At 35.1% G+C, this 284,265-nt stretch overlaps 3 protein-coding genes and 1 long non-coding RNA gene across 11 annotated transcripts; 2 read left to right on the top strand and 2 right to left on the bottom strand.

Moving 5' to 3' along the window:
* Positions 1 to 56,624: 56,624 nt before the first annotated feature.
* Positions 56,625 to 143,658, bottom strand: CDKL3 (cyclin dependent kinase like 3). Of its 5 annotated transcripts, XM_074290917.1 has the most exons (14): positions 143,461 to 143,624; positions 142,407 to 142,592; positions 138,635 to 138,762; positions 138,338 to 138,532; positions 117,115 to 117,293; positions 110,980 to 111,092; positions 107,630 to 107,769; positions 105,395 to 105,483; positions 91,614 to 91,767; positions 91,169 to 91,476; positions 89,801 to 89,897; positions 88,586 to 88,748; positions 87,188 to 87,285; positions 81,927 to 82,168 (listed from the first exon to the last, which is right to left on the bottom strand). In XM_074290917.1, exons 3-14 carry the CDS (start codon positions 138,656 to 138,658, stop codon positions 81,971 to 81,973), a joined length of 1,758 nt encoding a protein of 585 aa, XP_074147018.1. In that variant the 5' UTR covers positions 138,659 to 138,762; positions 142,407 to 142,592; positions 143,461 to 143,624; the 3' UTR covers positions 81,927 to 81,970. The 5 variants fall into 5 exon arrangements, with proteins under 5 accessions (XP_074147017.1, XP_074147018.1, XP_074147014.1 ...); XM_074290916.1 differs by lacking the exons at positions 81,927 to 82,168; positions 138,635 to 138,762 and adding an exon at positions 56,625 to 56,866 and having other exon boundaries at positions 143,461 to 143,658; XM_074290913.1 differs by lacking the exon at positions 138,635 to 138,762 and having other exon boundaries at positions 143,461 to 143,658.
* A 187-nt stretch (positions 143,659 to 143,845) lies between these two features.
* On the top strand, positions 143,846 to 147,785 carry LOC141556575 (uncharacterized). The gene is made up of 3 exons (XR_012486576.1): positions 143,846 to 144,178; positions 146,383 to 146,442; positions 147,699 to 147,785. It is a non-coding gene; the product is annotated as an uncharacterized LOC141556575 (long non-coding RNA).
* An 11,471-nt stretch (positions 147,786 to 159,256) lies between these two features.
* On the top strand, positions 159,257 to 170,198 carry UBE2B (ubiquitin conjugating enzyme E2 B). Its single transcript, XM_074290912.1, has 6 exons — positions 159,257 to 159,424; positions 163,721 to 163,801; positions 165,243 to 165,268; positions 167,579 to 167,668; positions 168,104 to 168,192; positions 168,913 to 170,198. Exons 1-6 carry the CDS (start codon positions 159,381 to 159,383, stop codon positions 169,039 to 169,041), a joined length of 459 nt encoding a protein of 152 aa, XP_074147013.1. The 5' UTR covers positions 159,257 to 159,380; the 3' UTR covers positions 169,042 to 170,198.
* Positions 161,999 to 206,329, bottom strand: CDKN2AIPNL (CDKN2A interacting protein N-terminal like). 4 transcript variants are annotated; one of them, XR_012486575.1, is made up of 4 exons: positions 205,780 to 206,329; positions 204,490 to 204,589; positions 198,834 to 199,182; positions 196,419 to 197,125 (listed from the first exon to the last, which is right to left on the bottom strand). XR_012486575.1 is itself a non-coding variant. In XM_074290910.1 (3 exons), exons 1-3 carry the CDS (start codon positions 206,022 to 206,024, stop codon positions 162,712 to 162,714), a joined length of 399 nt encoding a protein of 132 aa, XP_074147011.1. In that variant the 5' UTR covers positions 206,025 to 206,320; the 3' UTR covers positions 161,999 to 162,711. The 4 variants fall into 4 exon arrangements, 3 of the variants coding, with proteins under 3 accessions (XP_074147011.1, XP_074147010.1, XP_074147012.1); XM_074290910.1 differs by lacking the exons at positions 196,419 to 197,125; positions 198,834 to 199,182 and adding an exon at positions 161,999 to 162,765 and having other exon boundaries at positions 205,780 to 206,320; XM_074290909.1 differs by lacking the exons at positions 196,419 to 197,125; positions 198,834 to 199,182 and adding an exon at positions 175,546 to 178,672 and having other exon boundaries at positions 205,780 to 206,320.
* Between the last annotated feature and the right edge of the window lie 77,936 nt (positions 206,330 to 284,265).

Genomic DNA, 284,265 nt, shown 5'->3' with positions numbered 1-284,265 from the left:
ACAAGGAATCTGAAATGAGAAATGTAAAGTTAGAAATGACCAGATTTAGTATTGGATATGTGAAATAAGGTAGTATAGGAGGTGAGGATAATGCCAAGCTTATAAATCTGGGATGCTGGGAAGATGCCTTTGAGAAAAACAGGGAACTTTGGAAGAAGAAAGAGTTTGCGGGAAAAGAAAATGGATTCAGTTTTGAACATGATGAATTTGAGACATGTTCTAGAATTTATCTCCATGACATTGAATTTAAAATGTTTCACAAACTCAGGGGAAAGAATGGGGCTAGATATATAAATCAGTCATCTACATAAACCTGTTAGTTAAACCTAAAGGAGATAATAAAATTATTGAAAGAATGCTTAGAGGAAGAAAACCTAAAATATATGACAAGCACCCCAGCTTTCCTTAAAAATCATCTATTCCCCATTAATAACTTATCTAAACTATTTAAAAACCCTTATATGTCTGGCCTAAACCCCCTTTGAAGTAGCATGTTCATGTTGCATGAAGTTGTACTTTTCTTAAAACCATATCTTTTATGGATGCCCATCAATTGGAGAATGGCTGAATAACTTATGATATATGAATATTATAGAATATTATTGCTCTGTAAAAAATGACCAGCAGGATGATTTTAGAGAGGCCTGGAGAGACATACATGAACTGATGCTAAGTGAAATGAGCAGAACCAGATCATTATGTATGGCAACAGCAATATTAAACAATTATCAATTCTGATGGATGTAGCTCTTCTCAACAATGAGATAATTCAGATCAGTTCTAATGACCTTGTGATGAAGAAAGACCCAGAGAGGACTGTGGGAAGTGAGTGTAGTTCACAACATAGCTTTTTTTTTTCTTTCTTTTTTTTTTTTCCCTGAGGCAATTGGAGTTAAGTGATTTGGCCAGGGTCATATAGCTAGGAAGCATTAAGTGTCTGAGGGCAAATTTGAATTTAGGTCCTCCTGACTTCAGGGCTGGTGCTCTATCCCCTGTACCACCTAGTTGCCCCTTTCAATTTACTTCTAATAATGATAGTGTGAAAAAATCACTTTGCTTAATTTGTAATGAAGTTTTGACAATAGAGAACATGAAATCAGTCAAACTAAAATGACATATAAACACTAGGCATGCAAGGGACTACAATAAACTAAAGGAATATTTTGAATGATTTTTAACAAAAATTTTGATAAATTTGTTGCTATTGATGAAAAGTATTTACTTGCATCTTAAGGAACTTCTTATTTAATTGAAAAAACTAAAAAGCCCCACAAAATAGATTTGTAATTCAGTTAGACAAAATGTTTCTAACATGGCATAGTTGTTACTTCATGTAAGATAGGTTTATTCTTTTTAATTTTTTCATTTAATAGTATTTTATTTTTTCTAATGGCATGTAAAGATGTTTTTCAATGTTCATTTTGGTAAGATTTTGAATTTCAATATTTACCCCTTCCCTTTTCCTAAGCCAGCAATCAAACATATACAATCATTTTTAACATATTTACATATGTCATGTTGTGAAAGAAAAAACAAAACAAAAGGAGAAAACCACAATAAAAGAAAAAACAACAACAAAAGTGGAAATAGTGTGCTTCAATCCACATTCAGTCTCTATAGTTCTTTCTTTGTATGTAGATGGCATTTTCTATCCCAAGTCTGTTGGAATTGGCTTGAATCACTGAATTGCTGGGAAAAACTGTCTGTCATAGTTGATAATCAGACAATCTTGCTGTTAATGTATAGAATTTTCTCGTTCTGCTCATTTCACTAAACCTCAGCTAATGTATTTCCAGAACAATAGTATTTTACCATATTCAAATAATCATTTGAATATTTAGCCATTTACCAATTGATGAGTATTCATTCATTTTCCAATTCCTTGCCACCACAAAAGAGATGTTACAAACATATTTGCAATGTGGGTCCTTTCCTTCTTTTATGATCTCTCTGGGATATGGACCCAATAATGACACTACTGGATCAAAGGGTATGTACAGCTTTATAGTTCTTTGGGCATAATTCCAAATTGTTCTCCAGAATGGCTAGCTCAGTTTATAATTCCACCAACAATGTATTAGTCACAGTGTTCCCACATCTCTTTCAACATTTAGCATTATCTTTTTCTGTCATTTTAGCCAATTTCAGTAGAGCATAAATTCTAGAAGTTTATATCAAGCTGAAAAAGCTTTGAATGATCCAAGTAGCAACTCTGTCTACTCTCTGAACATCAATCTATTAAGACAGAGAAGTTCTTTATTAGTAGGTTTAATTATTAAGTGATATATTTATTTTGGTCATGATGACAAATGAAACAAAGAGAAACAAAACATAGCAGCTCTCATTCTAACTAGACTACTTCTTCTTGTGACAGTGGAAGAAAGTCCAAATAAAGGGGATAAAGGGTAGGAATCATGCAGTTTTTGTTCTATCGATAAACTTTTTCAGTTCCTTCAGTATCTTTTTTATGATAATTTATTTATACTGATTAAATTTCTGGATGACATTATTACATAGTTGGTTTTCATATAATTTCTTTTGTATATTTCCCATTTTAAATTTTCAGTTATTTATTTAAATAACTCATAATTAAATCACTTTAATTTGTTCTTGGTTTTTTGTTGTTGTTTTTTTTTTTTTCCTTTGAGGCTGGGGTTAAGTGACTTGCCTAGGGTTCATACATCTAGGAAGTGTTAAGTGTCTGATATTACATTTGAACTCTGGTCCTCCTGAATTCAAGGCTGGTGCTCTATCCACTGCGCCACCTAGCTGCCCCTAATTTGTATACCTTATTTTTTTCATCATTATTTTTCTTGTTTTTCATTTATTTATTTATTTCCGGACTATTAAAATGTAATGTATTTTGTTCTTTATGGTATTACTTGATGCTCACTATGTCTAGCCTCTACCAATTCTTTGGTCAAAAAAAAAGTATTCATGATAAAGTGGTGTGAAGTGTAATCTTCAAGTCTTTAGCTTCTCTCATTCCCTCTTAAATATGCTTTCTCATATATTTCTCCCAATTATCTTTTTCCACCTTTGAAAAGAAAATACTCAACATTACAGTATACATCAATTTTATTTGATGGTTATTAGCAAGTTTTTCATGAAATTTTTCTATGACTTCATCTCAGCAATATTGGCAAATGAGCTGAAAATACTTTCTTTTCCTTTTTTTTGCAAATAATTGTCACTAGAGTTGCAACATGTTCCATGAAATAATATTCTTACAATGCAATACCACCAGCTCTAATAATAATTATTTCTTATAATCACTAATATTTATATGTCACTTTAAAGTTTAAAAATATCTTTTATATTTCACCTTATTTGATCCTCACAAAAATTCCAATTATTATCCCCATTTTATAGATTATACAGTTAAGCACTAAAGAAGGATTAAAACTCAGGTGTTCCTGATTCCAAGACCAAAAATCTTTTGTTTTTGCTTTTGCTTCTTCAAGGAATACTTGTGAGCTATTTAGCTGAAAGTTCCTTTTTTCTTCCAGTTTAGTTTACAACAAAAATGTTAAAATTATTATAGTTCACCTCTTTCTGCAGTATATTCATTTGTTGATTGTTGGACAAGAAGCTCACATTTAAAAGCAAAACGAATCAAACTGAAGTTTAATGATAGCCTAAGGAACATGTGATTCTTAGTATCCAAAAAGCACTTTAGTCACCAAACATCTGACTTTTTTTGCCAGAAAGAGAGAAATAATTATCAAAGGCAACATGGGGATAGAATATGAGCTAGCTTTTAAAATCTTACAAAGAAGGATACTATGTGAACATGAGCAGTATTACTTCTTAAAGCAGAGAGAAATGGTGTTTATTATTTACTGAATATAATAAAGCATTTGATTTAATAAAGCAACATCTTATAGTTTTGTTTCATTTTTTTGTTTTGTTTTTAACATCAAAATCTCTTTTATCCAAACATCAAGATCACCTATTGGAAGATGTAACAACAGAAGTAACTTCATTTAGCCACACCCTGGTAATAACCATTGTGAGGAATAAAACAAGGAGTTACAGGAAGAGTCAAGATGTCAGAGTAAAAGCAGGGGAGCTCCCGCCCAAATCCCTCTAAATTTTAGAGCAGCAGAACCCACAAAAAGATGAAATGAAACAATTTTCCATCCCAAGACAACTTAGAAAGTCAGCATGGAAGATTTGTTCCACCTGGGTGAGAGGGGAGCACAGTCCAGTGCAGGCCAAGCCAACTCAGCTCTGCTCCCAGCAAACTAGAGTAGATCTTGGGAGCCACTGAATCAATAAGTACATCAGCTATTTCCAGAATTCTCAGTCCACAGATGATAAGGGAGTTGAATTACAGGTTAGAAGGAGATTACAGGGGTGTCTTTACTAACACTGAGGTTGTTAATTAGACTCTGTTGCTTTTCCTATACTTGAATCCAGGTTGCAATCCTGAGTGGCAGTCCTAGGTGGCAGTCCTAGGGCAAGAAAAATTATCAATACACTAGGACTTGCAGCCACAGTGGAAGAGGGACCCTCTTCATAGTTCCAGGGTTTAAAAGAGTGCTTATGGTTGTTCACAGACCAGAGCATAGTCAGGAGAATAGTAAGAATACTTCTTAGATCATGCCACCTTGGAAGAATTGAAAACTTACAGGATCCTAGAAACATTTCTGAAAACAACTGCATAAAAACCCTGAAGCTTGAGACAGTGCCCTTTCCATCCTAGAAAAAAAAAAATGAACACATAAAGTTACTATAATGACAAGGAAATTAAAACACATATTCAGAGGATAACAAAGTCAAAGTTTCTATATCCAAAGCCTCCAAAAAATATAAATTGGTCTCAGGTCATGGAAAAGCTCAAAAAGAATTTAGAAAACCAAGGAAGAGAAATAGAGGAAAAAGTGGGAAGAGAAATGAGAGTGATGCCAGAAAATCATGAAAAGCAAGCTTGGCTACAAAAAAAAAAAAAAAAAAAAAAACCACACACACACACACAAATATTCAAGAAAATAACACTTTAAAAAAAATAGACTGCCAGATGGTAAAGGAACTATAAAAAAATCTAAGAAGAAGAAAAAGAATGTCTTAAAAAGCAGAACTGGCCAAATAGAAAGAGAGGCACAAAAATTCACTGAAGAAAAAAATTCCTTAAAGATTAGATTTGGCCAAATTGAGGAAGCGGGAGGGAAATATGCTAAAGAAAAAAACTTTTTTGAAGATAAAGAATTGTAAAACAAGGAAAACTGAGGAATGGGTGAATAAATTGTGGCATGGGATTATGATGGAATATATATATATAATACAACAGTATTGTTGTATTATAAGAAATGATGAGCAAGATGCTCTCAAAAAAAGCTAAAAGACTTCTATGAAACTGATGCTGAGTGAAATGAGCAGGACCAGGTCATTATATACTTCAAAAACAATACTATATGATAATCAATTCTGATGGACATGGCCATCTCCAACAATGAGAAGAACCAAATCAGTTCCCATAGAGCAGTAATGAACTGAACCAGCTACACCAGCTATATCTCTGGGAGATGACTATGAACCACTACATAAAATTCCCAATTCCTCTAATTTTGTCCGCCTGCATTTTGGATTTTCTTCACAGGCTAAATGTACGCTATTTCAAAGTCTGATTCTTCTTGTTCAGCAAAACAACTGTTTGGTCATGTATACATATATTGTATTTAATTTATACTCTAACATATTTATTGGTCGACTTGCCATCTGTGGGGGGAGGGGGGAAGGAGGGGTAAAATTGGAATAAATGGTTTGGCAATTGTCAATGTTGTAAAATTACCCATGCAAATATCTGGTAAATAAAAACTATTATTAAAAAAAAAGAGTAAAAAGAAAATGAAAATAACAAAAAACAAAAAAAAAAGACTTCTATGAGCTGATATAAAGTGAAATGTACTATGTACAAAGTAACAGAAATGTTGTAAGACAATCAGCTCTGAATGGTAAAACTATTCTCAGTAATACAATGATCCAGAACTTATAATGCTATCTATCCCCATAGAAAGGATTAATGGTATCTGAATACAGATTGAAGCATTTTTATTTATTTTTCTTTAGGGCTTTTTTCAGTCTATCTTTTCTTTCACAACATGACTATTATGGAAATGTTTGCCTGATTACACATGTATAATCTATATCAAATTGCTTGCCCTCTCAATGGGAAGAATTGAGGTGAGAGCAAGGCAGAGAATCTGAAACTCAGAGTTTTAAAAAATAAACGTTAAAAATTATTTTTTCATATAACTGAGGGAAAAATGTTTAAACATAAAAAAGAAAATATTTGCTTGACAAAGGAGTTGAGGATAATAAGGTTCTCCAGATGTTCTTTTTGTGAATGATATTGTGCTAATTGCAACAAGTCTCAGAATGTTGGGAAGCCTCCTGAAAAAAAAAAAAAGTTGCAATCACTTAACAATTTGGTTTGACCATCCACTCTGGGGAGAGAAAAACAGAACAAAAAAAAATGTTACTGGGGCAGCTAGATGGCAAAGTAGATATAGTACTGGCCCTAAAAGCAGGAGGACTTGAGTTCAAATCTCATCTCACGCACTTAACACTTCCTAGCTGTGTGACCCTGGGGCAAATCATTTCACTCCAATTAGCATGAGCGTGCACTTGCACTCACACACACACACACACACAGAGACATACATGCAATTTAAATGCCTGTTACCCAGATTTCAAGATGCATTTAGATGGACAACAGACTATCTGAGACAGACAGTATATGTGGAAACCTGGATAACTCAATTGTAGAAAAGAATGAAAAGAGAGAATTATAATATTTTTGGGAAACTGCATAGCTCTTTTACTGACCTCAAGATTCATATGAAGGCAAAGCCTCATCTTTTAAAATATTAGTATTTTAATGTTGTTGCTTTCTGGCAATGAGATATGTAATACCTGAGCCTTTGAAGAACCAGAAATGGGTATCACATAGAAGACAATGAAGAGGTTCATAATGAATATGAAGAGGCTACAAAATATTACCAATGTGGAACTCTGAAGGAGAATGAAGGATATCATCAAGAAATTTTACGATAGAAGAGAAAAACAGTGAGCATGACCACAGTGTGCCATTGGTACCAGAGAAAAGTGAGAAACACCTTTAATGCAACATTGGGTGGACCCTATCTGACTTTGGGAGAGCATGGATTGTCCTCCAAAGGATAGATAAGTCTGGATGAGCTACAATTTTCATCATTGGCAAAAAATTCCCAAATCAATGAAATCACAGATTTAGTTGTGAGTATCCTAAAATGTAAAATCTATTCCTAATTCATTCATTCAATAAGTACTTATTAAAAACCATTTATGTGCCAGGCACTGTGTTAAGCAATGAGAGTACAAAGACAAACAAAATAGTCCCTGTTTTCAAGAAATCTGCTGCTGGAGAATCTGAATAATATTATTATTGATACTCTAATTATATGGTGAGACCAGAACACATGAGAAAGTTGCAATTAAACAGAAGATCTGCTCACAGGTTTTTCTTGGAAAGGAAAAACAAAGAATTGATGGATTGTGCCCTAAAGGCAAGGAACTGCTTCTGAGACACTTGGTCATTTCTTCTGAATGTACTCATTGAGCAGAAGCAGTGTATATGTCTACATTTATGGCAAAGGACAAAGTGGAAAATTCTATGAAGAACATGATTCTTCAAAGTCAATATATACCTCAATATTTTGGTGATTTCATTGCAAAAGTAGTCCTAGAAGACCTTAATTAAAGAGATCAAAGTCTCCCAAAGCATCCAGTTGTCCAGTTTTATATTTTGCCACCAGACCCAGATGAGAGGAGAAAAGAGAGGTTAATGACTTTGCACAGCCCTCCCTCATTTAAATCCAATTCACTTGCAAATCATGGTATCACTTTCCTGATCTCTTGGTTCTTTTTGAGAATGAAGAACAAATAATAGTCCTAAGAGAGGATATGTATGGCTCAGGATTAAAAAATGAAAGCTGCCAAAGACTTTCTCATAAGCTTTACACCTATGTTTTATGAACATTTCCTTCAAGAACATAGTCAGAATGCTGAGAATAAAATGAGCACAAAACATACATCCAAAAAAGAAAAGTGACTATATCTCAATAGACAAGAATCAGATTACTAATGTGAGTTTTGTTTGAAAATCACTTGTGTGTGTGGTTAAACTACTGACTAGTTAAAACAAAGTTAAAATCGACATTGGATTTTTAAAAATTGATGAAAAGGAGATATCTCTGCCGTTATAATAATTCCAATCTGAGCTCTTCAGGCAAGCTAATAATATCAAAAAAATAGCATATAAATAAATAAGCATTTATATGAAATATTGCTACTTCCGATAGAAGTTTAACTTGTGTAAAGCAACTGTTAAAATAAAGAGGCTAAAAAAGCCTAGAAACCACCTCAGGTAGCAAAATGATGAGCATCTAGTAATATCCTATTTGATTGCCTCATGAATAAAAGATAAAAGGAAGCCAATATTAAGTACAACTTCTTAAACTGTGGATCATGACTTCAGATGATATTTCATAACTGAATGTGGGAGTTGTAAAATTATGATTTATTATTAGTAAATTTTTGATTTGTATATCTATTTTATATTTCCTACATACCCAGGGGCAGGTAAAAATTTCTTAGGTGGGAGGCAGAGCCAAGATGGTGGAGAAGACACATGTTTCTTTTTGATCTTCTCCCAGTACCCTCAACTAATTAGTAAATTCAGCCTCTGAATCAGTTCTGAACTGGCAGAATCCACGAATATTGGGAGTGCAGCAAATTACCAGCAGAAGATAATCTCAGAGATAGCCAGAAAAGGTCTGTTTCAATCGAGCATGCAGGGAGGTGGCTAGGAGCAGGCAGGCAGAGCACCAACACCAGTACATGCTGTGCAGACCCAGGGCAGGGTGCAGTCTCCAGGGTGGAGAATCTACAAGGAGGAATCTACACCAGTGTTGCCTATTCTGCCCTGGTTGCAAGCCTACTGGCTTGATCAGCAGAGAAGTTATAAAATATCCAACACAAACACAAAAGGTAAATAGTGAACCCCGAAATGCCAGAATCTCACAGGACCTGGGAACACCCACCCAGAACCAGGAGTGAGTCAGCAAGATCTGGTCTCTTCACCACTTGGAGAGGAAGCTTGGAAAACTTCCATTGCCCTAAAATTAGACCCCAACAATTTTTTTAATGAGTTAAAAGGCAAACCATAGATAATTTTTATGGTGAAAAAGAAAAACAGATTTCAAACCCTGAGGAGACTAAAAGCAGATTATTTCCAGGTGAAGCCCCAAAAGGTCGAATAACATAATGCCTATCACACAAGGCTCTCCTAGAAGAAATTTAAAAGGATCTTAAAAGAGAGCTAGAAGAAAAATGGGGAAAGGAAAGGAAAGGAAAACTTTGCAAGAGGGTTTGGAAAAGACATATAACTCATTAAAAGATAGATTTGACAAAATGGAGAAAGAGGAAAGGAAGGGAGAGTCATGAACATTGTGTAAATCTTATTCTCATTAAATTTGGCTCAAAGAGAAAATATTAAACATATTTGATTTACAGAGAAACTTCTCTCACCTTATTGAAAAAGGGAGAGGGAAAAGGTGAAAAAGGAAGGAGTAGGCTAAATAGAAGGGGAAACAGAAATAGTAGAAGAAAGGTATAAGAAAGAGGGAGGGACTCTAAAGGGGGAGGAATTCTAAAAGGGGAGGGCTGCTTGAGGCAAGTGATATTCATAAGTTAAATACTGGGAAGGAGAAAAAGGGGAAAAGAAAAGAGAAAAGTATAATCTGGGGATAATAAGATGGCAGGAAAATACAGAATTAGAAGATTTAACCACAAATGTGAATGGGATGAACTCTTCTATAAAGCAGAAATGGATAGAAGACTGGATTAAAAGCCAGAATCTTACAATGTGTTGTTTTAGAGCAGAGTGATAAATACAGAGTAAAGGCAAAAGGCTGGAGCAGAATCTACTATGCTTCAAGTGAAGTAAAAAAAAAGCAAGGTTAGCCATCCTGATCTCAGATCAAGTAAAAGCAAAAATTGACCTAATTAAAAGAGATAAGGAAGGAAACTATATCTTGCTAAAGGGTACCATAAATAATGAATCAATATGAATACTAAATATATATATGCATCAAGTGGTATAGCATGAAAATTCATGAAGGAGAAGTTAAAAGAACTGCAAGAAGAAATAGACAGCAAAACTATAATAATGGGAGATTGCAACCTTGCCCTCTCAGAACCAGATAAAGCAAACCACAAAATAAATAAGAAAGAAGTTAAAGAGGTAAATAGAATATTAGAAAAGTTAGTTATGATAGATCTTTGGAGAAAATTGAATGGAGACAGAAAGAGGTACACTTTCTTCTCTGCAATTCATGGAACCTATACAAAAACTGACCATATATTAGGACATAAAAATCTCAAAATCAAATGAAGAAAGGCAGAAATAATAAATATATATATATATTTTTTCAGATCACGATGCAATAAAATTTATATTCAATAAGAAGCCAGGGGAAAATAGACCAAAAAGTAATTGGAAATTAAATAATCTCATCCTAAAGAATGAATGGGTGAAATAGCAAATCATAGACATAATTAATAATTTCTTCCAAGAGAATTACAATAATGAGATAACATATCAAAATTTGTGGGATGTAGCCAAAGCAGTAATAAGGGGAAATTTTATTTCTCTAGATGCTTACTAGCATAAAATAGAGAAAGAGAAGATCAATGAATTAGGCTTGCAACTAAAAAAGCTAGAAAAAAAGCAAATTAACCCCCCCATACCAAACTTGAAATTCTAAAAATAAAAGGAGAAATTAATAAAATTGAAAGTAAAAAACCTATTGAATTAATAAATAAAACTAAGAGTTGGTTTTATGAAAAAAACCAACAAAATATATAAACCTTTAGTAAATTTGATTAGAAAAAGGAAAGAGGAAAATCAAATTGTTAGTCTTAAAAATGAAAAGGGAGAACTTTCCACCAATGAAGAGGAAATTAGAGCAATAATTAAGATTTACTTTGCCCAACTTTATGCCAATAAATTTGATAACTTAAGTGAAATTGAGGAATACCTATAAAAATATAGATTGCCCAGATTAACAGAGGAGGAAGTAAATTGCTTAAATAGTACCATTTTAGAAAAAGAAATAGTACAAGCTATTAATCAACTCCCTAAAAAAAAAAAAAAAAAAAAAAATTCCCAGGACCAGATGGATTTACATGTGAATTCTATCAAACATTTAAAGAACAATTAACTCAAATACTATATAAACTCTTTGAAAAAAATAGGGAATGAAGGACTCCTTCCAAATTCCTTTTTATGACACAGACACAGTACTGATACTTAAGCTAGATATCAGATAGAATGAAAACTGAGAAAAAAAATTATAGACCAATCTCCCTAATGAATATTGATACAAAAATCTTAAATAAAATATTAGCAAAGAAATTGCAGAAAATCATCCCCCGGATAATATACCATGTCCAAGTAGGATTTATACCAGGAATGCAGGGCTGGTTCAATATTAGGAAAACCATCAGCATATTTGACTATATCAATAACCAAATTAACAAAAAGCCAATAGATGCAGAAAAAGCATTTGATAAAATCCAACATACATTTCTATTAAAAACACTAGAAAGTATAGAAATAAATGGACTTTTCCTTAAACTGAAACTATTCTCAATAAGACCAGGGGTGAAGCAACGTTGCCCACTATCACCATTACTTTTCTATATTGTATTAGAAATGCTAGCTTTGACAATAAGAGATAAAAAAGAGATTAAAGGAATTAGAGTAGGTAATGAGGAAACCAAATTATCACTCTTTGCAGATGATATGATGGTATACTTAGAGAACCCCAGAGAACAATTTAAAAGCTATTAGAAATAATGCACAACTTTAGCAAAGTTGCAGGACACAAAATAAATCCACATAAATCATAGGCATTTTTATACAACACTTAACAAAATCCAATAGCAAGAGGTACAAAGAGAAATTCCATTTAAAATAACTGTCAATAGTACAAAATATTTGGGAATCTATCTGCCAAGGGAAAGTCAGGAACTATATGAGCAAAATTACAAAACACTTTCCACACAAGTAAAGTCAGATCTAAACAATCAAAAAAAATATCAAGTACTCTTGGACAGGTTGAGCAAATATAATAAAGATGACAATACTACCTAAACTTATCTATTTATTTAGTACTATATCGATCAAACTCCCAAGAAACTATTTTACTGACCTAGAAAAAATAACAACAAAATTCAGCTGGAAGAACAAAAGGTCAAGAATTTCAAGTGAACTAATGAAAAAAAAAAAAAAATGAAGGTAGCCTAGCTGTACCAAATCTAAAATTATTATAAAGCAGCAGACATCAAAACCATTTGGTACTGGCTAAGAAATAAGACTAGTTGATCAGGTAAAGTTCAAAGGACAAAATAGTCAATAATTATAGCAATCTAGTGTTTGACAAACTCAAAGACCCCAACTTTTGGGATAAGAATTCACTATTTGACAAAAACTGCTGGGAAAACTAGAAATTAGTATGGCAGAAACTAGACATTGACTCACACTTAACACTGTATATCAAGATAAAGTCAAAATGGGTTCATGATCTAGACATAAAGAATAATATTATAAATAAATTAGAAGAGCATAGGATGGTTTACCTCTCAGACCTGAGGAGGCAGGGATTTTGTGACCAAAGAAGAACTAGAGATTATTATTAATCATAAAATAGATAATTTTGATTATATTAAGTTAAAATTTTTTGTATAAACAAAACTAATACATACAAGTTTAGCAGGGAAGCAATAAACTGGGAAAACATTTTTACATTCAAAGGTTCTGATAAAGTCCTCTTTTCTAAAATATATAGAGAATTGACTCAAATTTATAAGAAATCAAGCCATTCTCCAATTAATAAATGGTCAAAGGATTAAAAACAGACAATTTTCAGATGAAAAAATTGAAACTATTTCTAGTCATATGAAAAGGTGCTCCAAATCACTATGGATCAGAGAAATGCAAATTAAGACGACTCTGAGATAACACTGCACAGCTCTCAGATTGGCTAAGATGACAGGAAAAGATAATAAGGAATGTTGGAGGGAATATGGGAAAACTGGGATGCTGATACATTGTTGGTGGAACTGTGAACAGAATCAACCATTCTGGAGAGCAATTTGGAACTATGCTCAAAAAGTTATCAAACTGTGCATACGCTTTGACCCAGCAGTGTTACTACAGGGCTTATATCCCAAAGAGATCTTAAAGGAGGGAAAGGGACCCATATGTTTGTGGCAGCTCTTTTTGTAGTGACCAGAAGCTAGAAACTGAGTAATAAATGCCCATCAATTGGAGAATGGCTAAATAAGTTATGATATATGAATGTTATGGAATATTATTGTTCTGTAAGAAATGACCAACAGGATGATTTCAGAGAGGCCTGGAGAGACTTACATGAATTGATGCTAAGTGAAATGAGCAGAACCAGTAGATCAATGAAACAACAAGACTATTTGATGATGGCTCTCTTCAACAATGAGATTATTCAAACCAGTTCCAATTGTTCAGTAATGAAGACAGCCATCTATACCCAGAGAGAGGACTATGAGAACTGAGTGTGAACCACAACATAGCATTTTTACTCTGTTATTGTTTGCTTGAATTTTTGTTTTCCTTCTCAGATTTTTTTTCTTTCTAGATTTGATTTTTCTTGTGCAGCAAGATAACTATATAAATATATATATATATTGGATTTAACATATATATTTTTTTTAATTTAACATGTATTGGACTACCTGCCATCTAGGGAAGGGGCTGGGGGGCAGGAGGGGAAATTTTGGAACAGAAGGTTTTGCAATGTTGAAAAAATTACCCATGCATATGTTTTGTAAATAAAAAGCTATAATAAAAATGAATAAATAAAGTATTGCAGTTAAAAAAATTTCTGAGGTAAAAAGGGATTGTGAGTAGAAAAAGTTTAAAAAGCCTTGGATTAGACCATATCTTTTAAAAAAATTATTGATATATTTTTGGTTTTGCATTACCTTCCTTTCCTCCTTCCCCTACCCAGAGGACTGTAGGAAGAAATAATTTTTAAAAGGGAAAAAAAAAAAAAGCAGTTCAGTAAAACACCAATAAATCAATTTTGTCTGACCAATCAGTATATGTAATGTTCCTTATTTATAATCAGTAATCTATTCATGTCAAACTCAGGGAAAAAACCCAAAAGACTCAGACCAATTAGGTGATCAGTAAATGAAGCATCTATTTACAGTTGAGAAATTGTAATAGAAAACAATATTCTAATGACAGGGTGATTTCAGAGAGGCCTAGAGAGATTTACATGAACTGATGCTAACTGAAATCAGCAGAACACAAGGCAACAACAAGATTATGGGTTGACAATTCTGATAGACGTGGCTCTCTTCAATAATGAGATGATTCAAACCACTTCCAATTGTTCAATGTTGAAGAAAACCATATACACCCAGAGAAAGGCCTGTGGGAACTGAGTGTGGAACACAACTCAGTTTTTCACTCTTTTTTTTTGTTGTTTGCTTGCATTTTATTTATTTATTTTTTTACTGGTTTGATTTTATTTTTCTTGTGCAGCATGATAATTGTATAAATATGTGTGTATATATTGGATTTAGCATATATTTCTACTACCGTGTTTCCCCGATAATAAGACACTGTCTTATTATTTTTTTGGGACTAAAAAACACCAGAGGGCTTATTTTCAGGGGAGGGCTTATTTTATCCTCCATCATGCCCCTTTTATCCTCCATCATGCCCATTTTAGCCTCCATCATGCCCCTTTTATCCTCCATCATGCCCATTTTAGCCTCCATCATGCCCCTTTTAGCCTCCATCATGCCCCCTGAGTGCTTATTTTATTCTCCATCGCTTACTGAACTTACCGAGTTTTTAGATGGTCCTGTCTCAGCTCTACTCCGCGGCGCTGCTCTCAGTAGCGCCAGCAAGCAAATCACCAGGGAAGAAGAGGATGACGCGCTCACTGCTGCAGCTCTGATTGGATGCAGCTCGGAGCGCGACGTGCGGTTCACCCGGGAGGGGAGGGCGGCGCTGCTTACTGAAGGTACCGCTACGCAGCATATAGCGCAGGGGATCACCATGATGACCGTTTTCATAGTAAGTTCGATAGGGCTTATTTTCGGGGGAGGGCTTATTTTAGCGGAATATTAAAGAGTATGTGGGTGTCTTATTTTCAGGATAGGTCTTATTATCGGGGAAACACGGTATATTTAATATATATTGGACTACTTGCCATCTAGGGGAGTGTGTGGGGAAAAGAAGGAAAAATTGGAACACAAGGTTTTGCAAGGACTAAAGTTAAATTGTCCATGCATATGTTTTGAAAAATAAAAACCTTTAATAAAAAAAAAAAAAAAGAAAACGATATTCTGCTTAATTCAGAAAGGTCATGAAAAGAAGGTTTATTTTCTTAGCTCTTCTCTGGGGCCAATATTAGTCATAAAAATTATAATTACACACTCGTCTGTGTATAATTTTTCAGTGTTTTTGTTCTTTCCATTTAAATTACTTTATTATATCAGTACTATGAAATGTTATTTTTCTCTTTTTTAAACTTCTTGGAAAATATGTCTAGTAATGGGATCTCTTGGTCAAAAGGTATTGAAATTTTAGTCACTGCTTTTTTCTTTTAAAAAATTGTAATGAACTTAGCAAACATGAATATTTACATATGCCAAGAAAAACAAAAATACTATATATGAAACTGTGAATTTCTATTAGGTACATCTTGTGTTTTTCACAATATGTTAAATTTAATATGGTGGTACCAATAATACTTTGTTTATTTCTGCTTTTGATCTTCCTTTTCTCTTTTGTGTATATTATGTTCGTTGATACTCTTTTCTTTGTTCTTTTTCTTCTATCATTATCATTACTTATCCAACTACAACACAAATCTCTCCTCCTATCCCAAATAAACATCCTCTCTTATAACAAATAAATACAACTAAAATAAAACTTACACATTGTCCAGTGGCTGAAAATGCACACTTCCTTTCCATACCTTCAGTTCATCACTTCTGTCATGCATCTATCATACCTTGATTGGAGTTCTTAATGCCTTAAATTATGTTTTCTCTTACATTGTGATCAATATGTAAATTATTCTTTTGGTTTTGTTCACTTCACTCTGAATTTACAAATCTTTCTGGATTTCTCTGTATAGAACTCATTCATCATTTCTTATGGTGCAAAAATACTAGATTACATTCATATACAGTGATACCTCAGTACAAGTTGTTAATTGATTCCAAAAGGCATGAGGAGTGGCAAAAAATGAGTACTAAATGAATTTTCTCATAAGGACTACATCTTTAGTCTGCAGCCTAAATATCCTTCTCCACCTAATTCCCCAAAAGGACAAGGGGAGCAAGCTAGCTTAGCCCACTTTTGACCCAACTCACTTTCTGAGAGGAACCACAACCTTTATACTCTTCCCCCACCTCTCATTGTCTAAGCTTCCCTGTTGAGGTGAGGGGCTTGGATATGGAAGAAGAATCTATGGTCTTGAGCTCTAAGCTACCCCAGGCTCCGGCCACTGTGCCAGGTTCGGGAACTGTCATGAATTCTAGGTCCTCTGTTGCAGCCTGGGCTCCTGCTACTTGCTGCTCAGACTACAGTTGCTCCTCCTGCTCCTGCTGCTTCTCTTTTTGCTGCTACTCCATGCCTTTCCAGAACCACTGTTTGGGGAGCTAGGAGATTATATACTTCAGCCACATGGCCCCCCAGGAATTGTCCAGAGACTTGCCCATTGACACGCTCAACCTCAGCATCATGGGCTCCAACCTGACAGTTCTGCATACTACCACCATCACTAGGGAGGAGCTGCCCATAGCAAAGAGCAAACTTGGTGGGAAGGAGGAAGGTCTGGGCAGTAGCTTGGCCAGTTGCCTGGCCAGTCTCCCATTTCTATTGCTCAACCAAGACAACAAACAAATGCAACTGCCAAACAAGCTTCTAGTGCTGAATTTTTTTTTTCTCATCCTAATTCTTTAAATACTGATTCCATAAGTTTCAAAGCAGACTAGTGCGTAAGTACCACTGTACTATAATTTGTTCAACTATTCTTTAATTGATAACTTCCTTTGTTTCCATTTCTTTGCTAAGATAAAAGTGCTACTCTTTTTAAAAAAATTAATATTTCAGAGGGCAGCTAGGTGGTGCAATGATAGAGCACCAGCCTTGAATTCAGGAGGACCTGAGTTCTAATCTGGTCTCAGACACTTAACACTTCCCACCTGTGTGACCCTGGGCAAGTCACTTAACCCCAGCCTCAGGGGGGAAAAAATTAATATTTCATTTTCCCCAGTTAACATGTAAAATATTTTTACATTTAGCTTTAAAACTTTGAATTCCAGATTCTCTCCCTTCCTTCTTCCCCTACTCCTTCATCTCCCATTGAGAAGATACATGTGAAGTTATGCAAAACATTTTCATAAAAGTCATGTTGAGAAAGAAAATATAAATCCCCCCAAACCTTTCAGAAAAATAAAGCTAAAAAAAAGAATATACTTAAATATGTATTCAAACACACTAAGTTCTTTCTTTGGCTATGGATAGCATTTTTCACCATAAGTCCTTCAGAGTACTCTTGGATCATTGTAATTTTTTTCCTGAGGCTGGGGTTAAGTGTCTTGCCCAGGGTCACACAGCCAGGAAGTGTTAACTGTCTGAGACCAGATTTGAACTTGGGTCATCCTGACTTCAGGGCTAGTGTTGGATCACTGTATTGTGGAGAATAGCAAAATCATTCACAGTTGATCATGCCACAACATTGCTATAACTTTGTACTCAGTACATTTCACTTTGCATGAGCTCATGGAGGACTTTCTAGGTTTTTCTGAGAGCATCCTACATTTTGTGAAGCACAATAATATTTCATCATAATCATACACCATAATTTATTTATCCATTCCCCAATTGATGGGCACTCCCTCAATTTCCAATTCTTTGCCCTGAGAAAAGAACTGCTATAAATATTTTTGTAAACATAGATACTTTTTGCTTTACTTTTAAAAACCTCTCTCTTGGGAAACACCCCTCATGGTGGTATTGTTAGTTCAAAGAGTATGCACGATTTTATAGCCTTTTGAGCATTGTTCCAAATTGTTATACAGAATGGCTGAATCACTTCCCAATTCTACCAACTACATCTCATTTTCCCCACATTCCCGCCAACATATGTCATTTTCCTTTTCTGGCCCATTTGTCAATTTAATAGATATGAGGTGGTACTTCAGAATGTTTTAAATTTGCATTATTCCAATCAGTACAGAATTTTTTTCATATATCTATAAATACCTTGATAGTTCATCTGAAAACTGTTTGTATCTTTTGATAACTTATCAGTTAGGGAATAGCTTTTTATCTTTCACAAATCTGATTCAGTTCTATATATGTTTGAGAAATGAGGCCTTCATCAGAGAAACTTTTTTCAAAATTCTTTTCACAATTACTATTGTTCACTCCCTATTCTATTCTCTCTCTCCTTTTACTTTGTCCCTCCTCAAGTGTTTTGCTTCTGACCACTTTCTCCCCTAATATGCTCTCCCTTCTGTCACCCTATTCTGTTTCTTATATTCTCCTCCTATTTTCTTGTAGAATGAGATAGATTAGAAGTGTTATTGTGGTTATATGGATCCTTTTCCTTTATCTTTGACTAACTTGGTATATATGTTTAGTAGCAGTGTTGCTAAGTCAAAAGTTAGGTGACTTTTTGAGTATAATTCCAAATTGCTTTCCAGAATAGTTGGACTAATTCACAGCTCTGCCAACATTGTATTAGCTTATACTTCCTCCCATAGGACCCCCACTATTGACTTATAAACTTAGTGGAAGATTATAGAATGCATTATTTTATAAAATACCAAACAGTAGTGGAGGGATATAGGAGTGTTGCAAAAAGCTTAGTATGAGATCCTGTAAAGTCCAGGCTTGCTCCTCTGAAAGGCTCAGAATCAGGCAGAGTCAGGATAAGCAAAAGTCCTGGCCCCACATTGGGCGCCAAAATGTAAATGTTCTGTTTTCTCTCTCAATTATAATCCTTCTCTGGGAGGAGGTTTCTTTTCTGTAAAATCTTTTCCTCTGTGAGCAGGTTTCTTGGGGGACTTCTGGAGGCAGCCTTGGCTTTAGTTCCTGTCAGAATGTCTCCAGCCAGCTTCACAGTAGAAATCTCGAATCCCCTTCTTCATGAATCCTGGCTCTGAATCTCCTACAGCTTCCCTGAAGTTCTCCTGGGAAGTCCTGTCCTTGACCCAATCCAGATTGACCCTTCCAGACTGCCTCCTTTCAGACTGCCTTGCCCACTCAATGTTGGCTCCTTTTTATCCTCCCAGAGAATGGGCTTGTGGGTACTCCCAGGGGCTTGTGGGAACTCCTTTACCACCAATGATCAAGCTCCTTTAAAAGTGTGAACTCTGAGCTAGAGCTAAGTACTGGCTTAGCACTTAATAAGGATTCTAACAAGATCCAGTTAAGAGATCATTTCAAGACCATTTATAGGTAAAAGAGAAAAAAGATATAAACATAAAAAATGCAATGGATCTATCAGGATCTATAACAAGCCACTTTTATCATAATAATAGTGGAATCACCACTTTGGGACTATAACATTGCAGTGCTTGATGTAATATATTAAGAAATAGAAATGGTGTTAAAATAGACAAAAAAAGAAAGAGAATCTCAACCAGATCAACTATACACAGAGGATATCTGTGTTGGAGATACAATTTTGGAAGTACTAATGAATCAGTTCTCAAAGTATTTGAAAGGAAGAAAGATACCAAACAATTGGGGATTAGTTAATGAAATTATTAATAATTTTTGTTGTTATTCAATCATTTAAGTCACATCTAACTCTTCATGACCCCATCTGGGGTTTTCTTGGCAAAGACACTGAAGTGGTTTGACATTTTCTTCTTCAGCTTATTTTATAGATGAGGAATTGAAGGAAACAGAGTTGTTACTTGCCTAGGATCACACAGCTTCTAAGTATCTGAGACCAGATCTGAACTGAGGAGAGTCTTCTTGACTCCAGGTCCATCTCTCTATATGCTGTGCCACCTAGATACCCCCTTTAGAAATATTTATGTTCTTATATTCATAAAATCTTCATGAGACTAATTTATATAAGTATTGAAAGGACCTTATTGAAAATATGTAAAGTACATAAGTAACTATTTTAAAAATTATTTTCTATAGCCACCTACATCTTAATGCCACAAATCAGCTGCAAAAAATATAATAAAATCAACAATCATATAGAAAAAAATGTTTTATTTGGTAGAGAAAAATGTACCCTTAAAGATCCTCTACCAACAACTTGTCTCCATACTTATATTAAGATCATATGAAGTACCTTAATAGGTAACAGAACAATAACTAGCCATTTCAACACTCAAGGCAAGCTTCATACCCATAGTAAACAGCATGAAATGTGCACTTAAGTCAGTTTTCACAGACAAATTCAATTGGATAGGGGAAAGGACCATGGACAAATACTTCTATGAGGCTCTTCTTGGAGGTACTGCTCTGGGATAGGGGGTTAGGGGAACTAAGAGAGAGTCGGTGGGGAAAAGAATCTCTCTAGAATGTGGGGAAGGAAACATGACATCTGATAGTTTCCTATTTTAACTTAATCCCTATTGTAATTATTTTAATTCATTATTTCCTAGACTTAATTGTTTCTAAATTGTTTTTCTGATGTGCTTGTATGAAACCCTGTTTTTTCTACCCTTTTTATGGCTCTGATTATCAACATCCAGCAAGACATAAAATGGGAAGATATCTGTTAGTCAAATATGTCTGCCATTGTCATATCCAGTGCAAAGTCTAAATAAAAAAGGATATAGATAATAAGATCCTCCCAATGTTTGTCTTTGTGCATCAATCCCCAAAATATTATAGAATCTCCTTAACAGAGTACTTTAACAAGCCACACTCAAGATGACTTATACTCAAGTAAACAGAATAATTGGACAAGGTGGTGAATAAAGGCAGGCACTCACCTGAACTCTCCCAAACTCACTTTCAAACACTTCCCCCCTTCCCCCCACTGAGGCTGGGGTTAGGTGACTTGCCCAGGGTCACACAGCTAGGAAGTGTTAAGTGTCTGAGACCAGATTTGAACTCCCGTCCTCCTGAATTCAAGGCTGGTGCTCTATCCACTGCACTACCTAGCTGCCCTCACTTCCAAACACTTTTAAAGTAATACCTCAAAGTGAATTCTAGAGTGACAAAATCAGTAAAAGGTCAGTGCGAAACAATTTTCTAGCCCTAGACAACTTATGAGGTCAGTAGGAAAAGTCTGTCTCAATGTGGTGGTGATCAAATGCACCAAGACACCAGCAACAGGTCTGAGAAGCACTACAGCAACAGTAATACCTTCTGGAGCTCTCTATTCACAGATAACAAAGGGCTCAGAGAACTCATCAGAAGAATATTACAGGGGACTCTTTACTGGTACTAGATGTAGAATTCTGTCACATTGTCCATATGCAGTTCTAGGTTACAGTCTCAAAATTAAAAGGAACACTAGAACTTATGTCGCAGAGATGTAGGGACTCTGATCATGGTTCCAGGATGAAGAAAAGTGCTTGTGGTCACCTACAGAACAGAGCACAGGCCAAGAGAGCAATGATCGCATTTTCCCTTAGATCATACCATCTTGGAATAAACAAAAACCTAGAGACCCCTAGAATTAGCTCTGAAAACAGCAATGAGGATGGTCTGACATTTGAAACAGTCTCACCTTCAATTCAGAAACAGACCAATTTTAACATAAAATGATGTCAAGAAATAGACTGGAAAAATACATAAATGACAAAAGAAGAATCTAACCATAGAAATTTACTATAATGACAAGGAAGATCAAAAAAACAAACTCAGGGAAAAATTGCTGGGCAGAGCTAAGATGGTAGAGAAGGCACGCACTCTTTAAGCTCCTCTCTTGCCCTCAATACCAATCTTTGAATTTAGCCTCAAAAATAGTGCTTGACTGGTGAAATTCATGAAAATTAAAGGTGCAACGACTTACCAGCTGAAGATAATCTGGAAGACCACCAGAGCAGGTTTGTCCTGAGGGACAGGAAAAGACCAGCAGCAAGCAGGGAGATAGGAAAGTCTGGCGTCCTGAGAGGACCAAGGACAGGGGTAGCCTCTGTGGCTAGAAGAGTAGTAGAAATGACTCTGCCATAGGCTGATTGCTTTGCCTTGATTGTAAAGTAGCAGACCAGCACAGAGATTAGAGCTGGAGGTACAGGGTACTCTAAAAATGCCAGAACTGTACTCCCCCTCCCCCCAAACCAGAAGTGACTCAGTATAGATCAGTGCAACTGTGCAGCTGCACATTGAAGCACTGCCAGGGCAGCTGCAAATCTACACAGCAGGGAGGTACAGTGTGGGGCAGCCTCTAATCAGCACAGTGAGGGGCTCAGCCTGGGCCAACAGAACCTCTGCAGCAAGACTGTGCTTCTGGGGCAGAGATACTTCTGGTTGGAGAAGGGCTATTCAGCTGGTCATCTGGTAATACTCACAGCCTTACAGCGGCTTTGGATTGGGGTAGTGACACTTTCACTGCTCACACTCTTGCCTCAAGGCAGTCGTTAATCTGCACAGTAGGGTTCTTAGCAGCCTGGTTATGCAGACCTGAGTCACTTCCATTGGGGAACTGTTTCCCAGAGCATTCCTGTACCTGGCCACTCCTTGTAGCCAGTTGACAGGCCGTCCATACACCTATCCCTGTTCTGCAGAGGAAGCTGTTAACCTCCTGGCCCTGAAGGCAGATCCTACAGGCTTTAAAAAATGAGTAAAAATATTAAAAGGACGATTGATAGCTTCTATATTGAGCAGGTTTTCAACCCTGAGGAGACTAATAGCAGACAGTCTCCAGACAATTGTTGGTCTCCAACACAAAAATATTAAAAGAGAGCTAGAAGAAAAATGGGGAAAGGAAAGAGAAGCTACGTAAGAGAGCAATAACTTCCTGAAAGGTAAACTGGAAAACGTAAACAACTTCCTGAAAGGTGAATTGGAAAAGGTAAAGAACTCCCAGGAAAGTAGAATTTGTGAATTAAAAAAAGAAAATAACTCACTAAAAAAAATAGTGAAATGGAAAAAAAATTCAATAGAACAAAATAACTCATTTAAAAACTCTATTGGACAAATACAAAAAGAAGTAAAAAAAAGCTAATGAAGAAAATAACTCATTAAAAATCAGAACTGAACAGATAGAAATGAATGATTCCCTGAGACATCAAGAATCAGTCAAGCAAAACCAAAACAATGAAAAGATAAAAAGAAATATTACATATCTACTTGGAAAAACAACAGATATGGAAAATAGATCTAGAAGAGATAATCTGAGGATTATTGGACTTCCAGAAAATTATGATGAAAAAAAGAGCCTAGATACTATTTTACAGGAAATCATCAAAGAGAACTTGCCAGAGATAACAGAACCAGAAGGGAAAATAGGCATTGAAATAATTCATCGAACACTTTCTGAAAAAGACTCTTTAAAAAATACTTCATGGAATATTGTGGCCAAACTTCAGAACTATCAGACTAAGACAAAAATATTAAAAGCAGCCAGGAAAAAACAATTTAAATATTGAGGTGCCACAATAAGGGTCACTCAAGATCTGCCTGCATCCACATTAAAGGATCGAAGGGCCTGGAATCTGATATTCCAAAAGTCAAAAGAACTTGGAATGCAACCAAGAATAAAGTACCCAGCTAAGCTGAGCATTTTCTTCTATGGAAGAAGATGGACATTTAATGAAAGAGATGAATTTCATTTGTTTCTAAGGAAAAAACCAGATCTAAACAAAAGTTTGATCTCCAACCAAGAGAAGCAGAAAAAGGTAAAAGGAACTCTTGAGAAGTATATATCTGTTGTGGATATACATAAAGTTCACATATATAATTTGATTTTACTGATATAACATAAAAAAGAGAAATAGAAATGGAAAGCGGATAGTATCAGAAAAAGGGAAAAGGAAAGATAAAAAGAGGGAAACTACATCCTACGAAGAGGCAAAAAAAAAAACAAAACTATCATATCTGAGGGAAATCAGAGAGGGAGAGGAACATTGTGTGACTCTCATCAGAGTTGGCTCAGAGAGAAAACAATTGACATATTTGTTTTACAAAGAATTCTCTCTCACCTCATTAAAAAGTGAAAGAGAAAAAGGGAAAAGGAAAAGAGTAACAAGGGAAAGGTACAAAAAAGGGGAAGGGATTTAAAGGGAGGAGGGAGAGATACCAAAGAGGAGGGCTGCGTGAGGCAAACAAGGCACATAAGTTTAATACTTGGGAAGGGGTTCAAGGGGAGCAAGGGGAAAAAAAAGCATAATCCGTGGATATTATGATGGCAGGAAATATAGAATTAGTCATTTTAATTGTAAATGTGAATGGGATGAACTCTCCCATTAAGCAGAGGCGGATAGTAGACTGAATCAAAAGTCAGAACCCTACAATATATTGTTTACAGAAACACATTTAAAGCAGGGAGATACATACAGAGTAAAAGTAAAAGGCTGGAGCAAAATCTATTATGCTTCAGGTGAAGTCAGAAAAGCGGGGTAGCCATCCTTATCTCAGATCAAGCAAAAGCAAAAACTGATCTAATTAAAAGAGATAAGAAAGGAACTATATCCTGCTAAAGAGTAGCATAGACAATGAAGTAATATCAATACTAAACATATATGTACCAAGTGGTATAGCATCTAACTTCCTAAAAGGAGAAGTTAAGAGAGTTGCAAGAAGAAATAGACAGCAAAACTATAATAGTGGGAGATCTCAACCTTACAAATCAAACCACACAACAAATAAGAAAGAAATTAGAGGTAAATAGGTATGATAGATCTTTGGAGAAAATTGAATGGTGATAGAAAGGAGTATACTTTCTTCTCAGCAGTTCATGGAACCTTTACAAAAATTGACCATATGCATTGTTGGTGGAGTTGTGAATGGATCCAACCACTGTAGAAAGCAATCTAGAATTATGCCCCAAAGCTATCAAACTGTGCATACCCTTTGATCCAGCAGTGCTACTACTGGGCTTATATCCCAAAGAAATACTAAAGAAGGGAAAGGGACCTGTATGTGCCAAAATGTTTGTGGCAGCCCTTTTTGTAGTGGCTAGAGATTGGAAAATGAATGGATGTCCATCAATTGCAGAATGGTTGGTTAAATTGTGGTATATGAATAATATGGAACATTATTGTTCTGTAAGAAATGACCAGCAGGATGAATACAGAGAGGTTTGGAGAGACATGAACTGATGCCGAGTGAAATGAGCAGAATTTAGGAGATCGTTGTACACTTCAACAATGATACTGTATGAGGATGTATTCTGATGGAAGTGGATATCTTCAACAAAGAAAGGATCTAATTCAGTTCCAATTGATGGACAGAATCAGCTACACCAAGAAGGAACACTGAGAGATGAATGTAAACTGTTTGCATTTTTGTTTTTCTTCACAGGTTATTTTTGCCTTCTGAATTCAATTCTGGAAGCAAATAAATCCACCTAATGGAATATTATTGTACTATTAAAATGACAAATGCAAGGAATGGAAAGATATAATGCAGAATGTAAAAAACAATCAGAAAAATCAACGAAACAGTGATGAAATCCAATAATGTACAAAGAAGAAAAAAGTAACAAACAATATTGCTGTTATTTTGTAAAAATTAATATTCACACTTTAAAAACAAATTGTAAATTGTTTGAGTTTATAACTTATGGTTTTATAATTAATTTTTTGGAATTTTTTTGTTAATAGTTAATAAGCTTATAATAAAATCACTTAATTAAAAGAAAAAAGAAAATAATACTCTAAAAATAGAATTGGCTGAAATGATATAAGAATATGAATAGGCAGTTTTCAGACAAATTAATCAAATCTTTTTAAAAAGGTTTAAAAGGTTTAAAAATGCTCTAAATTATTGATTAGAAAAAATGTAAATCAAAACAATTTTTTTTCTTAAAGATCTTCTACCAACAACTTGTCAGATTGAGAAATAGGATAGGAACCAGAAATGACAAATATTGGAGGGAATGTGAAAAAATTGGGACACTAATGCATTGTTGAAATTGTGAACTGATTCAATTCTCCTGGAGAATAATTTGGAACTATTCCCAAAGGACTATAAAACTGTATATACTCTTTGATTTAGCAGCGCCACTACTGGATCTGTATATCAAAGAGATTTAACTAAAATAAAACAAAGAAAGAGAGAAATAGAGAAAGAAAGAAACAGAGAGAGAGAGAGAGAGAGAGAGAGAGAGAGAGAGAGAGAGAGAGAGAGAGAGAGAGAGAGAGAAAGAAAGAAAGAAAGAAAGAAAGAAAGAAAGAAAGAAAGAAAGAAAGAAAGAAAGAAAGGAAGGAAGGAAGGAAGGAAGGAAGGAAGGAAGGAAGGAAGGAAGGAAGGAAGGAAGGAAGGAAGGAAGGAAGGAAGGAAGGAAGGAAGGAAGGAAGGAAGGAAGGAAGAAAGAAAGAAAAAGAAAAAAGAAAGGAAGGAAGAAAGAAAGGAAGAAAAAGGAAGGAAGGAAGGAAGGAAGGAAGGAAGGAAGGAAGGAAGGAAGGAAGGAAGGAAGGAAGGAAGGAAGGAAGGAAGGAAGGAAGGAAGGAAGGAAGGAAGGAAGGAAGGAAGGAAGGAAGGAAGGAAGGAAGGAAGGAAGGAAGGAAGGAAAGAAGGAAGGAAGGAAGGAAGGAAAGAAGGAAGGAAGGAAGGAAGAAAAAGAAAAAAGGAAGGAAAGAAGATAGAAAGAAAAAGGAAGGAAGGAAGACAGAAAGAAAAAGGAAGGAAGGAAAGAAGGGAGGTAGGGAGGGAGGAAGAAAAAGGAAGGAAGGAAGGAAGGGAGGGAGGAAGGAAGGAAGGAAGAAAAAGGAAAATGAGTTATATATCCAAAAATATTTATAGCTTCTCTTTTAGAATATTGAATTTTTGAAATTGAATTGAAAATTTTTGAAATTGAATTGAAAATTGAAAATTGAGGAAATGCCCATCAAATAGGGAATGGCTGAACAAATTGTGATATATGATTGTGACAAAATACCATTATGTTGTATGAAACTAGGAACAGCATACTTTCAGAAAAACCTTGGAAGACTTATATGAACTTATGCAAAATGAAGTGAACAGAATAGTTACAGTAATACTGTACAATGATCAATTGGGAATGATTTAGCTATTTTCAAGACAATTACAAAGGAGTTATAATAAAAAGCAAATGCTATAATTTGGAACTATGCTCAAAAAGTTATCAAACTGTGCATATCCTTTGATCCAGCAGTGTTTCTACTGGACTTATATCCCAAAGAGATCTTAAAGAAGGTAAAGGGATCCACATGTGCAAAAATGTTTATGGCAGCCCTTTTTGTAATGTCCAGAAACTGGAAACTGAGTGGATTCCCATCAATTAGAGAATGGCTGAATAAATTGTGGTATGTGAATGTTATGGAATATTATTGTTCTGTAAGAAATGACCAGCAGGATGATTTCAGAGAAGCCTGGAGAGACTTACATGAACTGATGCTGAGTGAAATGAGCAGGACCAGGAGATCATTCTATACTTCAACAACAATACTGTATGATTCAATTCTGATGGACGAGGCCCTCTCCAACAATGAGATGAGCCAAATCAGTTCCATTTGTTCAATAATGTTCAATAACCAGCTACCCCCAGCAAAAGAACTTTAGGAAATGAGTGTGGACCATACTATTTCCACTCCCTCTGTTTTTGTCTGCTTGCTTTTTGATTTCATGCTCAGGTTAATTTTACCTTATTTCTAAGCCCAATGTTTCTTGTACAGAAAAATAACTGGATATGTGTACATATAATGTATTTAACATATATTTTAACATATTTAACATATGGTCTGCCTGCCATCTAGGGGACGGGTGGGGGGAAGGAAGTGAAAAGCTGGAACAGAAGGTTTTGCAGGGGTTGATGCTGAAAAATTACCCATGCATATATCTTGTAAATAAAAAGCTATTAAAAAAAAAAAAAAAAAAAAAAAAAAAAAAAAAAAAAAAGCAAATGCTATCCACATCCAGAGAAAGAGAAAGAATTAAAAAGTCTAAAAGGATACTTTTAAAAAACTTTATTTTTCTTGTTTTTTTTTTTTTGGGGGGGGTGTTTACTTTTCTAACATGGCTAATACAGAAACATGTTTTCCATGACATATACAATCTATAGCAAATTTCTTGCTTTGGGACAGGGGTGAGATTGGGGAAGAAAACGAGGAAAAGAGAAAATTTGGAACTCAAAATTTAAAAAAAATGTTAAAAATTGTTTTTACATGTAATTAGAAAAAATAAAATTAAAAAGAAAGTATCATCAATGTTAGCTTAGTTGCACTTCATTCTCTATATCAGGGACACAATCTCTGTGGAAACAAAGCATCATTATACACAGATGCCACCCATTTGGAAAGTAGATCTGAAAATAAAGTAATTGGTGGATGGTGATTTGGGTATCATTTCACCATGAATTCATAATACAATGATTCCAAGTCTGATTGTCTTAGTGATAGCTCTGTGATTATTTTTACATAGTCATATTGCTTTCTTACAATAATCCTTTACATTTGTATTTTACAGAACACTGTAATATCCATGATTTTATTTGATTTTCACAAAATACCTGTGAGATATAAAGAAAACAGACTGTTCCCATTTTACAAATGAAGAAACTGAGATTTAGGAATCTGATTTATTCAAGGTCACGTGGTTAATAAGTGGCAGGCCATAGACTTTTCTTTTGATTCCTAATCCAGAAGTGATAGATTGGTGTGGGAGTGAAGGTAGACCCAGAATAGAAAAACCAATCTAAATGCCTTTAGGTAAGTATGTCGCACAGTAGGATAGAGCACTGCATTTGGAGCCAAGAAGATTTGAGTTCAAATCTAGATTCAGATACTTATTAGCTGTGTGACTCTGGGCAAATCACTTAGTCTTTGTGTTTGTCTCAATTTCTTCAACTGTAAAATTAGGATAATAATAAAAGCTACCTTACAGAGCTGTTGTGAAGATCAAATGAGATCATATTTGTAAAGTGCTTAGCACAATACCTGGCAAATAGAAGGTACTATATGAATGCTTATTCCCTTACCTTTCATCAGAAAATTACTTCATGGCACAGTCCTTCAAATCCTTTCTTTTCCTTAAAAAGAATAGTCAGCATTCCTTCCTACTAGAATATACCTTATTTGATGCTCTCCTTTGTTATCTGGCTTGATAAATTTAAATCTCTTTGCCTGCTTTGCATCATAAGAACTTTCTATTTCGGGCTCTGTTCTTGTCAGAAAAGAGCAGAGAGCAGTTGATTGCAGCATAAGTTAATAACCTTTATTCTAAAAAAAGAGAAAACCCATAACGGCACATTAAGATAATCCGAAACATGCTTTTCACATAGCAACAAGCTTTCTACCTGCCTTTCTTTAGACAGATTATACATCACAGCTAAAGATGGAAAGCCAACAAATAGACACAGTAAAGTCTGGGGTGGGGTTTTCTTAATACTTTTCCATCTAGGAAAAGCATTTCAATTCAATTCAATTCTTTGTGTACCTGGTCTTGTGCAGGCACTTTGAGAAATCTTGTTGAGCTCTTAGGGAGATATGTTGATATGTTTTTCTTGGATTATGTGCATTAATTGTCATTAGTAGTTTTCTATTTAAGAAAGGAAAAATGGCCATTTTAATAAGATAAGATGTGGTGTATTCGAGGAAGCATCTGCCTAAATCTCTTTCCATTATGCCAAAATAACCCCTACTGGATCAAGGCATTGTGTTTTCAGAAAGACCTTATGGAAATGCACTTAAATTACCTGAGATAAATCAAGACATCCCTATGTAAGGAAAAAAAAATTATCTTACCAAGAACTCCACTGACTCACTGATGAATGCAGGATTTATTTTACATTCTTGCAAGAATGGGTGCCCAAGTGACTAAGCACACCTTTGAAACTCCAAAGGCAGCATTTTATTTTCTATCCTGAAGTACAAGTCCCTCCCCTGTTTTCCCATTAATTGGATGTTACAGAAATTATACTACATGAATTTCTACCCCTCATTACATAGCTAGGAGCTTACATTCTAGAAGGGGAAGATAACAGTGTAGGGTTAGGGACAAAGAACAAGACTTTTTTTTCAAATCTCAGGGCACCACCCTTCATTACAAGAAGTCATTCCCTGCCCTCAAGGAGCTTATATTCTTTGGGAGGAAGATAATGTCCATTATTGATTGTTCCTTGATGTCGTATAGGTTTCAGTTTTCTAATTTAAGTTTCATTTCTCCAATTTAATTTTCATAACTGGAAACCCCAAATGCCCATACATTTCTCACACTTAGCACTCATAATTCATGAACATGCATTAATTTGGGGCCAGAAATCAGAAGCATGTGGGATCAATATAATACATATATGTTTAGAAAGAGAGTAAGGTGTAACAAGGAACAGGAGAAGGGCATGAGATTCTCCTGGAAAGTATAAGCTTGGTTGGAATATGGGAAGATGGGGAACCACAGAGGCCATGAGGGCACCAGGTTTATGGGGGGGAAAGCTGGGAATGCTAAAAAGGATCAAACAAAGTGCCAAAAACTAGTTTTGTTTTAGTTCACCATTTTGTTACAAGCCCTTGTCCTATATATGTGGATTCCAGTAATGAGTGTCAGTGTTGGTCAACAGTATGTAGATCTTCAAGGAACTATTCCTTAGCACAAAGTTCTAATCTCCCATGATACCCCTGCTGAAAATCTATTTGTATAGAAAAACAGTGCTTTCCTGTGTTGTGGCTGTTTTTTGTTCTTCAGCTAGGCTACCTGACACATGCTACCTGGCTCCTGGTCAAATAGGAGTTTATAGTTTTCTTCTAGTTCTTTTCCTTTGCCAAAAAGCCCTTGCTTGGACCAAAACCCTTCCCCTTGAGATGTGATGCAATGGAAGAGGCAACAGATTTAAAAACAGAAGTCCTAAATTCATATCCTAGATATGCTGCTGTAAGCAAGTTATCTCACCATTCTGGACCTCAGTTTCCTCCTGTGTTAAAAGAGGCATATGCACTACATGACTTGTAAGGTCTCTTACAGCTCTCAAATCTATGATCCTCTGACCCCAGGCCTATAAAATCTATAATATCAAGGACAGTTTAGTCCTTTGCTTTTTAAAAAGACCAGGAACCAAGAGATTACAAACAATGGAAAACTGATATGGAAAAGTAGGTGTGTTGGAGGAGTGAAGGCTTTTTTGGTTCTAGAGATAGGTAAAGAGTAAATTCAATTCAATTAACATTTATTATATTAAGCATGATCTTTCATAAGGGTCATATAATAATATATGACATTGGAGATGTCTCTTTCTACACTCTCCTTGTGTGTACAAGCAGATACACAACAAAGAAGTATTTCTGAACATCCCAATCCCAAAATGGATGTGCTCTTTAGTGAAAAATCATTCAAGCCTTTCAATAATGGGAAGCTTATACATTGGACCTACTAGAGCTATCATTGTAACCAATTTTTCTATCTCATAATTCTTAGCTTGACCTTGGAAGTTCTTAATCACTGGAAGTGGGTACTAGTCATAAAATTAGACCCTGGGCTTTCTCAGACCTATGATGTCATCAATCTTGACTTGGTCCAGAAGTAGAACACAAGGTTTCCAGGAATGAGTTTTTTTTTTCTTTCTTTTCTCAATTTCAATTGTAGTCTTTCATCAACATAGACAACTGTTATATTTCTGTTAGAACCTCAAAGGAACAAATGCTTTACGTGATTTTAGCAGCAATTAACAAAATGCAACTATAAAAAATAAAATAGGAAAGGATAGCAGAATTTTTAGTAAACCTTAAAAAGCAAAATTCCTATTTAGACATGGCAAAAAGATGCTAACACTGATTTGAATGTGACGTTTCCCATCAGTTAATCATAAAAGTGTTATAGTCATAGCAGAATTAATGGAACAAGAAGTGTCATATAAGACAATAATATTATAGTATATCACATCTTGTTATCAGCACATGGCTTTTGCTATATATAATAAATTCCCATAGAAGTAGAATTGTCAAGTTTACCATATAGCTGAGATGTTCCTGTAGGATTACTCCTAAAAGGAGCAGGCCATGAATTCATTCTCAAGACCTTATTCTTCTTACTCTATATCCAATTAGTGGCTGATCTTGACAATAGTACCTACATCTCTGATATCAGGTTCCCTCTTACTACCCATATGATCATCATTCCTAGCTTTGAGTACCACTTGCCTAAATTAATTGGTCTCCCTGCTTCTATTCTCTCTCCTTTCCAATCCTCTGCTAGCTGCCAGAATACTATTTCTAAAACATTTACTGTATTACTTTCTGCTCAGAAATCTTCAGTGGCTTCCAGTAGTTTCTGGGATAAAATAAAAACTTCTTGGTTTGGTATCTAAGCTGTTCATAATTTGGCTCCAATCTACCATTTGGACTTTACATTTCTTCCCTTCATTTCCAGCTGCCTGACTTGCTGTGTGCCCCAAACTCAGTATTCCACCTGTTCTGGTACTTCCATGTCATTGTTCAATTTGTTTGCTATTTCAGGTTATCATCTCCTATAGGAAGCATTTCCTGATTCCCCTTATTATTTGAGCTCTTTCTCTTCTTAAATTATTTTGTGTTTACTTATTTGTTTTCTTGTTGTATCTCTCAGTTCTTGCCTGAGGTCCATGAGATGCCTAAGGGTTTTATGAATGGTTTTTAAAAAGATCTCTGAACTGATCTGGAAAAAAATTACATATTTATTCTCACTAACCTCTAACATAAATGTAGCATTTCCTTCAAATATTAATTAATTAAGGAGTCAATAGACTTCACCAGACTGTCAAAGGAGTTTGATCATTGATGGGGTGAATGAGACTGCTAAGGTATGGGACTCTGCCAAAAGGGAGTATAAAAGCTATTTTGATCCTTGGTACACAATAAGTTTTCTGTCTCATTGCAGAAATGACCTTGATGTGCAAGAAGCAGTAATGTGTGACATGGGAAAGGGATCCATCTGAGGGATGCCTCTCATTGCCCCTTCTCCATGTAGTTGCTAAATTTGATCACTCTGTCTTGGTAATAATTTTTGAGTCTCTCCATATCACTCCACTCCCACTATGACTATTCTAATTTAGGTCATCAAAGCCTCTTACCTGCCCCAGTCTCCTAACAGCCTTCCTTACTTTTAGTTTATTCTCTTTCTATTTTCATGACAATGCCAAAGTAATAGGCATAATTCATAAATGTGATCACTTCACTTCTTAGCTCAAAAAACTTTCAGCAGCTCCCCATTTTGGGAATAAAATACAAACTCCTTGAGTTTTTATTTATTTACTTTATGATATTCTACTTTCCTTTGTACATTTTAAGTTCCATTCAAACAAAGTGAATTGCAATTTCTCAATTTTGCCTTGCCCTTTCTTAGCTCTATACTTTTGCCCAGGCTGTCTCCCATATATGAAAGATCTCTGGTAACATCCTTGTCTACTGAAATTGTACCTGTGAGAAATGAGTGAGCATTTGTTTTCTACAGTTATGAAAATTAAATTTGAGAAATGAAACAAATTAGAAAACTCAAACACATAAAGGACATACAAGAATAATTAAAGGTGGAAATTTATCTTTCCCTTTTAGAATGTAAGCTCCTAGGGAGTAGGGATTGATTTTTGTAATCAGGGCTGGTGGTTTGAGATTTAAAAAGAATCTTTTGTTCTTGGCCCTTAGCCCTCCTCTGTTACTTTCCTCCCTTCTAGAATATAAACTCCTTGGGAGCATAGACTAACTATGTAATCAGGAATGGAAATTCATGTTGAGTAACTTCAGTAACATTCAATTAATGAGGAATAACAGGAGGGACTTGTGCTTCAGGATATGAAATAAAATGCTGTATTTGGAGTTTCAAAGGCACCCATTCTTGCAAGAATGTAAAATAAGTCTTTTCTGCATTCATCAGTGAGTCAGTGGAGTTTTGGGTAACATGTTTTGTTTCTTACGTACCCATCTTTGAAGGTCTACCTCAGGTACCAACACTTTCACAAAAGCTTGTCTTCTACCCCAAATCTTCCCAGCTTAGCCATCCCCATTAGTTATAAATCAATTCAAGTCAAAAAGTATTTGGTTTGTTTTTTGTTGTTTGGAAATTTTTTATTGCATCACCTTACAGAATAAAGAAGTGAGGCAAAGAAGACATACATACTTGTACAACTTGAGGATGGCATGAACCTGGAAGGAATAATATAATAAGTGAGAAAATCATGATTCTAAATAATTTTGACATGATGGGCTGAAACCAAATTAGTAAAATTTAAGAGAGAAATGAATGTAAAGTTTTACATTTGGTTTCTCTTCCTTCCTTTAAAAAATATTAATTAAGGCATTGTCCTACATGCTGGGGAAACAAAGAAAGGCAAAAACAATCTTTGCCTTTAAGTAGTTAGTGGTCTAAGGGAGAGACAACAGCAAACAAGACATATACAGGATAAATTATTGTATTAATGGGGACAAATAAAGGCTTCTTGCAGAAGGTAGACTTCTGCTAAGACTTGAAAGAAATCAGGAAAGCCAGGAAGTAGACATGGGGAGGGAGAAAATGGGAGAACAGCTAAAATGGTTGGAGTTGGGAAATGGGGTGTTGTTTTTGAGGGACAGCATAGAGGCCATTGTCACTGAAGAGCGCAGGAAAAGTAGGAAGGGCCCAATTTATGAAGGGCTTTAAAAACCAAGTAGAGGATTTTACATTTGATCATAGAGATAATAGGGAGCCACTGTGCTTTACTGAATGGGAGTTGGGGAATAGGGGGAAGTGTCATGATCAGACCTGCATTTTAGGAAGATTAATTTGATAATTGAGTGGAAAATGGATTGGAATGGGGGGAGACTCAAGACAGACAGACCCATCAGCAGGTTGTCATAATGTCAGAGTCTTAGAGAAGGGGTTTTTATGAAAGATGTTTGACTAGCCTTGGCAACATATTGGATATGGGGAGGGGGAGGGAAAATGAGCCTATGTGACTAGGAGAATGGTGATGCCATTGAAAGTAAGAGAGAAATTTGAAAATAGGGACAGTTTGAAGGGAAAGAATGAATTCATTTTGGGACATCTTGAGTTTAAGTACATTAAACAAGATGTTCTGTATTCATCTATAATTAATCTTTCCCTTGAAAGATTTCTCATGTTGTTCTATTTGGACTTCTCCTATGTGCTTATCTGTAATGATTATAATTATATGTATATTTCTCTTGTCCCTATTCCATTAGCTCCTTGGAGCTAACATGATATAGGGAAAAGAGCACTAGATTTGGAATTTGTGCCTCTGTTTGGACAAGTAACTTAACCTCTCTAGGCTTTAGATTCCTCAGAGCTAGATTAGATAATAACTAAGGGGGCAGTTAGGTGGTGCAGTGGCTAGAGCACCAGCTCTGAAGTCAGGAGGACCAGATTTCAAATCTATCCTCAGATACTTTTCTAACTGTGTGACCTTGGGCAAGTCATTTAAGCCCAATTGCCTCAGGGGGGAAAAAAGAAAAGAAAAAGAAAATAGATGATATTTAAGGTTTCTTCCATCTCTAAATCCTTATTTCACCTTTGGATATCTTCATCACTCAATTGTGCATATGTTAAGTGTCTGTTAAACTGAACTCAACCTACTGCTTATATTTGATTTGGGAAAATAGCTTCTCCTTCCCAGACTAAGGTACAAACAAATAGAAAACACTTTCAACTAATTATTTGAATCTTTCCTCCTCCTAGTTGGAATATATTATGACCCAAAGATAGCATGTGTTTTATTAGAAGGGATGATTAACTCTTGATATATTTTACTCATTAGCTTATATCATTGGTTTGTGCCTATGACAGGAAAAGACAAATGAAGAAATAATAGGATTTCTTTTAACAGGTGCCTATATATCCTCCTGGATACATCACCTCACAGAAGAAAGGCTGTTCCATTAACAATAAATAAATAAATAAACAAACAAACAAACAAACAAACAAATAAATAAATGAATGAATGAATAAATAAATAAATAAATAAATAAATAAATAAATAAATAAATAAATAAATAAATAAATAAATAAATACATTTTGCTTATAGCAGTAGCTCCAGTGTAATAATCTAAGGGCATCTGCTCTAGCCTATACAGACTAAAACAACTGTGAGTTCGCAATCTCCTATCTCTCCTAGAACAATTGACACAGCAGATTAAAAAGTTAAAATGTATTGTTGTATTTACAAAATATGGTGCCTGTCCTAAGATTCTAGTTGGGGAAGCAAGCACCATATGCATAAAAGGTTAAATAGCAAGGTAGTAAATAAGTGATTAAATTATAGTATCATATAACTTTATCCAGTGGATTCATTAGTAAATTCTCTATGTTAAACATATAATTATGATAAAAAGAATACCATATTTGGAGTCAGAAGATGTGGGTCCAAATTCCAGCTTCTCTGATTAGAAGCATGTTACTTCATCAAGGTAACGTGAGAAATAGCTTATTTGCTAAAAAAAGAAACCTACTAAATCATAAATAGGGACCCACTCTTCCCCATTTATAAGGTAAAATACAGATTTCTTAATAAATGTTCCATTTTCTTTTTAAAAAACATTTTTCTTTTTAAAAATATTTTAATAATAGCCATTTATTTTCAAAATACATGTAAAGATATGTTTAACAATGACCCTTGCAAAACTTTGTGTTTCAAATTTTTCTCCCTCCCTCTCCTTCATCCCCTTCCCCTAGATAGCAAGCAATTCAATATAGAATGCCCCATTCTACATGAAGCATTTTCTGACCTCCAGTGTCATAACTGTCAAACTACCCTGTATTTATATATTTTGCATGTGTGTGTACTTTACAAATACATTAATTTACTTTATATTTATGCTGCATATGTATAAATGTTTGTCTCCCTCAGTAGACTATTAGAGAAGACTTAGAGAAGAAATTCCTTCTTTGCACTTATATCCCTAGCACAGTTCCTGGCACATAGTAGGTATTTAATAAATACTTGTAATTTATTTCCCAATCTCTTCTTCCAGGAAATCAATGATTTTTAGGTTGTTTCTGTGAATCCTGATTTTAAGGACAATGGCTTTGGCTTGTACAGAGACCATGTATTTGCTAAACATTTTGCCTTTTCCTTCTGTGCAGCCAAATTTTCCTCCACTTTAGTATTTTTGCATTACAAATATGCTAATCACTTTCATTTCTTTGAAAGAATTCCAAATTCAATTTTTTTTTTCCTAATCTGCTAGTTGACTTTTTTATTTCTGGGTTGGGAGCTATAAATTCTGACTGTATTCATTCCTAATTTCTTTTTTTTATGAATTTCATTTCTCTTTTAAGGCATTTTGGAATTTCTTCTTGTTCTATGTTCTCTTGAGATTCCATAGGAGTCTGTGTTTACTCATGTATTGGTTCATTTTCTTTTGTCATGTAATAATTGTTAGAACTCCATATTTTCTAGCTGTGTGACCCTGGGCAAGTCACTTAACCCCAGCCTCAAAAGAAAAAAAAAAAACTCCATATTTTCTTTGGGTATTTAGAACTCATTCTAGCTTTGAGATTTAAGAGTCTCTCAATTTATCTTTCTGTGTTTTCTTCCTCTTGAAATCTTTGATATTTCAACCCTTTTCCCCTTATATTCCCTATCACTGATTTTGACCTCTTCTCTTTGGCTGGAGGGCATATCTCTAGGGCTAGATTCCAAAGGTACCTTGGTCTCCTCCCAGATTGGGGGGATTCACTGTGCATTGACCTTAGGCTCTGCCATGAGTAACCTCTAGGTGGTTGGGATTGGTCCCGGGTGGATTTTAGTCCCCTTTCCTTCAGGTTCAGCACAACCACTAGCTCTCCTTACCTTCTTTGGCTGGGTGGATTTGACACTTTCTGTGAGATAGGTGGCAGGTAGGAACAGTATTCAGGGCAGATTCTGTAGTTTTGGAGATCCCTGGCAAAATCAGGCAGATGGCAAAACACGTTTCCCCATCCTTCTTCACATGATTGAGCACACATAATCATGTCTGTTTATTGTGGAGTGGGGGAGCTGGCAGATGATACAAGCAAAATCTCTGAAGCAGGAGTGGTTTCACAATATAGGCCACTGGCACAAGCCAGCAAAACTGTGTATTTCTGCCAGAGTGTGTGGTGTGAGAAAGGCTGGTGTGAGAAAGGTGCTGAGTGATCCATTTAAAGATTAGCATTATCCTATTATTCCCTTAATTCCTAAGGATTTTTACCTTGTGGGGGTTTTCTCCTTTTTATCCAATGTATTCATTAGTAAATTCTTTATATTAAACGTATAATTATTCTTTGGGGAATCTGGGGAGTTAATGTATTTTAGGGAAAATGTCTAGTCTGTCATGCTGTTGATCCTATGACTTAGAACTACCTGGCACCTTTTTCATAGAATGTCACTTTTTTATAGTCATCCTTCATTCTGAAGAGGTGTGAGAAAGTGGTAAGGCCTGAGAAACCTTACAGCTAACTGCCCTTGGGAGTGCCACAAACAATGCTGGCCAATCTGTTGATCAGTAAACCGTAGACTCGATGATGGGAGCTACATCACCCCTACCTCTCTGCAATTGTACCTCTAAACTATAATATTAGCTTATCAACCTAAAATTTGCCCCTTAATTTGGAGACAAACTGAATGTACAAATTTTTTCACCAAACCCATGACACCAACCAGGGGGACCTTAATCTTGTTGGGGTGTCTTTCTCAATATTTTTGGCACCAAATGTAGGGCCCCCCAAATTTTATGCTCTGTTATGATAAGCTCTTTTTACTCCAATCCTATAGCTGAAGCTCCTAGGAAGCTTGCCTGGGTCTTCTGAGCTCATCACTGCAAATTTTCCATGCCAGGTATGCCTGACTTGAATCTCTTGCCATTTCTTGGGAAAGTTCCTTTTTGGCTAAGGGATTTTTGACATCTATTTTCACCCTCCCTGGGACACTAGGGAGGCAAGGAGGCTATATATCTAGGAATTCTAAGGCTTGTGACAAAACTGGGGCAGTTCATCTCTACCTTTAAACTTACTGGAGGAGAATTGAACACTGACCTCTTACATGAACCCCACTTTTCTACTTTTCCAGGGGCAAGGGATCCCCCATTTGCCCCCTTGTTCAATCCTTCTCAGGAAGCCCAAGAAACCCTTCCTGGACTATCCTTTTATCAAGATGTGAACCTTATGTTTGGCAATATTTCTTCAATTTAGTACCTTTCCCCTGGATCCTCATCTCTTAAAATGGTTTCTGAAACTTCCAGTCCCTACTCCTCCCATATAATAAGCAGGAACCCCTTTTTTTTTCTCCCTAAGGATCCTGATTCAGCCACCCTTTCAAAACTCTGCCCATTGATAGAAGTAGCAGACTCTCGGGGTGGAAGAGTCAGGGTGCATGTACTTTTTTCAAAGTCAGACTTTTCCCAGATTAAGGAAAAACTTGGCCATTATTTTGAGGACCCTAGTAGATATACTGAGGGTTTTAAAGCTATCTCCCTCCAATTTGAGCTTACCTGGGGAGATGCTAACATCATTATCTCCTCTTGCTGCATCATCGAGGAGAGAAATGTGGGATCCAGCCCAGAAATTTGGAGATGATATGCTGAGTCTTCTTTCTCCTTTGGTAAATACCCCGCCAGGGGCTATTGACGTCCCTGTCTCAGACCCTGGGTGGAATTATCAGGAAGGAAGCACAGACAGAGAAAGAATGGATCATTTTCTAATCTGCCTCATTGAAGGTATGAAAAAAAGAATTAATCAGGTTAATTATGAAAAACTTAAGTTACCCAAGGAGCATTGCCCTCTTTCAGCACTTTGTAAAGGCTCTAAAGAAATGCACTAGCTTGGATCCCACTTCTCCAAAGGGGACCCCTGTCCTCACCATGTATTTTATTAGTCTGTCCCAGACATTTGGAGGAAGCTGCAGAAGGTTAGCCCTGGATCTTCAAAATTCCTAGACAGCGGTTGGAAACAACTTTAAAAGTTTTCAATATTAGGGTACAAACTGTGGCGGAGGATGGAGATTGCAGAGTCGGAGGGATCAGAGAACAGGCTCAGATTTAGCCACTGCCATATCCAGGAACCTGGGGGTTTGTGCCTCAGATGCCATGGCCAAGGCGACTGTCCTTGGCAGAAACTCTCAGACTCATGCCCAAAGAGCACTTAGGAAGGGCACAGGAAGACAGATGGCTCAACGTGGAGTCCTGCTGCCTCTCCCCAATGTCCTGTCCTCCAATCTTCTCAAGACTGATGGTGTGATATAGCTTCGAGAGGAGACACCAGTGATTTTGAGGTCCCCTTACCTTAGGGGGCTTCTGTTCTAACAATAAGTCAGTCATTCTAAATCTTCTGGCTTTAGAGTCTGCCTCAAGGAACTCCCATACCCAATGTAGGAATAACAATATGTCTGAGTCTGAAGTTTCCTGAACTCAGGGTAGTCCCACAGACCAAACTCCTGAGAAAATAGTGAGTAGACCACTCCTCAGTTCATTGTTGACTGTCAGATAATCAGTTGGTCAGTGAGAACCAAATTCTAGAGATCACTCCTTGATCCTATTTCTGAGCCATAAAATTAGCATATCTATAACATAAGAACTTGACTAGGAAATGGGTTTAAGCCTGAAAATTCTTTTGAGTCACCTTATGGACAACAAGATTTTGTGGCCCCAACCCTTTGGGGTTCCTTTCCCCCTAAACACCAGCTGCAACCTTGCCCCATCACAATGGCTGAATCCAGGGTAATTTTGAATATGGCAAGTAAATCCATTGATTTCTTTCTCTTTGACTTTGTGAAAGCCTCCTTTTTTTGTCCTGTCCTGGTACTCTAGCTCCACCCACCTCTCCCCTCGTAAGGTGTTGGTGAAGAGGGAGTGAAACTGTGTTCCCTTTAAAATGATCACTCTGAAACTGTGTTCCCTTTTGATCTTGGAGTCTCTCAGGCCCTCCTGAAAAAGCATATCTCCCCAGATAAGTTAAGTGTCATTATTCAATTGGAAATCTTGGTCAAAAAGCACTACATTGATCTTTTGAGGATGCCAGACCAGTGATATAATATAGCTTCCAATTGGAGATCTGGGTTTTCCTGAGTTTGAGCAGGAGGAGCATTGGAGGAAGAGAGATTGCCCACAGGGGTTGAACCATAGCCCCAATGCCCTCCAGCAGGAGTCTGGGGCTTTGTCAAGCTCCCCCTCCCTCCAGTTCCAACACAACATCCACAGTCGGTAAGGTAAGAACGTTGAATTTCTTTCTCCTTCACTCTCGCTTCACAATTCTGGTCTCTCTTCCCCTTCCCCTCATAGAATGGAGATAGTAGTGGGCCTCAAGACCTGTCTAGAAACCTCTACTCTACCTTGCTGCTCCTATCCTGTTCCCTTATTGGAGTACTATTTAATGGTGAGATTGGGGACTCAATCTTCTCTTCTCAGACTTTCAGAGATATTTTTTAAGCATGAACTTTTAGTTACATGGTTAAGAGATCTTGAGAAGTTTACTTGCAGTTTTATCTTGATTTGCAATCTGGACAGGCAGAGCCACACCCACCCCAGACCTGTTGTCTATCTCTTTAAAGGAGCTGAAGTTGCTAGCCCTATCAGGAAGAATGCTTAAATTGAGTTTGGTTCCCTGGCTTGGCCATCCTGCCTTAGAGTAATGGCTGCCACAGGCCTTTTAATTGAGGAAGCCTCAAAACTAATTTTGGGACAGCCATTAGGGGTTTTAACACCCCACTTTTAATCTGCTCCTGAGATTTTCCTCTAGGCTTCAAGCTCTGAATTTTCAACTGCCCTTCAGCCTGCAGACTGGGAGGATTAACTGGGACACACAATTAGATGCCCTGCTGCTGTCTTCAGATCTCACACCTCCCCTCCTAGCTTGAGCCTCCCCTCCCCCCAGTATCTCTACGACTTTTTTGTCAGTTTGAAGTAGTTACAAGAAATTTTGAGATCTTTGCCCTTTTTTCCCCAAATGAATTTGGGTGGTAACTGCTTGAGGGGGGATGAAGGGGGTGTGAAATTGTGTTCCCTTTAAAATTATCACTCTGAAATTGTTCCCTTTTGATCTCAAGCCCTCCTGGGGAAGGCATATTCCCCCAAGATAAGTTAAAGCGCCTCACTGATCTTTTGAGGATACCAGACCCTTTGAGTTACAATTGGAGATCTGCGCCAGATACCAATAAGCATCTAGGGCTGGGAACTTTGGCTTTCTTTCAACCTGAAATCTGAAGCCTCAAGATTCCTTTTAAAGGGCAGTTTCTGAACTCATTTCTTTGCAGAAGGTCCAAAGCAGCTTGCTCTGCTTCTAGGACCCTGCCCTCTGAGAAGCCATTCTCTTCTCAGTGTCAGCCTCCATTTCCCTAATAAGATTTTGCCACTAACGAAATAAGTCTCTTAGCAAAACTGGCTTCCTATCCAACAATAAACTTCCATTTTTGCCAATTAATGTTTCGGGTTCATGAATTATTTCATTTAGAGCCTGCTTCAATTAAAAGAGAATTTCCACAACTCTGACTGCATTAACCTCATCAATGGGAAATGAAGGAAAACTTTGGTATGGTTTTGAGACCTTTCTGCCTTGTCAGTTTGGTGACCTATAATTCAAATATTATTTTTTCCTTCTGTCCTGCTCCCTTAATGGTGAAATTGGGAACCCAACTTTCTCTTCTCAGACCCCCAGATGTATTTAGACAGGTACTGTCTTGAAGAAACCTTGAGTCAAATAATTACAGCCTCATTATTTGCAGCCCAACCTGAGAAGTCTCTTTGGCTGCTGCTATAAAAATCCTTAACTTTCTAGGCTCCTGAGGCTATAAAGTTTCTTTATCTAAGGCTCACATTGTCACCCATTCTCACGTATTTAGACTGTGAAGCAGGAGATCTTGTCACTCCCTGAACCTACCTCAAAGAAACAGCTGCATATTTTCCTGAGCATGACTGGGTTTTGTAGAATCTGGATACCTAACTTTCAGATTATTGCCAATCCCCTCTATGAAAGGTGGGGCTAGGCCCTAGGGGTCTTGACTCAGTTACTGAGACCTGATCCCAAACCTGTTGCTTACTTTTCAAAGAAGCTTAACTGGCTATCATCTGGGTGGCCCTCCTGTCTTAGAGCAATGGCTGCCACAATCCTTCTAATTGAGGAAGCCTCCAAGCTCATCCTAGGCCAGCCATTGAAGGTTTTTAACCCTTCATCAGGTTCAGAGAATTTTGGAAGCCAAAGGTTATTAGTGGCTTGCTAGCCAGATATCACATTCTCCTGTTAGACACTCCTAACTTGACTCTCTGGGTGTGCCATATTCTCAACCCTGCAGCTCTGCTCCTTGACAGCACTAAGTTGGTGATGTTATTCACAATTGTGAGGATGCTTTAGATTTTGTCTACTCCAGTTGACCTGACTTGAGGGACATTTCCTCTTGATAACCCAGATGATGAATGGTTTACTATGGATCCAGTTTTCTTGAAAACCGAGAAAAGAAGTCAGGTTATTCTGTGGTGAGCCTCAATGGCACTTTGGAAGCTAAGCCATTCCCACTTGGGACCTTTGCTCAGAAAGCCCAATTCATTGCCCTCACCAGAGCTTTAGAACTGAGGAAAGAAATGAGTGAACATCTGTATATGCCTTTCATGTCTTGCATGCTCATGGGGCTACATGGAAAGACAGGGAATTTTTCACAGTCAAACATTCCCCCATTAAGTATGCAGGGGAAATTCTACAAATACTGTAAGATGTCCACCGACCTAGAGAGGTTTCTGTTATATTTTGTAAAGGGGGATTCACTTCAGGCAAAGGAAAACATGCTTGCAGATTCAGCTGTCCATGCTGCTGCCTATTTGCCCTTGACCATGGCACCTTTAATTCCCCAGCTCCTCAATTCCTACACTCTCTCATGTAACTTCCAGGAATAGAACTTTGCTAAAGAAAGGGGGTACACCCTTTCTCATTCTGGATGGTTTTAAATACCCAATTTCTAATCTCGGAGATCAAGCAGTAGAAATTTCTTTTTGGCCTATACCAAGGTACTCAGGAAAAAATGCTCTCCAATGCCTTGGAAAATCTACTTTCACTGGTCAAACAATTAGACAGGTATGCCTCATCCCAGCTTTCTTTTTTATTGTTGGTGTTAATCCTCCATTTTCTTCAAGATAATTGTTTTCTCTTCTACTAGTGAGCTTTTTTTCTTCCAAACTCCAGGCCATGAATTTCCCAACCTGAACACCGTGGGTCCCTTAATCCTAAATCTCAACACCCCCTGAATGCTGCTACTACCACAATTAAGTCTCCCCTTCTCAGTCTCCACTCAGAGGCAGGGCCAGCTCTACATCCTTTGTCAGCTTGATGTAGCTCCTGAAGATGATGACTTCTGTCCCTTTGTCCCAAATGAATTTGGGTTTGGATTGCTTTGGGGGGGGGGGAATTAAGAGGTGTGAGAAAGTGGCATTGGCAAGTCCTGAAAAGCCCTAAGGCTAGCCAGGCTTGGGAGTGCCACAAACAGTGCTGGCCAATCAGTTGGTTAGTAAGCTGTAGAACTCAGTAAGAACTACCTTACTCCTACCTTTCTATTATACCTCTAAATCATAATATTAGTTTATCAACCTAATCTTGGTTTCTCTTTCCTATAAAGTTATCTTGATTCTGAATCTGCTAAAAACTCCTTTGAACTTTGGCTCACTTCATCTGACATCACAATTATCTCCCTGATTCTTTTTTTTTGCTCAAAACTCCTTTGGAACTTTAGCTTGCCATGAGGCAGCATAATAAATCTTTGCCCATGACACCAACTGGGAGACCCTAATCTTGTTGGGATGTCTTTCTCCTCAACAATTTCTTATTCTTCTTTTCTTTATGAATATAGCTTTTAAAAATCTAAGTTGGTAGTGAATCCATACCTGAATCTTAAAAAACTCTCTTCCTCACCAGAATTTGCAATTCTGTCATTAGTATTATATTAGTGTAATATTCTCAGACCAATTTTCACTAAAATTTTAATTTTAGGTCATGGGATCCTACTTATCTTTAGTATGACAAGAAAAGAAGAGCTAACTTCATAATGTTTTGAAATTTGCTGTTCAAAAATCTAAGATGTGTTGGACTGTTTTCTTTTTTCTTTGTCACAAACTATAAGATAGAATAGTTTTCCAAATTTCCATCAACTTCACTTTAGCCACCAGATCCTCCATTTGGGTCAGAATCTGATCAATCAATAAGTAATTATTGAATGCTTACTTGTGTATAAAACATTAAAATAGATGTTGAAGATACTAAGACAAAAATGAAAAAAATTTCTGTCTGCAAGGAACTTATTCAGAACACCAGTCCCTCTCATAGTTTCTTCTACATAATGAAGATAATAAAGAACATTCAGTCCAACTCTTTTGTACTATTGAAGATATTGCGGTACAAGGAAGAGAAGCACTGGACTTTTAGCATTACATAGAATGGGTGGAACTTATTTGGCCTTCTTGGTTCCTATAAATTGTTCAGTAGAAAAGTTTCTCCTGGCTTTCAGATTGTGTGGAGTAAGGTATGGTGAAGAACAGATTAAGCACATATTGGTCAGAGACCGCTAGCTAATGTAAACCAGACCTATAGGCCCCAGTCATGTAAAGGCCTAGGCTGCCTTTGCCCAAATAGGGATTAATCTATACATGGCCGAAAAAGCTATAAATCACAAAGCCAGCTGCATTCCACTGACCAAATATGACCAATCACAACCTATGGAGGGTGGGATTTTGGAGATTGTCTGAAATGTATAAAAGTCGTGAGCATCTTCAAGGGAGTGGCTCTCTCCTGCTGTGAATCTGGCTCACAGACCAGGATGGGGTCCTCTTCTTGAGATTCTAATAAATAATTCTGCTTTTCTATGAGTGATCTCTGAGTAGTCATTTTTGGATAGGACTTTCTATCCCTCACAGGATAGAAATGTAGTCCTCTACTCTCAGGCAAATACTATCTACAGAAACAGGAGAGTTTGGAGGAGAAGTATTATAGTGTATTATTTTACTCACTTCATCCTATATGAGTTCATACAAGTCTAGCCAGATTTCTCCGAAATTATCACTTTATTTTTTATAGTACAATAGCATTCCATTTTACTCATATGCCATAATTTTCCAGCCATTCCCCAAATAAAGGGCAGACCCATAGTTTCTATTTCTTTCCCATCATAAAAACAAATAAAATTGACAATTTTTTTTAAACCTATAGAACCTTTTCCTCTTCTATTTCTTTGGAAGTATAAGCTTAGTAGTGATATTACTGGATCAAAGGTTTTATATATATATATATATAGCCAAACAATTTGCATGGAATACTTCCACATGATTTTCCAGAATGGCTGTCCCCTCCAACATTTGCCATTTTCCATTTTTATCAGTTTTGCAGATTTGATAGAAACTTCGGAAGTGCTTTAATTTTTATTTCTCTAATTAGTGAATTTGAAAATTTTTCATGTAACTATAAGTAATTTGGATTTCTTCACTTAGGAATTACCTAAACAAATCCTTTGACTATATATCAATTAGGAAATGGTCCTTAATTCTTATAAATTTGAATTGTCCTTATATATCTTGAAAATGAGACCTTTAGCAGAATAATTTACTGTATAGATTTCACCAGTTAATATTTTCCTTTCTAATCTTATTTGATTGGATCTATGCGTATAAAACTTCTCAAGTTGTAAGCGATTATACTTGTTCGTTTTATCTTCTATGAACTTTGCTATTTTTTGTTTGTTACAAACTCTTCTCCTATCCATAGACTTGAAAAACAATCTCTTCCTTGTTTTGTTGATATTGTAGCGGGCGTAGCCCCTTTAAGATTCCTTGTCTGATCTACCTTTGGGATAAGATATTCCTAAGGGAAAAGATCTGCATCTGATACAGTTTGGGCTGTATCCAGCCCCCAGTTGGTTTGGGTTTTCAGCCCCTTTGATACAAGATCTGGTCAGAACTAGTTTGGGCTGTACCCAGGCCCCCCCACTGGATCTGAGCTGGCTTGGATAAAGCCGGCCAAAAATCTGGCCTTCAAGGAATTAACCTGAGCTCCGCCCATTATTTCTTCAAGCAGATAAAAAGAGCAAAGCTAGAATCATCTTGGGTTCAGAGATTTGAAAGATGCCAGCTAAGATGCTTGCATCAGAGATTCTCTGTCCCCGCTGCTTTCGGTGTATATCTTCGTCTATCTAATGCCTTTTACTAACCAGACCTTAATCTTGCTTCCAAACTTGGCAATAAACATCTTTTACCCATCTAGGTTTTCGGCCTGTAAATTCATTTACAGGGGACTCTCGCCTCCACTAGACTTAACTTTGTATCCTTGCGCCGAATCCTAAGGGGGTTGCAAGGGAGCTCCATGTGACTTCCTGTACCCCGAATCCTGCCACTAGACCTCACTTAATTAGGTATTTACCTCATGATTTGGTTCAAGTTACCTCATCATTTTGAGGTTCCCTATTACCTCATCAATATGAGCATTTATATCTAGATCAAGTATTTATTTGAATGTTATCTTAGTACATAGTATGAGGTACTTTGTAAATCTAATTTCAGCTAGCGTGCTGTCCAATTTTCCAGGTAGTTTTTGTCAAATACTTAGTTTTAAACCCAGTTGTCTCTAGTTGGATATATTTCACTAGTTTATTAATTAATCTCTTAGTGATTGTCGAATCATTTCAGTCATCCTTGACTCTTCATGATCCCAATTGGGGTTTTCTTGACAAAGATACTGGAGTGGTTTGTCATTTCCTTCTCCAGTTTATTTTACAAATTAGGAAACTGAAGCAAACTAGGTTAAGTGACTCCCCAGGGCCATAAAGCTATTAAATTTCTGAGGTCACACTTGAACTCAGGACTTCCTGACTGGTACTCCATGTGCCACTTTAACTATCCTCTCTTTGTTTTGATGATTATTGCTTTGGTGTAAAATTTGAGATCTGGTATTGCTAGGTCCCTTCCTTTCCTTTTTTTTTTTTTTTTTTCATATTTTCTCTTTAATATTCCTAAATGTTTATTTCTACAGATGAATTTTGTTACTAATTTTTTTTTTAGTTCTGCAGAGTAATATTTTGGTAGTTAAACTATAGCACTGGATTAGTAAATTAATGGATTTATTTAACTACTTAATGAATTAATTATTTAAGTGACTAATTTAAGTAGTATTATATTGGTTGAGCCAACACATAAGCAATTAATATTTCTACAATTATTTAGGCATGTTTTTATTTTCATGATCAGTATTTTACCATTATATCCTTCATGTATCTTGAAAAGTAGACTTCTATGCCAGATGCCAACCATCAGAACAGAAAATCCGGAGTTTGAGTTGGAGAACAGAAAAGCTCTTTTAGTAAACAGCTCATTTTTTCCTCATGAGAAAGGGCATGACCCTTTTTGCTCAAGCAACAGCATCATCCAAGAGTGCAAATTGTAGAGACTCACAGGCTTCTTTTTATCCTATCTCCTAACCTTGTCCCTGTTCATGTCTATCTTGTCATTGATCAACCAGATTCCTCCCCTCCCCCAATATTCCTTGAGAAACTGGCTAATCCTAACAAAGTGATCCTAATCCTTCATTATCACAATTATTCATCTTGCCTCTTGTCTAATCATAAGGTGAATTCCCAGTCCTTCATTATGCATAACCCTATCCCATTTTTAGAAATATCCAATGAGAGGGAGTCTATAAGTATGTGTATATTCCTATAGAAACTTATCAGGAAAATGGAGACCTTAACACTGAGCTTTTCCTTCTGGTAGAAGCAATACTTAGGACTGAGGAAACTACACCACTGATCATCTCTCACACTTCTAAGTTGTTTGGGGTTTTTTAAAATTTGTTTTTATTTTTCCCAGTTACACATTTAAAAAGCTTTTTTTTGGGGGGGGTTACGCATTGCATTCTTGTTTGCTTTATATATAATATATATACATACATATGAATATTTCCTCATGAATCATGTTGGGAGAAAAAAATCTGAATAGAAGGGGAAAACTATGAGAAGAAAAAAAAAGAAGAAAAAGCTTTTTAAAAGGGAACATAGTATGTATTGATTTACATTCAGTCTCCCTAGAACTCTCTCTGGATGCAGATGGCATTTTTCATCCAAAGTTTATTGGGATTGCTTTGGATCACTGAATGGCTGAGAAAAAACAAACCTGTTATAATTGATCATCACACAATCTTGCTGTTACTATGAAATTGTTTGTTTTTTATAAATATATTCCCCAGTTACTTTAAATGCAATTTATCATTCTTTATCTTCCTCATAGTTTTTAATGGCCATCTACAGAAATGCTGAGGATTTCCATGGATTTCTTTTATATTCTTCAAATTTGCTCATTATTAATTATTTCAATTCTTTTTGGCTGATTCTGCAAGCTTCTCTAAGCATATCACCATATCATCTGCAAAAAATAGTCATATTGTTTCTTCTTTGTCTATGTTTATTCCCTCAATTTTTTTCCTTTGTCTTATTGCTGTAGTTCTGGGTTGGTCCTGATTCAGGACAGTCCTGGGATAGTTTAAGTTTGATATTTGAACAAAATCAGGTACCTGTGGATCATTGAATAATGAACAAAAAAGAGATTCACTTAGTTGTAGCTGAAGAATATTCATCTAGGCTGGGTAGTGAGCACCTCTGTTTGATTCAGCTGATCAAAGAAAGGTCTCTAGCCTAACCCACCCATGATATTCTCCCTGCAAAGCATCAGCATAACTCCAGAATGAGCTACTCAAGGCTACTTTGTATTCAGATAATGAGGAAGTGACAACAATAGGCTGATCCTTTAGTCCCTTGAACCAAACAACTCTCCAAAAAGGCCTGAATACCTTTTAGCCAAACTTGCTTGGGGAGAAGGGTTAGGCTATTATTCCTACCACACTTTAAAATGTCTTGGTCTTTAAGTTTTCCTGGAACACATTCCCCATTTAAATTACTTAAAAATTATTACTAGTCAACCCTGACTTTTGACATCCTAGAAACTGCATATAATACTAATAGTACTAAGGGGGAAAGTGATGGGAGTGAATCCTGAAACTAGATCTGGGGTTTTAGACCCTGAAAAGTCTGGGAAAAAGCATACTTTCCCAGAGATGCCTTTTCCAAGTTAAGCAGCATCATCCAATTGAAGATCTTGGTCAAATCACCCTCCATTGATCTTTTGGGGGTGGCCCGGATCCTTTTCAGAAAATTCCAGGCTCGGGGAAAGTCTTCAAAATGATTTTATTCAGTTGGAGATCTGGGCCTGATACTCCTATTGAGTGGCTTGAAACTCCAAGATAAGTATTCTCTTTTCAACTAGAAATCTAGACCTGGGGGCATCGACAACATTAAGAGATTCTCATTCAATTTTCAATGGAAGCATTGACCGCCAATAAAAGACAATTTTGAACTCCAAATCTTTGCAGAAGTCCGAAGTAGGATTATGCTTTGCCAAGGGACCTCTCTTCTTGGCACAGCTGCCTGCCAGGACTTTTGCCCACTCTGAAGATACCTTCTTCTCAGTGATAATCTTTGTTATTTTTCTGACAGGACCTCACCACTAAGAAGTCTGTCTTCCTAGCAAAGCTGGCTTCTCAGTGCCAATAAAAATCCCTTTTGCCATTCAGACTTTTCAGATTCATAAATTCTTCTATATTGGGCTTGCACCGACTGACCAGAGGGGATTCTCACAACTCTCTGCACTGCCACTAACCACATCAAAAGGGGAAGACTAAAATAGAAATATTACAAAATCAAAACTAGAAACAAATCAAACTGTAACAGTTTTTTGGAGGAGTGACTAAATCTGGAAGTTCTGGAAGGACTGAGTCCTTGTTGTTCAGTCATTTTTAGATATGTCTCACTCTTTGTGACCCCATTTGGGATTTTCTAGGCAAAGATACTGTTAACAGATGAGAAAACTGAGTCAAACAAGGTCACAAACTACTAACTATCTGAGGTCAAATTTGAATTCAGGAAGATTTGGATTCCAGGTCTGACATTCTCTCCCCTGCACTACCTCATTGCCTTAAACAATTAGTCTATATGGTGGTAGATAATGTCAGACCTTTACTATTAACAGTGGGGTCTTCACTGGATAAAGGTGACCGCAGGAATACCAGACATATATAGGCCAAGGAAAAGATGATGACACTTTCTGATTCTGATCACAGGCCTGGAAGAACTGTCTTCTCCTACCACTCAGTGCTCTTGATCTACTGCCAGGACTTCTTCTTCCCTGGAACACGGGTCAGATAGAATATAAATCTAAATTAACCTTTGAACAACATATATTCTTCATTCACTTGGTTATTCCTCTGGGATCCAAGAGGTCAAAGAAAGTGCTGTGCTCTAAGAGCAAAATTACAGTAGCTTAAAAGAAACATGAATGTGCAAATTTAGAGGTATCTCTACTTCAATGTTCATATGGACTATTTGTGGCCAACTATTTGTGGAGCATTCCAAACTTTTATTGATCTGATCAGCCATAGTTGACACAAAGTATCTTGATTCCAACATAGGGATATCATTTTGGTCCAAGGAGGCTCTAGTGCTCTGGGAATGGATTGTCTCATAAAGATTTTTTAATAGATAAAAAGAAAAAATATCAGTTGGTAGTTAATGATATTCTCTTATTCACTTTTTTCAAATTAAGATCACTTATAAATTCTGAGATTTTCCTCATGCCTTTGCCTCCCTTCAATGAACAAGATCACAAAGGAAACAAATGCAGATACAGAGAATCCTGTGGCAGAATAGGAAGAGACCTTAGCATAAAGTCTTATCTCTTATTTGTGCAGGAATCCCTATATTTTGAAGAAAAGAATCATACCACCTCTCTTAAGGAAAACCATTTCACTTGGTAAGTGGGGATAATAATAGTATCTAGTTCAAAGGATTGCTGTTAAGGAGCAAAATTATGTATGTAATGTGCTTTGCAAATCTTAAAGCAGCATAAAAATATGAACTTTCCCCATTTTTCTTTCTACCCTAATATCTGACCCACTTGTTTCTATAATCTTTGGACTATAGGTTCCTACAAAGGAGAGTTTTTTTTCTTTTCTTTCCTTCCACCCTCCTCCCTTCTTCTCCTTTCCCTTCCTTCCTTCTTTCTCTCCTTCCCTCCTTCTTCCCCTGCCATTCTCCTTTCCTCTCTCCCTCCCTCCTTCCTTCCATCCTTTTCTTTCTTTCTTCTTTCCTTTTCTTTTTCTTTCTTTCTCTTCCCTAAGATGCCATCATGGGTTTCAAATTGATGATATTGACTGACTGAACCTAGGCAAATTATTTATTTTTATGCTGAATGTTTTTGCATATCCAAAATGGGAATTATTATAATGATCACTTCCCAAGAAAATATAAAGCTCAATTAATTATTCGTTTTCAGCTACTTTGAGAGGAAGTAGGGCAAAAGATGCTCCTGGAGAGCAGGGTGTCATTAAGTCACCTTTATAAAATGATTATAGCTCTTACAATCCTATAATAAAGCTTAAGAACAGACATTATGCAAAGGTCCAAACAACACTAAGCACCATAATAATTGTCCTCTGTATCTATTTATAAAACACAAGAGGCTTGGCTTTTTTAAAAGATCAGGCAACCATGTAGAGAAGCACAAAAAATCTGAGTCCAGAAAAAATATTTAATACCAGTAGAGCCTCTATCATAAAAAACAGAATTTGAATCTGGCATTCAAAAAATATCCTAAAACAAACCTACAAAAACTGATATTGCATACCAGAGGGGGAAACAACCCATGACTTTCTATGCATCTCCCAACCAAACATGCCCTTTCACTCACTTTCCAGCTGGCTAGGAAGCAAAATGTCAGGGTCAGGACAGACTCAGTCAGTGTACCTTGTAGATCCATTGATAGACTTGGCTTAAAGCTCTAATGAGATCTATGAGGCATTTCATTTCCTAGTTTCATCTCTTTCCTGAAGGGTTCCATCTTGCAAAGCTCAAGTTGTATTCCTGAAACCTATTATAGTAAAATGCCACCTTTACTATGAGAAGATGACAGCTCATAACAAATTTTAAAGGTGAAGTAACTCAATTATTACGCACTCAATTATTGTGTCTTTAGATGATTTAGCAAGAAGGAATGAATTTAAATCAAGAGTTTAGCTGAATTAAAGAATTCATTTTTGTTTGTGTTTCTTTTTTTTATTAATTGAACTAACAACAAAATAAGGAAAAACAAAATAGAAAAAAGAAAAGGAAAAAAAAACAAAACAAAACATTGTCATGTGTCTAGCAGAACATCAGAGAGAATTCAAAATATGTAACAATTTCCATTTCAAGAAAAAATATAAGGGAGGATTCTGGGAAGATGGTGGAGTAGGTCAATAAATTTCAAATTCTGCATATTTCCCTCACAAACAGAACAAATTTACACCCCAGAGAAAACAAAGACTGGTGAAAAATCAAGAAGACTTGGAGCAGACAGGGGTCCTCCAAGGACAATTCTAGAAGATCCAAAGAAAGACCTAGGACCAGATATTAACTACTATGAAGCAAATATCTCCAGTCTAGCTCTGCAGAAATACCAAGTGGGGAGCCTTGGGATTAGCCCTTCCTGCTGAAGCCTCAGCAGGAACCACAAAAAAATTTTACCTCCTGCAGCTTGAGAAGTTGGAGGTTTGAGTCCAAGAAGACAAGAGTGAACCTTGGCTGATTAGGAACACCAGGTCCAGCTATAGTACAGAGACATGGTCCTGGAACCAGCACCCAAGATGAATATAGAAACAGTGGGGCAGGGAAATTGATGGCTGCCAAAACTTTAGGAGGATGGAAATTTTGGCTGGGATTTCCAGGTCAAAGAGGAGAGCTGAAGTGAAGCTAGTGCACCACTCCAAGATTAGAGGTACTTATACTAATATTTCCCCATTAAAAAAATGAAGTAGCAAAGAAGAAATAACCCAATCCTTAGAAACTTATGTGGAAAGGGAAGACTGGGGTTTATCTTCAGAGAAGGACACTATAATAAAAAGAGCTTCTTCCATCCCAAAGGATAACATTAAATAGCTCCCTGCCCAGAGAGAATTTATAGAACTCAAAAAAGAACTTAAAAATCAAATGAAAGACACTGAGGAAATACTAATGAAATAAAATAAAATTGAATAGAATTAAGAATGAAGACCCGACTTATGCCCTAGTTAAAACTTGAAACTTTGCAATTAAAAGTTGTGTTACCTTATTTTAGGCAAATATGCTTTTCCCTTCCCCCCTTTTGCCACATTATCATTAAATTCCTAATATGGTTAAAGAGTATATCATTGCTATTATCATTAGTTTACTTATTAGTCTCTCTATGTAGATTTTTAGTTATTCTATGGGCAGATTTTTAGTCTCTAGATAGATTTCCACTTATAGTGTGAGCCTGGACTCCCCAGTCAATGGGAGAAAAGGTCAAAAGGAATTCCACATTAGGGCTATATAACCCATTCTCTTCTACTTTGCACTCTTCTAGTGATGATACCTTGTCTTTTGGGATTTGCCCTTTCTTGAGAAATTGTAATAAATCCTTTTTGCTTTTTTACCTTGAGATCTCTGATTTCAATTTGGGTAGGGGTCATAGCTGTCCAACTCAAAATAAAAACTATCCAAGAAAAACAAGAAGATTATGGGAAAAAAAGTTAACCAACTAGAAAAGGAGATACAGAGTCTTAAAGATGAAAATAATTCTTTGAAAATTAGAATTGGAAAAGGGGAAACCAGTGAAGTTGTAAGAGACCAAGAAATAACAAGACAAAATATAAAGAATGAAAAAGCTGCACATAATGCAAAGCATCTTATAAGAAAAACAACAAATCTGGAGAACAGATCAAGAAGAGAAAATATAAAAATAAGACTACCTGAAACCTGTGACAAAAAATAATCTTGACACATGAATATAATAAATAATCCAAGAAAATTATTCTGGAGTGAAAGAACATGAGGGAAAAATAGAAATAGAAAAAATCCACCAAACAGCACTTCAAAGAAATCCTTTACGGAAAACACATCAGAATATTATTGCCAAATTTTGAAATGCCCAGATCAAACAGAAAATGTTGCAAGAAACAAGAAAAAAGCAATTCAAATGTGCTGGAGCTACAATTGTACAGGATTTATTAGAAGCCACAATAAAAGACTGCAGGTCCTGGAATCATACATACCAGCAATAAAAAGAACTAGACCTGTGCCCAAAAATATCATATCTAGCAAAATTATCCATAATATTGAATGAAAAAAAAGTGGATATTCAATGAATGCATTTACAGAACTTTCAACCAAACCCAAACTCAATAGATAATTATCATATAAGAGCCAATATCCAAGATTAATTTCAAGGAACTTAACATGGCCAAATTATTTATGATTTTTACATAAAAAATATAAACCACATGTTTAAGATTGGCACCAGCAACTGGGAAAATCAAAAGAAAGATTTACACAAATGAGGTGCAGAGGAAGAACAGACACAGAGATATTAGAGGGGAGAAGAGAGCTTGCAGTTTTGAAAACCTACTCACATAGATAATGGAATAGGCAACACTACATATATACCATGAAGGGTATATATCACCAGCAAAAACCTATTAAAAAAAAAAAGGGGATGGGCAGTGGGGGAAAAAGGGATCCATGGCTAGACTGGGAGGAGGTTAAGTAATAGCAAGACAAGTTAAGAAACAGAATTAAAGTAGAAGAATTAGCAGGGAGAACAAAGAAAAGATATTCACTAACACTACAACAAGGGTCAGGACTTGAATTTCTTAGGGAAAAAAAGGAAGTATGGTTAATAATCATTGTTCTTAGACAAAGTCAAACTTTAAAAATTCAATGAAAAGAGAAATCTGTATTGGTAAGTCAGCCATACTAACATTGTTTTAGATGCATATAGGTACGTGTGTGTGTGTGTGTGTGTGTGTGTGTGTGTGAGAGAGAGAGAGAGAGAGAGAGAGAGAGAGAGAGTGTATGTAGAGCTGTATGAATGTCGCCTATATATGAGTGTGTATATATATGTATATATATATATGAGTGTGTATATATATATTATATATATGTGGGTCTGAATCTATATGTATATATATATGTGTGTGTGTGTGTATGTATATATCTATTAAATATATCTGTGTTCAACTATATCCTGCTTAGAGAAGGTTGGGGTGGGGACAAAAGGGGGAGCAGGAATGAAAGAGGAAAAAAGAATAAAGTTTAAAAAGTACACAGCAGAGAATAAAAGAACAACCTACAAGGAAGCAAAGATGAATACTCATGAATATAATTTCTTCTTCTATTATATATCCTTTCTTGAACTGGAAATTTTTTGTTATATATTTTAAATACTCCCTGAAGTTCTGCTGGGCATATGACAATGTTGTTTTGCTTTGTTTTGTTTTATCTTCTTTTTCTATCTTTCTTTTTTCTATTCTGTTTATTCAGAAAGCATTTTTAAAAGCATATATAATTGTAGTGTTCTTAGTTCGGTTTTCTGGAGGTCTTGGAAGTAGCCTTTGTTTCAGTTCAGTAATCACCACAAGAGTAGCCAGGTGTTAAAGTCCAAATGCTTTATTATCTCCTTCAAAATCTTGTCTCCTTGCCTAGGGCTTCACTAGCTTTCTTAGAGGCCTTCTGGAGTCTTGGTTTTAGTGGAGAAACTGAGGAGAGCCTGCCACCAAGGTGGTGTGAGATGGGATGAATGGATCTGAGTCCAAAGGCTTGTGCTTCAGCCTCCAGTCCGCTTGTCTTCTCTAGCTCTGAATCTGGCTGAGGCTTCCAGCTTATATGCTCTACACTGAGTATAAACCAGTCATTATATCACTAGAAAACCATTATTTGTTGTAAGATTAAATCAATCATATTGAATTTAGAGAACTATTAAGCACCATGCTAAACTAGATAACCATTGTCTCATCAATTCCATTGAATTAACATCTTGTAAGAATCCTTGTTTTAAGTACAAGAATTCTGGCCCATAACATATAATAAAGTTTAACAAAATTGATAAACCTTTAACCAATCTGATTTTTAAAAGCAGGCAAAAATAAAATTAACAGGATAGCGAATAAAAGGAAACCATAACAAAACCAGAAGAAATAAAAGGAAGTATCCAAATCTATATACACCACACCACACACAGATATACACCAACAAAATTTAGGACACAAAAGAGAAGAATACTTTCAAAAATACAAAATAACCAAACTAAGAGAAGATCAAATAGAGATCTTAAATAATCTGTTCTCTAAGAAAATATAACTGTCTGCAAAGGAAATTGCCAAAAGGGAAAAAAACTTCCTGGTCCTCAGTAGAATTCCTTATTCCTTTTTTTTTTTTAATTAAAATTTTTTTATTATAGCTTTTTATTGACAAAACATATGCATGGGTAATTTTTCAATATTGACCCTTGCAAAAACTTCTGTTCCAACTTTTCCCCTCTTTCCCTCTACCCCCTACCCTAGATGGCAGGTTAAATATGTTAAAGTATATGTTATAAATATAATAAATAATACAGTATATGTTAAATACAATATATGTATACATAGTTATACAGTTGTCTTGCTACACAAGAAAAATCAGATTTAGAAAGAAGGTAAAAATAACCTGGGGAGAAAAACAAAAATGCAAGCAAACAATAATAGAGTGTAAATGCTATATTGTTGTCCACACTCATTTCCCAGTGTTCTTTTGCTGCGTATAGCTGGTTCTGTTCATTACTGATCAATTGGAACTGATTTGGATCCTCTCATTGATGAAGAGAGCCACTTCCATCAGAATACATCCTCATACAGTATTGTTGAAGTGTATAATGATCTCCTGGTTCTGCTCATTTCACTCAACATCAGTTCATTTAAGTCTCTCCAAACCTCTCTGTATTCATCTGCTGGTCATTTCTTACAGAACAGTAATATTCCATATTATTCATATACCACAATTTACTCAGACATTCTTCAATTGATGAGCATCCATTCAATTTCCAGTTTCTGGCCACTACAGAAAGGGCTGCCCACAATATTTTTACACATACAGGTCCCTTTCCCTTCTTTAATATCTCTTTGGATATAAACCCAGTAGTAACACTGCTGGATCAAAGGGTATGCACAATTTGACAGCTTTTTGAGTATAGTTCTAAATTGCTCTCCAGAATGGTTGGATCTGTTCACAGCTCTACCAATAATACATCAGTGTCCCAGTTTCCCCACATCCCCTCCAACATTTGTCATTATCTTTTCCTGTCCTCTTAGCCAATCTGAGAGGTACGTAGTAGTATCTTAGAATTGTCTTAATGTGCATTTCTCTGATCAATAATACCATTTATCAATTGGAGAATGGCTTGATTTCTTATAAATTTCACAGGAGAATTCTTACAATCTTTTAAAGAAAAATTTGGGAAAGCATTAAGGGAGTTGGCTTGGGAGAGAATTAAGGGGTGAAAGTATTGAGGTCACAGTGAAGATAAAAAAAGTTAATGAGATCATAAGTTATAGAAAAAAGATGGAATGATAAAAATAGTTATGATAATAATGATGACAAAAATAATTATGATCAGATAAAAGAATTTTTTAATTTATGAACATCAAAGTAGAAACACTTGTGGGTAATGGCAATATCAAGAGTACGACCATCTCTCTATATATTTGAGGTAAGTAGAGAAGTGCATCATGAAACTGAAGAACTAAGAGTATCCAAACTAGGCTAACTGAAAGGACATAAAAATGTTTGTTGAACTCAGTCAACAAGTTCTTACTAATTTCTTGCTATGTGCCATGCATTGTGCTAAGCACTGGGAACACATATAAAAAAATGAAATAGCCTCTACTCACAAATGAATTCTTACATTTTAATGGAGAATACAAATATATAATGTATACACTCACCCACACACATGCAAAAACACACATTTATGCCAAATAGTTAAATATAAGATATTTTCAGAGGGAAGACACTAGTAGTTGTCAGGGGTCAAAAAGGGCTTTTTGTGGATGATATGGATGATTCCCTCTTTAGGAAAGAAAAGGCTTTTATGAGGTGGTGGCAAAGAGAAAATGCATTCTAGACATTATGTAGAGACAGGAGATGGTGTGTCGTGTGGGAGACCAGAGAGAAAGTCAGTTTGGCTGAATTGAACAGATGCAGGAGATAGAAGTTCTATATTATAAGGGCAGGAGTCATGGAGTGACTGTGTCATGCACTGAACTCATTTATGAAGGAAAAAGATTATCCTTGGAAATTATAGATAATGGCCACTAGCACCCAGATTGAATAATAATATAGACATTAGAGGAGGGAAGGGTTGCTGCGTAATGGTGGTAGAGAGTCTGGAAATGGGAAAATTGGAGAGCACAAAGTATTCTAATTCCCATTTCACCTCTTCCCATGATCATTGAGTTAGGGCATATGAATGAAAGTATATTCAATACTGGAATGGATGGGTAGGGATGCAGAGTCATAAGGCAGGATTCTGGTCCCACTAAGTGTCAGAAGATAAAAGGGAATAAGAACATCTTTAAAATGAAAACACATTTCTAACTATGTAGCAGGCATTTCAGAGAGCATGATGCAAGAGGTTTTGAACCACTGGATAAGGAAGTGTATAAGGATGTGGATATGCTAACCATTAAGTTCTGTAAGAAATGACCAGCAGGATGATTTCAGACAGGCCTGGAGAGACTTACATGAACTGATTGCTAGAAGTGAGTAGAACCAAAGGAACATTGTACACAGCAACAAGATTATGTGATGATCAATTCTGATGTACCAAGGTGATTCAGGCCAATTCCAATAGATTTGTGATGGAATAAGCCATCTGCATCCAGAAAGAAGATTGTGGGGATTGAATGTGGATCAAAACAGTGTTTTCGCCATTTTTGTTGTTGTTTGCTTATTTTTTCTCTCTCATTTTTTCCCTTTTTGATCTGATTTTTAAAAATTTTTTATTATAACTTTTTATTTAGAAAGCATATGCATGGATAATATTTTCAACACTGACCCTGGCAAAACCTTCTGTTCCAAATTTTCCCCTCCTTCCCCCCACTTCTTCCCCTAGATGGCAGGTAGTCCAATATATGTTAAATATGTTAAAGTGTATATTAAATCCGATATATGTATACATATTTATACAGTTATCTTGCTGCAAAAGAAAAATCAGATCTAGAAAAAAAACCTGAGAAGGAAAACAAAAATGCAAACAAACAATAACACAAAGAATGAAAATGCTATGTTGTGGTCCACACTCAGTTCCCATAGTCCTCTCTCTGGGTATAAATGGCTCTTCTTCATTACTGAATAGTTGGAACTGATTTGTTTCATCTCATTGTTGAAGAGAGCTACATTCATCAGAATTGATCATCGTACAGTCTTGTTGTTGCCGTGTATAATGATCTCCTGGTCCTGCTCATTTCACTTAGCATCTATGTAAGTCTCTCCAGGCCTCTCTGAAATCATTCTGTTGGTTATTTGTTCTGGTTTTTCTTGTGAGCATAATAAACATGGAAATATGTATGGTAGAATTGCACATGCTTAACATATATTGGATTATTTGCTGTCTGGAGGAGGGAGTAGGGGGAAGGGAGAAAAATTCGCTCACAAGATTTTACAGGGGTGAATATTAAAAACTACCTTTGTATATATTTTGAAAATAAAGAGCTATTATTAATTTTTTAAAAATTAAGTTGCTTTCAATTTAAAAACTTATTTCAAAACAAACTAGATTTGTTGGGATTTTTTTTTCCCCTCCTGGTCACTTAGCATAGATCAGTACTTTATAGAGAGCTATTAAAAATGGTTAGTTTTCAAAAACACTGGGCAGAACACTTCAAAAAGAAGAGAGCTGCTGTTATCTTCGAACACTAGCCTCCTATTCTCATACAAATACTTTAGGTTTCTAGTGTCTGTTAACTAAAGCCAGGTACCATGATCAGGATGATGTCGCCCCCAACAGGGCTAAAATAAAATGCAGCTCAAATATTACTAGACCCACTGAGAGAATACAATGTTTTATATGGTAACCATCATCTTTAATCATTTCTTTAAAAGATTATCCATAAGTTAAAAAATAGTAAGAAAACATTTAGATTATGACATCACAATAAGTTCAATCAATAATTCCATAAGAATTCCATGCCAGGATTCTGAAAACTTTATTCAACCATTAGTGGTATTCAGAAAATTTTTGGATATTATGGTGCTATGAATCCAAACATAGCCTGATTTTCAAAAAAAGAGAAAAAGGTAAAGACTTCTTGGAAAAATTCAAGAAAATATTGTGTAAACGATTGTTTATGAACTTTTAAAAAGAACCAGCATGTCATCAAAGACAGGACATGCCAGATAATATTCATGTCTTTTCTGGAGAAAGGGTATTTAGCTCTTTTAAGGATACCAATAGTTGATATCAATAGTACCCTTGTTAGTAATAGATTGGACTAAGTGATTTCTTCTAATTCTGTGATTCTTCAGAGAGATTAGGTATTTAAAGAAGCATTCTTAAGTCATGAATCCAAAGAAAGGTTTTTACCTTGGTGCTATAAATGTTTAAATTACTTCTATTTTTCCTGAGATCATAGAGTAATAGACATAGAATATTGAAAGACTTTAGAAGCCATCTAATACAAGTCCCTTATTTTACAGATGAGAAAACAGACCTGGAGAGGTTAAGTAACTTGCCCAAGATCACACAGGTACAAAGAATCAGAGGTTAGACTCCTCGTCTCTAAGTCAATGCTTTTGTCCCTGAACTACATTGCCTCAAAATCTTTAAAGTAGTAACCTGGTGATAAAGAATAACAAACTAAAAATAGGAAGGTAAAAAAATTGGAATTTCATTTTTTCTCCTCCCCCTCTTTAACTGTATTTCTTAGATTTTTCTCCCAGAGAATATAAAAGTAGGGACTAAACTGTCAAACCAATTTATCTATTATTGAATTATAATCGCTGCTAATGTTAAAACTTAGAACAAAAGGGGTTCTGTTGTTGTGAAGAATTGATTATTACCAAACAGTAGCTTGCACTACTTTGAGAAATCTTCCTTTAACAGAGATAAAAAGCACTGAAGACAAAACATAACTTACTCCCATTCAACTTTATGACATTATCGTGGTTCTTTGTATGTATGTAATTAAAGAACAGGAAAGATGGTAAAGAATTCATTTGAAGGGAGCTATCCATTAATATTACCTAGAAGACTGATGTCCCTTTATAATTCAGAATAAAAGTTCTTCAACTGGGCAAACTAAAACGTCTTTCTGAGGAAAACATTTACTATTAGAAAATCATGAGTATGAGATAAATCCTCTGCATCATCCTCAGTGAGATTTTGACTCAGTATCAACTTTTTTCAGTGCTTACAGTGAAATTTCAAATAAGAGACTAAGCAAACTCAAACCTCAACCAAATAGCAGGAAATGCTTACACCTCTCAGGGGAAAAATGCAGCCTGACAACATATTTTGACAACGTGTGCTAGGCATATATAGTCAAGACAACCAATTGGAGATGTGTGGCCTTATGGTTACTGAGGAGGGGCAACTTCATCATCATGAATATAGGGATAGGCATCCATTCTCACAGTAACATTTTTTTTCCTTCCTACATTTTCATATTCTCTCTCTCTCTCTCTCTCTCTCTCACACACACACACTCTCTCTCTCTCTCTCACACTCTCCCTCTCTCTCTCACACACTCTCTCTCTCTCTTACTCTCTCTCCCTCTCTCTCTCTCTCTCTCTCTCTCTCTCTCTCTCTCTCTCTCTCTCTCTCTCTCTCTCTCTCCCTTTCTCTCTCTCTCACACTCTCTCTCTCTCTCTTACTCTCTCTCTCTCTCTCTCTCTCTCCCTTTCTCTCTCTCTCACACACTCTCTCTCTCTCTCTCACTCTCTCTCTCTCTCACACTCTCTCTCTCTCTCTCTCTCTCTCTCTCTCTCTCTCTCTCTCTCTCTCTCTCTCTCTCTCTCTCTCTCACATATCACACACATATGTTATGGGCCAGAACTCTTGTACTTAAAACAAGGATTCTTACAAGATGCTAACTCAGTGGAATTAATAATACAATGGTTATCTAGTTTAGCATGGTGATTAATAGTTCTCTAGTTTAGTACATGTACTTAGTAGTTAATATAGTTCTACAAGATTCACACTTACGATGATGTAATTATAATAAGAGTATATAACAGCCAGCAGGGACTGAGAGACAGGGACAGTCCACCTTTGTGGTGGCTGGAGGCTAAAGCATAAGTCCTCGGACCCAGAGCCAGATTCATTCATCCCATCTCACACCACTTTGGTGGCAGATTCTCCTCCTGCATTTCTCCACTGAGATCAAGGCTGGTCTGAAAGGCTCTCCAGAAAGATGCCCAGCCCCAAGCAAGGAGACATTAAAGAATTTGGACTTCATCCCTGGCTGTTCTTGTGGTGATTACTCAGCCAAAATGAAGGCTGCTTCCAGAAAGCCAACAGGAACATCACACACACACACACACACACACACACACACACGCAGGAACTCCATGTTTCTTTGTGTTCAAAGTACTAGACACCAGCCAGGTCTCATCAAAAAGGGTAATCATTTCCTATGCAATTTTTAACTTCCTTCATACTTGAAGATGGGCAGAACTTCCAGGGGGAAAAGGAAGATTCTAGTTTTCAGAATTTACTCATTATTGTTAATATATGTGTCTATCAGTTTGTAAAGCACTTACACTATTTCACTTACTCCTCACAATAACCCTGAGAAGAAGTCAGGAAAGAGATTATTTTTATTTTACAGACAAAATAGACTGAGGTCCAGAAGAATGAAGTGATTTTCCTAAAGTTACACAACTAGTAAACGGCAGGCCTGGACTAGCTCAGAGTTTCTGATGAAAGGAAGTACAGGAGGAGATGCCTCTCCCAAATGTATCAGGAATTAGCTAGAGGAGGGTGGAGCCAAGATGGCGGAGGATAGACAGTTTTTGTCTGAGTCCTTCTTAGCTTCACTCAGATAAACATCAAATTAAGCCTCTGAACAGGTTTTGGAATGACAGAACCCACAAATATTTGGAATGAAAAAAATTTCCAGCAGAAGATATTTGATAGAACTTCAGAAAAAGTCTGTCTCAATCAGACAGGGTGAATTGCAGCCTGTAGAGGAAGCTTGGGACAATCTTCTCTTTGCCTTAACAGCAGACTTCAATCATTAAAAATGAACAAAAAAAATAAAAAGAGTTCTGACCACAGATAGCTTTTATGGAAATAGGAAAGAACAGACCCTAAATCCTGAGGACACTAAAGACAAACTGTCTCCAGATGAAGCTTCAAAGGATGATATTAATTGGTTTCCATCTCAAAAGACTCTCTTGGAAGAATTCAAAAAGGATTTTTAAAAATTAGAAGAAAAATGGGGAAAGGAAATGAAAGCTCTGAAAAAGGAAACAGACATTGTCTGAAGAAAATCACTCCTTAAAAATTAGTTTTGGTGAAATAGAAAAAGAAAACAACTTGAAAAACAGATTTGTGAATTGGAAAAAAAATTCCAATGACCAAAAAACTCATTTAAAAATTCAAATGATCAAATGCAAAAGGAGATAAAAAAAACTAACCGAATAAAATAATTCACTAAACATTAGAATTGAACAAATGGAAGTGAATGGGTCAATGAGACATCAAGAATTAATCAAACACACACACAAAAATAAATAAATAAATGAAAGAAAATGTAAAATACCTCATCAGAAAAACAACTAACCTGGAAAATACATACAAGAGAGACAATCTAAGAATTACTGGACAACCTGAAAATCATGATGAAAAAAAGAGTCTAGACAACATCTTTCAAGAAATCATCAGGGAAAACTATCCTGTTATCCTAGAACCAGAAGGTAAAATATCCATTGAAAGAATCCACTAATCGCCTCCAGAAAGAGACCACAAAATAAAAACTCCAAGAAATATTGTAGCTAAATTTCAGAATTATCATAACAAGGAGAAAATACTGAAAACAGCTAAGAAACAATTCAAATACTGAGGAGTCGCAATCAAGATTACCCAGCACTAGAAACTTCTACTTTGAAGGATAGAAGGGACTGGAATATGATATTCTGGAGGGCAAAGAAGCTTGGACTGCAGCCAAGAATCAACTATATAACAAAATTAAGCATTATCTTTCAAGGAAAAAGTTGGACATTCAATGAAATAGTAGGCTTTCATTTATTTTTGATGAAAAGAGCAGAGATGAATAGAAAATTTGATTTTCAAATAAAGACCTCAAGAGAAACATAAAAAGGCAAAAAGGGAAGAAAAAACAACTATGTTTTTAAAGATTTTATTTTTTTATTTATTTTTATTTATTAATTTCATAATTATAATTTTTGACAGTGCTTTTTTACAACATTATCCCTTGTATTCGCTTTTCCAAAATTTCCCCCCTCTCCCTTTATTCCCTCCCCTAGATGACAGGCAATCCCATATATAATAAATGTGTTACAGATTATCCTATATACAATATATGTGTGTAAGATACTATGTTTTTAAAGATTAAAATGTTTACATCCCTATATGGGAATATGTAGGTATAATTTGACTTTACTGTGATGACATAAAAAAGAAAAATAGGGATAGAAAAGGAATTATACTGGAAGAAGAAGAAAGGGGAGGTAAAAAGAGGTAAAACCCACATAAAGAGGCAAAAAAAGACCTATTACAGTTGAGGGAAAGAAAGGAGGGGGAAGAGAATTGTGTGAATCTCAATCTCCTTGGATATGGCTCAAAGAGAGAATATCAGACATATTTAGTTTGATAGAGAAACTTGTCTCATCCTATATGGGAGAGGGGAAACGAAAGAGGAAGACTAAGAGAAGGAAGACAAGTAGAAAGGGGAAAAGGATAAGAAAGGGGGAGGGGCTGTAAAAGGGAAAGGTAGATTTGAGGGAGGTAGTGGTCAGAAGCAAAACACTAGGGAGGAGGGGAAGGAGGAAAAGAAGAGAAAAGTTTAACTTGGAGAAAATAAGATGGGGGAAATACAGAGTTAGTAATTTTAGCTGTGAATGTGAATGAGGATGAACTCTTCCAAAAGCCAGAATCTTACAATACATTTACAAGAAACATATTTAAAGCAGAATGATATATATAGAATAAAGGTAAAAGGCTAGAACAGAATCTATGCTTCAACTAAGGTAAAAAACAGCAGGAGTAGCAATCCCGATTTCAGATCAAGCAAAAACAAAAATAGATCTAATGAAAAGAGATAAGGAAGGAAACTCTGTTTTGCTAAAGAGTACCATAGACAATGAAATAATATCAGTACTAAACAATATATGCACCAAGTTAGTATAGCATCCAAATTCTTAGAGGAGAAGTTAAGAGAGCTGTAAGAAGAAATAGATAGCAAAATTATACTAATGGGGGAATCTCAATCTCCCTCTTTCGGAATTAGATAAACCTAACCACAAAATAAACAAGAAAGAAATTAAGGAGGTAAATAGAATTTTAGAAAAGTAAGATATGATAGACCTTTGGAGAAAATTCAGTGGAGACAGAAAGGAATGTACTTTTTTCTTGGTAGTATATAGAACCTAAACAAAAACTGACTATGTATTAGGACATAAAAACTTCAAAATCAAATGCAGAATTGCAGAAATAATAAATGTGTCTTTTTCAGATCAGGATGTAATAAAAATTACATGTAATGTAATAAAGGGCCAGAGAAAAATAGATAAAAAATTGGAAACTAAATAATTTAATCCTGAAGAATGAGTGGGTAAAACAATAAATCATAGACACAATCCATAATTTCATCCAAGATAATGACAACAATGAGACAACATACCAAAATTCATGAGATGCAGCCAAAACAGTTTTTAGGGGAAATTTTGTATCTCTAGATGTTTACTTGAATAAAATAGAGAAAAAGAAAATATATGAATTATGCATGCAATTAAAAGAGCTAGAAAAAGAATTTTTTAAAACCCAATACAATACCAAATTTGAAATTCTGAAAATAAAAGGGGAGATTAATAAAACTGAAAGTAACAAACTAATAAAACTAAGAGTTGGTTTTATAAAAAAATTAACAAAATAGATAAATCTTTATAGTTAATTTGATTAAAAAACAAAATAAAATCAAATTGCTAGCATCAAAAATTGAAAAGGGTGAAATTTCCACTAATGAAGAGGAAATTAAAGCAATAATTAGGAGCTATTTTGCCCAACTGTAGTTAATAAATTTGATAATCTAAGTGAAATGGATGAATACTTACAAAAATACAAATTGCCCATATTACTAGGGAAAATAAATAGTCCCATTTTAGAAAAAGAAATTGAACAAACAACTTGAACAAACCAAATATTTTGTGTCCTGCTTTCTAGAGCCCCAAAGTTGGGGTGACAAGACGTACTGTGCTTTCCCCCAACTTGGGGGCTCTAGAAAGCAGGATACAATACAAATGTATTAGGAATTTATGAGCAGATCAGTTCTTTGGGTTGGGTCACATCATACATAACAAAAACAAGAGAGGATGTGGAAGAGAAGAGGAGATATACTACATCATAACAGTTTATTTTCCTTTGAAGCCTTTTTATAGTAATCTATACTTTATTTGTCCCCAGGTTTTAATTTCAAGGAGATTACACAGATCAAATGGGTGAATTTAGTATTCTGTATTATTTATCAGGAATGAATCATTGGTATGTTGCTTTTTATAATAGCATTTCAATGTTTATGTGATATAGGATAAAACTGTCAGCAGACAGTATCTAACAAAAAATATTCTCCCTTAAATTATACCATGACTTTCATTATTTTGTGTCCTCAAATCAGAAACTTTGGTCAGTGAAAAACAAATACAGCATGTGTATGTTGCTTTTTATTTGCCAACAATTTGGAATGGCCCACATTTTCAGACATCATAATAGAAAGAACCATACTAATAGAAAGGTATAAAAAGATAATGAAAGATTAAAACTACCTTATTAAAATTTCCCAGCAGTGAAAAGAATTGCCACACGGAAATCCAGAATCCCTTGTCATTGGAGATATTCAGATGCTAGATGAACCCTTGTATTAATAAAAGGGATTTCTGATATGATGTGGAAAGAGGTAGCTTTCTAGGTCTAAGACTTCATAAATCTCATTAAGATGAAAAAAATCAATAGAAAGGAATGGCTGTGGACCTCAGAATGGAGATTGAGCATCAAGAAAATTAGATTAGGCCAGGAATGGGAAATCTGAGGGTGGAGGGTGTCAATCTTTCCAATAAGCAGATTGACTTGTCAATCTCTCTTGCTCTCAAAAGAACACATTTTTGTCACACAATCTGAGATTTAGAATTAGAAAGGACTTCAGGAATCATCTACTTCAACTGTCTCTTATTCAGAAGAGAAAATATAGTAATAAGGAGGTTAACTGCTGGAACTCTGTCTTCCCAGAAATCAGCCAGAGTCAGGATCACTAAACGTCTTTATTCTTGATCTTTTACGGTCAAGGTCAGGGGATTAGATCTAGCAATCTCACACACACACACCTTCCTCTCTTAAACACCGCGAGAGACAGAGAGTGAGTGTCTCAATTTCCTCTTCCTCCTCCTACTCCTCCCACACACGTCACTTTCCCCTCTTTGTCCCACCAATCAAGTCAGCACAGAATAGCTGAGGAGGGTCAACCTTCAAACAAGTTAATAGGGAACCTTCCAATTGGCAATTAGTCTCACGTGCTTCATTATCCAAGTGCATTTGCTCAGTTCTAGCCCTTTACAGTTAACTGATCTGAAATCACACAGGAAGTACCCAAGGTAAAGTAGGAACCCAGATTCTCAGATTCTAAATCAGTGAGTGCTCTTTCTCATTTTTCTCTTTTGACTTCAAGGCCAAAGATAGACACATATAAATTTTACTGTACTTTGGTCATAAGTAAAATAAATTTCTGAAGCTGGTGTCTTGATTTAGCAAGGATCACAAGACCTTTACCCCAACCCAAAATTGCTCATTTAATATGAGTAGTAAAGATGGCCTTACCTCCAAACCTAATTTTCAAAAGGAATGCTGTTAGGGCATTGCCAGACTAGTTATTCAAATCATGAAAACTATTCTTGTGTAAATTTTTAAAATGCAGTTGCAGCTATTTTCAATTGGATATTTAACCACTAATCCAAACATCTTGGGCTTAATGACCTAAAGTGAGGAGTAAAATGAAGGATCAAGTTGTAGTAGAAATCCGTACTTTGATAACAATACTACCTAAACTAATCTATTTATTTAGCGCTATACCAATGAGACGCCCAAAAAACTATTTTAATGACCTAGAAAAAATAACAACAAAGTTTATATGGAAAAACAAAAGGTCAAGAATTTCAAAGGAATTAATAAAGAAAAATCAAATGAAGGTGGCTTAGCTGTACCAGATCTAAAATTATACTATAAAGCAGTGGTTACCAAAACTATTTGGTATTTGGCTAAGAAATAGACTAGTTGATCAATGAAATAGGTTGGGTTCAAAGGACAAAACAGTCAATAACTTTAATAATCTAGTCTTTGACAAACTCAAAGACCCCAGCTTTGGGGATAAGAACTCATTGTTTGTTAAAAATTGCTGGGGAAAATTGGAAATTAATATGGCAGAAACTAGGTACTGACCCACACTTAACACCATACACCAAGATAAGATCAAAATGGGTTCATGACCTAAGCATAAAGAATGAGATTACAAATAAATTAGAAGAACATAGGATAGTCTACCTCTCAGATCTATGGAAAAGGAAGGAATTTATGACCAAAGAGGAACTAGAGATCATTATTGATCACTACATAGAAAATTTTGATTATTTCAAATTGAAAAGCTTTTGTACAAACAAAACTAATGCAGACAAGATTAGAAGGGAAGCAATAAACTGGAAAAACATTTTTACAGTCAAAGGTTCTGATAAAGGCCTCATTTCCAAAATATATAGAATTGACTCTAATTTGTAAGAAATCAAGCCATTCTCCAATTGATAAATGGTAAAAGGATATGAATAGACAATTCTCAGACAAAGAAATTGAAACTATTTCTAGCCATATGAAAAAGATGCTCCAAGTCATTATTAATCAGAGAAATGCAAATTAAGACAATTCTGAGATCACCTGTCAGATTGGCTAGAATGACAGGGAAAGATAATGCAGAATGTTGGAGGGGATGTGGGAAAACTGGGACACTGATACATTGTTGGTGGTATTGGAAATACATCTAGCCATTCTGGGGAATGATTTGGAACTATGCTCAAAAAGTTACCAAACTGTGCATACCCTTTGATCCAGCAGTGTTACTAGTGGGCTTATATCCCAAAAAGATCTTATAGAAGGGAAAGGGACCTGTATGTGCAAGAATGTTTGTGGCATTCCTTTTGTAGTGGCCAGAAACTGGAAACAGAGTGGATGCCCATCAATTGGAGAATGGCTGAATAAATTATGGTACATGAATGTTATGGAATATTATTGTTCTGTTCTTAATGACCACCAGGATGACTACAGAGAGGCCTGGAGAGACTTACACGAACTGATGCTGAATGAAATGAGCAGGACCAGGAGATCATTATATACTTCAACAACAATACTATGTGATGATCACTTCTGATGGACATGGCCCTCTCCAACAATGAGATGAACCAAATCAGTTCCAATAGATCAGTAATGAACTGAACCAGCTACACCCAGCAAAAGAACTCTGGGAGATGACTATGAACCACTACATAGAATTCCCAATCCCTGCATTTCTGATTTCCTTCACAGGCTAATTGTACACTATTTCAAAGTCCAATTCTTTTTGTACAGCAAAATAACTGTAAGGACAGGTATACATATATTGTATTTAACTTATACTTTAAGAGAAGGGATGGAGGGAAGGAGGGGAAAAGTTGGAACAAAAGGTTTTTTTAATTATCAATGCTGAAACATTATCCATGCATATATCTGTAAATAAAAAGCTATAATAAAAAATTTTAAAAATTTAAAAATCAATAGAAACATAAAAAAAAAAAAACTTAATCTCCACTGACCAAAAAAAAAGAAAGAAATTGTACTTTAGGTAAGAGTTCTTTTTTTATATATTCTTTTTTAAATTAATTTTATAATTATAAAAAATTTTTTGACAGTATATATGCATAATTTCTTTTTATAACATTATCCCTTGTATTCATTTTTCCAAATTTTCCCCTCCCTCCCCTAGATAACAGGCAATCCCATACATATTAAATGTGTTACAGTATAACCTAGATACAATATATGTGTGTAAATCCAATTTTCTTGTTGCACAGTAAGAATTGGATTCTGAAGGTAACCTGAGTAAAAAGACAGTAGTACTAACAGTTTACATTCAATTCCCAGTGTTCCTTCTCTGGGTGTAGTTGTTTCTGTCCATCATTGATCAACTGGAAATGAGTTGGATTTTCTTTATGCTGAAGATATCCACTTCCATCAGAATATATCTTCATACAGTATTGTTGTTGAAGTGTATAGTGATCTTCTGGTTCTGCTCATTTCACACAGCATCAGTTCATGTAAGTCTCTCCAAACCTTTCTGTATTCATCCTGCTGGTCATTTCTTACAGAGCAATAATATTCCATAACATTCATATTAGGTAAGAGTTCTTAAAAGATTTTCTTTCTTTTGTATTTTAGAGAAATCATTAAATATATTTAATAAATAAAAAGAAATAGCTCCAGAGAAATTTCCAATGCTGAGTATTAATAGAAATATGTGTAAAATCAAACTTGTTATGCATGCTGAGTCTAACTGGACAATGCCATAGTTAAATATCAGAAGGTTCTGGAACCACCTCACTTGAAGATATACTATACTACTCACATCTTACATTATTATGCATCTTACATAAGGAACTCATAGTATGAATAATTTTATTCATTCCTTTACACGAATAAAGAAGTTAAGAAGAGAGCAAAGTGATTTCCTCTCAGGAAGGAGGGAGGGGGAAGGAGAAGGCAGCTGAAGCTAATTAATTGGATTTCTTTGCTTGAGTTCCAATTAGGAGATTCTTTGTGAATCATATTTGTACTTGAGGAAAGACCACCACCACCTACTTCACCACTGCTTCTCAGATCTTGAGATGCCCCAGGACTGAGAACCCAGAGTCTTTGAAATAGCAATGCTTCCAGTTTAGTATCCATGGCCACCATCCCCAAGAGCAACCACTGCAGAGATGCAGCCTGGAAACTATTCCTGCAGGCAAATGAGGACAATTTGTTCCAAAAACTGCTGAAGTAGGTACTGTGGAGCATTTAGAGCTTGTTCAGGCATCAATGACACCAAGCTCATTCACTGCACTGTCTATTACCAATCTTCTTGATTCTTGTCCTGCCACTGGACTTTGATGATTCAGAGAGAGTAAATCTGATGACTATGAGCAACTCTGCTGCATTAAGTACAGTTCACACACAAGTCATCATCAACACATCTGGGTTGTCATGATCCTCTTCGAAAATGAATAGCCACATCTTTTGAAGACTCCAAAAAAAAAGCTGTCAAATTCCTGGCACTATCAAATAGTCCAACATCAGAAACTATATTTTAGTGGAAATGACTTTAAAAGACAATTAACACCTGTTTTGCCACTGTACTCTGAGTAGTGTTTCCATCTGATTTGCAGCTGAAACCTTCCATATGTGTTGTCTCCTCAGAATGTAAATTCCTTGAGAACATGGAGTTTCTATTTGTACCTACAATGCTTTGCATATAGTAAGTATTTCATTCAAGTCTTGATAATTTTTGCTTCAGAAATTTTTGAATCCTTTCCATATTCATTGCTACCACACTAATTGGTTTATTTTTACCTTACACTATCAAAATACTTTGCTAATCTCAAAAATTATCAAAAAAATAATATCAAATAATATCAAAAATATATCAAAAATAATTTTTAAAATATCAAAAAAAATCCAAACAAAATCCAGGAATATATTGGACAGCAGCTGTGACAGCTGACCGACCTATGCTTACTATTTATATAAATGGAATACCATTTGAAGGATTGGTAGACACAGGTGCTGATCATACAGCTATTAGAGGTGCCAATTGGCCCAGTCACTGGCCAAAGATTAAGGCAGACACCTACATGTCTGGGATAGGAGGATCAATAGCAGCAGAAGTTAGTGCTACCCCTTTGAGATGGATATTTGAAGGTGAAACAAGAGTTTTTACTCCTTTTGTGGTTGAAAAAATCCCCATCAATCTGTGGGGAAGAGACATTTTACAGCAGATAGGATTACAAATAAGCACTTTGGCTTTTTAGGCAGGGCTGCTGTTGAAGGCCTACCTGCACTTTCACCGGTTCCTATTCAGTGGAAGACTGATTCACCAGTGTGGGTAGAACAGTGGCCCTTAAGAAGTGATAAAATTCAGGTCTTATTAGACATAGTGAACGAACAACTTGACCAAGGACACTTACGGCCTTCTCTAAGTCCTTGGAATTCCCCAGTATTTGTGGTGAAAAAGAAATCTGGAAAATGGAGGATGTTAACTGATCTAAGAAGAGTAAATGAACAGATGGAAACTATGGGAACTCTTCAGCCTGGACTTCCATCTCCTACTCAGTTGCCAAGAGAATGGCCTCTTTGGGTTATAGACATTAAGGATTGTTTCTATTCTATCCCTCTAGATAAGGAGGATATGAAAAGATTTGCTTTTTCAGTGCCTAGTGTTAATTTGGCTGAGCCTTAAAAAAGATATGAATGGACAGTTTTGCCACAGGGAATGAAAAACAGCCCCTACTATGTGCCAAATGTATGTTGCTGCTGCTCTTGCTCCAGTAAGAAAAGCCTTTCCAAAAGTAATATTGTTACATTATATGGATGATATTTTGGGATGTGCAACTGAGGAACAAATGTTAGAAGCATGTCTACAAAAGACCATGGAAACACTAAAGTACTACAAACTGCATATAGATACAGAAAAAAATTCAAAAACATGCTCCTTTTCAATATTTAGGATATGAAGTATACCCTAAGACACAGTACAAAAGCTTTCTTTAAGAACAGAGAAGTTGGACACCTTAAATGATTTCCAAAAATTAATAGGAGATATCCAATGGATGCGTCCAGTGTTAGGCTTAACTACCAATCAACTACAACCTCTATATGACATTTTAAGGGGAGACAGTGCTTTAAATTCACCACGCCAGCTTACAAAAGAAGCACAAGAGGCTTTGAGAGAAGTTGAACTGGCTTTATCCAATGTGGTTGAGAGAGTCACTCAAAAACCCTTGGAAATATCAGTTTTTGCTACACAAGAGGCACCCACAGCAGTCCTTCATCAAGGAGACAGAGTGATTGAGTGGGTGAACCTTCCAGCACAACCAGAACAAAGCCTTACTCCTTACCCAGTGCTTGTTGCTAGGATTTTATTAAAGGCCATTAAGAGAGTAGTACAATTATCTGGAATAAGTCCTGAAAAAACATACACATTCTATACTAATGCACAAATTAATGTATGCTGTGAGACCATCCCAGAATGGCAAATTTTAGTGGCCACAGCTCCAAATTTTGCACATGGATCTCCATTAAAGATTACTCGGCTACTACATAATTGGCAATGGATTTTTGAAGAAAAGGTTTCTAAGGTTCCTCTTAAAGGACCAACAATCTTTACAGATGCCTCCAAAGAAAATATTTGTGCTGTATACTCTCATGATTTAACCATAAAGAGAGTAGTCAGGACTCCTTTTAAGTCCATTCAGCAGAATGAATTATTTGCTATCATGCTAGCTCTTACTTATTAACCAGGAGACGTAAATATAATTACTGATTCAGCCTATTCAGTAGGTGTAGTACAAAGAGGAGGTGGGAAATGCTCCTGTTGTTCAGAAAAGTACTTAACTCCATTGTTATCTGATTCATCCTCTTCAGCTAGTTTAGTTGCATCCTCCCCCTCTGGCTCTTTCTTCTTTTCCTTTAGTTTAACAATTTTTAAAGCCACTTGGATTAAATTGTAGGTATGAAGTGTATCTTTGGAAATTAAGTTTGGTTTGTAATCATAGTGTTCTCCTACTAATTTCCACTCATCTGGGTCCAATTCTTTTTCCAGAGAAAAACAAGGACATATGACCTGCAGAGTTTTTAAAAGTTCAGTAATCTCCTCCAAAATTATAATCAATCCTTGGCTTTTCATAACCTTGATAATACTCTCTAAACATTTTCCTTGAACAGAAACAGAAAGCTGTTGTCTAAACATTTCACTGAAATTCTACTTTAGCTCTTTAACAAAGTTTACTTGTTACTCACGCTTCTGGGTCAGAGAGACTTTTCCACTGGAATCAGGATCTTGTTTGTCTCTGTTTGGGCGCCAAAATGTGAAGGTCTGTGCTAGCTCCTCTGAAGGGCTCAGAATAAGTCCTTGCCCCATGTTGAGCGCCAAAATGTAAAGGTCCTGTCGTCTCTAAGTTATAATCCTTCTCTGGGAGGAGATCTCTTTTCTGTAAAATCTTTTCCTCTGTGAGCAGGTTTCTTGGGAAGCTAGCTTCTGGAGCCTCCAGCCAGAGCGAAGATAGAATCTTGAATCCTCTTCTTCCTGAATCCTGGGTCTGAATCTCCTCCAGCTCTTGTTCATCTAGACTGCTTGTCCCAGGCCCAATGTTGTCTTCTTTTATCCTCACAGAGAATGGGCTTGTGAGAACTCAGGGGCTTGTGGGAAAAACTTCAACCAATGAACTTGCTTCTTTTAAAGGTTGTGCAAACTCCTTTTCAGAACTCCTTTTAAAGGTATAAACTCCTTTTCAGAAGTCTAGAGGTGTGAACTCTGAGCTAGAGAACTGTTTAGATAACCTGAGTTATCACCTTGTAATCCTAACAAATCTCATCCTATTTTTTTCTCATTTCCATGCCTTTCCTTATACCACTGACCATGTAAATAAAGTACTTCTCCCTCTGATCTATGAGTTACATGTTTTTGTTTTGATCAAGGATATTATGAACTTGTCATGTCTATTGAAGTAACTCCCTTTGCTTTGTTTGCATTGTTTCTATTAGGCTATCTATCATCTAGTTGCTCATGCTTGAAAGTATAGTATTATCTTTAACTCATTTAGTATTTATAGTATTTATCTTTAATTCATTTCCCCTCATATTTCATATATATTGATCAGGCTTTATCAGTTCTATCACCACAATTTCTCATAATCTTATTTCCACTTCTCCCACACTAGTAGAAGTCATAATTATTGTTCCAGACTATTATTTATAACAAGTCTACTTTCACTGACTCCACCCCTCAGTCCTGTCCTTTATATAGCTACCAAGATAATCTCTCTCATGCACAGATCTGGTCATGTAACTCCTCAAAAAATTTCAATGATTTTATACTGCCTGCCAAATAAAATTTAAACTCTTCCCTCTGACATTCAAGGCTTTCTTCAAGCTGTTAATCCAACCAACTTTCCAGCTTTATCTTATAGTATTTTCCTCCACATCCCATATACTAAAACCAAACTGGATTATAATCTGCTCCTGAAATATACCTTATGCTTTCCCATTCCTTTGCCTTTTCTTAAATTGTTCACTGTGCCTATAATATCTTCTTTTTTTGCCAGTGGAATTCTAACCCTTCCTTTAAAATCCAAAACAAATACTGCTTCATTCAGTATTTGAATCCCTCCTGTATTCAGATGGTTATGTACATATGTATACAAACTAGGAATCTTAACATAAAGGCAAATTTAACCTCATAGCTATAGGTGAGACTTGATGAGATAGAACACAAGCTGAAATAAATCTTTGGAAAGGTTCATTCAAATTTATATATATATATATATATATACACACACACACATGAGGGAATGTAGGAATTTGAGGGAACATGGTGGAAAACATTTATATAAGACCATCAGAAGCAGCAAAAGTAATATTGTCAGTGCTATACTATACTTGGAGAGAAGGAATTAGTTAAGGATTTTGAGAAATGGGATCAGTATGTTATATATTTAGATATCTTCTGAGATTTTTTTCTTTGCCAAAAGTGAAACAGATGATTTCTTATTCTTTAATGATAATTTTGTGAGTTCCCCTCCTGGGAGGTCCTTGAGCTGGATGACTATTTATTGGCATGTTTTGCCAGATCCAACTTGATTCTTCATTTGGTAGGATGGGATGGCCTCTGCGGTCTCCAGTTCTAAGATTTTACAATTTTCTTAATAGAAACGTCATTAAATTCTATAAGATTATACATATTAAAATCATTAATGAAGATAATCCAAAACTTTAAAATTATTTTATTCACAGAATCATGGAATTTGAGAGAAGAAATCTCAAGAACTTTTTAGTGCAACTCATATATGGAATCCCAACTATACTGTATCCAACTACCAGCTGTCCAACTTTTGCTTAAAAAACTCTAAAGAGGGGGAAATCTGCCACCTCTGGAAGCAAAGTCATTTAATTCCATCTAATTTGGTATGTTTGGCAAATTGAATCCTGATAAGAGGGCATTATTTTTTTTCTAAATACATATTTATCTAGATTCCTACATATATAGAAGTAATTTCTCACTGATATTTAGTGTTCCATATTATTGCCTAATTTCTATTACAAAATAGTCTAGCAAATAAAGAGAAAGGTCCAGAATAAGAGAAGCCATGCCCAGTAACTTAAATTTTTTTTCATGTTTACATAAATTCCCTTTTCACCTCTCATTTGAATCATTTACTTATCATTCCCTAATCCCACATTGATATTTCCTTTTTCTTTTTGAGACACCATTTAAAAAACTTAATTAAGGTGGAATTAAATGTCTAATTTCCATCTGCTTGTAGTTTTATCTGTAAACTTAATGAATGAGAAATTCTATCCATTAGATATCAATTCAACAAAAATCTACTAGGTGCTTACTATGTGTAAACTACTATGTTAGGCTTCGAGAAAACAAAGACAAAAGGAAAGCAGCCCTTAAGTTTATATGCTACTCTAATTTTAAAATGTTTTTCTAACTTATGCTTATATCCATGCTTCCACTTCTTTTCTGACCACTCTTTGTTTACAATTTGGCCTCAATACATAATTTACTGCTCTCTCAAAGGTCACCAGTAATATCTTTTAACAACTAAATTTTATCCAATCTAAAAAATATTTCCACTTTTTGAGACAATTGACAGTTTAAAAAATTGCCAAGCATCTTTGTACCTAAGATTTAAAACTGCAGCATAACTTTTTTTAATGCAAAAAAACTCACCCTTTATACCTTTAATTATCATAACTGAGAAATGAAGTTACTGTTACCAGTAAAGATACCTGATCTCATGGTTTCTGCACATGGTAAAGATGTGGGCAAACTAGCAGACTTATACTACTGTGTATTTCTTTTGAATAACCTTAATTTTCCAAGGATAGATTGTCTATCTAAGGTTAAGAATATACTTATTTGGAAGGGCATTCTAGTTACATGATTTTAAATTTAATTCTAACAAAAACTTTTAGTTGAAAAGAGATAATAAAACAGAACTGAATGAAACTATTTTCTTCTATGATTTTTACATTAACCTGTGGGTACAAAATTTTTCATTTATTATTTCCAAGATAAGGAAAACATTCCAATTCATTTTTATAAGCACACACATTGTTTATGAACTATTTAATGAATAAACTTGAGACTATGTTACAAATCAATTTTAAGTAAATTGATCTACACTACAAAATGGGGAAGATAATACATTTCAAACATAGGTGGGTATACAGTAAACAAGTGGGTCTAAAACTAGACCATCTGAGTCTCTGAAAAGGCAAGTTACCGGCCACTCACTAAACATATGGTGCTCTTCTCCCTTGATTATATATTAATCAGTTATTGACAAAAGAGGATAAGGAGAAAGTACTTTTGTACATACCATTGCTTTCAAACTATCTCAGTGATCTAGTACAATCAGCACTGATTCTTACTAGTTTTCTCCACATTTAAACCTTTATATATTGTGAGAATCATCCTGAATCTCAATTATCTGCCTCCAGAATCAAATACAGTTCTGAAAAATTATCAGAGATTATTTTATTATGCTTAGGAATAATATAGTCTTGCTTTTTGGTGAGATATTTCCTCTGGATTTTAATACTATTTTATATGAGTCACACTGTGGAGTAGTGAAGGGATTTTGCATAATGTAAAAATTATATATAGTCAAAGGGAAACCATTCACAGCTTTGAATTGCACTAGAAAGTGTTTAAGATGACAACAGAATTTCATTAAGATTTTGTATCATATCATTTCAGATATTTTATCCATTTTTATTGTTGAACATCAGAATATATTTTAACCAATGGTAACGGCAATATATGTTAGTTATTGGGTGTTTTTTTTTTTTTTAGAACAATGGATTAAATAGTCACCAAGTACTTACACATACTTCAGTAAGCCTGAATGTAAAACAGAATTTAATTCTTAGGGCTGTGTGATTATCAAAGGGCAGAAATCATCAATACTGTATATATCTAATTAAAGGATTTGTGTCCATTTCAAAACTTAACATAAAGAGAGCTCTTCTGAAGGAGAAAGTAGAAAACAGTACAATTTTGCTAAGAAAACAAAGAGTTGGCAGATATTCAGATAGCTAGCTGTCTTCACAACTCACATTATGTTTCTATTGTACACAAAATAAAAAGGGTGTAGATTTTAATATTAAAATTGCCAAACTCAAAAAAATAAAATAAAAATTTTTTAAATTGTCAAATTTTTCCCTTGTTAGAGTTATTTGAATACAAAAGCTACTGCAATGAGAAAAATCTTTCTTTTCAAATTCTTCCCTTCACAGTGGGCTTTTCTCCCTAAAATTAAAAACCTAACTAGTATGGACCAGGGGTAAGAATGGAAATTATCTGCTGTTGAAACCCTGCTTATGTTATTATTAAATCATTTATACTTTACTAAACGATTAGCATGCTGATAGGATCAAGAGACACCAGAATTTGTATTTTTCACTTTTTCTAAAACTTAAAATCTATAGTGTGTTTAACTGCTAATATTTCCATGTGCAGAAACAAAAATTGTGTTCCATGCTTGTCGACTCTATTGTTTTGTTCAGCAATATTTGATGTTTCCAGAAATGATGATCTTATCTTATTAGAAATTTGGGAACTTTTTCTTCCTCATTACTGAACCTAATGCTAAGAATGACCATCAAAAACACAAAGTTGAGAAGATAGATGATCACATCAAATCCTATAACAATGTAAGCTGCAGTTTTTTTTATTAAGATGCACCTGTCAATCAATTTTTATAAATTAATGTTCAAATTAGGAAAATATGAATAATTTATTAATCAGTAATTTTTCAAACCAATTTGGGTGAACATGCACATAATGATACTGGGGCTATGATGTATCTATAGAATTCTCTAGTCAGCATCTGTGTATGTTCAATGTTTATAAAAAAGGACTTTTTTTTAACTATAGTTAAAAGATCTCAGGTACTACATTTTCTACTCTACATCTGGAAGGTTTATGTAATTTTTTAAATGTAATTCCTATATTCTAAAAAAGTAAATATAAAAGGGCCCTTAATTGAGAGAATGTTGATTCTTTGGCTGGTTGAAGATAGCCAAAGAGAAATTTAAAAAATTATTTTGCACTTGTGAGTTATTGCACAAAGACTGTATCTCCCTGAGGACATGATGTGTTTTATCTTTATCTCCCCATCTCCTAATTCAGTGCCATGTACATAGCAGATGCTTAATAAATGTGTATGGAATTAAACTGAACAAGACAATTAAATGTGTATTATTGTTAAGTCATTTATATTGGGGTCAGGAGACCCCAGTACTGTGTTCATTTGTGTTTTCCCACTTTTTCATCACTTAAAATCACTTAAAATATGAGCAAAATTCTGTCTTTATCCTCATTAATCACAATTAAGATTACTATGAGTTTTAGACTTCCTGTCTTCTGTCACTCCATGCTGAAGGTGCTGAAGGAAGTACATAAAGATTTTCAGGTCCTAGGCCCATGGAGCTTCAACACACGTGTAGTAGCCTGAGACAGTTAATGCACCTCCACACATGCCCATATCTTTAGAGTTAAATATTAGATTATAATTTGCACTTTACCGATGTGGAATATGATTAAGTGATTCAAATCAGACAACATAAATGCCAGGGATAGAATAAATTGTCAATGTTTCTCAGGGGGAGAGAGGGGAAAAGGGAACGAAGGTCCAAAAAGCATGTTATATTCCCATCTCATTCTAAGTGACAAATTACAGGTCTAAAAGTTTCTTATATTTTTTTAAATTCTAACATTAATTTATTAAAAGCATTTGGAAATAGCCTTTTTTTTTCATCATAGTTTACTGCTGGTACAAATGCAGTCATTTGGCACTGTCTTTCAAAGTGCAGAGGGCAAATAAACTACAACTTGTATCAATGACTTCTGACTGAAATAAAACTACAACTTGGTCCAAGGTCGGGTTTTTTGGTTTGTTTGTGTGTTTGTTTTTGTTTTTGTTTTTAAAGATAATTATCCTTTCAGGATAATTTCCAAATCACGGAAGGGAAAATGATCTTCCTTTCCTCCCATTTCTGTTTAGACTCATTATAGAAATAACTGATATCTTTGAAAACTTTAATTGTCTCCACCACCTTCTTTTAGAGACTATCAGGGTTAAAGGATTTGCCTAGGGTCACACCACTAGTAAGTGTTTGAGGCCGATTTGAACTCAGGTCCTCCTCATTCCAGTGCTGGTGCTTTATCCACTCTATCACCTAGTTGCCCCATTTCTTCTTTTGAAAGGTGTAGAAGTTTAATTCTGTGAAACATTATTGGTCCAACGTGTTAAAAAACACATGCATTTCATCATTAATTTGTTGCACCTTAATTCCATATAACCCTGTGTCCCTTAATTTATCCACCATTCAAAATAAAATGCAAACATCACATACAAAAGATCATGTAATAAAAGACACCTGTTTCAATGTTTAAAACCAGTTTGAATTTTTTTGGAGAAAACTAAAAAGATTTCCACCGACAATGTCTCTTGTTCCACATGTAGCAGGGGTCTGAACAGGGGAAATTCTGATCAACTGAGCCCTTCCAGTAAAGTTGGACCTGCTCTCTGGTCTCTTGCTGAAGGATGTGCACTTTGCTGAGATAACACAGACATTCCTGATTGGTCCCTGTGGGGGGGGATGGTGTATCAAATATAACTGAAATCTGTGAATCAGAAGGGGCTACCCACTCTGTGGTCTCTAAGAAAAGCAAAGGAAAATGGTTCCGCCCACCTCTTTAGGGCCCTTCTTTTTTGGACCTCTTTGAGCACTTTTTCTCCCTTGGACTTCCAGCAAGGCTAGAGAAGGGGATCGTTTTTCTTGTTTTCTCAAGGAAAAGGGGGGGAAGGAGAGAGAGCAAGTCGTGAGAGGAAGAGATTTGATGCTGAAAATAAACCTGAATTAAAAAAAAAAAAAAAGAAAGCATATGATAATTGTGATCAGCTTAGGCTTGCCATGGTAGCCTGAGACAGGACCTGGCGTCTCTCGATGCTTTCTGCCTGTTTCCTTTCCTGAGCACAGACCAGCAACCAGCAATCCTGTGAAGAAGATTCTTCTAGTCTTAGTGGTAACCTCATGGGTCGAGAGCTCCAGAGTTCCAGATTCAAGCATCAGCTGACTAGAGAGAGAATAGCTTCCCAAAGAAAAAAGGCCACCACTTAAGAGTTAACCTGTGGTTGAAGGACTAAACAAGTCAATGCACTGGCTGACCAGGAAGTCTGGACCTTTTGAATTGTTCAAACAGTTCAGGTCTAAGGTGAAAGTGAAATATATGTCCAGCCATTCAACAAAGGGCTTTTAGGGGGAGTGTAATTCTTTGTTTGAGATGCTGTATATTTTCTGTACTTCTTGCTATATTCTTGTCTTTTATATGTTAAGCATTTGCTGAGGCAGAGGAAATAAACTCTCGTCTATATAACACACACACACACACACACATACACACACACACACACACACATACTCACACACACACACACATACACACACACACACACACACACACACACACACACACACACACAGACTGCTTTTCTTAAAGGGAAAATGTTGTCCCATTTTGAAGAAATTTTAGATGAAAGATATTACTAAATTTGTTTTAGAGTTCTATCCTGGGCCAGAGGGCAGATGCAGAGAGAGAGAAAAACTTTTCTTTGGGGTTATCCCCTCCCATTATGAATCTGTCTAGAGGAGCCTAGAGGCCCCCCTCACCTACGAGGGGGGCCTCCTGAACATCAAGATATACCTCATAAACTTGTTCTAATTAGCTCCAAATGCTTAATCCCTTTGCAGAGTTACATTTTGCTTTGGAATTTTTCTGTGATTTCTTTTTGGAATGTCTCTTTTAGTAAGTTAGAGTAAGTTTATATATAGTTTAAGTTTATTTATAGGTTTAGGTTGGAGTAAGTTTACACCTCTTTGGAATGCCCTGCATTTTTGCTGGGATGCTTGTAAGAAATTTTAGGTGCCTTATGCATTTGCAAAATATGATTGGGGAAATTTTTATCAGGATCTTTATTTGGATTGTCCTAGTTTTTAGATGAATCCCATTGCAGAGATTTATTAGTTATCTTCTATGGGGTTCCATGAGAGTAACTTTTACCCAGAGTAGTTTGGTTTCTCACTTCAGTATTTAGTCAATCCCAAGCTTCTAATCCCTATTGGAAGAACTGTACATGCTCTGGGAAATAATTTAGGACTAGATTTTTCCCTAGTAAGGAGGAAGCTTGTTTTTATTTTTCCTTTTCCTTTTTGATTTTGCTATGGCTAACTATTGTTTTAATTTTGCTCATTCCCAATTATTTGGGGTCCAAATAAATCCTTTAAGCAATAAGATAGATGGTAACCTATGGCAGCTTTTAAAAATGTGGTTTGTATAACTGTATATTTGGGAATGAGTATAATCTCCAGGCTTGCTAGCTATAGTAGGTCTAGGTTCTCACAAAAACTTTTAATTTGGGCTGAATAGACATTGATGGGAATTTTTATATGGCACTTAGGAAGGATTTAATAATCATGCTATATGAAATCTGCTGAGAATTTTTAGGAGAAGGAATTAAAAAGACAATGTCTGAGCCTCTCAGGTTCCTCAGAGAGTAATCCAGAATTAGGAATATGAAAAAGTAGGCTGAAAGAACCCTAGATTGATTTATTAGGGCAGCAAATATTTAATTAGTGGAAGAGAAGTTGAACTGAGAATCTCAACGCTACCAGATAAAATTATAGTATATGAATCTGTCAGAAAAAGAGTACCATTATATCTTCAACATAAAGAAGATCCAACTCACTTCCAGTTGATCAATGATGCACAGAAACTACTACACCCAGAGAAGGAACACTGGGAAGTGAATGTAAATTGTTAGCACTACTGTCTATCTACCCAGGTTACTTACACCTTCGGAATCTAATACTTAATGTGCAACAAGAAAATGGGATTTACACACATATATTGTATCTAGGTTATATTGTAACACATGTAAAATGTATGGGATTACCTGCCATCGGGGGGGAGGGAGTGGAGGGAGGGAGGGGATAATTTGGAAAAATGAATACAAGGGATAATGTTATAAAAAAAATTACTCATGCATATATACTGTCAAAAAAACTTATAAATAAAAAAATTTTAAAATTTAAAAAAGAAAAAAAAAAGAAAAAGAGTACCACTGATGGAGCTAGACATATGCTCTGATTTCTTGTTGAGGGATACATGCTTTACTGGAATGATACCATGATTCTCGATTAATCCCTATAGCTTGAAAAGTTGTGCCAAAGATGATTGGCTAATAAAAGGAAAGAGTCCGCATTTGTGGTCTATAAGAAAAGTGAGGCAAAATGGTTGTCCCAATTCTTTTGGGTCTATTACACTCATTATACTACCACTCCAAGGTAAAGGCCCTTGGTGGGATGGATGGACAAATATTTAATATTCACCTCTCTACAATATTTTAATAATTCACAAAGTCCATGAATGGCTTTCTTTAGTCCTTGAATGATCTTTGTGTTGGCCTTCTCCTTGGAGAAATCCTTCTCACTTTGGCTAATGCCTGAAATTGGAATTCTCAACTCCCTGAGCTCCTCTCAAGATTGCTGGTTGCTGACTTACTCTAAAGAGAATGAAATGGTCTAAAGAGGGCAATAGGGACCTCAGGTCCTTGCTCAGGCAACATAAAAACATAAACAATATAAATAGTAATAAACAATATAAATAATAATAAAAACATAAACAAGCATAAGCCAATTGGCACTATTACATGCCTCTCAAGAAAGCCACCAATGCCACTGGGTGAGGGAAGAGAAATATTTTTTTTCTCCTTCTCAGAGAGAGGAAACTAGAAAAATCAAAGAGGTGAGTAGAACCATTTTCCTTTGCTCTCCTTATAGACCATAGAGTGGACAGATCCTCTAGTCTTGAAGCTGCTGGTTATCATTGATGCAATCCTTATAGTGATAGGGACCAAACAAGAATTTCTCAGTCGTCTCAGCAAAGCACACATTCCTCAGGCAAGACAAATTGCATGTCCATCTCCATTGAAGATGCCCCTTTCCCTTAAATGGTCATGCTCAATAACTTCATCAAATAGATGGGGAGCACTCAATTGATCAGGGTTTTCTCTGAACAACCTCCAACTACATATAAATTGGATACATGATTTATAACAAATGCAAGACCAAGGCATATCCTTGAGTATTACAGCTTATCCATGTTGTAAAGAGAGAAAACACCCAAAATCTGAGTCTAACAATAAAAATAGCTATGTAAAAGATAATGGGCTGATGTGGAACAATCCTGGGAAATATGCTCCTGTCATAAAATATCCTGGACAATTTAAGGCATCCCATAGGATAATGAATCCACATAGCTACCATAGCTGTAATAAATCATGTGGGGTTTCCTCAAAATAGATCAGAATGTTCAATCTAATTCTAGAAAATCAATAGGATTTGGAAACATAGTATATTACATTAGGGAATTAGAGGGGTTAAGTTAGAACCTAACTGTAACAGTTTAATCTGTAGAGAAGTAGGATGACTGCGTTAAACGTATTTCTTCAACAAAGATCCACAAATAGTATAAGGATATGCCTCTGGAGCTTTGAAGGAAGAAAAGATCCTATAAGGAGAATCCGAGTTTTGCTTGTTTAAGTAGATACATGAGAAATGAAAGCACCCTGACTATACAAGGAAGTTGATGTGATTTTGAGAGCTACCAGGTAGAGCCCTTTCCCTTCAAAATATCACTCCCATTATTTCCTACTCTGAGAGATTCATTCCTTCAGGTTTAGAAGGCTCTTTAGTCTTCATGTATCAATAAGTAAAATTCAAATAATACCCTTTTTTTCAGGTTAACATTTCATAGAGAATACTGAGAGCTTGCTAAGAAAAAAGTCTCCCATGAAGGCAATACTTGCTACACAAAAAGGTAGGGAAGAAGATAGAATTTGATTACAATTAAGAGGAGGAGGTGTGAGCAGACAAACTTTGTCTCTTTAACAAATGTGCTCATGGAGAGCCCAATCATAGTTTACACTATTCTACATGTCCCCTAAAGTCACTTAGTGACTATGTGTGCCTCTGTAACTTTCAATGTGCTATTTTTCCTGCATACTACAAAATCCATACAAATTTAATCATTTTGATTTAATTGTGGCTGGAAATCACTATGCAATAGTAAGAATTGTGTCAATAACTTTTTATCCTTCAATGCTTAAGGGGTCTATGATTTTATCAGTGTGAGTCTTTTCTTCACCAATTCCTCCCATGCCTTAACACCAAATGGTCTCTATGAGCTATTGTAGTCTCCCAAAATTCATTACCTGGTAGGCAGAATTATGATAAAGAGTAACCCTGATACTTTGCTAGACTGGTCTTTAGACCATCACATATAATCTGTCATCAATCCATATTCCAAGTTGTCCCTCCACTCTAGGACCTAGACCAGAGTTTGTACTCCAAAAACATTACTTCCACATCACAATGGGGCATCAGAGTGAAGTTTTTGTGAAGGAATTATTAAACCAAGCAAATGATGATCTGTTTCCAATGTTAAAAGAATTTAGGATTTGATAATTTTCCAGCTTTCTAGCTGACCAAATGAATACATGCTCAAGAAGACTTTCTTACTAATAACTATGTACAAAATAGTTTTACCTCTGGTTTTTCCTGATTTTGATCCATATTAAGTAAAGATGGTATTTTAGATGTGTCAGTTTTCTTTGGTTCCCTCTTCAGCATCTTTATCTGTTTAACTTTTATAAAGAGACAGAATCATTACTATTTATAATTCCTAGCCTGAATTTTTTTTTTCCTTTTCATGGGTTTTGCTAATAAATTCTAATGCATGAAAATGTCTTTTACTTTCAGTTTCTTGGCTTACTATCAAGATATTAAAATCTAGTTTGTTATTCCTGATAGTAAATATGCAAAGATAAATTATTCTTCTAGAAAACTAATATGCTGCTAAATATAACATACAAGATATTCCTTTTTAAGTTCTGAGCTAAATTTTTAAATAAGTAATTCAGGAATGTGTTTCCTTGTGTACTAAGCATAACATTATTGCTATTACAGTAATTTATCACCAGATGTCACTGTTCTTTAACTTAATAAAATAAATGCTATATGAAAGGCAGCATACTTCATTATGAAATTCAATGCTTATTAAAAAGCTTGTCATTAATTCTCAGAACACTTCTAAAAGTATTAAGTAAATACTGTATTTATTTCTACACTGTGTGAGGGAAACTGATTAGGGTTATTTGTTCCAAGCCATATGATAAATAAAAATCTAGAACCAATGTTCTAATAATCCAGGAATATTACCTTGCCATATTTAGCAGTAAAAGCAATGATCTACAATTCTGATGGATGTGGCCCTCTTCAATAATTTGATGAATCAAATCAGTTCCAATAGAGCAGTAATGAATTGAGCCAGTTACACCCAGGGAAAGAACTCTGGGAGATGACTATGAACCACTACATAGAATTTCTAATCCCTCTCTTTTTGTCTACCTGCATTTTTGATTTCCTTCACAGGTTAATTGTACACAATTTCAAAGTCCGATTCTTTTTGTACAGCAAAATAACTGTATGGACATGTATACATACATTGTATTTAACTTATACTTTAACATATTTTATACGTATTGGTCTACCTGCCATCTGGGGCATGTAGGGGGTGGTGGAAGGAGGGGAAAAACTGGAACAAAAGGTTTTGCAATTATCAATGCTGAAAAATTACCCATGCATATATCTTGTAAATGAAAAGCTATAATAAAAAAAATCATTAAAAAAATCAGTGATCTAATATTCCATCTTTTAAAGCTTTTTCTAACTCCCTTTTAAAATTTAATCAATGAGAGAATATTCTAATTTTTATTTAAATATGACAAGATCCCAATAATTAAAAACTCATATAAGTTTGAATCTCTTGGATATTTGTAAATTTTTTTCCATAAACAACATATCAAAATTAAGGTTTTACTTTTTTAAAAAGTCTTATAAACAATGCCATTTGAATCTGTAGAGACCTAAGCAATAAATTTATACCTTCTATTCCTTTCATCTCTTTTGACTGTATTGTGAAAGGCAGCTCTGGGAAATGTATCTCTTTCTTATCATTCCTTAAAAGGTTCAGTTTCCTTTTGTTCCCATTTGTTATTTGGTCATTTTGAGCTGTTCGCTCATAAAGTGTGCTCTTCTCTGTTTGATTCTGAATAATAACAAAAATATATGTATATGATTATTCATAAAATGACAGGATGAGAAGAGACCCCCAAGTTAGTCTTCTATATCCACATGAATCTGCATGAAAAACAGCTAAACTGATTCTTTGTTCTTAAATTAGTCCAAAGAGTACCTAATTCACTATCATATTTTCTGACTGTGTCAAGAAGATACAGTCAGGATTGGATAAAGGGAAAAAAAGATATAGAGAAATGTATGACAGTTCTAATTCTAATAAATATTTTAGAAACTAAAGTTTCTGCATATAGAACCTTATGAGAAAGAGATAATTTTTAATGTGAAAAAACCATAGTAGGCATAAAAATTATGTCCAATGGTCCTCAAACTTTTTAAATAGGGGGCCAGTTTGCTGTCCCTCAGACTGTTGGAGGGCCAGGCTATAGTAAAAACAAAAACTCATACTTTGTCTCCGCCCCTCAGCCCATTTGTCATAACCTGGTGGGGCCGGACAGATAAACGTCCTCTGCTGGCCACATCTGGCCTGCGGGCCATAGTTTGAGAACCCCTGGATGACTATCAGAAGTCAGAAACTTGTGTTCTACTGTTTACATTTCACTACTGTACAAATCATTTCAGTTTTGAATAGCTTGATTTCCTCCTATGTAATATATAAAATGAGATGTGCATTTTGTTAATTTATTCCAATTAAACTTTTTTGTAAGCAACTATTTTATGAAATCCAGTTAGTAATAATTTTAGTGAGGGAAAACAAAAAGAGCTGACCTGAAAGTTCCATCTGTACCTTTAAAAAGGAAGATGAAAAAGGAAGAGAAGAGGAGAAAAAGGAAAAGGAAGAGAAAGAAAAAGAGGAGGAGGAGGACGAAGAGGAAGAGTCAGGTTTACTGATCTTTAAAGAAGTATAAAAGCTCTGCTGTAGATTTAAGTCTCAGGAAGAAAATTGTATTTAAAATCAAAACTGGATTTAATAAATTGGAATAGGGCCTCAAATGTAATAATGGAAATGAAGTATAAATGTAGAAAAAGGACAAATTTAAATGATTAGCTCCTTGAACTTACCTGAACAGAACCTGCATCCTCTTGCTTGTTAGATATGGACTGTGTAAGAGACTGTGAGGAAGTCCTTCTCTTTTTAGCTTTTTCAGATGGCTTATTACTGAGAAATGAATATGAAAAGCTGTTAAAACTCCCTGGAGAAGCCAAAACCTCTGCTTCTGCTCCAATCCAGGATAAATAGAATGTGTGGAACACTTTCTCAACACTAGCACTAATGTCAGTGCTTGTTCATTCACATTGAACAAAGCATAAAGTCAAGGCAGAAAACCAACAACTTCTGGTCACTAAGGCTTCTAAGAGTTGTTCATATTGAAGTGGCTCATCTCCTTTCTATGGAGGACTACAGACTATGTACCTTTGTACTTGGGTTTCTGGCATCTTGTTCAGTCTTATCCAATTCTGGCTTCTTTTCCATGTTACTAAGCTTTTCTGTGCCTGAAGGCTGTGCCCTTCTGTCCCTAGGCACTTAGCCTGTTTTCCTGACACTCCTCTGACTCAGACCCAGGCTATAAACTTGTGTTTTCATGACTTGTGTTCATTTCCTAGATGCTTAGACCTAGCTCATCAAATTATATGTCTACTATTTAACCTGATCCTTAATATCCAATCACTTTTTACTCTGCTTCTCCTCTTGGACTTACTTGGATATTCATTTAACTCTAACTGATCTGAACATCTGACCCTCAATCCATTGATCTCCTTAGGCTTCTTCAGGCTCATCTGCTTCTACAGTTGCTTCAAAAACAGCAAAACAAACGATAAATATGAAATTGACTCAAAATAGAATTGTTTTCCTAAACTTTTTGACTGTTAGAAAGTATTTCCAGTTTTTATTTGACTTAATGGGGACATATATGATTATAAATAAAGATTTACTTAAGTTACTAAGATTTACCTAATACTGCTAGAATTTGTACATTTCATCTTTCACAATCAAAACATTTCATATACACTAATCATTCTTTTCACCACTAAAATCATCTTTTAATGCTCATCATGCATAAAGGTATCCCCAAAGTCTCAAAGCCTATACTAGAAGAATACAAATTCTAGCAAGATCTACCAAACCAGAAAGGCTTCAAAAACTAGTCTGGTGATGGACTAACTGCCAGAAAACAATCTAGCTATAAATGGAGGGGCTCTTCACTGGTTTGGTGAAAAAATGATGAATTTTTTTTAGCTGTATCAATGTTTGATAACTATCCAAGTAATAAAGGGAATTTGCATTAGTAAAAGGAATACATACCCCAACATTTAAAGATTCTTGAGGTACTGAATAAGTATTCATTCTTTGTAATATACCTGATAAGAAAAAGTTAAATCATTTTTGCCATTTACTAATATCCTATTATTTCCACAGTTGCTACCCACCTTGTAGTTATGTGGGTGAAATGTGAGTTAGGATTTGCAGCAGTCAAATTACTGCTATTAGGATTAATGGGTGGCATAGTCATAAACCCGCCCGCATAGACATCTTCCTTCATGTTGTTAGAATCATAGTTGAGATTTGCAGGGATAGGTGATTCGGTTGTTACAGGTTTATTATCTTGAGAAAGAGTATGAAAAAATTCTGAACTGTCCCGTTGGTAATATTCACTTTCAGAAACGTCTCCTTTCCCTCCTTTTACTTTAAAAATTCGAACTTTTATATCCTTGGCCTTTTTGTCCTTGTCCCCATCCTAGAATAGATATATCCAAATTCTGAATATAGAAAATAACTTAGTCAATAGAGGCCTAAGAAGTTTCCTTCTATATATTACAGTTTTCCATATACAAAGTGATATTTTTTCAGAAAAATAGACAAACAAATCTTCACCTTTCCTATAGTTGAACTACTTGGCAATGTATTTCCATGAATTGTTTTCCTGTCTTCTTTAGTGAATTCAGTTTCTTTAGAATTCTCTTTGGGCTTTATGAATGAATTGACTTTTGCTTCTTGCAGTAACTTAGCCCTCAGTTCTGGTATGAATCTGATAAAAAAAATGCAATCACAAATCAATTTATGCACAAATGCTGAATCTTCATGTTCTATTTGCTCTAATATATTCATCAACTATGTAACAAATACATTTATACATGATGAAATGAAGTCAACAACCATTTCTTGCTATGTGCCAAGCACTGTGCTAAGCAATGGAGATACAAAGAAAGGCAAAAACAATTTATATTTAACTCAAATATATTGCTTATTAATAAAAGTCTTCCAAAATCTTTAAAAGTAGGAATTCTATAAGCTTGGATTGTTTTACAACTGAAAAATAAACAAACGCTCCTTATGAGCAACAAAACTCAGGAAATATAAACATCTGTTTCAAATTGTTAAAGCCTACTGACTTGAAAGAGAGCATAACACAGTAGACAGAATAATTAATTTGAAGCCAAGACGACCTGGGTTAAAATTCTACTTCTGATACTTATTAGCTATATGTCTTGAAATGAAGGGTGATTAGACCACATGAAAGTGAATACTGCCAATGAGACAATTCAGAAAGATTCATCCACTCTGTCAGGTACTATGAGAGCTTTCCTTTCTGTCACCAAACTATAAAAATGGAAAGAAATATGTATTGTAAGTCACAATCTCTATTTTGCTTAATTTATTTTTTATGGGAAAATATGAGAGAAGTGACAATTGTTTATTGGAAAATGGTTGATGTATTAAAATAAAATGATTCAAAATAAAACTTTTAAATTTAAAGAACAAATGTTAACAAAACCAGAAGTATGTATTTTGGTTTTGAAAAATTATATTAGGCAATTGGGATGTAGAGTTAGAGTTAAAGAGAAAAAATAAGGTATTTATATAGATCTGGGGCAGTGAGGGGTACAATGGACAAAGCATGGGGCTTAGAATAAGGAAAGCTCATCTTTATGAGTTAAAATCCACCCCAGACATTTACTAGATGTGGAACCGGGGCAAGTCACTTAATCTTTTTTGCCTCAGTTTCCTCATTTGTAAAATGAGCTAGAGAAGGAAACGGCAAATAATAGAATAGCAAACCACTCAATATCCTTGCCAAGAAAACCCCAATAGGGTTCACAAGAAGTCTGATACATATGAAACAACTTGATCATGGATAATATAGATCTGGAGGACGAGTGTATATATATATACATATATATAAGTGACCCAAAATAAAACTTTTCCTCTCTCTAAAACTTATCCATATAGCTAACCCACATTTTTCTTTCTGATTTGATTAAATTTAAAACTGAACTCCCTGAAGTCTGAAAATAAATGACTAAATGCTGAGAATAACTAGTATTGATTTATATTGCACTCTAAAGTTTACAGAATGTTTCATATATATCTGATCCTCATAGCAATCCTGTGAGATAAGTATTATAACTATTATTAGCCTCATTTCATAGCTGAGAGAACTGAGACTCAAAAATGTTAAGTGATTTGAAGATGATTTCATACATAGGAAGCATCAGAGGTGGGATCTGAACCAAGATCTTCTTTTGCAAGTCTACTGCTCCATTTACTAGGTCATATAACATTTCAAATGGTATTAGAATAGGTTCTTAATTCATTCGCAACTTTCCCCATTATTTTTTAAAGCATAAGTAGCAATCATAAAGCTGCTTGTTTAAAAACTATTTTGCCAATAAAGTTATCTGAAAACACTTTTGCACTCTACTGTGGGGAATTTTTTAAACTATAAAAATTATAGTCCCTTGAAGAAGTTTACAATCTACCTACTCCAACAGCTTATTATTTATTCTAATTAGCCCTACCCTTCCCAATGTCCATTTTAATATGAATACATCTAAGTACAACATGGTGTGAGAGCAACTATAGTCAACAAGTAGTATGTTAACCCTTCTTCTGTCCCTTTGATTTTGGTAGAGGAAGAGGAGTGGACCCAACAGAGTAACTTTTATCTTCTATCTTATTCTGATACGTCCTTTGGAACTTTCTTAAATATCATCCTTCAACTTTTCTTTTTTTTAATTTTAATTTTATTTTTATAAATTTTTTTGACGGTATATATGCATGAGTAATTTTTTTTATAACGTTATCCCTTGTATTCATTTTTCCAAATTATCCCCTCCCTCCCTCTACTCCCTCCCCTTGATGACAGGCAATCCCATACATTTTACATGTGTTACAATATAACCTAGATACAATGTATGTGTGTAAACACCATTTTCTTGTTGCACATTAAGTATTAGATTCCGAAGGTATAAGTAGCCTGGGTAGATAGACAGTAATGCTAATATTTTACATTCAATTCCAAGTGTTCCTTCTCTGGGTGTAGTTGTTTCTGTGCATCATTGATCAACTGGAAGTGAGTTAGATCTTCTTTATGTTGAAGATATCCACTTCCATCAGAATACATCTTCATACAACATTGAAGTGTACAGTGATCTTCTGGTTCTGTTCATTTCACTCAGCATCAGTTGATGTAAGTCTCTCCCAGCCTCTCTGTATTCCTCCTGCTGGTCATTTCTTACAGAGCAATAATATTCCATAACCTTCATATACCATAATTTACCCAACCATTCTCCAATTGATGGACATCCATTCATCTTCCAGTTTCTAGCCACTATGAAAAGAGCTACCACAAATATTTTGGCACATACAGGTCCCTTTCCCCTCCTCAGTATTTCCTTGGGATATAAGCCCAATAGCAGCAATGCTGGATCAAAGGGTATGCACAGTTTGGTAACTTTTTGGGCATAGTTCCAGATTGCTCTCCAGAATGGTTGGATTCTTTCACAACTCCACCAACAATGTATCAGTGTCCCAGTTTTCCCACATCCCCTCCAATATTCATCATTATTTGTTCCTGTCATCTTAGCCAATCTGACAGGCATCCTTCAACTTTTCAATCAACATTCTATCCCTTCTTTACACTAACAGAAATCTAGTTCTCTTGTGAGGGTACCATATATTTTAGAGTTAGGGGAGAACTGGTTTTTATTAAACAGGGTTAGGAGAAGAGACTAGAATATTAATGTTTCCCTATTTCTATTATTCAGGTTGAAAACCTGAAGGTTTTCAGTTTACTCTCCCAACTTTCTTCTTAATACTACCTTCAAGAAAACTTCTATTTTTCTTAATACTTTCAATACCTTGCTCACAAACTTGTTATTTCAATTCCAGTCATGATCCTCAAGAGCTTTAATGTTCATATTTTTAACTGGTCTCACATTGCCTCAAATATCTCAATTTTACTGACTTCTATTTATACTTCGCTGAAGCTGAATACTGACCTCTAACTTCAGAGGTCCTCAATTTACTCAATTTCCATGAGTTAATGATTACAAGATCCCAACACTTTACATCACATCATATCACAGATTTCTAGAATCTCTAAGATTCTACTATCTAAACACAATTTTCTGCTCCATCCTTCTTGCTCTGTTATTCATAATAATATTTATTTTGTCAACTTTATCGTGATTAACTTCATCATTAACATCACACCTATACCCACACATCATCTTACTTGCCTCCACATTCAGCCCTGAATCCCATGGTCTAACTGAAATATTTCATTAACTACTACCTTAGAATTCCTGAGCTTCCATAATTTTTGACCTATACATCTTCATCTCTATAAAATCCCCAACATAAAATTTCTCCACCCCTATTTCAGAACTTCTGGGCATCAATGGAAAAAGTCATAAAACCAACATGATTTTTATCTAATACAAATTTCAATTGATCCAGCCTTGTGCAATGAACTCCATATTTCACTCCTCAATAACTGTCCTAAACCTTTTTTCTAAATCTCCTTGCTTCTAACCATGGCTCAAATTTCCACAAGTACAGTTGATTATTCAATCTACTACCGTGTTTCCCCGATAATAAGACACTGTCTTATTATTTTTTTGGGACTAAAAAACACCAGAGGGCTTATTTTCAGGGGAGGGCTTATTTTATCTTCCATCATGCCCCTTTTATCCTCCATCATGCCCATTTTAGCCTCCATCATGCCCCTTTTAGCCTCCATCATGCCCCCTGAGTGCTTATTTTATTCTCCATCGCTTACTGAACTTACCGAGTTTTTAGATGGTCCTGTCTCAGCTCTACTCCGCGGCGCTGCTCTCAGTAGCGCCAGCAAGCAAATCACCAGGGAAGAAGAGGATGACGCGCTCACTGCTGCAGCTCTGATTGGATGCAGCTCGGAGCGCGACGTGCGTTTCACCCGGGAGGGGAGGGAGGCGCTGCTTACTGAAGGTACCGCTACGCAGCATATAGCGCAGGGGATCACCATGATGACCGTTTTCATAGTAAGTTCGATAGGGCTTATTTTCGGGGGAGGGCTTATTTTAGCGGAATATTAAAGAGTATGTGGGTGTCTTATTTTCAGGATAGGTCTTATTATCGGGGAAACATGGTACTTCATTGAGGAGACTGAAGACTAAGTTGCCTCAGGTCCCCTTCTCTATTTAGTCAAAAGTTCTGAGTACCTTCTTTTTCCCTCTAGTCATAGCATAAAAGGATTACTCTGTCATTCCCTCTCTGAAGCATTTTCAATTTCTTAGTCTTTACTGAATCTTTTCCATTTTTCTCTAATGTCCTTCTAATTTTCTTTAGTTGGAGAGTTACCTTTCCCATTTTTCTTCTTTTGTGGCCATATTTTTCAGAAGAATTGTTTATACCTAATCTCTCCACCTCATGCATCAATCACTGTCTCCTCAAACCCTGGCAATCTGGCTTCTCTCCCACAATGCTATAGAAACTACTCTCTCAAAAGTTGTTAATGGCTTCCTAATCCCTTAACAAATCTAGTGATCTTTTTTTTAATCTTCATCTTTTTTTGACCTGTCAAAATTGACACTTGTTCCTTTTAGAAATTTTTCTTCTCCATTAAAGGGTCAGAGATATCAAATTCTAATTATTTCTTAAGGACTAAATCTAATGGTTATTTTCATTTCTCATTCTTCCTGACCTTTCCATACCTTTGACAATGTTAATCACCCTCTTCTCACTGATACTTTAGTTTTCATGACACTACTTTCTCCTGGTTCTCTTTCCTTTTTCTTTTCCTCTCTTTTGCTGGATCTTCAGCTACATCATGTCCACTAACCATGGGTGTCTCTAAATGTCTCTGTCTTTCTTTCCCCCTCTATACTATTTGGTGATCATTCAATCATCATTGCTTTGTAGATGATTCTCAGATTTACTTTGTCCAGTCCTAACTGCTCTCCTGACCCCTATTGTATCTTGTATTTTCTGTTAAACATCTGAAATGGCTATTCCATAGACATATTAAACTCAGTATGTCTAAAACTAAATTCATTATCCCCCCCCCCAAAAAAAAAACACCTCTCACTTCTTTCCAACTTCCCTATTACTAACAACCACTCAGACTTGAATCTAAATCGCTAATTTTTAATTCCTCTTTTTCACTCTCTATATCCATTCAACTGTCAAGTCCTTTCACTTCTACCTCCATAATCTCTCTCATATATACCCTTCTTCTCTCCTTTGATACTGCCTTGGGGCAGGCCCTCTCATTTCATGCCTACACTACTGAAATAGCCTGCTTTTGGACCTCCTGCCTCCAAGTTTCTCCCCACTCCAAGCTAACTTCCACTGAACTATTGCAATGATCCTTCTAAAATGTCAGTCTGACCATATCATCTCCCTCCACAATAAATTCTAGTGGTTCTTAATATATTCAGGATTAAATAGAAAATCCTCTGGCTTTGAAAATCCCTTTATAACCTCTCTTTTTCTACCTTTCTTTTAAATACTAAGCAATCCAGAGACACTGGCCTCATTGCTTTCCTTGCACATTACCACCCACGTGTGCCAGCTTCAAGCATTTTCCCAAGCTGCCTCTCCCTCCTTATTTTTCCCTCTTAGCTTTCTTGACTTTCTTCAAGTATCAGCTACAATCCACCTTTTTAAGAAGACTTTTCCAGTCCTCCTCAGTCTTAGTGCCTTCTCTATTACTATCTCCAATTTATCCTGTATATATTTTATTTGTGTATGATTATCTGCATTTTGTTTCCTCCATTAGACTGTGACTTTCTTGAGAGCAGAGACTATATTTTTGCATTTTTTTGTATCCCCCCGCACACAGCACAGTGGCTGACACATAATCAATGTCTAATAAATGCTAGTTGATTGACTTCCCATCTCTTCTTTATTGGCTTCATGTCCCTTTGCTTTCCCCTGGCAATCTCATTTACTCCTATATTTCCTTATCAGTTCTATGATAATTAATGTTCATATCCTTATTTCATGGCTTATTGTGGTTCCTCAGCTCCATGTCCACATCTTCAATTGTCTTAAGACAATATAAACATAATAACACTTCCTAAATCCACTTCTCTTTTTGAGTTTACTTTTGGGGGAATGGTATTACCATTCATCTATTCATCTAATCTCTCATGTTTGAAACTTTGGGCATATTTTTACTTTATATTCTCCCTTACCACTGATTACCAAGTATTGATTCCTCAGCAATATCTGTCACTTACCTTCAACTTCCCTCTATTTCCACCATTACTACCCTACAACAGACACTCATTATCACCTTCAGTATTGCAATATCTTCCTGCCTCCATCTGCTTCAATCCCTAATCTAGCCTTTCTGCTAGTGCTGGGGGAATATTCCTTCTATATAGATCTAGTCATGCCCTCCTCTGTTCAAAAATCTTCAGGAGCTAGAGAAGGAGAAACAAGTATACCTGATACAAAAGAGAGAGATAATATATAAGGTGCTATTGTATGGCTGACTCTTAAGTACTGTAAAAGGACAAGGAAGATGATGAAAATATGATGATTTACTTAAAGAACTCTAGGGATTCAATTAACATTTAACTGAAATAATAACATTAGGAAAGTAACAGGATATAAAATAAACCCCCCCAAATTGTTAACCATATTAACAAAATCCAATAGGAAGATATATAAAGAAGAAAATTCATTTCAGTAACTACAAAATATATAAAATATATGGGAGTCAGTTTACAAAAACATACTCTGGATTTACATGAATATAAACATACTTTAGGCTTTACAAGAACAGAATAAGACATGGATAATTGGAGAAATATTGATTTCCATGATTAGATCCTGCCAACATAATACAGTGAAAATACTTTCTAAAACAATTTACTGATTTAGTTGTCATGCCAAATTAATAATACTTCAGAGAACTAGATAAAATAGTAGTAAAATTCAACTGGAAAAACAAAGGTCAAGGACATAATGAAAAAAATTTAAAACTAAAAGTAACTTAGCAGTACCAGATCTCAAACTTTATTATAAGTCTTTAATCTTAATCTTTTAAAGATTAAAGACTATCTTACTGATTAAAAAATTAGAAAAAATGATCAGTATGACAGATTAACAGTTTTCATAAGCAGTTGCACATGGTAGAACACTCTTACATAACTTCAAGAATGCTAGATGTTCAATTGCCAACTTAAGGATACCAACAAAAATGTACAAAAACTGGAAAACTGTTTTCTGGCAAACATTAGTTTTAGATTGAAATCTTATAATATTTGTTATATTAGCTATACAAACTAGAGAAGAAGGAAAGGATATACCATTCATAACTTTGTGTAGGAAAAGAATTATTGACCAAATTGATCAAACAATGGATAGAATGGATGATAGGATAAAATGACCAATTTTGTTTCATAAATTTTTAAAGGTTTAAAAAGTCAAAAATCAACATAGCTGGAATTTAAAGGAAAACAGTGAACAAGGGAAAAATTCTTGCAGCAAATTTCTTTTTTATTCATTATCATTATCTTCTTATATTAAAGCTTTTTATTTTCAAAACACATGCATAGATAATTTTCAACATTCATTATTGCAAAATCTTGTGTTCCAATTTTTTTCACCTCCCTTCCTGCCAACCTCTCCCCTAGAGAGTAACTCAATATATGTTAAACATATGCAATTCTTATATCCTTATTTCCACAATGATCATGCTTGCAGCAAATTTCTCTGACAATGCACTCAAATCTGAAATATAGAGATAGAAAACTAATACAAACATATATGAACAAAAGCCATTCTCCAACAGATATATGACCCAAGGATATGAACAAGAAAAGTTACTATGTGAAAAAATGGTCCAAAAAACTTATAACAAAGGAAATGTAAATTAAAACAGCTCTGATAGTTTACCTCATTTTTCATATTGGCAAAGATGAAAAATGCTATTGTTGAAAGAAGTATGGGAAGACAGGCACATTGATGGAGCTATTTATTTGTTTAACCACTAAGAAAAACAATTTGGAAGTATACCTAAAAGGATGCTAAACTGTATATACTGTTTGACCCAATGATGTCATTATAGCTAAACAAGGTCAAAGACAGAAGGATAAATCCATAGCAATTTTTTATTTCAGCAAGAAATTGGAAAGAGAGTGAGTATCTATCAATTGAGGAATTGTTGAACAAACTGTAGCACATAAGTTAAATATTATTGCCACAAATTATATACATTCTTATGTACAAAATATGATGGAATACTATTGTACTATAAAGAAATTAAAAAGGGGATGGTTTAAGAAAAACCTAGGAAGACTTATACATTGCAGAGTGAAGTGAACAGTTTACAAGAACAATGTATACAATAGCAACAATATAGTAAAGACAATAAACTCAAAGTTTTAGGAACTCTGATCAACACAATAGCAAACCATAAATCTACAAAACTCAAGATGAAGTCTAATCACCTCCTGATAAGAGATATGATGGACTCAAGAGTTCAGAATGAGACTTTCAAAAAATACAGCCAAATGTGGGGATTTGTTTTGCTTATACATGTTGATAGCTGGAGACTTTGTTTTTCTTGACTTCTCAAGTGGGATGGGAAAGGCAGGAGAGAGAGAAGGCAGATATTTGTTCAAAAATTTTAATTAAAAATAAACAATTAAAATTGTTTGATTCAAAAAAAAGAAATAATATTGTGCCATAAGAAATTATGAAAGGGATAGATTTAGAGAAACTTGGGAAGACTTGCATGAACAAAAAGAAATGAGAAGGGGCAGCTAGGTGGCATAGTGAATATGAACACTAGTCCTGAAGTCAGAAGAACCTGAGTTCAAATCTGAGCTCAAGACACTTAATGCGTCCTAGCTGTGTGACTCTAGGCAAATCACTTAACCCCAATTGCCTCAGAAAAGAGAGAGAGAGAGAGAGAGAGAGAGAGAGAGAGAGAGAGAGAGAGAGAGAGAGAGAGAGACACAGAGACAGAGAGAGAGAGACACAGAGACAGAGAGAAGAGAGAGAGACAGAGAGACAGAGACAGAGAGAGAGAGAGAGAGAGAGAGAGAGAGAGAAATACTATAAAAGTAATTTACATAAGGACTACAAAAAAGTAAAGAAAAACAACTCTGAAAAACTTCAAATATGATTTTAGAAGACTGATAACCTGTTGGAAGGGAGATGGACTAGATGTACAAAATGAAACAAACATTTTCATAACATTGCGAATGAGCTGATTTAACTTAATAATACTAATTTATTATGATTCTGCCTGAAATATAATGGGAGTCAGAGGGAATAATAAGGGTAAAAAGAAACAAAAGCATATCAATAAAACCCTAAATTTATTTTAAAAATAAACAAAAAGTTCAGAGGAAACAAAAAATAAGAATTCAAGTGTTTTTAAAAAGTATGTATTGGAGAGACTTATAGGAACTGATGCTGAGTGAAATGAGCAAGATCAGGAGATTGTTGTATACTTCAACAACAATACTATATGATGATCAATTCTGATGGATGTGGCCATGTTCAACAATGAGATGAACCAAATCAGTTCCAATAGAGCAGTAATGAACTGAACCAGCTACACTTAGCGAAAGAATTCTGGGAGATGATTATGAACTACTACATAGAATTCCCAATCCCTCTAATTTTTTCCGCCTGCATTTTGGATTTCCTTCACAGGCTGATTGTACACTATTTCAAAGTCCAATTCTTTTTGTACAGCAAAATAAAAGTTTGGACATGTATACATATATTGTATTTAATTTATAATCTAACATATTTAACATGTATTGGTCAACCTGCCATCTGGGGGGGGGGGAAAGAGGATAAAAATTAGAACAAAAGGTTTGGCAATTGTCAATGTTGTAAAATTACCCATGCATATATCTGGTAAATAAAAACTATTAAAATATTTTTAAAGTATGTATTATAATCCTCCTAATGTATGTAATTTCATTTTTATTCATTTCTGTACATCAAAATATTTTTATTTTATTATATTCATAATAAAAAGAGAAAACAATTTAAAGAATAAAATAATAATGGCAAGGAGTCAAGCAATCAAGAGGTAGAATTGCCTCTGATTAATTAATATCAGGATAAATTCAGTAAATTGAAAACTTCCCTGTCTGTTCATCACAATTCAACTCATCCAACATCTTCAGCCTTCTCATCATCCATACAAACTCTCTGTTCCAGGCAAATTAGAATATGTTCCCTTCTTTTCTGACCTTTGCTTGCTTTGGCTTTTATTCATAGTATAATGTCTGACTCTCTGTTTCTCTGTCTCTATCTCTTTCACTTGTTGAATCCCTACTACTCATCTTTTAAAACTCAACTCAAATTTTACTTTCTGTGAAAACTAGATATTGATCCTGCATTTTATATTCTGTAATTAATCCTATTCTCTAACTGTTCTATATTACATATACATGTATATATATTCATATGTATATGAATATATTCTATATTACATATAATCACTTTTCTCTGAGTACAGAAGCTCGGAAATTTAAATTTTGTCTTTCTCAAATTAGATGCAAAGGTTTAAACTTTCCCACAATCATTGGTTTTAAAAAAAAAAAAACAAAACTCTGAGCTAAGTTGAAGAGGTTCAATACTCCCATAAAACACTCTTACACTCTAACCCTAAAGAAATTGTTATTCCAGTACCACCTGCCAATGAAGTTTGTTCTCCAGCTTCTGAGAAATTCCACTATCTTTAAGGGCAGACAAGCTGACCTCATCCGACTAAACCTCATCCTTACCAACTAAAGATAATTTTGATTTCTTTCCCAGGTACCCATGAGTCATCTAGTTCTAAAACACTATCATTGACCTAGGGATGAATCTGGACTTCATAAATTCACAAAGCATTCCTTTCAAAATAGAGAGGGCTGGCCCTGATCCAACGTATATGTTATGTTCACATTCTTTAATATAACTAATAATGATTCCTTACTCTTATGATGTTGTCAACCCTAAAACTAATAGTATGATTTCCTCACCTACTCTATTCTGTTCTTTATTCTATACTTATAAAAATGGGTCTCATCTTTAATTCTTTATCTTTTGGCTAAATAAAATGATCTTTAGACCCACTCTAATAGCAAGTAGTATCCCTATTAATAAAATGTTATATGCCTGAGTTTTACCTTTTTGTTGAATTCCATTCTTTTTAACTATATTGATAAGTTCTGTATTAATAAGTATCTTTTTCTTCAAATTTCACAGCACTTAGTTGTTCCCTCTCTTACTCCTCTCCTCATCAACCCTCCTTATTTTAAACTATAGGCTTCAAGAGGACAAGGCCATGTTTTGCCTAAATTCTAAGTCTCCCTGGGCTAGTACCTAGCAGTGTTCAACATACAATGTTCAATTACTAAATGTTTATTCATGAACAAACAAACGAATAGAGAAGGGTGAAATAAGATTAATCTATATAAAAAGTTATAGAATAATTTAGTCATAGGATCCAAGATTTAGAGACCACTGACTTCCTCATTTAGAGATGAAGGGGCCAGGAACAAGCATTTATTAAGCACCTAGTATGTGTCAGGCAGTGTGTTAAGATAAATATTGTATCATTTGACCCCCCCTAAGGTAACTGTGGGAGATAGGACGTATTGCCCCCATTTTACAGATAGATAGATGAGGAAACTGAGGCAAACAGAGGGGATGTACTAGTATCACACAACTACTAAGAGTCTAAGGCTGAGTTTGACTTCAGGTTTTCTGGACTGCCCAGCACTCTAGCTATCCTATCATCTACACATATAGGTTAACATCTCAGCTTTGTATGTTTCTACTTAGGTAACCTTGAATAAAAACCACTTCCTGTCTCTAGGTCTCAGTTTCCTCTTCTCTAAAGTTACAAGCTTAGAATAGATGATCCAAAAGATCCCTTTAAATTTTAAGGCTATGTTCCTGTGATACAATAATGCAGTGCTATTTAGCACAGCATAAGGACAATCAATGCTATAAAAGGATAGAAGAAGAAACCATCAATGTGCTTTGGCAGTATCATTGTTCTTTATTACTCAGAATTGGAAAATAACTCCATGTTCCCAGTGAGACTAAAGACAAAAATTTCTGGTGACCCAACTGACTACCACTAGTTTATGATCCCTAAAGTTTATATATCGAGACTCACTGTTTTTTCATTTTCTTTTCTAATACACATTACCATCCATATAGCTATGCACATTATAGATATTTGCAATACACAAAATCCTAAAGAAACCTGTCAACACTTACAATATAAAAGCTTTAATTTTATTTTTTTATTTTACTATTTTTATAATGGCTTTTTATTTTCAAAATACATGCAGATATTCATCCTTGCAAAACCCTATGTTCCAAGTTTTTCTACCTTCTTTCCCCTCACCCTCTCTCCTAGACAGCAATCCGATATATGTTAAAATGTGAAATTCTTCTATACCTATTTTCACGTTTATCATGCTGCACAAGAAAAATCAAATCAAAAGGAAAAAAAGAAAAAAGAAAAAAAAGCACACAACAACAAAAAGGTGCAAATACTATGTTATGATCCACCTTTAATGCCCATAGTCCTTTTTTTCTGGATATAGATAGCTCTCTCCATCACAAATCTTATGGAATTGGCCTGAATCACCTCCTTGTTGGAAAGAGCCAAGTCCATCAGAGATGATTCTCATATAATCTTGCTTTTGCTATATACAATGTTCTTTTAGTTCTACTCACTTTATTTATCATCAGTTCATGTAATTCTCTCCAGGTCTATCTGAAATCATCCTGCTGAATGTTTCTTACAGAACAATAATATTCCATTACAGTCATAACTTATTCAGCTATTTTCCAACTGATGGGCATCCATTCATTTTCCAGTTTCTAGCCACTACAAAAAGGTCCCTTTCCCTTCTTTAGTAGTTCCTTGGGATATAAGCCCAGTAGTAGCACTGCTGGATCAAAGGGTATGCACAGTTTGATAACTTTTTGGGCATAATTCCAGATTGCTCTCCAGAATGGATTCTTTCACAACTCCACCAACAATGTATTAGTGTCCCAGTTTTCCCACACCCCCTCCAACATTCATTATTATTTGTTCCTGTCATCTTAGCCAATCTGACAGGTGTATAGGGGTATCTCAGAGTTCTCTTAATTTACATTTCTCTAATCAACTGTGATTTAGAACGTTTTTTATGTGACTAGAAATGGTTTTAATTTTTTCATCTGAAAATTGCCTGTTCACACTATTTATCAACTAGAGAATAGTTTGTATTCTTATAAATTTGAGTCAATTCTCTTTCTATATTTTATAAATGAGGCCTTTATCAGAACCCTTAGATGTAAAATTTTCTCCCAGTTTTCTGAAAAGTCTTAATTTAAAAAAATTAAAACCTTTAAATGCTTACCTTTCAATAAACCCATCTCTAGTAAAATAGTCATGATTCAGAAGATCTGTGGATGACACCCTTTCAGCAGGATCAATTTGTAAACAAGCCTGGAAAATAATGAAGTTTAAATAATAAGGTTAAAATTACTTTACAAATTTCTTTACATAACAAAGGCCCATTTACATACATATACATATATGTAATACATTTTTTTCTTTTTTTATTACTGAGAAAGAAAGGGGTTACCCAAGTCTGAGTTATTAAAAAGATAAGATTATGATTCAGTAATTTACAGTTCTGACTTCTCTTCTCCTCTCCCAACCCCTGACAATTTACCTAATTTACATTATGTAAGCTTATTATCACAGGTTTTATGCTACAGGGTATAAAGATAGATTTGTACAGGTTAAGCATGTAACTAATATGGTAACATAAAACACTAATGACACTGCTAAAGTCATTAGTAAAAAAAAAATATGGAGAGTTCTATCTAGTAAAAAAGACTCTGGGGACTGAATTACTAATTTTGGCTAAAATGATCAAGAGTAAATATATATAAACAGCAAATTTCCAGTCTTGAGTTATCCTGGAAAGAACATTTGATTGGAAGTTAGAAAATCTGAATTTAAGTCTTAAGTCCACAATAGCTATGTTGTTGTAGACAAGGTACTTTAAAGTCTGGGAGGCTTAGTTTCCTCATATATAAAATTGACCTAAAAGGTTATTCTTAAGGCTGTTGTGGGCCAATATGATAATGAGACAATATATATGAAAGCTAGCTGATAACCACAAAATGACTGACAAATGTAAAAGATTCTATGACAGAGAACTATAGAACTTAGAGCTGATAGGGGCCTTAGAAATAAATCATTTAGCCCAACCCTTAATTTCACATATGAAGCAACTGAAATCCAGTGAGAAGAAACTTGTCCAAGAGCAGATAGGCAGTAAATAGAGTCAGGATTCAAACCTAAGTCTAAATACAAGGTTTCTTCTACTATACCAGCTGCTTATCATGTGACTCTTATAACTCTACCCATAAGTAGGGCATATACTGATGGTTCCAAGGCAAGTCTGGAACCAAAACCTAAGTCTTTTTAGTCTTAGACAATGTAGTACCATCCAATTCCACTTTAGTAATCTTTAGCAGGGCAATCCTACTCTATTCTCTAGGAGAAATAACACTGATCAAAGAAATATCCCCAAAAATGGGCAATAGAAAGAATAAACAAATCATCTGGATAACATATAAATGAGACCACAAAATTTTAAATAATACAAGATCAATTATTTTTTCCAAATTCCAAAAATGTACAAAGTTACAAATAAAACTATTTTATAAACCAAAAAAGGGATAAAAATTTAGTAAATTTTCCTAAATAATTTACATTTCAAAGTTCCCTTTAAAATTACAAGTCATGCAATATTTTACTCTTCCCTTCAAAAGACATAAGGACATAAAACAGAGTTTAAAAAAACCATTAGTTATCAGATATTATCTGAATAACATAATCAGTGAATTAAGAAAGTAGAAAAATATATTTTGGCATCTATAATCTTAAAACCAATAATACTCTCCAGTAATCAATAATTTCTGAAAAAGCTATCTCCTATTACAAAGTTTACTAACTTTTCTAAATTATACTTTACTTTTCCACATTTTGTGATCAACAGAAATCCAAAAATACCAGAGAAGGTCAAAATAACTGCTTTTAAAAAGGTCTTTATAATGTTTTTATTTAAATTCATTTCAAGTTAAAAACTTGACATCAATGTATGTCCACAGGCCACCATCACAGGATACAATAGGACATTACGGTGCCAAACAGAGATAATTCAGACTACCTGAAACTAGAAACATGAGGTATGGAATATCCAATTTTTAGGAAGATTTGAACATTGGAAGTTCTCAGAAGCCCTTCCTTTCCTGCTTCCTCTAGCAGAATGGAAGACCTGTTTATCTTTCTCTATAGAGATTTGTCCTAATTACAACAGACTCATCATGGTGCAGAGAAAGAAATACTGAGCTGAAGGGACCTTAATAAGAGTCTAAGCTCTGCCAAAAGAGAGGGATTGAATTAGGTATAATTCCTCTTCTATATCTAAGAAATACATTTGTAGATATATTAAATTTTTGCCATAACATTTTTACTTGTTAGAATACTTCAATTTCTATTAAAGTAAGCTTTTAAAAATGCTATTAAAATTTACAAACAGTTCTGGGAAATAAGCTCATGCTCTCTTCTAACATACATGGACTATGTCTGCCAGTAATCCATTTAGCTTCGGATACTTTTTTCTTGCATTTTTAGGGTGCTGAACTTGAGGAAGAACTACCCCAACAAAAATAGGACTCCTGGAAAAAACACTCTGCAAGTGAGGTGTCAAATTACCTGAAAGAAGAAAAAAAAAACAAACAAACAAACTTAAGAGTTGAGGAAACAGCCAACAGTCAAAATAACTAAATATTTAAAATGCTAATTTTGTACATAAAGCAATAATAATTAGAATTACAAATGTAAAAAATAAGGCTTATGTATATTTGATTTTTAAAGGCAAAGAAATAACAATTTATTGCATAAATATCTCAGATTTTCTAATTAATTTGTCAACAGATTATAACATGATTTAATGTAAAACCATCTTCTCTTTCCTTCTCTGAGAAGGGGGGATTAGTAGATTTGATACCAAAAGAAAAAAAAGTTAAACATTAAAACTTAGGAAGTATTTATATGTGGAAATCTTAACTTCATTATTATTTACCAAAATGAATAGATGAAATGAGAGAAGAAGGCTGCAGTATGGAGTAGTAGAAAGAAAACTAGAGAGAGGACCAAGATAATTTTTCAGATCTGCCACTAACAAGCTAACACTTAATTTTGGATAAGTCACTTCACTTCCTCAATTTCCTCATTTGTAAAATAAGGAGTTTGGACTAGATGACTGCTAAGTTCTCTTCCAATTTAAAGATTTTATAACTGTACAGATAGAGCTGGGAAAGGGAAAAAAAAAAAGATGTCTTCAAGCATTGAAACACATTAGCATAAATGACGGTACATACAGGCCACTTCTTGATACTTACAGATCTTACAGATCTGATTATTTTTAATCGTTAATTCTTGCACAGGGACTCTACCTGCAGCAGTGACTCTTTCCTGAATGATGACTCAGGCAAACAGGAGAGAGGAGAAAGAGATTGAACCCAGTTGGTGTTAAGAAAACCCTGATAATAAGAAAAGAGAAAAGACCAGATTACAGAAACTCCTCTTCTCTAAGTCCCTACAATGAAAAAGATTTGCAGCATTTATATCTGGATTTTCGTTGGTTCAAGGATAATCAGTGGAATGATTCTGAAAGAATGATTTCTGAATACCTCTGCTTGGATAAAGAGAAAACTCATTCAGAAAAAAAGAAACTGGATAAAAAGCCCATAGAGTTGGTTCATAAGTATTTATATTTTAGAAAGACATGGTAAAGGGACAAGGAATGGGATCTACAATTGAATAATAGTTAGCTAAATGGCTGGATTGCCTCGAGGAACTCACACAATGTTTTTAATGACCTCAAGTTTCTCATTGAAACAAAAGCCTAAATTTTTAACACCAGTATTCATTCTTCTGGTGAATGTGGCTGTAAATTATTAAATATCTCCAGTCTCTTAGGACAAGGGCAAGAGATGTTTAATAGGCATAAATATGCTACAGAGCATTACCAATTAATTATGTACCAAAAGTGGCATAAAATATATAATTGATGAGATATAAGAGCAGAAAAGAAGGTAGGTTGATCATGTACCAAAATTAAGAGATAACAAACAGTAAGATAACCTATTCAATAATATCCATTCAATGATCTAAAAAAGATAGAAGGAAGGCCCTCAGCATACTGAGTGGATTGTATGAGATGTATTAATGGGAGGACATGCACAAAAGTGAAAAAGGTTTGAATGAGTGGTGATCTGCAATGCTGAAGAGAGTACTCATATTAATAAGATCACAGTTATCAAAATATAACTGGAATATTAGTTATAAGTAGAGTTTTTGATACAGCAAAGTTGCGCCCATTTCATAAAACTTGTTATAAGGGAGGAAAAAGTGATCTAGTGGAAAAAGCCTTTTACTGGAACTTAGTAGTTTTTACTTTTAGACTCACCCATGTCCATGACGTGTTATATATTTTGAACAAATCAATTCACCTCTCTAGGCCTTGTTTTTTTCATCTACAAAATTGGATTGGAATTCTAAGGTCCCTTCTAGAATTAAATGTGATGACTTGGAGGAAAATTTTACTATATTCAGGCATTACAGAGGATGATGGCTATTTTTGGTTATAATGAAGGTCATAATGATGCTTCTTTGATACTTGAGCTTTTGCTCAATAACACAACTTTTTAATAATTACATGAAAAATTTTAGTCTACTTTCAATCCATTCTGACAGTTTTCAAAAATGCATCATAATAAAAAAAAAGTTACTCCCTATTCTAAAGAAAGCTTTTAGTAGCCAGCTAGAAAATGTTTAGATGATGTTTTTGGATTTTTTTTTTAAAGTAACCTTCCAAAATAGGACACAAATTTCATTTATTTATTTATTTATTTTTAGGCAAATGAGGTCAAATGACTTGCCTAAAGTCAGCTAGGAAGTATTAAATATCTAAGGCCATATTTGAACCCAGCTCCTCCTGACTCTCTCCACTGCACCATCTAGATGCCCCTACATAATTTTTTTTGTAAAATTGAAAACTTCTAGTGCTCCTATATAAATAGAATAAATCTACATATTAAAATCCAGTGTCTAGAATCTTCAGTACAATAATTATTTCATGCACTTTTGCAGAATAAGGGGTTACACTTGCAACATGAATGAAAATAATTAACATGAAAGTATATGAACTCTTAGCCTTTAAAATGGTTTTAAAACTTTTACCAATTGAAAAAGATAAGTCTTTAATCTTTAAGAATTTGAAACATATTCATTTTAGTTATACAACTAGGTAATTTTGTTTAATACAATAATTTAATTGTATACTTCAAGCTGCCTTTCAAATGAGATATTATTTAATGACTTCTGTTCCCACTACATCCCCAATCAATATCTGGCTACTTAAATTTAAAGGACAATATTTTGGAAATAATGAATAATATATATATTCCATTAGTAGAATTAGGCATACCCATGTGTATGTATGCCTTTAGGCAACAAAATGCCTTTAGGGCACACAAATATTTTTTTAAAACTGAAGTTCTTTTAAGTAATATCTTTCCTCCAAAATATAAAGAGTTCTTAATGGACCATTTTCATAGGACCATGAACATTCCATAACAACATATGGAATAGCAGCTTCTTTTCTGGCATAAAGTTATTTGCAACAGTAGATAATTTGGTATCTTATATATATACCTATGATATATATAAGCCTGGGAACAGATTTGCTGATATCTTTGTGAACAATATGATTTGCTGCTATAGTATAAAATTTTTGTTATTCTTTATGAACAGAACTGGGATGAACAATTTGCATTTTAAGGTATTGTGAAAAACAAATTAATGTGGTTTGTTTCATTTTCATTTTATAGTATAACAGAAAATTTCAGTAATACCTACCTACTTTTATCACAATTTTGTGGAGCAAATCCAAGTCAGAACTACTAGGAAGATATGGGTTCCCTGTGGCCATCTCAACGATCATGCAACCTAAAGCCCAAATATCCACAGGTCTAAAAGCAGAAAAAGAGAAAATAACTTTACTATTTCTTTTTTCCCAATAGTATTTTATTTTTCTAAATATAAGTAAAATAGTTTTCAACATTCATTTTTGTAAGACTTCATGCTCCAAATTTTTTTCTATCTTTCCTTCCCTCCCTCTTCCTCAAGACAGCAAGTAATCTGATATAGGTTAAATATGTGCAATTCCTTAAAACATATTTCTATATTTGTCATGTCATATAAGAAATATCAGACCAAAAAGAGGAAAAAACAGAAGAAAAAACAAATAAACAAAACCAAAGATGAAACTACTTTGTTTCAATCAACATTCAGTCTCCAATAGTTCTCTCTCTCTGGATGCGAATGGCATTTGCCATCAAATGTCTATTGGAATTGCCTTGAATCACTGCATTGTTGGGAAGAGCCAAGTCCATCACAGTTGATCATCACATAATCTTGTTGTTACTGTGTACAATGCTCTCTTTATTCTGCTCACTTCAATCAATATCTAGTCTTTCAAGGCTTTTCTGAATTCAGCCTGCTCACCATTTCTTACAGAACAATAATATTCCATTGCATTGATATACTATAACTTATTCAGTCATTTCCCATTCCAACTGAATGGACAATCCATTCAATTTCCAGTTCCTTGCCACTACAAAAACAGCTGCTACAAATATTTTCGCACATGTGAATCCTTTTCCTTTGGTATTGCTATATTCCTATTAGTAAAAAAATATCTCTTTGGGATATAAGCTCAATAGAAATACTTCTGGATGAAAGGGTATGTCCAGTTTTATAACCCTTTGGGCATAGTTCCAAACTGCTCTCCAGAATGGTTGGATCAAGTTCAAAACTCTACTAACAACACATTAGCGTTCCAGTTTTCCTATATACCCTCCAACATTTATTGTTATCTTTTCCTATCATCTTAGCCAATCTGAGAGGTGTGAAATGGTACCTCAGAGTTGTGTTAATTTGTATTTCTCTAATTAAAAGTGATTTAGAGCATTAAAATAATTGTTCTTCACTCAAAATATATTCAGAGATAGTCCTCAACATTCGTCCTTGCAAAACCCCACTTTTCAAATTTTTTCTTCCTCTCTTCCCCCACCCAGATAGCAAATGGTACAATATATGTTAAACATGTGCAACTCTTCTATACATACCTTCACAATCATCATGCTGCACAAGAAAAATCAAATCAAAAAAGGGAAAAAATGAGAAAGAAAACAAAAAGCAAGCAAACAACAAAAAATTAAAAATACTATGCTGTGATCCACATTCAGACCCCACTGTCCTCTTTCTGGATGCAGATGGCTCTTACCATCACAAGTCTATTGGAATTGACCTTAATCACCTAATTGTTGAAAAGAACCACATCCATCAGAATTGATCATCACATATTTTTGTTGTTGCTGTAAACAATGTTCTCCTGGTTTTACTAACTTCACTTAGCATCAGTTCATGCAAATCTCTTCAGGCCTTTCTGAAATCATCCTGATGATCATTTCTTATAAAAAATATTTCATAACATTCATATATCATAACTTATTCAGGCATTCTCCAACTGATAGATGTCCACTCAGCCTCTAGTTCCTTAGAGAATTTTTTTTTCTTATGACTTGAGATAGCTTTAATTTCTTCATTTTAAAATTGTCTGTTCACATCCTTTGACTGCATCAACTGAGGAATAACTTGTATTCTTATAAATTTGAATCTATTCTCTATATAGTTTAGCACTGAGGACTTTATCAGAAACACTGGCTGTAAAAAAAATTTTCCCTAGCTTCCTGTTTCCCTTCTAATCTTGGCTGCATTGGTTTTGTTTATGATAAAACTTTTTAAATTAATGTAATCAAAATTATCCATTTTGCAATTCATAATGTTCTCTAATTATTCTTTGATCATAAATTCCCCCCTTCTCCAAAAACCTGACAGGTAGATTATGCCTTGCTCTCCTAATTGCTTATACCTTTTAAGCTAAATCATATACCCATTTTGACCTTATTTTGGAATGCGGTGGGAGATGTAGTTCTATGCCAAGTTTTCCCAGCAATTTTTGTCAATAGTGAGTTCTTATCCCAGAAACTGGAGCATTTATTTGGGTTTATTAAACACTAGATTACTATAGTCATTGATTTCTGTATCATTGTATATAACCTATTCCAATGTTCTACCACTCTATTTCTTAGCCAGTTACCAGATGATCTTGATGACTGCCATTTTATAATAGAGTTTTAGGTGTGGTATGGCTAGGTCACCTTCCTATGCATTTTTTTTTCATTAGTTCTCTTGATATACTTGATTAACTTTTCAATGAAGAATTAAACAAGAAAATTTCATTTAAGAAATGACAATTTTTAGGCAACTATGTGGCAGAGTAGATAGAGTGCCAGCCCTGAAGTCAGGAGGACCTGAGTTCAAATGTGACCTCAGACACTTAAAACTTCATAGCTGTATGACCCTGGACAAGTCACTTAGCCCCAGTTGTCTCAGAAAAAATAAAGAAAAAAGAAATGAAAAAATTTAATTTACCAAGGTAAAGAGATAAAAATTATCATTTTAACAATTCACAACATTATTTTTAAATATAAAAATTTCAGGTTATATTTAAATGTAATCATTGTTTTGTTTAAATATAAATCAATTTGCTTTGATTTAAATTGCCTGGGAAGTCCTGTAGCAAAGCAGATGTTAAATAAATCTTTATATTAAAATACTTGCAGTATTAATGTATATAATTGAATTTACACAATTGTGTTCTGTAACTCATCGTGTACTTAAGGACAAAACAATAATTACCAGAGTACCTCATTCCCAAATATTTTGTAATATGTATATAATTTGTTAATCTTCATTCGTTTTTAATATGAGGTAAGAACTAGACATTACCTCCAATAACATGAAATAGGATCTAGGTTTGTTTGATTTTTTTATAAGTAATTTTTTAAAGCATCATTATTTGAAGAGAAAAAATAAAAATCAAGGAACTTACACCATCCACAAAATAATTCTATATCATATTATACTGAGCCCTGCCATAAAAGCAATACAATTAAATTCAGATAACAATGAATTTAGGAATAAAGAGGTTAACATCAGTTTGTACAACTCTGCAAGCCAAAACATTATAAACGTTATTTAATGATGAAATGTAAAGTTAGAAGAAACTTACTTTTTATTATTTTTAAGAAGCAAATAGTAGCTTGTTACTTTTCATGAAAATTCACAACTAAAAATAATTTTATCCGCAAAACTTGAAGCAACTCTACAGCATGCTATCCATAAAACTCATCATCTACTTCTGAGACATCTCCTCAAATTTATTCTGATTTGCTCATTCAGAGATGAATAGCCAGAGGCCACTGGGAATGGTATTTTTCTCCCTGAACATTCTCTAGATATATGTTTGTAATCGACATTGGTGCCCTATTACATAACAATTGAAGGAAAGGAAGGCATATCATCTTGTGCTAGACAAGATAGTAAATGCTTAATAAGTGCTTTCTGACTGATCTGACATAACTTTAAGGCAAGGGAGGCTATATCGAGTTAGTTAATTGTTGTTGAAGGCTTTCATAATATTCGACTTAAGATGTTCTTATTTGGCTATTGAAATAAGCCACAATAGGGGCAGCTAGGTGGCGCAGTGGATAGAGCACCAGCCTTGAATTCAGGAGGACCCAAAAAAAAAAAAAAAAAAAAAAAAGAAAGAAGCCACAATAACTAAACACTTCCTAGCTGTGTGACCCTGGGCAAGTCCCTTACCCCAGTCTCAGGAAAAAGAAAAAAGAAAAAAAAAAAGAAATAAGCCACAATAACTATAATATTCACCAATATCCATATTACTTCTGCTTCATTTTAGATGTAGAAAAAACTCAATGTCATTCTGAGGAGCACTAGAGTCATGAGTGCCATGAATAGTTTTCTTCAATTATTAACCTGACAAATGATTTCAGAAACAATGAAAATTTGTTCAAATTCAAAACAAGTTCCTTTCTAGCACTTTTATATAGAGCAAAAGAAAATCTGGAGAGCTTCTCTATCAGAGTGATTGTTCCTAGGAAGATTACAGAAGATCATTCTATTTAACTTTTTTTTTTGCATGTATATATAATATATAATATATAACTTGTTCCCTTCATGGTTTTCTATATTTCTTATCTAGCTCTCAATTTTTATAATTGCCTCAAATTGTAAATACGTTAGACAGAGATTAGGCAATTTTCTAAAGCTCTTAGAAGGACACAACTTGCACAATCAAAATATCAATACAAAATAAAGAGCTATACTTTCCCTTCCAAATCTGGATTACATAAAATACGAGTATAACCTATACTGAGTCTTTCTTTTCCAAGGTAGCAGAGTTGAAATGGGGAACCTCTGATTTTCTCTGCTAAGGCACACAGAGCAGGATATATGCTTTGGCCCTTTCTTTTTATAGAATGAGGCTGTTCTGCCCTCTACTCCAAAGCCCCTTTCTCCATGAAGAGAGACTGCCATCTCATAGCAGATCTATTTTGATCTTCTGCAGTAAAGTCTGGATGATTCAGAGTAGCCTCTTATTTGACCTCAATAGTCCATACCTGAGAGATGACTTGGAACCCCACAAAGCCATTTTCTGTTTCATTAGCATGTTCTCCATGTTCAAAGAGCCTTTTCTGCCAGACCAACAGTACCGGTTTAAAGTAATCTGGGAGACCGTATGGTCTACAAGAAGAATGGGAAGAAACAGCTCCACTGACTTTTAGGATTCTTTTTCAGTGTTTTCTCTCATTTGAATCTGATGGTATCTGTTTGTATCTCTTATGTTTAAATACAATATTAAAAACTACTGGATCCCCAAACAGTCCAAGGTATCTTGAATTCATGGCATGATGTACTGGTCCATTTTAGTTATCTTATTTAGTATCCAACTCTCTCTCTTTCTCTGTCTCTCACTTGTTCCCTCCTTCTTTCTTTCCCTCCCTTTCTCCTTTTCTCTCTCTATAGATAGATATAGAGATAGATAGGTAGACAGAAAGACAGACAGATAGATAAGCATATGCATGTGTATGTATATGTGTCGTGTTGGGGGGTATTGCAAGATTCAGGGATAATGCCATTGACTAAACAGTTCTTTCAAACATTTTGGGGGCAATTTTACATATCTAAGAAGGTTCTATTCTGAGATCACTCCTGAAAGGCTTAGAAGTCACTGAGGTGGATTCTCTATTCTATGTCTCAGGCAAACTCCACACTCCACTTAGGCAGTAAGTACATTATAGCACTGACATTTTGCTTCAAATTATTATTCTGTTATATAGGCATTAAGGAGTCAGAAGAGCCAAACTTTTTTGGATCCACTATTACTACAGAGGCAGGTCTGCTGGGAGATGATCTAGTAAGTAGAATATTTCACCCCAGAAAGGGAAATGGAGGTTGAGGCCATAGAATAAAGCAGTTTGATATGGAATAACAAGGGGCAGAATGCATGTACAGTTCCATAAAAAATATCTCAGTCCTTCAAATCAGGGCTTCTCCTGCTCACTTCTGTAATATCTAAACATATGTATATGTATATACATACACACACACACACACACATATATATATGTGTATATATATATTTTTCAAAGAGATGTCATATATTAGACCAATATATTAACCAAGCACTTAATATAATAGGAAATTTATTTCTAAATTGGTGATAAAGTAAATTAATTATACAAATTTCCCAAGAATATAATGACAGAAGAAGTTACTAGTAGGCATACAGTAGAGCAATCAAATAAAAGGCTTAATGTATACATTAGAGCAACTGACTAAAAGGCTTACAGTATGCACTGATGTCTTCTAAGGAAATTCTGAGCTAGCTGGTTATCATCATTCCTGCTATAACCATTCAGAAGAAATGGTAACAAGACCAGAAATGCTTCCCAGTCCTGACCATGTTAAATATATCTTATTGGAAGGACACAATGGAGATAAATATATTATGGGAAAATGCAGAAGGGAAGAAAAGTGGATCATATACGAAAACATACTTACTTTCCATAAGTAGTATCTTTTAATACTAATTCAGGCGCTCTATACCAGCGGGTAGCCACATAGTCTGTATAAATGTCTCCAGGGGCTGCTAATGTCCGAGCAAAACCAAAATCACAGAGTTTAGTAATTCCAGACTGAGATACTAAAATATTCTCAGGTTTTATATCCCGATGAATAATCTAAAAACAAATAAGAGCCATTTTAGATAAACAAAGCTTCAATATCTAGGGATATTCTTTAAGTTAGAGGGCAAATATTGATAAAAACAAGAGTTTTTTCATTACAGATGTAAAAGATACTCAACATCTATGTTATACATAAAGTTTCTAATTCCTGGTGCCCCATCCCATTTACCCACATTCAAAAGGATTTTGTGAAAGATATACTATCACAAAAAGTGACATTCACTAAAAAGGAAAACAATTAAGCATTCCAATTTACTGTAAAATACCATGAAATAAATAGGAAAATTTATTCAAAGTCAGAAACATAGCGTCATTCCTTAGATGTACAATTAACTTGCTGTAACTTCACACTACATCTTGTCTCTCTTTAAAAGATGAGAAAAATATTAACATAGGGCAGATTTATTTTCAGTGAGTAGTGCCATTTGAAAAAATGTATTATACAAACCTGTTTTAAAGGAAATGAAAAGCTTTGTTGTTAGTATTAAGAAAACTAAAATATCACTTCAGCTTGAACTTTGTAGTAATTTCAGTTTTGAAAGTACTACTTTTTCTCATAGCTTCCTTAAATTGTTAATATGTGTTTATATACATACATGATAGCTCTTTGGTCCTTTTCCAAATCACTGATGTTAAACTGTTATTTTTCTTGTATTCTAACACATACCAGAAAAAGCTGAATTTAGAACTTTACAATATATTTTAACATTTTTGTTCTTTTTTAATATAAGAAATTAGGTAAGATCTGATTAAAGTTAGTTTTATATCAAAATCAACAAATTTTTAATTTGTTTTCAGTGTCTGAGAAACAAGGGAATTGAGTAAGAATATAGAAATTCTACATTCATTCATTCATTAAGCAAATATTTATCAAGTACCTCTTTGTAAATCCCAGTTTAGCATTCAGAATATCTAATAAAGGCATCTTAAGGACAGGTAGGATTTTTTGATAGGTAGAGACAGAAGGGTGACATTCCAGAAGATATCAGCATGAATAAAATCACTGAAAAGTCTGGCCATAGTATATAGCAAGACAGCATAATAAAGTGGAATAAACACTAGTTATGAGTCCTGGCTTTGGATCCTGGTTGTAACATTTACTAGTTTTGTGAGCTTCCAGTCATCTAACTTCTCTAAGGTCAAACTTCTTTATCTGTAAAATTATACTATACCTCACAGGGTTGTTTGGAGCAAGGTGCTTCAAAAACCTTAAAGAGCTATGGAAGTGTGAGCTATCATTACATGAAGAATAAAGCTGTTTCAAGTATGTATATTATGCTCGGTTCCCTTTTGGAGCAAGGATAGACCAACGGTAAGGAGCCTCATTTTTAACTACCAAATAGTTGTCTCATTTTATGATGAGTAAATAACTTAGAGAAGTTGTTAAATAAGATCTAAATTTTATTAATTACTCACCTCCATCCACAAAATACCTTTGAATATTAAAAAAACCTGATGTATGCCAATTAAATTCCAGTTTAAACATATATACATGTATACACACAATACATATGCAATACAGATATGTATATATGGATGAAAAATAACATGAGATATTAAAGATCTAAATTAAAGTATTGACTCTGACACATTCTAGCTATGTGACCCTGGACAAGTCACAACCCCGCCCCCCTACTCTAGGCAGATCTCTAAGTTGCAGAGAAGGAGCCAAACTGCATGGGAGACAAAGTTCTTTAAAAAGGAATTCCCTACACCAGGAGAATCACAAGTATAATCCCAATTTCTGTCCCTATACAGTCATACCCCAAATCTAATACCAAATTCATACATGCATGTGAAGATTAATTAAACAAATTGATTAGAATGTTAATTAAATGACGTAATATCATATTTTGAACTTCAGTTTTATAGAACCATATGGTGAAAGTATATGTAAGTCAATATTACGTTTTCATTTACAACATCACTGTTCCATACAAGTTTATATCCTTGAATTTAAACCACCTTCAAAATATGGAAAGCTTCAACTTTGACAATCTTGGGAAGATCTGGAGTTCTAAATCATGTTAAAGATTCTATTAACTAAATTTTCCATCTATTCATCAAATCTTTATATACAGCACAATGTGGAAATAATTAGATGTTAATGTGGAACAAACAGTGATAAGCTAATAATACCCAGACACAGACAGAGATGCGCTGAATGAAGATGTTTGCAAAAAAACATCCATCAATTTTACGGTCAGTCTTCTGATTGAACAGAGCACTTTGCTTTCTTTCAGATGGAAGATGATGGTCTTAAAATGAATGAAATGAAACTCCAAAAATAAGGACCAAGTACCCAGAAAAGGATTATAAAATTAGGGAGATATAGGTTGTATCTTCAGGTTTTTTCCTCCATACTCTAAGGCCATGTCTATATTCACAATAGCTTCATTTTGAGGATCTTTTGTTTGAATAATCTATTTGTGGGGAAGAGGGATATAAGGAAGACAAAGACATTATATTAAAATTTTCAAATATTTCCACTATATGTTTTGGAAAAATTCAACTAATTCTATAATCCCAAAGAATAATTTCTAAGTAACTACAATGAAAACCATTACTTTTTGGAAACATTTGTTAGAAAATTTTGAGATAGTAAAATAAGATTTTTATTTATAAAATGTCAACTTGATGAAATTAATGTGGTCCAGGCTCAAACCATGATACCTATACATACTATAGTTCTAGTTCTGGATACTGCAATAGATCTGAGCTCTCATCTTGTATTGACAAGTGGGTACTCACTTCAGTACTGCAGATTGCATTCATACTTTTTTATCCTACGTGCATATTATTATTGTTCATGGTTTCAGTAATGTTCAACTCTTTGTGACTCCATTTGGGGTTTTCTTGGCAAAGATTTGCCATTTCCCTCTCCAGTTTATTTTACAAATGAGGGCCTGAGGCAAACAGGGTCAAGTGGCTTGCCCAAGGTCACACAGCTAGTGTATGGCTTGTACCAACAAAGATGAGTCTTCCTGACTCCACACTTGGCACGCTTACCTACTGTGCCACCTACCTGCCCAACTCTTGTGCATATCACCCCATTAATCCCTACTCCAGAGCCCACCCCAGTATGCTGAAGATCTTCCTTCTTCTAGATCTCTTAGATACAAGTGTAGCATTTAGGTTGCCTATTTGTTATCCTTTGGCTTTGTTACATGGCCAACCCATCTCCTTTTCTGCTTTTACACCTCATCTCATCTATTATATTTTTATGCTACTTTTGGTATATTATTCATTGGTAATGTGCTGTAGCATATTTATGCCCAGTAACATCTCTCCATTGCCTTTCATGCGTCCTGAAACTTTTTTTTGATGAGACTTATGTGACTTGCCCCAGGGTCATAGAGCTAGGATGTGTTAAGTGTTTGAGGTCACATTTTAACTCAGGTTCTCCTGGCTTCAAGGCCAGTGCTCTTATCTACTGTGCCTTCTAGCTGCCCCTGGTCTGAAAGTTTAATTCCTAAAAGACTGGGGATATTTAATGATTATTTATAGATATATAATATCACTAGAAGAATACTAGTGTTAAAATTTTAGGCTTTTGTTCAATAAGAAACTTGGATTAAAACCATTGTGTGATTTCCCAAAGGCAATTCATTCTGCTAGCTTTCCATTATTCAGTTGTGGATCCCATTCCTTGTCCATCTTCCACATCTGTTTAATATATATGTACTGATGCATCAATTCTATGGACCTTCCATACCTATCATAGTTTGGGACAATAGGCAGCCTTCATTTATTTGTTTTTTCCTGTGTGAAGTTAGGTCTAACACTTTTGAGTGACTATGAATTCATGAATTCTACAATATTCCAATCAGCATAAAGTAACCCACAAATAGAAACATCTGGAGGACATCACTTTCCATGGATAATTTCTCTGCTGTTTTCTTACTCAAATGATATAATCAAGAGTTTAAATAAAGTCCTCTCCATTGTTACATTTTTCAATGACTATCAAATGATTTTGATATATAATATGAAAGACATTTGTGGGAAAAGAACCTTTAAGGCAGCATTTTCCTTTACCAAATCAAAATGTTTTTATTTTGTATTATCTGTACTTTTTAGTAAACTGTGTAAGAATATGTAGAAGTTTGTAACTTCCCATCTATTCCTTTATCATTACCTTCAATAAAGACGCTCTCCATACATAATCATCATAAAAATTTTATAAAGATGTAAATGTAGTTATTTTCTTAATTTACTTTTTGTTTTGTATCCTACATTATTTCAGATATCTTGTAAATCATACCAACACCTACAAAATCATGTTGACTTAGCATGAACCTTTTCTATGTATTGATTACAAATATGTTCTATTGGGAAAATAGTTCTAGAAATCTTGACAGATCTTCATTTTGCCTGTTTCTTGTCCTTCAATTTTTTTATTTTGTGAAATGATCTGGTTTTAACTGGACCTCTTGCCAAGTTTTTCTGTAAACTTTTTTTACTTCACCATTTTTTCATTATGAGTCAATTTATTTCATGATGTTCTAGCCAAGTTTATATTGTAAACTAGTATTACTTCTGACTGATAATCAAATATTTGTAAAATGAAGCAGGCTCTTCTGACCCTCTTGATAAAATGACAAATTTAGATTGGTAAATATTTTTAAGAAATGGTGATCATCTCTATGATATATTTTATCTATTTGTCATTATCTTATTACTATTTAATTTGATATTTTGATCTTTATTCTTATAAGTCAATTCTAACTAACCCAACTAGTATTTACATTGTAGTGGTTACATTGGTAACCAACCATTTCTTTTTTTCTTTTTTTTTTTTTATTCATTTTTCCAAATTATCCCCTCCGTCCCTCCACTCCCTCCCCCCCATGGCAGGTAATCCCATACATTTTACATGTGGGTAACCAACCATTTCTTAAGTTATAGTCATTTTTGGGTGATGCCATCATATCAAAGACCTCCCAACTCTCTTCAAGAAACATATATAAAATTATAGGCATGAAAGAAGTTTGAATTTTTTCATTTTTTTATCCTAAATAACATTTTCCAGCATTTTTCATTATTTTCATTTCATTCTTTCTATGCCTGCTTTTGCATTTAGGTCACTGTATATATAATTTAGTTAAACAAATGTGTGTATATATACATACATATATATATATATACACACACACACACATATATAATTAATTTAGATGGTCTTATTCAGATCTTGAAGAGTTTCTCTAGCTCTTTATTTTCTTCAACAGAAACTGGTACATCACAAGCTGCAATTATCTTCATGGTGGTCTTTTTTGCAAATGTTCACAATGGCTACCACAACCATCTAATCCAATTCTTACACAAAAGGAACCCTACCATAAAATATTTGACAAATAATTGTCCAGCCTCTGCTTGAAGACCTCCAAGAAGGGGAAGTACCTTTGAGGCAAAGCAATTTCCCTGAAAAGGGAATCCAATGCTATCCGTTGGATGGTTCAAATTGTTTGGAAATTTTTACTGACATCAAATTTAAATTAAACTCTTTGAAACTTTCAGGCATTGCTCCCAGGGGTCAAACAGAAAAAGTCTAATATATCTCCTCTATATGACACTGAATCTTCTTTTCTCTCAGTCATTCATCAATTATATGTTATATACATGTTATGGGACAGGTAGGTGGCACAGTGATACAAGCACTGGGCCTGGAGTCAGGGACACATGCATTCAATTCTGACCTCAGTCACTTAATAGCTGTGTAACCTGGACAAGTCATTTAACGCTGTGTGCCTCAGTTTCCTAATCTGTAAAATGAGCTGGAGAAGGAAATAGAAAACACTGTCAAGAAAACCCCAAATGGTGTACTCCTATAAAATGAATCAACACCAATGTAGACTCAAGGCCCTTCACCATACAAGTTGCCCTCCTCTGGACACTGTCTAGTTTATCAGTGTATTTAAACATAGGTCTAACAAGGACGAATACAATGCGATCATCACATCCCTGTTTTTGAAAATTATGCTTGTTAATATAGGCCAAGATTCCACTAGTTTTTGTGGCTACCACATCACACTACTTTATCATGATGATTTTGCAGTTGACTAAAACTAAAATATTTCTTGTTGCCAATAGACACATAAAACTTAGTGCAGCAACAACTTTATTTGCCTACCCAAGAAGAATCTGTGAACCATTCTTCCATTTGGTTTTAACTTCCTAGGTTTCTGGTTTCTTTAGTAAAAATGTATCTATATTGATATAATTCAATGATATGTCAACGTGTTAGTGATTAAACAATGATCTCACCTTTAAAGTAAAACAAAGTCCATGTTTGTAGGTGCTGCAAAAACTATCCAAATCTTAATATATTTTGCTAGCTGTTCCCACCACTTGACTACAGCCACTGAAATTGGGTGTTCAAAAGGGCTGTACAAAAATGAGGACCATTTTTTCCCAGCTTGGTAGAATCTGCCAGAGTTTGTACATTACTAGTATAAGCTTTTAATAAGCCAGCATTACTTCCACACTATGATACTGAATTAGAATAGAACTTTTATGCAGGATTTTGGATAGTGCAATTCTTCTGAGTCCAAGCTGTTTTTCAGATATGATCCTTTTAAATGTGATTTTTTTTTAATATGTAAAAACAATTATGCTAATAATACTCCTATCAGGTATCAGTGGATAATTACTATTTTCTATGTATTACAGATGGAATCCAAGCAAAGTCAAACAAATAATTTAAACTTTCTCCTTCAATATTTCTTCCTTTAATACTGTATTTCCAAGGCAACATACTTAGGGGCTAATTTTTCACTCTTCTTTTTGAAAGTTGATACATTCTTTATTATTATTAAATTCTTGATAAAATTTTAAAACTCATAGGTACAAATCAATAGTTTAATAAAATATAAATTAAAATTTTAAAAATAAATTAAAATATAACATTGTAGTAAATAAATAAAATATAAATGTTAACAGGCAGTTAGGTGGAACAATGGATAGAGTACCGGGCCTGGAGTCAAGAAGATTCATCTTCCTGAGTTCAAATCTACTAGTTGTGTGACCCCAGGCAAATCATTTAACCTTATTGTCTCAGTTCTTCATCTGTAACATGAGTTGGAGAAATAATGGCAAACCACTGTAGTATCTTTGCCAAGAAAAACCCCAAAGGAGGTCAGGCATGACTGAAAAACTAAACAATAATAATATAACAAGTGCAAACAAATAACAATTACAAATTAGTTTTTCTACTGCCTTTCTGATTCTATCTGTATACTTACAAATACATTCTTCCAACTGCAGTATCTCTATGTAGATGACTTCAATTTATCTAATTCTTATCTCTCCATTGAGTTCAAGTTATACACATATCTAATCATCTACTAGATGATTTCATCTGCATATCCGATATTCATTTTGAACAGAGATTTTTCTGAACTTATTGTCTTTCTTCCCACCCAGCCCACCCCATGAAATCTTATTTCTCTGTCCCTAACTGTCATTAATGCTAGATGATCCTAAGTGACAATACTTACACCTTGTTACCTTCATATTCTCCTTCATTTCTTATTTTATCGGTTGTCAAAGTTTATTATATATATCTATGAAATACCTTGATTCTTTTTCCCCCATAGAAATTCAGTGTTGGAAGAAATCTCACAAATCATTTAACCCATACTGTAATGAAGAATATTCTATGTTTTGAGACCTCCAAGAAAAGGGGCAAATTGAAATTTCTGGGTCACATGAACAACAAGATAATCAAGTGGTAACCTTGCCTAGTATACACTAATTCTCTAAAATGAAAGTGAACCCAAAAGATTAATTATGTATCAAATATAAGACAATTACAGGTGGATCCACAAGACAAAAAACGAATTCTGACAAGATAAAATCTCCATGAATTCACAAGAGACAATACCAATGCTCATACTACAACTAGGCTATACCCCAAAGAGATCAGAAATGACCTATTTGTGCAAAAATATAGCAGCTCTTTTTGTGGTGACAACTTATTGAATATTAGGGGATGTTCATCAAGTAGAAAGCAGCTAAGCAAACTATAGTTTATTGTAAGGAGTATTACTGTGCTATGAGAAATGAGAAAGATAATGGTTTCAAAAAATCTGAGAAGATTTATATGAACTGATGCAAAGTGAAGTGAGAAGAACCAGGAAAATATTCTATACAGTAACAGAAATATTGTAATGAGGCTCAACTATAAAAGGCTGAGATACTCTGATCAATAAAATGATTCAAGACAATTCCAAAGGACTTATGATTAAATACTATGGGTCTCCAGAGAGGGAATTGGTGAATTCTGAATGCAGACTGAAACATACTTTTCTAGCTTTCTTTTTCTTTTTTTTTCTTTTCTTTTCTTTTTTTTAACATGGCTGATATCAAAATGTTCTGTATGATTTCACATGTATAACGAGTATAATATTGCTTGCCTTTTCAAAGGATAAGGAAGGGGTTAGAGGGGAGTAATTTGGAACTCATTTTTAAAAAAGACTGCTAAAATAAATAAAATAATAATTATGAAGATAATTAAACAACTAAATAAAAAGGAAAAATAAAACACTAATGCTAACTCAGCATCTCTAGCACTTGTTTCCATATTCTAGATCAGAACTCAAACCAAATAGTATACATAATTATGTCTAGAGACTATATTGGGTTCCCTCTTACTTTAGTGACTTTGCTCACAATTATATTCCCTGTTACTATCCTCTTACCCCCACTGTAGCAAGTATAATTCTGTTCAGCCACATAAGAAGGGTGTGGGGAAGAAGTGAGCTGCCTTCTGTTTGGACAACTCCTAGGTTAGGGAACTTTAAGACTGTAGATATTCCCTTTGAAACATCATCTCTATCCTCTTCCAAAAGTACTTGCAAAAAGCAGGTTGATTTAGTAAAACCAAAGAAGAAAAACAAATCCAAAGGAGGAAATAGGGCAGGAAGCCTCTATGGGTGCAAATGGACCTAAAGGAAGAGATCCTATTTACTCATCTGGGGTCATTTTTATACATTCTATACCTAAAACTATTTAGGTCAGGAACTCAGGTTAGTTAATAAATCCAGCAAATGAGAGGAAGCTAGCAGCAGCTATGCAGGTCAGCTCTGGGGATATTTTCATAAACAAAGGAGGGAAGACGCCAGAAAGTCAGTAAAGGGGGAATATAAGGGAAAAAGGCTACAATGCCAATAATTTCAAGAGGAAAAAAACAAACAAACAACAACAACAACAACAACAACAACAAAAAACAATTAAAAGTTGGAGCTCAAAGGCAGTCCCTTCCAATGCAGCAGATGTATAATTATACACAATTCAAACCAATCCATTAAGCTTTTATTAAGTGCTTTCTAAATGCAAGTTACTATGCTAGGCATTGAGGATACAAAATTTAAAAAATAAAATATGATAGAAGCTGACATGAAATAATTAACATTTGGTGGGATGGCGGATGAAAATACAACATGTAAAGAAATAAGTATACACATGATTATTTGCTATGGGAGATATGGGATATCTTTTTCTTTGGCCAACAACCATAAATCAATATAACCATGGGTTCATATCACCAAACAAAGGTCTACTGTAGACAATTAGCATTAGAGTCTATGTACACACATATCAGAAATACTTTGGTAGTTGCAGATGCTAGAGAAAAGGAATATAGGTGATTACTAAATCTCTTCAGGTGATTTATTTTTAACATATCTCAACTCCCAGTAAATAGAACATATTTATAGTACTTGATTGTATGTAAGTACTGGAAAGCCAATGAAATGGCACTGAGTATGCCATGGACATTCAAATTCCTAATAAAAATTCAAGTAAAGGGGAAAAAGGTCATTCTCTTTTTGCAAAAGTTAGAGAGCCTGAAGAGATCTGTAATCTAAGGCACAATAAATTTAGGATATGTGAATTGCCCAAAGATGACATAAAATGTTTAGAGGCATGGTAGATGAACTATTGAGACAACTATATAGCTTCCTATATATTGGGAACAGCTCTCTAACTACTGAGAATTGATCTGATGAATCAAGGAGGTAGAGATGGGACATGACGTCAAAAAAAAAGTAGATGGAGGTTATAAAGATTACCTCCAAGATTTCCCAAGCAATTCACTTGGATGTCGGCTACCAAGACCAAAACAGGCTGAACACGATCAGACAATTTTTTTTTTACATTTAATATATAACATTTATTAAATTATACTTTTATATATGGATACTTTGGAAAATAATTGTAATGTACACTTTTATATACACATGGATAAATGACATGTGGGTGTATATATATATGGAAATATATATATATATATACACACATTTACAGACAAATTTTTTTTACTGTCTTAATTTCTCAGGCCAATATTGCTAATAGATTAGTCAAATGTCTTAAATCTGTACAAACTGTACATACAGTTAGCTTCTATTTTTCTTTTTTTTTATTTTATTTAGAATTTTTTTCACAATATATATGCATGAGTAATTTTTCTTATAATATTATCCCTTGTATTCATTTTTCCGAATTATCCCCCCCCCTCCATTCTCTCCCCCCAATGACAGGCAATCCCATACATTTTACATGTGTTACAATAAAACCTAGATACAATATATGTGTGTAAATACCATTTTCTTGTTGCACATTAAGTATTAGATTTCAAAGGTGTAAGTAACCTGGGTAGATAGACAGTAGTGCTAACAATTTACATTCACTTCCCAGTGTTCCATCTTTGGGTGTAGTTATTTCTGTCCATCATTGACGATCAGACAAATTTGACCAAAGAAATTTAAATCAGACTTATTGTCAATTAGAATACTGTTCAGTCTTCCTAGAGGATCATTGAAGCTCATGGTTAGCAACTATATGGAAATAGCATACTCTCAGAGGCTGAAACTAGACAATATATACACAACTCAGAAAGAAATCTAGTATTGATCTTTCAAGAATCTGTCTACCAGACTAACTTCATAAATTGCAGGGAATACTATGGATATATATACCCGAAGAAACTAAAAAAGTAATCCTTGGAAATAGCATACTCTCAGAGGCTGAAACTAGACAATATATACACAACTCAGAAAGAAATCTAGTATTGATCTTCCAAGAATCTGTCTACCAGACTAACTTCATAAATTGCAGGGAATACTATGGATATATATACCCGAAGAAACTAAAAAAATAATCCTTGGCTCAGCAACCTTTCCTGGGTCCACTTAGAGACAGTATAAAGATTAAGATGTGTGATACTTTGCTGTTCTAGACTAGAATCCAGGTAACAATTATGTTCTAGTCATTTCATGAAGAAAATATGGGTCATATATCTCTATAGTCAATGAAGGCTTAGTTTCTGTGGCCTGAATGAAGATTACTCCTAATAGGGTTATAGCTTAAAATATTTGGGAGTGTCCTGGGAAAGTTAGGGGCATTAGAGATAAATCAAATACTGAAGATCTGGTATGTCTAGGTGCTCTCTGTCTGGGATCTCTGTTTGACTGAGACCAACTCCAGTCTATTCATAGGAAAAATGAAACTGGTTATGTTTAAACTATTTAAACTTGAATTCTAAAGATTCTTGAGAACTAATATGGATCGTACTACACTATGAATTCAGGATTTTATGAATTGTCTGCTAATTAGTTCCTGTGTTGGACCTGCACAGTAACTATTATAAGATCCTTATGGCAGACAAAGAGAACAAACCAGCTTTCATTTGTTCAATGAGATTCTATCATTTTGAGCATATACTCTTAAGGAATTTCTGGCACTTTCCCACATATCATAGAAAAGGAAGTGAATGACATGAATTAAAGGCATTGATCACAGGATCATAGCTTTGGAGGCTATCTTATTTTACTGATGAAGAAATTAAGGCCCAGGGATGACAAGTGACTTATACAAGTTTCTTCTACAGGGAGACTACTATAGCTGTTAGATCATCAAAAAATTGATAATCTAAAGCTTTAAATTGACAAATAATACTAGTGCTGTATCACTTCTGTTACTAAGTACTAAGTACTAAGACAGAGAAGACAGAACGCAATACTTGGTCACGTACAAAGAACTGTCAGGAACTATAGGAACTAAAGAAATTTCTGGGTTTAGTGTCAAATATAAAATTTATGAATGATTATGCCACCATTACAAAGGCTCTTAATGAATGCTCTATGGATATATTACTAAAAAGAATCAGAAACAATTTGAAAAGTTAATACAGAATTAATGTTTTGATATCCCTTTTCAGGATACTAGAACAAATATGATTAGGCAGACCTAAAAGAAGTATGCTAATTGCCTTTCACATGCATCAGTATGGGCTTTTGTCTTTCATAAGGGTGTCCTTTAACATACAACAATACAACATACAACAATTGTTACACAATGACATCAGCCTAGATGGTCTAGAGGCAGTTTTGTACTAGGGGAAAATGGCTACAATAGCCTATTTCACTTGCCACTAAGTAGTTCATTAATACTGAGATCTATAAGCTCAACCACAAACTGAAGTTTTATGTGTTGATGTGTTATCACTGAAAAGTTTTCCTGGATTCATGTGAAGGCATGGAAAGTTTCAGACAAATTTGAGTATGGATAGATAACCAATTGACTTACAATTTGAAAAGTGTTAATCAGAGATAAGTATCTCTGACCAAGTATGAGTTAAATGTGAATTACTGGCCAAGAACTAATATTGTTGCAGATGTTTTAACCAGCAAACACCATGTATCAGAAACCATGATTATTCCCAAAGAAAGCATAATTTATGACATGAAAAGATTTTATCTGGAGAGTGTACCATAGAAATAATTTTATAGCCCTGAGGCTATCTATTCTCTTTCTATAATCTGAACATGGATGACTAGTGATAAGCCAGACAATTGGCCAAGAGAAATGGACATGATCTTTAGGGATCCAGATCATTCATGTGAAGTAATATATCAGACATCCTAAACAAGTTATGAGAAGGTAAATAGTTCTTCATTACACAGCAATAGCAAGATTATACAGTGATCAATTCTAATAGACATGGCTCTCTTCAACAATGAGATGATTCAGGCCAATTCCAATGGTCTTGTGATGAATAGAGCCAACTGCACTCAAAGAGAAAGACAGTGGGAACTGAATGTGGATCACAACATAACATTTTAACTCTTTTTGTTATTGTATGCTTGCATTTTGCTTTTTTCTCATTTTTTTCTTTTTGATCTGATTTTTCTTGTGCAGCATAATAATTGTAGAAATGTATATAGAGGAATTGCACATGTTTAACATATAATGGATTACTCTTGCTGTCTAGGGAAGAGGTTGGGGAAAAAGAGGGAAAAAATTTGGAACACAAGGTTTTGCAAGGGTGAATGGAGAAAATTATCCATGCATATATTTTGGGAATAAAAAACTTTAGTTAAAAAAGAAAATTAAAAGTGGACAAGAAGAAATCAGAAATTTAAAAATATATTAAAAATGAAAAAACAGAAAAGAATGTGAAATAATTCATAAGAAAAACAACTGATATGGAGAACAGATCAAGAAGAGAAAACATAAGAATAACTGGACTGGAATAAACTATGATCAGAAAAAGAATCCTGATGCAATAATACAAGAAATAAAAATTATATATATATTTTTATTATATATATATATATATATATATATATATATATATATATATATATTCTTTATAAAAGAAAAAATGTCCTAAGTGTTAGAACAAGAACAGAAAGTAAAAATAGAAAAAAAAATCCACTAATTACCACATGAAAGAGATCCTATAAAGAAAACCTACAGGAATGTCATAGCCAAATTCCAAAACTCCCAGCTCAAGTTGAAAATATTATAAGCAACAACAAAAAACAATTTAATTATGGCAGTCACAATTAGGATCACACAAGACCTAATAATGGCTATTCCACAGGTCTTGGAACATTATATATCAAAGAGCAAAACAATTTGAGTTGTGGCTGAAAATATCATACCTAGCAAAGTTAAACATAATCTTGAATAAAAAAAAAATTGGACATTTAATGAATTGCCAGACTTTCAGGATTTTGTGGCAAAAAAGATCTGAACTTAATAGAAAATTTGACATAAAAGATCCAAGAGAAACATAAGATAAAAAGAATAATTATCTTTTACAAATGAGGTGTGAGAGGCAGAATTGATACAGATGAATTATATGGGGAAGGAGCTGGTAGTTCTGGAACCCTACTTTCATGGGGAATGGGTTAAAGAAGGAACAATACATATATATCTTGAAGGTATAAAAATCTTCTAAATTGAGAAAGAAATAAGAAGGTAAGGTGACAAGGAGGGGAAGAGGAAAAGGAACTCTATTCATATCAGATATGGGTTAAAGAGAGAAAAACATACATTTAGGAGGGAGTAAAAATCTTATAAATTTATAAAGAAATAAGGGGATGCGAAAATAGGATAAGAATAGTACGCAGGTTAACAGGAATGGGATAAAGACATAGTTGGAAAACTATAAAAGTCTACTAAATTCAGACAGAAAGAAGAGGGCAAGGGGAAAAGATAAGGACAGAGGACAAGGGAGGGATCCTTGGAGTAAGTTAAGTAATAGGAGATCAAGGTAGTGGGTAGAAATAAAACAGAGGAGTCAGAAGGGAGAGGAAGTAAGTGATACACACAAACAAAATAAAGATTAGGAGTAGAATTTACTATGTAAAAAAATGTAGGAGTAGTAATCATGATGTCATTCAAAGTTAAAGGTAAAAGAGAGAGAAAAATAGAGAGGGAAATACAGTATAAGGTTGGAATATTGCTATAGTGTAGGAAATGAGCTGGTGGATTAAGAAAAATATAGGACTTACACTTATGAAGGAAGATGTTATCCATGTTCAGAGAAACGTAGGACTAACAAGCATAGTATATCTTATATACATGAATATAAATGTAATATCTGTGTATGATTATAATTATTTATGAAGATATATGTGTATATATGCATATGTGTGAGTATATGTGTATGTGTCTGTGTGTATATATTCAATTAATTGTAGCCCTTTTGTGGGGAGAGGGAAAGGAGTAAAAAAATAAAGTAAAAAGTTCACAACAGGACAGAAGAAAATCTACAAGGAAGCAAAGATGTGTAGTATTTACCTTTGAATACAATGTGTAGTATTTATTATATAAGTATAATATATTTATGTATAGTATTATTATGTAAGCTTTTTTGAAATGGTAAATTTATTGCTTTATATTTTAAATTCTCTGTTATGTTCTGCTATGCACATGGTAATTTTTTCTTTTTCTATTTTGGATTTAAGTTTAAAATAAATGTTAATAAAAGAAAATAAAGAAATTAATACAGGAAAGGTGGTCAGGGATGCTATCAGGAGGAGGAGGGTTTCAGTGTGTGTCAGAAGACAGAGTGAAAAAGGAAAATATTTAAGATAATGGCATGCCTTTATTTAACCTATATAAGATTGCTTGCTGTCTTGGGAAGGGGTGTGGCAAGGGAGGGAAGGAGGAAAATTTGGAACACAAAATAAATGTTAGAAACTATCTTTATGTGTATTTGGAAAAATAAAATACTTTTGAGGGGGAAAAAAGAGCCAAAAACATAGCCTTGGGGCATCTCCCCCTTTCTCCCACCCTAATTAGTAGCTCTGATTCAGATTAACATCTAGCAAAGGAAATGGAGGAGCTGTCAAAAACCTAGGAGGAGAATTAGGAGAGACTAGCTTTCACAAGGGGAGAAAATGGACAGTGCTAAAAGTTTGCAGAGGTGTGAAGAAAGATAAAGGCTGATGAAATGTTTTAGATTTGGTAATTAAGAGATTCCCTACTGACTTTTGAAAGAACAGTATCAGGTGAAAGATGAGATGCTATATTACAGAAACTTAAGAACTGAGAAAAAGCATAAGAAATGGAGACACTTAGAATTCTTTCAAAAAAAAAAACTTGGAAATTCTTGCATGAACTAATACAAAATGAAGTGAGTAGAACCAAGGAACATAGAATACAGTAACAGCAATATTGTACAGTGATCAACCATGAATGACTTTTAACTATTTTCAGCAATCCAGTGATCCAACTCCAAAGGATTCATGATGAAAAATATCCACTTCCAGAGAAAGAACTTATTGAGTCTGAATGCAGATGAAGCATATTACTTTCACTTTCTAAAATGTTTATTCTTTTGCTCTATTCTTTAATAACATGATTAATATGAAAATGTTTTACACAAATATACAAATATAACCTATAAGGGAGGGAGGGGATGAAGGAGAAGGAAGAAATTTGGAACTCAAAATTTGAAAAATTAATATTAAAATTGTCTTTTATGTAATTGGAAAAAATAAAATAATATTTAAAAAAAGATGAAAGCATATTTCTTAAGTATGGAACAGGAACTCAAGACAGCACAGTATAAGAGGTGTAATAGATCTAAAGGGGGACATAGTGAGGGGTAAATACAACAACTGAGTAAGACGAGAGGGAACATTTAATTGGAAAAGGAAAATGAGGCTTGTATTTAGCAGTGTTCAGAAGTACTAGGATGAGGAGGTATGAGGGGAGATAATATGCTCATCATTAAAGAATGAGTTCTGGCAGAATATGTTTCTAGGAAAATATCTATTGAGTAGGCAGGTAGACAGCTACTTCAAAGCCTTCTCTCAAGATCCAAATTCATAGCATGTGTCCCAGAATGCCAGTTGCAAGAAGCAGAAACAGGCAAAGCCAGCCAGGAAACAAAAACTATAGTTCAAATTGAATAAATTTCAAAAAAGAAGTCCCTGAGGCAAAGAAGCCAGTCCTGGGTGACTTGGATCAGAAACTGACTCAAGGTTTGTGGCAGCATCTTTATGGCTTACAGGCCAAAGGCAGGAGGTTTGAATTGAATTAGAGCTCCTCAGGAAGGCCCTTGGCCAAATACAAAGGATAGAGATAAGGGTTGGCTACAAAGTCTCCTGGTAAGTTTTTTTCCCTCCTTTCCACAGATTCAAAATTTATTCATGTTTCCAGGTCCAAGTTTAATTCTTAGTTCTTTTTTGAAGCCTGCTCCAACTAACTGGGCTCTAAATCAAGATGATTCCCCCTTTTCTCATCATCTATAATCCTTACTCTCTATATCACTTATTTATATATTGTCCTTTATTATTATTTATTCAATATTCTTTATAATGTCCTTTCCAACTCAGTTATAAACTACTTCAGAACATAACACACAGTATTCAATTTTTTTAAAAAATAAATCACATAAATCAATACCAAATTAACAAACATTAAGCACATAATATGTGCAAAACATTGTGGCCGGCTTCGAGTAGAAATAATTTAGATGATGGCAAATAAAAAATGTGATTTTACTCACTACGAATTTATGGTAAGTGTAATCAACTAGCCCTTTAATGTTGCTTAATAACTTTTATTCTACTATTATTGACTTTCCCTCATTTTTTGCAGTGATTCTTTAACTTCATATTTAGATCAAATGACAGCATCACTGTGATACAATTCAATGAAATTTGAAGTAAAACTTCATTTTTTTTCTTCCCAATCTCAACTACGCAGCATCATTTATTCTTCTTCACCCCAGTCTCAGATGAAGTTATCTCTTGTAAAGCTAAACCCCTCCATGTGTGTTCTTGATCCCAAACCTTCCTGTCCTTCTAATCATCTTCTGACAAATAAGCATACTATCTCATGCATCTTCAACCGTAGTCTTTCAAACAGCTTTTTCTCAACTGTCTACAAATTATTCAAGTAATCTCTTGTACCCTTCCTTTCTCCTCCCACCAATTCAACTTTCATTCCATTATTTCCACCCCTTCCTTCCTACTTACTCCAATCCAGTGGCCAAATGTATCCCAATAATCTATTTAGAAGGTTACTTAACACACAATATCTTTATTTCCTCACCATCCACTTTTTCCTTGCAATTCTCTGGAAATTTTATTCTTCTCTTCCCCACTAACATTTTTCAAAGATAACAATAATTAATATGGCAATTTTTTTCCAGTCCTTGACTTTTTCACAATATCTTACATTTATCTCCTAGATTAACCCTACTTCAAATGTAGAAATTATACACTTTTTGATTTTCCTGTTTCTCCAATTGCTCCTACACCCCTTTCACCAACTCCTTATTCTCTTCCTTAATGGATGTTCCAAAGGTTTTATTCCTGGTTCACTCTCTTTCTTCAAGCACACTCTTCTTTGGAAACCTATTTACTTTTTAGGACTCAATTATCACCTTATCATCTCTGCAGATATTTCCCAGAGCTATATCTACAATTTTAACCTTTCTTTTAAGCTCTAGCCAGAGCCCTATCTCCACCTAAAAGTTTTAACAAGTCAACATGTTCAAAATTGAATTTATCTTTCTCTCTCCCATTGAATTCATTGTCAGTGATAGTGACTCACTCAGTCTCCAATTTCTGATATCTTGATGTCATCAATTTTTCCCCCGCACCACAATCAGTAACCAAATTTCATTGATTCTATCTCTAGTCCACATCACATTTGTTCCCTCTTCTGTATTCCCAGTCTTACTACATCAGTAGAAACCCTCACTGCCATCTGCTTGCATTATTGCAAAATTACAGCTTTTTTGCCTCCAATCTTTTTCTTTTTCAATCTGTTATTCATACTATTGCAATATCCATTAGGTACAAATTGGGTTATGCCATTCTCTTGCTCAAAAATTTTCAATATTTCTTAATAATCTACCGAGTTTAACTAGCATCCAATAGTCTGCAATCTACTGCTAACCCAGTGCTCTTTCCAAACTTATCATACACTATTTTTTCCTATTTAGTCTGTCATAGACAAACTAGACTGCTGTCCCTACTAACCATGCCTTGTACTTTCCTGTTTCTTTGCTTATGCTTACTCAGCTCCATATCTGGACAAGTTATACTCCTCCAACTGCCTGTTAAAAATAATTCCTATACTTCAAAGCCTAAAATTAGTTAATTCTTCTCTAAAGCCTCTCTGATCACTACAGTAATTAAGCAATGACTTTTCTTTCAATGGGCTGCACCTCATTTTGTACCTCTCTAAGATATTTGTATTATTTTATTAGTTATGTGTCATTTCCTATTATACCATGAGCTCTAATGAAGCTAATTTCCATCCTTATCTACACTTTGTAATTCTACACACAAAAGTTATTTAATAAAATGTTGGTAGACACTACTACATTTCTTTATATATTTTTGCCCTAAGTAAGAATGCCTTCCACATCTCATCAATGTAATTTCTTTCTCAATTCTTTTAAAAGAAGACTCCAGGAAGTCAAGGTAAGCAGGATGCATCTCCAAAATCTGTATCCCCATTTTTATGCCCACTCCTCTGTAACCCACATTTCTTTCTGTATCTTCAAAACTTAGCTCAACACTTGTTTTCCTCCAGAAAATCTTTTAGGACTGACCTTACTGTTCATTCTTATATTAGGAACACCTTAGTCCCCCATGTCTTCACTTTGAACAATAGTAACATGTAATCAGAATCAGAATTAGAAAATAACTCAGATATCACCTAATCCAATTTGTACCTGAATAGGAATTCCCCTCTACAACATCCTCCAAAAGTGGTTATCCAGTCTCCATATGAAGACTTACAGTGATAGAGAACTCAGTAATTAGAGAGGCAACCCATTCTACTTTTGGATAGCTCTGATTATCAGGAAGTTTTTCTTTATATGCAAGGAAGCTCTCTGTTTGGGGGATTTTCTACCCACTGCTCCCTGCTCTGCCCTCTAGGACCAAGCAGAAAAAAAATACCCTCTGTCTTTCACAGAACAGTTTCTAAATACTTGAAAGCAATTATTGTGCTCCCTCCCTTAAATACTCTCTTCTCTAGACTAAATACTGCAAGTTCCTTTAACCGTTGTCATGTCAAATGTCAAGGTCTTTAGTCATCTCATCACCCATCATGGTTACTCACCCTCCTCTGGATGCATCTATAAAGTTGGTAATATGTTTCCTAAACTGGCACTTAGAACCAAATACAATATTTCAGATGCAATCTGACAAGGGCAGAATATGTTGGGATTATAAGCTCCCATATTCTGGACACTATAATTCGATAAATGTAATCTGTGACAGTGTTAGTTTCAGTTGATATTACACTACTGATTCATATTGCCTTTTAAATCTATTAACCTCCCACATCTTCATATCAAATTTTGTTATCTCTTAAGCTTATCACTGTATGTAGCCCATAATAAAGGCTTTAAAAAATGCTTGTTGAAGTCACACTTCTTCCATTTTGTACTTTGATTCAAAAAATCAGTTCCACAAGTGGAGGATTTTTAATTAGCTCACTTTTTTAAACTTGGTTTCATTTTTTAAGGTTTTGAGAAACTAATTGAAACATAATAATTTGTATTATAAACCCTAAGATTATTGAATTGAGGTTGAAATATTATACTTTCATATTATCAGATAGTATTATTTAGATCTTTCTGAATCCCAATTCTATCAATTGACATGTTAACCAAATCTCCCAGTTTCATGTCATCTGGAGATATAATTATAAGTGCCTTCACCCAATTCACTGATAAAAAAGGTTGACTAGCATAGGTCTGTAGATATTTCCCTCTATGATGACATTTCTTTATTCACTTGTCTTTTGATTCCATAATTTGATCAGTTACAATTCCATCTAACTTAACTATATCTACTTTTCATCTTTCTGTTTTGTCCACAAGGATAGCTAGTCAAATGCTTTGCCAAAATCCAGGCATTCTTCTGACCCGAGTCTAATTCATCTGTCAAAAAAAGAAAATGTTATTTTGTTCTGACCTGTTCTTCTTGAAACCATAAAGACTCACAGTTCTCACTTCCTTTTCTTAATTCTTAGTTAATTGTTTCAGATTTTTTCTTAGTTATATATTCTAGATCCCCAATTATGGCCTCTTGATTATAGCCTTCCACTTATCTGTATCTGCTTCCTAGTAGTACTTCCACAGTCATTTAATCTTATGATCATTATGGAAATAAACATTAGCAACCTAATGACAAATGAACTTTTAAATAGCATGAGGGTGTAGATAATAAGCCCAAAATTATGTCAGTTTACTATGAAGCACTTACATTATTGTTGTGAAGATATTCAATGGCTCGAAGGATTTGGAAGAGATATTTTCTTAGTCGTTTACTTTCAAGTCCATGACAGCAATGCTGTAACTCATCTAAAACTGTGTGGTCAATAAATTCAAATACCAAATGAATTTTCCTTTTTTGTCTGAATACTTCAATTAGATTGACCAGATTTTCGTGGCGAAATTGCTATTAACAAAAGAAAAAAAGGTTTTCAGAAATTATCCTAAACACTCTAATTTGTATACAATTCCTACATAATATTGAATTGAGATTAAATTATCACTTTACCTCTAGTATTTCAAATTGAGTCATAAATTAAGGGAATTTTGGTCCATTGAAGGATCTTCTTTAAGTAAAGGCAATGTCTCCTTGTCAATATGACCCTTCATTTTTCATATCTGCTTATTCCAGGATAACTATAGGCAGAAGTAAGCTGATATTGATATTTGGCAAAGTGCTAAAGAGTTATCAATGTGAACTTTTAAATTCCACTCGGAAGCCAATCCAACATCTTTACTAAATGGTAGTAAGAGCTTTTATTTCAACAGAGCTTAAAATTTTTAATTGATTTCAGTGATAGTAAAGGTTACAAAGACAATTTTACTGTTTGATGTCTATATGTCAAAGAACTACCAGTTATTGTAAACTCTTAGAAGGTGAACACTAAAAAAAGAATGTAAGAAATACTGGGTAGTCATCCAAACAAATTATCAAAATGCAAGAGAATCTTTAAAATGCTTAAAAACTTCTCATATGAAACTTTTCCTTTAGATATGTGCCCATAATTTAAACATATCTGTAGCAATTTAATAGGAATTTGTGAAGCTATCTGTGGGTAGTATAGTGCCATATATATGTCCACATTACTCAGTTAAATGTACAAAATATTTCCCGTGATAAGAACCATCTTGATTTTGCACCAAAATTTCTTAAAACAATTATATCTGTCACTGTAACAAGTTTTTCAAGGTGCCAAAAATGTTATTTCTCAAATCTTTTACTGTTTAAAAAACAAGAATAAGGATAATCTATTCAATACTCAATAACCTAAGGAATATAAAGCACTTTTTAAGATAAGTATATTTCAACTCAACTCATATATTCAAGGACTTACTCATATAGAGGTAAAAACTACTGAGCTAATCATCAATTTCCCAAAAAAACAAAACCACGTACATTGTAACAAACATTCTATCATTTCCAACATTAAAATACAGAAAGCCTAATTTTTTTTACTGGATTTTCATGTACAACAAATACTATCTTTTGACTATAAATCCTAAATTTATATATGTTAAATTACCAATTCTCTAAAAAGAAAAAATTTAGGTGGTAATATTCTTTCCCAATTTTACCAAAACTCTAAACAGTAGTTGAAAAAGGTACATTTTAATGCTACATTTGTTAAGTTATTAAACATTTTGTGGCAAAATATTTACATTTATTCCAACGGGCACGTGGATTTTTAAAAATTAAATTATGTAATATCACCCTTCTGTTCTTTTAATTCATAATTCTTTAAAAGTTTTTAATTTCTTATCCCAACTCCCCAAGTAACACAAGGATAGCAGTAAAAAGAATAATTACTTCTGATCTCAGCAACATCCCACTAAAACCAAAAAAATATATAGTTTCTGGTTCAGTTTTTATTATACCAGGTGGCCACAAATCTGATTGTAGTTTTATTAAAACTACTCTCAGACTTTTGGGCCATTCTGTGGAAAAGACAAAGGTAATGAAAATAAAGGATATTTTGAAAGGGTAAATAGATATACTACAAGTAAATTAACCAGAACAAGTGGTCACCTTTTCTTTAAATGTTACAATGAAATCAAAATCATGCCCAACTTCCTTTTTTGATCCTAGTTCTATTATTTTTTTCTGCAAATGGTAGAGTTGTGTTCTATAGAAGCACACCCACTGGTGAAGTTTCACAGAGCTTTTATAGAAATCTTATCTCTTGGAAGAAACTACATTTAGTTCCAAATTGTCATCATCAGTTAAGGCTTTAAAGTAAGGATTCTATCTAGTTCAAACTAAAAGGCACTCAAATTCAATGACATCAACCCAAAGTCATGCTAGAAGCAAGCAAATCAGAGATAACACATTTGAAGTGTCTCAAAATAAATTTTATTTAACAGTCATGATGACATTTATATACAATTTCACAAATGCCTTCACAATTAATACACACTATCACAAATACTTTGTGACAAATTGATCATTTTTTCCAAAACAATTTAACAGAAAAAACAACCAGCTCCATTATCCCAAAGAAAAACTAGAGACAAAAGTATTTCTATTTCTACTGAAACATAACAGTAAATAAAGGCACATAGTACAATTACAAAAATGGTCTTAAATATATAAAAAGAACATGATTTCTTCATTGTAAGAACCTAGAGTGATGACTTATTAAAGAAATTTTAGGTTTAAAAAATTTAAGTGATTTGCCCAAGGTAATACAATTAATTTTATTGATAGTATTTGAACCTATATCTTTCTGACAGCCTTTTGTATTCTCTACAAAATGATATCAGCTTGATCCACCTTTCAAGGAAAAGACAGACCATTTCATATCTTTGCCAAGAAAAACCTCAAATGGGGTCATTAATAGTTGGACAGACTGAAAAACAACTGAGTAATAATGTAAATCCACAAGAGGTAAAAATATTTTTGTATTAAAGAAAAAGCTGACTTCCTAAAAAGTAGTAATAAACTATCAATGTTCTGTATATAGTTCAAATTAAAATAGATTATCTAGATAATTGTATTCTTAAATGTTGATTCATCCTTCCACTTCATATCCTACTAAATGAAATACATGGGTAGTTTAAGTATTATGTATAGTCAAGGTTCATATATTTACAATTATGTTCTTTTCTCACCTGATTTTTTACAATTATACTCTTATCTAATTTTTTCCTCCAGATTCCATCTACTTTTACAACTTAAAAAATCATTGCTATGCAGATGTACATTTCTTCCAACTTCAAAACTGGATAAGGAAATTTCATTTCCTCCTTCAAACTAGTTGTCCTTAGACTAAGCTGTGCTTAGACATCAGTGATACCACAATTCCCCTAGTCACTTAGGCTAGAAACTTTGGAACAATGGACTTGGGGTCAAAAGATTTGGATTAAAGTCCCAGTTCTGTCTTTGCCTCCTTGTATGACTTTGGTGAAAGCCACTTAGTTTGTTTCCTCTTCTCTAAAATGGGAATAAGTGGCACTTGTACTACCTAAGGAATGTAAAGCACTTTTAAAAAAACTTTGAGAATGGCAGTCAGCAAGTCTGGTTTCAATTCTTCCACAACTACTACTTTGTATGTTTTTGTTCCTACTCAAAAGAACCTTAGCATGAAATTTTTAAGTCTTCCACAATCTGGCCTCAATCTAACTCTCCAACTATATCTTCTATGACTTACCTACAGAAAATCATCTACTCTCTACACATTCCTTTCCTCCCCATCTTCTCTCATATGCTTACTCTGGTCAGAAATAGCTACTCTTCTCTACTTATCTAAAATTTACCCAATCTGTAATATGCAACTCAAATTCTAACTGAACCTTTCTCAAACCACGGGGTTCCTAAGATCCCTTTCCTATAGTGCTCATTGTACAACTTATTTGACATTTACACTTTTAATCTTAACTACTTATTTAAGTATGTTTTCCTTTAACTGCAAATTCCTGGAGAATAAAGATTGAATCTTCCTTCACTGTTATTGTAAGATAGAATTGTACAGTTTCAATTGCTTAATCTGAATGATTCTTTCATTAAATAGGGCTTTAAAATCTTTAATTTTTGTGCATGTATTTAAGTTTTATTTGTTAAAATTTCAAAATACTTTCTGTAACTTTTCTACTGAACTTTTCCCATGAATCATAAAGGGCAAACAATAAAATTGATGACACCTCCTTTTTCTATTTGTACGTGTGTATTTATTTATACACTTAAAGAGCACGGAATTTATCAAAATATCCTAATATGGAAATGACTTTTATTTCCTAGTCATTTCTCTTGACTTACAATAACAATTAAGGCAAAAGAAGCAAACCTTTAGAAACTTTATTTCTCTCATTGCAATTTTGTTGACAGATTTTTCCGGTTTTTCATAAAATATCTTAATGGCTACTATCTGCCCAGTATCCTTATGTTTACACTTCATGACCGTTCCATAACTTCCCTCTCCCACTTTTCCAAGGGTTTCATACATCTCCATTTTCAAGACTGGTTTCTAGTTCTTCATTAAAAAAAAAAAAAAAAAAAGATAAATGTTTATATTTGCACTTGCTCCAGGTTAGAAATCTATCTCTAGAACAAATCCACAAGTTCTTCCTAAAGGAAAACAAAGGATTTTGAATATTTCGGAATCTGTGAACATCTAGTCCCAATATAAGATGAGTAAAGGAAAATGCAAAAGTTTTCTCCTTCCCCCTTCTTTTCTTTTGGGGCACAGGCACTCCTCATAACTTTATGATCCTATCCCCATTACATACATAATTCCTAACTGTATTCACAGAGTTTCAACCACTGCCATCAAACTCTGGTTTCCCCAACAACTTCAGACATAATCCACTAGTACCTGGGGACCCCATAACACCTGAGATTCCAACATAACCTCGAACTTCCCTGCCATTTTTTTATATGACCTTCCCCAATCTAGAAGGAGGGCCCGGCAACCCATCAGGACTTCGAATACTCAGCCCAGCCAGGTCTCAGTTTCCTCACCTCAGGCCTAGGGCAGTGTAAATCCTCCAGATACCCCTCACATCCCCCCTCCCCCTGCAAGTCTTACTCCCAGGGCAGTTCCTGCAAGATGAGACCCTTAAGAGACTCCGCACCCCCACATCACCTTCTCCACGCTGGGTAAGAACCTCTTCCAAGAAGTTCCCAAAGCCTCAGTCCCCTCCCGAATCAGAGTACAACCTCGTCCCCAACAGACTTCAGCCCCAAATCTCCACCCCCGTGTCCCGCCAGAATAATCTCCCATTACCTAGGCTCCCACATTGCCTCAATTCTCCATCCCCCTCATCAAACCCGCGGTTCCCAGGCCCCGGCCGAGCGTGGCCCGGCTGCAGCATCCCCCTCCGCTCCGCCCCGCCGTTGACCTGGTCAGGGCAGCTGCCACCACCGCCTCAGCCCATCCTGCGGCCCCACGGACCTGGCTCCGAGAAGTCGCAGCCCTAGCCCTAGCCCCAACCCGGCCCCAGGGTCGTGGCCTCGCCGATCCGGCCTCGCCCTGCCCGCCTGCCCCACCACCCACTACCATGGCAACACGGGCAGGGCGGGGACAAGACGCGACGCGCGCAGGACCGGAAGCTTCTTGAGCTCACCTGGTTTGGAACGGCAAGCAGAAAGGGACAGAAGAGAAAGAAGGTGGGCCGCGGCCCGGTCTGGACCTGGCCCTGGGGATGGCAGTAGGAGTGGCAGGGGGGCAAAGCGCAATATACTGCGGAAATGCCGTAGTCATCTGCTTTTTTGCCCGGGGTCGTTGGAGCCAGAATGGACCTTCTAGGGCTCGGTGCCTGGGATAATATCGACCGAAACGTGAGGATTCGGGCCTGAGAATCCGAAACGAAAAGCCTGGAGGCGGCGGAAGGAGAGCCGGGGAGGAGCACCGGCGAGTCCGGGCCAGCTCGGCTCGCGACGATCCCTACTCCATCGCTCCCAATTCAGGCTCTTAGTATCCTGACCGCCGGCTGTTGTCGTAGCCTCCTCAGTCATCAAAAAGTTATTTTCTCTCTCGCCCTCCCTCCTGCCTCCCTCCTGCCTCCCTTCCCCTCCCTTCATTGGAAAAAGAAGGAAAAGTAACCCCCTCTTTCAGAGGTGCGTAGCGTGGACCACGGAACCTCAGGAAGCCTGACTGGTCATTGTTCAGCAAGCGTTTATTAAGCATCTAGCAGTCAACTAGAATCTGTTAGACATATGTGTAATTAGCGCGGAAAATACAACGAAAGGGGTGGAGGTGTGGGGTTTGGGAGAATTACCTAAAACCAAAACATGGTCTCTGCCTTCCAAGAGTTCACATTCGAATGGGGGAAACAACATGCCGGTATCTATATATCTACAGTGATACAGTGTGTATGGAAGGTAATCTCACAAGGAAGGTATATATAGTGATAGGAGGAAAGAAATGACTTTTGCAAAAGGTGGAATTTGAGCTGAGTCTTGAGAGAAGTCAGGGAAACGGAGTCCGCAGTCCCCCAGAAATGGGGGACAGCCAATACAAAGAAGATGGAGTGTGTAGAGCTAGAGTTAACACCAAGTAGGCCAATGTAGAATGTGGTGGAGGGAAGGAAAGTATGAGAAGACAGGAAAAGGTAGGAAGAAGCTAAGGTATGAAGAGTTTCAAATGCTAAAGAGAAACTTATGTGGAGAAAATTGGAGATAAGCCACTGGAGTTCACAGAGCAGGAGAGTGAAAGTGATCAGATTTGTGCTTTAGGAAAATCAACTTGGACATTAGTTTAAGATTATATTGATGTACAGAGGCTTCAAGTAATTAGAAGCCTAGAGGAATAATCCAAAATTAATGAGGACCTGAACTAGACTTGTGGCTGGCTGTATGAGAGCAAGAGAAGGAGATATATAGGAGAGATGTTTTAAATACAAGATTTGGTAATGAAATGTTTGGGGGGATGGACGAGTCCAGAATGATTCCGAAGTTGTGATCATAGGTGATTGGTTAATGGCATCCTCAAACAAAAATTTGGAAGGGGATTAAAGTAATGGATTTTATTTTGAATATATTAAATTTGAGATACCTATTGTTCAAACTGTCCAAGAAATAGCTAAGTGGCTAGTTCAGGAGACCTAGGGCTGGATATCTAGACTTGGAAGTCATCTGCATAGAGAAAATAATTAAACTCATGGGAACTGATAAGATTGATGAGGTTTAGATTTAGGGAGCCAAAATGAAATTAGGGTTTCTGGTGGTCAGGGAGTTAAATGATAAAGTCTAGTAACAGGTTTGGGGTTCAGGGAGCCAAAGGGAGAGGTTTGACTCCCCTGCAATCCCTTGGGATTCAGCACAAGGGTAGAATTTTGGGGACTCCCTTCTACCTGCATAAAGGTTCTCTGTAAAGGAATTTACAGTTCTGAAAACCTAGATTGATAAAAGAGGTTTATTATGGGGATTGGAAGTAAGGTTAGAAATCCTGACAGAGAGGCATAAAGTTTGGTTAGGGAAATAGATGAGGGTAAAGAGAGGATGGCACTGGAAAGAATATTCCAGTGGACAGAGGCCCTTGGCGTGCCAAGCATAGGGCTGGCATGTTTGGAACCTCTGCAAAGAGAGGATTTTAGTTTGGCTCTTTTTATAATGAGAGATTTAGCTAAAGGGGGCCCTTGGGTAGAGTCCCAAGTTGGTTCCTTGCTGAGTTTCAGTTTGAGCTAGTATTTGAATTCAATGAGTTTCAGGATTGAGCCAATCCCATCCAGATAACAAAGATGAAACTGTTTGTCCTTCAGGGTGTGGTCCCTCACTGAGGCAGAGTTGAAGGAAATTTTCTCCGTCAGGGATTTTCAGTTTTGGGGTCCCCTCTTCAAAATCACCAAGTGAAAATCTATAGAGGAAAAAGAGGGTTCAGGTTGGACTCTTGGGAAATACATTAATAGATATGAAAAATCAGTAAAGGAGACTGAGGAGCAGTTAGATAAAACCAAACAGAGTGGAGAAATTGAAAGAAAAATGGTTATAGAGTCAAGAAGATCTGAGCTCAAATCCTGCCTCTGCTAAAATTGTGATCATAGGCAAATTATTTAATCTTAGTGCCCCAGGTAACTCTTAAAATTTATTTACCAGGTACTAGAAATTGCTTAGTTAGTCTGTCACTGGAAGTAGTTTCCACTCTGGGATTTCCCTAAGTGGATGAAGTCACAGTTCTAAACCAAAACAAGAGAGGAAAAACTTTCTGGATCATTGTTTAAGTGGCATTTTGATAAGGGCAAATGATTATCTACTGTGTTCTAGAGATGGGAAGAAGTATGGATGTGCATTTGTGAATAAAACGTCCTATTTTTTTTTTCTAGAGGAATTATTTTAACTGCACATTTCAAGTTTGTTTTCTACAGTTGCTTGTCAGAAATATGGTAAGAAAGCTTTTAGACAAATGTGGGTTTCCTCTCTATTAGTCACAACCATGTCCATATTGGTAGAAGTATTATGAACAACATTAACAAACAAAGAAAAATCAATTGTATGGAGAATATTTATTGCTCAGATTATCAATTGCAGTTGTAGTTGAATGGGCAGCCCTTTGAATTAGTCCATTACTTATATGTCATAGGGAAACAATGTTTAAAAAAAAAAAAAAAAGATAGGCCCAGAACTGAAGATTATGTACGCTGGATTTATGGGAAAATGACATCTCTTTTTACAATCCCAAACTATTCTCTGACACAAAATTGCATTTAGAAGCATTTAAAATAACACAATAGGAAATGACCTCACATCTTTGGCATTTATGTCTTTCTTTTTATTCATGTGCCTATTTTCCCAGTTCAGGTCCTCATCACTGCTGGCCTGGAGTATTCCCATAGTTATCTAATTGGTTTCTAGAACTCACATCACTATACAAACATTACATTCCGGCTAAACTGGTTTATTTGTTTCTTGTACTTAACATTCCACCTTCTACCTTTATGCCTTTGCAAGAGTTTTTTTTGTTGTTGTTTTTGTTTTTTTAATGATTGGAATGCTACCTCTCCTGACCTCCTTCTCTTGGAATCTTTAGTGCTTTTCAAGGCTCAGCTGAGGTGCCACCTATTTCATAAGACCCTTCCTCATCTCCTTCAAAATAATTTGTACTATTTATATATACTTTTTATTAACTGTTATATATTATAAGTTTATAGTAAGCTACTTGAGGGCAAGGACTGGTCTTTTAAAATTAATCTTTATATCTCTGCTGCCCAGCACAGATGTACAAGCATATAATAAATATTTGAATTGCACCAGATCTAAACTTTATATTTCACCTAGTACTATTCATGGTACTCATCAAATTAATTTTAATGTATTCTTTGTGATACTTTTATAAAGTCATATAATTGTGATAGTGTTTAGTGGTTTAATTGTATCTGACTCTTTGTGACTCTATGGACCAAAGCAAACCAATGCTGTCCATGAAGTTTTCTTGGCAAGGACATGAGTTATTTGCCATGTACTTCTCCAAAAGCAAAAGAGGTTAAATAACTTGCTCAGGGCCACATAACTAAGAAGTATCTGAGGTTGAATTTGAATTCAGGCCTTCCTGATTCCAGGACTTTCCAACTACTTTCCAACCACTAAGCCATCTAGCTGCCTCTTTGAAAATGTTGTCAAATAATATTTAATAATTTTACAGCTTACATAAAACCCTGAAGATACACCCTCTTCCTGCTTCCTCATGTGTGACTCTGATTTCTGGGTACTTTGCAACTTTACCAGACATAAAATATCAAGAAGGGAGAATACTTGTGTGAAGAATACTAAAAATCATCCTTCAAGTCCTACCCAGAAAAAAAAAAAAATGAAAGAAAGAAAAAAAAGTTTTGGACTGAAAATCTCTTTACTGGGCTCTAATAAAATAAACTGAGTCCAACTTTATTTACAAAGCTTCTTTCAAAAAGATACATATTCTACATACCAAATAAAAAAGATAATGTCATACTTTTTTTTAGTAACTACCTCTTTTAAAATAATTTCATTATTAAAAATTTCTACCGTCCTTCCAGCCTCCATTTATCTCCCCCCAACTGAAAATGAAAAAAAAACAAAACCGGGGCAGCTAGGTGGTGCAGTGGATAGAGCACTAGCCTTGAATTCAGGAGGACCTGAGTTCAAATCTGGTCTCAGACACTTAACATTTCCTAGCTGTGTGACCCTGGGCAAGTCACTTAACCCCAGCCTCAAAAAAAAAAAAAAAACAAAACCCATAACATAGTCAAGTAAAACAAATTTCTGCATTGGGCATGTCCAAATGTTCAAAGTGGTCATTCTGCTCTATCAAGAGGTTGATAGCATATCTCATCATTTGTCCTCTGAAAAATGGCCATTCGTTACAATGATCAGAATATTCTTTCAAAGGTGTTGTTACTTATTGTCATTGTTCTCAGGTTCTGTTCACTTTGTTTTCTGTCAGTTCTTACAAATCATCTAGGTTTTTCTAAAACCAGCCCCTTCATCATTTCTTATAATACAATATTATTTCTTCACATTTACATCCTATAATTTGTTTAGCCCAACTTGTTTGCTCCCAACTTATGGGAACTCCCTCAGATTCCCATTCTTTGTCACCTCAAAAAAACTTTTTTTTATGTTGGTAGAATTTGTTTTGCTTAGGACTATTCTCTCCTTTAATCTGCCCTTTCTTCAATACCCCCTTTTCTTTCTTTCCTTTTTCAATTTCCCTGTTGAGTGAAGTATATTTTTGTGCTCAATTCTGTTTATCTATATGTATTCTTCCGACAATTCAGATGAGTTTAAAAAAAAAATGTCTATTTGCTCACATTTAAATGAGATTATCCCTAACTTTCCTTCCTCCTCTCCTACCCTTACTTTCAACTCTTAAGGTCCTTAAGACATAATAAAATCAAAGGTCTTGTCTAATTAGATGCCATGATCCCTGATGATAAAGTTCAAAGAGAACTCATATATCATTTCTCTACATTTGTAAGTAAATTAACAGATTCTTATTTGATTCCTTGAGTTCACTGTTTGTGCAACTTTTTCTCTAAATTCCTATATTTAAATTCAATTTTTCATGCATTTACGTACTTTTCAGCAGAAGTGCTTGAAAGTTTTTTATTATGTTAAAGATCAATTTCCCTACCAACAGGATTATATTTAGTTTTGCTGAATGATTTATTCTTGTTGCAAACCTATATAATTTTTCACTTGTAATATATTTTAAAGTCTCTGGTCCTTTATAGTGACGAGTATACTCATCTACAATCATCTGTAGCTCCTCATTTTCAGAAGTATTTCTTTCTGGCGGATGGCAGCATTTTTTCTTTGATGTGGAAGCTCTGGATTTTTACCATGCTGTTTCTGGGAGTTTTAATTTGTAGATTTCTTTCAGCAAGTGGTCAATGGATATTTTCTATTTATACTTTATCCTCTGGTTCTAAGAGATCTAGGCAGTTTTAAGTCTTTATGAAAATTGCCTATCAGATCTATAGGAAGGGAGGAAAGTTCATGACCAAACAAGAGAAGCTTCATAGGTTAAATGGATATTTTATTATATACAATTATCTTTGCACAAATGAAATTGATAAAATTATAATTAAAGTAGGAATCTGGGGAAAAAATCCATCTCCTGATAACTCATTTCTAAGACATAAAGGTATCTATTTCAAATTTATAATTAGAGCCATCTCTAATTCACAAATGGTCAAAAGATATGAATAAGCTTTTAATAGTCATATGAAAAATGCTGCAAATCATATAGAGACACAAGAATTAAAACCACCCTGAAGTAGTTTCATATTTATCAGATCGGTTAAGATGGTGAAAAGGAAAAGTGACATATTGGATGAGGAGGCTATAGAAAAAACTGGGCTTTTTGGTAGAGCTGTGAACTAGTCCAGCCATTCTGAAAAAAAACAATTTGGAACTGACCCCAAAACTTTTAAATAGTATATACAAACAATATTATTACTAGTCTAAACTCTAAAGAGATAAAAAAAGTAGGGAAAGAAACATATGTCCAAAAAAAAAAAAAAAAAAAGATTTGTAGCAGCATTTTTGGAGGGACAGAATTCAGAAAAGCTAAATTAAAAAAGCAAAACAAAAAATTTCCTGAAACATTTTAAGTTCTTTTTAGACGTGGCTTTCAGGTAGTATAGTGATTCTTATTTTTTCTCTTTGATGTTTTTGGGATCAAATTGTTTTACATTTTCTATCTTTTTGGTCTTTAGACTTTAATATTTGTCATATACTCATTGGCTTCCATTTAGTCAATTCTAAATTTTAGATAGTTTATTGCTTAAGCAAGATATACCTCTTGGAACAAATTATTCTGATTTTTTCAATACCTCTCATTTCTTTTCCAATTTTTTTCTTCTAGGACTCTAAACACATTTTAAAATTTTTAAAATTTTTGCTTCATCTCTTTTAGGAATTCTAGTTGTACTTATGGCTAGATCATAAATATATATATATATGCATATATATATATATATAATTTTTTTAAGTATTTGTAGAGGTTTTGAAGTCATTCTCTTATGGGTTTGTCTCTCATGTCTTTACCATATTAGGTTTTTATGTTAGGATTCTTTTTTGTTTGTTCAGTTGTTCAGCTTATTTCCTGCTTCCAGATTTGATGTTGGACAGGCTTCTGTGCTCTTCAGGAAGGAAGGTCTGGCTGGTTCTGCTTATGGAAGGTATCAAACATTGTTTTATTTCAGGATCTCAAAAACAGTTCAAGACTGCTAAATTGAAAGGTTTTAGTGTTCTGAGTTGTCTGATCTATGGCAAAATCTAATCACTGCCCTTCCAGTCTCTGCAAGTTTCTGACCTGTGTTTGGGTCCAAACAATAATAGATTGTTGCTGGACTGAACCCTATCAGTTAGCTGAGAAACACTGCTGGTTCAGTGAGAAAACTATATGATTCTCTTTGGTCAGGGTTATTCCTCTGCAGATTGAGCTAGATGCTGGAAGTGAGACCCTGCTCTGCTTCTGGAATCTGAGCCACACAATTTTTCCTTGCTTCTGAACTTGTTCTCTTAGTATACCACCAAGGGACAATGGTTGCTACCTGCTGTAGTATACAAGTTGTCTTAAGTCTACCCTGGATACCTGGAAATGAGTACTGGGTGACATAACTGCCAGATAGTACCAGTTCCTTTTTGGTGTCCTGTTATGGATTTGGACCTTTTCTTGCCCTAATGCTCAGTCTGAGTCTGGGCACTCAAGTGCTCCAGATAACCACACTGTCTTGGCCAAACCCTGTTCCCAAGTGTCTGCAGTCCTCTCATTTCTCCCTGCCAGATCAGATCAGAAATTTTTTTCTTTTGACTTTTCCATCACTATTCAATATGGTGCATTTTCTATATGTTTTGGAGGTGTTTGGGGGGAAGCTCGCTGAATTCCCAGTATTCTGTCATCTTGGCTATGCCTCATCTATACTTTGTTTTCCCATCAGCCCCTGTCTAATACAAGAGCTTACATAAGTCTATAAAAAATTTGAGTTATTGATTTTAATAATTATCACATAACAATTATAATTAAAATGTATTGAAAGTGATCACACTCATTCTGTCTTGAATTCAGTCCCACATAAGTCTGATCCAAGCTTTAGGTAACAGATCCTTAGCTGATCTTACATTGCTTCTATTTTGAGAACCTCAGTTTGCCATGGGATTATGGATCTGGCAGCCTTGTTGCACAACTTTTGGAGAATACAGCTTTTTTTTTTTTTTTTTTTAATAGTAATAGTTTTTATTTGCCAGATATTTGCATGGATAATTTTACAACATTGACAATTGCCAAACCATTTGTTCCAATTTTTTCCCCTCCAGATGTCAGGTCGACCAATGCATGTTAAATATATTAGAGTATAAATTAAATACAATATATATATGCATGACCAGACAGTAAATACAGCTTTTCTTGAAAGGAGTGCTATCTATGTCTCCACTCTTGAGATTTTTTTTATCTCTACTTGTATATAGTAAGGCCTGATTCTATAGATAAATGATGACTCTCAAGATTATAAAGTACCATCCTGGGACAGCTACTGCTCTGTAAGCCTACCAGGTTGACCCCTACTACTCCTCTTAGCTGAGAACTTTGCCTCACAATTTACGGGGCAAAAAGGGGGAGGGAAATGAGATTATTCACTAAGAACTCCCTCCTCTCCCCTCTATCTCATCTCATATCACCTGGTTAGTTGGCTGGTTGGTTTTTGTCTTGCATACTTGAAGAGGACCAAAATGGTATCACTATGTTAGAGTTGAGTTACACTACGTCCCCCGACTGTGGCTGAGTGCTCTGCCACAGGTTGGACACAAATAGTGCCTGTGGGTAACTTCTATAATTTTGAACATCTCACACTTTGGGCTAATTCAGTTCTGCTTTGCTCATAAAGATAGAGCACAGCACCTTCTTTGATAAGGGCACACTTTGCTAGGAAATCTTGTGCCAGTATCGCTCATGTCATACAATCAATTCTAAAGTTCTTGAGAGACCTTGAAAGGGTCCTTGTATTGATTTTTCTGAAAAAGGTCATCTCCCTGACAGCCAGGATGGCTTTAGAAAAGACTGAGGAACAGATGATATGGTATTTACTGCTTGACAATTCCAGGAGAACAGATCTGTATACATTTGTAGATGTGATCAAGGCCTTTGATATTGTCAATCATGAAGGCTTATGAAAAATTATGTCAAAATTCCATTACCCAGAGAAATTCAGCGTTCTAGACGGTGGGCAATGCTTTTGAGTTTTCCAAATCACCAATGGAGTGAAACAAGGTTTTCATATCACCTATATTTTTTTCTATCACTTCCTCCTTCATTCCTTTTCACCTTTCTCCTTGCCTAGATAATCCTTCTGCATGTACAAGTGATCCTATTCCATTGTTTTCTTCAGGAGATTGTCCTATCATTCTTATTCTCTATCTCTATATACACTTGTTGCTTCCTTACTGTCTACAAACACATTCATGTGTTCTCCATCCTCAAAAAAACTTCACTTGATTCAGCTCCAATAGCTATTATCCCAAACCTCTCCTTCCTTTTGTGTTTTACTCTTTGAGAAAGCTGTCTACAATAAGTGTTTCATTTCCTTTCCTTTCCTCTTAACCCTCTGCAGTCTAGCTACCAAACTCATCATTCAGCCAAAACTCTTCTTTTTTGAAGTTATCAAGATCCCCTTAAATGTCAAATCCAATGATTGTCTTTTCCCAATCTTCATCATTCTTGACGTTTCTGCATCCTTTGACACTGTAGATTATCCTTTTCTCTTTGATACTCTCTTGTTGCTAGGTTTTTAGGACACTTCTCTCTTCTAGTTCTTCTCTTACCTATCTGATCTCTCTTCAGTCTTTATTTACTGTATCTTCATATAGGTCAGACCAACTAAGGATGTCCAACAGGCTGTGTCCTAGGTCTTCTTTTTCTAAACTTTTTCACTTGATCTTAGCTTCCATGGATTCTCATGATGATTCTCAAATCTACTTACCCACTCCTAACCTCTCTTCTGACTTACAAACTGCATCACTCAAAACTGAATGTCTAGCAGACATTAAACTCAACATGTCCAAAATTGAACTTATATATTTCCCCTTGAACTCTTCCCTTGTCCTAACTTCTCAACTACTGTTTAGGGTACCACCATTCTCTTAGTAATATAAGTTTGAAGCCTTGGTGTCATCCTCTATTCCTCACTCTCTCTCATGAACCTCCCTTCCCCCTAATATCCAATCTGTGTCTAAAACATGTTGATTTTATCTGTAATATCACTCACAAATATCCCCATTCTGTCTTGATACTACCATCACCCTGGTACAAATTTGCATCATTTCACAATTGGACTTTTTCAGTAATGGTCTGGTTGATCTCTCCAAAATCTAATCCATTCTCCATTCAGTTGATTACAAACACAAGTCTTTACAATGTCACTCCCTCCTATCCATTCAGACTCTAGTGGCTCCCTCTCAAGATCAAATATAAACTTCTCTGATATTAAAAACCCTCATAACCAACTCTCTTCTCCTTTCTTACATCTTAACTAACATATTAGCTCCTCAGAGAACTTTCTGATTCAATGACACTGACTTTGTTGCTGTTGCTCAAACAAAACACTCCATCTCCCAACTCCAGGAATTTTCACTAGCTTTTACTCATACTTTGAATGCTCTCCTTCCTCATTTTCACCTCTTGTATTCCCTGATCTTTCTCCAAGTTATATCTAAAACGCCACCTTCTACAGGAAATATTTCTCAATCCTTTTTAATACATGAAAAGTACCTTCTGTTGTTCATTTCTAACTTATACTGTATATCATTTGGTTGTACACATTTTTTTCTTTTGTTTCCCCATTAGATTGCACACATTTTTTTTTCTTTTGTTTCTGCATTAGATTATGAGGTCCTTGAGAGCAGGCTTTTGCTTTTCTTTATATTTTTGTGTTTTAACACATTGCCTACCCATGGTAGGTGCTTAGTGTTTACTTCCTGTTATCAGTCCTATCTTTCTCCTTCCCCCATACATATTCTTAATGCAATCCTAATACCCATGGTTTGCCTCTCTTAATTTTTCACTAACTTATTCTAGACCCTTGTCTTCCTGAGGAATTGCATTTGACATCTAAGACCCAGGTTTGAAGCCCAGCTAATTATTTACTATCTTTGTAACTTGGAAGAAATCATCTTGTAAAGTTCTTATAAAATTTAAGGAGTTTGCACTACATGACTTCAAATTCATTAGAATCAAAATGCTCATCTAACTGGCCATTCCTGACCTCCAAATCCTTATTCCTGGATGACCCTTCACAATCCAATTTCTTTAATCTTGATCAAGGGCTACTCAAAATCATTAGAATCATAAAAACTAAGCTGATTCCAACTATTTCAAATTCATATGTATCACCTCAAGTTCTTCTCAGATCTTCAAAATTTTTTCTACTCTACCCTATCAATTTATTATCTTATTCCTAATAGTTATCTCAAATATTTCTTTTTCTATTTTCTTTCCTGGCTATCAACCCCTCAACTTCACACTTAAAGCAGGTAACCTAAGCCTATTTCACTAAAATGATTATTAAGATCATGCAATGTAAATTCTCCCATCTCTCTTCCTTTTCAAAATATAGCTTCTCTATCCTGCCTGTCAAAAGAAATGTGATTTTATCCTTATATTCACCTTTAATCTTCCTCTCCCCTTCATATGGAGTAAGAGTGGAGTGTTTCCTCTCCAAAACTATGCTCTAGCAGAGATCTTCTCTCAAGTACCTTTCATCTCTCCCTTGCTATTTCATCTCTCTTGCTACTGCCTTAACCCTATCTGCTTAAAAACTTGTTCAAGTCTTCTCAAGTATTCCTAAAAAAAAAACAAAACCCAAAACTTTATAAACTTTATACTATTCCATCTTCTCTCCTTCATTTCTAAACTGTGACAAAACTACATAGTATGTTTACTTCTTTACTGTCCACTTTTCCTTCAACTTCTTGGCAATTGGCTTCAGTTCTCCTCACTTTACTCTTAACTGCCCTCAGAAATTACTAATGGCTTCAGAAAAAAAAAAATTTAATGGCATTTCTTCAGTATTTAATCTCTCTGACCTTTTTGTAATATTGATGTTGCCCATTACCCCCTACTAGATTATTAGGTTAAAAAAAACACTTTGCATATCCCAAAGTGCAATATTGATATGAGCTATTTTTATTATTCCCTCAGTTTTAGAGATACCACACTCACCTGGTTCTCTTTTTACCTCTCTAACCACTCTTCTGCCTCCTTCACTAGCTCCTTATTTTCTTTTCAACCTCTTTAACACAAGTGTCCCCCAAAGGGTTTATATTTGATTGTTCATTCTACACACATTCCCTTTGGCAACTTTATTTACTCCAATGGCTTCAATTGCTAACTCTATGTCAGTGACTCAAATCTCTGATTTTCTAGTCCTTATTTCTCTTAAGCTCTGGACACAAGTCTTCAGTGACCTCTGGGATATCTCTATTTTGATATTCTATCAGCATTTCAAAATTATTATAATATCTAAAACTACACTATTTCTGTCTGTTGTACCACCATTTATTGGGTCTTCTTTATTATAGCCTTATATTATATATAATATATATTATAGCCTTATATTCTATAACCTTATACTTCAATTTTAATTCTTCTCACTTCCTTACCTCAATTCCATCAATTACCAGGTAGTACTATCACAAAGCCTGCCTCTATATATTTTGAATCCCTAATCTCTAGTCTTGCATTTTGGTTCCAGATCACCAACTACTTGCTATATACATCTTCATCTGGATATATCTCAAAACAATATAGCTAAAACAGAAATCCCCCCCCTCACACTATAAAACCTATCCTTTCATAGGATTATAAATTTGATTTAAAGGCCATCTAATTCAGCTCTTCCTTTTACAAATATAGAAAATAAGGCACAGAGAGCTTAGTGTCTTATCCAAATGCAGGATTTGCATTCACATTATCTAATTCTTTTAATTTCCCTTTTTCTACTGATGGTACTACTATTCTTCCAATCATTCAGGTTCATAGCCTAGAAGTTGTCCTTGACTCATTTCTCTCCTTTAATCTTTATATCCAATTAGTTTCTAAGTCTTGTACTTCTCCAACTCTCACACATCCATCCTCTTCCCTTGACTCATACTGTCTCTTAGATCAAGCTCTCATTATCTTTTGTTTGGATTATTATAACAGCTTCCCTAATTATATCCCATCATTTTCAGTCTTTCACTTCAGTCCGTTCTCAACATAGCTGCTAAATTCACTGATTTGCTAGCAAATGAATTAAATACTCCAGCTCTCACCTCCATTCCTTTGCACAACTGGTCCTCTAAGTTTCTAAAAGGCACTTCCTCTACATCTGTGTCTCAGAATCAGAGCTTCTTTCAAAGCACGGCTCAAGTGTCATCTCATATACAAGGCCTTTTCTCATCCTTCTGGTTGAGAGTACCCTTTCCATCTTGAAATTTTGTATTCAGTGTCCAGTCAACTAGAATTTATTAAATACTTAACAATATGCTAGGAACTATGCTAAACACTGGAATATGAAGGAAAACCTTCAATACCCTCCACTCTTAAAGAATTGGCATTTCTAATGGAGGAAACATGGAAAATAATTGGTATAGACAGGATAAATTGGAGGTAATCTAAGGGAAGACATTAAGATTAAAAAGACTTCTTGCATAAGATAAGACTAGCTAAGACTTCAAGTTTTTGAAGCTAATAGATTTGAGGAGGAAACTTTACAGGCTTGGGGGACAAGCCAGTGAAAATTGGATCCCACCTTTCTTTACAAAGTGTGTTTCAAAATGTCATATGTCTATTATAAATCAGAAAATGTGTCTCATTTATACTTTGTATCCTTATGGCTTTATATAAGTACTAACTTGATACAAGTTTGCTGAATTATTAAGTGATTTAAATATACAGGATGGTTATTACAAAATACATAACATGTATAAAGAATACTATAAACAAGTACTGAGAAGGTAGGTAATTGCCAATTTGCGAAAAGTACTTTTAAGAGGAGTAATGGGATCAGTGAGTTGGGCAATGCTTTGCTATAATGTTACCATAGCTCTCAATTTATTAGAGTAGGATGAAGGAGCAGAGGATCCTTAACATTTTTATTTTCTTTCAGTAGAGATCATGAAGTGATATCAGGTCAATATCTCAATCTCACTTTTTATGCATTCCCCAAAGAATCTAGAGAATATACTCATCACTTAACTTGTCGGGTGGTAATTTCCTTCACTTTGCTAAAAATCTCTACAAAATGGTAATATATTTCTGGGTGTATTGATTTATCACTTATAGGCTCATTGATTGAGAATTCTATTGGGACACAGTTTATATCATAAGTATCTTTGTATCTCACAAGGAACTTATCTTTGCATTTCTCCCAGCATTTAGCATGTGCCTTGCACATAGTACTTACTAATAACCAGTCTAGAACAAATGAAAAACACAAGGCCAACATTATATCAAATTCCAATCGTCTGTTTTCAAAGCAGAATCAAATATTTCTTATAGAAAAAAAAGCCACGAATTCTGATACAAATCCTCAAAAGAAATGGATCTAAGAAAAAAACCGTTATGCCTGAAATTCTAATGTAATTTTGAACATATATACACACATAAACACACCTCTAATTTGTGTAATTTTTTTGTGTAAGAGAGACCATTTGTTGTTGCCCATCAATAAAAACTCTCTCCACTGCCACTCTCTGGGTGAGTAATACTCTCATCAAAGAAACATTTCAACAGCTTTCAAACTGAATTTTAGTTCTAGCCTGCTAGGTGGGGCAGAGATTTAAGCCTCGAATTATATTGGCACAATTTAAAAGGTTTTAAACAACCTTTGAACCACGGCAGTTACGCATCTATCTTCTGAAAACTAGTCAACCTAGCTAAAATTGCGGTCTCTATCACCAGGCTAGCCATAGAACAGTGAGTTGAATGAATTCTCAAAGACGCCCAAACAAGGCCTGCGATGTAACCAAGAGAGGGAGTGCCCGCGACGAAATCTCCAGATCTTGAAGGAAGAAGGCAAAAAGAAATGCAAGCCTTCATTCCCATCAAGCAATGTCTGCTGTCTCCCGGCTTACAGCAAGGTCAACAGTCGTGGTTCCCAGTGGGTGACTAGGGCTTCCAGCAAGGTCAACAGTGGTGGTTCTTAATGGGTGACTAGGAAGATCTGTACCTAAAGAGAAGCTCCTTCCATCGCCAGGGAAAACTGGCCAAAGTCTCTTCGCAACTTCACGATTCCAGTACCGCCCCAGAAACAGTTCTGCCTGCGTCACAGGGCCACGTGGTCTTGTTCCCTCCCCCATCTCATCTGAATTGTTGACAACATCACCGAGTGTCACGTGATTTGACGTCATTGTCCTTCCTCTAGCCTGAAATCTCAGGAGCTGGCTGCATCACCCCCGCCCGCATCTCCGACTCCTCCCCACTCGGACGAGTCTAAGATTGTTTCAAGGGGGAACATCAGAGTATTAGTTGTGATACTTTTTCAGCTACTCACTATGCATAGGAAATCAAGTGAATTTAAGAAATGTAATACGGATAAATACTGCTACAGTAAAACCTCTATATTTATCTGATGAAAGACGTAAAATTCGTTCAGACTCCTCCCTTTACTCCCCCTCCTACAAAATCGACATAGTGGTACAGGCGGAGGGCGGAGGGATCTTTTGTGCAGCGGATGAAGAAGTCATTGCGGGTTGTTTGTGAAGCTTTGGCGGTGGCGGTGCTCCTGAGTGCTACGGCCGGGGGGGTGGGGGGTGGGGAGCTCGGGACTCTTTTCTCTCACACAGACCGCGGGGGAGCGGGGGGATCATGTCGACCCCGGCCAGAAGGAGGCTCATGCGGGACTTCAAGCGGTAACTGCCCCCAGCAGATGTCCCCGTCCTATTTTTCCGGCTCTCTTTCTCTCTTCCCCGAAGCCTTTGGGCAGAAGAGGAGATTGGAGACCAATTCCGGCGAGGCCAGGCCGCAGAGCACCTTCCTTTTAGCTCCGCGACGCGGCCTGGCCTATCTAAGATCCCGGGTTGGGGCTGGGGGTAGGGCCGGGTTTTGAGGCGGCCCCTGACCGAAGCTCGCTGCACTCTATGGTCCTTCAGTTCCGGGCCAAGGGAATTCCAATTTTCTCTTCCCTTTCGTAGGCGAAATTGAGGGTGGGGGTGGGGGTGGGGATAGAGGACCGCACAGGCCTCCAGCTTCTCTTACTTCTCCGTCCCCTTCAGTAGAACGGGGGGTCCGACACCCCCGTATTTGGGAAACCGAGGACCTGTCTCTTCGTTTGTTTTTGTAATAGAGGAAGGAGATCGGACACCCTCATGTTTGTAAACCGGGTTGGGGAAGAGCAGAGGGAGAGAGGGGGAAGGGGAAGCGCTGACTTTCTTTGCCTGTCGGTTTCATTTATTATTTTAATGAGGCGAGTCTCCGGTAACACCCCCAGATTTGGAAAGGTGAGGGGTATAAGTGTTTCCCCCACCTCCACCCTCCCTCTGTTTCATTTGTTTTTGTATGCCCTAGCGGGGTGTCCTTTTCCCTTGAGAAGGTTCCCCTTCCCCCAACCGGAATCTAAATTCTGTGTTTTTGTAATTGAATCCCACATCCCTACTCCAGATTGGGACTGGACCTTGGATAACTCTTACCCCTTCTGTGAGGGAGTAAAATAGGGGGAAGCTTGAGACTAATTCTCTTCCTCCTTCCCTTCCCCCTTTCCTCTACCTCCCCCCAGAAAAAAAAAGCAAAAACAAAAACAAGCTTGCTGGGTGTTGAGCCTGCTCAAACATCCAGTTGCAGCCCTACTAAGACTAGTTAGGGATTAGTGGGATCAATTCTCTCTTGGTATCCCCCTTAGTTACCAGGAGAAATGTTGGATAAATCTTTGAATTAGTAACTTTTAAGAGTTGAAGAAATTCCTTTTTTGCCAAAACTGAAAATGACAAAAGCACCAGGGTCTGTCTGCTGTGGTGCCTTTTTATCTTTTGAGGATGAAATTTTGACAAAGTAATTTTTGTTTTTTTTAAATAAATGACTTTGAAGACACATAAAATATAAATGGTGAGAAAATATCTTACTGAACCTATCTTTTCCTCAACATTTTAATTTTTTTTTTTTTTTTTAATGAGAAGTGTTTGGAATGACTTTGTTCTAGGGAAACCTGCTTTGGTTGTCAAAAAGTTTTTATTAAAAATTAGAATGCTCTCACCATGCCCTTTTAAAGTGCTTAGGAGAAGTGGTTGAGAGATCTTTTTCTTGAAGTATGAACCAGTGTCTTTTAATTCAACTGAGCTGTTATGGTAGATACCTTTTCCTCCTAGGGAAATTGGTAGGGTTCTGCTTACATGCAATGTGCTTTGAACACTTACTAAAAAGAGGGGGGGCGGAATAGCAAGAAAACAAAATACTTAATGTGCAAAGTATTATATAATTTGCAATAATTTTAAATTTTGTAGCTTTATAGCTCTGCATTGAAGCCTTTAAAATAAGATTACCTGAATAAGGGGCAAAGATGGTTGTTGACCCCATATATTTTTTTCCTAGTTGTCTTTTTTTGTTAATGGAAGTTAAATACACAAGAAGCATTTTCTAGAATTAGAAGATTCATATGTATAATGTATTTACCTTTTGATTTTTTTAAAGCAACATCTTTTAAAAAAGATGTTTAAAAGATGTTAAAAGATACTCTTATGGCTCAGATATTTCACTGTCTGGTTAGTTTTTCTGAGAATTGCCTAAGTAATAGGTTGCCAATTTGGGTTCTAGATACAGTTCATCTTTTTGTAAATTTTGCTTTGGATACAAGTTAACTCTAGCAACAAATACATTTCTAAACGGTAAAAAAAATTTGTATATTTAGAAACATACTCGGGTTAACAAAAAGTTGTGGCTACTGTGGAAGATCTATCTATCCTGCAATTTTGCTCGTTGAGGGCCTAAAGAGACTATGTTATTTATCCTTTAGGGCAGGGTAGTGAGTTGCTGAGTCAATTTTAGGAGGTGAATATTCACTACTTGTATATGAAAATTTCCGCTTCCTGTAATTGCTCTGTCTTTGTTGTTCTTTGATCCCAGTTGGTCCTAGACTTTGTTATCCTGAGGTACTTCTTTGTTCTGACCTTTGACTTGCCTCTTCCGGAACCTCACTCTTGCCACACCTTGCTGTTTGAATCCTTTTACTAAACTCAGTGTGACCTTGGTTGAGGCACTTAATTTATTTACCCCTCAATTTCCCTTCCTTAGTACTAATTGTAGAGTAATGGTAGTTGCATTATTTTTAGTGTCTGATAGTTTTGAAGAATCAAATGAAATATACGAATATGAACAGATTTGTAATCCATAAAGTCTTATAAATATTACCCATTCCATTTGTTGCAGTTCTGTGGAGCAGTTTTTATTTAGAATCATAGTGGTCACAAAGTCATAACTTAATAATGAGACTAATATTTACTGTTTACAACTCTTTATTTTGTACCTTATGGGCAAAATAGCCTTTAAGTTATGAACTCGTAAGTAATGTACTCAGAGGGGAAAAAAAAGCTTTGTTACCCTGTCATCTAATTTAGTTAAATGGCTTCTTGCACTTGCTTGCCAATCTTGCTTTCTGCCTAATCAAATAGGAGATTGTCAGCCAATAAACTATGAGAATTTATAATAGGGAAGCAGCTGAATATTGAGAGAACTTGACCCTGAGGAAGGTTATATGTCTAGTTGGGTTGTTAGTCTAATTCTGACACATTCACTCTCAAGAACTCTGTTTTGTCAGTACCTTTTAAGGCACAGCTTTTATAATTGTTGAATCTGGAGTTTGAAGGAAAGATTAAGGATAATAAAAAATAGATCTGCTTTTTGGAAGTTATTCTTATAGTCTCTGCTAATAACTTATTTTTGATTATAGTTAAGGCAAATTACTCAAACTTTCCAAGCTTCAGGTTCCTCATCTGAATGAGCTTGGACTAGATTAATGTTGTGAATCTCTTAATAGGAAGGGGATTCAATAATCTATAGATATGGAAAGTTCCCTATGGGATTTGGTTTTAAAATGGGACATTGTCTGTTTTATTGTATTTTCATTTATTTTGTCAAATATTTCCCAATAATATTTTAATCTGGTTCCAGCCTGGGGAGTGTTGTGGGCAGCACATTTGACACCTCAGGATTAGAAAATCTCAATTTCCAGCATGATCCTCAAATAAATTGGCATCTCCTTCTCCTGAAATAAACCAAATAAAATAAGATGTTTATTAGTAGATTGTATGTTAATAATAATATAACTAGCATTTTTATATTATATACTTGTGCCAGGCATTATGCCAAATATTTTCCAAATATGTCATCCTCACAACAACCCTGGGAGGTAAGTGTCATTGATACCTCCTTTTTACAGTTGAGGACAGACCAGAGATTAAGTGACTTACCTAAGTTCATACAGTGACTGAGAGACAGACAGAGTGCCTGAGGATGAATATTGAATGCAAGGCTTCTAGACTCCAGGCCCAGTGCTCTATTCTTTCTATCACTAGCTGCTTCCAGTAGATATAGTTGAGCTATTTGTAATTGTAATTAAATGCTGTCCTCCATGTTGCAGGGTATTGCTACAGGGTCCGGTTAAAAATGTATGTTGTCATATATTTTGAGCGGGGATATAAAAATGTATGATGGGACAGTGGTGTGATGGAAAGAGTACTGGATTGGGAGTCAGGACATAGATTTGAATGTCTGCTTTGCTCTTTACTTTCTGAGTTTTTTTAATTCTCTGGGCCTCAATTTCTTCACCGTAAATTAAAGGGATTGACTTAGTGTGACTTCTAGCCCTAAGTACTATGATCGGGTGATCAGAATTACCTTGGCAGTTGGGCTGTTCAGTTAATGCTATATAGCAAGTTCTTAAGAGAACACCATTTTATATAACCTAGGGAAAAATCATTAATCTTAAATCTTGTAAAATTCCAGAGAACCTGGAGTGCTAAATAACTTTTAAAAGGCAGCAGATTCTTCTAGATTTTTTTCATTCAGGGGTTGAAAAGCTTTGTCCTTTCAGCAAAGACATGAAGATACATCTAGTAGAGTTTCTAAAAGATTATATGGAACAGTGAACTTGTGTGCTTTGATGGGGCGCCTTAATAGTTTTGATAATCGATTTTTTTGCTTGTTTCTTTAATTCTTAGATTGCAAGAAGACCCACCTGTGGGTGTCAGCGGTGCGCCATCTGAAAACAACATCATGCAGTGGAATGCAGTTATATTTGGGTAAGTAGCAAGTACTAACAAATGATAGGCTTCATCATCCTTTGAGCACTAAAGTAAAATATTTGGCAAATATTCTTAGTAAAACCACATTGTAGTACAGAGAGTTTACCTTCAATTCTAAAAAAGTAAGCTAGTGAAATGCAAGTTAGGACAAATCCTATCAAACTAACCTTCTGTTTGTGGTTTAAAGACCTAGCTAAGTACAAAGGGACCAATCACCAGAATGCTGGTCGATCAGTAAGGTATAGAAAATTGTGATTTGTAACTATTGAGGAAATAATCTATATGGGTAAAATCATGGATCTTTTGGAATATTGAAAGTTAAATTCTCATGAAAGAAGCTGAAGGTAGCAATGTGAATCCTCCAAGTTTAGAAGTTAAGAAATTTCTACCAGAATTTTTATAAAGGGATTATAAAAATTATTTCATCTGTGCTTTTGGTCTTTTCCATAAATTTAATACTGGTTTCATGTGCTTGAAAGAGCATACCAATTGGTTATATGTTCAGTAGAATAGTAAAAGAAAAACTGACATACTTCTATGTCAAGCCAGAATTCATTTCAGCCTTTGTGTGTGTGTTTGGGGGAGATGAGGGGAAGGGAAATATTACTTAATTTGGTGATATAGTAAGTGCAAATACTCTGTTAAGGCCTATGTAAATAAAAGTGGGAAATTAATTCTTGACCTCACAAACTACATTTAAATTGTAAATTTTTTCCTCTTTACATTTACAATTCCTCTATGCCTGTTCGTTGAGTTTTCTTAGGATTTTATTATGAAAGCTTTAAATTCTAATTATAAAAAGAGTAACTTTGAGTGATTATTTTTAAAATAGGCTTCTCCAGAAAGTTTTTCCTTCGCTTCAGAATGAATTTTGAGAAGTCTGATTGAGATTAGAATAATAAACTTACATTTAATGCACCATAGTAACTATTTGCATTAAAATCTCTTGGGAAAATTTAAATTGCTGTTACAAAAAGAGAAAAGTTTTAGGGCCAAGAGAATAAAGACAAAGTAACTCAACCACATTGAACTTAACTTCTTTTTTTTTTTACTGGACTAATGCTTTGTCGTTGTTAGTTGTGTCCAACTTTTCCTGACCCCATTTCTGGGCAGATACTGGAGTGGTTTATCATTTCCTTCTCCAGTTCATTTTACAGATGAAGGAACTGAGGCAAACAGGGTTAAGTGAATTGCCCAGGATCACATAGCTAGTATGTATCTGAAACAAGAATCAAATTCTGGAAGATGAAACACTAGGCCCACCACACTATCTTCATTTCCACTTAGCTACACCTATGCTAGGAGATATTATTACATCTCCTAAAAATCAGGATAAATTGGCCTAGGGTTATTCTAAATTTGGTTCCTATCTTAAGAGAGAGTTTATTGAAGAGCTTATGTTAATTGGAATTTTTTTTTTTTTTTTTTAATCTTTCAGGCCAGAAGGCACACCCTTTGAGGATGGTAAGTGTTCCTGATCTTTTCTTTGCTAACTCATAAAGAAGAAAGATGCTTTTAGGTAGCAAGTTTGCATATTAATACCTTTGCTTAAAACCTTTTCCTGCTGTTGCAAACCATTTTGAAAGTAGACAAAAAAAATTGTAGGCTTTGGGAATTGATAGCTCACAAAGAACTCTCTTTTGGAGCTTGAATAAACTTTAGTGCCCTAGTTTATTGCTAGGGGAGTTAGATATTAGACAGTAAACTTAGAGACAGGAACCATGTTGAGAATAGTTTATATTTAGATGGTTTGTAACATACTAGAGATGTCTGAGATAAACATCAGGAGGTTGGTCATGCTTTTAGGCTCTGTGACTATATTGGCGTGGTGTTAAACAGGAGTTGTTTTAAATATTTCTGCCAGTAACTTCGTGTACAGTAGTTTACAACATCACTGAAATTTCTCCACTCTTAAATGGTGGTAAACATTTTTCATTCTCTTTTGCATACAAGTTGGGTTATTTTCACAAAGAAGCAGAGGAATCCAAAAGTAACTCTGATAACTGTTTAATTGACTCATTGATTTTTTTAAAGCCAGTTCTTGGGATTGTCCTTAAAATTACATCTTTCTTAAATTGAACTATTTAAAATGATCAAATTTCTTTTGTTGATCAGAATTTTTAAAATAAAAAGTTTGGATCTAGATGTGTGATTTTATCAGTGTCATGAATTCTATTTGTAGAAACTCCTTTCACTGTTGCAGAAACAATTGTAATAGTCTCACAGTGTTGCCTGGATATGGTGAGGTGTTAAGTGACTCTAACCAGAGGTCACACAGCAAATATGGATCAGAATTAGAATTGGAATTCAGTTCTTTAATCCAAAGATGAACCTCTGTCAATCAAGTCATGCTGTTTCTCAATCAAAAATGTGTAGTCTTTAAACAAGACAGTTAATGTTTTATCTGCATTGAGCAGTCAAGTATGCAAATTCTTGTCTATAAAACTTAATTTTCTTCATACTGAATGCAAATTTGAAGTAACTGATTTTTTCCAGTGACTCTTGCATGCTACAAAAATCTCAAATTGTAAAACAAAGAAGGAAATCTGATGTTGTTAAAAATTATATAATATCAAGTATTTTAATGCAGTAAAGACTTTCTAAAATAGTCCCTACATAAGAGTCTCTAATGTCAGGGTAGATTAAAACCAAAGTTCATTTGACTTTTGAATAAGCCAAGGTGCACTTGGGATGCAAGTGGGGGGGGGGGTTGTTTTAATTAATGAAAGTAAGGGAAAGAAACATGAAGTTTATCTATTAGACCTCAGCAATGAAGGCTTAAAATTTAAAATATAGGTTGGTTTTGATTTTATGAAATTTGTCCAAATTTACTGGATGCTTTCTAACAAGCATATAAGTTTCATAATTTGGAAAGTTTTAGGCGCAGTTGTTCTGTAGTATTTTCTGTGATCAAAAAAATTACTTAATTTTGTAAAGTTTAATTTATTTCAACAAACATTTTTAAATGGCTCATTGTGTACAAAGCATTATTTTAGTTTTTAAGAATTCAAAAGGAACTTCTTTTACCTGTGCCTGCCACCATCTTCTCTGGAACATTTGGTTTTAGAGAGTTTTGTAAAACACTAAGGTTAATTTACTTGCCACAGAATCTCACAATCATCAGAGACATGACTTGAACCTTAGGTGTTCCTGGCTCAAAAGCAGACTGACTCTCCCCACAATATTAAAGCTACCTCTATAAGGAAATTGGGAGACAAATGCAGAATATTCCCTTCACCTGTGTAGGTTGATGTGACTTGTATACCTAATACTAGCATTCTAATTGAGGTGATACAGTAGCCTAAACAATTCCTCCCTACAACCATTTTGCCTTCTTAAAAAATTGCAACCCATGGTTAGGATCATAGACTTAAATGAGGAAATTGAAGCCCATAGAAATTAAGAAACTTGTTAAAGTCACACAAGTAATAAGTAAATCAGGCTTTCTGACTTTAGATCCATCACTTTTTTGCACAACTTCTTGCTGCCTACCTCAGCTTCAGAGGACATTTTGTCTATTTATGCCTGAACCATCTTATTTTATGATAAAGTGGAACATAGATAAATGAGTATATGTTGGCAATCCTAGCTTATTCCCACCTCAGAATCATAGCATAGGCATTTAATATGGTAAGTAAGAGAATGAATAGGTGAATACTACCTTTTGTTATCAAGCTAAAATAGGCAAATGTATGTATGATTAGGGAAAAGGTGTCAAATGATTACTCATAATTGTCCTGATTGTTTTATTGGCTTTGTTTTCCTCTCCCTTAGGTACCTTTAAACTAGTAATAGAATTCTCAGAAGAGTATCCGAATAAACCTCCCACTGTTAGGTTCTTATCAAAGATGTTTCATCCAAATGGTAAGTGGCTATCTTTATTAGATAATTGTAAATACTGAAGAGGATGAATTTAAGCCCTTTGAATTGTCACATTTCATAAAGAAGCATTTAAATGCATTAGCTATTTTTGCCATAGCCTTTTTAATCTCCATGTCCATAGTTTGAAATACTAACATAGTTTTAATGATCATAGGATCGTAAACTTAGTGATGGAAGGTACCATAAAGATTATCTAGTCTAACCCTCTCATATTGACATCTAATTAAAATAATTCTTCTTCCTGGTGATATTTTTTTTTTTTTTTTTGGTGAGTTATCTTCCAGTGGAGTCGAGAAGTCTTGGAAAATCATTGCAGGAGGGCTTCTCAGAACCTTAATATGTGTGGGGAAGATTTCTGGGAATTCTTGAAATATATAACAAGATAGACTGTTATTGACTTCAATATTATATTTGCAGTCTATGCCGATGGTAGCATATGTTTAGATATCCTCCAGAATCGTTGGAGTCCAACGTATGATGTGTCCTCTATTTTAACATCAATTCAGGTAAATTCTTGTCTTTCTTACTTGAAACTGTGTAAATCAGATTTTTTAAGTTAAGAAATCTTGGTGAAGAATCTCAGGAAGGATATTCCTGGTGACTAGGAGAATATAGACTTCTGTTTATTTAAGGGTGTGTTAGGAAAAAAAGAGTAAGAATCTTGGGATGTGAGTAAGTAAAAGGAAGGGGAGTTGCACGTGTTGGTAGTTCTCTGGTTTTTAACATATTGCCCCTCCAATTTTACTTGTAAGCCTGCATACACACATAACCCACACACCCCTCTCTCCCTTATGTCCAGCATTTTCTTCCTACTTACTTTACCCCGTCACTGGGTACTGTACATTTTGTTATATGAAGCAAAATGAAAAGATTTACCACCAGATGTTTGAAAAGTAACACCATTCAAACAGCCTTTAAAATATTGGTTGCTAAACCATAACAATCTATTTCACAATCAGATTAGCTTATTGTCTCTTTTTCCTGGAGAATGCTGGGTATTTTTCTGTTGTCTTTGAACTTTAATTTCAAAAGATAGTTGATAGTTTTTTGCTTTTAAAGTTAAGTTCATTGTCAGGACACTGTCATTAGAGTCAAGTAGCTTGTAGCTAAAGATAGCACTAATATCAATAATTACTCCTCCTGAATGATTTCTGTTGTTTTGTGTCGTCACATACTCTTATTTCAAGTATTAAATAGGTATACTTTTCCTCTCTTCTCTATTTCAGTCTCTTCTGGATGAACCTAATCCCAACAGTCCTGCCAATAGCCAGGCAGCGCAGCTTTATCAGGAAAACAAACGAGAATATGAGAAAAGAGTTTCAGCTATTGTTGAACAAAGCTGGAATGATTCATAATAGACAACTGCTCTGTTCATCCTCATCATCATTGTTGTGTATAATTTACCTCTCAGTAGAAAGGCTACCAGAAATTTTAAGTGCCACAGGTTTTAAGGATTTGCATACCTAATGTGTCTGCAAAAAAGAAAAAAAAGCCCTTCAGTTTAGAACCTTTAAAAGCTTGTGTATCTTGATTAATGTACTTTTTATTGCATGGTATGAACTAAGTTATTGCTACATAAATTTGTAATATATCCTGTTTGTATTTTTTTTCCAAGTGTATAATGTTGGTGTGAAGTTTTCATGACAGAATATACACATTTTGTAAATCTGTACTTTTTTCAAATATTGAATGCCTTATTTTTGAATTCTTTAGATTTTTAAATTGGAGAAAAGCACTTAAAAGTTTTTTATATATAAATATTACATGTAAAACTGTTAAATACATAACTTCAGTGCAAGAGACTTTGTCACTTATTTCCTTATCTGACTAGGAGGGATTGATGCATAAGTATCTCTCTCCAGTCATTTATATTTGTTTTATCTCCCTAATTTCAGGGGAATAATAACTTCTTCTCAATAGTCTGTCAAGAAACATAAATCAAACGTGTGCTTCTTCGACTGAATATCCATAATAATTTCATGCCCTAATTCTGAATATGCATATTAATTACTCTTAATAGAGTAATCACTATACAGAGCTATTTGATTTCATTATGATGCTTAATTATTGAAGGATCACTTGCTTTTTTTGGTCATTTCGCTAATTACTCTAGGAGATTTGATGAACTCTTGATCTTACTATTTATTACCAGTTTTGGAGAGAAATTGAAACTGTTGGCATGACTATTTTAAAAATTATGACTTATTTCCTAGTAGAATAATAAATCAAGAACTAATTTTTTTTTTAATTTCATCAAGGCAAAGTTTTTGAAAGAAATTATTTAGTCTATTTAATGCCAACCTTTAATGTAAGACTGTATTTCTTTCTCCCCCAAAACCAAACATATTTCAGGGTCTTCTAAATTGCTGTCATGGGGAAGAAAAATATCCCCCAATTTATAAAAAAGCTAATTGCACATGAAATTTGCAGATCATTACAAGCCAACAATGCTTCAGAAAGCTAATGATAAGATGTGTAAGAATAAATGGGAAACAGCTTTCCATATGATGAACCTGAGAGTTCTTATTTCCTATCCATCTAACCAAAAAAAAAAGGATATTGAAAATTAGTTCTCTGGTGTTTATGTAGACAAGAAACTAAAACAAACACCTGTGGTAGTAACTTTTAGTATCATTTTCATCAGATGCCTGCAAGTCGCTGAGGAGTACATGTATACCTTAATGTTTCAATGGCACATACTCAGGGAAACTACAGTTCCCTCACAGATATGAACTTGACAGATGATATGGCACCCATAATGAACTTTATATAAAGGAATTGCAATATTTGGAGAAATAACTCCAAAATTTTTCCTTTAAGAATTAATCAACCCTTAATGATAAAACCATATGTGGTATAATTTAAAGGGGAAATTTTGAGTTTTCCAAAGTGTTGGTAGCTGATAAAAGTATGTAGTAGCTTCAGGAAGATATTTTTTATTTAGAAGAGCTAAAGATAAAAGTGGCTAATGCTTTTACAATTATCAAATATATACTTTCTGAATACATGTAACTTAAAAGACAACATCTGGTAATTTGTGACAGAAGTGTCAGGTATGTCCATTTGACATGAATACTATTTGGTTAATCAAAAAAAAAATTATCAGATAATCTTTCCAAATCAGTTTAATCTGCATATGACCTATTTTCCTTTTCTAGTTCAAACCCAGAGTTATGTCAGATTTGATAAGTTGAAGCTATTCAGCATAAGCTTTCAGAAATGGAGCTTTATCATATATCTTTTCTTTTGTTGTTAAATAGAATTTTGTGGGAAGACTTCAGAGACTCTTATGACCCAATCAAAAGGAAATTGAGGCTCTCTCTTCTATCTTTACCTATACATTTTTGCAGATTTGTGAAATGAATATTGCATTATTTGTATTTCATATCTTAGTGCCTATGAAGTGTGAAGCATTATATTAACTAGATTAAGTATATAGACCAAAGGGTAAATATGACTGCCCTCAAGATTATAAATTGGAAAGTTGAAAAATATACAAACCATGTTCAACATATATACTTGTGGAAGCTGGAGGCTTCCTGGAGAAAAAGGTTTTTGAAAGAGTGAAATACTGTTAGATTTCCTTATTTGCAATTGACCTAAGATGTTTGTCTTTAAAAAACATGATGACAACAACCCATTTGGTAATTCTGGCAAATATTTAATCTTAGAGATTTCATTTATTTTCATTCTGAGGGCATTTAAATTTTATTAGTATAAGGAGTGCCTAGGAAAGGAAACTTCCCTTTATCGGTGCTAGTCAGCAATCTTTCCTGCAGTATAGTCTTAGTTGTAGATAATGTTGAGAGATTTAAGTGATTACTTGGGTTACAACAGTATGTGTCAGGTGGGACTGGAATCTCTCTTCAAGGCCAGCTCTTGATCCATTATGCTATATTCCCATGTAGGTAGGCATTAAAAAAAAAAAAAAAATCCCATTTTCTAATAATAGACAAACTTCTTCCTGGATAATAATTTAGCAAGAAGCAGAAATCTTGAAGGATATATATGTGGTGGAAAGCACCCTGGAATGAGATGGGAGATGGAAATTTTTAGCTGACTACCCATCCGAAAAATGAGATTGACCCAGATGATCTTAAGGACTCTTCCAGCTCTAATTTTGATAACTAAATCATTTGATACCACACTTCTGTGGTACTTTACACAAGTTTCCTCAAGATGTCTCTGTGATGAGAATACTGGTATACAAAGAAGTTAATGACTAGTTACAGTAAAGCCACACAACTTGTACCCAGGCTTCCAGATGCCCCAAGTAAGGGCTCTTTCCAATTAACCATACTATCCTATTTTTATAAATAGTTTTATATCAGCATTATCATAGAGCCAAACAAATTTTGAAAAATAGCTTTCAATGATTGGGGGAAAGGAACCAAAAATAGAATAGTAAAGATTATAAGACATATGAATAATTTCACTGGGATAATAGTGAAAATTTTTTAATAGAGGTGAAATCAGTAGCAAGTTAAATCCCATTTCTGTAGCAGTTTAATGTTTTGACAAGTACTTAAAACTAAGATAGTGCTAGTGTAAGTATTCCCTTCTTTACAATTGAGGAAATGGATTCTGGATTCAGTGATTTTGGAGGCAGGTCTGAAAACTCAAGTTTGTTGACTCCAGCAGATTTTAGATGTTGCAATGTTGAGTTATATTTGTTGATCTTCGGAATAAATAGTCTTTTCTCAGAAATGATTCTGAACTTCCTAGCACTATAAAGATAAATAATAGCTGATAAATTCATAACTAATAGCTCATGGTTGTGATACATGGATTGCAGTATACTAATAATGACTATTATGACCCCACTAGCTTCCAGTCAGCAATATCAATGGAGCCTTGCTTATGTGGGGCAATATTTATGTAAATAATAGAGGAGTAAAGTCAGTAACTTGGAAAGCAATTAAAGGCAAATGACATTGTCTTAAGCTGGCATCTTTTTTATCAAATGGAAAACAGACAAAAGAAACCACATGTGTGTCTCCCGTGGAAAGAATCAACTTATTGTAATTTTGGGAGAAAGAGCTTAAATCATTTTCTCCCCACTTGTTATAAAGTCATGTGGTAGACAGGGATATCAAAAAGCAGATTTATTTGGTTGAAAAATCAAAAAGTTTTCTCTCTTTTTATCCCTCCCTTTCAAGGAAAGGAATTATTAGGTAAACTCGTTACTCAAAAACATTTTTAGTTGGTAACTGAAAAAATTTTCTTTTCAGGTATATTCTACAAGTTTGTGAAATTCTTTTACAAGTCCTTTTTTAAAGGTAGGTATGGGAATTATTAAGCAGTTTTCCTTTTGGACAAGCCTTTTAGCAGAGTCTTATCAGTTATTTCATAAAATTGTATTTGTTCAAAATGTAGATTGAAAAGACTATATAAAAGCAGCTTTTTTTGTGGGTGGAAACAAGGTGGGGGAAGAGTGCCCATATTTTGGGGAGTGTTTGAATAAATCATAGTATGTAATGGAATGCTATTCTAGAAACCTGGGAGGACATGCAATTTAAGTAAGCAAAATCAGAACAATTTATATAGAAACATTGTAAAAACAAGCAACTTAGAAAAATTTAAGAACTCTGATCATCACAATGACCAACCACAATAACTGAGGATCCATACTGAAACCCGCTCCCTGACAAGTGTGATGAGCATAGGGTACAGTTTGAGAGTTTTGTGGTGTTTTGTTTTGTTTTTTAAATTTGCTCAATGCTACGATTATTGTTTGCATATTAAAAGAGTTCTGGTAGAAGGGAGAGAGAAAATTTCTTAATTGGAAAACAAAATAAAAAGAAAGAAAAGGCCCCCACAGAAATATAATTTAATTGTGAATGGTGAAATGGCCTGAAGCCTGAAGAGAAGATGGAGAAACTAAGAAGCTAAATAATGGCTTTAGTTCCTTCCAGTTATAACTTTCTGTGGCTATATAGTATGAGAGGAAGAGGGAATGTACCTGTCAAGTATGAAAATGAATCAAAAATGATTTTTTTGAGTTCTCCAATTTTTGGTACTTGACTCTAGACTGCCTCTTCCTGGATATTTTCTTTGGAGTCCAAACAGTACTCATCTGGTTTTCTTCTGCCCATCACACCTAAGTTTCATCATAAACCATCTCTTAGCACCTAACTATAGATGACCCAAGACTGGCTTTGAGCCCTCTTTTCTCCTGATAGCTCTTCTGGTGATCTCATTAATTGCCCTGAGTTCAATTATCTTGTGCATATGACTTCTAAAATACATCACAAATTTCCTCCTACATCATCAGTTGCTTTCTGGATATCTTCATCTCAATATCTCATAGACATCTCAAGCTCAATGTGACCAAGATAGAACTACTTTCCCTTTCCTAACATTAACTCTCCCTCAAACTTAACTATTTCTATTAGGGCACCACCATCTTTCTGGTCAGTCACAAATGGCAATAACATGCTTAACTCTTGATCCCTCTCCCTAATCCTCCCATATGTAGTTATTTTGTCTTACAGATTCTACCTCTAGCTCTTTCATCTGTCCCCTTTTCTCCATACACAGGACCTTACCTCACTTGAACAAGTCATCTCTTTCCAGGGCTGCTGCAATACCTGGCTTTCAGCCCATGTTCCATAAAGCTGCCAGAAATATTTGACCTTGTCACTCTCCCATACTCAAGATTTCAATGACTTCCTTTTCCTTCTGTAAGATGCAATTTCTTCAGATTGGCATCTAAAAATTTTTCATTTGTGTCTCCAGACTATCTTTTCAGATTTTTTCCATGCCCCTTGCCTTACACACTCCATTTCACACTTGCATTCCAGCCAATATGAATTGATCTTGTAATTCCATCTCCTGCCTCCGTGGTTTTATTACAGACTGCCTTCTGTGCCTGGAATTTACTCCTTCCTCACTTCTGCATCTTAGAATCTTTAGTTTCTTGAAGGCTCAGCTCATGTCACCTCCCCCCTAATTTTTAACTTTCGTTCCTCAAATTTTCTTGAGTTTGTGTTTATGTGGTTTTTTCCTAGTAGAACATAACCTGGAGGACAGACTTACATTTTTGCCTTTAATTCTCTTAGCCTAGTTTAGTTTTTGCACATAGTAAGTGCTTAATATTTAATAATAATTTACTATATCATTGAATGATCTTCAAAAACCTACTTGAGAGGAAGCCTGATACAAAGTTGTCTTGCTACGCTTTTTTAAGAGCGTTTAAAAACTCTGGGGGGAGCCAACTTCAAGCCTTAAGAGTAATATGAGAGAGGTAGTCCACTACATTTGGACTATAAAGAAATGAGTGCCAGTCCTGGCTCTGACTCATTACCTAGGTAGATTTTCTGTATCTCAGTTTTTCCACTTGTAACAAGAAGATCCTTAGCCACTTTGTAAGGTGGTTGTGAAGATAATACCAGAAAGGGCATGTCAAATGCTATATAAATGTGAAGTAGCTAATCACCTATGTCACTTTTTAAAATACCTCAAGTTCCCCTTTTAAAAAATAGTTTTTATTGATGTCATCATAGTTATTCCAATTCTCATTCTGGCTCCCAGAGAGCCCATCCCACATAACAAAGTGTTTTTTTTTTAAGAGAGGAAAAAAAAATTGGCACAACTGATCAAGACAAAAAATCCAAAAACGTGCAGTGTGTAACACCTGTGGACCTTCCACCTCTATGAAAGAGTGCGTTAGAGGTGTCTAATCATGTTTCTTCATTTGAGGCCTGTTGATTTTTATAATCTTAACTATATTTGCTTTGGATTTTTTGATGTATACTTGTTTTTTTCCCACATTTTTATAGTTGCTGTGTATGTTGTTTTCTTGGCTTTGCTTGCTTCATTCTGGGTCAGTTTATATGGATTTTTCCATCTCTCTACACTTTTTTTTTTTTTTTTTTAATCAATGGTATTTTATTTTTCCAAATGTAGAGATAATTAAATTTTTTCTCCACTTCCTCCTTTCTTTCCCCCCTCCCCAAGACAGCAAGCAATCTGATAAAGATTATATAATAGAATACTTTTAAACATATTTCCATATTGTTATTGTACCTCTCATTCTACAACTTCTCCACTATTGACTATTGCCAGTTTGGTCATTTTTATGAATTTATAATGAATAAGATAAAAACTCAAGTTGTTTTGAATTGCAATTTCTCTTATTAGGGATTTAGAGCATTTTCCATGTGATTGTGAAAATTAATTTAAGAACTGAATAGCTTATTTTATATACACATACATATATAACCATGTGTTAAATGTATATATGTATATAAATTGTTGATATGTGAAATTGTCAGAGAAATTTTATACAAATATTTTTTCCATTCAATCATTCCCCTTCTTATCCAAATCTACTTATTGCTGTGAGAATTGTGCTACCTGTTTTTCTTCTAAATTTCTTTTAAACTATGCTCTTTAATATTAAAATCTTATATGGATTAGAATTAGAATGTTTTGTTGAAGATGGTATAAGGTGGTCATCTAAAGCCTAAGTCACTCAAGAGAAGGTAATGGCTAACCAATGTTTTAAAGGTTTTATTCTCTGGTCAAGGATCAGATTAGACTTCCTTATCTTCTGTCCTCCCTCTGCACTCATAAACATTTTCATTTTCTAATATCCTTTTTCTACTATTTCCTGTCTAAAGGCAAAAAAGCAATACCTTTCTGCCTTCCCCTTTCCAATCTACAAACAAGAGTTTTTGCCAAGAAAAGTATAGAAGCGAGTTGGTTCCTTTAGATCTCCTCAGATGAGGAGAGTTGCAAATACTGCATCAGGCCTGGTGTCAAGTTATTGTATAAACTTGAGCTGAAAAATGGTTTTCTGATGAAATTTTCTGCATGAAAATTTTAAACTAAGATGGTTAAGAATAATTAATTAGCAGAACACTGATTAGCTAATGAGACTGAATTCCACATTATGCCAGATTGTTGCCTCTTGGGGCAACAGATAGATGTTACAGTAGATAGAGCACCAGGCCCTGGAGTAAGGAACATCTGAGTTCAAATCCTGCCTGAGACACTTAAACTAGCATTGTGATCAAGGGCAAGTCACTTAACCTTTTATTTGCTTCAGATCATCATCTGTAAAATGGGGACACAATGGTGAAGGAATTGGCAAATCAAAATTGGAAAAGACATAACTGAACAACAATAACTACCATTACCTTCTGGAAACCCTTTAGGAAGCTAGATATATAATAATCAACTATATGTCTAGAAACTAAAATATATTCTACATAACAATTTCCTCAGTTTATATGCTTTGTATTTCATCATTAGAAGAGCTTATATATTTCGGGGGCAGCTAGGTGGCACAGTGGATAGAGCACCAGCCTTGAATTCAGGAGGACCTGAGTTTAAATCTGGTCTCAGACACTTCACACTTCCTAGCTGTGTGACCGTGGGCAAGTCACTTAACCCCAGCCTAAGAAAAAAAAAGAGCTATATATTTCAATTGAAGACAGTAAAATCTTTCAAGTAGGAAACAAAATACTTCATTACAGGTCTGTCAGGAAATTGATAGAAGAGAATTTTGGGTCATTTTCTGATGCTTAATTCATCTATTTGGGAACATAAGTAATCAGTTATATATCCCTTACATCACATACAAGATGTACAGACCAAGTACTTTACTGCTGTTTGAAACAAGATAACCAAATCCAAGTAGAGTTCTTCTCTGGTATTGATCTGAATAGCAAATGGAGATTTTCAGTTCATATTAGTTTGCTTTCTGTAGGATGACTATTGAGATCCCTGCACAAAAATTCAAAAATAAATGCAGCATTTAAATAACACTTTAAGGTTTGCAAAATCCTTTATATATAGGCTTATGAAACCTTTTGTAACTTGCCTAGGATCACAACTACTAAGTGAGCAGTGTTTGGGCCCTAATTTTACACACTCCAAGCCCAATTCTCTATCCATTATATTTCCTAGCTGTTTTCAAATACTCTTTATTTATTCTCATTCTTTGGAGAGTCTTTTGACTTGGCAAACCATATGTGAGAAGTCTCAGCTTAACTGTACACTGTTCCACTTCCTAACGAGCCTTGTCCCTTGTACTGGTACTCTCTCCTACCCCCTCTTTCTAGCTTTCTCTTATTGTGATGTAAGATCTTTGATGGAAGGGACCATCTTGTTCTGTTTCCTTTATTATCTCCAGAACTTAGCAAAGTTCCAGGTTCATACTAAGCACTTAAGTAGTGTTTTATCCATCTATATTTTTTTATCAAAAGCATTTTTAGCACAAAAGGTGTCATGTCGTAATAAAGGCTATTGCTTTCAAGCCATTAGGTAAAATAGGCTCTTTGCTCTGATTCTGTTTAGGTTAGGCCTATTGACTTTGAATATGATGGGAAAACCTAAACTGCTCTGTTCTAGAGAATTGCTTGTTTTCCAGATGAGCTCCCTCCTAGCCTTATATAGATCAAGTTGTCAATGACATCTGTTGGTAGAACAGAGGTCATTTAAATCTATTGTGTAGAGCAGAAGTCATTTAAATCTATAGTGAGAAAAATAGCCAAGAATACTCCATGGCAGAGAGGAATGAGAGGATTGTAACCTTGAGGTTCCCAGTTTTTAAAACAAATAATATAAGGGACTGAGGGCAGTGTGTTTTGACAAGTTTTTGACAGATATAATCTTGGCTGAAATTATTCCTGAGACCTTTTAGGCTAACCCTTCACACAACTACCAAAATGATTTTTCTAAAGCACTCTTCTTAATAAACTCCAGTGGATTCCCTTTATACGTTAGATCAAATATTAACTTGGGAACTTAAAAGTTCTTCACACATGCTATGGTCTTATCAAATTTGCTTTATTGTTTCTCATGTAACCTTTGGCTTACAGAGCCAATTGCATGGATTATTCAATGCCTGTTGTTTTGTTTTTGCCCATGTAGGCTATGTGTGCCCACATAGTTCTGTCTAGATGTGGCTCGCAGGGAGACAAAAACAGATATTTCTAGCATCTTCTCTTCCCACCCTTCTCCAAGGAAGATGGATTCCTAAAAAAAGAAAGAAAGAAAAAAAGATGGACTCCTGCCAGGAGGGAAAGTAGGAGTTTGGGGCCAGAGGTTGGTGACTCTGTTCTCAGAGACAGAGGGTGCTGGGCTAAAATTATCTCTCTCTGCTCTCTTTAAATATTACTAATCCAGGAGAAGTGATTTTTAAGTTAATGCTACACTCCTGGTTTCTATTCCTTAATAGGAAATGAAGGTTCCAAGTTACATATCCAAAGATAAACTTCCTTCTTACTTAATAACCTGTTCCACAATGAAAATGCTTAGCAAATAAGTCCATTTATTCAAGTTGATTGCAAAATAGAGATCAAAAAAAGGATGTATAGGAGGGAGGGAGTCAAGATGACAGAATAGGTGGTGAACTATCTACATATTCCTCTAAACAGATCTAGCACATGTACCAAACCAAATGAGGAAATCTAAAAAAAATCCATTGAGACCTCTGTCTAGTCCATTTTGGCATAGGGAGACAGGGAGCTCCGTGAATACTAGGAATGGGGTTAGAACAGGAGCACTTTTTACCCCTTACACTGCATACTTTAGTACCCAGAAAGACATGGTGCATCAAGGCAAAAGGACTAAGCCACCCTCAGAACCATTTCTTGCTATTAAATGGGGGCAGTTATAACTTCTGTATCAGATCACAGATCCGGGGCGGGTGGAGGAATCTGTGGATAAAGGGGTTTGAAAATGGACTGTAGGAAACAACAGCAATGATTTGGCTCACCCCTTAGATTCAGAGCAGGGTCTGTCTTCCAACATCTAGTTCAGCTTGTAGAGAGGTATAATCAAGGCAGGAATCTCAGACCAAAGAAGAGCCTACAATTTTGCCACTTGAACTGGGGGTGGAGTCCAGTCTATTCTTTCACACACCCCAACTGAGGTCTTAAACTTACAGAATTCAGATGAGGGAGACAACAGATTTTTTTCCTGGATTAGAACACTTTGGGAGCATTGAAAGCTTGCAGTTCACCAGACTATCCCTGGGATCCTGGAATAGCACAATAGTCTCTCCAGAAGTCCTGCAAAGTCCAAACCTAATATGAAGTGCAAAAATAGAAAGTAGCTGAAAAAAATATGAAAACCAAAAGAGGATACCACCATAATGAGCTATTAAGGTGTCAGGGATACAAAAACCAGAAGATAATGACTACAAAACAATTACAGGCAAATCCTCTTAAGAAAAACACAGTTTTGGTACAAACTCAACTAGCATTCCTAAAAGAGATGAAAATGTTAAATGGAATGAAAGAGCTTAAGAGAAAAAAAAAGGAAAAGAGCAATGAAAGGCTGAAAGGGAATTAACACCTTGGCATAAGAAGTACAAGACAAATTTGGCCAAGCAACAAACTCACTGAAAACTGAAATGAATCCTATAGAAGCTAATAACTGAAAAAATAGAATGTATAAGGAAGACAGTGGAAATATAATCTACCAGTCATTTCCAGAAAGAAACCTCAAAATGAAAAGCCAAAAATCTGGACATTCCGTTAAAAAAAAAAAAAAAAAAAAAGTACCTTAAGTAGCTATTAAAGAAAGAATATGTGGGACAGATCCTGAGCCCCAGTGTGGTAGAGTTGGCATATGCTGACACCAGGATCTCCCATATGTCTTAGCATAGCCAGGGGAGATGGGTGATCTGGGAATCTCCATGAGTTTATAGCCCCAAGCAAACAGACAGCTTCCAGAGGCCAGATTTCCATGTGCTTCAGCATAGCCCTTGGGAAAAGCAGAAACACCCAAATGGATCTCAGTAGTTACCATCACTGGGACCCCAACTCAGCACCAAGCAGGTTACCAGAATTCTCCATAAGGACTAGCCACCCCAACTCCATACTTTCAGTATTACACTAGATACCAGGGTCTTAACCTATGGCCCTTAGGACAATTTCAGTGAAACTTCAGTTTACCAAGTAAACAAAGTGGCAGCCACTGGCACAAGAAAACTGAGACAGTATTTCTACCTTGGAAGCAGAACAATTTAAAAGAAAAAAGCTCACATCTCCCCCCTGCCCCCCCCCAAAAATATATATATATATCCATATAACTCTTAGAAAGTTAATATAGTGAAAGGGAAAACTGAGACACAAACTCAGTGGAGGGCAGCAATGCCAAAAAACCTATAAGCAAAACCCTAAAGAAAAACAGGAAGTAGTCTCAAGCCTAGGAAAAAACTCTTGGAAGAGCTCAAAAAGGAGTTTAAAAGTCACACAAGAAGTAGAAGAAAAAGTGAGGAAAGAAATGAGGGTGATGCAAGAGAATTATGAAAATAAGTCAATAGCTTGGAAAATTCCTTAAAGAATACAATTGACCAAATGGAAAACTATCTTAAAAGTTAGAATAGGGCAAGTGGAAGCTAATGACTCTATAAGATACAAAGAATCAAAAAAGAATGAAAAAAATTGAAGAAAATGCAAAATACAAGAAAAACAACTGACCTGGAAAATAGATCCAGGAGACACAATAACAGAATGATTACACTCGGAAGCTTCAATATTACATTAAAGAATCAGATGATGGAACATGATATTCCAAAAGGCAAAAGAGCTAGGACTACAACTAAAAATTACTTAGCAAAATTAAGCTTAATATGTCAAGGGGAAATTCAATGAAATAGGATTTCAAGCTTTCATAAAGAAATCAGAACTAAAAAAATTGATTTCCAAAAAGGAGGAAAGGGTATTTAATAGGGCTAAAATATTTACAACTGTCCATGGGAAGATGATACTTAATTCTTAAAAATTGGATCACTAATAGTACAATAGCACTATTGTGGAATATACATAGTACAAATATAAGGTGAATTTGAAGGAATGACATGAAAAAAATTAAGAGATGAGAAAAAGAAGTACATTGAGTGCAGAAGGAAGAGAAAATGATATAAATTACTTCACATGAAATGTGAAAGACCTATTACAGTAGAGGAAAAGATGGGAGTGTAGGCAATGAGCATTGCTCAAACCTTATTCATCAATATTGGCTCAAAGAGGGAATAATATATACAATCAGTTAAACATAGAAATCTAATTTGACAAGAAAGTAGAAGGAGAGATTTAGTAAACGGGAAGGGAAACCATATAAGGGGAGGTAGTAGAAGCAAGCCACTGGTAAGGAGGGAAAGGGAAAAAGCAAGAGGACAAATAAGAGGAAGATTACACAGGAATTAATCATAACTGAATGTAAGTGGGATGAACTTTCCCATAAAATAGAAGTAGATAGCAGAAAGGATCAAAAACCAATGTTGTAAGATATACACTTGTAATAGAGACACACACAGAATAAAGGTAAGAGGTTGGAGCAGAATCTACTATGCTTCAGCTGAAGGTAAAAAAAAAAGGGTGCTAGCAATCTTGATCTCCTTCAAAATAAAAGTAAATATAAACCTAATTAAAAGAAGGAAGAAAACTACATCTTGCTAGAAGATTCTATAGACAATGAAGCAATATCAATATCTCCAAAATCTTGAAGTTAACTTACAGGAAGACATAGACAATAGTATCATTGCAAAATGGAAAATAATTTTGTTTTTAAAGCCTTAAAAACCAAAGCAACCAAGATTAGAATGGAAGTAAACAACTGGGAAACAGTCTTTACAGCAGTCTCTGATAAAGGCCTCACATATATATAGTGAACTGAGTCAAATTTATAAAATACAAACCATTCTCCAATTGATAAATGATCAAAAGATGAACAAGAAGTTTTCAGTTGAAGAAATCAAGGTACTATATAGTCATATGAAGAAGTGCCCTAAATCACTTGATTAGAGCAAATTAAAACAGATTGGCTAATATGACATAAAAGGAAAATGATAAATGTTGGAGAGGGTATGGGAAAATTTAGGGTTGTGAACACATCCATTCTTTCTGAAGAACAAATTGGAATTATGACCATAAGATTGTAAAACTGTGCAGCAATATTACTACTAGGTATGTCTCCCAAAGAGATCATAAAAAGACCTACATGTACAAAAATATAGCATCACTTTTCATAGTGGTAAAATATTGGAAATTGAAGGAACACATCAGTTAGGGAAGAGCTGAACAAGCTGTGGTATATGAAAGTAATGGAAAACCATTATACAATAAATGATGAGCAATCAGATTTCAGAAAAACCTAGAAAGACTTATACAGACTGATACAAAGTAAAATGAGCAGAATCAGGAAACACTGTATCCAATATTAAGCAATATTGTGTGATAATCACATCTGAATGTAAAAAAACAATGCTCCAAGCAAAATGCAAAGGGAAATTATATTAGTATCCAAATAAAGAACTGAAGGACTTTGAATGCATACTGAAGCATTTTTTTTTTACTTTATTTTGGTTTTTTGATATTTTTTTTTCTTTTACAACTGTGACTAATATGGAAATATGTTTTACATAGTAGCACAGGCATAAACTATATCAAGCTGTCTATAGTGAATGCCAAAATTTTTCTTGACATGTAACTGGAGGAAAAAATAAAATACTATTAAAACCAAGAATATATTAAGGAGCCACAGTCAGGATTACACATGATTTAGCAGCCACCACTATAAAAGAGTGAAGGGCTTAAAATATACTCACTCAATAATGTAAAGGATATGTCTTTATAAACAAAAACTTACCCAGCAAAACAGTATAATGATGCGGCATTGTATGGACAATGAAGATACATAGCAAATAGCAAATAAATGCATTTATTCTATTGATGGCAAAATGGAGATCAAAGAAAGGATGTATAGGAGGGAGGGAGCCATGATGGCAGAATAGGAGGTGAACTATCTACAAATTCTTTAAATAGATACATAATGGAACCTTAGTGAAGTAATGAACTTTTGAGCATTCCTAATAAAAAGATCAGAGCTGCATAAAATTTTAAAACAAAGAGTGAAGCAGCATAAAAAAGTAAACATGAAAGAATAATAAAGGACCAAACAGGATAAGCTGCTCTCATTCATATATGGGAAGATGATATATATGTCACCTGTGAATCTTCCCATCATGAGAGTCTTATTAGATGAGAATGATTCAGTTGTGTCTTGATTACCTTGAGAGGGGGAAAGGAATACACTGAGGGAAGAGAAAAGGGAAAATTGTTATTGTTCAGGGGAAATTATTAATAAGGATGCACAAATAGAACACTATGTCATAGGAGGTGGAGATTAGCTGACATTTGAACCTCATTCTCACCTGAATTCAAAGAAGAATACACACACACTATTGTGTATGAAAATAAATTTCTAGAGAGAAAAAAGATTGAGGGATTAGTCCTAAATATAAAAACTAAGGATGTACAAAATAAGCCTCTTTTTGAGATGACAAGGTATAGGAATCTGAGGGAGTGTTCATATTTGGGGAATGGCTAAACAAGTTATGGTAAATAACTTGTGATGGAATATTATTGGGCTGAACTCAACATAAGGACCAACCAAAATTCCAGAAGAGTAACAGAAACATGCTAAAAAGGAAACATGAAGAAACCTAGCTCTTGATAGGTTAAGAACTTAGGCTACATAATGAGTCATGTATTTTGAAAATATTCAATATGGAAATCTGATTTGATTATATATGTTTGTAAGGGGTTTTGTTTTATGTTGTCAATTGGAGGTGTTGTGGGATAGGAGATTGAGAAAGTGAATCTTGGCTGATTAAAAAAAATAACTTTTTAAGAAGAAAGCCTATATAGGCAGATACATATCAGACAACACCAAAGGTAAGCTCGACCAAGAGAAATTCTCCAAATCTGTGGTGTAGTAAGCTGGGTATAAAGACATGACAGAGTCTACCTCTCTATGTATAGGCTTCTTCCTAATGTTTCTCTCCCTTTGGTGACCCAAAGAGAATTTGAAAGGATATATTTTCTTTCTTGATTGGATGTTGGATGCACAAAGATTCTTGGCTCTTCTCTCCAGGTTTTACCATCTCCACTTCCTACACAAGCCAAGAGCTTCTGATAATCTCTCTCAATGAGGAGAGTCCCTTACAAATGCACTTTAATTCAAGAGTTATATCCATAAATTGCACTCCATTTCCCATTTTTGTGCCTTAGGTCCTGTCTATTTCTGGAATGCATTCTTTCCTCTCAATCCTTTAAAATGCAGTAAGAACCAACTAATATGCTACTTTCTGCATGAGGCCTTTTCTGATGCCTGTACTATTAGTACTCTTTCCTCTAAATTACCTTAAATTGATTTTATATATAAGCCTGTGAATGTTTTGTTTATAAATCTATATATGTTTTCTAGCCCAGTAGAATGTAAGCTCATTAAGGGGACTTTTGTCTTTGTTTCACTTTTGTCTTTGGATCTCCAGATCCTTGGCACATAGCAACTGCTTCATAAGTACTTGTTGATTTATTAAACAGAAATCTTGTCAGGCAGGTGACTAAGTTTGCACACCACAGCCAAATTCAAAGACCATCGCACTGTGATCCATGTTCTCCAAATAGCCAGAAACAGGGATTTCCAGTAACCACAATGAAACTAATGGATTCATTTTATAACTAACTAGAGGAGTGTTTAATTTGTATGTTTAGGCTGCTGGGTTAAAAAACTGGAGAAGGCATATTGGGAAAGCCTAATGAAAAAGATGAATAAGATTGAAAATTGGGAGCACACTAGAAACTGGAAGATGAATGAATGTCCATCAATTGAAGAATGGTTGGGTAAATTATGGTATATGAAGGTTATGGAATATTATTGCTCTGTAAGAAATGGCCAGCAGGAGGAATACAGAGAGGCTTGGAGAGACTTACATCAACTGATGCTGAGTGAAATGAATAGAACCAGAAGATCGCTGTACACTTCAATGCTGTATGAAGATGTATTCTGATGGAAGTGGAAATCTTCAACATAAAGAAGATCCAACTCACTTCCAGTTGATCAATGATGGACAGAGACAACTACACCCAGGGAAGGAACACTGGGAAGTGAATGTAAATTGTTAGCACTACTATCTACTCAGGTTACTTATACTTTCAGAATCTAATACTTAATGTGCAATAAGAAAATGGTATTTACACACATATATTGTATCTAGGTTATATTGTAACACATGTAAAATGTATGGGATTGCCTGTCATCAAGGGGAGGGAGGGAGAGGGAAGGAGGGGATAATTTGGAAAAATGAATACAAGGGATAATGTTATTTAAAAAATTACTCATGCATATATACTGTCAAAAAATTATAAATAAAATTAAAAAAAAAAAAGCATTCCTGCAGAACCAGCCTTGAAGTCAGAGTAGTTGGAAATAATGGATTACAGGGAATTTTGGGAAATAATTTAATAAATGATCTTTGCAAAGAAAAAAAAAAAAAGAAAATTGGGAGCACACAACACAGGGTGCATGAGATGGTTAATATTTGATGAAAATAAAGAGATAAATTTATGTTGGTATGAAGAAAGACTTGCTAATGATTACTGTAATTCACATATGTAAATGGCTGCATCCAAAGGTATTGGGGATCTTTCAAGCAAAAGTTGAGTGAGCACTTGTCAGATACACTTTTTTTTTTCCAGTATGGATTGGATTACATGGCCATTGATGTCTTTTCTAGCTTGATGTTCTTCTGCCCACAAATTAAATCACTTGACAGATATAAATATCTGTCAAGAAGGTATTACAGAGGGGATTTTTTTTCAATATTTTATTTGTCCAAATACATGCTAAGAGTTTTCATCATTCACCTTTTGAAAAACCTTATGTTCCAAATTTTCTCCCTCTCTCCCCTATGAGCCCCCTCTTGAAGACAATAAACATTTCAGTATAGATTAAGCATGTGCAATTCTTCTAAACATATTTCCATGTTCATCATGCTATGCAAGAAAAATTAGATCAAAAGGGGAAAAAAAACAACAGAGTTCAACAAGAAAAAACCTTCAAGCAAACAAATAGCAACAAAATGGCAAAAATACTATGCTTTGATGATGCATATTCAGTGTCCATAATTTTCTCTCTAGAGAGACACTTTCCATCCCAAGTCTATTGGGTCTGTCTTAAGTCATTGCTGAGAAGAGCCAATCCATTATAGTTGATCATCACATAATCATGTTGTTACTGTGTACAATATTCTCTTGGTTCTCCTCACTTCTTTCAGATTCAGTTCATGTCTTTCTAGGTTTTTCTGAAATTAGCTTCCTCATTTCATATAGAACAATTCCTTCCATTACATTCATGTACCATGATTTATTCAGCCATTTCCAACTGATGGAAATCCATTCAATTTCCAGTTCCTTGTTCCTACAAAAAGGCTGCTACATTTTTGCACATGTGGGTCCTTTTCTCCTTTTATGATCTCTTTGGGATGCAGATATAGTAGTGAGACTGATGAATTGAAAGGTATGCACAGTTTTATAGCCCTTTGGGCATAGTTCCAAATTGTTCTCCAGAATGATTGGATTATTTTACAACTCCACCAACAATGCATTAGTGTCAGAAGGTATTCTCTTGCAAAAACAGTGAAGGATGGATTTAAATCTCTCTCCATTTACATTTACCTGGATTTATTATTCTTTTTTTGTTGTTGTTTTATTATAGCTTTTTATTTACAAGATATATGCATGGGCAATTTTTCAGACCCTTGCAAAACCTTCTGTTCCAACTTTTCCCCTCCTTCCCCTCACCCCCTCCCCTAGATGACATATAGACCCATACATGTTAAATATGTTAAAGTATATGTTAAATACAATATATGTATACATATCCATACAGTTATTTTGCTGCACAAGAAAAATCATACTTAGACATAAGGTAAAAATAACTTGAGAAGGAAATAAAAAATGCAAGTGGACAAAAGCAGAGGGAGTGGAAATGCTATGTTGTGATTCATACTTATTTCCCATAATTCTTTGGCTGGGTGTAGCTGGTTCTCTTCATTATTGAATAAATGGAACTGATTTGGTTCATCTTATTGTAGAAGAAATTGATCATCATATAGCATTGTTGTTGATCCTGGTCCTGCTCATTTCATTCAGCATTAGTTCATGTCTCTCCAAGCCTTTCTGAAATCATGTTACTAGTCATTTCTTACAGAACAATAACATTCCATAATATACCACAACTTACTCAGCCATTCTCCAATTGATGGGCATTCAATTTCCAGTTTCTAGCCACTACAAAAAGGGCTGCCACAAACATTTTTGGACATGTGAGTCCCTTTCCCTTCTTTAAGATCTCTTTGGGATATAAGCCCAATAGTAACACTGCTTGATCAAAGGGTATGTATAGTTTTATAGGTAACTTTTTGAGCATAATTCCAAATTGCCCTCCAGAATGGTTGGATTTATTTTTATTTATTTAGTTAGTTAGTTTTTTTTTTTTTTTTTGAGTCTGGGGTTAAGTGACTTGCCCAGGGTCACACAGCTAAGAAGTGTTAAGTGTCTAAGACCAGATTTGAACTCAGGTCCTCCTGAATTCAGGGCTGGTGCTCTATCCACTGTGCCACCTAGCTGCCCCAAGAATGGTTGGATTTGTTCACAATTCCACCAACAATGCCTCAGTGTCCCAGTATTCCCACACCCCCTCCAACATTCAGCATTATCTTTTCCTGTCATCCTATCCAATCTGAGAAGTGTATAGTGGTATTTCAGGGTTATCTTAATTTGCATTTCTCTGATTAATAATAATTTGGAGCATCTTTTCATATGGCTAGAAATAGTTTCTATTTCTTCATTTGAAAATTGTTCATATCTTTTGACCATTTATCAATTGGAGAATGGCTTGATTTCTTATAAATTAGAGTTAATTTTCTATATATTTTGGAAATGAGGCCTTTATCAGAACTTTTGACTGTAAAAATGTTTTCCCAGTTTATTGCTTCCCTTCTAATCTTGTCCACATTAGTTTTGTTTGTACAAAAGCTTTTTAATTTGATATAATCAAAAGTTTTCTATTTTGTGATCAATAATGATCTTTAGTTCTTCTTTGGTCACAAATTCCTTCCTCCTCTATAGGTCTGAGAGCCCATATGGTTTGAATAGTTCACCCTAACAAAGAGTAGATCTCAAGTAAGACCTGGATCGAACTTTTGCTGCTCATGGACTTATTCAATATTGGCCCTCTACAAGGCCTCACTATTAAATTTCTGTCAGTCTTCCTGCCTATGAAAATAAGGGGAATGAGTTATAGGAGTGTCAAACTCAAATAGAAATTATTTCCCACTGACTGCATATTGACTTAGAAAACCTCAAGTTAACTGACATACTGCATTTTTTTAATTAAAAATTTCTCAATTGGATTTTAATCCAATTCAGGTAGCACTTGGGGTATGCAACAGGGCTCTGCTTTGTCTCTGACTCTGTACACAACTTCAAGAAATGGAAAAGTATTCTGCAGCATATCCATCTCAATGTGCATTTGCCATCTTCTGGACAGCAGAGGGCAGTGGTTTTACAAGCACAGGAGGGAGACTGATCTAGTGTAGCTAAAGAATTTAGTCAAGAAAGGAGAAAAAACCTCACCAGCCAGCACAACTGTGAGGGCAGGAAGGGAGGAGAAGGTGGGAATGTTTAATAGCATCTGTTCCTAGGACAGGCAATACTGCTTCCTTCCCAAGGGATACTGGGTTTGGTTTGGGAATGCCTGGTTGTGCGGGTTGCTCCAAAGGAAAACCTGAAAATCTAATGCAGTCAGACTGATCTCTTTAGTTACTGGGCTGAGCCTTTCCCTGGACAGTGAAGGAACATTGACAGCAAGGGACTGCACTCTCAGTCCTGTCCTGACTAACCTGCAGGTGAAGAATACAATAGCTTTTGACAGACTGACTTATAAGATTCATTTCACTTTTGAAGAGACAGTGAAAAAGTTCTAGTCTTGAACTTGACATCAGAAACTCTGGGCTACAGTCCTGATTTGATTCATCAGTCAATTATAAATTCCCCTCTTTAATCTTGTTTTCTCGTGTATAAAATAGGAAAAATTGCTGCTTCCCAAATCTGAAGGAAGGAAGATGTTTAGTAAATATTAGTACTGGATAAATGTAATTGGTTATTATCATCCTTTTAAAAATCAATGTCAAAAGTCTCATCTCTTACCTGGAAGAAGGCTTTTCTGCCTTGCACAACCTCATGAGAAAAGTAGGTCAAGCATCCAGGAAACTTGCTTTCTTGTTCTGTTTCATTCTCTCTGACTCATCCTGTACTTTGGGCAACTGAATTCAGATTTATTTATTTTTTTTTTTGCAGTTTATCAAGTACTGATTATGTAAGTCATGTGGTCTCTGTTATTTCTCCACTTGTAGGGGAGGGTAGTGGTGATAATTTATTCTTTCTTGATCAAGGACCTTTCTTGAAGTATGTCCTTAACAATCTGAAGTAAAAGTATGTCCCCATCAAACTGAAGTTCCTCCTCCATTCACATATAATCTAAACTCAGTATTCTTACAGTTGATTTCTTTTTTTTTCCTACTAAGGCAATTGGGGTTAAGTAACTTGCCCAGGGTTACACGGTTATGTAGTGTTAAGTGTCCGAGATCACATTTGAACTTAGGTCCTTCTGACTTCAGGGCTGGTACTCTATCCACTGGGCCACCTAGCTGCCCCCCCCTTTTTTTTTGTAGTAAACATAATTTCTTTCTTTCTTTCTTTCTTTTTTTTTTTTGCAATTAACATACCTTTTTTTTTTTAATTAATTTTATAATTATAACTTTTTTTGACAGTACATATGCATAGGTAATTTTTTACAATATTATCCCTTGCATTTACATCTATTCCTAATTTTCCTTCCTTCCCTCCACCTCCTCTCCTAGATGGCAGGCAGTCTCATATATGGCTAACATAATATCTTTAATTTTTAAGTGCCATTCATGTATATCAGTTCTACCAGCAACAATTCTAATGACACTTGGAATATGTTCTACAGCACTAAACTGTTACAAATCATCCCTGCTCATCCCAGCTAATCAGGAGCCAGTTGCTTTAGTAGGGATGGATGTGAGGTGAGTTGACAATAGTATTAACCTAGAAAATCCAGCAGTTCTTGAAGAGAGGTGATAGGAAAATTCACTGACGAGTGAGCCACAATAAATCTAATATCTTCTAAACCTTGGGTAAAATCCAGGGAGAATTTGTCAGAAAATGGGTGTTTTAGAAAAACCTCATCAACTGGAGTAAATATTTAGTCAGACCCAGAAATTACCTAAGAAACACTTTTATCTGTCAGAACTTCTGTTGTAGGGCAGGGGAAAGGAAAAAGGAAGCATTCACTAGCATATGTAATAAGACATGGAAGGTTGAAGGAATTTTGTAAAAACTAAAAAAGCCTCACATTTTTGTTGTAGCTAACACCAAAATGTTGCTTTGCAACTTTTGTAGCCTATCTCACATGAAGCATTTTATTATGTTTTTCAAAGACTCTGTTGTTGAAACTGTTTGTTTGTTTGTTTGTTTGTTTATTTTTATAACATTCACTTCCACCCAGGCAAAATGGACAGTTTTTCCTTTGAGAACCTGTAAGGAAAATTGATTGGCAAAGAAAATAATGAGCCTATAGGTATGCTGTATGAGGGAAGGAAAGACTTTAGTTTGTTGGGGACATTTCAAGAAAGCGTCTTGATCAAGAGAGCCAAGTTATAAGAAAATTTTTCATGGCTAATAGGAGTTCCAGAGCTGAAAACAAGTGGGAAATCAGCCCCCTTAATGTCCTTTGACTTCTAATGCTTGTCATATTAAGACTACTAAGAACAGACTCCCATTGGTAAGATAATTCCCTATATCATTGATTGAGGTGTTTTATTTCTTTTTTTAATTAAAACTTTTTATTTTCTAGATAGATAATTTTCAACATTCACCCTTACAAAACCTTGTGTTCTAATTTTTTCCTTCCTTCTCCCCACTCCCTCCCTAAATGATAAGTGATCCAATATATGTTAAACTTTTAATTCTTCTATACATATTTCCAAAATGTCATGTTGCACAAGAAAAATCAGATCAAAAAGGGAAAAAAATGAGAAAGAAAACAAAATGCAAGCAACAACAACAAAAAGAGTAAAGATATTTTGTGGCACACATTCAGTTCCCATTGTCCTCTCTCTAGATGCAGATGGCTTTCTTCATCACAAGACCATTGGAACTAGCCTGAATCATCTCATTGTTGAAAAGAGCCACATCCATCGGAATTGATAATATTAATCTTGCTGTTGCCATGTATAATGATCAGTCCTGAATCTTCAGTCCTTTATCAGCCTTATCTCCAACAGTGTCTTATAAGGATAAGAAGTAGTGTAGCACTGCAATGTTAGGGCAAGAAGAACTCATCTGTCACTAATACATTTTATCCACAGTACCTTGGAGGATTTTTTTTTCACAAGCAAACAGATGGGTTATGAATAATAGTTTCTTCTTAAATAGTTATTTAAGATAATCAAAATAGTTTACTCATTAGAGGATACAGTTTACTATTGTACCTGGAGTCAGGAAGACCTATTTTAGACTCTTACTGACTGTGTGACCCCAGCAAGTCACTCTCTCTGTAACTCAGTTTCCTCATCTGTAAAATAGCATAATTTGACTTGACTTGGCCTCTAAATTCTCTTCTAGATTAAAATCTATGATTCTTTGAACTAAGACTTGGAGAAACAAAAGTTTTTATCCATTCACACTTGAAACTTCTCTGATTTCATCTTTTTATCAAGCCATTTTGCATCTCTAGTGGCAATCAGAAGTTTCCTTAGGAGGAGAATGGAGATTCCAAAAAGTTTTGATCAGAAGATTGAGACATGCTTCAATTTAGCCCTCCAAGCACACTGATTAGTCCCTTTTCCAGCATTAACAGTATAGTCAACGTATGAAATGAAATTCTGCCTAAATCTGTCTTTCTACTCTACCTTATAAAATCAGTGAAGAATTATTTCTAAGCCTAGGTTTAACACCATTTCCTCAGTCTCAGGAAGATAAAATCTCTCCTTGAATGGTTACTGTTGTTGAAGTTTAGACCATCTTCTCATTGTTTTCTTATTCGTTTTTCCATCTTGAAAATAATCAAATGAATAAATTCTAAGCAGGCTGACATCATTCCCATCTCTATTTTGTCTGGCTATTGGCTCCTTTGTGTCTCTATTGGATACTGCCCTGGGAAGAAGTATCCAGATTTAATTAGGCTCCTTTGGCACTGATTCAGAACTTCAAGTCACTTGGGTTTACCTGTTCTTAGTGCCACTTCTCCCAATTAAGGATATGTGACTTCTGTGGGCTTCTATGGCTCTATGGCTACAACTCTATGGGCTTCTAGTTAGTTCTTTTTTTTCTGACAATCAAGAGATAGAGAAACCAGAATCACAGGATCATAGAATTTTAGAGCTGGAAGGACCTTAAAAGCCATTTAATATAGCCCCCATTATTTATTTTAAAAAATACATTTTGTGGATTTTATATTATTTACTTCAATCCTTATTCTCTCACCACTAATTGAACCCTCTCTTGTGATAAGGAAAATTATTACAGAATCTTTTCCAAGAAAACCCTAAATGTGTTACAGTTGGACATGACTGTAACAACTGAACAGCTAAATAGTGTCTTCAGCCAAGACACTTCAGCTTCAATTCCTACTTCAATATGGATCAGTGAGGTAGGAGATTTAAATTCTCTGTTTAAGCCCTCTCTTGTGATAAAGAAAATTATTGGGGGAGCTAGGTGACACATTGGATAGAGCACTAACCCTGAAGTCAGGAAGACCTGAGTTCAAATCTGATCTCAGACACTTAACACTTCCTGGCTAGGCGACCCCAGTTGCCTTAGCAAAACTTAACCCCAACTTAACCTAATTGCTTCAGAAAAAAAAAGAAAGAAAATTATTAAGCAAAAAACCAAAAATGAAAACATTTAATTTGGAGATAGAGAAATCATATCTGACAATATATATGATTGCTTTAATTGTATGGAGTAGGAAGATACATTTTATTATCTGTTCTTCAAAACACTTCACTAGTTTTTCAATTATTTTCCTTCCTGATTACACTGACATCGTTATTATGTTTATTTTTTCTTGGTTCTACTTATTTTGCTCTGTTTTTAGTTCATACAAATCTTCCCATGTTTCTCCAAATTCCTTATTTGTAATTTCTTACTTTACAGTAATATTTCATTAAATAGTTTTTTTTTCCCCCAGCCATTTCTTGTTGATAGACTTTCCATTGTTTCCAGTTCTTTGCTACCATGAAGTGTTTCGATGATCATTTTGACATTATATTAGACTTTTGTTGCTATCTTTGACATCTTTGGGACATATCCTTAAGTAGTAAGTGAATGACTATGAACAATTTACTTTTCTTGCATAGCTCCAATGTCATATTCAGAATGACTGACTCTATCATTTTATTCAGAAGAAAACAGAAGCCAAAGAATTAAAATATGCAGGTATTAAGCAGTCCCATTTTTTTTCAGATCTAGGATTTGAAACAAGCTCCTCTCACCTCAAATCTAATGCTCTTTCTATTGCACTACACCGCTTCTATCACCATTTCAAAATCCTGCACAAAGTTATCATGACATACATTAGTGCATCTTTGGGCAGAATTTGGATCCAGAGAAATCAGATTTGTTCTTCTGGCCCTAGAAACAATTATATGGTCCAATGTATTCATGGCTGGGCAGCATCTGCCTGCCTGATAAATTCAAACGAGACATTCAACAATTTTTCTAATGGGAATAATCTAGTGGAAATCAATATTCTAAAGATATTTGTGGAAATACATTTTTGGTGGAGTTATGAAATGATCCAATCATTCTAGAGAGCAATTTGGAACTATACCCAACTATAAAATTGTGCCTACCCTTTGATCTATTACTAGGTCTGAATCTCACAGATATCATAAAAGAGGGGAAAGGATTTTTTGTAGTGGAAAGGAACAAGAAATTGAGTGGATGCCCATCAATTGAAGAATAGCTGAATAAATTATGGTATATGAATATTATATAATATTATGTTCTATAAGAAATGATGACCTGACTGATTTCAGAAAAACCTGGAAAGACTTACATGAACTGATGCTAAGTGAAGTGAGCAGAAGCAAAAGAACACTGTATACAGTAACAAGATTATGTAATAACCAACTGTGATAGACTAGGCTGTTCTCATCAATGTAATGAGTCAAGGTATTTCCAGTAGACTCAGAATGGAAAATGCTGTCTGCATTCAGAGAGAGCTCTATGGAAACTTAATGTGCATTGAAACTCAGTATTTTCTCTTGTTTGCTTTTTTTTCCCTTTTAGTCTAATTTTTCTTGCACAACATGATAAATATGAAAATGTTTAAAAGAATTGCAAATACTTAACCTATACCAGATTGCTTGCTATCTTGGGGAGGAGGTTGGTTAAGGAAAGAGATAAATCTGGAACATAGTCTTACAAAAATAAACGTTGAAAACTATCTTTACATGTATTTAGAAAATAAAATACTATTGAAAATAAAAAAATAAGTTAAAGAAAATTTTTAAAGGTTGTTAGTGAAAAAGTAAAATAAATGATAACAGAATGAGAATTTGTTATGGCTTTTGTCTGCTAAATAGGGCAGCTAGGTGACTCAGTGGATACAGAACTAGACTTGGAATCAGGAAATCTGAGCTCAAAGGTGGTCTCAGACTCTTACTAGCTGTGTGATGCTGGGCAAGTAACTTAATCCTGTTTGCCTGTTTTTTCATCTATAAAATTAGTTGAAGGAAATGAACTAAATATGTTATAGATGGATATGACTGTAACAACTGAACAATTCACAGCTAAATAGTGTCTTTAGCCAAGACACACTTGAAAACCATGCTTCAATTCCTACTTCAATGTGGATCAATGAGGTGGGAGATTTAACATCTGTGTTTAAATGCAATGCATGATGGAGAGATGGTTGAGAAAATATTCTGGTATAGTTAATAGGCCCTGGCTCAAAGACCCTACACAAAAATAAGGATATTTGCATGTGAAAATTAGGCAGCAATGTAATAGCAATTGAATAGTCTACATCTCTGGTTCTTATTCTGTTTCCATGGCAATATTTTTGGTAAGAACTTCATTTTACTTGCCACCAATGGTTGAATGGGGCTCTTCTTGGGCATATGAGAGGCAGGATATAGATATACTTCTTTTTGATATTAATCCAAATATAAATAATGAATACTATAGAATAACTTGTGGTTAACATGGGCAAAACTAATTAAAATGCTACTGACCAGAATTTAAAAAAAAAAAAATGAATCATCCAGAGAAATTTTCAAGGCAAAGTAAGCAAATGATTAAAAATGGTATTCTGACAATCCCTTTGAGGGGAATCCAAACTCAATTAGTGTTTTTTGGTGGTTTTGTGTCTAGCTCTTTCATTGACATATGGCTCCTTCACAGGGCTATAGTTTTCAACCTAGAAACAACTTTAAGAAACTATCTAGTCAGCCCTCTCAGTTTACAGTTAAGAAAACTGAGGTCCACAGAGGTTAATTTCCTCAAGGTTATGCAGTTAAGGAACAGAATAGAACATTGGTCTTCTAACTCCAAATCCAAAGTTTTTTTCTACATTTCCATGACAATGTTCTTTCTACATTTCTTTGCCTTAGGTTTAAGTCACTGAGGTTTGACTCTTACTGAGCCTTTTTCTTCTGTCACTAGAATTGTGAGAATGCTTCAGTTATAATGGTTTACTTAAAAATCAAAGAGATACTGTTGTAAAAGCAGGCAGTGCCATAGTTAAATATAAAAGCTATTTAAAAAGGAGCAAGAGTGAACTTTGGGGAAAGGTACAAAATTGCAGCTGGTTTGCTTTTATTTAAAATGTCTTTTATTTTTTAATACTGGAGCATGTTTGCCCTATGATAATAAATCTATGTGCTTTAAAATTCTAAACCAACCATAAGAGAGGCCCAAGCTAAGTATTTTAGGAACAGTTTTGAGAAAAACTAAGATATTCTTTGCTATGAAGTGTGGCTCTTATTAATACAAAAATGTAATCAGATGTTAAATTTTCATTCAAATTCAATGTAATTGGCAACTCAATGCCCACGTGACTCGCAGATTATAGAAGCTGGTAACAACAAACCATGTATTAGTTCCAGACAAAAGTTTCAATGTACAGCAGAGACTCTATGTAAACAAGAAGTTAGAAACCCTCCAATTACTTCAATTAAGGTGATCATTTTTGCTAAAAGTTACTAGATATGCTTTTTTCTCTGTACAAAATTTTTTAAAAATGAATTGTACATTTTAAATGTATTTCTAAGTTTTACTACTGGAAATCCCTAATGACTTCTCGGTATGGCAATTTTTAAATCCATATTTTTATGGATTTTCTGAAAGTCAAATCTACTTGTACAAACAAGGCTCAACAATTTTGCTTTGAAGCTAGAAACCAACCAAAAATTGACAAATTAAATGAATTAGTTACCTCTTATAATTTTAAATTCCCTCCAATGTTCAGTTTAGGTAACACCTGTGTAGTGCAAACTTCCTGATCTCCAGTTGTTAATACTCTCTCACTTCAAATGACCTGTTACTTCTCAGTGTGTACATGTTATATCTTTCAAAAAAAGTAAGCTTCCAGAGAGTAGGGGCTTTCAAAAGAATATAAGCTTCCTGAGAGCAGGGACTGCTTTATTTTTGACTTTGTATTATCAGCATATTGCATATAAGTATATACTTGTTTAATTGAAAGAAAAATAAAAGGAAAAAAAAAACAGCATATCTGTTGCCATTTGATATTCATCCCAAAACTTGAAGAAGGAAACCTAAATTAAGGTTATTTATTAAAGTCCTTGATTTTCTGGAAAAAATTTGGAAGGAGTTGAACATATGTGGCCTACATACTTCCTGAGCGATATAGAGTTTAGCAGAAGTTCTCAGGGTTCCTTCTTCACTGGCTTCTATCCACAGGGAATAGAATTCAAACCTGAATACAATAAATATGGTGACTCAAAGATTCCAGTGAATCCATTCTGACTCATCTTTTTCACATACACTTTTAACTGGCCTTTTCACCATTCCATATTCCAGGAATAAATGGTAGATACCTGGACATAAAATTTTCAAAATTACCCAAATTACAGAAGTGCATTTTGCTCATCTCACTCATTCCTATTCTCATTTCATCAAGGTAGTTAGAAGTCTAAGAATAGAGAAAGTTTTGGAACAGTTAGGTAGCACAATGGATAGAGCACCAGCCTTAAAGTCAGGAGGACCTGAATTCAAATCTAACCTTAGACACTTAACACTTCCTCACCTTGTAATCCTGGACAAATCACTTAACCCCAATTGCCTCACAAAAGGAAAAAGATTAAAACAAAAACAAGACAAAACAATGAAAATTGCCTAAATAAGAATTATGTAGAAAGGAAGTTGTGGCATTGTCATCTAGTCAGGGCAAAACTTGATTAGCTTGAATTTAAGTAGGTCTTCCAAAGAATTTGTATGGATTATCTATGAATGAAGAGAATACAAAAGAAAATCACAACATACTCTAACAAGGTTGTAATAAGTGGAAACAATCAATATCATTTAACCTACACAATATAAAATGGATCCTCTGATGGAAAGTGAGCTTCTGGTTTCATTTCAAAGAGAAGGGGAAATGGGCTTCTTCTACATTAGTAGTTCAACTTTATTAAAATAAAAAATCCTGGATCAGCTAGAAGGCAATGAATAGAACACCAGCCCTGAAGTCAAGAGGACCTGAGTTCAAATCTGATCTCAGACATATCACTAATTAACCTGGGCAAGCAGGAATCATTAGTGTTAGAATAATATTAATCTGGTATCTCTAGTATCTCTAGTCTTAAGAGTTTTGCAAAGAAAACAGATTCTTACTGTTTTTCAGATGAAAGGGGCTGACTAGATGGTTACTCAAGGGTGAATATTTTTGGCTTCTGATTCCATGGTGATTTATGTCAAAGAAAGGACCTATTTTATATATTTTTTCAATTAAAAATAACAAAGAAAAATATTATTTGGCAAATATGAAAAAGCCATTAAGAAAAACAGCATAAAGAGTTATGTTGTATCATTCATAGTTTAAAGAATAAAATGGAATCTTCTTGTCATGATGAAAGACAATTTTTTTTTAAATGATGGCATTTCAAAAAGAAAACTTGATATTTTAAAACTAAAATGAAAATCAGAAAGGGATTTTATACAAAATTACTTAACTCATTCTCTGTAAGTACACTGCCTACATCCCAGCTTCTTAAATTGTGGTTCATGACCCCATATGGGGGTCCTCAACTGAACATGGGGGTTGTAAAGTTATGATTTATTATTAGTAAATATTTAATTTGCATATCTATTTTATATACCTTTTTACCTCAGGCAAAAAAATGGGTCATGAGTAGGAAAAGTTTAAGAAGCCCTGGTCTAAATTTACTTTAAAAGATAGCTACCAAGACAATGACAGTTAAAGAAGTCAATTCAATGATTTTACTTGATCCCAATTGTCTTCCTTCTTCCTATGTATGTGAGATCTAGAAGTTTTGCAAAAACTTTTATATTCCAATCCTCTTGCTTAAGCATCCAATTTCATGATGAAAATTGGAGAAATCTTCCTTAGTGTTGACACTGGAAAAAAATCAAACAAACCCAACAATAAAAGGTTAAGGATCCAAAATTTCTGTAAGTAAAGATATAGGAGTGATGTAATATTTCTGGGTTATCCAGACAATCTTCCCAACTACATCTAGAAAAATCTGCCAAATACCAACCACTACCTATTTGCTATTTCTCTTGTCCTGCAGAATATACATTAGTCTACAATTTAAGGCAGTAAGATAAATATCTGAAATACAACTGTGCTCTAGGGCAAAGTCATTCTGTTTAGTTACCAAAATACTTATTGTTCTCAAATTTAAAAAAAAAAAAAATTCAAAAGCCAAACTCAGGTTTCACAACACTTCACACTGACTCAGATATCTAAGTGATAGGAAGGTTATACTTTTCTGGACATCACACTGCTACAAACTGTAAAAGCATGTCTGCAAATAGTAAAGTGAGTAAAAGCATAAACATTATTCCTGGGTACATACTCTCCAGCACTTTTGGCAAATTTATATTTTAGTGGGCTTCTTTAAAATTCAGCATGCAAAAAGATTAATCCTGTATTCTTTCCAGTAAACAGAATTTTCAAGGTATGACCTACTTCCCAGATAAAGCATTCATCCCATATTTTTCAATAAACAAAAGAACAAACTAAATTCCTTAGGAGGTGCAAAAACATCAGAGGGCTGCAGCCTCTTCCCAAAGATTGCTAAAGAAACCATTTTTGACCAAAGGCTACATCCAATGCATAATAGGATTATTCTGAATAAATATAGATTATATAATTAAAGAATTCCTTCAATTTTTTTGTTTTGAAAATTTTAAGAATATTTTAAAATCTAAGAAAGGATAAAGAACACAAGAGCTGGGAAAATTGGTTCTTTGCCATGGAGTGTAATTTTAATTGTAATTCCCCCTTTTAAAGAAAATTATAAAATGTTCCATTTATATTTTTTAGAATGAAGACAATAATTTTAAAATAAACTTCATTTTGGATTCTTGAGAACAGATAATGAAACTTTTCCTCCTTTGTGTTGTTTGTGTGTGTGTGTGTGTGTGTGTGTATGTGTGTGTATGTGTGTGAGAGAGTGTATGTGTTATGTATGTGTGTGTGGTTTGTGTGTGTGTGTGTTTGTACATGTGTGTAGGATATGCTGTATACAGAAGAGGTCATTTTACAGGATAATTTACTTAATTGTTTTTCTCTTTTTCAAGGGAAATTTCAATCTATAAAAGAAGGAGTGAAATGATGGACATAAAGACAAAAGGTATCAATAAAACATTTTTTAAATAAATTAAAAAATTTTAATATGACAAAGATATTTTTAATCTACAGAGACATAAGAGAAATAAAGGAGAAAGGGAGAAGAAAGTAAAGAAACACTAAAAAATATTCCAGTACCTAGCACAGTGCCTAGCACATAGTGGATACTTAAAAGTTTATTAACTGACACGCAAAATTACATAATTACATGGAGACTGGGAGATGTGACATGCAGAGTTTTATAGATGTTATATTCCATTTGTAGAATTTTTAATTACAACCAGTAAAAGTATTTTAAATTGTTTGGAGGCATGAATGGACCTATCATCCTTTGGAAGTTTACTGCAAACTGGATAAAATTAAGCCAAAATCTTCCCCACATCTGTAGAAGGTAGAGAAGTTTAAATAATCCAGTGACCCTCAAAACTGTGGGATAAGTTATCTCAAACTTCTGACAGGATTCTGTCATGGCAAATGAGTAATAATACTCATAGATTACAGTAAGAATGCTTTAAAGTTTGTGAACTACTTTAATTTAAAATATATGTAAATAAAGTAAGGATTCAGACTTTTTAAACCATTTTTTAAACAACTAAAAACCACTATAGCTAGCAGCACATGTTTAAGAGGAAGAGATCTGCCACTGAGCAAATGAATTAACCTCTTCAGAACTTGGTTTTCATGGGTCATACAGATATTCAACACAGACTGAATTTATATCTCACATGATGCAACGTTTGTTGCAGTGGATCAGAATTTGATGCTTCCCACTTCTTTGCTTTTACTCCATAAAGATTATAATGTGAAAGAAACTGATCCAGGAGACCCATCCACTTGGACAGCCCATCCATATGCTTGCTTTCAGTAGTGTATGATTCTCTACAGATTAGCACAGTCAGCTGAATTTCCAAACATTTACTTAGTTCTCAACTCTCATCTTAGTACCTAGAATGCTTCAGTCAAAATAGATATATTTAACTATGTAGAGACTTAGCTTTGTGTTGTTTCATTGCTTCCACTGAAACATGTTTAAATGTAGGCAACTTATTTTTTTAACTTCTTTGTCCTTTTTTGCTTTAAAGTTGTTAGTCATATTCCATAAAGCTATTCTCTCCTTTGATTTCAAAGTTTCAGGAAAAAAATAAATAAAATACTTAACTTGAAAACTTCTTCCTCTGATATAATAGTATCTTTTCATTCTTTATTAAATATATATTTCTTTATAATAATGGTATTACCTTGGAAAGTTAATTATAAATGTCTAAGAAATACCAACCTTCCTCTAAAAATAGCTCTTGGCATACCTTACTTACTAAACTATTGGTCAGGAATATGCTGGCTACTAAGAAAAGTCTAGAACATTGGGCTTAGAATAACTATCTTAATTAATAAATTAAAATTGTCTGCTGAATGTTTCTTATTTGTCATTTTATCCCCTTTCTTTTTCCCACTAGAAATGCCATATAAACATATTACCATTTGACAAATTCCAACCACCCAAGTTATCAGTGGTTATGTTTGTTTTGGTGGGTGAAAAATAAGGTATATTCATTCTAAGAAAATTCGTTCTTCCAAAGTTGTGCAACATGAATGACAGCTTCTAAAAATTCTTATTTAAAGACTCCTTTTCTCCATCTAGTTGTAAAATACCAAGAAACTTAAAGGCATTCTGTTCCCGTTGTAAACCTGATTTAAATTCTAATCTCTCTAATTTTAGAGTTTATAATCAATTTTGAGAGGAAGAACAGACTTTTTACTAAGATGGCTCTAAACCAGATTTTTTTCTTCCCTGGGGCAGGAGTTGTTTCAGAACATTTGCCAGCCTCCTCTATTACACACACAAAAGGGGCAAGCAAGTGACAAAACACAGTTTCCTCTTGCTAAATTCTCTCCTCTCAGCATCAATTTTTCTAGTGGGCACTTAAGAAATTATTTACAATTAGGAGTAGGCAGATTAGTCAAAGCCTTTTAGCGGAACAAAAAGTGATCCTTTTCCAGGATGCCTCTATCTAGAACAATTTTGACAACTGACAAGACATCCTGTTCCCTCTAAGTATCTTATTTTTCAGGATCAGCTGAGTTTCATTTTAAATAGCATCAAAGAGTTAAAATTAAATTTGGTTATTAAGAAAACAAAGTTTTCTTTGAAGGAAATTGATGTACACATAATCTCTGGAACCACTCCCCTTCACTGGAGTTTCATACTATACTTATCAAGTTATCAAAAGATAATTCCCTAAAGTCCCAGGTCATCTGTACCCTAGTGAGATATTTTCAAAGATTATGAGTTACCCCAGTTTCACAAAACAGAGAAATGTGGTACAGCATGCAAATCACAGAGTGCCAAGAAAGGGTATGTTAGAATAACTGGCAGAGTGCTTTAATTGCATACAGAGGACTCAATACAAGTTTATGGAACTTTAAAAGTAAATATGCTTATGATAAAGAATCAAGGGAGGAGACAAGCAAGATGTGAACAAGCAAAATATTTTCAAATTTCCTTAATGTTCCATGTAAACATCAAACAACTGGCAAACCTATGAGAATAATGGAACTGATTATGCTCCAGGGAACACCACCAGTGTTGGGGATGCTGCAAGTAATCTGACTAGGGAACTTTGCAATGTGAACTGCTGACATTTTAAAATAATATACTAAAGTCTGCCTAAAAATATATATTTCCTGTTTAACCCATCTGATCTGTTTGTAAGAATAAAATGAAAACCTCCAAATCAATGAAATATTCAGATTAGGAGTGGAAATAATCCCAAAGAAGAGATATAAAAAGATACTTTTTTACCTTCTTTGAGGAAGGAATTATATCTGCGAACACTGCATATAATATCAGTTTTCTTCAATGTGTTGTTGAACTGTGCTTTTTTTCCTCCTTTTTTTTTTTCCCTGAGGCAATTGGGGTTAGTGACTTGCCCAGAGTCACACAGCTAGGAAGTGTTAAGTGTCTGAGATCAGATTTGAACTCAGGTCCTCCTGACTTCAGGGCTGGTGCTCTATCCACTGCAACAACTTGCTGCCCCTTTTTTCTCTTTTTAAATTTTTTGTTGTAAGGGATGATTTTCCAGCAGTGAGAGGGGTGAAAGGGTATATGACATATAAAATGATACAAAAACAAAAAGAACATCTTTAAAATAAAAACTGTTCTAATAGCTTTTCTGAAAGCTAATGCAAATAAAGTATGAAGTTTTCCTTATGTTCTCAGCCCCCTCTGACAGAATTATTGATATGCTTTGTTTCCTACCTGCTCACTTGGCAAGCATTCTTTGTTGGGTATATTTTCTTCCTAGCTATCCCAACCACTTTAAGTTAGTAAGGGTCATGGATATAGGCTGTGTATTAGTTGTCAATAGTAAAGACTTTGAGAAGTCTTCTTCCTTTGTTTCTGAGGCTCATTAATGAGGAAGGACTGAAGTAGTCCCTCAAGGTTCTCTACTATTCTCTCTTTATTACTCTGTGCCAACTTCTATGAACACTTCTGATTCTGATCAAATGAGCAATGAAATATTCAGCCTGCAGGCATATGTGCATCTATATTCCCACCTACAAGTTAGAAAAGATGTTAAATGAAGACCACTCTGGAGTAAATATCAGTTTGCCAAATGAAGGGTCTTTTATATTATTTCTACCATTTTAGCTAACATTTACTTAACTAAATAATTCAAAGATTCATAGTAAAATACTCTTGAACAAAACAGGTACTATTTGCTTGTTAACCTCCAAAGCATAAGTTATTGGTCTTCTGATCCACTTCTTGGATCTAATAGGAAAAGGTTTATGCCAATGGCAGGGAAATAAAAATCCAAGGATTAGTCCTTCTGGACAGTAAACAGGAGTATTAAAAATGAGAAAGAGATAAAAACAAAGAAAGAGAGAGACAGGAAAGAGAAAAAGGTAGAGGGAACAGAAAAGAGAGGGGAAAGAGGGAGAAGGGAGAAAGAAGAATTCCTTTCTAAAACATTTACATTTGTAAAAGCAATTCCAGATAGCAATAGCCTGGACAGTTAAATTTGACATCATCACTCAGACTGAATATTGAAATATTCTATATTTACCTTTTTCATTAATTCACTTCTGGTTTCAAAACATGGCAGATCTTCTACTTCAATCCCATCAGCCATTTCTATTACCTTGTCTAAAAGTTCTTTGTTGTAACTGTACAATAAAAAGTAAGGTAAATGGCTTGGAATGAAGAGTCACTTGTAGTTGTGTGTTCATATAAAACCGTAACATTCCAGACTGTAAAACTCTCAATGGATTGCCTTGATAATGTAGGGCGAACATATTAACTATTCTAGTAGCATGAACATTTCACTTAAGAAACTGTTCATTGTGCTTGAAGGTAGTCAGAGGAAGATATAAAAAAATATGAATAAACAGGTGTATCAGAATTAGGAAGTGATATTAGAACTAAAAGATTATTTTTTCAGAGATTACAAATGGTGGACTTTGGAAATGGGCATGTTTCCTTGTCGAACACTTATTACTACTTGACAGGTGACAGTCTCTGCTCCTACAAAGGTTCTCATCAGGGACACAGAGAGGATGTGTACATCCTACAGCCCTGCCCTAAAAGAGATTCCGGTTCTTCCCTACACTAACAGTGCTGCTAGGGCCCACTGTAACTTCCTACACTTTCTAAGTCTAACAGTACAAGATTGTGTTAGGAAAAGGTGTGTGATCAGGCAAGCTTCACCAGACTTCCAGATGGGTCCATGACACAAAAACAGTTAAAAAGCCTTGATGTGGCTTAAAACCTTCATTTAAGACTCAGAGTCCGGTCTAAGATAATATAGCAAATTACTGGAAGGAAAAGAAATAAGACTCGGGTCTCTTGACTTCCAGTGCAGGATACTTGGGAGAGGGGGAAACGCTATTGGAATGGGTGCACAAAAATGGGGTCATTAGCAGAAAAGGCCCAAGCAGGAAACAATCGGAGATCAGAAAGACCACAGGGCTGGTGGGGGGGGTGGAAGTGCACCAGGGTCTCACTACTGTACCAGTCGGAGTTGGAGGTGTATGGGGGCGGATTTAGGACACGAAGAGTTCAGCCTTTGGGCCCAGATGGATGTGGGCAGGGGGTGTTATGATTAATTCCCCCTCCCTCACAAGCCAAGGCTTGTCCAACAGACTTAAGGGTCAAGGAACGGGCTTGGGAAGGGGGGCTCCGGGCACAAAGTGAGGCAGCAAAGGGGACTCAGAGATCAGTCTGCGGGAAGTGGGCCACTTATCGGACTACGGGATGGGGGTGTCGGAAGACAGGACCGGGCTCTACTAGTCCTGGGGTTAGAGGTTAGGACCGGAGAGGGCCTAAAGGGGGGGAGATTAGGGTCAGGGGTCGGCACCTGCAACCCAGGAAGAGGTGGTTGGCCCACACCATGGACAGCGCCAGCAGCTGGTCCAGCCGGCGGCCGCCTTCGGGCTGGTCCTGGTAGTTTGGCAAGTGGCGCAGGATGAACTCCATGCGGGCCTTCCAGTGCTTCTCGCTCTCCGAGTAAGCCCGGAACTGCTCGGCGAACTCGGCCACTTGCCTCGTTCCTTTCACCAGCTCCTCCACTGCGGCGGAAGTCCCTTCACCCCCAACCATCATGCTCCCAAACACTAGAACCCAGCTTTCCTGACAACCACTTTCCCAGAGTGCCCTGCGCACCCTCCGCTCTCCGGCTAGAGGCGCTCCCGCGCGGCGGCCGCCCGCCCAGACTGCTCGGGAGCACCGACCCAGAAGGGGCTCCTGTCACACTCAGGCGCGTCATCAGTCATCCGCCTGCGGGAGCAGGAAATGGCTCAGAGTCCGAACCACGGATGTCGCTGAGTGACACATCCCAGAGCGGCCGGACTGTGAGAGCTGCAAGTGTCGCTGCCGCGTCACCCTGACTGCCCACACCGCGCACGTCACACTCTCGTAATCTCCGGTCACGTTACCAGTATTTCTTAAACTCCGGCCTGGCCTCTGCGCCGGAAAGAGACAGAGAGAGGGGGACAAACAGAGAGACCCGCGGAGAGAAACAGAAACAAGCGAATGCAGGATAAACTGCAAATAGTTATATATATATATATATATATTTTTTTTTAATTTATCTGTCTATCTATCTGTTTGTTTGTTTATTTATTTATTTGTTTGTTTGTTTGTTTGTTTATTTATATAAAAAACTAGCTAGATGGCGCAGTGGATAGAGCACCAGCCTTGAATTCAGGAGGACCCGAGTTCAAATGTAGTCTCTGACACAACACTTCCTAGCTGTGTGACCCTGGGCAAGTCACTTAATCCCAGCCTCAGGGGGAAAAAAAAGAGTGAAAGGAAAGGGAGTGGAAGTGTGGGAACCTGCTGAAGGAGTTTAGTGGAAAAGGGGAGGAGAGTGTGATAGAGGGGGGGAGGTGACCTTGTCCTTTCTGAATTAAGGCTTTCCTAGATTTCAGTTTGTTTGAGGCCATGCCCATTCACAAAAATATGATGACCTTAGTGTTCTGAGCAAAAAGAGGATTAAACCAAACTTCTTAAAATGAATCTGATAATGTGGGAAAAGAATGAATGAAGAGAAACTTGGAAATATGCTCCTCAATTAAATACTTCAGAAAACCTTCTTTATCTTAGATGGCTGTACAAAAGCAAGAGGAATTCAGAAATATCATTTCCTTTGAATTATCCCCAAGCCCTACCTTTCTTGGTTAGTCTCATCACTGGAATTTCTTGAGTCTAGTCACAGCTTGCTTTTCTCTAAGGATTTTTCCTCTAAAAAATCCTCTTAGGGTCATGGAATAAGTGGATAAATTCTGGAAAGAATGAGTGATGAATGCAGTAGAATTTGCTTGATGAGTGATCTTGGGCAGAATTTGCTTGTGTATTCCATCATAATAATGATAATGCCTTACCCACCCATACCTCTGTGTCAAGGCTTACAAAGCTTTTGTCTGACCACAACTCTGAGTACCTGAACAAAAGCAGGGATGAATTAGAGTGAGGGGATCAGTAGAAATATTATCATCTCCATTGCACTGAAAAAGAAACTGAGAGGTTCAAGAACTTTCTAGGATCACAAAGCAGGATCAGGTAGCCTGGCTTCAGTCCAATCTCTTTCCTTTACATTATTCTGCCTATCCAATATGTATATTATTAAACATTTAGAAAAAAATGGAAAGAACCAGTGAGAAATCCAATAGTGTTCAATAACTACCATCTGGCTATTTAGAAATACCCAGATTTATTTTTTTACAAGATTTCTATATTTCACATCATGCACACAAATCCAGAAGGAGTTTCCATAGTGCACTGAGAGTTACTTCCTTCACCCTTTTCAAAACCTTCTGATAGAACTGAATGGTATCTGCTCATATGCCTTCACTCTTGATATCTTGATGCCTCCTTTCTGTATATATGAAGAGAAGGTAGGAAATTTGTTCTTGGAAATTTTCTAAAAAACAAAGTGGGTAGTTAGGCTATGTAGAGGATAATCCTTTTTTTTTTTTTTCTTCTCGAGGAAACTTTTTGCTTTCCTGTGCAATATCATGAAGTCCAGGGAGCAAGAGTGCAGAGTAGTTGATATGGTAAAAATTACTTAAATTACATAATTACTTGTAGAGGGCTGGAACTTTGGAGAAGTATACTTGAAACAAGATTACTTAACTCAGTGGAATTGATGAGATGATTGTTCTTGTATACATATGCTTAGTCCTTAGCATGGTGATGTAATGGTTCTCTAGTTTACACATACATAGTATGCTTTAATGATGTAATCATACCAAGGTATTTAAGGGCTGAGAAGGACTAGAAGTGAGACATTCCATCTTTGACCATCCTCCTGGTGGCTCTCCTGCCTCTTGCACTCCTCCACTAAGATCAAGACTTGGGTGGTTTGATCCTTGATTTTGCCCACCACTGAAAGCACATGGAACTTATGGCATTTGACCCATGGTCATAAAAAATTCTTGATGAGACTGATGCAGAACTTCAAAATTTGCAGGAATCATTGGATTCCCTGACACATGAAGTAATGGACAATAGACTGGTTTTGGATTTGGCTGTTGAAGGAAGTGTATGTGATTGTTATTTACACACCTTCCTTCTAGGATTTATGGACATGTATAATTCCTCATGTTGATTCATGTTGTTTGTTACAGCACTATTAGCCTGTTTTATATTACTATGTGCTTGTGTAATACCTCCCACGCTGATGGATTTATATATACCTATTTCAAATAACATACTTCAATCCAGAGGAAACCTGCTAACAATATCTAGTTTGGTGTTCTCAACTTCCTGAGAAGTCAGGGAGGGCATAACCACCTATGTTCAAAACAAAAGAAAGAGGGAAATGTAAAGGGCTGGAACTTTGGAGAAGTATACTTGAAATAAGGATACTTATAACAAGATATTAACTCAGTGAAATTGATGAGATGATGGTTCCTTAGTATACATATACTCAGTACTTAGCATGGTGATGTAATGATTCTCTAGTTCACACATACATAGTATGTGTAATAATGTAATCATACCAAGGACTAGAAATGAGACATTCCATTTTTGACCATTCTCCTGGTGGATGTCTTGCCTCCTGTACTCCTCCACTAAGATCAAGACTGGATAAGACTGTGACAGACACAGACTGTAAAGGAGATAGATTGTGAAGGAGACAATAAAAACTCCAGACTCTATTCCTAATCATTCTCATGACTCATTCTCATGCTGAGACTAAAGCCTGTAGGAAGGACCTCCAGAAAACTAGCCCAAACATTACAATTACTTATTGCTGGATAAAAGATAACTATTATTAACTCCATTTTACAGATGAGGGGATTGAGGCTCCAGCACCATAACTTTGGTGAGATAACAGAAGCTTTTCCATGTAGCACTTCAACAGAACAGAAACAATATAGCTTATAGAAGGGATGAGGGACTAGACTTGATTTCATTGACTTAGGGAATTCTAAGGTGAGGAAAGTCCTTCTACCAATGCAGGTTGGCACTTTTTGTTTTCTGTAATTTGCATCTAGGAATATCTAGGGTACTAAGAAGTTAATTGACTTGCCCAGGGTCACATATATAGTGTATGACATTTGGAGAAATTGATGCCAGCTCTTCTTGGCTATCAAGCTGATTCTCTATTCACTCTGGCACACATTCATGACCATAGATAACAGGGGGGAAAATAATTAAAATAGGAAACCACCAGATAGCCTATTTCTTCTATACCTATTTGATTTATTATTATTAAAGCTTTTTATTTAAAAAAACATATGCATGGGTAATTTTTCAATATTGACCCTTGCAAAACTTTCTGTTCCAAATTTTTTCCTCCTTCCCCCCCATCCCCTCCCATAGATGGCAAGTCGTTCAATACATGTTAAATATATTAAAATATATGTTAAATCCAATATATGTATGCATATTTCTACAGTTATCTTGCTGCACAAGAAAAATCAGATCTAGAAAGGAAAAAAACTGAGAAGGAAAACAAAATGCAAGCAAACATCAACAGAAAGCATGAAAATGCTATGTTGTGGTCCACACTAAATTTCCACAGGCCTCTCTCTGGGTGTCTATGGCTTTCTTCTAACTAAACAATTAGAACTTGTTTGAATCATCTCATTGTTGAAGAGAGCCATGTCCATCACAATTGATCATCTTGTAGTCTTGTTGTTGCAGTGTATAATGATCTCCTAGTTTTGCTCATTTCAGTCACCATCAATTCATGTGAGTCACTCCAGGTCTTTCTGAAATTATCCTGTTGGTCATTTCTTACAGAACAATAATATTCCATAATATTCATATACCACAATTTATTCAGCCATTTTCCAATTCATGGGCATCCATTCAGTTTCCAGTTTCTAGCCCTACAAAAATGGCTGCCATAAACATTCTTGCACATGTGGGTCCCTTTCTCTTCTTTAAGATCTCTTTGGGATATAAGCCCAATAGAAACACTGCTGGATCAAAGGGTATGCATAGTTTGATAACTTTTTGAGCATGGTTCCAAATTGCTCTCCAGAATGGTTGGATCCTTTCACAGTTCTACCAATAATGTATCAGTGTCCCAGTTTTCCAACATCCCCTCCAACATTCAGCATTATCTTTTCCTGCCATTTTAGCCAATCTGAGAAGTATGTAGTGGTATCTCAGAGTTGTCTCAATTTGCATTTCTCTGATAAATAGTAATTTGGAGCACCTTTTCATATAACTAGAAGTAGTTTCAACTTCTTCATCTGAAAATTGTCTGTTCATATCCTTTGATCATTTATCAATTGGAAAATGGCTTAGATTCTTATAAATTTGAATTAATTCTCTATATATTTTAGAAATGAGGCCTTTATCAGAACCTTTGAATATAAAAATGTTTTCCCAGTTTATTGCTTTCCTTCTAATCTTGTCTGTATTTGTTTTGTTTGTACAAAATTTTTTTATAATCAAAATTATCTATTTTGTGATTAATAATGATTTCTAGTTCTTCTTTGGTCACAAATTCCTTCCTCCTCCACAGATCTGAGAGGTAAACTATCCTATGTTCTTCTAATTTGTTTATAATATTCTTTTATTTTATTTTATTTTATTTTTTATTTTTATTAATTTTATAATTATAAAATTTTTGACAGTATATATGCATAAGTAATTTTTTTATAACATTATCCCTTGTATTCATTTTTCCAAATTTTCCCCTCCCTCCCTCTACTCCCTCACCTAGATGACAGGCAATCCCATACATTTTACATGTGTTACAGTATAACCTAGATACAATATATGTGTGCAAATCCAATTTTCTTGTTGCACGTTAAGTATTGGATTCCGAAGGTATAAGTAACCTGGGTAGATAGACAGTAGTGCTAACAGTTTACATTCACTTCCCAGTGTTCCTTCTCTGGGTGTAGTTGTTTCTGTCCATCATTGATCAACTGGAAGTGAGTTGGATCTTCTTTATGTTGAAGATATCCACTTCCATCAGAATATATCTTCATACAGTATATAATATCATTCTTTATGTCTAGATCATGAACACATTTTGACTTTATCTTGGTATAAGGTGTTAGGTGTGGGTCAATGCCTACTTTCTGTTTTACTAGTTTCCAATTTTCCCAGCAGTTTTTGTCAAATAGTGTTCTTATCCCCAAAGCTTGGGTATTTGGGTTTGTCACACACTAGATTACTATAGTCATTGACTATTTTATCCTGTGAACCTAACCTATTCCACTGATCAGCTACTTTGTTTTTTACCCAATACCAAATGGTTTTGATGACCACTGTTTTATAATATAGTTTTAGATCTGGTATAGCTAGGCCACCTTCATTTGCATTTTTTTTTCATTAATTCTCTTGAAATTCTTGACCTTTTGTTCATCCAGATGAATTTTGTTGTTATTTTTTCTAGTTCAGTAAAATAATTTCTTGGGAGTTTGATTGGTATAGCACTAAATAAATAAATTAGTTTAGGTGGTGTAGTGCCATCTTTATTATATTTGCTTGACCTGTGCAAGAGCACTTGATATTTTTCCAATTGTTTAGATCTGACTTTATTTGTATGGAAAGTATTTTGTAGTTTTGCTCATATAATTTCTGACTTTCCCTAGGCATATAGATTCCCAAATATTTTGTACTATCAACAGTTATTTTAAATGGAATTTCTCTTTATATCTCTTGCTGTTGGATTTTGTTAGTGATGTAGAAAAATGCTGATGATTTTTGTGGATTTATTTTGTATTCTACAACTTTGCTAAAGTTGTGCATTATTTCTAATAAATTTTTAGTTGATTCTATAGGGTTCTCTAAGTATAGCATCATATCATCTTCAAAGAGTGATAATTTGCTTTCCTCATTACCTACTTTAATTCCCTTAATCTCTTTTTATTCTCTTAATGCCAAAGCTAGCATTTCTAATACAATATTGAATAGTAATAGTGACAGTGGGCAACCTTATTTCACCCCTGATCTTATTGGGAATGGTTCCAGCTTATCCCCATTACATATGATGCTTGCTGATGGTTTTAAATAGATGCTACTGACTATTTTTAAAGGAAAAGTCCATTTAATTCTATATTCTCTAGTGCTTTTAATAGGAATGGCTGATGGATTTTGTCAAATGCTTTTTCTGCATCTATTGAGATAATCATATATGTTTTTTGTTAATTTGGTTATTGATAGTCAATTATGCTAATAGTTTTCCTAATATTGAACCATCCCTGAATTCCTCATATAAATCCTACTTGGTCATGGTGTATTATCCTAAGGATGATTTTCTGTAATCTCTTTGCTAATATTTCATTTAAGATTTTTCATTCATTAGGGAGATTGGGTTATAATTTTCTTTCTCTGTTTTCATCCTAACTTGTTTAGTTATCAGTACCAGGACTATGTCATAAAAGGAATTTGGTAGGAGTCCTTTGTTTCCTATTTTTTCAAATAGTTTATATAGTGTTGGAGTTAACTGTTCTTTAAATGTTTGATAGAATTCACATGTAAATCCAGCTTGTCCTAAGGATTTTTTCTTAGGGAGTTGATTAATAACTTGTATTTCTTTTTCTAAAATGGGACTATGTAAGTAATTTATTTTCTCTTCTGTTAATCTGGGCAATCTATATTTCACTTAGATTGTCAGATTTGGCATAAAGTTGGGCAAAGTAACTCCTATTTATTGCTCTAATTTCCTCTTCATTGGTGGAAAGTACTCCCTTTTCATTTTTGAGACTAACAATTTGATTTTCATCTTTTCTTTTTGTAATCAAATTAACTAAAGGTTTATCTATTTTGGTTCTTTCATAAAACCAACTTTTAGTTTTATTTATTAATTCAATAATTTTTTTCCTTTCAATTTTATACTAATCTTGCCTTTTATTTTTAGAATTTCAAGTTTGGTATTTGATCGGGGGGTTTTAATTTGTTCTTTTCCTAGCTTTTTTAATTGCAAGCCCAATTCATTGATTTTCTCTTTATTTTATGCAAGTAAGCATCTAAAGGTATAAATTTTTTTCTTATTTCTGCTCTGGCTGCAAACCACAAATTTTTGGTATGTTGTCTCATTATTGTCATTCTCTTGGATGAAATTATTTGTAAGGTCTGAGAGGAACCTCACATAATGTAAGAGGAAGTAAAGAGGTTTTGATGTCTGAGGCACCTGGTTGTGATCTCTGCAGCTCATGAGCAGAAGCTCTGGTCACATTGAGAACACATCATCAACAGGAGACATCTCCTTCCCTTATTGGTTGTGCATATGATCTCATAAACCCTATATAGTGGGGACCAGGAAGTAGGAGGAGTTCAATAGGAGTTCATCAGGAGTTCAATAAGAGTGCAGGAGGAAGTAGAATAGTGCAGGATGTGAACATATGAAATAGTCTTGAGCTCACAAGCCACTGTATCTGGGCACCCTGTTGGACAGAACTACTGTTCAGAGAGGCAGTGGCCAGAAATCTCTAAAGACCTATGATTGGGTAAGATTTTTGAAGGTCTGGGATTAGGCAAGACTGGCAATCACTAACCTCTGGTTGGGAAGTTACAGTTATTAATTGTGTTTATGATTTGCTGTTTTACCCATTCATTTTTTAGGCTGAGATTATTTAGTTTCCAATTACTTTTTGGACTATTTTCTCCTGGCCTTATATTGCATGCGATTTTTATTCCATCATGATCTGAAAAAAAATGCATTTACTATTTCTGCCTTTTTGCATTTGATTTTGAGGGTTTTATGCCCTACACATGGTCAATTATTGAATAAGTTCCATGAACTGCTGAGAAAAAAGTAAACTACTTTCTGTCTCCACTTAATTTTCTCCAAAGATCCAAAGATATCTAATTTTTCTAACATTTTGTTTAGCTCTTTAACTTCTTTCTCAATTATTTTGTGGTTCAATGTATCTAGTTCTGAGAGAGCAAGGTTGAGATCCCCCACTAGTATGGTTTTGCTGTCTATTTCTTCTTGCATCTCTCTTAACTTCTCCTTTAGGAATTTCCATGCTATAACACTTGGTGCATATATGTTTAGTATTGATATTGCTTCATTATCTATGGTACCCTTTAGTTTCCTTCCTTATCTCTTTTAATTAAATCTATCTTTGCTTTTACTTGATATGAGATCAGGATTGCTATCCCTGCTTTTTTTTTTCTTTACCTGAAGCATAATATATTCTGCTCCAATTCTTTATCTTTACTCTGTATGTATCACTATGCTTTAAATGTGTTTCTTGTAAACAAACATATTGTAGGATTCTGGCTTTTAATCCAGTCTGCTAACTGGTTCCATTTTATGGGGTAGTTTATCCCATTCACATTCACAGTTAAAATAACTAATTCTGTATTTCCGGCATCTTACTTATTCTAGGTTATGCTTTTCTCTTTCCTATCCCTCTTCCTCTTCCTCATTTTTTCCTATTTTGCTTTTGATGACCACCTCCCTCAAACAGTCCTCCACTTTAGAGCCCCTACCCCTATTTACACTTTTCCCCTAATTCTTCTGTTTTCCCTTCTATTAGTCTTTCCCTTTTTCCCCCCCTTTCCCTCCTATTTCATCTAAAGTGAGATAAGTTTCTTTGTGATACCAAATATGTCTGATATTCTCTCTTAGATCCAAATCTGATGAGTAAGATTCACACAATATTCTTCGCCATCCTTTCTTTCCCACAATTATAATAGATTTTCTTTGCCTCTTCATGAGATGTATTTTCCCTTATTTTCCCTCCTTTTTCCCTCTTCTTCCAATATGATCCCCTTTCCACCTCTAGTTTCTTTTTCATATTACCATAATAAAATCAAATTATATCTGCATTCTCTAAGTACATCTATAATACAAATATAATTCTCAAGAGTTCTTTCTTTTTTTACCTTTTTATGCTTCTCTTGAGTTCTGTGTTTGGAGATCGAAATTTTTGGTTTAGTTCTGGTCTTTTCATTAGAAATAGGTAATATTCACCTATATCATTGAATGTCTATCTTCTTCCTTGATAGATAATGCTTTATACTTTAACATATTTAACATGTATTGGTCTACCTGCCATCTGGGGGTGGGAGTGGAGGGAAGGAGAGAAAAAATTGGAACAAAAGGTTTTGCAACTTTCGGTGCTGAAAAATTATCCATGCATATATCTTTTTTTAAATTAACTTTATAATAACTTTTTTTTGACAGTACATATGTATGGGTAATTTTTTCAAAATTATCCCTTGTTCTCACTTATGTTCTAAATTTTCCCCTCCTTCCCTCCACCTTCTCCCCTAGATGGAAGATAGTCCTATACATGTTAAATATGTTATAGTATATCCTAGATACAATATATGTGTGCAGAACTGAATTTCTTGTTGCACAGGAAGAATTGGATTCAGAAGGTAAAAATAACCTGGGATGAAAAACAAAAATACAAACAGTTTACACTTATTTCCCAGTGTTCTTTCTCTGGGTGTAGCTGATTCTGTCCATCATTGATCAATTGGAACTGAATTAGATCTTCTCTTTGTTGAAGTTATCCACTTCCATCAGAATACATCCTCATTGGACCCACATTTAACACCACATACTAAGATTAGATCAAAATGGGTCCAAGATTTAGGCATAAAGAACGAAATCATAAATAAATTGGAGGAACACGGGATAGTTTACCTCTCAGACTTGTGGAGGAGGAAGGAGTTTGTGTCCAAGGGAGAACTAGAGACCATTATTGATCACAAAATAGAACATTTTGATTACACCAAATTAAAAAGTTTCTGCACAAACAAAACTAATGCAAACAAGATTAGAAGGGAAGTAACAAATTGGGAAAACATTTTTACAGTTAAAGGTTCTGATAAAGGCCTCATCTCCAAAATATACAGAGAATTGACTTTAATTTATAAGAAATCAAGCCATTCTCCAATTGATAAATGGTCAAAGGATATGAACAGACAATTTTCAGATGATGAAATTAAAACTATTTCCACTCATATGAAAGAGTGTTCCAAATCACTATTGATCAGAGAAATGCAAATTAAGACAACTCTGAGGTATCATTACACACCTGTCAGATTGGCTAAGATGACAGGAACAAATAACGATGAATGTTGGAGGGGCTGTGGGAAAACTGGGACACTGATGCATTGTTGGTGGAGTTGTGAAAGAATCCAACCATTCTGGAGAGCAATCTGGAATTATGCCCAAAAAGTTATCAAAATGTGCATACCCTTTGACCCAGCCATACTACTACTGGGCTTATACCCCAAGGAACTACTAGAGAAGGGAAAGGGTCCTGTATGTGCCAAAATGTTTGTGGCAGCCCTTTTCATAGTGGCTAGAAGCTGGAAGATGAATGGATGTCCATCAATTGGAGAATGGTTGGGTAAACTATGGTATATGAATGTTATGGAATATTATTGTTCTATAAGAAATGACCAACAGGAGAAATACAGAGAGGCTTGGAGAGACTTACATCAACTGATGCTGAGTGAAACGAGCAGAACCAGAAGATCATTATACACTTCAACAATGATACTGTACGAGGATGTATGCTGATGGAAGTGGATTTCTTCAACATAGAGAAGAGCTAATCCAATTCCAATTGATTAATGATGGACAGAACCAGCTACATCCAGAAAAGGAACACTGGGAAATGAATGTAAACTGTTATTTTTACCTTCTGAATCCAATTCTTCCTGTGCAACAAAAAAAATTCGGTTCTACACACACATATTGTATCTAAATTATACTGTAATATATTTAACATATATAAGACTGCTTGCCATCTGGGGGAGGGGGTTGGGGGAGGAAGGGAAAAAATCTGAATAGAAGTAAATGCAAGGGATAATGTTGTAAAAAATTACCCATGCATATGTACTGTCAAAAAATGTTATAATTATAAAATAAAATAAAAAATTAAAAAAAAAAAAAAAAAAAAAAAAAAAAAAAAAGAATACATCCTCATACAGAAGTGTTGTTGAAGTGTATAATGATCTCCTGGTTCTGCTCATTTCACTCAGCATCAGTTGATATAAGTCTCTCCAAGCCTCTCTGTATTCATTTTGCTGATCATTTCTTACAGAACAATAATATTCCATAACATTCATATACCACAATTTACCCAACCATTCTCCAATTGATGGGCATCCATTCATTTTCCAGTTTCTAGCCACTACAAAAAGGGCCACAGACATTTTGGCACATATAGATCCCTTTCCCTTCCTTAGTATTTCTTTGGGATATAAGCCCAGTAGTAGCACTCCCATGCATATATCTTGTAAATAAAAAGCTATAATAATAATTTTAAAAAAGAAAGAAAAAACTTCCAAATTAAAAAAAAAAAGAATCTATTGGAGAAGTATAAGAATGAAAAGGTGTTTTATGCAGCAGTTTACCTGAAAAATGAGGGTTTTAAAGATTGTAACCTTTAAATAAATCGATGATATGGGAACCAAAAAAAAGATAATGCTTATTTTAGCTGGATAAGTTATTCTTGGGTTTAATCCCAGTTCCTTTAAGGTAGAAGCTGCTAGATCCTGGGTAATCCTAATTGTGGCTCCTTAGTATTTAAATTATTTCTGGCTGCTTGCAATATCTTTTCCTTGGTATGATAGTTTTGAAATTTAGCCATGATATTCCTTGGGGATTTAATTTTGGGGTCTCTTTCAGGAGGTGTTCAGTGGATTCTTTCGATGGTTATTTTACCTTCTGATTCTAAAATACCAGGGCAGTTTTCTTTTATGGTTTCCTGTAAGATAATGTCTAGGTTCTTTTTTTCATCATGGCTTTCAAGAAGCCCAATAATCCTTAGATTGCCTCTCCTAGATCTATTTTCCAGGTCAGCTGTTTTTCTAGAATATATTTTATATTTTCTTCTATATTTTCATTTTTTTGGTTTTGTTTGACTGATTTTTGAACTCTTATTGAGTCATTCACTTCCATTTGTTCAATTCTAATTTTAGTGTATTATTAGCTCCTTTTGCAATTGGCCAATTAAATTTTTTTGTCCATTGCATTCTTTTTTCCATTTTTTCCATTCCTTCTTGCAGGGATCTCATTTCATTTCCCCATTTTTCTTCTAACTCTCTTTTTAGATCTTTTATGCAATCTTCAAAGAAAGCCTTGTGAAATGGGGGCCAGCTTAGGTCTCTCTTTGGGGCTTCATCTGGAGTTGCTTTGTATTTCAGAACCTCAGAATTTGAGGTCTGTTCTTCTCTCTCTCCATTAAAGCTGAGAGTGAAAGTTCTTTTTGGTTTTTTATTCATTTGTTTAGGACTTGAGGTCTGTTCAATGCAAAGGAGTGACAGCTGCTTTAATTTGCCCTGGGGAATTCTGCTGATTGATTTCCAGTGCTGGGTGGGTAATGGCACCTAGGTCTGGCATTCTCTTGGGGCTCAGTGGTTTATATTTTGTCTTTTCCAAAGACAAGTTTGCCAAACTACCTGCTTGCAACCCTGACATAGTAGCCTAAGAGGCTCACAGAAGATTCCCAGGTGTGTGAAAGCTACAATGCTCTGACTCTCTGCTCCAGCTTCTTCCCCCGGTCTCCCTATGCTGCAGTCTGAGTTTGCAGACTGTCCCCCTGCCCTATTGAAACAGACCTTTTCTGAAGTTCTTTCAAAGTATCTTTTTCTAGAAATGTGTTATACTCCAAATATCTGTGGATTCTTTTACTTCAAAATGAGTTTAGAGGCTTTATCTGCTATCGGTTTTGAAGTGGGTTGGGGTCCCTTTAAGAAACTGTATTTCCTATTGATCTGTGATTCCTTTCAGATTCTCAGCCTCTCCTGGCTGAGGCATATCCTCCCCTGAATGCCAGGGCCTTTGATTCAATTATAAATCCTGGTCAAAAAGCATCCCTTTGAATTCCAATTGGAGATCCTGCTTGTCCCAGACCCCACTGGATCTGAGCCAACTTAGGCTCTCCCAGCCCCCACTGGTTCTGATCTGTTTGGGCTTCCCAAACCCAATTAAGATAGCCAATATCATAAAGTTCTAATGAGGGAAAGGAAAGGGGGTATCCCATTTCTCAGCAAATAGATAATAAGATAATCCCATGAGGCGCAGTGTCCCCTGTAAAATGAATTTACAGGCCCGAAAACCTAGATTGATAAATAAAAGGTTTATTGTAGAAATTTGGAAGTAAAGTTCAGTTAGAAAGATGCCAGGGCCAGAGGTGGCCACTGGACCGGCAGGAACCTTTACATGGCTGGAAGGATACCATGTGTTGGCTGGGAGGGCTCCTGCAAAGAGGGCGTTCCGGCTCACCTCTTTTATACCCAAAAGATGATGGGCGGTACCCCAAAGTTCTCGGTGGGCTTTTCAGTTAGCTCAGATCAGGTGAAGGCTGGGGGAAGCTGAGCTGAGGGTGGGGGCTGGGCCCGGATATTCAAAATGGTGCCTTTGACCAGGATTTATGAATCAAGGATGGGTTGGGCAATTAGAAAGGAATCTTAAAGGGACCTCCACCCTCTTCAGTTCCATCAACTAAGGTCTTTGCAGATGGACCTTGGTGGCTCACTCAGCTGCCAGGACTGAAATTTCTGTTCACTGAAAACTGTATTCTCTATTTTCCATAGATCTGCCACTATAGAAGTCAGTCTCTGGTTAAACTGATTTCTATCTGACAATAAACTTTCATTTTGCAACTAATATTCGGGAATGAGTGAATTCTTTCACTCCTAGACCCTGCGGCCCATTTAATGGGAATTCTTAATAACCCTCTTATAACCACTAACTAGACCACCAGGAATCTAAACCACTCTCAACCTCATCAGTTTGAGAGAAGTTTAGAGGAGGTTACAGAGTCGCATCTGCCCCCATAAGTCTTATGTGATCTTTCTTCATCACCCCCACCTTGCTTTGAGGGTTCATTTCATGCCACTTGCCCCTGGTGTAGTTCACACTGCCTCTGATACAAATACTCCTAGTTATCACTTCATGAGTCTCTGAGAAGTAAAGTGGCTTGTATAGCTTAAACCTACTTTCCACTTATAGATAGACCATTCTTGGGGGTACCTATACTTCCTACTGAAGATTCCCATGAGTGATAACAAAAGGAGGCCATTATAACAGAACAAAGAGATGGAAGGATTTAAATGAGGATCTCAATAAAGTAATTCATAGGAAGGCATTGAGACCCTATATTTTATGCCACCAATTTCGTATTGTCTAGTGGGTATCTTAAGTCTTTATCACTGTCTTTTCTTCTCTGTCTAATCATTGAAATGACAGAATCAGTTCCTCCCTGCTAAGTGAGAAGGAGCTCTAAGACCTGAAATTCTAATTATGTTGCTTTATGTGTCAAGTTCTTCAAAAGCATATCATTTATTGAGCGAGAAACCTAAGCAGCTTAGGAGAGAGAAACCTAAGTAGCTTAATGGCCATTCCATCCCATAAAATATACTAGGAATCTCCCCATGTTGAGCCTCTGATAAGGGAAATGTGAGTCATGATGGGAGCCAGGCTGCAGGCGGGAAGACAGTGAGACGAAATGAGTATGTAATGAGCTCTGAACAGGTGAGTTGATGGTTTGCTATTTATAGCCAGGCTAAGAGGCTCAGCACAGACTGTAGCCAGCAGCCCTTTCAAGACTTTGTGGAAATGATGTTTTTATAGAGCTGAAAAGACAAAATGGAATATCTATTTCATGGGCAACATCTGCTTGAAATGCTCAGAATTCCTAATCTAAAGCAAGCTTTCTGAAGCCCCTCTTCAGCAGGTTTTAAAACCAGTTTATATCTTCTCTCCAGTTTTAGTTGAGTAGAGGCAGACAAGTGGTAAGGGCAGGAAATAAACCCCAGGGCTCCTCTAGAAATCCCCTCCGGAAGAAGAGAGACATAGTACACACAGTGCAAAGAATACTGGGATGGGAATGAAGAGGGTGAGCTCTAGCCTATTGATTATTAAGTTCTATTGATTATTAAGCATGTGACCTTAAGCTTCACTTTTTTTCCTGGGCCTGTTTCATCATCTGTAAAATAGAGAATTAGGCTAGATTATCTTTAAGAGATCTCTTGGTTCTGGCATTCTATAGGACCTATAATAGATCAGACTACAAATAAAATGTCAGTGAGAGAGAAATGGTCAGGATCATCCTGGGAGGTGGTTAGAATCCAGATCACTCAGAGCTTTGTTCTGAGATACTTTCTAGAAAAAGGAAAAGGGAAGTCCCTGCTCTATCCTTTGGCTCTATGAGAAGCAGCCACCCACCCACAAAGCAGCTTCCTGATCTGTCATTCTGCTGAATGTGAAAAAAAAAAAAAAAAAAAAAAAAAAAAGGACAAATAATGAAATGTTTGTGGTTTTCACCCTCAGTTCCACAGCCCAGCACCTGTCAACTGAAATAGCTGTTATTTGCTCTTCTTGTTACATCTTGGTCTCCAGGCTGGAGGTGGCTCAGAAACATTACTTTGTCATCTTTAAAGACTAGAATGCAGACCTCTCAGCTTTCTACACCTGGAATCTCATATTAGACAAACCAGGGCTTATTTCTATCTGCCATAACTTTAAGATCATAAGATCATCAAACTGAAAGAAGAATTCTTAAACGTCATCAATGAATTATTCAAGACACACAGCACCACCCTGGAATAAACTTGGGTCCCCTAATCATAATAAGGCTTTTTGGCATTGTTTTTTTCCATTGATCGATAAGGTTTTTAAGCTTTTCTGCATCCTCTTATATATAATTACCCAAAAAATTATTGTGAAAAATAAAAATATGAGTTTTAGAAAGAATTAATTTTTAATTTGTTATCCTTCCCAGCAGTATTTGCATTTGGGAGACATGTACATGAGTGTAGTGAGACTTGGGGCTCTCCATCTGACCTGAGCGGGATACTCAGTGGTCCATTTAGGAATTAATCCCAATATGATTAGTGAGACAGTTTTAATCAATACTATTTTTTTCAGTCTGGAGCATTCACTCCAACTGAGGTAGGCCAGTAGATTAGTCTGGACAATCATTTGGCCTTCACCCCTCTGCAGCTCAGAACTTCTGAGTTCAAGTGCTAGAAGCAGAGATTATAGGCATTTGCCTATACCTGGCTTGCATTTACTTTTTTATGTTTTTGAATTTTTACCAAGGCAATTTTTTATGCAATAAACATTTCTCAACAATCAAATAGAAACAATCTTTATATGAAAGTTAAAGTAAAAATACAGTGATCCCTTCCACATTGTGGGGGTAGGGGCATGACATCCTTACAGTCAGGAAAAGCCACAATTTTTTTTTTTAGCTTTCCCTTCATTTTAGAGACTAAAGTTTTTTTTTTCTTTTATGGGTGGTTTACAGTATCTTATTGTAAAATTTGGATTGATATTATATAATATTAGGCATATATTTTATGAATTTCTAATCTGCCAATCTTTGTGTGTCATCTATAGCTTCTGCAAAACTCCCCAAAATTTCCCATTTAATTTTTTATGCTAATCCATGATATATTGAAACCATAATGAGGAAAGTCATGATATAGAAGGACAACTGTACTCAATAAAGGTTCGTGGAATTGAACAGAGGACAGGGAGGGGGAGGGGAAGAAACACAACACAAAGTAACACATCCCTAAGGGCAGAATTAGTGGTACTCAGGATCCTGGTGGGGAAAGTGATCCCCTTCTTTCCTGAATCCTTATATCTTGTGTCCTGGAGCTTCTTTAGGGAAGGGACCATGTCTTTTATAATAAACTCACATTTGCAAATCCCCTTACAATTTTCAAAGAACCACAGGAAATTGCTTTCTCCCCAAATTCCCCTCAGTTCTTTCCACCAAGGACACCACCATCCTTTGCCTGGGTTCTCAATCTTGAATCAACCTGCTTCATCCCACATTTTATCCAATCAATTTTCAAATCTTGTCTGTTTCTGTATTTCTCACATCCATCTTACTATTTACACCTAGTTAAGGTCCTCATCACTTCTCAGTTGGATTATTGCAATTAACCTCCTAACTGGTCCCTCCTCAATGCCAACCCCATCTGTCCTCACTCTAATTCATCCTAGCTACCAAAGTGATTTTCCTAAAGTACACATATAACTCTTTCATTCCTTTAGTTAATAAACAGTGACTCTCTGCTATCACCAAAATTAAATATAAACTCTGGTTGGTATTTAAAACACTCCATAACCTGCATCCAAATCTTAAAGCATGATAGAAAAGGGAGGAATCGATAATTCTGCTTCCAGCAGTAAGTATGCTTTTCCTAGGACTTAACATCTCCTAATCACAGTCTCATTGTCTACTTCAAGCACCATGTGAATACACAGTAACGCTGAAAAAAATTCCTAAATCTACCTTTAAATCTCAGTTTGTCTATTTCCTTATCTATGAAGGGAAATTAATTATACTGCTGATTCTTATTCTAGTCAGTTAACAAAAAATCCTTATACAAATACTGATTCCTCTTGTAATGCCCTTAAAATATTCATGCCATGTATGGGCATGCATTTGTGTATACATACACATATCTGTGTATTAATGTATGCATATAGACATGGTTATAGTTATGTAGATCTTAACCAAAATATAATTAGGACTGTCGTTTTTACATCTTGGAACTGTGGTGTTTTCTAATAAAACTGTCTTTGGATATTTGTGCCTGAGGGGACAAATTCCTTGTTATGTCATTTGGGGTGAGCTGCTCCGGAATTTGTGTTGCTTAAGAAGACATACTCTATTCCACGTATTAATGGCAAACAGCAAGCAGTAGAGGGCCCCCTAAATAAGGCAAAGCTTTTAGCTATTATTGGCTCCAACTTTGGTACATATACCATATTTTCATGCTACTGTGTTTAAACATTAATTGCAATAATTAGGAAACAATTAGTGAGAAGGAACAATGTATCTTCAGTCAATTTAGCAAAGTAGCAATTAAACTCATGTGACTCTTAAGACCTCGTGGGCTTACACACGTCTAGCTCTGGTTACATAGCTACACATCTGGAGCTGTGAGTTCTAGTTTGAACTATATTGGCCAGGTATGATTTAATTAAAAAGTGTTGGATTTGAAGTTAGAGGATCTTAATTTGGCTTTCAGTTCTACCACTTACTGAAAAAGTCATTGAGAGGTAATTTAATTCCAATAGAATTGTGATGGAAAGTGAAATGAAGGAACTTCCGGCCAAGATGGCGGCGTGGAGGCAGACAGCTGCTTGAGCTCCTCGTTTTCTCTCAGAACTTACTTCATGACAAGCCTCTGACTTAATGCTTGACCCAGAAAGAAATCCACAAATTACCACCAAGAGAAGACATCCTTGAAAGTCGCCAGAAAAGGTCTGTGTTTGTTCGGGGGAGGGTCAATCAGACTGGGCGCAGACTGAGGGCAGACAGCCAGAGCAAGACAGGCAGCTCACACAGCTCAGACCGGAGAGGGAGGGGTGTGAACTCTGCCGTTTCTGTGAAAGGGCTTTTGCCCCAGTGTGGATGCTCCGTCTTGGCAGCAAGCCAGGAGCGGTGGAGAGGGTGTAAACACCGGAGGTGAAGATTAAAACCCCAGAAAGCCAGCGTCTCTTAGAGCCCGGCCACCCCCAACCCCCACCTGGACTGACTCGGTGCGTTCTCAGAGCCTCAGAGCACAGACTCAGTACAGTCATTGCTGTTCTGTTAGTGGCTCTCTGCTGCCCTGCCCCCAGTCTGTAGAGGAAGCCCATTAATAACATCCAGCCCTATCCCCCGCAAAACAGACCAATTGTTTCTCTTGTCAGTTTGTTTTCTTTGATTCCTACTCTGACAAAATGAACAAAAAATTCAAAAGGGCTCTAACCATTGACAGCTTCTGTGTGGAGAGGGAGCAGACTTCAAATGCTGAGGAGACTAGGAACAGAATGTCCCCAGATGTATCCCCTGGGAGGGACATAAGCTGCTCCTCAATACAAAAGAACCTCATAGAGGAAATCAAAAAGGCTCTCACAAGAGAGCTGGAAGAGAAATGGGAAAAGGAAAGGGAAGCTTGGCAAGAGAGCCTGGAGAAGTCATGCCATGCATTCAAAGACAGAATGGATAAAGAAATCAAATCATTGAGAAACAAGATTAGTGAGCTGGAAAAGGTAAACAACTCCAAGGAAAACAGGATTAGTGAGCTGGAAAAGGTAAACAACTCCAAGGAAAACAGGATTAGAGAGCTGGAAAAAGAAATCAGCTCTCTAAAAAATAAAATGGATAAAATGGAAAAAAATTCCATAGAAGATAAAAACTCAATTGGACAATTACAAAGAGATATAAAAAAAGTGAGTGAAGAAAATACATCATTGAAAATTAGACTGGAACAAGTAGAAATGAATGACTCAAGGAGAAACCAAGAGGGAGTCAAGCAAAACCAGAGAAATGAAACAATTGAAAAGACTGTCAAGTACCTTACCAGAAAGACAACAGACCTGGAAAACAGATCCAGGAGAGACAATTTGAGAATAATCGGACTCCCTGAAAAATGGGAGGAAAAAAAGAGCTTGGACACCATTTTCGAGGAAATTATCAAAGAGAACTGCCCAGACGTTTTGGAAACAGAGGGTAAAATAGACATTGAGAAAATTCATCGATCACCTACTGAAAGGGACCCAAAAATCAAAACGCCAAGAAATATAGTGGCCAAGTTCAAGAACCATCAGACAAAGGAAAAGATATTGGAAGCTGCTAGAAAAAAACAATTCAGATATGGAGGATCCACAATAAGGATAACACAGGATCTAGCAGCGTCCACATTAAAAGAACGCAGGGCCTGGAACATGATATTCCGAAAGGCTAAGGAACTTGGTATGCAGCCAAGAATAACTTACCCAGCAAGAATGAGCATCGTTTTCCAGGGAAGAAGATGGACATTTAACGAAATAAATGAATTCCATCTATTTTTGATGAAAAAACCAGACCTACATAAGAGGTTTGATCTTCAAATACAGAACTCAAGAGACTTCTAAAAAAGGTAAAAAGAAATCTTGAGAACTATATTTCTGTCAAAAAAATATGTAAAGAACATATGTACAATTTGTCTTAGAAACTAGAGGTGGAAAGGAGATTATATCATAAAAAAGTATAAAGTGGTGGTACTACATCTCATGAAGAGGCAAAGGTAACCTATTATATCTGAGAGAAAGAAAGGAGGGAGATGAACATAGCGTGTATCAATAGACATATTCGATTTATGGTGAAACTTCTTCCACTTCATTGAAAAGTGAAAGGGAAGGAGTAAGCTAAGGGGAAGAGAATACAGTAATTTCTAGGAAAAGGGGTAAAATAAGGGGAGGATCTTTAAGGTGGGGGAGGGATCCTAAAAAGGGAGGGCTGTGAAAAGCAAGTGGTGTTCACCAGTTTAATACTGGGTAGGGGGGTAAGAGGGAAGGAAAGGGGAAAAGCATAAGCAGGGGTTAATAGGATGGCATGCAATATAGAATTAGTCCTTCTAACCATAAATGTGAATGGGGCAAACTGCCTCATAAAGAGGAAGCAGTTAGCAGACTGGATTAAAAGTCAGAATCCTACTATATGTTGTTTACAGGAAACACACCTGAAACAGGATGAGACATTCAAACTAAAAGTAAAAGGGTGGAGCAGAATCTATTATGCTTCAGGCAAAACCAAAAAAGCAGGAGTAGCCATCCTCATCTCAGATCAAGCAAAAACAAAAATTGATCTAATTAAAAGAGATAAGGAAGGGCATTATATCCTGCTAAAGGGAAGCATCAATAGTGAAGCAGTATCAATATTAAACATGTATGCACCAAGTGGTGCAGCATCTAAATTCTTAAAAGAGAAATTAAGAGAGCTGCAAGAGGAAATAGATAGCAAAACTATAATAGCGGGAGATCTCAACCTTGCACTCTCAGAATTAGATAAATCAAACCACAAAATAAATAAGAAAGAAGTCAAAGAGGTAAATAGAATACTAGAAAAGTTTGATATGATAGATCTTTGGCGAAAGCTAAATGGAGACAGAAAGGAATATACTTTCTTCTCAGCAGTTCATGGAACCTATACAAAAATTGATCATATACTAGGGCATAAAAACCTCAAAATCAAATGCAGTAAGGCAGAAATAGTAAATGCATCCTTTTCAGACCATAATGCAATCAAAATAACATTTAATAAAAAGCCAGGGGAAAATAGACCAAAAAATAATTGGAAACTAAATAATCTTATACTAAAGAATGATTGGGTAAAACAGCAAATCATAGACATAATTAATAACTTCACCCAAGAAAATGACAATAATGAGACATCATACCAAAATGTGTGGGATACAGCCAAAGCAGTAATTAGGGGAAGTTTTATATCTCTACAGGCCTACCTGCATAAAATAGAGAAAGAGAGGGCCAACGAATTGGGTTTACAACTAAAATTGCTAGAAAAGGAACAAATTAAAAACCCCCAGACAAACACAAAACTTGAAATTCAAAAAATAAAAGGTGAGATTAATAAAATTGAAAGTAAAAAAACTATTGAATTAATTAATAAAACTAAGAGTTGGTTTTATGAAAAAACCAACAAAATAGACAAACCCTTAGTAAACCTGATTAAAAAAAGGAAAGAGAAAAAGCAAATTGATAGTCTTGAAAATGAAAAGGGTGAACTCACCACTAATGAAGAGGAAATTAGAACAATAGTTAGGAGCTACTTTGCTCAACTTTATGCCGATAAATTCGATAACTTAAATGAAATGGAAGAATACCTTCAAAAATATAGCTTGCCCAGATTAACAGAGGAAGAAGTAAGTAGTCTAAATAGTCCCATCTCAGAAAAAGAAATAGACCAAGCTATTAACCAACTTCCTAAGAAAAAGTCCCCAGGACCAGATGGATTTACAGGTGAATTCTACCAAACATTTAAAGAACAACTAACTCCAATGCTATGTAAACTATTTGAAAAAATAGGGATTGAAGGAGTCCTACCAAATTCCTTCTATGACACAGACATGGTACTGATACCTAAACCAGGTAGATCGAAAACTGAGAAAGAAAACTGTAGACCAATTTCCTTAATGAATATTGATGCTAAAATCTTAAATAAGATATTAGCAAATAGACTTCAGAAAATCATCCCCAGGATAATACACTATGACCAAGTGGGATTTATACCAGGAATGCAGGGCTGGTTTAATATTAGGAAAACTATTAGTATAATTGACCATATTAATAATCAAATTAATAAAAACCATATGATCATCTCAATAGATGCAGAAAAGGCATTTGATAAAATCCAACATCCATTCCTACTAAAAATGCTTGAGAGTATAGGAATAAATGGACTATTCCTTAAAATAATAAGGAGCATATATTTAAAACCTACAGTAAACATCATATGTAATGGTGATAAACTAAAACCTTTCCCTGTAAGATCAGGAGTGAAACAAGGTTGCCCACTATCACCATTACTATTCAATATAGTATTAGAAACTCTAGCCTTGGCAATAAGAGCCGAGAAAGAGATCCAAGGAATTAGAGTAGGAAATGAAGAAATCAAATTGTCACTTTTCGCAGATGACATGATGGTATACTTAGAGAACCCCAAAGACTCTGCTAAAAAGCTATTAGAAATAATTCAGAATTTTAGCAAAGTCGCAGGATACAAAATAAATCCACATAAATCCTCAGGATTTTTATACATTACCAACACAATCCAACAGCAAGAGATACAAAGAGAAATTCCATTCAAAATAACAGTCGATAGTATCAAATATTTGGGAATATATCTACCAAAGGAGAGTCAGGAATTATATGAGCAAAATTACAAAACACTTGCCACAAAAATAAAGTCAGATTTAAATAATTGGAAAGACATTCAATGTTCTTGGATAGGCCGAGCGAATATAATAAAGATGACAATACTCCCCAAACTAATCTATTTATTTAGTGCTATACCAATCAGACTCCCAAGAAACTATTTTAATGACCTAGAAAAAATAACAACAAAATTCATATGGAAGAATAAAAGGTCGAGAATTGCAAGGGAACTAATGAAAAAAAAGTCAGAGGAAGGTGGTCTAAGTGTACCTGATTTAAAGCTATATTATAAAGCAACAGTCACCAAAACCATTTGGTATTGGCTAAGAAATAGACTAGTTGATCAGTGGCATAGGTTAGGTTCACAGGACAAGATAGTGAATAAAAATAGCAATCTAATCTTTGACAAACCCAAAGATCCCAAATTTTGGGATAAGAATTCATTATTTGACAAAAACTGCTGGGAAAACTGGAAATTAGTATGGCAGAAACTAGGCATGGACCCACATTTAACACCACATACTAAGATTAGATCAAAATGGGTCCAAGATTTAGGCATAAAGAACGAAATCATAAATAAATTGGAGGAACAGGGGATGGTTTACCTCTCAGACTTGTGGAGGAGGAAGGAGTTTGTGTCCAAGGGAGAACTAGAGACCATTATTGATCACAAAATAGAACATTTTGAATACACCAAATTAAAAAGTTTCTGCACAAACAAAACTAATGCAAACAAGATTAGAAGGGAAGTAACAAATTGGGAAAACATTTTTACAGTTAAAGGTTCTGATAAAGGCCTCATCTCCAAAATATACAGAGAATTGACTTTAATTTATAAGAAATCAAGCCATTCTCCAATTGATAAATGGTCAAAGGATATGAACAGACAATTTTCAGATGATGAAATTAAAACTATTTCCACTCATATGAAAGAGTGTTCCAAATCACTATTGATCAGAGAAATGCAAATTAAGACAACTCTGAGGTATCATTACACACCTGTCAGATTGGCTAAGATGACAGGAACAAATAACGATGAATGTTGGAGGGGCTGTGGGAAAACTGGGACACTGATGCATTGTTGGTGGAGTTGTGAAAGAATCCAACCATTCTGGAGAGCAATCTGGAATTATGCGCAAAAAGTTATCAAAATGTGCATACCCTTTGACCCAGCCATACTACTACTGGGCTTATACCCCAAGGAACTACTAGAGAAGGGAAAGGGTCCTGTATGTGCCAAAATGTTTGTGGCAGCCCTTTTCATAGTGGCTAGAAGCTGGAAGATGAATGGATGTCCATCAATTGGAGAATGGTTGGGTAAACTATGGCATATGAATGTTATGGAATATTATTGTTCTATAAGAAATGACCAACAGGAGAAATACAGAGAGGCTTGGAGAGACTTACATCAACTGATGCTGAGTGAAACGAGCAGAACCAGAAGATCATTATACACTTCAACAATGATACTGTACGAGGATGTATGCTGATGGAAGTGGATTTCTTCAACATAGAGAAGAACTAATCCAATTCCAATTGATTAATGATGGACAGAACCAGCTACATCCAGAAAAGGAACACTGGGAAATGAATGTAAACTATTATTTTTACCTTCTGAATCCAATTCTTCCTGTGCAACAAAAAATTCGGTTCTACACACATATATTGTATCTAGAATATACTGTAATATATTTAACATATATAAGACTGCTTGCCATCTGGGGGAGGGGGTTGGGGGAGGAAGGGAAAAAATCTGAATAGAAGTAAGTGCAAGGGATAATGTTGTAAAAAATTACCCATGCATATGTACTGTCAAAAAATGTTATAATTATAAAATAAAATAAAAAATTAAAAAAAAAAAAAAAAAGTGAAATGAAATGAAAATGAAATCCAGAGAGAGAACTTTGGAGACTGAATATGGATCAAAGCATATTATTTTCACCTTTTTGTTGTTACTGTTGTTTGCTTGCTTTTTTTCTTTCTTGTGTTTTTTCCCCTTTTGTTTTGATTTTTTTATGCAGCATGATGAATATGGAAATATGTTTAGAAGAATTGCACATGATTAACCTATACAGGATTGCTTGCTGTCTTGGAGATGGGGAGGACAGAGGGAGAAAAATTTGGACACAAGATTTCGCAAAGGTTGAAAACTGTCTTGACATGTATTTGGACAAAATAAAATACTATTAAAAGAAAAAAAAATCATTGAAGCTCCTTGGGCCACTGTTTCCTCATCTATACAATATAGAGGGACCCTTTTAGGTCTCATTCTATTCTCCTAAATTCTCTAAGTTTCTGGTGGTTCATTTTACTTGTGCATTCATTGAACAATATTTATTAAAAAATCAAAGAGATCTTTGTATGTCAAGAACATAGAAGATTTGGATTTTCTAATCCTAATCTTACCACTACTACTTGTATGATCTAGGGATTTCTCTGGATCTCTGTTTCTCAACTCTAAAATGAGGGGTTAGATTAGGGTCCCTTCCAATTCTAAATCTATGATCATGGAAATGTCATCCAAGCCATCCCCCATTCTTTTTACAAACCAGTGTTCTAAGGGAGGAACTTACTTGTCCAAGGTCACAATATTAATTAGAGGTAAAGCCAAGATACTCTCCCAGGATCACCATCTACAAGTCTAGAGTTCTTTTTACTAAACCACTGACTCTTATTGTTGGAGGAAGATTCATGAAAAAAAATGTCAAATACACATCTTAATCTCCAGACTTGAGTGCATTTTGGCTTAACAATACCAAAACCATAACTTGTGCTAGAAGTCAGCAAGGTTTTTCCATAAGGAATCATCATTAGGTTTGCTAATAAATCCCTCTGGGCATCCCAGCAGATTGTGATATTAGGTGAGAAGCATCTGGGTTTTTCTGAAAAGAGTTCATATAATAAAATCTAACCTTTTTCCACAACATGATGAATCAGGCAGGAATATGCCAGGGATTTGGTGAGTTAGGCATAGTTTAGATAAGTTGATGGTTTAAAAGTCAGCCTTGAAATCTGTAGGATTGTGGGAGGAGAAGAGAAGTATACCTTGATTCAGTGCCTAACAGTTATTCTCCTCCTTCTTTTTCTCTTACTCCTCCTACTTCTTGTTCCTTTCAGCAAGTCTCCTCCTCCTCTTCTTCTTCCTCCTCTTCCTCTTCTCCTCCTCCTCTCCTTTCTGTTTCTTTCATCAGGTGTTCATTCCACCATGGATTTCATTTGTGAAAGCTCATGTATGGCAGGAACTAGTGAGGGCACATGCACTTCATACCTGCATAAAGTTCCATCTATTCTTCTTAAAGAAGGACAAAAACTGGCTTCCTTGCCAAGAGAATAGGGATGTTGTCAGCTACTTTATAACCTTAATAAGACATGATCCACAAAGTCTTCTCCTTTCCAAAGATTTCATTATTCCTTTGTTTTTAATGGGGTTTCCACCACTAAAGGGATAGCACTCTCAAGTATACTTTGTTAATAAGTTTTACAACTTTCTCTCTAAACCAGTTTCTTCTAAACTTGCTATTTCTATCAATGACTCTACCATTCATCACATCATCAAGACTAGATTTCTTTGACTTTATCTCTCATATCCAGTCATTTAACAGGTACTATAGATTTTGCCCCTACAACTTCTTTCATTCTGGTCCCTTTCTTTTCAATTCCTACTCTCACAGTCTTAGTTACAAGCCATCATTATCACCCACCTGGACTTTTGCAATATCTTTACAGATTTTTCCATCTCCTTTAGTTCATTCTTTGCATCAATGTCAGACAAGTCTTTCTAATGCACATGACCAGATGGTCATGTGACTTATCTGCTTTAAAAAAATCAATACTACCAAGTACGAGCCTAATAACTGTTCAGTTGATAACACTGGCAATAATAAATGACTATCATAATGTAAATAAAAACAAAGGAACATACAACTTATATTAGGATAAAAGCAATAGCCAAATACTATATAAACCTATCAATGGTTTATATTGATCTATTTTAGGCAAGGGAAGTACTATGTGTCAGAAATTGTGGTAAATGTGGAGGGTGCAAAGACAAACAAAAAGGAGGTTGCTACCCTCAATGAGTTTACATTCTAATGAAGGGAGATAACATACAAAAGGGTATTGAAAAATTGGTAGGAAGAAGTTCTCACACAGGCACATGGTGTAAACGAAGCTAGAAAGTTTGAAGTAACAAAATTTGGCCAGCCTGAATGAAGGCCCCAGAAGGAACTCATCAGTGGAGAAGAGGACCAGTATGGCAGAGGGATGTTTTCAGTATGAAACAGAACCTGAGACATGGGAACAAAGTCCAGAAAGTCAGAAGCAGAGATGAGAGGGAAGTTTTATTTCAATTTTCTTTTCTTTTCCTTTATATAGGAAATAATTCTAGAAGGGCCTAAAGGGAAATTACTCTGCTCTGAAAAAAACATAAAGGCTTTAATAAAAAAAAAAAAAAATGAAAAATCTTTCAGTCTCCAACTTCCCCTCTGAGTAAAGTTCAACTTCTTAACATTTTGATCTCTTCCTGCCTATGCAGCCATAATTATTATAATGGCTAATATTTATATACAATATCATGTTTTAAAAAGTGCTTTATATATACTGTCATGCATAATGCTCACAACTCCTCCTCCCTCTCCTTCCATGAAGCATGGAACCAGGAAGTTTTTAACCCTGATAGAAAATCACATGAAAACATTTGCTTTCACAAATATTAATCAAAAGCTAATATGATTACACAATCTTGATGGAATCAATAACTTTGTGATCATGATAACTTTGTGATCATTTATGAAATTGTTGTGAAATTGTGGATTGTTGTAGATTATGATATTGATCAGAATTGCTAGAACTTTTGTAGTTGGTTATCACTATGGCATTGTTTTTACACATTGTCCTCCTGGTTCTGCTCACTTCAGTTTGCGTCAGCTCACTTAAGTCTTCAAAGCTTTTCTGAAACCATCCCCTCCATCATTTCTTACAGCATAATAGTATTCCATTATAATTATATACAATAACTTAAAGAACTTAATTATCTTTAAAGTCTCCTACAATTTTAAGTTCTCTAATCTGTTGTTTATTTCAGGAGTGTCAGAGGAAAAAACTTTATCCAATATAGTTACACAACAATTAGGGATGCTAAAAAACACTTATACATGCAAAGATTTGAGCTAACATGTTAACTAAAGAGAGATCCAGAGCGGTGAGCAGAGGAAATGTGTAGCCCATCTTTTGCAAAATAAAAAGAATCAATGGAATATTCATGATGAATTAATGGGGAAGGTCACATGCATAGGATCAAATTTTACATTCACATATGTATTTTTAGATTGCTCCCTCTCCTATGCATGGTAGCATTCACCTAGGTAATACAGTGGATAAAATGCTGGGCCTGAAACCAGGAAGACCTGAGTTCAAATCTAGTCCCAGATACCTACTAGTTGTGTGGCCTTGGGCAAGTTAGTTAACATCTGTTTGCCTCAGTTTCCTCCTCTGCAAAATGGGGATAATAATAACACCTACCTCTTAAGATTGTTGTATGAATCAAGCAAGATAATAATTGTAAAACACTCAGCACAGTCTGTAGCACATATTAAATGATATATAAATGTTTGCTATTATTTAGCCAGGTACCTTTTCCTCTAAGGGACACAGGACAACTTGTGAATTAAAATATTCTAACTAGTGACTGGGCATCTAAGTAATGAGTAGTAGTCAGCCCTGAAGTCAGAATAACTCATCTTTATGAGTTCAAATCTAACCTCAGACACTTATTAGCTATGTGATTCTGGGCAAGTCATTTAATTCTGTTTGCCTCAGTTTCCTCATCTTTGAAATGAGCTGGAAAAGGAAATGGCAAACTACTCCAGGATCTTGGCCAAGAAAAGACTCAGAAGTGACTGAAATGATTGAACAATAACAACAACTTTCAAAATAGGTCTTTGGCATCTGTTGTGTCCAGAGGTTTTAAGACAGCACCAATTGGCTTTTCAATCAGAGATATTTGCAACCTAGGAAGGGTAACCTTCCCCAGGCAGAAATACTCTGCCAAATGTGCACAGCCATATTGCCATCTAGTGGCCAGAGAAAATGGAAGGAGTATTTCAGTAAAGATGGTTGACTAACATTGTTACTCATTTGGGAATTGTGAAGTATGATTCCAATATTAAAAGTAACAAAAAGAGTAATGTAACATGAGATCTTAGAGTCAGTATAGAGTATAGTGAGTGGACATGATGCTGGACTAGGTCAAGAAGACTTAGGTTGGAATTCCAGGTACTATGTGACTATGTGCATTTTTCTACTTACATTTATTTTAAATATATTTTCTTGTGGAAATTGATAGCTTGGGTTTTTTCATTTCAAAACTAGTTGTTTATATCTATATTCTTTGACAATTATCAATTAAGGAATGACTCAGTCTTATAAATTTGAATCAGTTTCCTATATATGTTGGAAATCAGACATTATCTGGGAAACATATTGCAAATTTCCCTCAGTTATTGGTTTACTTTCCAAATTTAACTGCTTTGACTTTATTTGTGCAAAAAATAATTAGTTAAAATTATCTACTATTACTATCCTTAGTTTTGTTATGAACTTTTCCCCACTGATAGATCTAAAAAGTTATTTCTTCCTTGCTCCTCTAATTTGATTATAATGGTATTCTTTATCTTTGAGATATTACATTTATTTGGAGAATCTTTTTGTACAGAATAGTATGTTAGTTTATACTTAATTTCTGCTAGACTGCTTTGCAATTTTCCCAGAAGTTTTTGTCAATGGTGAGTTCTTGCCCCAATAGCTTGGAATTTTGAATTTATCAAACATGAGGCTACTGTTTCCATTTACCTCTCTGTATTAGATACTTAATTTGTTCTACTGATCAATGTCAATTTCTTAACCAGTATTAAATTGTTTTGATGATTACTAACTTGTCATATGGTTTGTGATGTAGTAGATACACTTCTTTCCAAGAAATTATCTATAGTTTTTCTTACTCACTCATTATTTAGAATTGTTACTCAATAATATTTGACCATTTCTTCAATGACCTTTTACTGAAAATTTTTTTCTTGCATTATGTGTTTAAATAATTCTGCTTTTCTGCATTTGTTTGTGAGGCTTCAGTGTTCTAATACCTGGTCAATTTTTGTAAGGTGCTATAATAGCTGAGAAGTAACTATATTCCCTTCTATTCCCATTCAATATTTTCCAGAAAGTTATCATATCTAACTTCTATAAAACTCTATTCAAAACCTTCTTTCTTGCTTATTTTTTATTAATGTGTTAATTGTAAATTTGATCTTCTTTGATTGGTTAATAACACAATGACACATTAAAACAATGAACCACAAAAGCATGATATTATAAATAAGGAAATTGAGGCTCAAAAAGATTAACTGACTCGACAAAGATCACCCAAATAGCAAAGAACAGAGATGGTATCTGAGCCCATACAACAAGAAAAATTATTCTTCCTTCAATAGACATTCACTGTGAGTGTTTATCATATACTTTATCCTGTGATAGCACTTGGAGATAAAAGAAGAAAATAAGACTGAGGACAAATAGCATTTACTTCCTCTGACCCCCACACAGCATGTTGTACCTTCAATTGTCATTTTGTTTTGTATTATAATTATTATAGGTAGATAGAGCATTTATTAAACAGTTGCTCTATATTAGGCACTATGTTAAGTGCAAGGACTGCAAATATAAGCAAATAAAACAGTGTTTTCCCTCAAAGAGCTCACATTCTTTTTTTTTTAAATAAATTTTTATTGGTATCATTTGTTCTGACATTGTCCTCTGTATTCCTTCCTCCCTTCCATAGAACTGTCTTTCACAAAAGAATTTTTAAAGAGGAAAAATAAATCAAAGCTGTTCAATAAAATTTTTAAAAATTGAGATATTTCACATCTGTGGACTTTTCATCTCTGCAAAGGAGTGAAGGAAGGTGTTTTCCCATTTTTCATCTTCAAGGCTGAGCTTATTTCGTTTATAATTTTTCAGTGTTCATTGTCAACTATTTTTTGTTTGCTGTTTTTGCCATTTACATAGTCCTATCATTGTGTTCATTGCTTTCTTGGTTCTCCTTATTTCACCGGGAATAAATCATGACTTTCCAAGTTTTGCTGCATTCATTATATTTGTCACTTCTTACAATAGAATAATATTCCATGCACCAAAATTTATTCAACCATTTTCCAATTGATGGGTTTTTATCCTCCTTTTTTGCTTTTTTTTCCCCTTTCCTTTTTTTTTTTTTTATTATAGCTTTTTATTTACAAGATATAGGCATGGGTAATTTTTCAGCATTGACAATCTCAAAACCTTTTGTTCCAATTTTCCCCCTCCTTCCCTCCACCCCCTCCCCCACATGGCAAGTTGACCAATACATGTTAAATATGTTAAAGTATATGTTAAATACAATATGTGCATACATGTCCATTATCCTTCATTTTTGAAGAGGACCAAAATGACATAATTATGTTAGAATTGAGTTACAGTGTGTCTGACTGATCACACCGATAAAAGGTTGGAATGCTCTATCATAAGTTGGACATAAATTGTCTATATGAACATTAGTTTCTCTAATTTTGTGTATTTCATGTTTCCTTTGGGCTAATTCAATTCTACTTTCCTCATGGAGCACAGCACCTTCTCTGCTGAGGGCTTACCATGCTGGGTGGTCCTATGCCAATGTCTCCCATGTCGTACACATGATTCTAAAGTTCTTTGTATCACTTTTTATGACTACCTTGTGAGCATTTGCTTTGTGTGAGTTCTCTGTAAAATAACTTTTTTTACAAGCATACTATCATTCAAACAATGTGACCAACCCAATGGAATAACAATTAGAATAATATTCCACATGTCAAAATTTGTTTAGCCATTTCCCAAATCATGAGTATCTGTCTATCACATATCTTCTCCCCCAATTGTTCATTCATTAATGAATGAAAAGCAGTGCCATAAAAGCAACAACAAAGCAGTGTCCAAGAGAAGATAGTAGTCACTAGTGTCAAATGCTACAGAGAAGCTGAAAAAGGAACAGAGTGAGAAAATAACAACAACATTGGGTTTAGCCACAATTATCATTGGTAACTTTGGAGAAGGCAGTTTCAGTCGAATGAGATCAGAACTCAGATCACTAGAGACTGAGAAGAGGAGAGGAAGTGGAAACAATGAGTATAGAAAGTTTTTTTTCTGGGAGATTGACTAAGAAAAAGCAAAATATAGGGTGAATATAGCCTGAAGAGATGGTAAGTTCAAACAAAGGATAGAAAAGACTTGAGCATGTTTGTGGGCATCAGGGGAAAAAAAAAACAGTAAAAAGGGAAAGATTGGAGATTAGGGAGAAGGAAATGATGATTGTGGGGTTTATCTTCATCAGATGCAATTGAGAGTAGTAGTAAAGGACAATAAGAATTACTTCATCAGACACTAAAGTAAAGGAAGAGAGAATGGGGGAGGATGTCAAAGGGCTTTGAGATATAGAATAGGAAAAAAGAGAGCATACTTCAATAGAGATAATAGTCTGTATTTTTTTTTCTTCAATAAAACATGAAATCCTTAAGGAACAAAGAATTTAAAGGGAAAAAAAAGTGATGATCTCCAGTCCACAAAAGGAGAAATGGTCTAGTTGGGCCATTTTCTTCTGGATAGTGTGACATTCTGAGAGGCAGCCTGGTATAGCTGAAGTCAGAAGAACTGGATTCAAATCCCAACCCACCACTTATCAATCATATGATCCTGGGGAATTTACTTCATTTCTATCATCCCAATTTTTCATCTGCAAAATATGGGTAATAAATTTTTGCCTTGTCTCTTTCACAGTACTATTGGCAGGATCATTTGAGGGCTACCATGTGGAAGGTGAATTAATTTTGCTCTTTTTTCACCCCAGAGGACAGAACCAGGGGCAAAGCAGCAAGAAGGTGCAATGATGAAAATTTGCACTTCCTGTCAGGAAAAACTTCCCAACAATGAGAGCTGTCAAAAGTGGATTGTACTGCCTCAGGAGATGATGGCTTTTTCCTGAGTGGAAGTTTTTGAGCAGAGACTAGGAGACAAGTGGTGAGGTACATTTTAGGAGAAATTATTTTAGGGGATGATTTGAACTTGTTGGTCATCTTCTCTATCCTTTAATGGTTCTTCTATAGCCACAATTTCTCTGGTTTAAATGGAAACCAGATTAGAACATGATATCGTTGTTGTTCAGTCATGAACAACAACTCTTCATGTCCCCATTTCTTAGCAATTAATTGGCCAGCCTTTAATCTTTGTAAGGGATATTTATAAGTCAATTGTTGTGTGGGAAGGGAACTTGGTTAAGTAACAACTAAGCTCAGTTATTCCAGTTTTTATGATTCAGCTATTGATTATCTTAAATAACTATTTAAGAATAAACTATTATTCAGTGGTTTCCAGTTTCTGGTCACCTCAAAGAGGGCTGCCACAAACATTTTTGCACATGTAGGTCCCTTTCCCTCCTTTAGTATTTCTTTGGGATATAAGCCCAGTAGTAGCACTGCTGGATTTTGATATGCATAGTTTGATAACTTTTTGAGCATAGTTCCAAATTGCCCTCCAAAATGGTTGTATCCATTCACAATTCCACCAACAATGCATCAGTGTGAGACAGAGTCTTAATCTGACTGTGCTGTAGAATATTCAAGAGAGAAATCTTCCCATGTGGATGAAATCAGCATTTACCAGTAGGAAGAGGAATTCCATGGGCTGAGGTATGGAAAAGGGAATGAGAGCGAGAGAGGTATGACGGTAGAGATGGTTGGACTTGCTATTTAGCCTGGAGTTGTAGAAATGTTGAGTTTGGTATTACTTTTGAAAAAAAAAAAAAAAAGAACTAAAGTCTTAGATGGCCGCTATCTTTGTAAGGGCTGAGACACTTTTTCTCCTTTTCTCAAAAGGCAAGGGTTTCTCTTAGTCACTAACTTTATTCTGCCCCTAAGGGGAGGATTTCCTTGGATCTGTCCAGAAAAAGTAAAGATAGGGGTAGGAAAGGAGTTGCCTGAAGTCCATTGTTTCAGATGAGTACAAAGAGAAAGCTTCTCCTTACCAAGCCTCTGTTTCCCTTTCTCAATGTTTAGCAATTTTTTGTTTTGCCCAGGGGAAATTATTTCAGTTAAATTTCATGTGACTTAATCTTTCCTCCTGTTTTGGAAGAGTTTACTAACATGCTTTTAATAAAAATCTTTTTAGTTTGCTTCAAGGGAACTCTAGAGAAATTTAGGAATAGGGTTCTTTCCTCTGTATAAACCCAGAGTAACTATACCTCCTTACAGCTTCTGCTAATCTTTCTCTAAATTTACATATATACAGAAGAGACAAACACTCTCTTTCTCCCTCTCTCTCTCTCCCTCTCCTCTTCCTTTCTCTCCTCTCCTCTCTGTCAACTGTCTCTGTCTCTATTCCTCTGTCTGTCTGTCTGTCTCTTCTTTTTCCCTTGTTCTACCTTTCTTATTTTCTCTCCCTCTTGTTCTTTCTCTTTTTCTCTTTCCCTTTCTCCCTTCCTCTTTCCCTCCTTATTTCTTTCTCTCCCTTTATTGTTCTTTCTTTTTTCTCTTGTTCTCTTTTACCTCTTTTCTTTCTCTCTCCCCCTCCTTTTCTCCCACTTTCTTTTCTTCCCTCTCTCCTCTTTCCCTTCCCCCTTCCACAATGAGATTAAACAATTTCTAAGAGAAACAGGTTTCTTTTTTAGAACACTTGGTCAATACATAAAGAAAACAATATTTTTAAGAAATAAGGAATGGGAAATTGGTTCAGTAACAGAACTAGCACAATGTAGGAAAAACAGGAAATAGTCCCAATTTTCAAGGATCTCATATACTTGTGAAATAATACGCATACAAAACGTACAAGCAAGAAATATACAGGATAAATTGGGCTTAGTCTCAGAGGGAAGAAAAACTTCTCAAGGCAGGTGAGACTTTAGCTGAGACTTGAGAAGAAAACCAAGGAAGCTATAAAGTAGAAAGATAATGAAAATGTTTGGAGTTGGAAGATAGAGTGTGTTGCTTGTGAGGAACAGAAAGGATGCAAGTGTCACTGGTTCACGGAGTATATGGAGGGGATTAAGGTATAAGAAGACTGGAAGGGTAAGAAGAGAACAGATTAAGAAGGGCTTTAAAAGCTAACTAAAGGATTTTCTATTTGATCTAGAAATTTGATCTGGGAGGTGACAGAGAATCACTGGAGTTTATTGAATAGTATAGTGACATGATCAGAAAATGAATTTGACATCTAAGTAGGGAATGGATTGAAGCCAACACAACTTGAGGCAGAGAGACTAACCAGCAGGCTATTGTAGTAGTCCAAGTGTGAGATGGTGAGGGTTTGATCCAAGATTGTTGCATTGTCAGAGAAGAGAAAGGAGCATATAAAAGAAATGCCACAAAATTAGAAATGACAGTACCTTGCAACTTATTAAATATAAGATGAGAGAGAGTGAGGAGTTGAAGATGACATGTAAGGTGCAAGCCTGGAAGAATGATTTTACCTTCAACAGTAACAGGGAAATTAAGGAGAGATGATTTGGGAAAAAGATGAGTTCAATTTTAGATATGTTGAATTTGAGATGTCTGTGGGATATACAGATCAAGATGTCCAAAAAGCAGTTTGAAATCTTGAGTGGAGATTAAAAGAAAGATTAGACATGGAGATCTGAATATCATATGTATTGAGATAATTATTGAAACCATGGAAACTGATGAGATCACCAAATGAACCTGTAAAGAAGGTGGAGAGAAAAGATTGCTGGAGAGCTTGAAAAGACCTCCCCAATCAATGAGGGTCGTGTAGATAAATATTCAGCAAAAGGGACAAAGAAGGAGAAGTCAGACAGGTAGGAGGAGAACCTGTAGAAAGCAATGTCATAAAAATCTAGACAGCCAAGAGAAAAGGGTGATTAATAGTGTCAAAGAATGCAGAGAGGTCAAGAGGGATGAGGACTAAAAAAAGGCCAATAGATTTCACAATTAAGAGAACATTGGTAACAGTGGAGACAGCAGTTTCTGCTGAATGAGGTAAGAATACAGACTATAAGGAATTAAGAGGAGAATAAAGGAAAAGTGGAGGTACATATTATTGATGATCTTTCCAAGGAATTTGACCACAAAAGGGAAGAAAGATACACAATGATAGTTAGCAAGGATGATCTTTTTTAGGAGAAAGGAAAAGGGAAAATGAGGATTTGGGGTTTTGTTTTATTTGTTTTTTAGTATATAGAAAATATTGGAATATTTGCCTAAAATATGGAAGCACAAAAATAGACAGGAAACAATATTAGTAAGAGAGTGGGGATGATGGAGGGAACAATCTGCTTGAGAAGAAAAATTGGAATAGAATCTTCAGTGCAAATAAAGTGTTTGCTTTGGTAAGGACCATCTTTTCCCAAGAGGTGGTTGGCAGGAGGAGATAATGCCACAAGGAATCTTGAAGGATGTGGGATAAAGGAGAGAGGAGAAGAGAAAACTCTTAGCAAATGATCTCAATTTTTTCAGCAAAAATATGAGGTAAGGTTCTGAGCTGACAAGAAAGAGAGAAAAAAAGCTTTGAAGGTTTGAGGAAAGATGAAGAAGTCTGGAAAAACCACAGTGATGAGTGGGGTAGTTAATTGATTATTATTGTTAATCACTTCAGTTGCACCTGATTTTTCATGACTCCTTTTGGCTTTTTCAGAACAGTTTACAGATAAGGAAACCGAGTTAAGTAATTTGCCCAGGGTCACCCACAGAATGTCTGAAGCCAAATTTGAACTCATAAGACTTCCTGACTCCAGGTCAGGCACTCAGGGTTCAGTTAAGATTATGTAACATAAATTTGCAGTGGATCCAATCATTATGATTTCATGATTTTCTCCAATTTCCTTTAGCAATATGCAAGTATGAGTAATGATAGCAGATGATGGGAGTAATATATAAGGTTGGGGTTTGGAAAGGCAAGATCTTTGTTAGGATAAAGGGAAAAGAGAATTGAAAGAAGAGCTCAATGTAGAGTTGGATTTGGTTGACCAACATGTGATAGGTGGCTGGAGAGGTTTTGTTTTTTTTTTTTACATGACAATTTTTAATCATTTTCTTTTTCCAAATACATGAAAAAATAGTTTCTAATATTCACCTTTGCAAAACCAATGTTCCAATTTTTTTCTCTTTTTTCTTCCCCTTTCTTTCTTCTCATATTCCATATTCCATATTCATCATGCTGTGCAAAAACAAAAAAAAAATCTGATCAAAAGGGAAAAAACTTGAGGAAAAAAATAAAAACAAGCAAGCAAACAAACAATAACAAAAAGGTGAAATACTATGCTTTGATCCACATTCAGTCTTCATAATTCTCTCTCTGGATGTGGATGGCACATGTCTATTGGAATTGCCTTGAATCACTTTATGGTTGAAAAGAGCCAATTCCATCACAGTTGATCATCCAGTCAGTCTAGCTGCTGTGTACAATGTTCTCTTGGTTCTGCTCACTTCACTTAGCAATAATTCATGTAAGTCTTTCTAGGCTTTTCTGAAATCAGTCTGCTCATTATTTCTTATAGAAAAAATATTCCATTATATTCATATACTATAACTTATTTAGCCATTCCCCAACTGAAGGGCATCCACTCAGTTTCTTCTTCCTTGCCACTACAAAATGGGTTCCTACAAACATTTGTGCTTATGTGGGCCTTTTCCCTCTTTTATGATCTCTTTGGGACACAAACCATTAAAGACACCTCTGGATCAAAGTTTTATATCTCTTTAGGCACAATTTCTAATTGCTTTCCAGAATAATTGGAATATTTCACAATGAATTAATGTGACAATTTTCCCGCATCCCCTCCAATATTTATCATTATCTTTTCCTATCATCTTAGCCAATTTAATAGGTATGTGATGGTACCTTGGAGTTGCTTTAATTTGCATTTCTCTAATCAATCATTTTTGCATATAATTAAAAATTAATTTCTTCATCTGAAAACTGTTTGGCCATATTCTTTTATCTTTTATCAATTGGGGGAATGGCTTGTATTCTTATAAATTTGAGTCAATTCTCTTTATAGTTTAGAAATAAGGCCCTTATCAGAAATACTGGATGTAAATTTTCCCCACCAGCTTTGTGCTTTCCTTCTAATCTTGCTTTTTATTGAATTTCTTTGTGCAATTTAATGCACAAATTTTTTTTAAATTTTTGTAATTTAATGTAATCAAAGTTGTTCATTTTTTATTTCAAATTGTCCTCTAGTTCTTCTTTGGTCATAAATTCCTCCCTTTTTCAAAGGTCCGATAGGTCCTTTGCTCTCCTAATAAGCTTATAGTATCACCCTTTATATCTAAATCATATACCCATTTTGACCTTCTTTTGGTATGGGGTGTGAGGTGTAGGTCTATGCCGAATTTCTGACATATTATTTTTCAGTTTCCCCAGCAATTTTTGTAATATAATGAGTTCTTAACCCAGAAGCTGGAGTTTTGGGGTTTACCAAATACTAGATTACTATAGTCACTGATTATTGTAGTCATGTGTATGTAATCTATTCCACTGATCTACCACTCTTTTTCTTAGCCAGTACCATATGTTTTTGATAACTGCTGCTTTATAATGGAATTTTAGGTCTGGTATTGCTAGCCCACCATCTTTTGAAATTTTTAAAAATTAATTCTCTTAATATTCTTGATGTTTTGTTCTTCCAGATGAATTTTATTATTTTTTTTCTAGCTCTATAAAAATTTTTTTGGCAGTTTGATTATGTATGGCTCTGAACAAGAAGATAAATTTGTGTAGAATTGTTATCTTTATCTTAGCTGAGCCTACCCATGAGCAATTGGTATTTTTCCAATTGTTTAGATCTGACTTTGTGTGAATAGTGTTTTGTAATTATGTTTATATAGTTTCCGGTTTGTTTTGGCAGATAGAAATCTAAGTATTTTATTTTAAATGGAATTTCTCTTTTTAAATGGAATTTTCTCTTGCTGCTAGACTTTGTTAGTAACATATAGAAATGCTGATGATTTGTGTGGATTTATTTGCAACTTTGCCAAAGCTGTTAATTGTTTCAAGTAATTTTTGGATGATTCTCTAAGATATTCTAAGTACACCATCATATCATCTGCAAAGAGTGATAGTTTTATCTTCTTGATACCTATTTTAATTCCTTTAATAATTTCTTTTTCTTTTCTTATTGTTAAAGCCAACATTTCTAGTCCAGTATTGAATAATAATGGTGATAATGGACATCCTTGTTTTACCCCTGATCTCACTGAGAATGCATCTAGCTTCTTCCCATTACAAATAATTCTTGCTTATAGTTTTAGATAATTTTAAGGAAAACGTCATTTATTCCTATAGTCTCTAATGTTTTTAATAGGACTAGGTGCTTTTTTTGCATCCATTGAGATTATCATATGATTTCTGTTAGCTTTTGTCAATCAAAAGATATGGTCAATTATGGCAATGGTTTTCCTGGTATTGAACCAGCCCTGCATTCCTGGTATAAATAATTTAAAAATACAAAATACCATAAAGAAAAATTAACTTTCTTAATCCTCCCTCCCATTAAGAACATAAGAAAAACAAAGCTTCTATTCAAAATTTTAGTAAACAAAGCAAATTTCTGCATTGCCTATGTCCAAAAAATGTTTTATCCTCCATTCTGTGTGGATGCGTTTTTCTCTCAGGAGATGGGTAGCATATTTTATCATTTGTCCTCAAAAATTCTGACTGGTTATCATGCTGATTAAAGTGCCTATTTCTTTTAAATTGTTCATCTTTATCAAAATGATATCATTACATAAATTGTTCTTCTGGCTCTATTTACTTTACTGCATTAGTTCATACAAGTCTTCCCATGTTTCTTTGAAACTATCCCTTTCGTCATTTCTTATTAATAGAATTCTATATAATTTATATACTATAGCTTGATTAGCCATTCCCCAATTTAAGGATACCTCCTCAGATTTCCATTTTTTGTTACTTCAAAATGAGCTATAAATATGTTTGTAAGTGTTTAGTTTGTTTTGCTTAAGACTAATCCCTCTGTCCAGTCTAACTTCCTTTCAATTCTCCCCACTCTTCCTTTTCCTTCCTATTTCCCTGTTGAGTGAAATGTCTTTCTGTTTCCAACCTTGTGTATCCTTCTTTGCTCAGTTCAGATGAAAATGAGCTTCAGGTGTCAGTGGCTCCCCCATCAAGAGGTGCTTGAGCATTCTGATTATGAGATAACTTTCTGAATGTAGTCCTTTGTTTCATGAATTCTTCCCTTTCTAGATACTTGCAGTATTTTTTCTTTGACCCGGAAGTTCTAGATTTTGGCTACAATGGTTTTGGGAATTTTCACTTCAGGGTTTCTTTCAGAAGGTATGACTTTTCAAGCTCTGTTTTAAATTAAAATTAGACTTTCAGTCTAATGATTCCTAATTTTTTTTCTCTTCGAGCTGTTTCCCAGATCTGTTGTTTTTGCTATGAGATAACTTATATTTTCTTCATTTTTATCAGCTTTTAAAAAGTTTGTTTTAATATTTCTAGCCATTTCATGAAGTCACTGATTTCCATTTGGTTCATTCTAATTTTCAGGAAATTTTTTACTTGGGCAAAGTTTTGTACCTTGTGTCAAGTTGTTAATTCTCTTTCCAATTCTTTCCTCCATAAATCTCATTTCTTTTCCTATTTTTTCCTCTGGTATTTTCATTTCACTTATAAAATTTTTTAAACTTCTTTTTTTTAGCTCTTGCTTCATCTTGTACAGGAATTTAATCAAGTTGGTGCCCAAGATTTGTTTGTTTGAGATTTTGCTTGCAGATGTTTTGTAGTCATTCTTTTCTGAATTTATATCTTTAGTGTACTTATCAATATAATAACTGATGATATTATTTTTTCATTTACCCATTCTTTCTGGTTTTATCCTGACTTCAGGCCCACTTTAGGCACTTTTGGAGGGAAGGTTAATCCTGGTCCTTTAGTGTGAAGTCCAGGTTAGCACTCTGGATACCTTAGAATCAGCCAGAGTCAGGATAAGCAAAAGTCCTTGGTCTTTATTGTTGGCTTTTATTGGTAGAAGTGAAGGAAATGGATGAGCAGGATCTCCTCGACCTCATCTCTTTATCTCCCGACCTCATTTCTTTATCTCCCGCCCAGAAGTGACTCTAGCTAGTCTTACTCCACTCCCTAGTCCCTCCTACAATTCTCTGTATACACCAGTTATCAAGCCAGCACAGAATAGTGGGAAGGGCCATTTTTCCAAGCATATGCTTATAGAGTATTGTCCAATCGGTAATTAGCCTTAAGTGCTCAGTTGTCCCACCTCAGTGCATTAACTCAAGAATTTCAGCTCTTTACATTTTTGTTACTTTTTTTTTTTTTCCCTGAGGCAATTGGGATTAACTTACTTGCCCAGAGTCACATACATAGGAAGTGTTAAGTGTCTGAGACCATATTTGAACTCAGGTCTTCCTGACTTCAGGGCTGGTGCTCTATTTACTGTGCCACCTAGCTTCCCCTTTTTGTTACTTTCTTAAATTATTAAGTGTTGTGCTATTCTAGGATCTCAGTTCAGTCCAGTGCAATTACTCAGTGGGTATCTCTCAATAGAACAGGGAGCAGACTTCCACTGATAGAGAACAATTGATTCAGGACTATATAGGAGAGTCTGACAGGGATGGGAGATTATTAAGCATATCACGTCTAGTACTCCCAAGTTGTCGTTGACCATCCTATGGAAATTGGGCTACCTGCAAAATAAAACTAAAACTAAAAGAACCCAGTGCATTCAGATCTCACCTGGAAATTGAGGGACAACTAAAGGAGCTGACAATCACAAAAATGAAGAGAGTTTTCCTGACAAGATTGGGAACCAGCTGTAACCAATCAAGAATTCATGGCTCTGGGGATGGAAATGATGTCTCTGATACAAAGATTACATGGTATACTCATGAAATCACAGCCATAAGAGAGAAAAATGAAAGTGGCAATGAGAAAGAAATTTGGGGATTTCTGATAGCAGTAAACAACCCTGTGTTTACCCTATTCCTCTACTCTGGAATGTGATTTCCTCCACTTCAGGAGTAGGTGGTAGTCCAGCTTTTTGTCATAAAAGATTTTCCAAGATAACAAGTCCATAACAGTCTAATGAATCAGTGGAGCAATAGCTTCTATTGTCATGGTCTAATGGTATCATTGTAGACTCTTTCTGGGGAAGCTCTCTGATTACTTCCTTCTCCAGAGTCAGCTAAAGCAATTAAAGCCTCTTGATAGGGACCATACCTTTTTAGAAGGCTGAGACAGAGATCTATTCATACCTAACCCTACAAAAATGAATTCCAGTTACAAGATGGCTCCCCTGTGAAGATTGGCTAGGGAGGGAATAAAATTTTTGAAGGAAATATGTTTTATCGATTGGATTTATGCAGCCCATCCACTGGCCAGTCTATTTTAGAGACAATTAGATTCCACTTTTGGGGAGGAACTGCATCTAAATGGCAGCAAAGTTTAGCTGTTGATTTTCCTTGCCAAGAAGGATAGATCAACTGGTGAAATTTGAGCAGCATATTGGAATAGCAATAACCAACAGGGTTGAATCCTAAGGGCTTTCCAGTTCAGAAGTTTGTAAGTTCTGATAGAAATGAATAGGTGTGGTTGATCTCCTAAATCTTTCTTTGTTTTATTCTATATACAGAACCGACTACCCCTGGGAAAATTATTTAATTCCCCCTCAATTGCCATGTTACATCAGGCTGTTTTGACAACTTTTTTTTCCCATAGAGTTTTTAAGGGGAAGTGAAACTATCTCTGCACCATTGCCCTATGGTGCTCTTGAATTTACATGGAAAAAAAGAGATCTCCTAGACTACTTGGTGGTAATGTTGGGTGCCTAGCTGAAACAGACTCTTCCCAGACACTGCAAAGAGGAACCAGAGCTTTATCAGAGGCACTAAAAGAAAAAATGTTTGATAAAGACCCCTTATGAGCTCCTTGAGGAAGGGGAAAGTTTTGGTGGGTGCATCAGGCAGTACAATGAAAGCCTAAGTATCAACTTAGATCCTGGGATAGGTTGCATGGAAGAGGCTTGTGACCTTTTAACTACTCTACTATAGATGACTGATATGGGATGAACAACTGTTAATTTATCTACACTGTGGCTCTGATGTCCCTGGAGCTGCTTCTGTTCTTTATCACTGCTTCATATTAGGAAAAGAAATGTGACTGTACCAGAGGTGGTATCATTTGGGCAGTGGCCATGTTGGATTTGGTGCTACACGGGCTCATCATTATCACCTTGCATTAGGAGACCCACTGCTCTGGCACCATGAATCACATGAATCACATGAATCACCTGAACCAGATTGTTGAGATTTAAGATGTGGTTCTTCCAAAGTAAAGACGAATAACCTGATTTCTCTGACTGTTTTCTTTTTGCTTCTTTATTTTTCCTCCTTTTTTTTTTTTCTTTTTCCACTCTCATTATGGTGACTCCTTTGAAGGATGGGGCTGAACTTGTTGCATTGTTTATTTTTCCCTTTCCCCCCATAGTATTGTCCTAAAAGTATTTAAGTGGTGGAAGATCCTCTAGAATTTTTTTAGGACCTTTCCAACATGGGGTGGTATGTGATAGGACCATCTACTACTCTTTCCTTAAAGTGTGAATTAGGTCCGTATTTTCCCTCTCCTCCAATAATAGAGTAGTTTAGTTTTCCCTAAAGACAATAAAGCTGTCTCTAGGACCTGTTTGATCCCTCTGTATTGTGATACACCTTCTCAATCATCTATGAGCATAAAATTCACCTACATATAGTCCATACCACCAATATTTGATGGTTTCCTAAGACCTCACAAGTCAATATACCCTGCCCTGATGACCAGATATGAAAAATAAACAGGCAAGTCACATCTACCAATGTTGAAGCAAAGTGCTACTGAAACCTTCATATCTTATCTATACTAGAAAGTATACTGAATCTCTAAATGTCTCACTGCATTCCAATATTGAACCTGAACTAGAGAACATTAAGCTAGAGTTGTCAGGCCTGCTCCTAACAAGATATTAGGAGTAGAAGATTACACCTGACCTGAACCCTTTACCCTATTTTTACTTGTTGAAGTTCTTCTCTCCCCTGAAGACTTAACAAATGGGACTTTTTTCCATATAAGTCTTCTGTTACCACTATACACCTGTCAGATTAGCTAAGATGACAGGAACAAATAATGATGAATGTTGGAGGGGATGTGGGAAAACTAGGACACTGATACATTGTTGGTGGAGTTGTGAAAGAATCCAGCCATTCTGGAGAGCAATTTGGAACTATGCCCAAAAAGTTATCAAACTGTGCATACCCTTTGACCCAGCATTGCTGTTATTAGGATTATATCCTGAAGAAATACTAAAGAGTGGAAAGGGACCTGTATGGCCAAAATGTTTGTGGCAGCTCTTTTTGTTGTAGCTAGAAACTGGAAGTTGAATGGATGCCCATCAATTGGAGAATGGTTGGGTAAATTATGGTATATGAAGGTTATGGAATATTATTGTTCTGTAAGAAATGACCAGCAGGAGGAATACAGAGAGGCCTGGAGAGACTTACATCAACTGATGCTGAGTGAAATGAATAGAACCAGAAGATCTCTGTACACTTCAATGCTGTATGAAGATGAATTCTGATGGAAGTGGATATCTTCAACTTAAAGAAGATCCAACTCACTTCCAGTTGATCAATGATGGACAGAAATAACTACACCCAGAGAAGGAACACTGGGAAGTGAAAGTAAATTGTTAGCACTACTGTCTATCTACCCAGGTTACTTATACTTTCGGAATCTAATGCTTAATGTGCAACAAGAAAATGGTATTTACACACATATATTGTATCTAGGTTATATTGTAGCACATGTAAAATGTATGGGATTGCCTGTCATCGGGGGAGGGAATAAAGGGAGAGGGGAGATAATTTGGAAAAATGAATACAAGGGATAATATTATAAAAAAAATTACTCATGCATATATACTGTGAAAAAAAAATTCTAAATAAGAAAAAAAAGTCTTATGTGGTTGATACACCTAACAATTACTTTTCTCTCCTCAGATTTCTCATTTCATTTTGCCTGATATCCACTTTGCACTAATCACAGCTACTAGTGCCTCTTTCTTTAGGGCGACTGTAAAGAGCTTTGTATGTTCTCACATGTGTGTTTGTGTGTGTGTATGTGTATGTGTGTCATATCCCCTATTAGAATGTAAACCCCTTGAAGGCACCAAGTGTTATGTCTTTGGCTTTGCATCCCCAGTATCTAACACAGTGACTCGCACACAGAGGTGTTTAACAATACTTATTGATTGTTATCACTCCTACTTGTATCAGGGAATTTTTATATTGTTCTTCTCATTAAAATGTCATCTCCTTGACATGAGGATCTCTGTCATGTCTGTTTTTGTATCCCCAGAGCCAGTACAGTATGGCTAGCACAAAAGATACTAAAGAGATGTTACAATGGATCAAGACCAATAACTCCTGTATCTAATTTGATAATGGCATTTCAGGTAGCCTCCCTTCCACTATGACTGATATGACCCCTTTCCCATTTTTATATACTTCCAGTGTCTTTGAAAAACTAGAGGAATAGCTTAGAAAACTCACAGGTTGGGAGGGATATTAGTAGCTATCTAGTTCTACCTTCCCCCACCATTTGTAAAATGAGGAAATTTGAAGCTTAGCAAGGAAAAATAACTTTTCTATGATTCCAAATCCTATAGAGTTAGGATTTGAACCCAAACCACCTGATGCTAAATTCAGTATTTTTCCCATTGAACCAGAACTGACTCTTATCAACATTTTTAAGGAGCTATTAGGTTCCAGACTTCAGAGTCTTCTGAATTTCTTTTCCCTAAATTGTTTTTTTCTGAGCCTTTTGAGGCTTTCTGATTCCTGATTTTTCTTAAACTCAACTCACATTTGTCTTAAGGACAAGTTAAAATTTGGGCTAAGGCCCTTCTCCTCATGGAGCCTGCTGACCTTACCTTTGGGTAAAGCTCCTACTTAAGCAGAATCATTTGGGGGACTAGGGAAAGAAGAGGCTTTGGGGAAAGCCAAGACTGGTTTGAGGAAAGGGTAAGTAGGCCAGGTGGATCTAAGAGGAAAAGGAAAAGGGAAAGTTGCTCTTTGCTAAGTTTCCTTATATGCCTGGAATTTAAATGTTTACCATTGCTCCAAGCTAATGTAAAATGAACATGTCTTTTTTGGTTTCCCTGGAATCTCCCAGAACCACAATAAGGATGCAGCTTGACCTGAATGTTTCCCTGAATGCTTATGCCTCACTGGAGCTGGCCCCAGGAATCCTTTTCCCTTAAGCTCTGCATTGTCTGAAATATGATATAATTCATGCTGGCACATCCCATTAACTATTTTTTTCTTCCTCTCTCAGGACACAGGAAGACATAAAATGCAAATGAACAAATTATAATCAAAAGTGGCTTAGCTGAGGCTTGGAGGCCAAAGAACCTACTGGGAATTTGCCTCCTTTTGTTTCCTCTTCTTCTTTCCCTTACAGTTTCTATTGGCAATAAAACTGCCTCAAGACTTTATCTTAGATTAGGGTCAACACAGTTTTCCAAAAAGCCCACCAGAATCCAGAATCTTCCTAAAAATAAGGAATTAACGGTTTCTGTACTTTCCAGTCACCACTCACCAATCCTACAGTGCCAAGGGCTTCTCCTAACTTAAGGAGGATCCTGGGGAATTGGGAGTCAAATTTTATCTTCTTTTTTTCTTTTGCTCATTCCCATTGGTAGAATGAACGGGTTCCTGTTTCAGTTCCTTCAATGTTCACTTTGTCTTTGGATCTAGAAAGCCCTCTTTTCAGAAAAGGCTCAGAACTTCCTTTATTTTGAAAGTATAAATTAACAATGGCTTCTGATTAGTTTCCCCAAGGATATGTACATATGTTAATAAGGAAAAAGAGCAAAAAAGGAAAGCATTATCAGCTAAAAATCTGTACATCCTTGTAGGTCTAAATCAGATAGTCTCCATGGGAGGAAAGGAATTGTTAATAATGTCACTGTAATGCAGGACAGGTACATGTGCAAACACCACCACTTTTGCTAAAAGGGGTTATCCATCCTAGGAAAGATAGGGGACTGGATGGAGCATTCATGGACCTTTTGTATAGGCCTTCCACTTGATTTCTACTCCCTTCAAACAGTCTGAATCATAATAGTTTGGGGCTTTTGCTTGTCCAAAGGAGAAAATGACTCCTACTCACAGCAAGTCAGGCCATGCAGTAAGAGGGAATGAGAGTCTGTTTCTCCTTAAGCTTTGAGGTCAGAGGAATAAGTCTAGATTTTTGGCCTTTTAGTCATTAATTTTTGTTGAAGGTGCAGCAAGTAAAACTTTCAATCCAGCCCAATAGGTTCAGAGACATAGAGAACATGAATCCAAGCCAAGTGTTGCAGCCAGCACAGCAGCAAGGGTTCAGGGAGTCAACCTAACAGAAACAATAGGGCCCTTCCAGCTTTGGACTGAGCTAACTTGTGAGTCTAATCTCCTTTCCCTCCAAGAGATGAGATGGTGTAGGTAAGATCATGCATGTCTCCTCCAAATTAAGGGAAATATTTATACTTTTAGTCTTGCTATATCTTTGAAGGAAACGTTTCTTTATGAAAAAAAAACTAAGCCAATTTTTTTATTTTTTAAAAAGTTATTTATTTTTAATACACATTGCTTTAGAAATCATGGTGGGAGAGAAAAATCGGAGCAAAAGGGAAAAACCATGGTTAAGATTTAAAAAAAAGAAGAAGAAGCGTTGTTGATTTACATTCAGTCTCCATAGTTGTGTTTTTGTGTGTGTGTGTGTGTGTGTTTTTTGGTTTTTTTTTTTTCTGGATCCAATAGCATTTTCTGTACAAAGCTTATTGGGATTGTTTAGGATCACTGAATCACTGAGATACACCAAATCTTTCATAGAAGATCACTGCACATTTTTGCTATTATTATATATAATGTATTCCTGGTTCTCCTTTCACTCAGCATCAGTTCCTATAAATCTTTCCAGGCCTTTCTAAAATCAGATTGTTCATCATTTTTTATAGAATAATAATATCCTCTTACTTTTATATACCACAACTTGTTTAGCGATTCCCCAATTGATAGGCATCTATTCATTTTCTAGTTCTTTACTACCACAAAAAGAAGCCAAGCCAATGTTAAGTGTTAAATGGAACAAATCCTAGGGAAGAATTGTTCTTCCTATTTCATTCCTCTCTGTGTTCTCTGAATTTTCTCAACCATGCTACAGAAATATCTTCATCCAGGAAGTATATATCTGTACTTTTCACACTGGAAGCATCCTGCACCCCAAAGCATCTTTTTCTCTGATTGGGTGGTTTCATTTTAAGAAGGACTCTTAAGACACCTACATCTTCATTCTTCTTCCAGTTTTCTTTTATATGTTTTCTTCTTTCATTAGAATGTAAGTATCATCTTTGTTTTAATAATATTTGTGTTTCTATCACTTAGTACAAAGCCTGGCATATAGTAACTACTTAATAAATATTTGTTATATCATGTTGTAGGATATAGCCCCCTCTGGCAAGACTTTGGCTGGGACCTAGCCACATAACTAAAGGGGAAGAAGAAACAGGATAGGAGACTTGGGCCCCTTTCCCTTTACTGTATGGTCTCACTGGCTGTGAGTAAAAGAATGCAAAGGCAGTAAAATTCTCCAACCTGTGCAATCACAGCCCCTTTGAGCCAATAGAAAAAGAATTCTATTTACTGAGTAGAGGCAGGTAACTGGAGCAACAGATAGAATTCTGGCTTAGAGTCAGAAAGACTCATCTTCCTTAATTCAATTCTAACCTCAGACACTTATTGGTTATATGACTCTGGACAAGTCACACTATTTGCCTTAGTTTCCTTATCTATAAAATGATCTGGAGAAAGAAAGGCTGTACGTCTCTGGTATCTTTGACAAGAAAACCCCAGATGGGGTCATGAAGAGTTATATATGACTGAGTAGAAGGCCAACACAGAATTCATACTCATGCTCCAGTCTCTAAGTCACTCATGGAAACAAGACCCTAGAGTTTTACACCATCTTAGAAAAACTGAATATTTCAGCACAAACGCCTGACCCCTATAATTTCATTGTATGTTATCTTCCTGGTTTTACTTCATTTTGCTTTTGTTGGCTAAGAGAAGGATTTCCTTCCAGTGACCCAGCCTTAGCTCAGGAGTTCTGTTGTTGTTCAGTAGTGGCTAACTTTTCATGACCCCATTTGGGATTTTCTTGGCAAAGATATTGGAGTGATTTGCCATTTCCTTCTCCAGTTCATTTTACAGAAACTGAAGCAAGCAGGATTAAGTGATTTGCCCAGGGTCACACAGCTAATTAAATATTTGAAGTCAAATTTGAACTCAGGAAGATGAGTCTTCCTCACTCCGGGCCAATGCTCTATCTACCATACCACCTAGGAGGCAGGAATCGTATTAATGGCTTCAGTTCTCTGCTATTAGGATAACAATGGTTACTTCAACTGTCCATTCACAGTTTTCAAGAACCAGAGTTCCTGAGAACTTTTATATTCCTTCACAGTGAGTGAGTCCAGCACAAAGTTTCTAGGCCCACAGATAATAAAATTGAGTACTGTGTTCATGTTCCCATGAACTGTTTCCTTTCTGATGTGATTCAAAGATAAGATTGTTGCTTTTTTCTAGGTGGGGCTAAGGAGAAACTACTCCCACAGGGAAATAAATCTAGGGAATTTGGGGGAGCATGGAGGATCATAAGAACCTATTTCTTTTGCTCTTGCAAATTCTAATATTGCAATTATATTGGGCCTCACTTTCTGCAAACTTAGAATATGGAAATCCAATTTAGAAACAGACTCAGACCTAAAAGAGATCTTTAAAAAATCATCTGTTTTAATCTCATTTTGCACAAAAAGAAATAGGGTTATGAACTTGCCAATATTCACACAACTAGTTGGTGTTATACAAAAGATAAATTAAGAGATGATTGTTCATTTTACAAAAGGACTCAATATTGCATTTTACTAAATAGTTTTTCTTTTTTTCTTCCTTTCTTTTTGACTTTTTTTGTTTTTATGCTACATTAATATTTCAGATTCATAGTCCTCCATCCCCACCTCAATCATAAAGAGAGGGAAGTGCATAAGAACAAATGTGGTCATGATAATTACAATGTTCCTTTTTATTCATTTTATTCTCTTCATTTAAATTGTAATTAAATTTAAATGTATAAATTTTAAATTATATTATTTACACATTTCAGTTTAATGATATATTAATTTTTTCTGCTTACTTCAATGCTTGTCTTCAATGTGTCCATACTTCTCTTGATATTCATGATACATATGCTCTGATTCTTTATGTTGCATTATATCCCTGTTCTACAATTTGTTTAGCCATGCTTCATTTGATAAGCATTTACTTTGCTTCCAGTTCTTTGTTACCATGAAAAAATACTTTGGAATACATGGAATCTTTCTATTTTTAGCCTTCTTGAGGCACATGACTTGTAGTAGGATATCTTGTCCAAACAGAATGTACATTTTTATCACTTTTTATATAACCATAATTCCAAATTACTTTCCTGCACAGTTAGACCAATTCCCAGCTCCACCAATAGTGTATTAGTGTGTCTGTTTTTCCCAGTCCTTCCAAAAGCATTTCTATGTTATATCATTTCTTTTAATTTACTGGATTTGAGTTAAAATTTCAGTATTGTTTTGATTTTCATTTCTCTTAGTGATTTGGAGTAATCTTTCATGTACTTTTAAGTAGTTTAGAATTCTTGGAAGGCACTCATATCCTTTGACTCCTTATCCATTGGAAAAAAATGATTTTTTGTCAAAAAGATAGAATAAGAGACTATCAAATGTTTTACTGAAAACTAGTTTACCTCGTTCTACAATATTCCCTGATCTACCAGTGTAGTAATTCTATCATTAGAGGAATTAGTTAGCCTGGCTTGACTTGGTTTTTCCAAGACAATTCTCTGTAATTCAAGTCAACAAAAATTTATTAAGTATCTACTATATGCAAGTCTAGACAGCATCGCCTCTTAATGTCTCTAGAAATGATTTTTAAAATTTGTCTTTGTAATACTATATTATTCCAATTAGTTCATTTAAAGCTAGGGGCAACATAATGGCATTTAAGCTCCATCCTCAGTAGCTCTAGAGAATTCATTTTAGATGAACTGGTATGAGTTCAGTCAAATCACTCCACATCTCCAGTTAGGAAATTAATATTGGAGAGAATAAATGCCCTGCCTTAAATTCATATTTGTATCTATATCTAGTCAAAATCTGTATTCTTTGTGTTTACTGGAAATGTTTGAGATATAAGGTAGCAAATTCTATTATAGTGTGTATGGATAGGCACCTGGAAGAGACAGTATTTAAAGAGTTTTCTCAGGATTTCACTTATCCCAGTTGTTTTGCTTCAATATGCTTGTAGAGTTCATGGGTTCTCTGCTTAGGCTTAGTGCTACCTTTTCTCCTCAGAGATATGGTAGAATATCATTTTTCCTCCAGCCTCTCAGCATCCAGACATTCAGAAACTCTAAATAGTTCTGAGGTGGCTCTTTCCCACTATACAAATTCCTTAAGGCATAACTAAGTATAGCATACAAAGACTGTGACTGATTTAAGGAAATGTAGATATTCATAATTCTGATGAATTCAGTCAGAAAATAATCTTATCTACCAAAATTAATTACTGTTAAGTAGGTGGGATAATCAGTGGCGCCTCATCTTTACATCTATTAGTTGTATATTTGTGTACTGTCTTTCTAGTCTTTTTTGCAATTATACATATGTACATGCATGAGTTGTTTATGTTTATTTTTATTTTTAAAAGATTGGGTCTCCCTATCTCTCCCAAATTGAAAGTGTTAGAGTTACTCAGCCTAATCCCACTGATCAGCACAAGGACCTACTCCATTGCTAACTAGACAAATTTGCCCTTTCTTGGCCAAGCTGCAGCCACACCCCTCCTGGGAACTCACCATATTAATGTCAAACTTAATAAGAATGCCTGATCAGCATAACCTACTGTAGCTTAAGACTCCTCAGTTCTAGAGATGCAGTCTTAGTCTTTCTGGTAGCCAAGGATTATAAGTGTGTCCCAGGGCACCTAGCATGATTTTGAAATGTCTTAATTCTTAGGGACTCTTTTTTGAATGTTCCCAGATCATCCCTCTTTATGTGTGATTCATCACACATCAGTGGTTCTCTCTTAAATTGGTAGTGGAAGACTCACCACATTTTGCCATTACCTTCCCTTTCCTTCCAGAGTACACAATATTCCTTCAAGACCCTCTATTTTGAGTCAAACTGGTTGCCTCCATAAACCTAAGTTTTCTGCTCTTGTGTATTTGCTCAAACTCTTCCTTATGCCTAGAATGCCCCAAATACCTTACAACCTATTGAGTTATTCTTTAAAGTATAATTCAAAGGTCTCTTCCTCCATAGCGCCTTTACTAATTATCCCTATTGGTAATCATTGATCCTTGTCAGCCCTACCAGAATATCTTGAACTTTTCTAAGACACTTATCATGTAATGTTAGGTGTCAGAAGAGAAAATATGACTTAATAATAGAGGATAAACCTGGGAGTCAGAAAAACTTGACTTGCTACTTTTGACACTCTATGTGACCATTCTCAAATCATTTAACTGTCCTGGGCCTCAAATTATAAAATGAAGTTGCTGATCTAGATGATTTCTGAGTACCTTTCAGCTTTAAATCTTTGGTAGGATGAGTTGTCAATCCATAAAGGTGGAGGGAGTTCCTCACATCAGTGAAATCATAGATCTGAATAAAAAAAAGAATATGTATTAGGTTTATTTTGTATAGGCAGTGAGATCTGGCAGATTCTGTCAGAGACAAGCCAAATATATCTCTCCCTCTGGGTTCTTGGAGTGGCTTGGATTTTTGGGTTTATCACACACTAGGTTACTGTGATCATTTACTATAATATAATTTGTGTCTTATCTATTCCATTGATCTAGCACTCTATTTCTTAGCTAATACCAGATGGTTTTGATGGTTACCACTTTATAATATAGTTTGAGATCTGATACAGCTAGTCTACCTTCCTTCACATTTTTTCCATTAATTCCCTTGATATTCTTGACCTTTTGTTTTTCCACATGAATTTTATTATTTTTCCTAGCTCTAGAATATAATTTTTGGTAGCTTCATTGGTATGCCACTGAATAAGTAAATCAATTTATGCAGAATTATAATTTTTATTATATTAGCTTTATCTATCCATGGGCAATTGATATATTTCCTATTGTTTGGGGCTGATAAGGCTTTTTAAAGGTGATCCCAATTCACCAGATCTGTTAACTACATAGTTAACAGACTCAGTCAAAGAATGTCTGTTTACTCTACAGTCTCTCCAAAGCACTTCCATTAAATATGTGGTAGTAACAATATCCTAAGCTTTTGACTCCTTTAGATTAATCTAGTTTTTCCTTAAAAATAGATTTCTTAAGACTTGGTTGGCTCAGGAGACTAAAGGTTCAGACTATTGATTTTATTCTGTCATTTTCTAGATATTGTGAAAATGGAATGATTAATAACTTTATTAATCACCTTGATTTGCTCAAGCTCCTTTATTGTCCAGAAGATAAGGAATCAGATAAGACTGAGCATTCCTTATTGGGCATATTGCTTTAGGTGAAGTTTCTAGAAACACTGGTTGCTTATCTAGAGGGATCCCTTCTCCCAATCCTTGCTGCATGCATACAGCACCCTCCTAAACCTAAATTTTCCTACTTTCAGAAAGAATAAACTTCCTTTGGCCATTCTCTTCAGCTTAAAGAGAAGAAAATAAAGGTTCTTAAGATCTGAACCTGAAAATAACTGTGTTAAATTGTGTTTTAGTCCCTTCAGCTGTTTTTGGCCTTAAGAACTCCATCAAGTTCTACTTAGGAATCTCTTCAGAATTCAGATTATCTTCAAATCAGACTGGAGAAATTTTCTATTCTTTAGAAATGGACATATTCAGAAGAATTAGTTATGTTCCACCCATGTTGAAATTGAATAACTTAAATACTGATGGTCATCATCAACCACTTGCTGGGGGCCAGTAAGACTACTGGGGAGAGGGTGGGATGTAGGAGAGGAAATAATACTGAAAAAGACTCTTCCCAGCTTTAAAAGGGTTATGTTTATGTGCATTATTTGATTTCAAATGACTTTTTGGAAATGACAATGCAGCTGAACCAACAATTATTAGTCTATAATTGTTTGTGGACCTAGTCAACCTTCTAGGAGTGGTCAGAATGATATTATTACTCCCTGGGGTCTTGTAGTTATGATACTACAGTTAGTGGTTGTGATGGTGGGAGTGCTGGAATGTCCATTTACAAGAATATACTCCCCTTCAGTAATGGCTTCAGGGATCAAGCTGAAAGCAGAATGAATTGACTGGGAGCTCCTCTTTTCTCAAGGCTAATGAAGTGAGATCCAGTCTTTCCCCATCCAAATTCCCACTGTTCAGTCATTGCAGTCATTGCTCCCTGTGACTTCCCAGGCCAAATACACCTGTTGTCTCCCCATTTTGGAATGTAAGCTTTTTGTGGGAAGGCACTTCCCTATTTGTATCCCTAGTGCTTAGCAGTTTGTTTGCTATATAGCAAACAATTTATAATCGATTTTTGTTCATTTGTTCATTCACCCATTCATTTAGTCATTCATGCCATTCATAAGAAAGATACTGACATTTTGCTATTTACTAATATATAATTCAAACAGGGGGAAATGGCTTTCTTTCCACCCAACTGTCACAGTCTCCCTCCCCCAAAAACTCTGACATAAAAACTTCACATTTCTAGTACATCCACATTTATTGAGGGTGCACTATGTGTAATGGAAAAAAACAACAACAACAACAACAACAACTAAAGCACAACTCTTATTCTTGAGAAATTTGAGGACTTTCATGATTACAGCCAGGAGAATTAGAGAGAAGAGTTGAACAAAATGATTGGGTGAGTGGAACCCCATATAGCTTTGCATATACCCCCAAAGCTGTATTCAGTATGGTTGCTTCTGTTTTAGTTAAACTTCTGACAAGTAGAAATAGATTATCAAGCAAATGATGCACAAAAGAACCAGGCCAGAAGCTGCATATGAGAAAGGGGCTTGTCAAAACAACTGTTTGGTCATGTATACAATTTATGTATACATGTATTTAATTTATTACATGTATACATGTATTTAATTTATACTCTAACATATTTAACATGTATTGGTCGACCTGCCATCTATCTGGGGGAGGGAAGGGGGGGAAAAATTGGAACAAAAGGTTTGGTAGTTGTCAATGTTGTAAAATTACCCATGCATATATCGGTAAATAAAAACTATTTTAAAAAAAAGAGAGAGAGAGAGAGAGAGAGAAAGGGGCTTGTTAACCAGGAAAGGTCTGATTTCCTCCATATTTATGTTATGTGACTATCTTCCAGAAGACTCTCTTTCATGCAAAAGAACTCTATGCTCAGACAACCTCCAGGAAATACAAAATTCAGGGTGACCTTCCCTCTACTTTTCCATGAGTGGTTGTGCAAATTTCATTCAGGTGTTAAATATCAATATTTCAAGGATCTGTCATTTTATTGGATAAATTTCTCTTCTATTGATAGAGATAGAAAGCTCTCCCTGTCAAAAATTTCATGAGTATCTTTAACTGAAGAATTCCTCACCAATGGCCAAACCTCTGGGTTTAAAATTTTGAATTAGGATAGTCCTCAAAAGCAGACATACAGACTAGTGCTGGCCTACCCTGAAAGGCTTTCCATCTTGGCAGGACCTGCTAGAGCTTGATTTCCATTAGGAGGGCCAACTCTGCACCCTAATGAGGCCAGTTAATATCAGTATTACTGCTAGTAACCCAGAGTTGTGTTTCTATCAAGATTGCAAAGAAATTAAAAATTGGTTAAGAGATTATATAGAAAAGTCTTAGGGAAGAGGGAGAGACTTTAAGGTTCTCTTTGGAATAGATACAATGCCATTTTCACTAGACTTGGAAAAAGTGGTTAGTGTATTAATGTGACAGAGATTACTGAGCCTTCAGTGAGCTTAACAATTCAGGAACTTGAAGAAATACTGTGGGCAAATTTTATGATGTTATTCCTCAAGTATATGACTGCCATAATCATTGACATGTTGATACTTTTAAGAACTATTACTCTGTTTCAAAAGTTTCAGAGTGGCAAAAAAATCAATATAGCAAATACTTTCCCAACTTCTGAAACAAGATGGGTACAGAGGATGGGATGCCAGAGCAGCAGGAAGTAGTACAGCCCAGTTCCTCACCACAATTACTTAATAAAGATCTAGAAAATGTACCAAAATCATGTTTGGGAAATCTTTTTTTTTTTTTTTTCCCTGAGGCTGGGGTTAAGTGACTTGCCCAGGGTCACACAGCTAGGAAGTGTTAAATGTTTGAGATCAGATTTGAACTCGGGTCCTCCTGAATTCAGGGCTGGTGCTCTATCCACTGCGCCACCTACCTGCCCTGCAGGAAAACTTTTTTTTTTTTTTGGGGGGGTGGAAATCTAAGGAAAAACATTAAAGAAAGTAATTTTTCCAGCCCAGATTGGAATAAGGAAACAAAAAGAGAGACAGTAGAGATGGGCTCTAGCCAGGAGGACACTACAAGCACTTTATAGCTTGCTACAGGGATTAAATTAGGGTTTAGCCATTATACCAGGGCAAGAAGAGATCAGAGACCCACACAGAGTCCCAACTTTTGCAGGATAAAGGAACAGGTGCTAACAGGCACTCTGTTTCATACTAACCAATCACACATCCAGGGTGTAGTGAGGAGAGAACCTAAGAGTGGCATTCCAGGACAGGGAATAGTCATGGGCTTTGGGATGACTGCTGAATAAGAAGCACATTCAGAAGCAAGCAGATGACATGTTACTAAGACCTAAGGAGCAGGGCAGAGACTCAATTCCAGCTTCCAGCCCAATTTAAATCAGATTAAAATAGAGCATGAAGATCTGTTACTCTGACTTGGAAGAGCTTTTCAGATAGCTGATAGTGGATAAATTCAGCAGCAGTCAATCTGAACTCCAACCAGGGGCAAGCCCATTAGGTATATTTACTCACATCCAAATGGAGATTAAGAATTTACAGAGCTCAGACCAGAAGGGCAGTGATCATGGGAAAAGAAATGAGAACAGTGAAAGAAAGAATTAGAAAGTGAAATAACAGCGTGGAACAAGAAATACAAATTCCTACCACGAAAAATTAGAATTGACCAAAATAAAGATAATGATTCTACGACAAAAGGAAATATTAAAACAAAATCAAAAGACTGTCTGTCAATTGCTAGCTGGTGCAGTAGATGGAACATTAGACCTAATGTCAGGAAAACCTGAATTCAAATACATCCTCAGAAACTTACTAAATATACAACTATGAATTAAATAAGTTAGAGGGGGAAACAGTAAAACTATATTAATAGGAAATCTCAATTTATCCCTTTCACATCTAGATGAATGTAACAAAACAAAACAAAAAAAGAAGTTAAAAGATTTTTAAATAGAATTTTAGTCTTCTGCACATTATTGAATAAGGATAAAAAAGTATACATATTTATGGAGATTTTACAAAAATCGACCATGAATTAGGTTGTAAAAATCTCACAAAGAAATATAGGCAAATATATTAAACATTTATAGACCTCAATGCAATAAAAATATATTCAACAAAGTACTACAAAAGAAAAGATTAAGAGTTAGAGACTAAATAACTTAATAAAGAATGAGTGGATCAAAGTGAAGATCATAATTTCATTAAAAATAATAATAGCCAAAGGATATGAAGGCAATTTTCAGATAAAGAAATTAAAGCTATTTATACTCATAAAAATGCTCCAAATCACTATTGATTAGAGAAATGCAAATTAAGATAACTCTGATGTACCATCTCACATCTCTCAGATTGGCTGAGATGACAGGAAAAGATAATAGTAAATTTTGGAAGGGATGTGGAGAAACTGAGATGCTAAAGCATTGTTGTTAGAATGTGAAATGATCCAACCATTCTGGAGAGCAATTTAGAACTAAGCCCTTAGGACTGTAAAACTGAGTATATACCTTTTGATCCACTGTGTTTCTACTGGGTTTGTTGTTATTTGTCCTTTGTTCTTGGAGACGACCATGACATTAGGGAGCTGATGCTATGATATGCACATGATATGTGAACTGAATTTAAGTGAGGAAAAGCTGTGCAAGGTCACCTACTTCACTTTTCCTTCCAGAGCCATAGTAGCAAGCTATAAATCCAGATGTCTAGAGATGGCTGGCCCTGGATGAAATAGGAGATCTTGGCGTTTTCAAGCTAAGGTCTTTCAACAGGTCTTAGTTGTCTAAGGCCACACCCATTCAGTGATTAAAGCTAGGTAGCAATTAAGCCAAAAAATCTCCTCTTTTACCTAGACAAAAAACAAATAAACAACTATAATCCCTAAGTAAATAAATAATTCTGGGAGGAATAGAAGCCCAAGAGTTGGGGAATGGCTTAATAAGTTATGGTATATGAATGTAATGGAAAATTGTTGTTCTATAAGAAATGATGAGCAGATTAATTTCAGAAAACCCTGGAGAGATTTACATGAATTGATGATGGGTGAAGTGAGCAGAACCAAGAGAATACCGTACAAAGCAAGATTTTGTGATGTTCAACTGAAATAGAGTTGGCTCTTCTCAGCAAAATAATGATTCAAGACAATTCCAATAGACTTGAGATTAAAAGTACCATCTACATCCAGAGAAAGAACTATGGAGGCTGAATATAAATTGAAGCACAGTGCTGTTACCTTTTTTGTTTATTTACTTCCTTTTTCTTTCTCATTGTTTTTCCCCTTTTGTTCTGATTTTTCTTGTACAACATGACAAATGTGGAAATATGTTTAAAAGGACTGTCATGTTTAACCTATATTGAACTGTTTGCTTTGTTGGGGAAGGGGGAGGCAAGGAAGGGAAGGAGAAAGAAAAGTTTGGAACACAAAGTCTTACAAAAATTAATTTTGAAAGTGATCTTTACATGTATTTGGAAAAATTAAATACTATTGAGAAAAAAAGAAAAAATAATGATAGCAATTTGACAGCATATTAAAAATTTTAGGCTGCAGTTAGCCAAAGCAATATTTAAAGAAAATTTACATTTCTAGACATTTATACAAGAAAGAGTAATTTTAAAATGGATAAAAACAAAGAACTACAATTAAAATCTAAACTAGAAATTATAAAAATCAAAGGAGAAATTAACCTAATTGAAATTTAAAACATTCACTTAATAAAACAAGGAGCTCATTTTCCTGCCTTTACTCTACCACCTTGGCTTCAGCTCCCCTAGGAGCTCATTTTTGAAGGGAAAAAAATAATGTACTACTAGCTAACTTGATTTTTAAAAAAGAAAATCAAATTACCAGTATCAAAAATGTTGTGAAATCACAACAAATAAAGAAAGCATAAAAGAAAATATCAGAAACAATTTTTCCCAATTACATGCCAATAATCTAAAAGGCAATTTAAAGGAAATGGATGAATATCCAATCTCAGAAAAAGAAATTGCTGAAAGTTGCAAATGAACTCTCAAACAAACAAACAAAAAATCCTGACATTTGATTGTTTTGCAAGCAAATTCTATTAAATGTTCAAAGGTAATTAATTCCAACATTAAAGTTTTTGTGAAAATAATAGGAAAATAAAGGATGCTATCAAATTACTTCTATGATATAAACATAATTTTGACATCTAAATCAGAGAGAGTGAAAACAGGAGAAAAAATACAAATAAACCAATACCCCAATGAACTTTATAGCACATATCACAAAGATTACATACTATAACCAGGAATGCAGGACTATTTTATTATTAGAAAAACTACAAACATAATTGATCAAAGAAATGATAAGAACAAAAATTATATGGATTTATCAACAAGTAGAGAAAAAAAATTAAGAAGGTACAACATTTATTTTTTTAAAACAAGCATAGGAATAAAGAGATATTTCCTTATTATGACAATAATATCTATCTAAAACCATAAGTTTTATTGTAAGTAATGAAGATAACCATATTGGGGTAAAACAAGGATTTCCACTATCATCACTGTTATTTAATTTGATGTTAGAAATGCTAGCTATATCAATAAGACCAGAAAAAGAAATTGAAGGAATTAACGAGGCTATAGAAGAAGCAAAATCAGAAATATTTTTGCAGACGATGGATTTAGATAGATGATTTAGAGAACTATAATAAAAACAAAAAAACTAACTGAAAAAAATTAGCAACTTCAGAAAAGTTGGAGTATATAAAATAAGCCTACATAAGTCAAGAGCATTTCTGCACATTGCCAACAAAATCTATCAGGAAAAGCTGGAAAGAGAAATTTCATTGAAGGGAACTTCTTGTACATCCCATGATGGAGGGAAAAGGACTTCCAGCAATCAGGAACTGTGAATTACCCATATGCTTTATATGTTTTCTAAATTTGAGCCCCCTTTACCCTGGTCTTTTTATGTATTAGGAGAAGAGTATGCCATGACCTTTTGGAAGGTATTTTGTAGCAATTATTTTTACTATGCCTCATTAGTAAATACCTTTTCTAAAAGCTAATTGATTAAATTGACATTCATGGACCAAAGCACAATGGTAGGGACTCATGTGCTATTTAGCTTTAGAAAGACTACTGTCTTTAGAAAGACAATTCTCAGAGGGTAATTAGATGGTATCAGCCTGGAGTCAGGAGGACTTGAGTTCAAATCTGACCTCAGACATTTAACATTTTCTAACTGTGTGACACTGGGCAAGTCACTTAATTCCAATTGCCTCACACACCAAAAGAGAGAGAAAGAGAAAGAGAGAGAAAGGGAGAGAGAGAGAGCCAGAACATAGTAGCCATGCCCTAGAGACTCTACTTATAGAATAATCATACAAAAACTATGTGTATGTGTATAATTTAGAAAATTAATCAAATTACCTTTTAAGGAAACTTTAGAAATTATTTTTTCATCTTTATCATACTGTCATATGTTTATTAATTTAAAAATAGATGTTAACTTATTGAATTGTTTCTTGTCTTAAAATTTCTCAAAATGTCTTATGCAGATTTTTATGAATTTAATTATACAGTCCCATTGTGATGTTTAAAATATTTTATAATAAACATTCATGAGAATCAAATATTGGAATTAGTGAAGGAAAAAGAACTGGATTTAGACCCAGAACACTTGAGCTGGAAACCTGACTCTGCCACATATTATCAATATGATATTGGACAACTTGTTTTCTTGTCCCAAAGTCTCAGTTTCTTCACTTCACAGGGTTCTTTGGAGAATCAGATAAGATATTTGCAAAGGGAAGCACTTTGTAAAGTGTAAAGCACTTTAAAATGTTAGTTATTATTAATATAACGGGAATTGAGGAGTAAGCCAGAGCACATATAAGACAGGATTTTCTTGATGCAACTTTTTTCTCCCTCCCATAATACAGAAAGTTTTGAACTAAATGAAGATCCTGCTTTTCCTGATTCAGTTTCTGGGTCATCTAAAGGCATGAAATGTATCAGCCACATGGAGTCTAGATTCCTTGGACACAGTGGATTTCTGAAGTCCATGTAAGCTATCAGATGCATTTCCATATGGAGATAAGAAGGTCTAGAACAGAGGTGTTAAGTGCTGTGGTAGAGGAAAGCAAACCTCTTGCTAAATTTTATTGACTTATGAGTGCCACATTTCTTTCCAACATCCAAGAAAGTAAGAAAGTTCTGGTGTCATGGTGAGCCTCCAATAGCATGGCTTTCTCCGAATAAAGCCAGCTCCTCAGAAGATGCTATAGTCCTAAAACACCACCCTAAACATCATTATTAAGTGGCTTTGATCAAGATCACATAACTACTAAGTAGCAGAGCCATAACTTGACTTCTAGTATAGGGAACATTCTTTCTGCTCCCTTATAAATACTACTTGTTCTTCAAAGCTACTTCCCAGAAGTAGCTTTCCCTATTATAATCGACAATCAGCATCTACAATTTTTTTCAGTTATGAATTTCTACTATGCCTGTAGGCAAAATCAATAAATATGTATTGCTTTCTCTCAAGTTTGAGTCATGTCTCATAAGCTAAACTATTAACTCTGTTAATGTAAGAGAGCTTACTTTTCCATCTCTTCTACAAGGTATCCTTATTTCAGAGAAGGGCAAACAGAAAAGAAGAAAAAGAGGGTAAATTGAATATGGTTCTATGAAGTAGCAAAGTTATTTTAGTTACCCATTCTTCCTAAGCTCTTTGTAGTATTTGACATTGCTGACCACCTTCTGCTCCTTTCTGGACTTTCATGGATTCCTCCCAAAATATGGGCATATTATCAGGCTCTGGCCTGAATCTTCTCTTATCCCTCTATATTCTCCTTCTTTTTTTCCTCTATTTTTTATTAATTTTATAATTATAACATTTTTTGACGTACATATGCATGGGTAATTTTTTACATTATCCCTTGCACTCCCTTCTGTTCCGAATTTCCCCCTCCTTCCCTCCACTCCCTCCCCTACATGGCAAGCATTCCCATACATGTTAAATATGTTATAGTATATCTAGATACAATATATGTGTGCAGAACCGAATTTTTTTGTTGCACAGGAAGAATAGGATTCAGAAGGTAAAAATAACCTGGGAAGAAAAACAAAAATGCAAACAGTTTACACTCATTTCCCAGTGTTCCTTCTCTGGGTGTAGCTGATTCTGTCCATCATTGATCAATTGAATCTGAATTAGATCTTCTCTTTGTTGAAGATATCTACTTCCATCAGAATACATCCCCATACAGTACTGTTGTTGAAGTGTATAATCATCTCGTGGTTCTGCTCATTTCACTCAACATCAGTTCATGTAAGTCTCTCCAAATCTCTTTGTATTCATCCTGCTGGTCATTCCTTACACAACAATAATATTCCATAATATTCATATACCATAATTTACCCAACCATTCTCCAATTGATGGACATCCATTCATTTTCAGTTTCTAATCACTACAAAAAGGGCTGCCACAAACATTTTGACACATACAGGTCCCTTTTCCTTCCTTAGTATCTCTTTGAGATATAAGCCCAGTAGTAACACTGCTGGATCAAAGGGTATGCACATTTTGATAACTTTTTGGGCATAATTCCAGATTGCTCTCCAGAATGGTTGGATTCTTTCACAACTCCATCAACAATGTATCAGTGTCCCAATTTTCCCACATCCCCTCCAACATTCATCATTATGTTTTCCTGTCATCTTAACCAATCTGACAGGTGTATAGTGGTATCTCAGAGTTGTCTTAATTTGCATTTCTCTGATCAATAGTGATTTGGAACACTCATATGAGTGGAAATTGTTTCAATTTCATCATCTGAAAATTGTTCATATCCTTTGACCATTTATCAATTGGAGAATGGCTTGATTTTTTATAAATTAGAGTCAGTTCTCTATATATTTTGGAGATGAGGCCTTTGTCAGAACCTTTGATTGTAAAAATGTTTTCCCAGTTTGTTACTTCCCTTCTAATCTCTTTTGCATTAGTTTTGTTTGTACAAAAGCTTTTCAATTTGATGTAATCAAAATTTTCTATTTTGTGATCAAAAATGATCTCTAGTTCTTCTTTGGTCATAAATTCCTTCCTCCTTCACAGGTCTGAGAGGTAGACTATTCTCTGTTCCTCTAATTTATTTATAATCTCATTCTTTATGCCTAAATCATGGACCCATTTTGATCTTATCTTGGTGTATGGTGTTAAGTGTGGGTCCAGGCCTAATTTCTACCACACTAATTTCCAGTTTTCCCAGCAGCTTTTGTCAAATAATGAATTCTTATCCCAAAAGTTGGGATCTTTGGGTTTGTCAAACACTAGATTGCTATAGTTAATGACTATTTTGTCCTTTGAACCTAACCTATTCCACTGATCATCTAGTCTATTTATTAACCATACATTCTCCTTCTTTATGACCTCATCAGATTCTATGTGTTCAGTTATTTCCTCTATGCTATAAATATATTATAGCACATTCTCTAGGACTACCCTTCTGACCTCTAATTGTCTAGGTCCAGCTAATAAGTCATTTATAACCCACAGAGCTCTAGGATTAATCTAAGAGATAAGAGGATGAAGTGTCTTTCTAGAACTCTAGCTCACAAGCCTCCAGTGTTCTCCCCATGATTATCAGTCGAGATCAATTATGTGACCAAATTTAATTAGTTTTCAGAAAAGAATATTTACTAAGGTATGAATAGTTGACATAAAACACTCAGCAAAAGTCTATGGTACACTCGCCATCAGTACATAGAGTTTGAGTCTCAAATGTACAGAGCTATGTACCAAAGGGGTAATTTACAAATATTAGAAAACCCTTTCTTGGGAACTGTATGTGCCAAAATGTTTGTGGCAGCTCTTTTTGTAGTGGCTAGAAACTGGAAGATGAATGAATGTCCATCAATTGGAGAATGGTTGGGTAAATTATGGTATATGAAGGTTATGGAATATTATTGCTCTATAAGAAATGACCAGCAGGAGGAATACAGAGAGGCTTGGAGAGACTTACATCAACTGATGCTGAGTGAAATGAATAGAACCAGAAGATCGCTGTACACTTCAATACTGTATGAAGATGTATTCTGATGGAAGTGGATATCTTCAACATAAAGAAGATTCAACTCATTTCCAGTTGATCAATGATGGACAGAAACAACTACACCCAGAGAAGGAACACTGGGAAGTGAATGTAAATTGTTAGCACTACTGTCTATCTACCCAGGTTACTTACACCTTTGAAATCCAATACTTAACATGCAACAAGAAAATTGGATTTACACACATATATTGTATCTAGGTTATATTGTAACACATGTAAAATGTATGGGATTGCCTGTCATCTAGGGGAGGGAGTAGAGGGAGGGAGGGGATAATTTGTAAAAATGATTACAAGGGATAATGTTATAAAAAAAATTACTCATGCATATATACTGTCAAAAAATTTTATAATAAAGTGACTTTGTTTAAAAAAAAAAGAAAAGAAAAAAAGAAAACCCTTTCTTACAGTCTTCCAGATATTCCCCTTGAGATCCAGCCAGTCTGGGCTCCCATTAGTAAACTTTATACTATAAAATTCTTCTTGGTATCTAACCAAATTTGGTTAGTGCTTATTCCTGACATTTTAAACTCTGATCTTTTGCTCTGCAGGCATAGGAAATGGGAGCTAATGTTCCATTCATCTTTTTGTTTTTTGGAGGTCAAATCACATTTTCTTCTAATGGAAAGCATGAATCCATGTCCCAACCCATTTATTCATTGTGAGATTTTAAGCAAGGCGTCTCCCTTGTCTTGACCTCAGTTTCCTTCTCCATAAAATAAAGGATTGTGTATTTAGTATTTATTACTGAAACAGACTTTGGAGATGATCTAGTCCAACCCTCTCACTTTACACATGTAGAAATTGAGGCTGAGTTTAAACTTGCCAAAGCAAGGTCACACAAAGAATGAATGATAGACCAGCAATATGAACCTATGTCTTCTGCCTCAGAACCCAGAGTTCTTTCCTCTGTACCATACCATTGTGTGGACTCTATTAGTTCTGATCTGGCCTGGGGTGTGGATGGAAGGAATGCTTCTTGCAACAGTACAACACACATGTATTCTATCAGTTTCATGGTACCTGAATCACCCAGGCATAGTGAACCAAGCTACCCCAGAGAGCAGAAGGCTACATCATTTCAGGTCCACACATGTCCCTCAGGAGCTAGCTCTTGGGATCAGAAACATCTTTCCCCCAGGGGATAGAGCATGCTTCAAGATGCAGTCCTCCAGATGTGGCCTCATTTCCCTGAGATGGAAATGAATGGAGAGAATCAAAGCTTCTGATCTCTATGCCAGACACATACCCTTAGAAAATTATCCACCTGCAGGGCAAACGGTCCCAGAAATCTGAAACTTCTGGCTTCTCTCAAATTGGGTGGCAAAACCAGAAAACCAGAGAGGACTAATATTTGGAGCATTTTGTGGGCATCTCAGTCCTGAACAATCTTAGACAAGCATAGTCAGCATGTTTGGGGGTTTGTTGTTGTTGTTGTTGCTATTGTTTGTATGTTTTTTTGTTTTTGTAGGGAAACCTTTTCCTCCAAGGGAAGGCATGGAACTAACTCTGGTTTCCGTATTCCCTATTTCACCAGGGTCTCTTAGACAATGACTGGGTATCCACTAGGTTGAGCCATTGATCAAGGATATGTTGTAGCCTGCTATGCTATTTTTTTTTTTTCATCTTCATGGCAATCTTTATACTTGCTGCCTTGTTTTTGGAGTCTGAAAACTGTTTAACTGGCTTGCCAAGCTCCCTCAACTGTCAAAGGTAAAAGATTCTCCCTTGTTTGGAGTACCATCTCAGTCTTGTACTGCTTGGCTCATGTGTTGTATTATTCTTGTGAAAATCACTACAAGACATTAGATCACAAATGAATAACTAACTGTCTAGGCCTGAGTATAGCACCTCATGGAGATTTCATTGGTAAAAAAGTAGACTTCTAAATTGGAACTATGCCCCTATCAAACTGGTTATATCCTTTGATCCAACAGTGTTACTACTGCATCTGTATCCTGAAGAGATTATAAAAGATACAAAAGAGGGGCAGATAGTTGATGTAGTGCACTAGCCTTGAAGTCAGGAGGACCTGAGTTCCAATCTGACCTCAGACACTTAACATTTCCTAGCTGTGTGACCCTGGGCAAGTCACTTAACCCCAATTGCCTCAGGAAAAAAAAGAAAAGAAAAAAAGACCATGTGTGCAAAAATGTTTGTAGCAACTCTTTTTGAGGTGGCAAGAAACTGAATATTGAGTGGATATCCATCAGCTTATTCTTTGGTTGAATAAGTTATGGTATATGAATGCAATGGAATATTACTGTTTGATAAGAAACAATTAGCAGGATGATTTCAAAGATGCCTGAGAGATTTACATGAACCACTAAGAACACTGTAGACATCAATAGCAAGACTGGGATCAAGATATGATGATCAATTGTGACAGACTCAGCTCTTTTCAACAATGAGGTGAGCCAGGTTAATTCCAATAGACTTGTGATTTCATGAGTGGGATGATTTATCCAGACCCTCTTACCAAGCTTCCCTTTCCTTTTCCCATTTAAAGATAAAGTGGATATAGAAATCAAATCCTTGAAAAACAGAATTAGTGAATTAGAAAAAGAGCTCTCTAAAAAATAAAATGGAAAAATGGGGAAAAAATTCCATAGAACAAAATAACTCATTTAAAACTCAATTAGACAATTAGAAGAAGAAATAAAAAGTGAGTAAAGAAAATAATTCATTAAAAATCAGAATTGAACAAATGGAATTAAATGACTCAAGGAGATATCAAGAATCAGTCAAGCAAAACCAAAAAAAAAAAAATTAAATAATGGAAAAATGTCAAATGCCTTCTTGGGAAAACAACAGACCTGAAAAATAGATCTAGAAGAGATAATCTTTCTTCCTGAAATTATTGGACTTCCTGAAATATATGAGGAAAAAAAGTGCCTGGACACTATTTTCCAGGAAATTCTCAAAGAGAACTGCCCAGATGTTGTAGAAAGATGTTGTAGATATTGTAGATGATGTAGATGATATAGGTTAAAATAGACAAAGAAAGAAAGATCACCTACTGAAAGAGACCCTAAAATCAAAACTCCAAGAAATATTGTAGCTAAATTCCAGAACTATCAGACCAAGAAAAAAATATTACAAGCTGCTAGAAAAAAACAATTCAAATATAGAGGAGCCACAATAATGATTACTCAGGATCTAGCAGCATCCACATTAAAGGATCAAAGGGCCTGGAATCTGATACTCCAAAAGGCTAAGGAACTTGGTATGCAGCCAAGAATAACTTACACAGCCAAAATGAGCATTTTTTCCAGGGAAGAAGATGGACATTCAATGAAATAGGTGAATTTCATCTATTTCTGATGAAAATAAAAACAGAACTAAACAAAAAGTTTGATCTCCAAATATAGGACTCAAGAGAAACATAAAAAAAGTAAAAAGAAATCTTGGGAACTATATTTCTATTATAAAGATACATAAAGAACATATGTATAATTTGTTCTAGAAACTAGAGGTGGAAAGGAAATTGTACCAGAAAAAGGGTAAAGTGGGGGTACTACATTTCATGAAGAGGCAAAGGAAACCTATTATATCTGAAAGAAAAAAGGGAGGGAGATGAACATAGTGTGTATCTTGCTCTCATCAGAATTGGCTTAAAGAGAAAAATATTAGACATATTCGATTTATGGAGAAACTTCTCCCACCACATTGAAAAGAGGGAGGGGAAAAGTGAAAAGGGAAGGAGTAAGCTAAGCAGAAGGGAATACAGAAATTGTGAGAAAAAGGAGTAAGAAAGGGGGAGGAACTTTAAAGTAGGGGGAAGGATCCTAAAAAGGGAGAGTTGAGAGAAGCAAGTGGTGCTTACAAGCTTAATACTGGGTAAGGGGATAAGGGGGAAGGAAAAGAGAAAAGAGAAAAGCATAAGCAGGAGTTAACAAGATGGCAAGTAATACAGAATTAGTAATATTAACCCTAAATGTGAATGGGGTAAATTCCCCCATAAAGAGGAAGTGGTTAGCAGATTGGATTAAAAGCCAGAATCCTACAATATTTTGTTTATAGGAAACACACTTGAAGCTGAGCAATACATACAGAGTAAGGGTAAAAGGCTAAAGCAGAATCTACTATGCTTCAGGTGAAGTCAAAAAAGCAGGGGTAGCCATCTTTATCTCAGATCAAGCAAAAGCAAAAATTGATCTAATTAAAAGAGATAAGGAAGGGCACTATATCTTGCTAAAAGGCAGCATAGATAATGAAGCAATATCACTATTAAACATATATGAACCAAGTGGTGTAGCATCTAAATTCTTAAAAGAGAAATTAAGAGAGCTGTAAGAAGAAATAGACAGCAAAACTATAATAGTAGGAGATCACAATCTTGAACTCTCAGAATTAAATAAATCAAACCACAAAATAAATAAGAAAGAAGTCAAAAAGGTAAATAGAATACTAGGAAAGTTAGGTATGATAGATCTTTGGAGAAAACTAAATGGAGACAGAAAGGAGTATACTTTTTTTCTCAGCAGTTCATGGAATCTATACAAAAATTGACCATATATTAGGACATAAAAATTCAAATGCAGTAAGGCAATTACATTCAATAAAAAGCCAGGGGAAAATAGACCAAAAAATAACTGGAAATTAATAATCTCATACTAAAGAATGATTGGGTGAAACATCAAATCATAGACATAATAACTTCACCCAAGAAAATGACAGTAATGAGACATCATACCAAAATGTATGGGATGCAGCCAAAGCAGTAATAAGGGGAAATTGTATATCTCTAGAAACCTACTTGCATAAAATACAGAATGAGAAGGTCAATGAATTGGGCTTGAAACTAAAAATGCTAGAAAAGAAAAAAATTTAAAAACCCCAGCCAAACACTAAACTTGAAATTCTAAAAATAAAAGGAGAGATTAATAAAATTGAAAGTTAAAAAAAAACTATTGAATTAATAAAACTAAGAGTTGTTTCTATGAAAAAAACAAAATAGATAAAGCCTTAGTAAATCTGATTTTAAAAAAATTGTTAGGCTTAAAAATGAAAAGGGAGAACTCACCACTAATGAAGAGGAAATTAGAACAATAATTAGGAGTTACTTTGCTGAACTTTATGCCAATAAATTCAATAACTTAAATGAAATGGAAGAATGCCTTCAAAAATGTAGCTTGCTCAGATTAACAGAAGAAGAAGTAAATTGGTTAAATAGTCCCATCTTAGAAAAAGATATAGAACAAACTATTAATCAACTCCCTAAGAAAAAATCCTCAGGACCATATGGATTTACATGTGAATTCTACCAAACATTTAAAGAACAATTAACTCCAATGCTATATAAACTATTTGAAAAAAACAGGAATTGAAGGAGTCCTACCAAATTCCTTTTATGACACAGACATGGTACTGATACCTAAATCAGGTAAGTTGAAAACAGAGAAAGAAAATTATAGACCAATCTTTCTAATGAATATTGATGCTAAAATCTTAAATAAAATATTAGCAAAAAGATTACAGAAAATCATCCCCAGGATAATACACTATGACCAAGTAGGATTTATACCAGGAATTAAGGGCTGCTACAATATTAGGAAAACTATTAGCAAAATTGACTATATCAATAACCAAATTAACAAAAACCATATGATCATCTCAATAGATGCAGAAAAAGCATTTGATAAAATACAACATCCATTCCTAATAAAAACACTTGAGAGTATAGGAATAAACAGACTTTTCCTTAAAATAGTCAGAAGCATCTATTTAAAACCGTCAGTAAACATCATATATAATGGGGATAAATTGGAATCATTTCCAGTAAGATCAGGAGTGAAACAAGGTTGCCCACTATCACCATTATTATTCAATATTGTATTAGAAATGCTAGCTTCGGCAGTAAGAGTTGAGAAAAAGATTAAAGGGATTAGAGTAGGTAATGAGGAAACAAAATTATCACTCTTTGTAGATGATATGATGGTATATTTAGAGAACCCCAGAGAACCTGGAGATTCTACTAAAAAGCTATTAGAAATTATTCACAAGTTGGGGCAGCTAGGTGGCACAGTGGATAGAGCACCAGCCTTGAATTCAGAAGGACCTGAGTTCAAATCTGGTCTCAGACACTTAACACTTCCTAGCTGTGTGACCCTGGGCAAGTCACTTAACCCCTCAAAAAAAAAAAAAAAAAAAAAGAAATTATTCACAACTTTAGCAAAGTTTCAGGATACAAAATAAATCCTCAGCATTTTTATACATCACCAACAAAATCCAACAGCAAGAGATACAAAGAGAAATTCCATTCAAAATAACTATCAATAGCATAAAATATTTGGGAATCTATCTACCAAAGGAAAATCAGGAATTATATGAGCAAAATTACAAAACATTTACCACACAAATAAAGTCAGATTTAAATAATTGGAAAAATATTAAGTGCTCTTAGATAGGCCAAGCGAATATAATAAAGATGACAATACTACCTAGACTAATGTATTTATTTAATGCTATACCAATCAGACTCCAAGAAACTTAATGACCTAGAAAAAAATAACAATAAAATTCATCTGGAAGAACAAAAGGTCAAGAATTTCAAGGGAACTAATGAAAAAAAAAAAAAATCAAATGAAGGAGGCTTAGCTATACCTGATCTAAAACTATATTATAAATCAGCAGTCACCAAAACCATTTGGTATTGTCTAAGAAATAGACTAGTTGATCAGTGGAATAGGTTAGATTCAAAGGACAAAATAGTAAATAACTATAGCAATCTAGTGTTTGACAACCCCAAAGATCCCAACTTTTGGGATAAGAAGTCACTATTTGACAAAAACTTCTGGGAAAACTGGAAATTAGTATGGTAGAAATTAGGCATGGACCCACATTTAACACCATACACCAAGATAAGATCAAAATGGGTCCATGATTTAGGCATAAAGAATGAGATTATAAATAAATTAGAGGAACATAGGATAGTTTACCTCTCAGACTTGTGGAGGAGGAAGGAATTTGTGACCAAAGAAGAACTACAGATCATTTTTTATCACAAAATAGAAAATTTTGATTATATAAAATTAAAAAGCCTTTGTACAAACAAAACTAATGCAAACAAGATTAGAAGGGAAGCAATAAACTGGGAAAATATTTTTACAGTTAAAGGTTCTGAAAAAGGCCTCATTTCCAAAATATATAGAGAATTGACTCTAATTTATAAGAAATCAAGCCATTCTTCAAATGATAAATGATCAAAGGATATGAACAGACAATTTTCACATGATGAAATTAAAATTATTTCTACTCATATGAAAGGGTGTTCCAAACCACTGTTGATCAGAGAAATGCAAATTAAGACAATTCTGAGATACCACTATACAACTGTCAGATTGGCTAAGATGACAGGAAAAAATAATGATGAATGTTGCGGGATGCGGGAAAACTGGGACATCAATGCATTGTTGGTGGAGTTGTGAAAGAATCCAACCATTCTGGAGAGCAATCTGGAATTATGCTCAAAAAATTATCAAACTGTGCATATCCTTTGATCCACAATGTTACTACTGGGGTTATATCCCAAAGAGATACTAAAGAAGGGAAAGGGACCTGGATGTGCCAAAATGTTTGTGGCAGCCCTTTTTGTAGTGTCTAGAAACTGGAAAATGAATGGATGCCCATCAATTGGAGAATGGTTGGGTAAATTGTGGTATATGAATGTTATGGAATATTATTGTTCTGTAAGAAATGACCAGCAGGATGAATACAGAGAGGCGTGGAGTGAAATGAGCAGAACCAGGAGATTATTATACAACTCAACAACAATATTGTATGAGGATGTATTCTGATGGAAATGGATATCTTCAACAAAGAGACGATCTAATTCAGTTCCAATTGATCAATGATGGACAGAATCAGCTACACCCAGAAAAGGAACACTGGGAAATGAATGTGGACTACTTACATTTTTGTTTTTCTTCCCAGGTTATTTTCACCTTCTGAATCTAATTCTTCTTGTGCAACATGAGAACTATATGGTTCTGAACACATATATTGTGTCTAGGACATACTATAACATATTTAACATGTATAAGACTGCCTACCATCTAGGGGAAGGGATGGGGGGAGGGAAGGGAAAAGTCGCAACAGAAGTGAGTGCAAGGAATAATGTTGTAAAAAATTACCCATGCATATGTTCTGTCAATAAAAAGTTATAATTTTTAAAAAGTGGAAAAAAAAAAAGACATGAAGTGAGTAGAGCCAAATGAACACAATACACAGTGAAAACAAGATTATGTGATGATCAACTGTGATGGACTTTCTTTTCAACAATGTGATAATGAAAGGCAATTTCAATAGACTTGGGATGGAAAGTGCTAATTACATCCCGAGAGAACTATGGAGACTACATGTGAATCAAAACAGTTTTTTTTCACTTTTTTGTTGTTTTTTGTTTGTTTGCTTTTTTTTCTTTTCATGTTTTTTTCCTTTTGAACTTAATTTTCTTACACAGCATGACAAATATGGAAATATGTTTAGAAGAATTGTATGTTTAATCTATATCAAATTGCTGTCTTTGGATAGGAGAAGAGGAAGAAGGGAGGGAGAAAAATTTAGAACACAAGGTATTGCAAAGATGAATGCTGAAAACTATCTTTGTATGTATATGGAAAAATAAAATACTATTGGGTAAAAAAAAGAAATAAAAGTTACCTCTTATCTAGCTTTAAGCTCCTACCTGAGGATTCCAAACTTGTGTAAGGTTTTTTATATTGATAAATCTCAAATTAACTAACCTCACATCTCCTCCTGGGAAAAATTGCTTTTCTTTCAATGTTCACTTAAATTCCATGATCTGGTCATCAAAAAAAGAGCCCTGAATTGGAATCTAAGCTCTTCTTTTGAGCTTTCAAGACCCTTCCCAATTTGCTACCATTGTCACTTTTCAATGTTCCTGGAAGATCAAGATCATGTTGAAAGTAATGGCCAATATAGTTACTCTTAGTCCTGGGATATTTATAGTATTTCTCCAGTATTATAGTATTCAAAGTATTTCTCCTGAATCTACCACAGAGGCAGAAGGGTACAGTGGAGAAAATGGGACCTGAAATCAGGAAAACGACTTCATTTCCCAGCTTCTGATATTTGCTAATTGTGTGAACATGGCCAGGTCACTTACCTTGTCTGGGGCTAAAAATACTTTTAAGGAGCCATCTCCCAGAGTTGTAAGGATTAGATGAGATAATATGTCTCAATAAATACCTTTCAAATATTAAATTTCTTTTCCTCAGTCAGGCATATTTGAAAGAGAGTGGGGACTAAATGAACAAGGCCTGAAATGTGGTACCACAAAGATAAGTATTAGACATAAGACAACCAAGAGGGATGAGTCAGAAATTCTTCAACCTGTATCAGACCCTTCATTTTGCAAAGGAAGAAGCTAAGTAAGGTTCAGGTAAGGAAAGGGACTTTATGCAGATCACACGATTATCAAAATCTAGAATCAAACTCAGTTCCTCAAACTCCAGATTGATGGACTTTGTTACTTTGCTACATATCTCAAGTTATGTAAAAACACAACAAAACAAAATCCTGACATTCAAAAAGGGAGCTGAATTCAAATAAAATTTAGCTGAACTCAAAGTTGTTCCCTATTCCTAGAATACCTTCCTCTCCTAATCTTCTCATTAAATTTTTTCTAATAAAATCCTATCCATCTTTCAAGGCCTAATTTAAATGCTACCTCTTCTATTAGGACTCTCCCCCCCATATCTCCTCCCCTTTTTCCCCTAGAAAAGGGATGTGAGTCACTCCTTCCTCAGAATGGCTTTGTTCCTAACTCTCCTAAGCATTTTTCACATTCTATCTTATTCTGTAATGATATCTTAGTCATCTCTGTCTCCCTCTCAGTTCTGAAATCAGGACCTGCCCATATTAAGTGTTTAGTAAGTGTTTATTGAATGAAAGTTCAACGAATGTACCTAAAATGCCAGAACACTGAGTGGACTGAGAATGGGACTGCCTCCTAGGTAAAGCACTATACATTTTATCTTCCCACTAAGGGATTCTTATTGTCTATTGAGTAAATTCACTCACATCCCAGAATCTCCAGAACAAACAATATGTGCATACATTTATTTTTAATGGAGGAACTCAGTCAAAAATCAACAAATGAATGTTATTAACACAACATAATATAATATGACCCCAAATAACTAACAGTTCCAGCCAGGGGATTGACTCCAGAAAGACAATAGATTATGGATGAGGGGGTAAAAAAATTACATATATATATATATATATGCATGTATGGATATACTGTATGTTTTTTTGTGTATTTAATATGGCCAATGAGGTAATTTATTTTGTTTGAACATGTATATTTGTCATAAATAATTCCTTTTTTTCTCTTTCTCTCACCCCTACCATGGAGTTGAAGGAAGAAAAAATAGATTTATGTTAATTTAATACATAAAATTTGATTTTCAAAAGAAAGATAGGTTGGTTCCACCTTGTGAAAGATACCAAAGGTATAATATAATTATATTTATTTATTTTACAGTATAAATATAAATTGTTTCATTCTATATTAATTCATATAATTCTTCCTATGCCTTTTGAAATCATCTCCTTCCTAATTTTTTACAGCACATACAGACACTGTCTACGTCTAGGTCCTGAGTAAATTATTTGATTGTTTTCTCTCAATTTTTCTATCTATACAATGAGGATAAGAATAGCACCTACTTCATAGAGTTGTTGTGAGCATCAAATGAGTTAACATAAGTTAACTTTTTTTTTTTTTTTACTGAGGCTGGGGTTAAGTGACTTGCCCAGGATCACAACAGCTAGGAAGTATTAAGTATCTGAGACCAGATTTGAACTTTGGTCCTCCTGAATTCAAGGCTGGTGCTCTATCCACTGCGCCACCTAGCTGCCCCCAACATAAGTTAACTTTGTAAAATTTAAACACTATATACATTCTTATTATTGTTAACCTATCCTTAGACCTCTAATCAAATTGGGGAATGGGTATGGGGAATGATTAATTCCCAAGTATTTTTATAGATTCTGCAGTTATTTTTAATAAATAACATTTTATTTTCCCCCTACATGTAAAGACAATTTAGTATTTATATTTTTGATAAACTTTATTGTTTAATGTTTTATTTTTCCCCAGTTACTCATTAGTGAAGACCAAATAGATAATTTTCTTATATTAAGTTAAAAAGTTTTTGTACAAACAAAACTAATACAGACAGAAGGGAAGCAAAAATTGGTAAAACATTTTTATATTTACAGGTTCTGATAAAAGCCTCTTTTCTAAAATATATAGAGAATTGATTCAAATTTATAAGAATTCAAGCCATTCTCCAATTGAAATCAAAGAATATGAACAATTTTTAGATGAAGACATTAAAATCATTTCTAGTCACATGAAAAGGTGCTCTAAATCACTATTGATCAGAGAAATGAAAATTAAAACAACTCTGAGATACCATTATACACCTTTCAGATTGGCCAAGATGATAGGAAAAAATAATGATGAATGTTGGAAGGGATGTGGGAAAACTGGAACACTGATACATTGTTGGTGGAATTGTGAACAGATCCAAGCATTCTGGAGAGCAATTTGGAACTATGCCCAAACTGTGCATACCTTTGACCCAGCAGTGTTTCTATTCTATTTGTCTTATATACCAAAGAGATCTTAAAGTAGAGAAACGGACTAACACATGCAAAAATGTTTGTAGCAACCTTTTTTATAGTGACAAAAAACTGGAAACTGAATGGATGCCCATCATTAGAGAATGACTGAATAAGTTTGGTATATGAATGTTATAAAATATTATTGTTCTATAAGAAACAATTATCAGGATGATTTTAGAAAGGCCTGGAGAGACTTACATGAACTGATGCTAAATGAAATGAGCTGAACCAGGACATCTTTATAAATGGCAACAAGAAGATTATACAATGATCAATTCTGATGGATGTAACTCTATCCAACAATGAGATGATTGAAGCCAGTTCCAATGATCTTGTAATGAAGAGAGTCTCTACACCCAGAGAGAGGACTGTGGGAACTGAGAGTGGATCACAATATAGCATTTTTACTCTTTGTTGTTGTTTGCTTACATTTAGTCTTCTTTCTTATTTTTTTCCTTGTTGATCTGATTTTTCTTGTGCAGCAAAATTATTATATATATATATATATATATATATGTATGTATGTACACATATACTGGATTTAACATATATTTTAACATGTTTAATATATATTGGTTACTTGCCATCTGGAGGAGGAAGTGGGGGGAGGGGAAAATTTGGAACACAAGGTTTTGTAAGGATCAATGTTGAAAAATTATCCATTCATATGTTTTGAAAATAAAAAGCTTTAATAAAAAGGAAGGAAGGAGGAAAGAGGGAGAGAGGAAGGGAGAGAGGAAGGGAGGAAAAAAACATGGAAAAAAATAATAATTAAAAAAAAATTTGGATACCACTTAGTACATTTTTGTTTAATGTTGATATTATTTCAATGTCTATGGTACCTTTCAGCAAGATATAGTTTCCTTTCTTATCTCTTTTAATTAGATTTATTTTTGCTTTTACTTTGAGATCAGGATTGCTATATCTACTTTTTTTTTTTTTTTTTTACAGCAGGTGAAACATAATAGATTCTTATCAGACTCTTACTGTTAGTTACCCTGTGGGTATCTCTGTGCTTCAAATCTTATAAAGGACATATTGTAGGATTCTGGGTTTTGAACCACAAGTATCATTTTCCCATGTAGGAATGTAAATAGTTTGGCTCCATTGAATACCTTCTATTTTCTTTTTCTTTTCCCCTTTTTATGCTTCTCCTGTGTCTTGATACTGAAGATCAAGTTTTTGTTCAATCCTAGTCTTGTCTTTATGAAAGCTTGAAATCCTTCTATTTGATTATTTGACCATTTTTCCCCTTGAAGTATCATGCTTAATTTTACCAGGTAAGTGATTACATATCTTGGTTGTAGTCTAGTCCTATATCTGGTTTGTAGTGCATACTGAAATATCATATTCCATGATCTCTGATCCATTAATGTTACAGATGCTAAGTCCTGTGTAATCCTGATTGTGATTCTCCAATATTTCTGGCCACTTGTAGTATTTTTTCTTTGACCTGATAGTTCTGAAATTTAGCTATTATGTTCGTTGGAGTTTTTATTTTTGGATATTTTTCTTGAGGTGAGCTGCATTCTTTCAATATCTATTTTATCCTCTGGTTCTAGGAAATCAGGACAGTTTTCTTGATATCTTGAAAGCTACTGTCCCAGTTCTTCTTTCCTATCTCTCCTGGATCTATTTTCCAGGTCAGTTGTTTTTCTGATGAGGTATCTTGCATTTTCTTCTATTTTAAAAAATTTGTTTGGTTCTTAATGTCTAATAGAGCTTTTATTTACCTGATTCTTTTAAGAACTTTTAAGAAGTTGTTTCCTTTAGTTAGATTCTGCACTTTCTTTTCCATTAGGCCAATTCTACTTTTTAAGCAGTTGTTTTCTTTTTCCAAGCTATTGACTCTTTTTTCC

This window comes from Sminthopsis crassicaudata, chromosome 2, assembly GCF_048593235.1.
Source record: "Sminthopsis crassicaudata isolate SCR6 chromosome 2, ASM4859323v1, whole genome shotgun sequence".
In the NCBI taxonomy this organism is placed as follows: domain Eukaryota; kingdom Metazoa; phylum Chordata; class Mammalia; order Dasyuromorphia; family Dasyuridae; genus Sminthopsis; species Sminthopsis crassicaudata.
The sequence above is the reverse complement of the archived record's forward strand: the minus strand, read 5'-3'. Positions and strand labels throughout refer to the sequence as shown.

What these genes read in the sequence shown, in the direction of transcription:
- CDKL3 (XM_074290913.1), bottom strand. Translation starts at nt 142,571, where the DNA reads ATGGAGATGTATGAAACCCTTGGAAAAGTGGGAGAGGGAAGTTATGGA. An exon ending in CAAAATTGTGATAAAAGTAG is followed by an intron (nt 107,770 to 110,979) that starts GTAGGTATTACT and finishes TTCTTCTTTCAG; the next exon opens with GTAATTTGACACCTCACTTG. An exon ending in AGGATGCAGGTTCTGTTCAG is followed by an intron (nt 88,749 to 89,800) that starts GTAAGTTCAAGG and finishes GTTATTATTCAG; the next exon opens with AATCAAACAGAGAAGAGCAC.
- UBE2B (XM_074290912.1), top strand. Translation starts at nt 159,381, where the DNA reads ATGTCGACCCCGGCCAGAAGGAGGCTCATGCGGGACTTCAAGCG. An exon ending in TGGAATGCAGTTATATTTGG is followed by an intron (nt 163,802 to 165,242) that starts GTAAGTAGCAAG and finishes TTAATCTTTCAG; the next exon opens with GCCAGAAGGCACACCCTTTG. An exon ending in AGGCACACCCTTTGAGGATG is followed by an intron (nt 165,269 to 167,578) that starts GTAAGTGTTCCT and finishes CCTCTCCCTTAG; the next exon opens with GTACCTTTAAACTAGTAATA.
- CDKN2AIPNL (XM_074290909.1), bottom strand. Translation starts at nt 206,024, where the DNA reads ATGATGGTTGGGGGTGAAGGGACTTCCGCCGCAGTGGAGGAGCTGGTG. An exon ending in CACCTCTTCCTGGGTTGCAG is followed by an intron (nt 204,590 to 205,779) that starts GTGCCGACCCCT and finishes TTTATTGTACAG; the next exon opens with TTACAACAAAGAACTTTTAG. An exon ending in GAAGTGAATTAATGAAAAAG is followed by an intron (nt 178,673 to 204,489) that starts GTAAATATAGAA and finishes TTCTTTTTTTAG; the next exon opens with GAATCCATCTTCCTTGGAGA.